Source organism: Xyrauchen texanus, chromosome 6 (genome assembly GCF_025860055.1).
Source record: "Xyrauchen texanus isolate HMW12.3.18 chromosome 6, RBS_HiC_50CHRs, whole genome shotgun sequence".
Lineage (NCBI taxonomy): Eukaryota > Metazoa > Chordata > Actinopteri > Cypriniformes > Catostomidae > Xyrauchen > Xyrauchen texanus.
The window spans coordinates 19,597,904-19,845,123 of record NC_068281.1 but is presented as its reverse complement, the minus strand read 5'-3'; the positions used below and the strand labels follow the sequence as shown (position 1 = coordinate 19,845,123).

The following is a 247,220-nucleotide window of genomic DNA, read 5'->3' as shown; positions in this document are numbered from 1 at the left end:
AAAATTGTGTTACAAATCAGCAACTTTATGCATAGCAGTTACGAAATCATGACATTAGTTTTGGAATATACAACGATCAGCCACAACATTAAAATCCCTAATATTGTGTAGGTCCCCCTCCTGCTGCCTAAACATCACAAACCACAAAACATACAGTCAGCAGTTCTGTGGACGGTGTTATGCCTTGATGAGAGAGGTCAACAGATCATGGCCAGACTGGTTCAAACCGGCAAAGTCAAAGGTATCAGATAACGGTTCTGGGCAATTGTGGTGAGAAGAATCTCAATGCAATACTGCGATGTAGGTTGGTGCTGTTTTGGTGGCACAAGGGGGACCTACACAATATTAGGCAGGTGGTTTTAATGTTGTACCAGATCATTGTATGAGCAATTAGCATCAGCAAGTTTTTATAAAACATTACCTTTAACAATTTATCTGAACAGAGTTCAGGTTTCTCAGATCTGTAAGAAATTGATGCAATAGATAGAACAAACTGCAAAAGACAAACCTCTGTTAAAGCTGAAAAAAAAAGGAATGCCACAAATAAACACTTTAATATCTCAATATTTCCAATACAACTTTAAACAATGAGAAAAAAAAAAAATAAAAAAAATCTACTTTTATATTTCAGCCATTGTCCTATAAACCTGAACAGTCACATGACAGGACAGTTCTAATAAACAAAATATGAAGTGCACAACCATGATTTTAATAGGATTTTTATTAATTTTTTTCCCAAAAGGAAAATCCAAATACTATAATGCATATTAACAAATAAAACACGACAATTGTCTCCAGTGGCAACCCCAGTAACGGACTCAAGTGTAAAAGGTGGCACTGAAACAAAGTGTTTTGGCTGCAGTCTAATCAGCAAGCATTTCCTGGAGCAATAATTGGGTCGACAGAGATGTTGCAATTTGTGTGTTATGGAGTCTCTACTAGCTATAGATCATGCGTCCGTTTGTCAATCTTAGATTTCAGATGTTCCTTGTAGGCCAGAATTTCCCAATTCCATTTTGTGATGGTCTGCTTTTCACAAACCCAGATCTCCTGAGAAACCTACAAGAAAAAAAAAAAAAAAAACCATTAAGCCATGATTTAACAAAGTCAACTGCATTAGTCTGACACTGATAGTTAAATAAGAATTCAGTGATCTTGTATTGGAAAAACATGCAAAATTTCCTTTAACTTAAGTAACTTTCAGAAAAAGAAAAACGAATAAAGTACTACGCATGGAAAAAAAATAAACAGCTTTACAATACCTGCTGAATAAGCCTGAAGTCGTGGCTGACCAGCATCATTCCACCCTCAAAGTCAATGATTGCCTCAGCCAGAGCTTCAATGGTTTCAATATCATGGTTATTGGTCGGATCATCAAGAGAGCATGTGAGGGTTCTGCCAGGCCAACCAGGCAAAACAGACACTTCTGTCCATCAGACAGATCCCTAATGGGGCTCACCTAGTTTAAGAGATCAAGTCGCCAACTTGACATGTAGGTTCATCTGTAGAGTAAATCACAGCAAGACATAAGACAATGCCACAAATAGAAAAATAAAATTTCTAACTCAGAGTACAACCCACCTGCTGTTTGCCTGCGAGCCCGTAGCGACCAATGATTTTCCTCATCTCCTCAATTTTGGGGTAACACTTCATGTACTCCAAATGGAGAAAGATCCAGCTCCAATTGCTCTGTTAGATGCTACAGATTTTTTTTTTTTTATAAATAACTTATTTGATCCATATCACAGATTAGATCACGTTATTGCATAATAATAAAATATAGATTTGTAATCAATATCATGAATTAGACTGTTCATACAAAGTATTGGTCTCTGCGGAACTGTAATAGGCATTTTTCAATCTATGGGCATTTTCAAACCAAGATGGGTGTTTTTTCAAATACACAATGAAAGTAGGGAAGACAATGTAGTAACCAGTGGGCATTTACAAACCAGAATGGGTATTTTTGAACCATCCAATGAATGTAGGGAAAATCATGTAAAGCGGTAGAAAATACCCAACCTTGTTTTTTTTTTTTAAAACGCCCATTTTGTTCTGCAGAGCAAAAGACTCGTTCATACTGCAATTTGTTTTTAAAATACAATCTTTAAGACTGGCTGTCCACATTGTCATATGCAGGGTCTATAAAAGGTTCTATAAATGTTTCAAAGCAAATTTGATTTTGAAAAAGTTATAGTTATATATATATATATATATATATATATATATAAAAAAAAAATATGTGTAGCTACTTTGGGAAAACGAAATGCCCAATATAAATGAATTTTGTAATCCAGCATTCCTGATGATATCTGCCAATCTTCACATGGGAGTGTTTTCTAATCATACCATCTGAGACACTTCCTGAGAGACTTTTTCGTTTATCGCTAACGAGTGGACCGTCTGCACCTCGTTTATTGACCTGGCGTGGTTTTGTGCACAGCCATTTATTTTTTCACAATTCGAAAGTCACGTGAACAAATGATACCGTTATAGCTGTTGCTAACTTTAAAACTAGCGGGTTGAAGTCACATGTCGGAAATCCAGTGACGCTGGATTCTCCCTGACCAATCAGTGATCTACAGGATTTTTACATCACATTTAGTATCAGGTACTATCCACAGTGGAAAACCCCCTAAAAGCGAGCAGGGTACATTTGTACCGCGCAGTGGAAAAGCCCCAATAGTAGAGAAGTATGGATATTCAGATGCAGTTTAAGTGATTTTTTTTTCAAATTGTCGATCCGCCACTGTGCTTAAATTGTTATTCTGATCAGTTCGAAAATGTATAGCAAAGAGTGTGCAACGTTTGATAGATGTAGCTTAAAAGCTGCAGGAGGAGTTTCGATAATTTAGGTCTTGGTATAGGGATTTTGGAAAAACTCTCGTGTGTAAAATAAAATATTATGGCATTGTCAAGACAACACAAGTCATTTGATGAACAGTTAGAGAAGAGGACATGTAGGTTGATTTCATCATGAGATGAGATTTAGAAAACGCTCACCTTCATATCTGGTCTTGTTCCCAGTTAAACCGTTTAATCCGATTTCTCTCTGGTCTTCACATCCTGGTCATAATTACCCTTTACAGGAAAAAAGGAGGAGCTAATGAATAAAGCAGCATAATTGCAATTATAGGGGAATAACTCAGTGATTTGAGGGTGAAATTATTGGTCCATTTACTGTGTAATATTTCAGCTTGCGCTGGTGCAGGTGAATAATGTTGGTACAAACGCCATTGAGGAAATCCTGTGAATGAGATATTAAAACCAAGATTCTTTTGAACCTGTGAAAGGAAAGAGAACCAAAATTTTAAATAAAAAAAAAAATATATTTTGTCAAGAATGACTTTAAAACGGAGTGCTTAGACATAGTCAAAACACAGCCGCATCTGGGTAGTGCCAAGGGATCAGCCAAACGCTTCGGTCTAGTTTTTGTCAAAGCTCTATCCGTACTGAGAACAAACTGCTTGAAGGAAGAGCTACAATTCGGCCTTTTGTTCACATCATGTCATCAGCAACAACCCACATTAAACAGCAATTTTCACATGTGCAATTGTGCACATGGCATACACAGTCTTATTTTTAAAAACAAAGCAGCTTACTGTCTGAGCTCTTCCTCCAGCAACACACATGCATCCAAGTCCAGGTGGTTTGTTGGCTCATCCAAAAGTAACATGAAAGGCTTGAGGAACAGTGCCCTAAATTAAAAGGAAATTCATGAGTGATTGATTCCATAAAAACCTCAGGCGATTGATTAAAGATATACAAATCCAGAAGGCATACATTGCCAAATAGCTTCAGGGATCAGACAAAATGCTTCTGACAGTTTTTGTCATTGCACAGTTACACCAAGGCAACTGTGCTATCATTCGGCCTTTTGTTACATCATCTCCCAACAGCTCTGAACTTTCAGGGTTGTAATCAAGAGTTTAAGGCCTACCGAGCAAGAGCAACACGCATCCTCCAGCCACCACTGAAGTCTTAGTTACTTCTGCTGCATAGCAGCAGTGAAGCCCAGACCGTGGAGGATCCGCGAGGCCCGCATCTCTGCTTCATCAGCGTCCAGCTCCTCCAAATGCTCATATAGCTCCATCAGCTTCTCACATTCAGCTGAAGAGGGAGAATAAACAAAAATGAACAAACAGAACAGTCCTGAAACCCTTTGCTAAACCCTGCCTTAAAAGTATTTCTGACCAATACTGTCTTAGCAACAGTTGCCCCACCACCATTACTCTGACAAGCGTTAGCCTTTTTACAATGAGACCCTACAGGAGTGAAGTGCGTTTCTTCAAAAAAATATTAAGGGCATGCTATGGATTCAAGTGTGTCATTATCATTCCCAAATATGAATAACATTAGCGAGGACACCTACATTTTCTCCAAGGTAAAATAAAGCTAACAACTTAACATTAATTTATGTATGGTTTCAGATCTTCGTAAAGGTGTAAGCCCATTTATTGGTCCAATGGCGGTCTCCAACAACACGGGCGAAGGTCTCTGCACATTACTGTCTTTCCTTTTACGCAACAAGATTAAATGAAATACATTTTCTCTTATGTATTACCTCGTTATTTCATCAGATATCATTAAAACCTTTTTCATTTATGGAGTCAGAGCATCATTAAAAGCGAGCTTATGTTTGATTATTCTTTTTAACTCTTTAATTATATTTTACCCATTCAGATAAGGAAACTATGTCATTTTGAGGTGTTTTTCTCTTTTATGCGGGTCTCACGATCACAAGCTCATCAGCTTTGGATCGTCAAACAGAGTTAATTGCTATATACCTAAGATCGGTCACATTCACGTTTACACAATCAAAGATACTTCAGTATAGCCCCCATGGACTTGCATACACTTTAATTTAACTTAAAGTTTTCTTCAGTAGAGGTCACGGCCACTATTACAGATGTAAGTTGACCAACATACCATCTCTTGTAATAGCTTTGGATTGGCCATGCGTGGTTTCCTGCATACACTTATCTGGAGAAACGTCAAATTAAAACAGAGGCAAGACACACTCGAATTTAGATTGGTCAAGCGGCATTCGCTGTTCTAAATGGAAATTCCCTTTTTGGCTTTGCAAACCAAGCACACTTGAATTGATGCCAAATATTAGTCACTAATCTGACGCAGACTTGCGGTAACATACGAATTGTTTAATCTGCTTTGGAAAACAATTTCAGAGTCAGTCAGAATAAAATCAAATGTTTACAATTTATTGACCAGGTAAATAGAACAATTCAAAATCCAATTCAGAGTGAAATCATCGATCAAATAGAACAACAACAAATTCATAAATTGAGGAATTTATAGAAATATTTACCTGATAATGAGAACTACACACAGCGATCATGTGGGAAGTCTACCTACAGACTCCTAACCTTTTGCCCATTTTCCTTATAAACCCAGATAATTCAATATGCTTACCAAATGGTGGTGTCTGTCATTAGAATTAGATTTTGGTCCCCTATTGAGGGGTTCACAACTGTGGGATCAGAATTTGTAATTGAATGGGTTCTTGATTCCTGTAGATTTGCATACAGGAGGTAGTTTGTATGGAGGATATGGGGGAGGGCACACCACATTTCTCATATTTTATAACTTTAGCTTTTCATTCACGTTTGGATGGGAGAATGAGACCAGTTTACCAGGCACACTGAGACACTTTAAATGATACCAAACATGTATATTTACTTTTTGTACACACTTAACATTGCATAGGTTTTTAGTGAGCTTTAAGTGAGGGGGAGATGAAACTGTAAAATTGAGGTGCGAGCTGCACTGTTTTCTGCGTCTCAGATGTTGCTGTTACATATGCAAGAGAGAGTTCAAATGTTAATTCTCGAGAGCCTTTTGTTTTCTCGAGGAGTAGCCCAGACTCGCTGGCACCCGCCTTACAAAGGTGATAGTAAATAAAGAGTGCGTTATAAGACGTTAAAGCAGATCTTTTCACTTACACTAATGCTGAGGTTTTTAATTGCTATCAAGTGACACTTTTCTCTTTTTAGGCGACTGTTATATCACAGTCTGCAAAGTTTTCAATCAAATTACGGTGTAACTTAGCAATTTCTTTTACAAAAAACATCAGATAAATATGCGTTACAATTTCACTCTTTATTGCAGCCCAAGAAATAGCATTACCCATTCCGTTTATGAGAATATTTTGCCAAAAACTTCTGCGTTGATGGCAATCTCCCATTCATTCCTATGGGGAGTTCTGCAGAGCTTGTTAGAGCAAGCAACGGTAACCAAGGGGGGCAGAGCTTAGCGAAGGGTCAATTGAGTATGTCATGGATATATAATTTGTATAGTTTTATTCACAAATGTTACATTACCAATAATTTTTTACTTGCATACACTCTCAAAGCACTTTATTTGTTACACCTGACCACCGTCTGGTCAGAAGCTTCAGTTGATGTTCACAAAAATATGATCTCGCTGATTTTGACCGTGGCATAATTGTTGGTGCAAGACCAAAACTGTACAGTTAAATACTGGATAAACATAGCCTAGTCTTCTGCCTTTGTAGCCCATTCACCTCAAGTTTCAACATGTTGTGCATTCGGAGATGCTATTCTGTAACCACTATTCTGTGAGTGACCTCACTCATCAACAAGGCATTTCTGTATCAGAACTGCCACTCACTGGATGGTTTTTGTTTTTGTCTCCATACGGAGACAACTTAAAAAAAAAAAAAAAAGTTGTGCATTAAAATCCCAGGAGATAAGCGGTTATAGAAATACTCAAATCAGCCCATCTGGCACCCACAATCATGCCACGGTCTTAGTCACCGAGATCAAATGTTGGTGCCAGACGGGCTGGTTTAAGTATTTATGTAACTGATGATCTCCTGGGATTTTCACACAACAGTCTTTAGTTTACTCAGAATGGTGGCAAAAACAAAAAAACATCCAGTGAGCGGCAGTTCTGCGGACAGAAATGCCTACTTGAGGTCAACAGAGAATGGCCAGAATGGTTCTCTCTGACAAAGTATACGGTAACTCAGATAGCCGCTCTGTACAATTGTGGTGAGAAGAATAGCATTTCAGCATGCTATTCTGAGATGCAGGTTGGCACTGTTTTGGAAGCATGAGGGAGACCTACACAATATTAGGCAGGTGGTTTTAATTTTGTGACCGATCAGTGCTGCGTAGTTAATATATATATATATATATATATATATATATATATATATAGCTTTAAAAGATAACTATTAATTGTACATCCCCACCTACTATACTGACATTAAAGCAGATTTGATATTTTATGGGATATTACCGGTTCAATTGAGCCCAATACGGCCATAGCGACGGCCAGAGTTGAGCTCCAAACTAGTGTCACAGAGTAGCTCCTGTCCATGAAAGGTGAGAGAGAGCTGCTGATGTGCACATCAGTGCTGTTGGGATGAGATGTGAGATGCCAACATGCCAGTTACTGTGATAAAACAACAAGAATTAAAAAAGTTTGACAGATTGAAAATCTATCGTTTCTTACCATTCAACTCAGCAGCTCCATAAAGCTGCTCCTCTGGGTTTTCACAATCACCATTTACTTCGTCTGGTTTCTTGGTGCATTGACGAGCTTTGGCTGCCTCCTTTTTCTTCGCCAAATCAGATGGCATTTTAACTGGATCACTGGAACAGAACAACCCCTGAAAATCTGATGGATATCGACAAAGTTGTTTATAAAAAAATAATAATTTGTTTTAAAAAAAAATAAATCTCCCAATTCATTTTTTTTAACACTAGTAAAAATGCTATCGTTCCAATTACCCAATAATTGTGTAGACTCAAAATGCATTGGCATCTGTACAGATAGAGATGGTACCAAAGGTCATCTTAGCACAAGAATATTCCTAGAAAACTTGATCTTCATTGTGTGCGTGTAACAAAGAATCATGGGTTGCAGAAACAAAACGCAGTACACGCAGCTCGATTCGATTAATCATTAAAGCGTTGGGCATGGGTGGTATTAAAATCCATTGAGCTGTAGGCAGTCGAAGCACCAGAGGACAGTGGATCGTATCACGTGGAGTAAAGTCGGGCAGTACTTTACCCTGAAGCCGAGTAACAGAACACCAATGGATGAAATGATACAGGTTTTGCATCGAATTGTGTTCCCCGTCGTAATCAGTCTCCCACTAGCCCTGATAGTGTATGTGGTTGTGTAGGTTATGCTTAGGGTAGGTAGGGTAAGGAAGGGTTAGACTTTGATTTGTGCATGGGGGAACGCATTCTGACAGCGGAGAATGTAACATACAGATCCCGACGGGGAAACGGAGTTCGACACAACACCGGAAAAGAAAACATCCCCCAGCATTTCAGCCAATGATATCGTGATCAGTTTGGAAAGCACATAAATTAATCCACGAAAAACATAGGAGTGTTATTTTCAAGCAAATAAAGCGGGTCGTTTTCTTCTAAAGGCCCGACCATTGATGCTAATTCTAGCAATCTAACACTAAATCATTCCACAACCCAAGCATATAGTGCCACCTAAAACAGAACAGCACCTAACATTATAATATGTGATAAGACAACTAATTTTGGTACATAAAGTGATACCAGCTGCCAAACGCGTGCGAGTTAGTTGTGTCCCCACGAGCTAGCTGACAAGCTAACAACCGCCGGCGCAACTAGCAGGTTAATCAAAAAAATGCCTCTAAACGACAGAACTGTGTGTATCATTTAATTGTGCATATTTTTGCAGACATTGATAAAAACTGAAATAATAAAAGTAAATTACCAAACGTGTGGGATTTGGCCGTTATTTTACCTAATTTCTCTTCCTGATTAGTGGTGGCGCGCTAGCACCAGAGAAACGGTCATGCCCGCGCTACAAGCGGTCCGTGGAGCATGCCACTAAAACCGGCTAACTAACCAATCAGATTTAGAAACGAACAGATCCTCCACCTACTTATCTGCATATTCAATGAAATACTCACTTCCGGAGTGTTTTGTTTCCCTGTTTAATCTCACCAATAAAATCTATCAACCTACAATTATTATGAATCACAGAAATAATGACGACACCGGAATGATATGTGAGCATGACATAGTTATAAGTAATTTTTTTCTTCTTAAGTAATATACCAATGGAAGCTTTATGTGAATAAATCAAAAGCAAAAGAGTAATCAAAAGGAGGACAGATAATAAAAAAAGATAATTAGTTTGCATTTGTATTATTTATTCATAATGCATGCTTGAATGTGTAGCAAAATCCTAAACACACTACAACATAATTTAAATAAAAATACATAAACACAACAAGAATGTCTTGTAAAAGAAAAAAAAGCTAGTTTCAATGTCTCTGAATATTAATGGTACACTTTGACTTTTCATAATAGATTTAGTTCTCCATGTACTGTATTATCTCTTTTGTACAGTTGTGCATCAAGCACACCTCAGGCCACGGTATGCAAATGCAGTCAACACTTGTGATTGAATATTTAATTAAATGAAGTAATTTATTGGCATTTCAAAAAAGAAAAATCATTTTACTCGTGCAACATGCTTGAAGAGAAAAAAAAATAAGCACACCAACCTTCCTGGTGTGTAAAGCTAGGTTTTTCTCTAAAAACATTTTACAATACACATCCATATTAATGCACTTCATATGTTTAGAAATCAGAATGTGTTATCATAGCCTGAATCATTAGTGTTAGTTTAACCAATTAAATAAATTCTAATTGGCAAACAGACATGTTTGTCTCTGTCTGTCGTAATGTTGCGATTTTGAGCTGGTCGTATCACCACATTTATATAGTGTATAAAATGATGACAAATGTCACCAGGGGCAGACTGTGAAGAGAAATTGCCCCGGGATTTTACATAGAAAGGGGGAAGGGCATTTCAGTTTATCGTGGCCCATTCGGCCCCGTTTTGCGGCCAGCCCTTCGGGAAAGTCCAGGTTCTCCTGATGACCAGTCCGCTCCTGGATGTTACTCTTATTGCAAATGAAGGTTTCCGTCTGACTTTAATCCAGTTCATTACTTTATAATCTCCTTTGCAGTGCAAGTTCACAGGCAGAAAAAAGACTGGAAAATTGCAAGCAGAACATGAAGAAATATCTATAAATGTAGAAAAATCAACATGTCACATGACTACAAATTAACTTTCAGCATATCCTTTTTGGTAAAATTTTTTTCACCCAAGCATCAAAAAGTTTAATTGATTTAACTGATTCTATTTTCACCTCTCCCAAAGCTGAATTCTATTATCAAGTGAGAAGACACACATGGTCAATATGACCATGATTTGCACTTCCTGTGTCTCCAAACATAGATAAGAATTGTGATTACAATAGCTGTTTATATATGTGTGCCCAGAGTACACTTTTTAATATAGCCCAAATATCCTTATATACTTATAATTTTTCACACCCAAGCCACATTGTTTTTCTTTTTTCTTTCTCCCCAATTTGGAATGCCCTATTCCCAATGTGCTCTAAATCCTCGTGGTGGCATAGTGACTCGCCTCAATCCGGGTGGCGGAGGACAAATCTCAGTAGCTTCTGTGTCTGAGACGTCAATCTGTGCATATTTTCACATGCCTTGTTGAGCATGTTACCGTGGAGACATAGCACTTGTGGAGGCTTCACGCTATTCTCCACGGTATCTACGCACAACTCACCAAGCGCCCCATCGAGAGCACCACATTATTGCAACCACGAGGAGGTTACCCCATGTGACTCAACCCTCTCTAGCAACCAGGCCAATTTGGTTGCTTAGGATACATGGCTGGAGTCCACACCTCAATATTGAAGTGGTCTAGTCAAATATTTTCAAGTCTATGTATAATTTCCCAGAGTGGAGGCCACTAAACCATAGTCAAGCCCCAAGATTACGATGTCTGTTGTCCACTCATACCTGAAATTGTGAATTGTTTTAGGTGGTTCGCATAGCCAAAGCTTGTTCAAGTTCTTGTCTTCGCTGTTGAATCTATATATAAAAAATATTAAAAAAATTTAATTGTAAATGAAAAGAGCCACTCAAATCTCACTTCTGATATTGACCTATCTAATAAAGATTCAAATTGATTCATTTTATGTCCCTCTCACCTTGCAATAGAAGTAGCGGCTGATGGCTTCCTGAGACCAGGGCTGGTTGTAAAACTCTACTCTCCTCTCTTCCTCTGGGTTCCCAACTGTATCTGTTATCAACTGCACCAAAAAAGAACAAGTTTAAAACCACAGAGAAGATTACAATTTCTGTTTGAAGGGCTCTATGAGTAGTTACTTCCTTTCAGCCACTAGGTATTCAAAATTGTATGCCCCTGAAATAACAATAATTGAATAAATAATAATGAAATTATTTTACTTTAAATATTTACTAATTATACATCTAAAATAATATACACAACGCATTAGATTATTGTGGCAGAGGAGATATGCATTGATTAGACAATACAAAAAGTGTCTTAAGAATCCAATGTATTGTTTGTTTGCATATTATTGAACATAAGCCAATCATTGGCATACAGTTCACAGCAATCAATTTTGCAAGAGAATTTGTGAATCAATCAGAAAAAATGTATTAGGGCTTGTCTAAGGACCCGTCAATGTACAACTGCGGCAGGAAGATTTCTTTTGGTGTGTCTCACTTTGTTTGTGTCGTGTCATAAACATAGAGTTTTTAGGTCACTGTGTCAAGTTAAACGTAGTTTAATACTTAGAAGAACAAGTCTTGTGATCCCTAAGTTTGGATTTACACTCCATCAAGCTGTGTTTTGAACGCAAGAACGTGTCCTCATATTGTGCTGTCTGCTGTAGGATTGGTTTGTTCTCTGTATAAGCTGTATATAACCTATACAGCTGAAGTTCTGCTTACTGACTCTTGGAGAAAACAGGTGGTACTTAAGCTTGAATTTCTCAGGAATCTTCTTTATACGGTCCGGGACATGATTATTTGCGTTCATTTTTTTAACGCGTTATTTTTTATAAAATTAATCGCACTGAATTAATGTGTTAAATCGACAGCTCTAATATATATATATATATATACATGGGAGAAGTATGTGTGTGTGTGTATATATATATATATACACACACACACAGTAGCTCACAAAACGGAGTACACCCCTCACATTTTTGTAAATATTTGATTATATTTTTTCATGTGACAACACTGAAGAAATGACACAATGTAAAGTAGTGAGTGTACAGCTTGTATAACAGTGTAAATTTGCTGTCCCCTCAAAATAACTCAACACACAGCCATTAATGTCTAACCGCTGGCAACAAAAGTGAGTACACCCCTAGTGAAAATGTCCAAATTGGGCCCAAAGTGTCAATATTTTGTGTGGCCACCTTTTTTTTTCAGCACTGCTTTAACCCTCTTGGGTATGGAGTTCACCAGAGCTTCACATGTTGCCACTGGAGTCCTCTTCCACTCCTCCATGACAACATCACGGAGCTGGTGGATGTTAAAGACCTTGTGTTCCTCCACCTTCCGTTTGAGGATGCCCCACAGATGCTCAATAGATGCCCACCACCACAGATGCCCACCACCACACTTGTCTTTGTACTCCTCACCTGGTTGCCGCCACACATGCTTGACACCATCTGAACCAAGTTTATCTTGGTCTCATCAGACCACAGGACATGGTTACAGTAATCCATGTCTTTAGTCTGCTTGTCTTCAGCAAACTGTTTGTGGGCTTTCTTGTGCATCATCTTTAGAAGAGGCTTCCTTCTGGGATGACAGCCATGCAGACCAATTTGATGCAGTGTGCGGTGTGTGGTCTGAGCACTGACAGGCTGACCCCCCCACCCCTTCAACCTCTGCAGCAATGCTGGCAGCACTCATACGTCTATTCCCAAAGACAACCTCTGGATATGACGCTGAGCACGTGCACTCAACTTCTTTGGTCGACCATGCCGAGGCCTGTTCTGAGTGGAACCTGTCCTGTTAAACAGCTGTATGGTCTTGGCCACCATGCTGCAGCTCAGTGTCAGGTTCATGGCAATCTTCTTATAGCCTAGGCCATCTTTATGTAGAGCAACAATTATTTTTGGGGCGGCTGTGGCTCAGTTGGTAGAGTGGGTCGGCCATAAATTGCAGGGTTGGTAGTTCGAAACCCGGCTTACACGACTCCACATGCCGAAATGTCCTTGGGCAAGACAGTGAACCCCAAGTTGCTCCTAGTGGCAGGCTAGCACCTTGCACGGGAGCTCTGCCACCATTAGTGTATGAATGTGTGTGAATGGGTGAATGAGTCACAGTGTAAAGCGCTTTGAATACCGTTAAGTTTAAAAAGCTGCAATATAAGTGCAGACCATTTACCATTTTTTTCAGATCCTCAGAGAATTCTTTGCCATGAAGTATGAGGGAGTGTGAGAGCGATGACACCTGCAATATAAGTGCAGACCATTTACCATTTTTTTCAGAACCTCAGAGAATTCTTTGCCATGAAGTATGAGGGAGTGTGAGAGCGATGACACCTGCAATATAAGTGCAGACCATTTACCATTTTTTTCAGATCCTCAGAGAATTCTTTGCCATGAAGTATGAGGGAGTGTGAGAGCGATGACAACTGCTCCCCATTCACACCTGAGACCTTGTAACACTAACGAGTCACATTACACCGGGGAGGGAAAATGGCTAATTGTGCCTAATTTGGACATTTTCACTTAGGGGTGTACTCACTTTTGATGCCAGTGGTTTAGACATTAATGGCTGTGTGTTGAGTTATTTTGAGGGGACAGCAAATTTACACTGTTATACAAGCTGTACACTCACTACTTTACATTGTAGCAAAGAGTCATTTCTTCAGTGTTGTCACATGAAAAGTTATAATCAAATATTTACAAAAATGTGAGGGGTGTACTCACTTTTGTGACATACGGTATATTGTGCAATATGACAATATAATATGATTTGAATAATTAAGGCTATTTCCAAATGTGATTACAATAAGTAAATGTTAAAGTATACTAATTAATAATGAGTTCACATAATTGCTATTTGGTCTTTAATTGTATTAAACTTTGTGGCTGTAAGCAGTACATATGGTTGAAAGCAGTCAAAATTCTCAAATGGTTTTGCTTCAGGACCCAGATTTTACATGGAACATAAAATGGTTAAAAAAATAGTTAAAAAAAAAATGTTTTTATCAAACATAAAATGTCTATTATAACTTTAATATTACAGATTTTGAGGATGAAGAAGAGTCATGCAACCTGTCCTTGTTGAAATCTGTGGAATTTGGCTTGCTTTCACCAAGTGACATATGAATATGTGTTACAATACCATAGAATTTGATTGGATGCACAGCCTTTGGCCTCACTAACAAAAGAGAAGCATTTCCTTAAAGTACTAACACTGCATGTGTTTGGGGTTAGTTGCTTGTTACATATTGAATTTAGCATTGTTTTGTGTAGGAGGCTTTCAGCCACCCTTTTTTTTTATGACAACCTCCAGTTGAGAACTACTAGTTTAAAGTCAAGTCACCTTAAGGTCCCAGTTCTGGGAGCAGATCCAGTCCTGAATGTAGCCCTTGGGGTCCCTGGAGAAGCTGAGCATGAAGTCTCTTTGGATCTTTAATTGGTTGATGGACTCAATAGTTTCATGGATCTAATAAATGGGATGTGAAGCTGTGATATTTTTAGAGCTCTTAGACAGCACAATCAGAACACAATATGCTGTGGAAAATCCTCCCATAATAGTTCATATGGATTTCAAGAAAACAAAAGCATTATCTGGACATTCTCAAAATCAAATGAGATACACACTAGAAGAAAGTCTTGATAAAAGCAGGACAACACACACAACCTTACAAAGATTTCCAGTTTCTGATCTGTCCAGTGTTCACTTTAAAGATGAAGCTCTTTCTCTAAGTATCTGACCTTGTTGTCCAGTGAGGCGATCTCTTGCTGATTGGCTGTGGACAGAAGGAATCCACTCATTTGACTCTTTAGAGGATCATCAACTTCAACATCAATGTCATAGCACGCTGTCTTCTTCAGGTCATTTGGATCCACACTGACAAATGAGAGAAATCTTTACCTTGTAAAGCAAAACGGGCCTCCAAGGTCCAATCATGTCACATGGTCTAAAGATTGTTACATGCTATTATAGAGTTCGACAAAATCGATAAATGGAAATACATCCTTATTTAAATGTATGACCTACCTGATAACATGACTGATCACAATAGGATCTGGTGGGAGAAGAAGGTTGGTTAATCGCTGGGGGATCTCACAGAATTTCAGACGAGGACCGTCAAAGATCTGGAATAAGAATTAATGAAAAAATAAAATAAAAAAAAGAATAATAATTACTATATATATATTAGCCATTAAGAAAGAGATCACTGGAAAATGTTTCAATGGAGAAAATCAGTTTCTCTGGATTTACTATTTATATTTACTATATGTGTTCAGTAAAATTAGCATTTTTGTTTTATTCTGTAAAGTACAGACAACATTTCCCAAATGTTCCATAATCCCAAATTCCAAATAAAAATATTTTCATTTAGAGCATTTATTTGCAGAAAATCACAACTGGTCAAAATAACAAAAAAGATGTAGAGTTTTCAGACCGAGGATGATGATCTGGAGGTGCTTCTGCAAAGCTGGAATTGGGCAGATTCGTCTTTGTGAAGGACGCATAAATCAAGGTTATTTGCAAGGTTATGCTGGAAGAAAACTTTCATCCTTCTGCTCTGAGAATGTTCCCCAACTCTGAGAATAGTTTTTTCCAGCAGGACAATGCTCCATGCCACACAGCCAGGTCAATAAAGGTGTGGATGGAGGACCAAAGGATCAAGACCCTGTTATGGCCAGCCCAATATTCAGACCTGAACACCATTAAAAACTTATGGAATGTGACCAAGAAGATGATAGATGGCCACAGTTTTGCCAGGAGTGACAATGTCACCCAACATCAATGTGAAAGACTGGCAGAGTATGCCAAGATGCATGAAAGGGTTATTCCTTTCCCTATACCCTATACCTATACTCTCCCTAAGTTAAAACATTAATATTGGTTTGTATAAAAATGTATATGATCTTGTTTTCTTTGCATTTTTCGAGGTCTGAAAACGACATATTTTTTGTTATTCTGACCAATTGTCATTTTCTTCAAATAAATGCTCTAAATGACAATATATTTATTTGAAATTTGGAGAAATGTAGTAAGCGCTTTATAGAATAAAGCAAAAATTTTAATTTTACTCAAACACATACCTATAAATAGTAAATCCAAAGAAACTGATAATTTTGCAGTAGTCTTAATATTTTCCAGAGCTATATGTTTGCTATCAGACCAAATGTTAATACAGTTTTCCACGAAAGATGGCAAAACAGTAGTACCTGCTGGAAATATTTATCACAGTTAATGTACTCCTTTTCATGAGAGTCCTGCAGCTTGTTCGTCTTGACGTACTGCCATAATGCCTGGACAATGCAAGAGCGTGTTTGGGTGTGGATGCCCAGGAGACGTGCAAGACGAGGGTCCAACTTAAACTGAGGTGGCTAAAATGGACAATTGATCAAATAGAAATTCACAAACATAACTGCACTGTTGCATTCAACCAATTTCCTACATCTAAAAAAATAGCTATATTTAGTGCCTTGTCCTTTTTCTAAATTGATCCTTCAAATGCCTGTAATTATTTAAACTACTATTTCCTTAGACTTTGTTAGACACTTAAACTAACGATTAAAAAAAACATTCTTTAATCTTTTTAACATAAAAAGATTCTTCCCATTAGGATGAAGTAAGTACATTTTGTTAAAAAAGTTGTATCGCAAAGTGAAAATTGCCATTATTATTAGAGAAATTCACTCACCTGCGATTGCAACTTTGGAGGGCAATCAAACCTTTCGGCACTAATGGCTCAACTACAGCTGTTAAGTACAGTACTTTACAAGATGGAAAAGACAAAAAAACTAAAGCAACCATTATGAAGATGATCTTCAAACATCTTTTCTAATTCTAATCTTGGGGCAACGTCTTAATCTTCCTATGCATATTTATTTGGAGATATTTAATTAAAAGAATAGTCATATGGTTTTAAGGGGATAAAGCCCCATCAGCATCTTAAGTGTCCATTTGCACAGTTTGCATTCTTGTGTCCATAAGAACATGTTTTTTCTCCCCAATTTGTATTGCCAAATTACCACTACTAGGTCCTTGTGGTGGCGCGGTTACTCACCTCAATCCTGGAGGACAAGTCTCAGTTGCCTCAATCCGCACATTTTATCACGTGGCTTGTTGTGCATGACACTGTGGAGACTCTGCATGTGGAGGCTCATGCTATTCTCTGTGATCCACACACAACTTACCACACGCCCCATTGTGAGCGAGAACCAGTAATCGTGACCATGAGGAGGTTACACCATGTGACTCTACCCTCCCTAGCAACCGTGTCAAGTTGGTTGCTTAGAAGACCAGATTGGAGTCACTCAGCACACCCTGGTGCAAACATGTCTTTTGAGTGTTGATACATTTTGCCACATTTTTTTTTAAATGGCATGTCAACTTAGAACAGGTTAAACTATAAAGGAATGTCTCAAGACACCTGCTTTTGTTCCACTTCGCTGTGCTGCGCCTTGTTGTTTTTAAATGCAAGTATGCATCCTGTGTATGGCCCCTAAAGGTAATCCAATACCAGTAATTTTATAATAATACATCATTCCTTCACACACCTGGTAATCCAGCATGAGCAGCAGGGTACAGCACACATTCACATCGCCAGGCCTTTTCACCTGGAAGCCATCTGTCTCTTGGGTTGTAGGTGTGCGGTGCCACTGTAAGGATAAAACATACAGTATACTATATCTGAAAAGAGGACTTTATAAAACCACTGTATGAAAGAGTCAAACTATCAAGCTGCACTCCGTAAACTATAAATTGAAGTGTAGGCTACTGCAATTTTATATGGGGAAAACGGAGGCTTGTGGTCTCATTTCTTACTCAAATTAATTATTATAAAATATTTCTCAAGGTAGGGTAGATACTGTAGGTCTTGGCTACTAAAAGTTTTGCTTACTTTTTCCGTCATTACCCAGGAAAAACTATAAAGTTAATTGAACATACATTGAACTTTTGTGACAACTTCCCCCGAAATCGGGGCATGTTGTCACAATGCATGGGGTAAACTGTCATAATGGAACCTACAGATAAACAGCCTTTATATGCCATTCAGAAAAATCAAAGCAACTAAGAAACACACTTTATGAAACAGCAAAAAATCAAACCACTGTTTAGTCTAACAAATGTTGCACTTTATTAATTGGTATACATTTATAAACATTAAAATACACGTCCCCCCAATAAAAATGTGAACTTATCAGACATTTTTGTCATTTGACTTTTGATTCAAAACCTTATAGTTACTGAAATATAGCCCTTGTGGCAACTTTACATGTACTTTAGCAACTGAGAGTGTGACAAACATTAAAACAATAAAAAAAATATGCATGAACTGTTCTGGACTGCTTATGTGCTGTTTATGCAAGACAAATGCATTCAAGTGGGAGACTGAATAAAATGATCATGCTCTTTGTGTTCTCGCTTCCATTTACCTGAAAACCACAGTATGTTTTGCCAGTCTTTGAAAGACACAGAATAATGGCAGTGACTCACAGCTCAACTCAATTAGCTTTGCCTGACATTGGAGATTTTTTTCAGTGCTGTATATCTCTGCAGGTAAATCATTCTTTTATCACACACCTTAATCTTGTGTGTGCCGCAATGCAAACCCATAGTCAAGGACAGTTTCAAGAGCTGCCGAATGAATAAACCCAAAAGGCTACGCACTTCTTCCACGGCAGGATGGAAAAGTACACCATTGGAATGGGTTGAAGACATGAAGGTCACTCCTTGTGAGCCGCAGACTCTATGAATCTTCCTCACAAAGTCCACAAGTCCGTGTGTGAGACAGCTGGGATGGTTCCCCTGTGTAATGTAAATAATGCCTGAGTCTGCCTGAATAGCACCTGGGCCCAATGGCTTCTCCTTTATATAGAGTAAAATGCACTCTCTGAAGACAAAGACTCTACAATTCTGTGCTCTGTAAGAGGTTTTAGAAATGTTTGTCATCACAAATGCATTTCTTTTCTCCTGTTAATGCAGCCCAAAGCGGTGTCATCGCTCCACAGTGTCTTGAGCATCTTCCTTATGTAACCCATTGCTATGGAGACTGTGAAGACATATATAACATGAAAAATGGTTAACTGAAATTTACGTAATGACATTGACTTTCTATTGCGTTCCACTCTGGTTCAATACCCAGTAGAGGCCAGATGTTTGTTGAAGCGTAAACAACAGTGACATCTTTTGGCCATCTGTTACTTTCCTCAACCTTTTTTGAAATGCAAAGAGGCCTCTAGAGAGTCTCACATTAATCGCTTTCAGCTTTTGTTAAGAGTGAATGAAAAAGATGGTTCAGCAAACTTTTTATTGCCGTTTCTCAATGTATGTTGAGTGAGTTTTTTCTCACCTCCACTAAGTGGTTGTCAGGGCCATACAGATCCTTGTCCAGCTCAATAACCAGGCTTTTAAAGAAAGACGAAAACTTCCTCTTTTGTTTTCCAGGCTAGAGTAGGAAGTAAAAGGCAAAACGTAAATTAAATTGCAAATGCAAAAATCCTAAACATACATCTACAATTCTGCTCAATAATTTACATTTCCCTTGTAGAATCTGCAAGAAAGAATTGTATTGAAATGCTAAACAATGCTTCTTACATATTCTGCAACAGGTATGTAAACTTATGAGCACAACTGTATACAGCAGAAATTATGTGTTGGGATATGCAGGATAGTAGACATTTGAAATAATAATAACAATGATCATGTCAAATGAACACAACCATGAATTATAGAACAGATTGTAAGATTATGAATGTAAATTTAGTGCTTACATCATCCAACAACTTGCCCTCTACACGCAGCTCCCAGGATGCAATGCTGCCCTCGGAGTCCTCTGCGTCAGGTTTAGCAGGATTGAATGTGTTTGAAATGTGCAGTCGAAGCTTTCGCTTTTGCTACAAGAGAGGACAATTTGAGTTGTATTCAAATTCTTCATATTCATAGTTGCTGTATGAATCATCACTAACTATGTATGTCTCACCAAAAATATCACCATTCAGCTTTTGCAAGTCATTCCTGTCTTGGAATGATAATGGACACATACCTTCATTGGTCTTTTGAGGGCTTCCTGGATATCCACCCTCTTTCTCATAATAGTTTGGTCCAGTTTGCATTCAAAAGCCAGGAGGTCCATGTAAGCCTGGGACTCTGGCACCAGTTCATGGATCTAATGAAAAGGCATTGTAATGTACACAAGTAACTCTGCAATCAGCTGTTGCCACAATTCAATAAATCAATTAATTGTAAGATGCTTTTCAAAGCAGTTAGATGAATTAATTACATGGTGTCCCAATAAATTAATCGTCATTAATCGTATATACAAATATTTGCTGAGAAAGCCCCTCATATAACAATAATTCAATATATAATTATGAAATAATTATAAATAGTTATCTTTAAATATAAATATATATATAAAATAAAAAAATATTCAGATAATTAAAATGCATTACATTCTTGTGGCAGAAGAGTTCATCATTGATAAGACAATACAAAAAGCGGCTTTAGAATACAATGTATTGTTTACTACCATATTATTGATCATAAGTCAATCACTGGCATACAGTTCACAGCAATCCATTTCACAAGTGAATTTGTCAATCAGTTGGAGATTTATTATGAGGGTTTGTTTAAGGACCCGTCAATGTACACCTGCGTCAGACTTTTTAGAAACAAGCCAGGGGTATACATAGTACACAATACTACAGATATATTTTACAATAATGCCAAGACATTATATTCATTACATAGTGAAATGGTTTTCAATGCTTTGGAGTTGTTGGAGGTACAAAGAGTATTTAAATAATATTTCAAGTCTTTACAAAAATGTGCATATAGGGGCTTTATAGACATAAATGTACACACTTATGTATAAAAATCAGAAAATATTAACTTAAGTTATTAAAACTGTGAAAACCAAATAAAACATCTATATGAAGCAAAGAAAAACTAGTTAAAATAGAGGTACGTACAAACAAACAAACTTTTCATCTACAGCATTACAGACGGAGAAAAGTGGATCTATTTCAGGGAGCATGTTTCTTAAATAAAGATTGACTGGGTAAAAACAGTGTAACAGTTTAAAAGACACCTCCTTAACCTTTTTGGTAATTCAATATTTGTGAGGTAAAGACCATACGACCTGCGTCAGACATGCTTGTGTCACGTCTCGGGTGTGTTGCGTCATAAAAGTAAAATGTTTAGGTCACTGTGTCAAGTTAAATATAGTTTAATACTCAATCTTTAAACACATTTTGAGATCCCTTAGTTCGCATTTGCGCTCCTTGAAGTGTTTTGAACGCAAGAACGTAACGCATGTTTGTGTTGTGTGTCCGCTGAAGGTTTGTTCATGTTTTGTTCTCTTTAATTAACTGTGTGTTGCTCACACAGCTGAAAGTTCACTTACTGCCCTCAGGAGTAAACAGGTGGTACTACAAGCTTGCATTTCTCAGGAATTTCTCAGGAAAGCATTGCGATTAATTGCGTAAATTTTTTTAACGTGTTATTTTTTGTCAAATTAATTGCATGTTATCAACACGTTAAATCGACAGCCCAAGTTTAAACATAATTTCCCCTAAACTGTCAAGTTAATCATTAATCTCAGTTTTGCACAGTTAACAGCTTACTTGATGCTTAAGCTGTGGTTACGAATTTAAGTCTAGATTAAAACTGAGTGGTGACTATGCTCAACAGTACACGATTTCAAATCAAATTGCCAATGCGCTCCCAAGTCCTCTTGATGGCATAGTGACTCGCCTCAATCCGGGTAGCGAAGGACGAATCTCAGTTGCCTCCACGTCTGAGACCATCAATCCACGCATCTTATCACTTTACTTGTTGAGCGTGTTACCACAGAGAGACGTAGGCCCACGCTATTCTCCGCAGCATTTACACACAACTCACCACGCGCCCCATTGAGAGCGAGAACCACTAATCACGAGCATGTGGAGGTTACCCCATGTGACCCTACCCTCCCTAGCAACCGGGCCAATTTGTTTGCTTAGGATACCTGCCTGGAGTCACTCATCACACCCTGGATTCCAACTTGCGACTCCAGTAGTGGTAGTCAGCATCAATACTCGCTGAGCTACCCAGGCCCCCCGAAACATTATTTTAATTGGCCAGTCAGGCACAATAATTGGCCGATGCTTATAAATCTCAAAATGGACAAATATTGGCCAATTAATCAACTTGTTTTATTGCAATTGCACCACTCAAAAATACAGGCTTTTTTATTTATCTTACCTAAATGAGCCTATATTTTTGTTGTGCAGTTATTCTCTCTTTTTTTAAATGTTTTCCATAACTTGCACCTCTGAATCTAAGGTGTGCATTTACTTTATTGTCACTTCAATTAATCAACTTGGCCAATTTTTTCATTGGTCCTATCTATATTCACCAATATTTCAGTCCCATATTACAACTGAACCAAAATAAGTTACTCTTTTAGTAAACCAAAATTCAGACCATTTTCAGACTGGAAAATGCAATTGCATCTCTCTAACAGCACTCAGTTAAGTCAACGACTGTTTGCCATTCTGATTCTCCATTGTTATTTGTTACTGAAAGCAATCATGTATGCCCATGCGTGATGCACAGAAAACTTGGAACTCTCTGAAGATTTCCACTGCGCTGCATCATTCTCTCTTCCCCAAGTGACCTCCAGCATTCACAAACCCCATCAAACTAAATTAAGCTCTTACAGTTTGCTTGTTGAAAAGGTTACAAAGACATTGAGAGGATACTGACCAAGTGTTGCACCCTTCACATCAATATACTCTAGAAACCACTATCAAAAACACACATTAAATCCTGCCTCCGATTCCTTTGTGGCGTATTACTATGAGTTACATCCCATTGGAGGCAATTCACCTAAATCAGTCTTGCAACCACACACCATGGCGATCCCTGGGAATTACGCCCTCTTACATCTGCAGAGAACACCAAAAACATAAGAGCAGTCTCTGGACCCCTCTTACCCACCCCTTTTACTTTCTCGCCCCCGAAAAAAAAAAGTAAGCAGCACAATTACCTGAACTATGTGATCACACTCTTAACTTGCCACAGAAAATCAATATATGAATAAACAAATGGAGATTCACAAATAAAAGCCATTGTGATGAAGCTCACCCTCTGAGGGAGAATCTTGTCTGCCATTTTTCTTTTCTTGGCACTATGGATGGGGGAAAACAGAGAAAACGAAAGAGAGAGGGAAAGAGAGAGAGAAAGTATGTTACTATGGTGACTGATAGCAGAGTCCACAGGCCATCTGCTGAATAACTGGGATCCATCCAGACATTTTTCCAGCTGTGTGTTTGTGAATGTATTTGTGTGTGATCAGGAGAGAGAGTAGGAGAAAAATATAACAGAAGTTGCAAAAAATACACATTTTGAAAGAATACTCATAGAATAGTGCACCAAAAATTAAATTTCTGTCATAATTTACTCACATTCACATCTCGAAAAGTGTATGAATGTCTTTATTCAGTGAAACACAAAAGGGGTTATTTATAGCTCAGTGTCCACGCTGCTCTTTTCCATTCATTGAAAGTGAATGGTGACCATAGCCATCAAGCAAGATTTTCAAGAAAAGATTTACAATGAATAACAACTTCAATTTTAGTCTTTTCCTTACACAAAGCTATGAACTACTGAATATGCCATTTAAATTTAGTGCACAAGTTGCATGATTATATTGTGCTATTGTTTATCATTTTTGAGTTTGACAGCCCCTGGTCACCATCCACTTTCATTGTATGGAAAATCGCAGCATGAACATTCTGCATAAATAACATCATCTTTTGTTATCTTGGCTGAGTAAATTATGATAACATTAAAATTTTTGGGGTGAACTATCCCTTTTAGCGTGTTTGTGAATACATAAATATCTATTTTCACCTTTCACATAAAATACAGTTATTGTATTAATGGAGCAGAAAAAAACAGTGGAGTAAAAATTTTATGTTAGGGGTAAAACTAACCTCCACCGAACCCAGGTCTCCCATGCTGCTGATGCAATGCACATGCCTCAAGGAAAGTTAAATACACTGGAGCCAATGCAAAAATGATAGATCACTCGTCAGCGAGTCGGCATAATGTGGCCAATCCTAGTGTACTGAAATTCTTGGAAACATCATGCCGACTTCCTGTGTGATCAATGATCGTGTTAAGCTATCATATCATATAGGACGAGAAGACTTGGAATATACAGTAGCACACAAGTTGCATCATAATGTTTGGGCCACTTTTGAGACACTTTATTGGTGCTTTTTTTTGTCATTTTGGAGCTTGACAGCAGAGCCCTCAATGATATTACTTCCATTAGGAAAAGATTGAGGTATTCTTCAAAAGTTCTCTTTAGTGTTCTACAGAGGAAAGAAAGTCATACAGGTTTGAAACTAAATAAAGGTGAGTAAAGAATGACACAGAATGTCCATTTATGTGAACTATTCCTTTAACATGAAAAGTATCATCAGAAAAGCCTGGAATAGATGGAAATCTGTTAAAATCTGACGCCCAGTCAAGAGACTCATGCAATCTAGCACACACAGCTAACAAACCGTAAATGCATGTTCTCTCTCACATGCACAGGAACAGAACACTCATTCTCAGGTCATGTTAACCATTGCGACCATTTTTGTGAATGCCATAAGGAAGCTAAATATTGGTTGTTACCATTAGTGAACACATGCATGGAGGAAATAGGGGGCCAGTGAGATTTGATACTTGAAAAAGGAACAATCCAATCAGGCAGGGGCATGTCCATCACAAACTATCAAACTAACATGCAGCAGAATAAAGGGCCTACTTGGATCCATTTGGAGGATCTGACTGGGCTTCTCTCATCTCCATCTGTCTTGCAGATATCTCTCTTGTTGCTGGAAATCCAAGTGGTTTCCTATAGGTTGATGGGATTTGGGTTATGTCTCATTAGTCTCTTAAACAGTGTTGCAAGTTGACAAAACTGTGGCCCAGAATGCATTAGATTAAAGGAATATTCTGGGTTCTTGAGGTAAATCTAGGGGGGCAATGGATTCCGAACATAATTTTATGCCGTTGAAGGCACTATGGGAAGGGAACGTTATTATCAATGAAAGTGAGCAATAGAATCCCTGCACGATGGTCCCTTCTACAAGGCTGTTAATTTTGAGGAATGAATCTTACTTGTTTGTATCACGTGATCCTGGGGGGCAATTTTTTTCCTCCCCTTTTCTCCCTAATTTGGAATGCCCAATTTTCAATGTGCAGGGTGAGCCGTGAAAGGCTCGGGAGACGGAGCCGTAGGAGGCCCGGGAGTTTCTGGGAGAAGAGCCGTAGAAGGCTCGGGGAGAAGAGCCGCAGGACGCTCCGGAGGCGGAGCCCCAGAAGGCTCTGGAGTCTCTGGGAGCAGAGCCGCAGGAGGCTCGGGAGGTGGAGCCGTAGGAGGCTCGGGGAGAAGGGCCGTAGGAGGCTCGAGAGGCTTGAGAGGCGGAGCCCTGGAAGGCCAGAGAGGCTTGAGAGGCGGAGCCCTGGAAGGCTGGAGAGGCTTGTGGGGCGGAGCCCTGGAAGGCTCGAGAGGCTCGAGAGGCGGAGCCCTAGAAGGCTCGAGTGACTTGAGGGGCGGAGCCCTGGGAGGCTCGAGAGGCTTGAGAGGCAGAGCCCTGGGAGGCTCGAGTGGCGGAGCCCTGGAAGGCTCGAGTGACTTGAGGGGCGGAGCCCTGGGTGGCCCGAGAGGCTTGAGAGGAGGAGCTCTGGAAAGCTCGAGAGGAGGAGCTCTGGAAGGCTCGAGAGGCGGAGCCCTGGAAGGCTCGAGAGGCGGAGCCCTGGAAGGCTCGGGAGGCGGAGCTCTGGAAAGCTCGGGAGGCGGAGCTCTGGAAAGCTCGGGAGGCGGGGCTCTGGAAAGCTCGGGAGGCGGGGCTCTGGAAAGCTCAGGAAGCTCGGAAGGCGGGGCTCTGGAAAGCCCGGAAGGCGGAGCTCTGGAAAGCTCGGAAGGCGGAGCTCTGGAAAGCTCGGTTAACTCGGAAGGCGGAGCTCTGGAAAGCTTGGGTAACTCGGAAGGCGGAGCTCTGGAAAGCTCGGGTAACTCGGAAGGCAGAGCTCTGGAAAGCTCGGGAGGAGGAGCCCTAGAAGACTCGAGAGACTTGAGAGACTTGGGAGGCGGAGCCCTGGAAGACTTGGGAGGAGGAGCCCTGGAAGGCTCAAGAGGCGCTGGCTCTTGGATGGTCACGGCCACTGGCGCTGGCTCAGGGACGGTCGAGGCTACTGGCGCTGGCTCAGGGACGGTCGAGGCTACAGGCGCTGGCTCAGGGACGGTCGAGGCTACAGGCGCTGGCTCAGGGACGGTCGAGGCTACAGGCGCTGGCTCAGGGACGGTCGAGGCTACAGGCGCTGGCTCAGGGACGATCGAGGCTACAGGCGCTGGCTCAAGGGCGGTCGAGGCTACAGGCGCTGGCTGGGTGACCGTGGCTGACGAGGACTCAGGCTCGCTCACGGTGATGTGCGAGGACTCAGGCTCGCTCACGGTGATATGCGTGGGCGCTGGCTCGCTCACCGTGGAAGGCGTGGGCACCGGCTCGCAGACCGGGGCAGGCGTGGGCTCAAGCTCGCAGACCGGGGCAGGCGTGGGCCGGGAGGCGGAAGCTCGTCTTCTCTTCCTCCTCCGGGCAGACGAAGTGGACCGTGCAGGCTCATGGGGACGACAGGCATGGGGGTTGGCTCGCTGGCAGGTGGGGCAGGCATGACGGGAGGCGCTACGGACGACTGGGGAGTCACCACAGTGGGTGGAGAGGTTGGGTCCTCCTCAGTCACACCCACAGTGAATGGCAAGCCACAGACCAGCAGGGTCTCCTCCACGAATTTCAGGAGTGTCCAACCGCGCGTCGCCGGTGGTAACCGCTCCTTAAGCTGCACCGGTCCAGATTACCCCTGAAGAAGGCCACAAGGGAGGATTCAGGGAAGTCCGCGACACTCGCCAGTTCCATGAAGTCGCGGACGTGGTCCTCTATAGGTCGGCCTTCTTGCCTCAGGCTGAGCAGCCGGTAGTTAGCCTGCTGGACCGCTGGATCCATTGGTGGGTCGGTCGTTCTGTTATGCTGGGTGTGGAAGCAGGACAGGACAGACAGAGGTGCGGATCCAAACACGGTATTTTATTAAGAATAAACAAACAAGAAACAAAAGGTAAACACAAAGAAAAGTCCACGAGGGGAAAACTGGAAACTGATACACAACGAGACAGAAATAAACACGATGAAACAAACTCAACAAACTCTGAACTCGGGTAGGGAACACGGACCAGGCTTGACGACATGCAAGACACGAAACATTACCAAACAACGACCGACAGAGAGTAAACAAAGAACCAAGGTTTAAATACACAGACAAAGTGGAGACTGAACGAGACACAGGTGAAAACAATGATGAGTGCAGGCAGTGGGGGAGGCCGGGAATTGTGGGAAATGTAGTTTAACACACGGACAGTGAGACTCAGGGCGGACAACAGGGAAAACGTGACATGGAGCGGGATCGGTGATGGGTGAAAAGGAAAACACGGAGCGGACAACAAGGAAACGTGAAATCAACGTGATAGTGAAACAGAGAACAGAGGGCAGACAACACAGGAACGTAACAATTTCTTAATATAAAATGTCTCATTTCTTATTTCTTTTCCTCACCATATTAAATATTATCCAGACTTTTTTGGTTTAGAACTGACCAGTGGCTGCATGATACGGAGGCACAATGCCATTTGCAATAAACTTGATTGATATTGTAGCAGCGAAATTCAATGCGACAAACATAAGATTAATGTTTAAAAATCAAGTTCTATTGTTTTCAACAGGATTTACAGAGTATTGAGAAAATTGTATCATGAAGTGACATTCTGTAAATTGTTATTCAGCATTAAACAAATGAAAATACAAACAAACGGTGGGCTAAAATAAAAAGTTCAATGCGCAAAGTGTCAAAGATAAAAAAATTTATGGGGAGAATGGAGCATTTGACTCTCTCACACATCAAGTAATTTTAATTTGTATAGTGCTTTTCACACCACACATAATTTCAAAGAAACTTTACAGAAAATAATGCATTATCAAAATTTTTTACTGTAATATCTATAAAGTCTTAAAATGATCATTGTGTAGTTTGACTAAATATGATTGTAAATTGTGTATAAAAATAAATACGTAAATAATAATTGTATTAATAACCCCAGTGAGCAAGCTGAAGGCGACTGTGGCAAGGAACACAAAACTCAATAAGATGTTGATTAATGGAGAAATATAACCTTGGAAGAAACCAGACTCACTGTGGGAGCCAGTTCCCCTCTGGCAAACATCATGATTACAATGCCAATATTACTTATGTATAATGCAAGTCATGGTTTAAAATTAGGAAACTAAGTAAGTGTTAAGGGTATAAACAAACATGCCAATATCATCACAGAAACGCACACATACCAGAAAAATCATACAATTTTCTGCTCCTTACATCTTTATAAAATGTAGTTAATCAAGTTCATCTGCGATATCCCCGCAGCACAACTAACTCGAACATTCTTAATTTGGGATGGCACTCATATCTTCATCCAGTTATACTTGCGTTTTAAATTCTGCAAACTTATTCCACTTCATTATCTAACAGTGAGTCACTCAAATTCAACTTCCTCAAGCTGGTATAAAAGCAGAATCCTCCTTTGGACCATATGCAAAACTCTTCTTTTATTCATTTTTTTTACTTAGACAGGAAACAAAACTTTGCTTGTTTAAATGTACTAATTTCAAGGATTGGACCTAAGATACAAAAATTAATTCTGTGTGATCGGCAGAGTTATATAAAAAAAAATCTTCATGCAGTAATCAATAACGACTATGATTGGTGCATCCTGATTTTCTGTACACCTATGCTTTAGGCCATCCCAGATGTGTATGACTTTCCTTCTTCAGCAGAAATCCAGTGAAGAGTTTTATAAGCAGATTTCAGCTCAGTTTGTCCATACAATACATGTAAATGGGTGGCATCAGGCTGCTGGCATATTAAGGCAGCATAAAAGTAAATCACATGACTCCAGTCGATCAGTTAATGTCTTCTGTAACAAATTGATAGGTTTGTGTAAAAAATAAATTGATAATTAAAACTTTATAAACTTAAAAAAAAAGCTTCCTGCCAGCATCGGTGAAGCGCTATGGCGCAATCACACGAGAAGTCAGAAGCGCATGCTTTGTATAAAACAGAGCTGAAATGAGCTGAAATCTGCTATTCAATTTAGCTGAAGAAGGAAAGTCATACACATCTGGGAAGGCTTAAAAGGTAAGTAAATCATTTTTGGGTGAACTAACCCTTTAAGGAAAAGTAACAGCGACTGCACTAGACAGACATAATATATTCCAGTCTCTAGATTCTGTTATATTCACCAGCTGTTGTTGGTAAATCATTGGAGAAGCAATGAGAAAACTATGAAACTTAAACACACCACAAATCGCTTGATAAGTGCAGTTTACTTTCTGGCTGTGGGAAAAAGGCACATTAGCTGATGTTCTTTGTTGGCCATTGTATGTCTGTTGTGTGCATTGATCTCAAGTCAACTGAAAAAAGTGAGAAGTCAAAGTTTAACTATTTGAGCAGATGCCAAATGCCACTCACTTTCTGGTACGGTATTGGATGGGGGAAGGTTGCACAGGCTGGGTCGGGACAGGCCGTTTTCTGTTAGGGTCTAGGGCTGGGTTGGACACCCCTGGCCGAATCAGTGGTGTTCCTCCATATGGAGGTCCAGGAGGCCCCATGGGAGCTCCTTGATGGGGCATCCGTGCCCCTGAGGTCATCCCTGGACGCTGTAGGGAAAAGAGACAAGCCAAAGTATGCTAAAGGGTCAGATACCAACATCACATATCTTTCTTGAACTCACTTGACATGTTTTAGGAAATATATTATAAAAATATCTCTAACACACAATACATCTGAAGATACAGACACATATTCATTCATGTGCTTGTTGCTTGTTCTTAGTTACTGCAGATTAAAATAACATGTAAACACTCTTTAGAGCTAAGGCACCAAAAGGGTATTATGGCAGGGCGGAGGGCGGGGCCGGGTCGTGATTCTACACACCCGATCCCTTATCAGGCTAATCAAGCCTCCGAGAGGATAAAGGCCGACTGCGGAGGGTTGTGCGGGAGAGAGAGATCGTTTACGGACATGTCCGTCATGTGTGTGTGTTTGTCTTTTCTTTAAGTTATCATTAAAATATTATTTACATTGTCAAGCCGGTTCTCGCCTCCTCCTTTCCATTGAACTGCTTTACAGTACTATAACAAGTCCCTTCTCTAGACACTGAACTAGGCCAGGGCCTCTTGCTCCTCGTCATTTCAGAACAGACAGCTGCTTGTCCTCTACCGAAACATAGAGGCACTGGACAAGACTAATACTAAAGGAAAAGGCAAAATGTGCACAAACAAGTGCATGTTATCATTAAAGCAAAAAGGAGACATAAGAAGTATTATTTTTAAATTCCACTCTTTTTGTATCAGTTTGTATCAGTGGTCTCAGCCTTTTGGACCCCACTGTAAATTTGAATTGAACTGAATTTCCTTTGCAAAGTGAGGCGACCTCTCCATACACTGACACTGAAAATCATCTTAACATATTTTTATTTGTCTTGTTATTATTTCTCAGTTCAGTATATGTGCTGCAGAGGAGATCTGATGTCTGCTGTTTATTACACATTATGACAGAAATCCACAAAGTCACTGTGACTCTCTGGATGTTCACCAAACTTGTGGAAACATCCAGAATGTGAGCCAAAGTCCCCAGCGTCAGTCCTCCCTATAGTGCGGGTACAGTACACCTCTGCCAGAGATGTTCCCAATGATTATAGAAAATGTCCTTTCCCAATGATTATTTGACAGACAGGCTCAGCATATTGGCACTTTCTAAAGCAATAGTTCACCAAAAAAGGAAAATTCTGTTTTCATTTACTCTCTCTCGTCATTTACTCGCCCTCATTTTCTTCCATAGAACACATTAGCTGATGTTACACAGCCTCTACTTACTAGCATCTCCTTGTGTGTTCATAAAAGAAAAAGTGTCTGAGAAAAAGTGTCCAAATCAATTTAGAGATACAAACATCTCTTTACACACTGTGATGTATCATGGCATTTGAACAGCTCTGACTCCAAGCTATAACATGTTTAAACACTCCTTCCAAATATATTTTCAAACATGACAAATCAGTGGCATAAGCAGAGAGAGATCTCTCATTTAGAAAAAATTTAAAAGTTTTTTTATTACCTGAAACTGCTTCCTAAAGACACACAAAAAAACAAAACAACTCTGGCTAAACTTGATTTAATCATGGGCAGTGGTTACAAATGTTGGAAATTAGTTTTCATTCATTTTTAAAGGAATGTTCCTGGTTCGGTACAAGTTAAGCTCCATTGTCAGCATTTATGGCATAAAAATGATTAACACAAAAATGTATTTTAACTCTTTCCTCTTCTTCAAAAAGAAAACAAATATTGGTTCCATCTGAGGCACTTACAGTGGAAGTAAATGGGAGTCTGTTTTTAACATTAAAATACTCACCATTTCAAAAGTATAGCCACAAGACAAAGGATATGCATGTAAACATTATTTTAGTGTGATAAAATCACTAACTAACCTTTCTTTGAATTTTATCCACCTTTTTCCTAAACGTGGAAGCGTTCCACGATTCGCTTGTGTTCAATTTCCCATCTCCAGTGTTTTCACTCGCATCAGCCTATATTTATAACGGATAATGTGAAGTTTAAAGTATTACATTGTAAAAATTGGCAAAAAAAAACAAAAAAAAACATGTGGCTGATACTTGAGATCTGAAGTTGAGATGACAGTTTTTTTTTTTTTTTTTACACTTAAGTGTGAAGATGTCATGAAGCGATGGTCCAGGGTTAGTTATGTTGATATCGTCAACTACTTTGAGTTGTTATGGTAGTCAACAACTGAACAAGTTGACACAAAAATTTATTTTTACTCAAAATAACACATAAAATGTTTGTAATCCTCCATCTGGATCACTCGTTTTGCTAGTTATTTCACTGCGTCTGGAGACAATTCAAATCGTCAAGGGACTGCCCAGTGGTTGCGCACGAAAATTGTGGATAGCCAATTTTACAACTTCGTTACATTATGTGTAATGTCAACAAACCCTAAAATGACTGTAAAAATGACATTTTAAACAACTTTACAGCTCAAATAATGTAAGTTTTACAGTAAACTTACAGTAAACAACTTGACGCATTCATGAAAAAAAAACAACAGATCCAAATTTTAAGGTGCGATGCTGCTCGCTCCTACAACACACCCTTCTCTGGCTGCACACATACCAAAAGAGCATCCTTCACCTCTCTTCCACCAAAATCTACTGCACACTCTTCTCTCATACTTCCACAGGGTGATGATCCAGCTCTGGCAGCACTCTTTCATTGCTTATCCTCCTTAGTACTATAAAAACAATGCCCTTTCACCACTTCTCCTACAATCCCTCTTCCTCCACTTCATTTTCTTTTAAAAATTCCCATTGAAATGAGCAAGAACATCCGCTGCATCCTAGATTTTCCATAAGCAAAGCCACACAGCACACACTGCAAGCTACTCCAGCAGAATCTTCAATGTCCATGTATAAAAAATAATATTTTTTAATTCCCAATCTCTCTTTTGTTTCCAATATTCCTGGATACCTCTGCCTCTATATTTGCTTCCCTCAATATTCAATTTCCCTCTCCTCCAAATTAGAGTGATCCCTCCCTCCTTCTCCTCACTCTGCTGTTCCTTTTCTTCACTCTCTCTCTCTCTCTCTTTAAGCGTGTCCATATGTGGCCAGAGTCCAGTCTCTCTCTCTCTCTCTCGCTCTGTTTATTGTAGTTTCCCTCACAGACTCTGGGCTGGGAATGGATGGGGGTCTGAGAAGGAGGCTCTCGCTGGACCACCAATGTGCTAGCTGGTGGAATTCAACTGAAAATAGTGAGAGTATAGGAACATAGCAGGCACAACTGCCTAAATACCGCCATGGTGCCAGTGGCTGGCAATGTTTCAATAAATTGCCCATGTGCTCTCACAGTTGGTTATTAAGTCTAAGAATTGTATCAGGGTGAAGTCTGAATGTCTAACCTTGCCTAGAGAAATAAATTGCAAGGGCATAGTGAAACTATGCAGACGTGTGTTTTTACTCACAGAGATTTAAATGGTTGAGTGAATTGCCATAATGACAGACTACACTGATCAGCCACAACATTAAAACCACCTGCCTAATAGTGTGTAGGTCTCCCTCGTGCCGCCAAAACAGCAGCAACCCGCATATCAGAATAGCATTCTGGGTTATCTGAGTTACTGTAGATTTTATCAATTTGAACCAGTCTGGCCATTATCTGTTGACCGCTCTCATCAATAAGGCATTTCCGTCCACAGAACTGCCACTCTCTGGATTATTTTTCATTTTTTTGGCACCACTGGGAGTAAATTCTAGAGACTGTTGTGTGTGAAATTCCCAGGAGCTCAGAGCAGTTACAGAAATACTCAAACCACTCCATCTGGCACCAACACTCATGCCACACTCCAAATCACTGAGATCACATTTTTCCCAATTCTGATGGTTGATGTGAGCATTAACTAAAGCTCCTAACACGTGTCTATGTGATTCTATGCACTGCTGCCACACGATTGGCTGATTAGATAATCACATGGATGATTGTTGGTGCCAGACAGGCAGGTTTAAGTATTTCTGTAACTGCTGATCTCCTGGGATTTTCACGCCCAGTCTCTAGAACTGACTCCAAATGGTGGCAAAAACAAAACAAATCCAGTGAGCGCAGTTCTGTGGATGGAACGCTTTGTCATTTTGAACAGTCTGGCCAATCTCTGTTGACCTCTGTCATCAACAAAGTCTATGGTAACTCAGATAACCGCTCTACAATTGTGGTGAGAATATCATATCAGAATGCTATTCTGAGACATGGGTTGGTGCTGTTTTGTCAGCACGAGGGGGACCTACAAAATATTAGGAAGGTGGTTTTAATGTTGTGGCTGATTTATGTGTGTGACGCTGAATGAGTCAATAAATAATTAAGCAATTAATGAAAGTACATCTCTGGGCATTCAGAAGATATTGGCTAGTTAAATTTCACAGACATTCCAAACATGAATAGAATGAGGTATTAGAAGCAAATAATGATGTGCAGCTACTGCAGGAAAAGCTTCTTACTACAAGAGGTGCACTCAGTATTTTTCCTGTCACCTAACGATGTAGATGCCGCATCATACAAGAGTAAATGTTTTCAATTTCTGATGTCACTATATTAGTGAGATTGTGTTAGTCAATAATATTCGGCTCGTGAATGTGCACCTAGAATAATATGTAGAATTATGCAGCATTTCTTTCTACATCAAATTGAAATGTTTTAAGCTTTATTAATGTAATTGCGTGACACAGTACACAATTCAATTTGATGAAATTTTGTTATGAAACTGAAATGTTTAAATCTTAAAGTATCTTAAAATAAAATCTAAAATATGGAATCTCATGTATACATCATTTTAACAGACTTTTCAAAAATGCTATTAATTTAATTCTGTTTATAAGTTTAGCAATTGGTAAGTCACAATCTGGGTAACTGAAAAATGTACTTTATTACCCTGATATTTAAAAAAAAAAAAACATGTATTGTACATATTGTTTATTACTCAAAGTGGTGCTGATGTTTCAGTGACTGACTTGATTTACTGTACATTTGACATTGCTATTTGATGAAGAAACAACATCAAAGTAAACTATAGCAAGTGCAACACATGAACAGTATGATATGACTATTGTCATTTGGGTGCACTATTGAAATTATGTACGTTGTGTATCTATTCAGACTCAATAAGTGCGTGAGTAAATACAAATATGTAATTAATTCTAACTTATGTGTAGCTCAATATGTTTTTGGCAGCCAGTTGTGTCTCATGAAATTTCAGTGTGAATGTCATGAAACCTGTTCTAGAATTGTGCTGATTTGTTGCGTTATCTCTTTGAATTATGAAAAATAAAACAACAATATTTTGACTTTTTACACTATATGGCATTTTGTAGATCCATTTTTGATAGACATAAGTGCCATTTTCGAAAGATATAAGAACATAAGAGTGTTTGGGAAACTTCCCATGCATTTAAGGGTTAAAATCCACCTAAACATGTAAATAATGTCATACATGACATTTCATGACAAGTCTGCTATTACTTTAGATATGGTTTAAAAAAAAAAAAAAAAAAAAAAAGGAACTTTCATTAATTTCTATTTATTTTAATATGTTTTTGAATCACTTTCCAGCAAAATGTGTATATCGCGATATGTATTGTTATCAACCAAAAATGTATAGATATACATTTTATATCCATTTTTGCTTATATCACTGACACCAAAAAATCAGTACGAAGAGAGAAAAACTTTTTTTTTTAATTGTTTAAGTAAAAATTAGTAGTGAGAGAAAGAAATATCTTGAGTTCAAATCTCTTCCCGTAGTAGAAGACCCCTTTAAGGACCCCCATAAAGACTCAGTGCCCCATTCAATCAGAGTAAAGCGGTGCTAGTGGGGGCAATCACAGATTTTTGCAAAAGAGCTCAGTTGTCCATGCGCACAAGCAGAACAGATCCACCAGTGCAGCAAAGCTCAATACTTCTACTATTAATACATATTTGCATTTAACTTTACATATTTGTATTATTTATTTCTAATTTCACAAACAATCTTGCTATCAGATGACATGATCTATGAGGAGAAAGGCACACTGAAATAGCCTAGTAGCTGCTTAAGAAATACTGCTTGATTGCCCAAGTCCAAGGATGTAATGAATCATGCACTCATTTCCTTGACAGGATTCAACAGCGCGCTCCTGTGGATAGGCCTCCACTGGAATAACACATTTAAGCATTCCAAACAATACTGCCTGTCTGTACATAGACACAATGCAGACCATATGTTGAAATAAACAAGAACGTTCATCAGCAGCTCCATATGTTACACATGGTAATAGGTCATTAAATTACAAGAACATCCACATCAAAGCAACAGTACATAATCAGAAGTATTGAGAGAGAGACTACTAGTTTGCAAACTTAATCATGAGATATATTAATTCTGTGCTATTCAAAACAGTGTAGTCAGATGGGTCACAATAGGGAGCTTTGAATAATATAAGACAAGCAAATGAATGACCGTGATAGTTCATTTGACAGGTGTCAGACAAGTACATTATTGTTTGTAATCTCATAAAACGGTCAACTTCATCATTACATGAAAATGGCAAAATTATAATTACATAACCCTTTAAATTGGACGCTCGTGCCAAGACTGTTTGCAACGTGCTATAATGTTTACACAGAAAACCTTTAAAACGCATTTGATTTAAGCTGAAATATAGGGAAGAGGGCAATGACGCTGTGACCGATGCAATGGCGTTGCACTCCTACCTTTCTGTCCATCGCTGCAAGTTTGATGCTGACAGTTCACTTGAAGAGGAAAAACACTGAATTACAAGCAGCCAATGTCCGGCTACTTCTACGTTCTTCCAGACAAATTGGGGGATACTGCCCCCCTCCCCTGGGAATCACTGCTCGATACTGGCGAGGAAGGCCCCTTGTCTGGGATTTCAGGCGGGCTTTGGCGGCGGTGAGTGCGGCAGACGAAGCGGCGCAGGCGCGGGGATCGTCCGACACAAGCGCTTCAATGAAGATTTTAAGGGACCGTCGTCAAACTACAGTTAATGGTGGAATGCCCCCACGGATGCAGCCTGTATAATTCCATAAGCAATTGATTTAACACTAGGGGAGCAGCACGCACGAATAGGCCTAGATGAAGAAAAAAAAAACACTGCAAAAAAGAGGTGGATGTTTTTCCATTTTAAAATGAAAGCGTTTTAGTGAGTCTCAAATATATAGACCTTATTCAGAGTAGAGACATATTTGCTGGAATGAAAATGAGACTGTGAGGGATAGACTGTCTCTTCAATGGCATGTAGCCTACTGTATAAAGCTGCATCAAGGTTCAAGATCACATCATTTTCACAACTCGTGCTTTCTTAAGTTTTAAGTCTTCTGAAAGCCATTTGTATCTTCAGCTGAATGATCAACAACACCACCACCAACAACAACAGTACAACCCATTGCTGAGACTGTAAAGCTCTGTACACACCACCAGCGACCCTGTACTGTGAAGTCACTGGTGTTCATACTGCGGTCACTAAAAAGTTATTGGTGGACTGCACAACTGTCCTTCGCTTTAGAAAATCTGATCACAGATGAAATGTTTCTGATACGATTTTCCACACATCATTATATTATATCCATACATGTGGTTAAAGACAAATGATACAGTGAAATCTCTTACCTGCTGTCAGCTCTAGTATGTTACAAAGAGACGGATGACCAGAGCTCCGCTGTCTTCACTCTCATTGGTAGTTGCTCCTGAATGTTGCTCATCATTTAAATAAAGTTAAACTTTTCTCAACTTTGTCTTGTCGCCGGAAGTCATACTGCTCTAAAATGAATAAAATCATCTTGCTTTTTTTGTAGGCGGTGTGAACGGGCTATCCCTCACTGCCTCGTTTTCATTCCTGTCAAAAATGTAATCTGACACTACTAAGGTCATATTGAAAGCTGAGAGTGAAATTATGCTTACTTCGTGAACAATTAAATTGTTTTATATTACACATATGTATCTGTGACAAGGAGTAGGTGGCTGGGCCGCGATGGTGCACGGCCAGCGCAGAAAGAGCTGATTAGCGGGAGAGCGAGATAAAGGGGATCCGGAGGCGCCAGTTCAAGAGAGACACACACCTGGCCATGCTGCATGTGTCCTTATGTTTTATGTTTTAAGTTAATTTTTATAATTAAAGTTTGTTTATTGTTCAGCTGGTTCCCACCGCCTCCTTTCCCACCTTTGAACTGTTAGTCTCCAAACACTAACTTCTGTATTATTTTCCACAAAAACATTTTCTTCAAGACTTCATAAACCTTTAATGTAAACATTAATATAGGCTATGTAGCAGTAAAGCACTGAAGAAATGACACCAGACACCATTAAATAAAAGAATGATTTAATAGATTATTTCTCCATTTCAAAAACCTTATAGTACACAAATTATTTTAATTTTCCCAACATCTAAGAGCAGTTCTGCCTGCTCTCCGTAAATACAGTTCAAGTCCGACAGACAGCCTGATGAGCCATCGCTTGAAACTTGGACAGTCGTAACACCATCATTTTTTATACCCTCTTACAAGCAAGCCCCAGTTTCACACTGGCAGCATGCACATAAAAAAATATGAAAGAGGACAGGCACAATAAGCATCTATTTAAAAAAAAAAATAATAATTAAAATCAAATATGTAGCATATCTGTGACCCAGCATAAACTTGGTGCAGATGGCAAAAGTGATGAAGAAAAAGACAAACTAAAACCACAATCAAAACAAGACCTCAGAGATGAGTGATTCTCTGAAATCATTGCCTTCAATCAAATTGAAAAGTTCATAAATCCCAGAAGACATTGCCACTGGCCCTGGTTAAGTGAGCAAGTGCAAAGTATGTGTATTCGTATGTGTGCAAACACGTAAATGCAGAATACGAGTGCACACAAATGGCCATCAACGTCGGTATACCCCAAATGCAACAAAACTAAAGAAGATGGTGATGCCCACGAGTGAGGCGGTGGCAGGTGCAGTGAAGAACTGGCGGTACTGGATCTGGAAGTACCAGAGCACAGAGAGCATTAGCACAAACAGAGGCACCATGAGGCTGCCCACGTTGAGTGCCACATGCACCTGATCTGCAGCCTGTGCCCCTGCAGGCATTGCCTGTGTGGCATGCTGTGAGATGTGGCAGTGCAAAACACTGTTGTTAGCCAGGTTGAGAGAGGCAAGCGTCTGGGTGTCATCCTGTAGGAGCTGACCCTGGTAAATCAGACGAACCTGATGTTCCTGTCCAGCAAAGTAAGTCCTGAAAATACAATCGAACACATACATATGTATAAACCTAATTTAATGACCTAAGACATGCAATTTAAATCTGTCATCCATGTTGCTTTGTTGATGCATTTTAAAGCATTATTACACTTCAAACATTGTTGAGAACAAATTTTGAAAAGCTTGAAATATTTCCCTTCCAATAGATGTTAAAGGGATGTTCACCCAAAAATTATAATTTTCTCATCATTTACTCACCCTCAACTCATATGACTTTCTTCTGTGGAACACAAAGTTATTTTAAGAATGCACGATTTGATTTTGTCCATACAATGTAAGTCAATTGGATCCAAAACTTCCAGGCTTAAAAAAGGAAATAAATGCAGCATAGAAGTAATCAATTGACGCAACTCAAATGGTTTAATCCATGTCTTCTGAAGCAATACAATTACTTTGGGTGAGACAAAAGTCCTTATTCACTATAAGGCCCAAAGCATACTTTGGTTTTGACACTTAGCGGCTGTGTACAGTCGAACACTCAGCCTTTCGAAGCATCCTTAATTTGACTGTGCACAAATAAAGAGGCAGTTGGTGCATCAACCAGCAACTTCATCATTTAAACTCACATCTGCATTTTGAAACTAACCCAACTGGCTGTGAAAACTGCTAACCTGGCAACATTGTGACTGGTTTGTGTACAGCACAGGACTTAAATTATGGTCTGTTATTCACCCAAAGTTATCGCATCACTTCAGGAGACATGCATTAAACCACGAGTCAATGGATTACTTTCATGCTGCCTTTATGTCCGTTTTGGACCCCATTGACTGTATGGAAAAAAACACCTCATGCATCCTTTAAAATATTTTTGTTTTCATACGAAGTCATACGAGTTTGAGACGGCATAAGGGTGAGTAAATGTTGAAATTAAAATGATCATGTTTGGATGAACTATCCTTTTGTGTTCATAGGGAAACATCAGAAGTATAGTTGAAGTCAGAAGTATACATACACCTTAGCCAAATACATTTAAACTAAGTTTTTCACAATTCCTGACATTTAATCATAGAAAACATTCCCTGTCTTAGGTCAGTATGGATCACTGCTTTATTTTAAGAATATGAAATGTCAGGGCCTGAGTAGCTCAGCGAGTATTGACGCCGACTACCACCCCTGGATTCGCGATATCTAATCCAGGGTGTGCTGAGTGACTCCAGCCAGGTCTCCTAAGCAACCAAGGGTAGAGTCACATGGGGTAATCTCCTCGTGATCGCGATTAGGGGTACTTTCAAGTGGTAAGTTGTGCGTGGATCACAGAGAGTAGCATGAGCCACCACATTCTGCGAGTCTCCGCGGTGTCATGCACAATGAGCGCAGATTGACTGTCTCAGAAGCGGAGGCAACCGAGACTTGTCCTCCGCCACCCGGATTGAGGAGAGTAACCGCACCACTACGCGAACCTAACAAGTAGTGGGAACTGGGCATTCCAAATCAGGAGAAAAGGGGATAATAAATAAATAAAAAAAAGAATGTGAAATGTCAGAATAATAGTAGAGAATTATTTATTTCAGCTTTTCTTTCTTTCATCACATTCCCAGTGTGTCAGACGTTTACATGCACTTTGTTAGTATTTGGTAGCATTGCCTTTAAATTGCTTAACTTGGGTTAAACATTTTTGATAGCCTTCCACAAGCTTCTCACAATAAGTTGCTGGAATTTTGGCCCATACCTCCAGACAGAACTGGTGTAACCGTGACACGTTTGTAGGCCTCCTTACTCGCACGTGCTTTTTCAGTTCTGCCCACAAATTTTCTATCAGATTGAGGTCAGGGCTTTGTGCTGGCCACTCAGATACCTTGACTTTGTTGTCCTTAAGCCATTTTGCCACAACTTTGGAAGTATGTTTGGGGTCATTGTTTTAACTTCCTGGCTGATGTCTTGAGATGTTGCTTTAATATATCCACAAAATTTTCCTTCCTCATGATGCCATCTATTTTGTGAAGAGCACAAGTCCTTCGTGGATCAAAGCACCCCCACAACATGATGCTGCCACCCCCATGCTTCACGGTTGGGATGGTGTTCTTCAGCTTGCAAGCCTCACCCTTTTTCCTCCAAACATAACAATGGTCATTATGGCCAATCAGTTTTTTCAAATTTGTGTTTCATCAGACCAGAGGACATTTCTCCAAAAAGAAAGATCTTTGTCCCATGTGCACTTGCAAACTGTAGTCTGGCTTTTTTTTATGGCAGTTTTGCAGCATTGGCTTCTTCCTTGCTGAGCAGCTTTTCAGGTTATGTTGACATAGGACTCGTTTTACTGTGGATATAGATACTTGTCTACCCGTTTCCTCCAGCATCTTCACAAGGTCCTTTGCACCAAACAACATACATCCCTAGGAGACGAAATGTGTCTCCTTCCCGAGCGGTATGATGGCTGCGTGTTCCCATGTTTTTTATACTGGTGTACTATTGTTTTTACAGATGAACATTTTACTTTCAGGCATTTGGAAATTGATCCCAATGATGAACCAGACTTGTGGAGGTCCACAATTTTCTTTGAGGTCTAGGCTGATTTCTTTTGATTTTCCCATGATGTCAAGCAAAGAGGCACTGAGATTGAAGTAGGCCTTAAAATACATCCATAGTTACACATCCAGTTGACGCCAAGTAGCCTATCAGAAGCTAATTGGCTAATTGCCTAAAGGCTTTACATAATTTTATGGAAATTTCCAAGCTGCTTTAAGGCACAGTTGAATTCTGACACACTGGAATTGTGATATAGTCAATTAAAAGTGAAACAATCTGCCTGTAAACAATTGTTGGAAAACCACTCATGTCGTGCTCAAAGTAGATGTCCTAAATGACTTGCCAAAACTATAGTTTGCTAATATTAAATCTGTGGAATGGTTAAAAAAATTAGTTTTAAATGACTTCAACCTAAGTGTATGTAAACGTCTGACTTCAACTGTATCTTAAAGATGAAATATGTAAAATGTTTAGTGTTAAAATAATTTACATTTTTTGTTTCTGTGGCACTATGTTTCGAGCAACCCGCCACAACGTTACTCAACCAATGCTGTGAGTTGGGGGACGGACTCTTTTTTTGACCAACAGCAGATGGTGTATAAAGAAAGCTGTTTTTAAAACAAGCTCTGCATCCCAATCCAGACCCTATCCAGCCTAAACAGCATCCAATATTAGAATTAGGGTGTCCCAAATCATAGTATGTGGAAATTAGTGTCCTAAAGTTGCCCAGACGGTAAACTTCTTCCAGTACATTTTCAAAGTGTGGATCTGTGAACTCTTTTTTTTTTTTTTTTTTTTGGCTAATATTACCGACAATCTCTTGCGAGACAGAAGAGGAGTTTGACCGTTCATTTCAGAACTACAATTGTCATACGTGAAAAACAACAAACATGGGGATCAGACCAATGGTGCATCATCACTTCATGTTTTTACAACTTAAAACAACTTTAAATATTACGTGAGTTTGGTTGAATGCTTGGAGAGAAACTTCTCTCTGTCGGACTATGACCATGATCAGCTCATTATATTACGAACGATCAAGCGGCTCCATTTACCCGCCAGGCCATTTGAGAAATAATTTGAAAAGCAAAAAATGGCCTTGATTCAATTAACCTGAAAAAGAATTCCTTTAAATTAATGTTTAAAAATAATTTGACATGATAACAACACAAAATATTTGTATGTTTTGTGTGTTTGGTGTGCGAGCACGTAACGGAATGCGTACATTAATTTCAACCCACAATCAGAAATTGCAAGCAATTGTATGGCCCGCGAATAATTTCGTAAATACTCAAATGGCCCTTAATGGAAAAAAGGTTCCCCACCCCTGCTTTAAGACATACTATAAGTAGGCAAATTGGGATGCAGCAAAAGTTTATTTTTGCAATTCCATTTGGAGCCGCTAGTGGCACAGAAATTACATTAAGTATTTTGAAAAAAGAATTTTTATTTGTTTAAGTTCCATTTTTATAAACAGAATAAAAGCCCATTACAAATCATAGAATCGTGTTGGACCAATGTTTTTATTATGCATCCACACAAGCTGTTTTACCAATGAATAACTTTCCATGACTGAAACTCTCCTATCAGACAGATATTAACATAAGTGTGCATTCATCCACTGCATACACCATGTAGACTCCCACACATTTTTCATATTTCCAGAAGATCAAGAACCCTTCTGTTATCATTCTGTCTAATTGTAATTTAACACAATGTTAAACACAATGTCTAAAAAATGGTCACTGCTTGCAAGGATGGCTAATTTTGTCTCACGAGGCTCATGAAGGTATTTTTTTCTCTGATTTTAGCATGATGCTACACAGTGCATAGGAAGGAAAAGTGAAGTCAGAACAAAAGCTCCCTGGCTGGTAACCATGTGTGGGCTGCTGTTGCAGACATTTTCTTGGCAGAAGCTTTCTTTAAGATTTCAAATAGACTGACATAAGAATGTACTGTATATGTTGCCTAGTGACAATTCAGCAGGTAGCCAAGACTACAATTTATTTGCTAAAAACAAATAAATACAAAACTCATGAATGGCCACTAGACAAATAAAATCAAATTTTGAGGGTGAAACCTGAACACTTCAAAGTACAGTATGTAATTTCTAGCATCAAAAGAATTTCAAAAATAATGACCGTTTATCAATCACTGCCTCTGTGATCAGCTGCCATTAATTGAGCCAAACACAAGTCTTGCCCAAACTCTTACAATTGGTTTGAACTAATAATGCTGTATCGGGCGGATTGGGTTGCTCAAAAAGAGCAATGTTTTGAAAGTGCCACAGGAAATTAACCTACGAATGGTTCACTTATAGTTGTCTCTCCATATTGGGCTGGAATAAGAAAATATTTCAAGATAAAAAATGACCACACAAAGACAAACAAACATAACATAATGCTTTGAGTGCCTTGCGTACCTTATCTTTAACACCTTTTTCAAAACTAACTTCACATTTTCAGCCACTTACCTTTTAAGATATCCAATTGTGTCTTGAGGATTCACTTGCGCTGACCTCTCTGTATCATTCAAGAACTTCAGCCTGAGCACCATGTTTCTTTGGGTGTCGTTTGGTGCATCTTCGGCCAAAGGCTGTGTGGCACTTGGGACACTGGCTGAAGGCTGAGACGAGGGACCTGCTGCATCTCGATGTCTCAACCCATCCCGCCCAATCCCTTCTTCCTCCAAGAGGCCTCCCTCAACTCCTTCAGTCCTACTACCATCTGGGGTCTGTCCCTCTGCTCCCGCTTCTGTTCCAGGCTCATTCTTGTCACTCTCACTGATGCCACCGGGCAATGAGTCTGTGTTACCCGGAGGGAGAGGCTCCTGACTGTCAGTCTCTGTAGAGGGGGCGGTCCCTGGGCTAGGTGAGATGAGGTGTTCAGGGGGTTCAACAGTGTGAGTGGAGACCCAGGCCAGAACCAGGACGAGCCCCAGGAAAACTACTCCAAAGAGCAGGGTGACCTCATCACCCACCCCCTCTATTAGAGTCATCCTGGTCTGCTGTGTCCTGGACTAAGGCAACTTCAGACTAGGCACCTACAGCACATGTTCACAATCACTAATTACACTCCTGGTGAGAAGATATATTCCTCTGTCAATTACAGGGTATGCATTATGTATCATTAAAGATGACATGACTTGAATGAAGAGATCCTAAAAGTATCGTTCACCCAAAAATGGTTATTCTCTCATCATTTACTCACCCTCATGGCATCCCAGAAGTGTATGACTTACTTTCTACTGCTGAACACAAACTAAACCCTGTTAGTCCATTCAGTGAAAGTGAATGGTTGCCAAAACTTTGAAGCTCCAAAAAGTACAAAGGCAGCATAAAGCATTCTGCTTGGACATTTATAGTAAAAAAAAGGGACTTAAATATTGATCTGTTTCACACCCACACCAATCGTATCCTCACCTTCGGAAGACATGGATTTAATCACTGGAGTCTGGATTACTTTTATGCTGCTTTATGTGCTTTTTGGAGCTTCAAATTTATTGTCACCAATAACTTGCCATTTATGGGCCAACAGAGCTGAGATATTGTTCTAAAAATCTTCGTTTGTGTTCTGCAGAAGATCCAAAGTCATCCACATCTGGGATGGTTTGAGGGTGAGTAAATGATGAAAGAATATTCATGTTTGGTCGAACTATCCCTTTAAAGGTGCACCAAGAAGATGTATAGTCATACAGAACATCAGACAGATAAGCAAGAAAAAGAAGGAGGGGGCTACTTAAAGTAGACTATTGCAAGTTTCTTTACATTTATTTATTTATTTAAAATTTAAAAACGTTTTGGCCTATTTGATCATTCCTTCAATGTAAGACTATGGGCTTTTTTATATATATATATACACATTTACTGATCGCCTGGTGTGGAAAATCCCATCTCAAATGTAGTTAGAAATTATAGAACAGACTGAGAGTGGATGTAGCTTGAAAGCTGTTGGACGAGTTGCATTTAATCATTTTGGTCTTTATGGATTTAAAAAAATAATAAGCCTTGACTGTAATCCCCAGACCACAACTGGGTAAGCATAAAGGGTTATGTAAACTGTTACACGCATAAACTGCAACCTTTGAACACAAAGTTACAGTGAAGTGGTCCTTCATTTCCCCTCTTTAAATGTGAACGTCAGCATGTTTCAGGCCGTATCTCAGACTGCATGATGACATGAACTTTCATTATGTATGCAGTCCACAGCATAGTATACTTCCAAAGAGCAAAGAGGTCAAAACAGGCTTACAACAGATATTTCGGTACAGCGCGCGCCAGATATAAAAGTAACGCAGATCATGAAAATACAAATATCTACATTTTCCAAATTCAGTGAATGTCGACAGGTGTAATCATATAAACGAAAAATTGAATTTACACGTCAAAACCTTAGAATTTACTGAAAATTTACTTAATTGAATAGGAAACGGAAAAACAGATGCAAACAGCCACGTAGCCGACACACATAGCACAACTTTTTATAAAGTAGTTTCCCATTAAAAATCTGACAAACCTAGAATTCTCTGAAACAACAAGTCTTTGGTCAAGAGCACCGGGTCTGTGAAATGTGAGACAGGAAAGCGCTCGCGCACAGCTCGACGCTACAGCCACGAAACAAGCTCGCGAGCAACCTACACGCGCTCAACGCAGATGGTTATTTAGTTACGTCTCAACTGGACGAGCCCCCAAGGTTAGTCGACGTATAACTGAACAAAACCTGTATGGGTTTCCGGAAAAATACTTACAGTTGACATATCACATCGTATGATGGTCCATGATTAGCACCGTTCATCGGCAGCGCTTCCTGATCACTTGCAGAACAGAGCAGCGCAAAAATGACAACTTCCGGTAAAAAAAAAAAAAAAAAAGATTATACGTCAAAATAAAGGTACACTGGCTTGACACTAATCTAACCATGAATTAACTGTTTATTTTTTGGAATCACCGATAAATTATACTTAAATTAAAAAATGGCAAATATAATTCTACAAGTAGCAAATATTTTAGACAAGGGGAAAACTTCAGTCAATTAAGTTGTGCCAAAATCTTTAGTTTTTATGGGGTTTATTTGCATCCAAAATTAATAGGCATATCTCTTTAGGGACTCAATGGTGTTTTCACACCTTTTTGCAACTAGAATAAGCTGAATAAATTGTCTTTAAAGCTAGTTCACCCAAAAATGAAAATTCTCTCATCATTTACTCACCATACTACCCCAGATGTGTATTACATTCTTCTGCAGAACACAAAGATTTTAGAATATCTCAGCTCTGTAGGTCCATACAAGGCAAGTCAAAAGGGCCCAGTCCTTTGAATCTCATAAAGCACATAAGTGCATTATAAAAGTAATTCATACAACTTCAGTGTAAATCCATATCTTAAAGGGTAACTAAACCCTAAACCAACTTCTGTAAGCATGGGGCTTTATTAGTACTGGTCATTGATTCAAGTAATTTTTTGACATTTGTGTATAAAGTGTTTTAATTCTACAATACATGGTGTAAAAACGTCTGAGTGCTGCCCTCTTCAGGTTGAACGGTGGCTACTGCAGTTGAATTTTCCTATTGGCTGTTGCGGTACTTCATGACGTAAGCGGTGACAGCTGACGTAAGCAGGTTCCAGCTCACCACGCCCTTGGTACGAGCTACCACGCCCATGGCAGTATAAAAACCATCTTGTTTCGTCAAAACCACTGTAGCGAGTCAGGAGTTGGAATTGTGAGTATTGAAAACGATCAGGATAGAGTATTTTAGCATCTATTTAGCATAGCATTTATATAGTTATTTAGATTATTTAGTGTAGTCTAGGTAGTTAATTAGCATATTTGTTAGTGTAGTATTGTTAGAAGCATAGTTAGTAGCATAGTATTAGGCCAGTTAGGATAGCTTCAAGTTAGCGTAGATTATCTGTATTTAGTACAGTGGTCAGGATGGTACGTAGGTGTAGTGTTGCTGGTTGCAACAGCACTGCTGGACTGTATAGCTTTCCAGCAGACTTGGAAATTAGGCCAGTGGTTGCATGTCCTTGGCCTGGAAGACCACGAGTTCCGCGCTAGAGCTGTAGGAGAGTGCAAACTGCATTTTACGTGGGATTGCTTCTCCAACGCAATGGAGGTGGAAATGGGCTTCTCCAAACAGCTCGCGCTGAAAAGCTGACGCAGTGCCAAACGCTGCTCCTCCTGCATGGACTCCACCACCGCAGCGGCGTCTTGAGGTGAGTGATCATATATATTTGAATCACAATTTATGGTTAGGCTAAAGTTAATCCTCTGGGGTAGACAAACGCACGGCGCATTTGCTGGATTTTTTCACATAGCGGCAAAATATGAATATGCCTACAGAGCGCACGCTATTGACATCAACTCGATAAAACTCATCAGATTCATGTACATGTCGTCTTGCGACCGTGTGAGGAATAATAATAACATAATAGTAATAGTAATACTCCTGGAGAAAATTACCACTCCAGTCACTCTCCATTTTAGAGTCTGACAGCAGCTGTCAATTAATCCGTCACTACGGGTCTCAGGTGCACGCCCCCCCGCTCAGCCCAGCCCTCGTTTCGTCCCCTCTATCCCCGCTGGTGTCTGCCCACTTTTCCAGCATTTTTCAAATATTGCTAGTGGGTGGAGTCAGACTCTGAGCAGGGGTTTAGTTACCCTTTAAGAAGCGATATTATAGGTATGGCTAAAAACACACATATATATTTTTTTACAATAAATGTTCACTTTCACACAGCCCTCCTAAGCGCTCTTCTTTCCAAAGAGTTGTTCATCTTTTGTCTATGCAATTCACAATCTTTGTGCATATCACCACCTACTGGGCAGGGTGCAGAATTTATAGTAAAATATCTAGTGAATATTGATCCGTTTCTCACCCAAACCTATCAATATAAATTCTGAAGACATAGATTTAACCAATGGATTACTTTTATGCGCCAATGGAGTTGTATGGATTACTTTTGTGCTGCCTTTAGGTGCTTTTGATCTTCAGAGATTTGGACCCTGGTGACTTGCATTGTATGGACCTACAGAGCTGATATATTCTTCTAAAATCTTTGTGTTCTGCAGAAGAATGTAATACACATCTGGGGTAATATTATGGTGAATAAATGATGAGAGAATTTTCATTTTTGGGTGAACTAGCTTTTTAGATAATGGCAAAATCCCCTTAAAAGTCATGGTTTGCCTTTTGATAAGTAGCCAGTTATATCAGAGATTTGCATATTCAACTTTTAATGACAACTTCAGAGGAAATTTTCAGGGCTAGCCTTGAGCAACCTTCAAATTCTCAAACCAGAAAAGACAAACAAGGTTTTCTGCTTTTTTCATTTTTAATAATCTTTTTTATATAGACATTTTACTATGTATATAAACAGACATTTTGATAAATTTTCCAACCCGCTACCTGACACACATTCACTCACACAGTCCACTTACATTCACTTTCCATAATAAATTATGTTTCCCTCTAAAGAAAGCCAATGCACACAGAGAAAGTGGTATATTGGTGACTCAACCATAAAATAAGTCTTCCATATAAATAAGATCTCTGATTTAAAGATATTTATCCTTTTCACATTCAGTACCTAAATTTTTGTGGATTTAAGCAAGGCCTTGAAATATTTAGCAAACCATAACTGCTTATTCAGTTGAAATTAACTATGCACAATTATTTTTGTAAACATTGACAACACATACATATCAGACTAGATTGTCGTCTTTCACAAAAATAAATGGTCAATGTTAGCCTATCCATATAAACCCAATTTCTATGTATTAATTTCTTTAGCATGATGGAAGAAAAAAAAAAATATATATATATTTTTTTTTTAAAATTGCAGCAACATTTTAACCTAAATACCTTTGTTAAACTCCTCTTTATAAATTATCTGAAGACAACAATGAGGGAAAATCTGTACGCTAAAGGCACAATCAAAAATTCAACATTCTCCACATGGGAGAGATAAACATTATTTAATAATTATCCTGCAGTTACATGGGTGCATTGCTTTCCCCTCACATGTCACCAAAGCTGACAATCATTTTGAGAAAATATGTAGATATAACCCTTTCCTGCATATACTAATCCCTGCACATTCCTTTTCAAACTGTAACTCCATACCATTCACATCCAATAGACTTTAATCAACAGCCTCACATATTTCTTAATACACGTCCATGCTTATCCTAAACCCTCAATTCTTTCAGATGTAGAATCAAAGAGCAGCAGTGGTCGTGGTGGCTGCATCTAAAATAACAATATACAAATAGTTGTCGCTCACCATCAGACCACTCCACACTAGTGTTTACACCAAGGTACCTCACATCCATAAAATATACTATAACCCATACTTGTCCCATAAGACATAGTTGGTGTCTTCTCCCGAGCTTGCACCTAACACACCAAAATAACAGTGAGGACAACAAAGGGATGTGGGAACACCATTAAAACAAAATTAAAATAGAAAATGCTGGAGCCCATTTAATAATAAACAACCTGCTCCTCTCACACCTATGACCAAATATACCAAAACCTTTCCAGAAGTACTTCTGAATTGTGATATTGTATTATTATCAATATTTCCATTACTTAAAGGCCCTTAATTGTTGGCTGGGGGTATTGTATGCTTTATGATGCGGTAAAATCAATCAGAAACCCAGGCACAGTTAAACTTACTACATACCATACACCAATTAAAAATTTGCATCTCTATAACCAAATAATTAAGATAACATCCACCCATATTTCTTGTGTTAACAGATGTGTTGTCCTAAAAACAAAGAGCTGTTCACATCCTGTGTGTACAAACACATTTAGAGACACTCACATACACACACAGACACATACGTACACAACAGTCTTTCTGAAAACAACAAAACCTCTTGAAATCGTGAAAGTTGCACATGCTCTCTGAAGCACACAAACAAACACTCTCTTCTTTTATGATGTCATAAAGGAACATCCAGGAGCTTTTTGTGCAGGTACTGTTTCACTTCCTCTATCCCATTCAGCTTCTCCAACTCCAGATAGGGCAACTGCAAGTGAAATGAGAAAAATATAAATTCTGCATTATTTCACTAACAAAACAGTGCCAAAAATGCCATGATACTGCAGCTTTTTAGACAATGGTATTTTAGTTTTTTAAATATCATGCATTACCATGGAATATATCAAACCACCATTTTATTACCATCTGATACAAATCAGTGTAACATAGTACAGAATTTTGTTTTTTGTTAGGGTTTTACTTAAATTCCCATTTTATATAAATATGACTGCAGATTCATTTTTTTATCTTAATCTTCAGTCTGAAAGAATAAAAATAACCAATTATTTTCCTTCAGAAATAATGAAGGATGTTAATGTGCATGCAATTTTTACCTGTAGTATAATGTATCCCAGCAACTGCAGGTGGCGGTCTCTCATTGCCCTGGATCCAACCAGCACATCAGAATTATGGCAATAATGCCATTTATCATTTACTGACATTATAACTCTGCATGTGTGAAAGGACAGATAGCTTGAGTTCAAGATGGTGAGCCAAACATTCAAGTCAAGAAAGCTTTCACCACTTTCATCCTGGATAAATGTTTAAGTCAAAAACATTTGCTGCAATTCTTTATTAAAGCACAACAGTGCACACCCACTTTTTCAGCCGTCTTTGTTCTGGAAGTATTTTTTCCCCATTCTTTCCGACAATAATTAATTCATAAAATCCTTCATAAATAATAATCTATGTCAACCAGCTCTAAAGTGAATCACGGATTACAGGCTTTGGAAATTATTGGAAAAGACAAGGGTGCAAGACTGTGTACTTAAGGTCTTTCCTGAAGGCATGATTATAAGTACAAAAATAATATATTTTAATTGTATTGCAAAATACAGTATTAAGTTACTTACAAATGTATATATAGTTTGAATGTGTATTATGTGCATAATTTATAGTAGCTTCAGTGCTTGCTAGATTAGTGGAGTGTTTCTTCTCAGGATCATGGGTAGTGTAGTTCTTCACCAGAAATTAAGCTATTAAACACGATGTGGAAAATTAAGTTGAAATAACACAGACTGATGGCTTCAACAGAAGCATATACCATTGATGAACAACCTCGGAGCTCAAGGTAGGTCTGTTTTAAAAGATTTAAAGGTTATCATAAAAAATGTATTCACCTATAGAATTTTTTCTTCCAGAACCCGACTGTTGCGCTCTATTAATTTTAATCAGTCTCTCTGTGTTAAAGGGGCCATGACATGAGAAAATAAAATTCTCCATGATCTTTTCAAATGTAAGAGTTCATTGTACTATCAAAATATACTGTAAGTTTCAGAACTCAAAACTTCCTCATTGCATAAAGAGCATTTGTTGAACAAAAGCTGCCAAAACAACTTGTTCTCTACTTCCTATACATTTTAATGTCACACTGTGGTAGACATTTGCATCTGACTGAATCCACAACAACACTGTCAATGCCTACTTCACCTTATAATCTCCGTAGCCCGCTCAGTAGAGGTGAGATGCAAGAAGAGAGCAGATCAGAACAGTGGCTGTTTACTGCCAAGTCTTAAAGAGGATGCAGCACCAAAATTAGAGCATTTCTTACAAAGGGTCAGAATGAAGGTGGAAAATAATTATGTTTTACTAATATATGACTCTAAAAAACCTAAACTGTACTAATATTATAAGTGAACCTCAAGGAAGGCATAAACATAATAAAAAAGGCATGTCATAACCCCTTTAAGGATTTAGGCCTGGCTAACCTGTACTGACCTTTTCACTTGCTCTCCTGTGGTCCGGTCAGCTTCTGGGTTTTCTGGGTTGAGAAGCTGCAGTGGAGAACTGGCCACTACATCACTTTCACTACCCTCTGGGTATGTCACACCTTCATAAAATGTAGTGATCTCACAGTCTGGCCCCGGGTTTGCTCCTTTTGAGATGACAGCACCCCCTTCATCCTCCAGAATTTTTCCAATTGAGAACTGGAAGAGGGAGTCTTGCGGCGCAACGGTCCCTGGAACAGAAGGCCCTGCATGGTTCAGGCAGTCTGAGGGGCTACTAAGGGTGGAGCTGTCCTGGCTCTCCAGAGAGTGCTCCTTGGCTAGAGTGGAGTAATAATCTGAAGTTGTGTAATATGGATTGTAGTCCAATTTTACCGTTCCATTAGGATCAACTCTCTGAGCTGTTGCTCCTGCTGTTTGGGGGCGCATGTGAGCTGAGAGGAAGGCAGACTCCTCTCCTGAGCATTTGTCACCCCCTTCATCCAGTGAAGGGGCAAAAGGAGAGAACTTCTGGAAGTCAGTAGTGAGAGCTGCGACAGAGCCAGAACCCCCGGGAGATTTGAGGTTGAGTACTACACATGGGGTTGAACCTGTGCCTAATGACACTGCTGGTGGCCCAGTCCTGATGGGGAGAACACGACCTGTGCTGTCGATCCACAGCAGGAAATCTGGCATAGGGGAAAACCATATGAGTTTCAAATAACTAAAGTTTCTAAAAAAACAATAATCTGAATGCATATGCAGTGGTAGAAATGGTTGCATCATAAAAAGGAAAGAACCTGTGCAATATCCTGGTGCTAGAACCTCATCCTGCTTGTAGCTGTGCTCGCCAACAAGCTGCCTGAGTGCCTCTGCAACCAGACCTTTGTAACTGAAATACAAACAATACACAATACACTCTGAACTCACTGTAGATGTCAGCAGGACATTTACTTGAAGTTTCAGTAACAAATAAAAGTGTGCAAACTTTGTGTCGGCACGTCCTGTTGTCCAAAACAAATACACTCAACAACTAAATTCCAGTACACTGTCTGCATACACTTAAACAAATATGAGGAACTTGGGTTGTTTTTGAAAACAATCTCAAAATGGATAAACAGATACATTTGGTTGTTAGATCAATCTTGAACTTACGCTTCTTATCCAAAGTGAAACCTTTTCGGTCTCCATTGGATTTTGAAAGAGTTATACACACCATTAATCACATCTCGGCTTGACTACTGTAACTCTTTATATTACGGAATAAACTCTTCTGCGCTAACACACTTACAAATTGTACAAAACGCAGCAGCCAGACACTTGAAGCGTGTCAGGAAACACGAATCAATAACACCTACACTTATCTCCCTACACTGGTTGCCTGTATGCTTTAGCCTCTACTGTATATCTCACCAACGTACTGACGCCATAAAATCCCCCTAGGCCCCTGAGGTCAGAAAAACAAAAACTGCTTATCAAACCGAAAACCAGACTCAAGCAAAAAGGTGGCCGGGTTTTTACGTTAGCCGGCCCCAAACTATGGACTGCAATGCCTCTACATATTAAGTCCGCCAAATCTCTTCCAACTTTCAAAGCCATGTTAAAAACACACAACTTCTCAAAGGCTTATAATCTCATCTGAATACTTTTTCTGCTTAAAACATATTCTTTTAACCCACGCTTAAACCCACTCAGATTTACACAGGTGTCTAAACTCTTTTCTTGTATAAAACATACGCTTTTAAATTCATGTTCAAAACCCACTATCTCTCTTCAGCCTTAAAATACTGTCTAAATCCTATTTTTGATAAAACATGTTATTTTTTTTAACTTTTTAATATTTTAATGTCTTTTCATTTTCATTTTTGCATTTGACTGTAAAGCACTTTGGTCGACAAATGTTGTTTAGTTAGTGCTATATAAATACAGTTGACACTGACAATATAGAATTTATCTTCAATCTTATTGACTCACCTGTATTTACGGTTCACCTCATCTGCAGTTAGTGCGTGATCAAACATGAGCACTTTATGGGAGTCCTGAAGGCGAGGTCCAGTATAATCCTTGTATTCCAACTCTACAGCTGCATCCAGTAGTGAAAGGTACCGCCGTACAATCAGGGCATATGGACTGTCTACATAAAATACAGAACAGGCTCAAATTGAATTGCAAATGGGGAAAAGAATCATTCATTCATCCACTCTTTCTACTGTATCTTTGTGTCCAGACAGGATTATTTATAATACTGTATTAAACTACAATGAGAATCAGCTTTTTTTATTTGGGTTAATGTGGCTTTCATAAATTTGTCATGAAAATAATTTTATAATGCAAAAAATCTGGATGGTCCCAAAATAGTCTCTTTTTTTCATCTTCTTCTTTTAATTTTGCAGTGACACATGACCCAGACATTTCAATAGGCTTAATTTTCTTTATGCAAAATATAATTTCTTATTTTTTTCTTTTGATTTTGTGGGGAAACATGACCCAGACACTTCTTTTTAAGATTTGCCTATAAAGATTCTTTACTGAATTTCGGCACAGGGTTATTGAGTTTCAGCAGTTATGTGGGGCTTTGTATTAAAGGAATGATTCACCAAAAAATTTTAATTCTCGTATTATTTACTCATTTTCGCTAATACCATCCAAGATGTTTATGACACAAAACAAGATTTTCAGAATGAATATCTCAGCTCTGTATGTCCATACAAATGCAAGTACATGGTGACCAAAACTTTGAAACTCCAAAAAGCACAAAGGCAGCATAAAAGTTATCCATACAGCTCCAGTGAGTTATGGTTGAAAAACAGACCAAATTATAACTCATTCACTATAAATCTTGATATCAGCCGTCTCCTTGCCGATCATGATTACAAGCTCGATTAAAGTGTAATCAAGCTTGAAATAATGATTGTGCCTAGATGTACAGTGCAAATGGAGTTACATTTAGTCTGTGCTCACCCAAAATCAATTGGATTGCTTCAGAAGACTAAAACACTAGAGTCTTATAGATTAATTTTATGTTTCCTTTATGTGCTTTTGGGAGCTTCAAATTTTTGGTCACCATTCACTTGCATAGTACTGACCTACAGAGCTGAGATTTTTTTTCTAAAAACAGAAAAAAGAAAGACAAACATATGAGATGGTACGTGGGTGAGGAAATGATAAGAGAATTTCAATTTTGTTAGAACAATCCTTCTAACAGCTATAGAAAATCTGCAAAATCAATGTTATTTATATACAATAATAAGAGACAAATAGCTGCAAAATATTGCAGCAAATATTTTAGCAGTAAAACAGCAAATATTGTAGCAGTCAATATTACATAAAGATAGCCAGCAGTGGTCCTGATTGATCAGAGGGTACCTATGATGAGTTTGCAAGAGAGTATACCAGTCCAAGGCAGTTTTGGTGTTTACTTTTGGGTGACCATGATATTATAAATTTAGCTAATCAAACATTGGAAAAAAAAACCTGAAGCCATGAAATATGAACCATCTGGAAACAAGATATTTTACAAGATATGTCTCTTCTATCTTTTAAAGAGACAAGCACTAATCTTATTAGCGCTCCGCAAACATGCGTTTAGAACAAGATTTCAGTAGTGATAAACTCACTGGTGACATTACTGATAAATGATGGAGAGAAGACACGGTGCAGGACAAGCCCTGGAAAATGGCCCAGCTGGAACAAGGACATGAGGATGTTAACGGTGGCCAGTGGAGAGCTCAGAGCCTTTAGTTCGAGCACCATCTCCAGCTTGGAGAAAAATTGAGCCTCGTTAGCCGGTCGATAACTCATTCGACTGAATGGGAACACAAGCTTCTGGATCACCTAGACAGAGCAATAGAGGATGAGCGGGATACATTTAAACATTTAATTGGCATACATTCCTCATTTGATTTAATCACCATTACATTAGACAGAAAAGAAAGTTAGCTAGATTATTTTACTGTGTGGCCATGTCAGAATACACAGTGTCCACATCTAACCTTGCTGTCCAAGAATTCACCCTTCTTGACCAAAAAGTCAGCAATTGTATCCAGCAGACGCGTTTCTCTGAGACGATGGCGAGCGATATACTTGGCGATGAGGGCCATGGTGTAAGGTGTGATGCTATCAACCTTTTTAGGCAACTCCTCTGAAAAAATAAAATAAAAAATAAAAATAAACAAATCTAGAATCAACACATGAGATTGAAGGTTGGCTTATAATCTCCAATTCCTTCCTGACAACACAAAATCTTTATAAAAACATGGCATCTAAAATGAGCTTTTTTTTATAAAATCTTACTGTCATTGCCAGGCTGACTTGACATAAAATACTGTCAAGAATGACTTCAAGTGCTTTATTGATGAATCAGGCATCTCTAGCTTTGATTCTAAACATTATTTCAGATTTTACATATAGTATGATTATTTTAATTTACGAATGTTTTATTGAATACTTATTATTAAAAGTGCTAAACAAATACATTGAATTCTTTTTTAAATTCACCTGCGAGGCTGCTCACAAACTTCTCCTGCCTGTTCTGGTAGAAGAGGTGAGTGCTAAAGATAAGCTCAAGGCTCTTGTTGCTGGCTTCCCTGGCACATGCTGAGAGCATCTCATCTAGCAAGGCCATCTCATGGTCCCTGATGCTGCTAACGCTGGCCAGCGTGTGCTTCACCAGCCGCAGGATCTTCCGGTTCACCACCAGCTGTTCAGGGGAGGATGCATCTGCCGCCCGCAGTGCTCTCCACTTAGTGCGGTAGTAAGAGAGCAGGAGGAACAGCGTCTGGGGGTGGCGCTCCCGCTCAATGTTCTTCTCCAGCCCAGCGAGACACGACTCAATCAAGGGATGCTGGCTGGATGGATGAAGCTTCATGCTGCTGCTGAAAACCATGGAGATGTCCTTTTGGTTAAATTGAGACAGGCGAGACTGGGACTCTTCTTCCAGCACCTGCACAATCTGAGAGTCACTGGGCAGCCCTGAAAAAGGCAAAGAATACATTAATTAAATGATATAAGATACAGTAGTATTTTAATAATAAATTGCCCCATGTCTAAAAACTACAGTTACTCGGTAGTTGACATGTCAAGCCAGTGTCCTGCACTGTAACATGCTATATTGTATCTAAAACTAGCCTTTTTGTTTATTCTTGTATAATTATTGTATATGCAATTTTTGTGTGTCCTCAAATTAATTGAGAGACTACATGGAATATCTGTACTTTCAAAAATTCATGTCATACTTCAAGGCTACTTAACTGTGAAATTGCAGAAAGTTTATAAAAAATTTTGAAAACATTAAAAGAAATGGTGGCCAGTTACACATCCCCACAAAGCCAAAACACAGTAACTATGACACCAGTGAAAGAAAACGGCATCAAAGATTTTTAATTCAGCTCAGTTGTCTCTACTAATGAGTTAAAGAATTGAATGAGTTTTGTTTGATTAGGGAGATGTAAAAATGTGCAGTGTTGGAGGGCCTCCAGGAACAGGGTTGGGAACCACTGGTCCAGCCAAATGTGGTTGTCACACCTCTGCATACTTCAAAGGACAGCTCAAAGTCTAAAACAGGGATTTTCAGGGCCTGGGTAGCTCAGCGAGTATTGATGCAGAACACCCCAGTTGCGGGTTCAAATCCAGGGTGTGTTGAGTGACTCCAGCCAGGTTGGCCCGGTTGCTAGGAAGGGTAGAGTCACATGGGGTAACCTCCTCGTGGTCACGATTTAGTGGTTCTCACTCTCAATGGGGCACGTGGTAAGTTGTGCGTGGAACGTGGAGTGTAGCATGAGCCTCCACATGCAGAGTCTCCCTGGTGTCATGCACGATGAACCACGTGATAAGATGCGTGGACTGATGGTCTCAGAAGCGGAGGCAACTGAGACTTGTCCTCCGCCACCCGGATTGAGGCGAGTAACCGCGCCACCACGAGGACCTACTAAGGAGTGGGAATTGGGCATGCCAAATTGGGATAAAATCAATTTCTTAATAAAAAATAAACAGGGGTTATCAAACTGTGATCCAGGGACCCCAAGTGGGCCCTTGCAAAAAAACAAAATTCACTGTCAACTTAATACAAGAGTAAAAATTTTAATTTCTAACTATTTCTTTTATCTTTAGTGCCTTAATGATATAAAAGCAATTTATATAAATAATTCAATTTTGCAAACCATGTTTGTATTTTTCTATAATATCCCACTTTACCGTTTTAGTCACACAGTATAAATGTGACTTCATATAATAAAATAAATAGCTTGGAATCCCCATAAGAGGATCATATTTGGGGCTCCTTGTCAAACTCAATTTTGACAAAATGCGTAATTACTGTGTTTTGACTTTGCAGGACAGTAAAACATCTAAATATACACTTTCCCTTAAAAATACTGCATTGTTTTCCCCTTAAAGGAATAATGCACCCAACATTTTTAATTCCCTCTTCATTTAATCCATCCTCATACCATCCCAGATGTGTATGACTTACTTTCTTCTGCTGAACAAAAAGATTTTAAGAAGAATATTTCAGCTCTGTTGCTCCTCACAATGCAAAAACAAAAAAACATTTTGAAGTGACAAAAGCACATAAAGGCAGCATTAAAGTAATCCATAAATAAGTGTGGTTGTGAAACAGATCAATATTAAAGTCATATTTTACTATCAATCTCCACATTCACTTTCACATTATTCTTCTTTTGCTTTTGGCAAATTGCATTCTTCATGCATATCGTCGCCTACTGGGCAGGGAGAAAAATGTGTAGTTAAAAGAAGTTCTTAAATGTTAATTTGTTTCTCACCCAAACCAATCATATCACTTCTGAATATATATATTTAACAACTATAGTTTCATGAATTACTACTTATGCTGCCTTTATGTGCATTTTGAAGCTTTAAAATTTTGGTACCCTTTCACTTGCATTGTGAGGACCTAGAGAGCTAAGATATTCTTCTAAAAATCTTTGTTTGTTTTCTGCAGTAGAAATTCATACACATCTGTGATGGTATTGGCGAAAATGAATAAATAATACGAAACTTAATTTTTGTACAAAGCCCCACATAACTGCTGAAACTCAATAACCCTATGCGGAAATTCAATAAAGGATCTTTATAGGTGAATCTTACAAAGAAGTGTCTGGGTCAAGTTTCCCCACAATGTTATTTGTCAACTACACTTAGCACGTTCACTTGCATACCAATACGATGATAACAATCGAAAATCAGTTTATTTAAAAAAAACTGCATTGAAATCATGATTTGAAATCATTGGGTTATTCTCTGCTTTTGACATAAAACATAAACAGGCATGCATACAACACTTCGCAAAATCAGGATAATGGGCCAAAATCTATTCGTGCAGATTTCAATAAAGTTGTCAGCTATTAAGCATAATCATAAGAACGTGCTCGGTCACTTTAGTCAATGATCCAAACTTGAAGGACTTACCAAGGGCAGTTACAGCATAAAGGCAGTTAACAATGCTGAAATTGTCGAACTTGGAGCAGTCATTGACAATGGCGTCACAGAGCGTCTGAAAATCCTGATTATCCAGAATCTGTCGTACGCTGTTCTCTACCGAGCTTCCACAAGCGGATGAAGGCAAAGCTCCTTCACCCGCTCCTCCACTTCCACCCGCCTGACCCCCAGCCTGCTGAAGCACCAGAAGCTGACCAATCTTCTGCAGAGCGATGGGGTAGTGATTGTGCGAGATCTTCCCTGGATTCTGGGTGACCCAGCGGAGAACTTCATCCACAGTGCGTGAGCGATCAATCAGCCGTTTCATGGTGAAAAAGGTGTCGTAGCTCATCTTCTCATGGATGAAGTTCCACGTCTTTTTCTTGCTGTGGTGAAAATGTGCATGCGGTTGATAGTGCGGAGGAGGGAGGTGAGTGACTTGCGGGTGTGTGTGGTAGTGCTGGTGGGTCTGAAAATGGGGCCGGTGGCCATCTAGACGTGCCTGATAAACGGGTGGGTAATTTTGATGCTGATGCACATGTGGATGATGTGGAGGAAGCTGGTGATGGTGGTTCTCCAGCATAGGCAGCCCTCCTCCCATCAGGCCGATGCGGCGACCTGGCTTGCCCCCACCACCACTGTACATGCGTGTGGTGTACATACTGGTGAGAGCACCTGGACTCAGTAGGCGTGACAGCTGGTGTGGCAAGGAGAATCTCCTGCAAGTTAAGAGGCTGTGGCGAACAAGCAGCCCCAGCATGGTATTTGGGGTGATCCAACAGTAAAGTTCAAGAGAACACTCCTACAAATAGAAACAGCATGCTTTATTAAGTAGTCTACACTTCAATTCACTTAATTTTTACATTAATTTGCTAACTGTAGTCAACCACATCCTTTAGTGAGAAACATAACTAGATACAACATAATTTTTTGCCACTAAAAAAACTAAACTCATCTCCACACTAATGAGGCAGGCAGAAGGTGGTCTGTCCATAAACACATGGTAAATTGAGACTCGTCAGACTGATGCCATTTCCATCGGAGCTGTGAGGAGGAGAAAAGTCTGAAAAAAGCTCCTCTAATATAAGTTAAAATGGTGTCTGAATCATCAAAAGCTTCTTTCACGATTAAAAATGCAATTAATGGTCCGGGTTCAAGACAAGTTAAGCTCAATCACAAGCGTTTGTAGTATAATGTTGATTACCACAAAAAAATCATTATACTTGTCAGTCATTTATTAAAAAAAGAAGCTGCAGTGGTAACTGTACTGCACTTACAATGGAAGTGAAAGGGGTCAGACCATAAACATTAAATACACACTGTTTAAAAAGTATAGCCACAAGATGTAAATATTAAATGTAAATGCTCTGGTAAACACCACAATGTCTGCAAATCGATTCCTGATCATATTAACACATATAATGTTTACATCAGTGTGTATTTTAATGCTTATGGATTATACCCATTAACTTCCATTGTAAGTGCCATATAGTGTTATATATAGATTATACACTCATTAATAATTAAAAAAATATAAAAAATAAGAATGCATAATAATTATTCTTTGTGGTAATCTACATATGCCACAAATGCTGTTGAGCTTAAATGGTATTGACCCTGGAACATTCCTTGAAGGGATAGTACAACCTAAAATATTTATTATCTCATCATTTACTCACCCTCATGCCATCCCAGATGTGTATGACTTTCTTATGCTGAACATAGATTAATATTTTTAGAAGAATATCTCAGCTCTGGTGGCCCATTCAATGCGAGTGAACTTTAAGGTCCAAAATGCACTTAAAGGCAGCATAAAAGTAATTATGAATTTGATCAATGTCTTCTGGAGCAATATGATAGGTTTAATCGGTAAGAAACTGATTAATATCTCCTTTTTTTACTATAAACCTTTACTTTCATTTTCACATTATTCTATTGTTTTTATTGATTCGCAATCTTGGTGCATATCACCACCTACAGGGAAACGAGAAGAATTTAAAGTAAAAAAGGACTTAAATATTGATCTGTTTCTCACCCACACCTGCCATATCTAGTAGTGGGTAAAAATATAGATTTTTCCCATGCATCGCAATTTTCATTTGAATTATCTCAATATCGATCTTTTACTATATGCACAACCCTCCACTACAATGAGAGGAAACCACTCACATTTTCAGCCAAATTTTGCACAATGTGACTAAAATGTATATATTTGGCAACTTGCTGGTAAATGTTCATATTTCACTCATCAGTAATTGTGTAGTATAGTGGTGGATTATTCAGTAGTGAGATCCATTCACTGCATGTTGAGAATAAAAGTTGTTCCGTGTAATGCATGTCCAAAAACGAGATCCACGTGACTCTCTTGTTATTGAATAATGTTCCTTTTAACACCCTTTCTGTTCTCTACAGTCAGTTGATCAAAAACAACTGATTTCGAAATCATTCTAAAAACATAAACATTTATTTCTAATCATGCATTGCATGGATGAGGTAAGACCATTAGAGTCCTCTCTTGTTAATATAATTTACAGATGCTCTTTACAGAAATGCTGCTTTTGTTAAAGAGACAGTACCAGTTTTAGCACGTGTTCAAAAAAATCTACGTAAATACTTGTAAATAGTACAAATTATGTAACATAAAACATGTAACAAAAAAGAATATATGAAATATAACATCTTATTTATTGATTGAATACATTGATTTGTCAATTTTTTAAAAGCCAAAATATGACCAAAATGACAAAAGAAACAACTAGAAATATAATATAAATATATGATATATTTAAAACGTAACTAGTAAAATGTATATTTTCATTATGTACCTAGTTAGAAGGTCCCCAGTATAATTAACAGCATTAGTTGGGAGTGAATTTCTTTCAAATTTAAGCAAAAGAGACATTATAAGGAATATAATTTCCTTATTCCCGGAATAAGGAAATCTGTACCATCAAAATCAAGCCCATATTGATTCTGAAGATTTAGATTTAACCACTGGAGTCAAATGGATAACTTTTAAGTTGACTTTATATGCTTTTTGGAGCTTCAAAGTTCTGGACACCATTACTTGCACTGTATGAACCTACAGAGCTGAAATATTCTAAAGAAAAAAATCCATGCAAGATTTAATGCAAGATGACATTTGGCCATTTAAAGACCAATCACAATTTCTAAGACACTGTATATGGTTCATGATTTTAACAGACTGTCTAAAATAACAAGCGTATCTATTGTCAATGCTTTTTAAGAGTGTAAAAAGTGGCAGAAGTACTTACAACATCCTCTTTGAAATGTGTGATAAATTCCACCGTACACAACACAAACATGATTTCATATTAACTGGCATAACCCTGTCATGCAATATAAACTAAAACATCAGAGATATGGTTGTTAAAGTAAAGCTTACATGTTTATCTCAGAGGATTGCGGTTGGATGGATGTGCAGTGTCAGAATTTCACCCGCAGGAGATGGTGTCAATGGCAAGATTATTGCACTCAACTCAAATCGATTCCTCAGCTCTACGGCTAGCTGTGCTAAAGATTGGTGTAGAATTAAAAATCCCTCTAAATAAAGGTTTTACGGGGCCTGACGAGCTTTCAAATGAGCATTAGGTGAGGCCCCGGAAGAGGACCAGAGCGCGAGCGGCTACACTGAAGATGTCACACTACCTGACTGTTGAAACTGGAGTAATGCTGTTCAAAGTCATGAAATGGTGAGTGGTTTAAAATATGGCTAATATAGTACGTGAATATGGTGCAATCCGTACTGACAGGAGCACTTGACTTGATCAACATGCAAGTCACAGTGATTAGCAGTGTATGTGAATCTAAAGCTGTCTGATTGAAACTACTTCACACTACGATCTCGATAGAGACGTATACAGAAAACTCATCGCTTGTCGCCGCGACTGACACGTCTGTCAGGTCTGTAACCTCGGTCTTCGCAGCCCTCCGCTACACTCCTCTTGCACTCCTCCAGTGGTCGTCAGACGCCCCGGTGTTCGCCATGTTCCCGGAAGTCAACAGAGACAGACGGGAAACACGTGTTTGTTTGGCGGTGAGTCTTTATTTATTTAATTTTATTGCGAATATATATATTTTTTATGATATGTTAATAAAGTTAAATGTGTACTTATAGTACAATTATTAGTACATCGTATACAAATAAAATATTGTTTCTGTAAGATTAAGTTTCTGAATAATCCTAAGTAATTTCTCTTTCATATATTTTTGGAATAGAAGATATTTACCAATAAAAACTTTTTTCAAAACTAAAAAATAAAGGTTTGTCTTCATAAATTTACATTTATTAATGAACAATTTACTAAAAACCACAATTACATACAAAAAAACACATTGCTCATCCAACATTTTATAAACAATATATGTATTATCTTGTTACAATGGCACCTGTCAAAGGGGTGGGATATATTAGGCAGCAATTAAACAGTCAGTTCTTGAATTTCATGTGTTGGAAGCAGGATTGGAGTGCGGTGAAGTTCGTTTTATATTTGACATTCGTTTGACATTTGCGACAATACCCATTAAAGTCACATATTCAAGCCAAACCAACTTGGAAATGCATGAATAGGTTTTCTTTGCCTAACACAAAGCTGAATTTTAAAAAAGAAGATTTTTTTTTTTATCATATAAATTCTGTTAGCCCTATAAGTCAATCAAACAATTTAACCATTTGATATTATGGCATCACAAATGTTGTTAAAACATCAATTTCGTGACAGAAGTTTCTGTTTGTGGAATTTACATTCTATATGCTTTTAAATAAATACAGATGTGTAAATATTTGTAATATTCTAATTCCATTAAACTCAATGACAGTTTGACCTAGAGACATAAAACCAACTGCAAAACACTCAAAAAGTATTCTTTATATAGCACAAGGCTTGTTTTTGGGAGTACACATTCAGTACTTTTTATACAGATATTTGTATCCATATAAATCTATTAAACTCAATGACCGTTTGACCTAGAGACATAAAACCAACTGCAAAACGCTCAATACTATTTATACAGATTCAATTATCCCTATTAGTCTATTAAACTCAATGACCAATTTGACATAGAGACCTAGAGATCAAGTCTTGTGTTTTCCAGTTAGTTTCATGTCTCTATGTCAAACGGTCATTGAGTTTAATGGGATTAGAATAATACAAACATTTACATTACTATATTTATTTGAAAATATAAATATTAATTATACTATATTATAAGGTTAAATAAAGATATAACAAAAATTATAGAAACAAACAACTAAATGTACATTTCTTTTTAGACATTTATTATCCTGCTGTGGGAGTCAATATATTTACTAAGCTTTTACTTACTTTTTATTTGTGATGAACACTTTTATTGATTCTTATATATATATATATATATATATATATATATATATATATATATATATATATATAATACAGAATAAACAAAATATATATAGAATACATTTTTAACCCTGTAATTTCCATTTCCCCCTCCCATACCCCAACCTCACCCTGACCCTCAACAAATATCCCTGTGGTCAAAGCCTGAGTTACACACATATACACAAACAAACAAACAAAAAAATGGAGAAAATACAAATAGAAAAAAAAATAAGAAGAGAAAAGAATTCCTTAAAGAATCCAATTTACAATTTCGACCATAATCATAATTACCAGAAACGTCAATTACTTCTCCCATTTCTGCCAAGCTGTTTATATGACATCGTTTCAAATGATGCCACCATGCCCAATTCAGTGAACCATTCTTGAAATGAGGGGGCACCTTTTGACTTCCATCCTCTAAGAATGATCTGGCTGCCAATCATTAAACTAGTTTGAACCCAGCTTTTTGTATATTTGTAACCTACTTTAATAACGGCCCCATCACCCAATATACACTCTCCTAAAGGATTATTAGGAACACCTGTTCAATTTCTCATTAATGCAATTATCTAATCAACCAGTCACATGGCAGTTGCTTCAATGCATTTAGGGGTGTGGTCCTGGTCAAGACAATCTCCTGAACTCCAAACTGAATGTCAGAATGGGAAAGAAAGGTGATTTAAGCAATTTTGAGCGTGGCATGGTTGTTGGTGCCAGACGGGCCGGTCTGAGTATTTCACAGTCTGCTCAGTTACTGGGATTTTCACGCACAACCATTTCTAGGGTTTACAAAGAATGGTGTGAAAAGGAAAAACATCCAGTATAAGGCAGTCCTGTGGGCTGAAAATGCCTTGTTGATGCTAGAGGTCAGAGGAGAATGGGCCGACTGATTCAAGCTGATAGAAGAGCAACTTTGCCTGAAATAACCATTCGTTACAACCGAGGTATGCAGCAAAGCATTTGTGAAGCCACAACACGCACAACCTTGAGGTGGATGGGCTACAACAGCAGAAGACCCCACCGGGTACCACTCATCTCCACTACAAATAGGAAAAAGAGGTTACAATTTGCAAGAGCTCACCAAAATTGGACAGTTGAAGACTGGAAAAATGTTGCCTGGTCTGATGAGTCTCGATTTCTGTTGAGACATTCAGATGGTAGAGTCAGAATTTGGCATAAACAGAATGAGAACATGGATCCATCATGCCTTGTTACCACTGTGCAGGCTGGTGGTGGTGGTGTAATGGTGTGGGGGATGTTTTCTTGGCACACTTTAGGCCCCTTAGTGCCAATTGGGCATCGTTTAAATGCCACGGCCTACCTGAGCATTGTTTCTGACCATGTCCATCCCTTTATGGCCACCATGTACCCATTCTCTGATGGCTACTTCCAGCAGGATAATGCACCATGTCACAAAGCTCAAATCATTTCAAATTGGTTTCTTGAACATGACAATGAGTTCACTGTACTAAAATGGCCCCCACAGTCACCAGATCTCAACCCAATAGAGCATCTTTGGGATGTGGTGGAATGGGAGCTTCGTGCCCTGGATGTGCATCCCACAAATCTCCATCAACTGCAAGATGCTATCCTATCAATATGGGCCAACATTTCTAAAGAAAGCTTTCAGCACCTTGTTGAATCAATGCCACGTAGAATTAAGGCAGTTCTGAAGGCGAAAGGGGGTCAAACACAGTATTAGTATGGTGTTCCTAATAATCCTTTAGGTGAGTGTACATAGTCTCAGACAGAATTAACTTTGAGTATCTAGAGTCTCACAGGTAAAATTCTGGACTCTTACCCAGAATTCATGAATCTTAGCACAGAACCACAGAGCATGGGCCATGTCTCCATCCTACAACTGACATCGCCAGCAGGTAGGTGTGTCTTTTAAACCAAGCCTAAACAATCTACATTGAGTCCAGTAGAAAATATGCATAATCTTAAACTGAATAAGGCATAACCTTGCATCCCTAGGCAGTTTACATTATTTTGTTTTTATTCTTTCCCACTACCATCCTCCAATACCAAATTCAAATCTCATTCCCATAACATCTTAAGAGCTGTTAAGGCTCCATCACACAGACTCTGAATCAACGAGGACAAAGTAAATGGCGCAGAAGAAAATACCTGAAGAAATCCTAAATAGCTGTTATTATTTCAATTATATTTTAACACCCCTCTCCACCCATTCTTTCCAGCAAACGGGGTACTTATTAATACAGAATTTGAGGTTGAGCCATATACTTAAGGAAACATCTCTCTCTCTGAGGGGTTCTCTCTGGTGGAAGGGACCAATGGGCCAGGTGTCCAAGATTAAAAGCATAGTAATAAAGCAACATTTTGGGGAGGCCTAAACCTCCTTTGCCTATTGGTCTATGTAACTTACTGAAATGCAACAACCATTCCAAATAATAGACTTAGATATTCTATCAAATTGTTTAAAATAAGAAAGAGGAAATTCTAGAGGGAGAGACTGCAGTTAATTGCTGCAGATAATTGAATTTGAGGATACAATTCATTTTTACAACATAGACTTTTCCAACCATAGACAAATATAGTGAAGCCCACCTGTCAACATTACATGAGAACCTACTCATTAATGGGTCAAAATTAACTCTAACTAAATCTCTTAAATTTGCTGGAAATAAAATGCCTATATACCAAATGCCTTGCTTGGGCCATTGAAAGGCAACAGGTTGGAAAGCTGTGGTAGGGCAATATTCTATCAGAGAAAGCGCTTCCGATTTGGAACAATTCACCCTGTATACTAAACATTTGTAGAAGGAATGATTAATTCTGTTGAGGGTAGGCATAGATCTTCTAGGATCGGAGACAAATAATATATAATCTGCGTAGAGCAGAAGTTTATGCACCACATCTCCTGCTACAATACCAGGTAAATCATCCTCTTTTCTTATTGTGGCAGCTAATTGTTCCAGGGTAAGGCAGAACAATAAAGAGGAGAGAGGAAATTGTTACTGGGTTCCCCTACCAAGAGAAAAAATCTGAAATTAATCCATTAGTTTGCACTGCCGCTAACGGTTGTTTATAAAGCAAGTTAATCTACCCAATAAAAGTGTTCCCAAACCCATTCATTTCTTACACATCTTAAAAAGATTGATCTATATGTATAAAAGATGTAATTACTATGTGTAATTGATTAGCCAGAATTTTAGACAATATTTTTATGTAACTGAATAAGCGAAATTGGAAGATACTGTTTACATTAATTTGGGTCTTCATCTTTATTAAGAATGAGACTGATTCTTGCACCATGGTTGGCATAGTTCACCTTTCACAGAACTGCCGCCCACTGGATGATTTTAGTTTTTGTCACCATTCTGAGTAAATTCTAGAGACCAGTGTGTGAAAATCCCAGGAGATCAGCAGTTACAGAAATACTCTAACCAGCCCATCTGGCAGAGAGAGTAATGAGAGAATTTAAATTTAGGGACTGCCTTAAGCGCCTCTCATGCAATGCCCACAGAGGACCAATTGATTACATCATAAACATTAACTTCTGTCTTTAAAATTTGTTGAAATTCTGGGTCTTGTAGAAGGGATGTATTAAAGTGCTATCAATATGATTTTCTTTTCCCTATATGAGGCAACATCTCTAAACACACCAAAGCATGATCTGAAACTAAAATGTTCCCAATTGAGCAATCAGTGGCAAGTGGAAAGAGTGACTTAGATATAAAAAAAAATATTCTAGAATAAATCTTATGAATTGATGAAAGAAGGTATAATCCCTCCCAGATGGATTCTGAAGTCTCCAAATGTCTGTAAGACCAAGTTTTTTTTTACACATCCTCTGAAGTGTTAATATTGCTTTAGAGTCTACACACTTTTGCATCAATATGATCAAGGACAGTTTCCATTAAGAGATTGAAGTCTCCACCCGAAACCAAATAATGGATGATCCCAGCTGCTTGTAACTTTCCCTCAAGCTCTATAAAAAAGTTCTGATCATCAGCATTGGATGCATAGATATTAGCCAATATAAGATTTTGCCCCTGTATTTCAGCCAAAACAATAATGACTCTTCCTAAATTATCTATAATCTGTTTGAGACATTTAAATTTTAAATGCTTACTTATCAATGTGATGACTCCCATGCTCTTACTTAAACCAGCACTGCAAACAACAATCACACCCACCCCTTGCCCTACAAAGTTTTCAGTGAAGAAAGGTGTGTTTCTTGAAGGAACACTATATCATATCAAAATCAGAATTCTGATATGATACAGTGTTCCTTCAAGAAACACGCCTGTCATTGCCTTTTTTTCCATATGTATTTACGCTTAAGAAAAGATACAACCTTCCCTTTTTATAGGGTAACCCAACCCATTAAAATTCCACATGGGGAGAAATATTTTACCTATATTAAAGTTTGACGTTTTGACATGCAAAGAAAAATTGCGTACCCAAGGCAAAATTTTAAAGACCACTTTCCAACACTGAAGTAGCCATAAAATCCTTTATCCCCCCAAAATGTTGAAGTCTATTCCCCCTATGTTTAGTGGCACTATAGGGAACACTAACCAGGGAAACCGACTTCGACACAACAGGGGCCGCCTCCAGAAACTCGACTCGTTTTTCAACATAATCTATTCTTATGGTCAAATTGGAAAGTTTTGCCTCCAAAAGTGTGGTCGTTTTACATATTTCTGTGAGGCTTTCCATTCTGGTTGAAGTGCTGCATAAATGTTCGCAATATCTTGACCTACTTCATGAGGCTCGCTGTCACTTTCAACCAGGCCCCTGCCATCTTGGTCTAGGCGTGTGCGAATGTAAATGCCTTTTAATGTCGCCACAGGCCGACAATTTCAAATGTTTATACATCCTATACTCCCAGCACAGTTTAGCAATCAGAGCTATTTCAGTAATATTAATTAAAAGGATAATTGAAACAAAGTGAAGCAGAGCTCACCATTAAGCAGCCTACACTCGCATGGCATCAGGACACAGCTATTGTCAGTGTAGACTTACAATTGGGTCTATTCATCACAAAAAGCTATCACTTCAGAAGATTTTGCATATAGCATGTGAGTGATAGGGACAACTTTAACTATGAGCTTTTCCTTATACTTCCATGGATGAAAAGAAAGTCATAGGGTTTTGGAATTATATGAGGGTGAGTAATCGAGGGCAGAATGAACAGAATGCTTTAATTTACATTGTTTTTAAAATGTTAAAAAGTATCATTAAATATTTACTATTTATATTTGTGACAAAACAATGACAGAACAATGTTTGGTATAGTGAAAAAAAAAAAATTCAATTAAGAGTAATTTTTATGAATTAACACAATGAACACATGCAATTTTTTCTAGTTTCAAAGGGGGGCGTGAGCGTGACCAAAAAAAAAGTTAGAGAAAGACCGCTGTGACAGACTGCCAGTTAATAAAGTAGATATACTTACTCAGCATATATGCAATGACAATCAAACTGTGAATAAATCAACCTTGACTGGTGGCTATTTATAGACAAAATCTAGCCAAACAGAGATCAGCAATTTATTAAAAGTTAATTTCAAATTAGATTTTTTTTTAAGCAACATCCAAATCGCTTCAAACTTAATGAGATGTATATTATTTTATATTATCATATAAATTACTAAATTACATACTTCAGAGTAAAAGTCAAGCACACAAATACACATGGTTGCGCTACATCATAATTTTAATATTTTTCCATCCTGTAGGCATATTTTTTTTATTTGAACAATTTTTGAACATTTACTACATTCTCTGTCTCGTTACAATACTTTTCCCTGTGCAAATCACCAAAGAAATCAATAGGCTATATCTTGTTAAAAACAAGCCTACCGCATGTTTCAGCTGATAAATATTTTTCACAGATCATTTATGACTTCTCAAATATTCAAGTCTCCAGTCGATTTTTTTTAAAAATATATATATATGATATCACACACACAACATATATTTAATCTCATATGCATCCAAGACATCCAGTCAGTTGCTCTGGGTCTCTTTCTGTGGTACCTTGTAGGAACAACGAATGCGTTCCCCCGGTAAGGACGGGGTTCCCTGCTTTCTGACTCGTACACTGTACCTGTAATGAGAACAGTTATAACCATTTCCTGCAGGAATACACTGAAAACAATTAGCATAGATAATGATGGAATCCTTAATGTTGGGTGCAATTGTCCCCATTTTTTAGATGTACCGGTTTTCGTTCTCGCAAACGTACACAGTCCATAGTATTTGAACATGCAACACAGGACATCCAAGGCTGCGAAACAGATGGGATAGTTTGTGAAATTGTCAGTAGAGGATTTTGTTGCTTTGTTTTTTGAAAGTGTATTCTTTTTTGGGAGATAATACTTACTTTGAGATCATTGGTTTTACATTCACGTCGATGGACATACTCTTTCTTGTCACACGAGGTGGGTTTTAATAACACATGGACCATGCCATTGTTATCCTGTCATACATGGAATGCTACTAGTAATGTTATTTTGCAAGGTATAAAGAGAAGTGTAACACAAGACCTGTCGAATTTTTTTTTTTTTTTTTTGAAAAAAGTAGCCTACTGATCACAATTTAACGGACATTGAAATGGTCAATTGACTATACTTCACATAAGCATGAAACATAACAAATACATTAAAATATATACATTAAAAAAAACTTACAGAGTTCAAGATAGAGTCAAAATCAATGTGTTTACGATGTCCAGAAACATTGTTGGCCAGTTCTATTGCCTTGTCAACGATTCCTTTCCTACTTGTATGTAGTTCATCATAGTTCTTATTTCCCTCTGTTGACCCCAGCAGTAATACAGCACCAAGCAGCACAAGTAAACCTTCCATCTTTCACAGTAACTGATCTGCAGCTGTTTGCTAGTTAATCTAACTCAGAACCAATTAATCATTAACTCCGTGGTCTCAAAAATATTAAAGGGATAGTTCACCCAAAAATAATTTACTCACTCTCATGCAATCCCAGATGTGTATGCCTTCTGAAGAACAAAGATTTTTAGAAGAATATCTCAGCTCTGTTGATCAGGAGCTAGTGAACAGCAATCAGACCTTTGCAGCTCCAAAAATCACAAAGGAAACACAAGACTCCAGTTGTTTAAATCCATATCAGAGCAATATAATAGGTGTGTGGAGAAACAAATCAAAATTTTTTTTTTTACTCTAAATCTCCACTTTCACATCTGAGACTGAGGAAAAAAAAGGACTAAAATATTCTCACCCACACCTGTTATATTGCTTCTGAAGAGTCATGATTTTTAGAGCTACAAAAGACCTACAGAGCTGAGATATTCTCCTAAAAATCATTTAAACAAAGTCATACATCTGGAATGGCAAGAGGGTGAGTAGATGAGATCATTTTCATGTTTTGGGTGCACTATGCCTTTAACATAAGAAATAAAAAAAATATCCTAATTTGGGCAGATATTCCAATTCTTCAATAATCCACCATTTACAGGGATCCCATTATTTTTGACCAATTAATTTCCATGACTTTTCAAATTACTTGAAAGCTAATTTCCATGCCCAAACCTTTAACCTTTCATTCTGAAAATGGTACCAAAACAAATCACAAATTTGCAAAACAAACCCACATTGTTTGATGAAAGTTGAACTGAAAACATTTAATTTTAAATTGAATCCAAACGAACATTACATGAATCCTAAAATGGTCTGAGATTAGTGGCATATCGTTGTCTCTTATTGGTCAGGTATTCTAAGTAACATGATCTATTTTAAACTCTTTACCATGTTTTTTTAATCCAGTGCAACGTATCACCCAGACAGAACATAATAAAAATGTATTCAAAAAATTATGATTTCTAATTATTTTACTGTGACTATGAAGATTGTTAATTTCCATGACTTTTCAAGGCCTTGAAATCACAATTTTAAATTTCCCTGATATTTACAGATTTTCTATGACCATGGGAACCCTGGATTTACAGAGTTGGATTTAAGGATAGCCACATTTCCTAACCTATTTGAAAAGTAAAAATCAGGCTAATTTGATGAATCATCTTGATGTTGATTTGACTCTAGGTTCACCATTTGTTTTTGCTTTTTTGCTGCTATCAAAGTACAAATGGAAAGTTTAAACAACCCCTGGTAAAACATTCAATGTTTGATTTAAACTCAGAAACATCAACATGTGCAATAGGTTAAACTTTTCTTCCTTCTAGGCTGCATTTATATCTTTCAAAGTTATTAAATCACATTGTTTTATAAAAACTAATCAATTGCAGTTCCAGTTAAAAGTCTAAGACACACCTCTAGACAATTTTATATATTATATATAAAAGGGTCTTAAAGAGAAAGGACTGCAAAAGACCCAAGCATCATACTTGAATTTATTTTTCTTGACATTTGAAACCATGAGCATTATAATAGGCAAATTAGAATATTTCAGGGATGTGGCAGGGTGTTAAACCAATTACCAAGAGGGGGCATCCAGTCATTTACATTAAGGAACAGCAACAACAATAATAAAAAAGAAAAATCCATGACTGTTTTCTTGCCTCTATCCCCAAAATGGGTCATTAATAATATTAATATCAACATTGCTAAAAAATAATTACAAGTCATAAAGAGACCTGCACCACAGGGAATAGTGTCAGGCAGCTGTGTCTGTGTAAGTGAGAGGAAAAATAGGGATAGAGAGTGGATTATAAAGATGTATTTTTGACAGTCTATGCAGAGAGGTCACTGTTGTCAAATCGATCTTGATCGTACACCTCCGCCACTACTTTTCGACCTCCAAACCAGCGGTTGTTAAGGGCCTGAATGGCCTTGTTCATTTCAAACACTGCTGAAAACTCTACAAAGATCTTCACAATGACTTCGGCATCCTCCTCCTCACCCTGCTTCTCCTGGTAAATAATCACTCTATTAACAGCTCCAAATTTCCCACATTCCTCTGTCACTTCTCCTTCAAGATCATCATCGATGTCCTCAGGACCAACCATATTCCTGAGCACCATAACTGTAGACTGTGGAAAGAACATACAGGAAAGTGCTTAAAATCACAATTGTCCACTACTGCGCAGCAAAAGCGACATCTGAGCACCGTCAAAAGACAAAAAAGAAAGTTGTCATTCTTTACTTACCCTAAAGTTGTTCCAAACCTGTTTGAGTTTCTTTCATGGAGCACAGAAGGTGATGTAGGAAAAAAGATGCAAAGCAAATGGTGACAGAATAAAACACTGCCTCATCTCTTTTTGCGTTCCACAGAAGAGCAAAGTCATACGGGTTGTAAAGAATGACAATTTTCCTTTTGAGATGAACTATCCCATTAATAGTTAATGACGAACCAACCTCTTGTTTCCTCATCAGTTTCTGCATGACCATATGCCTGGCACTGCTGCCCGAGATGCTCATGTGCTCCTGTTCACTGAGCATCTCCTGACCTGTGCCATCTTGAGCGGATTCCTCATCTTCCTTCTCCTTCTTGGCCTCTTGGGCTGCAGCCACAGCAGCTGAAAGTGACGGTGGAGAGGCCAACACTGGGTTCACAAGGCCCACCTGAGGCACAACAGGAAGTGTGGGACGGGCTGGCGTCACCCCTGCACAGAGACAGCATATTAACTGTGGTCTGAAAGAGATACCCCTGATAGACCCCAATAAAAGTCCTCTACGAGAATGAAACTGGCTTTTTTCTAGACTACAGGGACTTAACAGAATGGTTTAAATTTGCCATCATTGGGGCAGGTTTGCAAGCACGCTTTTACAGATTATGCTTAGTACGCAGACAACATGTATGGACATGTAAAATCATTTGACTGCATTCCTTTATTGGTATAAGCCATAAACAGCATAAGAATAAACCGACTGACACGGGTAGATCTTTGTCCATTATGCCGATTTCACTGTGCATGTAAACACCTTAACCGGCGTTCTTACCGGCTTATCCAATGCAAGCAGGTTTTAACGTCTAAAGCAGAGAATTTCCTTTCAAATGTCATAGAAATGCTGATTTCTGGGAGTAATCAGCATATTGGCATTCATGTAAACAGGCTCATTATTTTCCTTTAGAAGGATGAAGATATCTTTGCTATTTTGCATCTCATCTCCACTGATAATAGGACCAAAAACGGTTAACTCCTTTCCCTCTCATTTTTCGAGCAAAAATATTCCTAAAAAACAAATAAAAAAAGGAAAGTTTGATTTTGGCCTAAAGCCATGCTAAAACGTTTCAGAACAGTTTTAAATGCTTGAAGTTTCAAAAGTAATAATTTAAAGGTTGCACAGGCCTTACAGACTTCAACTGATTTTAATGGGATAAGGGTCTGTTTGGGGTAAACTATACATGTTTGATCAGTTAGGAATGCAAGCAAGAAAATCAAAACAGACTGAAAGTTTGTGCAGAAATTGACAGATGTAGTTTGAAAGCTTCAGGAGTTAGTTTGAAATTTTGGTTTATAACATGTTGGCTTTATCAAACCAAAATAAGCTGCTTATGTAGAAACTGGACAGATGGCGGCTTAAAGTTCAGGCACTGATATTACACATTTGTCCATTTGCAAATCGCAAAAAATAAATACAAAAATAAAATATATATTTTCAGGACAATTGCTTGTTACTTGCCTCTATGACCACGATATGTCAGCAAATTTGTAATTTATTGAAACTACATAGCAAACTACAAGTGTTAAAATGTGACGGACAGCAAGACTAGGTTCATTAATCATCTCCAGTTTGTAACAGCAGGTCATTCGCGTGTTTGGATGGTCACGCTGATGCATATTAAGATCAATTCCACATAAAACACAGGATCTGAGAGACTCACTGGCCAATAGGAATGAGAGATTTGTTTATGAGGGGAGGGGCTAGAAACAGTCCTCTTCAAACATGGTTGATCAGTGTGCAGCAAAGGGGAAGGGTTAAGAGGCCACGGTCAGGGCAAATGTGGAGAATAAAGACAGGGAGGGGAAGAAAGGAGAGAGAAAATGAGGAGAAAGAGAGAGAGAGAGAGTGAGAGAGAGAGAGAAAAGGAGAGAAGAGAAAATAAGAGAAATCTATTAGTGGAAAGGTCCCACGACTGGCCACGTTTAACTGTGTAGGAGACAACTGACACCTGAGGAAGATCAAAGGTTTACACATAAAATCTAACCCAAGACATTGGAAACAGAGATTATGGTGGGAGTTTAGAATGAGTATTGAATGTTTATAAGTATTAAAAAAAACTGGTCCGAGCACAAACACATACATTTAGTGATATAATTTATACTGTATTCCTAATTAATGCATGGAGAGTCATGCCTTTTTAATAAGATTATGAATATAAAAGGAAGGGCTGTCTGATACATGTGTTGGGAATTGTGTTTCAAACAGTCTGACTCCTGTAAATGTTCCAAACAGTCCTGTTTTTGAAAACAAAATTGAATTCATGCAATTTACAACCAACTTAAAAGGACACCACCCTTACTCACACCATGCAGAACAAAAATACTCAAGACATACAGGACACATAAAGACCTATTATGACCGAGATCAAATATTGGATGATAAAAATTGACTTTGAATAGGACTTTGACCTTTCATGCCAGGCAACATTGCCCTTTACTTGACTTGCATGCTTGCACAAAAATGCACAGATTTTTATTCCTCAAAATGCATTAATTCTAAAATGGTCAAACAGCACCACCTTTTGAACAAGGGTGATTTTGGTTTTCCTTTAGGTCACTGAATATTTGTATGGGTCTTGGTATAGACCATTTGCTGTCGATTGGTCACATTTTTGTTTTGCATTTGGTGTGAATCAGCCTTAAAGCACATAAGTGAAAACACAACCAGTGTTTTCACTTATGTGCTTTAAGGCTGATTCACAAGCAGAGGGCCAGTTTTAACACAAGATAAACAAAACTACTATAAACCCCTTTCGATTACGTGTGTGTGCTCACCTGTTATGACCCCTGGCGCCTGAGCTGCCATGACGGCCTGAGGGATCTGGGGCATATTCAGGCCCGTCCCCGCGGTCATCGCTCCCAGGATAGATGCTCCCGCTACTGCTTCCTGGAAGAACAGAGTGGGACATATAGGAACACCGCCTGGACAGCGCCCGTTAAAAGCACACACAACACCACCACCACAAGGGGACAAACACTAGACAGGACAGGATGCAAGACAAACAAACCTTTGCACACACAGACAGGTCTTGGGCCAATTGCATAAATATGGGCATTTGGACTATTGGCAAATGTTAATTTGGTCAGTAATATGAAAAAAGCAATAAAATATTGTTCTTTCTAAATGCACACAACTACTGCCTCCAAGAGTATTTAGATGTGTATTTGTGGTAATGTGTAAGAATTTTTATAATTCCAGCATAGAGGATAAATTCTACATTGTTTTTTGAATTTCCATAGAAGTTGTCGTGCAGGGTTGGAACATCAGCATGGTTAGTAAACGACAACTTTCACTGTGGATTAAACTCCCCATTAACCTTTCAAGGACTTAATGATCCTCCTGCTATGGATTTTATCAGCCAAATAGGTAACGGCTGAACAATGATCTTCACAAATTTCACTCTTTACAATACAATCAAACTTTCAAACACATTAAATGTAATAACTCATTAAATAACCATATAACTAGTACTGATCATTTTGTAACTAGACAATATTTGGAATATGTACATTTATTTGTAATGCAGAGAAGGATGGGCTACCCCAGATGAGTCTGGTTTCTACAAAGATCTTTCTCCCTCTTTTACAATAAATTCTTCTCCCTGCTGATTCAATCTTCACTTCAACTTTGTGTTTTTGGTGATTCATATTCTTCATGCATATCAGTCCCTAATGGGCAAGGAGAATTTATAGTAAAAATGGACTTAAACACGAATCTGTTTTCCACCCACACCTATCATATCACTTCTGAAAATATGGATTAAAACGCATGTCACATGGATTACTTTGATGTCTTTATCTGCTTTTTGGAGTGTCAAAATTGACACCCATTCACTTGCTTTGTATGGATTTACGGAGCTGAAATAGTGTTCTACAAAAAAAAAGTCATACACCTCTGGGACGGCACGAGGGTGAGTACATGATTAGAGAATTAAATTTTTTTGGTGAACGCTCTCTTTAAGGCACTATTTTCTTATATTGAAATTGAGGGTTGAAAGACATTCATATAAACAATGGTTTACAGTGGCCACTCTGATAAAGTGGGTGTTTACAGTAAAGCTGTGTTTTCATGCAACTAGGCCCAAGACCAGAAATAAAGGTCAAGAACATGTCCAATTTACAATAAAACAAATTTGGTAAATAATTTAACAAGTAAAATTATTTAGACACAGCAACATAACAGTTATAAAACCAACACATTTAACTGCTTGCACAGTATGTATTTTACGTTGTCTTTGAGTGTCAAGCATGAGACAACATAGGAAAATTACAACACTGAACACACAGTTAAGAACATAAGTGGTGCACCAATCAGGAAATTTGAGGCCGATGTCGATCAACGATATTTAGCCTGCCACACTTTTACAAGTTACATGTTACAGTTATGCGTTTATGCCCCACACTGCAAAATTACATTCAATTTACATTCATTGTGAAACGCTAACATTTATTTAAACAGAAAACAGTTATGATATATAGTTCTGTTGTCACTTTCAAAGAACACCACGACATATTTGCAACCAGTAAACACTATGGGCATCACACACACAGCAGACTCGTTCAAAAATACCATATCTACTACAAGACCCAAAAATGCTCTATTGAGAACACAAGTATATAATAAGTTTACAATCTTTGGCGTATTGTTGTAATGCAAATCACGAATTACTGAGCAACTGCGAGAAGCAGCTGTGCTGTTATTGAATGATAAACTGTTATTGCTATTATTAGTGATATTGCGACAAACATATCTGATTTAAATGGGGGTTCTCACTAGGGTTGCTCCGATACCAACATTTTGGTTCTGTATACCAGCCCTGGTACCTTGATATCAATACCAAATTGATACTAAAATCAACAAATAAAGTTATTTATTTAACATTTTTTTAAGTTATAATAAACAGTTAATTATTTGATTAAAAGAACTGCATTAAGAACTTAAAGATTTAATTACGCGTTTTCTATTTAAAATGTTCTGGATTCCATGTTAAATGTTTTAATTAAATGTTATGCTCAAATGGTGTTTAATCAAATTGATATAGTTTTAAATAATTTTCTTTTTACAAAAAAATTATGTTGGTAAAATAAAATGCTGCAAAACAGAGCTTCACATTATTAATTAAATTCTGATTAACTGTGGCACAAGGCTGCTTGCGTCTGTTACTATTACAATCAATTAATATTACATAATTGTTATAAGTATTAGATACTTTTTTAATATAAATTTTTTATACAGTAGTTATATTTTTCAGTCTTCAATTTCACGCATCCATTTGAATAAAAATGTCATGTTAGCGGGCCTTTTATTTTGAAAGACCTTTGAGTCCTTCCCGTTTTTACGGGTTAGTAATATCAAGCTTCCCATTATTGCTGGGATACTCCCGTTGCAACTCTTGAGCTGAAAGCTCCGAGCTGCACCCGAGGAGTTCATTTAAGTGATAAGTGCAGCCATTTATGCTCTAAACACAGTCCATGAAAGTTAAGCACCAGCAGTGTGTGTGGGGAATCACATGATAAAGCAGAGCGGCACCTCGTTCATTCTGTAGCATGCAGCACATGTGATATTTAAATAAATTACATCCTTCTGCCATTTAACGTTCACACTTGGCCATATCCAGTGTTTTTTTTTATCATCATCAAACTGTCATTGATTTCATAAAAAAAAAAAAATAATTAAAATTAAAATCACATCTCATAATTTTGCTTATGACAGCATACTGTAATATACAGTCGTGGCCAAAAGTATTGGCAGTGACATAAAATTGTGTTTTGCAAAGTTTGTCGTTAAAGTATTTGTAGATAATTTTTTCACGTTTCTATGGTATACTGGAAAACCATGATAAGCGTTTCGTAAGTTTTAAAGGCTTTTATTAGCAAAAACATTCAATATATGCAAAGAGTCAATATTTACAGTGTTGACCCTTGTTATTCATAACCTCTGCAATTCGCTCTGGCATGCTGGATATCAGCTTCTGGGCCAAATCCTGACTGATGGTGATCCATTCTTGCCTCATTAGTGCCCGGAGTTGATCACAATTTGTGGGCTTCTGCTTGTCCACTCGCCTTTTGAGGATTGACCACAGGTTTTCTATGGGATTAAGATCCGGGGAGTTGCCTGGCCACGGATGCAAAATTTCAATGTAATGGTCTCCGAGCCACAACATTATTAAGCTTGCCTTGTGACATGGTGCTCCATCATGCTGGAAAATGCACGGATCACCTAATTGCTCCTGGATTGTTGGGAGACGTTGCTCTTGCAGGACGTTTTGATACCATACTTTATTCATGGCAGTGTTTTTTAGCAGAATTGTGAGAGCGCCCACTCCCTTGGATGAAAAGCAACACCACACATTGATGGTCTCAGGATGCTTCACTGTTGGCCCAACACAGGACTCATGGTAGCGTTCACCTTTTCTTCTCCGGACTATCGATTTTCCGGATGCCCCAAACAGTCGGAAGGGGCTTCATCAGAGAAAATTACTTTGCACCAGTCTTCTGCTGTCCAATCCTTGTACTTCCTGCATAATTTCAGTCTGTTCTTGTTGTTTTCATGGAGAGAAGTGGCTTCTTTGCTGCCCTTCTTGACACCAGGCCATTGTCCAAAAGTCTTCGTCTCACTGTGTGTGCATATGCACTCACACCAACCTGCTGCCAATACTGAGCAAGCTCTGCACTGGTGGCGACACCATTCCGTAGCGGACTCCTCAGGAGGAGATGGTCCTGGTGTTTGCTGGACACTCTGGGATGTCCTGAAGCCTTCTTCATTGCAGTTGAACCTCTCTCCTTGACGTTTTTGATGATCTGGTAAATGGATCTTTCAGGTGCAATATTCTTTGCAGCAATTTCCTTGCATTGGCCATTTTGATGCAAAGCGATGATGGCTGCATGTATTTCTTTAGAGGTAACCATTGCTAACAAGCACACAATGATAGGAAGCAGTTCTTCCCTCCTTTTATAGCAATAGGTCTGCTATTACAATCCAATCAGATTGATAGTGATTTCACCTGACTAGTACTCGTTCACAGATCCCAGGGGGAGCTATATGATTAGTGAAATAATGTTAGCTGGTCATTTTGTGCCAGGGCCAAAAAACAGTGAGTTTGGGTTTTTGTGATAGTTAAATTGTATTGGCCAATTAAGCTTTTTGCAATTACTTAAAATGCATCTGATCACTCTTCACAATAATCTAGAAACAATGTGAATCAACACCACAACAACTGAAGCAGAAAACTTTGCGAAACACAAAATGTCACTGCCAATACCTTTGGCCACGGCTGTAGTACCGAAATTAGCAACAAAATTCGGTACTTCGTTAGTACCTGTAAACAGCACAACCCTAGTTCTCACAAAATATCACTAGGATGAGTAATTGGGAGCTTGTATGTTTGATTGACACAGAGGAAAAAAAAAAAAAGAAGCACATAATGGCACAAACTGTGTCTAACACAACTAACGTTAAAGTACACTCCGATATGTTTGCATGTGTTAAATTTGTTGTTAAATTTGCTTCACATCCGTTTGCAGCATCTGTCAAACCGTACAGCAAGTCAGAATGAAAATGGGCACCTTAATATCCATACACATAATTCATACACTTCATAAAAATAAAACAAAAGTCATATTCATACTGCATGTCTGAAAGTGTAAATTTAAGAATGCTTAGAATTGCCAATAAATTAACCCTCCATTGGCCACAATGTCATGCTTCAGTGCTGAGCAAGTGCTCATTCATTTAAGTAGTAGTGTGTGAGATGTCTAGCCATGATCGGCGATTGCTGACCACAGAATTAAGGTCATCAGCCGATCTAGAAGTGGCTGATTAATCGGTGCATCCCTAATTATAGGTTTATGGTAAAGCAACTTTGGTATTATATGGTGCATTCAGACCCCTTAATTTTTTTTTCACATTTTGTTATGATGCAGCCTTGTGAAGAAAAAAAATAATAAAGCAGTGCTTACCAAACTTTCAGTCAATCCCCCTTTTACCAATCAAAAACTTTCAGCATCTTTCATTGCAACAATTACAACTAATTTTACTTAATCATACAAAAAGCTATTTATTGTCTCCGTAAAAAGGATTCAAAAGATAAAACTAAAGTCGATGTCATTTTGTTCGAATGTAATTGTAAGTAATTACTAATAACTAATTTTGAAAATTAAAAATGAGCTGCCCTTTAAAAACGCTTCACCAACGTGACGGCATGCGAGGTTTGGACGTGTGAATGGCGAAATCTGCGCACTTTGCTAGCTTTAACACTATTAATGACATAAACTGGTCCATAACTGTTCTAGGAGGACAAAGTCAAAGAATTCCAATGACATTTGTGTGCGCAAGCTGACATCTCCGAGAATACCCAGAGCCAGGCAGTCAATTTGGTCTGAGAAATGAGGGAAATTCGACGAGAGATGTTGAACATGTTGGCAATGCTGATGAAGGCTGTTGCAGACTTTGAGGATCTTGCTGTAATACGTTGATCGATTACTGCCATGTAGACAAAATTCTCTGAGGTGGTTACAAGAGTGGGGGATGTCGAGAAACAAACAGATTATCTAGAGTCATCGGAGAGAGAATTATCTGCTAATCCACTAGCGACCAAGGTGGATTGAGCATGTCTGGGTGAAGTTGGAGGACATGGAGAACTGTAGCTGGCGGAATAAAGTCAGAATCGTCGAAAGAGGTCTAAAGAGGGTCAGGATATGGTGAAATTCCTGGATGGGCTCATTCCGAATCTGCTTGACAAACTGGAAATCGAGCTAGCTCACAGGGTTCCTGCTTGCCGATTCTAGCCAGATTTATGAGATCATCTGATAAAGATCTTGTGTTATGCGAGGAGTAAAGGGAGGCTTTTTTGGAAGAACCACAGCATTTTCTTGTTCCCAGATTTTGCGAATTGGACAAGAGAAACGCGATCAAGGAATTCAAAAAACTATAACATCAACGGAAGTTTACTTTTGCACTGATATTCCTGGCCAAATTGAGAATAGATGTTAAGGATGGGCGTAAAACGTTCACATGCCTACAACAAGAGATGTTCTTTATTAAGTCAATGGAGTAAGTTATTTTGTTGCACTCATGTAACAGCCGAGTGGGCCGGCTCACTGAACATTCATTTGACTGTTCGAGGAAACAGAGGCTTTTTCTTTTGTCCTGGTTCCACCTATTGGCTGGAGTTGATTTTATAGATTATCTTTTGTGTAATTCTCACTCACAAATTTTTTATAGAAAGACCAGACTTGAGCAATCCGATGGCAAAGTTGTCGCGGGGGCTCTCGTAGAAGTACATGGACTGTTAAGAGTTTAGAGGGATGGACACCAGTTGCCGCTGTCGTGTGTGGGGTTTATGCACATTTTTTTTTCTTTCTGTTTGCTAGTTCATCTTGAAGGGATAATGATATAATATCGGGAGTAGACTTTAATCTTTTCATGGACTCAGTCCTTGATCATAGTGAATTAAAAGTGTGCAAGCCCCCAAAGCAACATTGATGCTTCACAGGATGTGTAACATGAGGCATCAGTGTATTACTCCCAGCTAACATGCAGTCTGGGGGACAGAACTTTAACTTCTATCAAGAGAGAAAGATTTAAACTTTGTATTGGAGGAGGGAGTGTGGGCTAGGATACTAAAAAACCAAGTCTACATGTAGAGATGCAATGGTGCGCCATATGCAATTCAAGATTTTACATCAATTCTATTGGACCCCTCTATATTGTATACAGTACTATAGGAGTAAATTATGGGATAATTAAAAATTTTGGGTGAACCTTTAAGTTACCTTCTACCACACTATATTCTATCACGTTCATTACGATCACAAAATTCTGTCCCGTTAATATTTCTTGGAATACCAAAATCCACAAAGGAGTTAGATCCTTTTCATATTTGGCTCCTAAACTATGGAACAGTCTCCTTAACACTGTTCAAGATGCTGACACACTCCGTTTAAGTCTAGACTAAAGACTCATCTATTTAGCCAGGCATACATCTTATTGATCCTTCAACTCACAATTAGGCTGCTTTAGTTAGGTCTGCCAGAACCAGAAACAGTGATCATGATCTATAAATCTGTAATAAATTGAATGGCATCTATGCTAAAATTATTTTATTTGTTTCCCTGTCTCAACCTCAGGACTCCTATCCCGAGGTCACCAGAACCAGCTGGATCCATCCAGCTCCATTCCTGCTTCGTGTTGGACTCCACTGCTAACAGCAGCCGGTGCCAGCCAAACATCACTTCAATCAATTACGATGGACTTCAGAGGATGAACTGAAACCAACTGAGATACCTCATATGCCATTGCCTGAACCTTGGACTTAGGATAGACGCCACCAAACCTCACCAAAATAACCGGCCAGTTTGAACTGCGATGCACCTAACTGACCTTTGCCTTCATCAACTCTGTCTAATGATGGACTACATTCTTGGAATGGAATACATAGACCATCAATTAATTGCCAACAAAACCCTTCATCAGCCAACCAACAAGGATAATTGCATATATGTGAACTTCTGCAGTTAATCAAGGATGGACTTCAAATACATTAGACATTAATCTTAGTTCATAAAACAATTTGTTTTAAACACTGACCCTTTACACTTAGTTTAATCATTTTAAACCATAACTTGCACTATACATAAGTAATATTGGCATTATATTCATGATGTTAGACAGAGGGTAACTGGCCCCCACAGTGAGTCTGGTTTCTCCCAAGGTTATTTTTCTCCATTAACCAACATTTTATGGAGTTTTGTGTTCCTTGCCACAGTCGCCTTCGGCTTCTTCACTGGGGTTGTAAATAAAATTATTACTATTATTATTATTATTATATTACTTATTTTTAACAATTCACAATAGTCTTTTATCACACTCCGTTATATAGTTTAATCAAGGAGTTTAGACTGTAGAATCCTCCACGACCATGGAGAAATTAAACAAATCGGAAACTATGAGTTCATTTTTTTCATATAGCCAATAGTTAAACGCTACCACCTATATCGGTCGATGTCTAGTCTGAATACTTGTGAAAACGCGATTTCAGTTTTTATTTTTAATACATTTGCAAAGTTATCAAAAATCTGTTTTTTGCTTTGCCATTATAATATATTGTGTAGATTGATGTGAAAAATTATAATTTAAAGCATTTTAGCATAAGGCTGCATCATAACAAAATGTGAATAAAATGAAGGTGTCTGAATACTTCTTGAATGCACTTTACATGCTGTAGCATTGACAAAAGTTCACAAAATAAAAACTTATCCACAATATAAAATGTAAAAGTGTATCTTAGAATTAAAAAAAATCACACACATTTATAAAAGTAAATAAATAAAAATGACATGAATAACCTTAAAGACTATGTCATCCACAATGTCCACTTAATGTTCAATTAATTTCACTTAATTATTTGGGCTAGAACCCAGATTTTAGATAAAAGGCATCATTTAGCTCAAAAATATTTTAGGAGGTGCTAGTTAAAGTCACCTGGAGCAGCAATCAGCCTGTCTAATAAACATTCTCTACCAAGCACACTATTAAACATTGAGCACCACTTTTAATGGGAGGTCTTGAAGACAAGTCTCTCCACACACTCATATTCTACACAAAACAAAAAGGCACCAGCGTGCTTTGAACAGAATTTCCTGAAGGATTTACCAGACAGTTGAGGAAGTCTTCTGTACGATTCTCCGGCTGGGACAGATTCCATGCCATCTGTTTTTGGAGTTTACACGCTATGTTATCTTTCTGCATGTAAAAGCTCAGTCTCAAATAAGTAATACTGTATCATAACTGAGTCTTCATGCCAGTCAATTCCTAAGCTGAAATCTAGTCCTCACATACAGCACCAAGTGTCTGCTTTAGCCTTGCTCAGCGAAGTAAAAAAACGCTGCCTTACTTTAAAAAAAGATTTAAATGCCAAAGGAAGCAGCTGCTCACACACAAACTCCCTGACTAATAATAGATGAGACTTGGAAAAATGCTCACCTGGGCAGTTATTCTGGCTGTGGCGGCTGCTGCAGCTACGGCGGCGGCAGGGGGCAGGCCGCCCGGCGTTGCTGGTGTCAAAAGGGGCATGGGAGGCGTGACTGCTTTACCCACTCTCAGGTACTGGCCACCCAAGTCAAAGAGGTTCATGGAGGACACGGCATCTAGCGCAGACTGGGCCTTATCATATTCTACAGGGGAAACAAAAGGACTAAGACTCAACAGCCTCCAAGAAGACTCAGCATAAATCTACCAGAGCTCTGAGACAGTTACATTGTAATTACCAGCGGGTACTTATGGCACAAATGTCCGTAACAGAGCCTAAGAAAACAATGACAACAGAAACAAAAACTTACTATGAAAGCATGTGAGGAACCTGCCCCCACCCTTCTCTATCCCCTGGTGAGACATGTAGAGAACAGCATTCTTCCATGACTGACTGCTCTCAGTCAGATACATTTATATTCAACCGAATGGGTAAAGTTGCCACCAGCTCACCTATGAAGCCATAGCCTTTGTGTTTTCCCGTGGTGGGCTCTCGCGCCAGCATACAGGACTTGATTCTTCCGAAGGCCTCGAACACACTCTTAATGTCATCGTCTGACAAATCAGGATGCACAGATGCCACGTAAATTCGGTTGAAGGCGCGCGCTTCTTCGGCTAGCTGGTCTATGATTGGTTGAGCCTGCCCAATGTTGCTCGGTCGCCCCACCTATAAACAAGTGCAGTAACAAATCAGACATTTAATTTTTTATATATTGGAATGTGATTCACCAAGTTATCACAGGCCAACAGCCAATTTTTAAAAACATGCATATTTTAAAAATACTCACTTTAATATTTCTACCACCCAGCATGACAGAGTTCATCTGTTCTAAAGCCAGCTGTGCGGCTTCTGGTACTTCATACTCTACAAATGCAAAACCCTGAAGAAAAAGCAACTCATCAGTTAAGATGCAACAATCCAAACCTAAATTGTTAATTGACAAACAATTATGAATTAATTCTGACCTTGTGTTTCAATGTAACTGAGTCCCAGGACATGTCAATACTCTTTATGGGACCAAAGGGAGCAAAAGCCTGTCTGATGGTGTCCTCTCCTAACTCATAGTAGATGGACCCAACATAAACTCTGCACATTATGGCTAGTGCCCGCTGCCTCTGTGCTGCAACCTGTGACAGACAATTCAATTGATCAGATGGGGCCTATTCACTGACATTTTTCAGTACTGATTCTTGTAAATTATTGTAGACTTGTTCCAATGATTGAGGATAGAACCAGCAGACGATAAACATGCTGGCACCGAAGACATAGCACTGGCTTTCTTTACCTCCGTACATTACATACATGAGCACTGAAAAACTACATGTATGCCAAGAAGAGGAGGGGAACTCCCTTTTACAAATAGTTATTAACAAATGTTCTAGCAATGAAAGTAATTGACAACCTCTTCGACACAGCGTTGTACTTACAGACTGTAGTGGTGAGAGGGGATCTCCAAAGCCCATTGTTAATGAGGCCATCTGAAGGGAATTAGGGATCTGTCAGGAAAAACAAATCAACCTGGTTAGATTGTAATGTAGATGCTTTGTAGTGCTTTGCACTACTAGTTATTAAGTGTGAAACTTGACAGCGATTGTGATAGTCACATTACATCACATCTGCGTATCAATTTAGGGTAAGGATGAAAGTGCAATACTACATCAATTTCCCACCATCTTGAGCAGTTTTACCTGTAGGCTACTGAGCTGTTGCTGCTGATGAGCAAGGGTCTGCTTGACCAGAACACTCTTGATGCTTTGTTCCATGGCATATTTCTTTGCCTAGTACAAACCAGAGCAGATAACACATTTAAGCCCACTAAAGTTACATAACCATCTCACCAGGGGTAGGTAGAGAAATTATTAAAGCCCATGAATTGCTAGGGCCCTTCTAAAAAAACAAAATTCTTCAGTTAAGCCACCTAACATTCTCAACTCTTCGAAGACGTCATAATTTCACAAATATGATTATCTATAGACCTTTTATAAAAATGTCAGGGTTTTGTCCTTGCGAAAAAGGTCTATTAAACTGTGCAGACAGAAAATTAACAAAAGTACATATATAATCTTCAATGAGAATTACCTTTAACTTAACATATCAGTGTACCAGCAATAGAGAATAGTACTAGCAGACAGTCAAACACCACTAGTACCTAAGGCATAGCACTGGCTCTGCTCTTATAAAGCTGGAGGACACAAGAGAAAAACAAAGGAAATACCAAAGTGATAATTTTTTGGGATGTGTTTGTTTTAAATACAACATGCATACTTTTCTTTTTAGATTTATTTACACATGGTTTGATTTTTGACTGTTCTAATGCAAACGTCAACATCAGAGAAAAATTTACATAAAAACATGAAACAGCCACTAAAATATGTGCATGTAGCCTACTGTTTAAAAACCATTTAAATAAATACACTTAAGTGTGTATTGGTATTTTTCTCAATATGTTTTCAGTCCAGTGCATTTTTTTTTATCCCCTTTTCTCCCAATTTCAAATGCCCAATTCCCACTACTTAGTAAGTCCTCGTGGTGGCGCGTGTTACTCACCTCAATCCGGGTGGTGCTGGACAAATCTCAGTTGCCTCTGCTTCTGAGACCATCAATCTTGCATCTTATCACGTGGCTTGATGTGCATAACACCACGGAGACTCCACATGGAGGCTCATGCTACTCTCCACGATCCACGCATAACTTACCAGGCGCCCCATTGAGAACGAGAGCCACTAATCACGACCACGAGGAGGTTACCCTATGTGACTCCACCCTTCCTAGCAACCGGGCCAATTTGGTTGCTAAGGAGGCCTGGCTGGAGTCACTCAGCACACCCTGGATTTGAACATGCGACTCTAGGGGTGGTAGTCAATACTCACTGAGCTACCCAGGCCCCCAGTCCAGTGCATTTTTTTTAATACATTCAGGCCGTTTTAATTTATTTACATTAATTTACTGGTTACAGTTCTTCATACTCTGAATAGACAGTCTTTACTCTAACTGTTGATATGATTAGTAAATGCATTTCTGCTGAAATTGATCGATGAATCAAACTACTGATCAAATTATTAATGACTATTAATCAATAATTTATTATTTATTAACATCCCTAGATGGCTTCAAGTTAAATGTTGAGGTATAGAACATTAAACATCAAAGTTATGAGGAAAGTCTCACCTTCTGCAGTGCCTCCTGCTGTTCGGGGGTGAGGGGGGGCAGGCCGAGCTTCGAGGCCGTGCTCTGTCCATTCTCCATCATCAGAGCCTCGCCTCCCTGCACAAAGAAAAGGAATATGTCAGACTTTGTTTGTGAGCTGCAGTGAAACTGCAAATTTACTTTATACACATGATGGACAACTTCAAGATCCTCTCCTAGTTAAAGAGCAAACTCAAATTATATAAATGATAATACATCTAGATAATTCACTTATGGTGTATGATCTATGCATTGTTTAATGCAGGGGTTCTCAAACTTTATTACACCAAGGACCCCAAATAAGACAATCCCCTTGCGAGGAATCCCATTTAAGAAAAATAGTAAACAAGATATTTTAAAGACATGTTGTTTGCCAAATTAAATAATTGGCTTTTATATGTGCCATTGTGCTTAAGAAAAAAAATGGTTACGCATTACAATAAGGTTCCATTTGTTAACAACATTAAACCAACAATGAAAAATACTTAAGCATTTATTCAGCTTAATGTTACCTCCAACATATACTAATACAGTTTTAAAATGAAAAGTTGTATTAGTTAACATTAGTTAATGCACCATGAACAAACAATGAACAATTATATACATTTTATTAACAGGTATAATTAAATGTAATAAATATATTTTTCATTTGATAGTTCATCATACCTAAAGCTTTAATGTTACCCAAATGGAACCTTATTGTAAAGTGTTACTGAAAAAAATATTATTAATTTGATATTATAGGGAAAACATACTTTATGTACTTTTCTATTATAGTAATGTAAATATTTACAACAATTCAAACTTTTCACTTTTCATGATAATATTGTTTCAAAACAATATTGTTTATAAAGAAAATTGAAAATTAAATTTCTTACAAATAAGATGTTTCTCATAATACATGAAATTCTATGCAGGTTAATTTTTATTTCTTACCATTCAAAACTATGGCTGTCAACAGAATAAAATCCATATTAATCTAATTATTTCAAAATGAAACTAATGTCAAACAATGCTGTCATAACTTTAAGTCACTTTCTCTGAAATTTTCCACAGACCACAGTTTGAAAACCCCTGGTTTAATGTGCTATTTGATCTTTATAAATGCAGTAAACAAATATTAAGGTAAGTAATGCTAGGACAATTTTCATATTCACATTAGTGTATGTTGTGGCATTACAAAATTATTCTACATTATTTTGAGCTAGCTCTGGAATGGCTTTCAGCACATTTTCAACAACTTCAATCTAGCAAATGGCTTGTTTTCCAGAAATGTTAAACTGAACTAAAAGGTCATAATTCTGTGCAGTCAACAAATAATAGGGTTGCAGAGGTATACCGGTTTCACGGTATACCATGGTTTGAAAATTGACGGTTATCATACTATGTACATTTGCTTATCTACAGTATTGAGAAAAAAAATGCAACCGGACAGAGAATCTCACATGCACGTGCGCATCTCCTTTCTTTCTCGACTGTCTGTCAGACTCATCAACTTGCATCACACACACACAAACATGCAGAAGAGAAAATGTCAGAGAGAAGCAAGGCGAGGGGGTCTGATATGATTGTGTGTGCGCGCACGCGAGTAAAAGCAGTGATTCTCAACTGGTCTATTCGGACTGGGTCGCAGACAGCAAGGAAAGAACAATGCCATGGTTCTCCCATTGAAGATATTTTGGCGGACTGCCGAGGCAGATTTAACGATAATCTCGCAAACAGCTAAAGGCGTCCAATCTGCACTTTCGCGAGTGTAACGAGCTCGCTCTAATGATCTTCTCTTCTCTCTGGCGCGCGCGTTCAACAACTGAGCTTCCCTAGATATTGCAAAGTGCAGACATAAAAACTGATGTGACTAATTTTAATTCTAGTGAGACTTTACTAGTTTAAAGGGTTACAGAGATTGTCAATTCGAACCTCTCAGTAGTAGCAGTCCTGACATGCCAAACAGCACTGAGGAGGAAAAGAGCAACACTGTGCTATGAGCCAAAAAAAATTATTATATATATTACATACAATCACCTTTACAAATTTGTTTCAGGATTTTACATGAGTAAAAGTAACTGTTATATTTTGACAAAATGTTATAGTTTCTTATGAAATACTCTAAAGGTAGAATCTATTGTGGCAGCTGTAGTTAAAGTTTCAAGATGTGATTCAGCTAATATTTATTTTTCACAAATACTGTAATTTATTATAATATTACTATTATTTAAGACTAGCACACTTACCTAACCATGGTAAAGAGGAGCCTTTCCTTCTGTGTATAAATATTTAATATTAGGTAAAAAAACAGGATAATAATGGGCCCATATAAGTAAATATGCTCCTCTTTTTTTTAAAAGGGGGAGAGAAACAACCTGTACGTTTTGACATCAACAACAAAAATAATGTCACTTGCTGCATGTCCTTGTACTGGAAAACCATGAACAAAACTATGCAACATAAAAGGAAATAAAACCCAGGATACATTACATATAGGTTATGTTTGATCTATGGCAGGTCGACACTTGATGTCCAATGTAAAATCTGTCCTGAAGCAAACCCAGTTGAGAACCACTGAGTTAAAGGTACAGACAGGAGCGGTCTACAGTATAGATTAATTGTTAATAATCACAGGACATGAAAACATTTAAAAGCTCACACAGCTGATGTCATTTTTCATTTAGTAGTTCATTTAACATGTAAACTAACATGCTTTAGTTATATAACATGTTAGTTACATGGTAAATGGTCTGCACTTCTTTTTAAGCCATAACGGTATTCAAAGTGCTTTACACTGCGTCTCATTCACCCATTCACACACACATTCATACAACAATGGCGGCAGAGCTGCTATGTAAGGTGCTAGCCTGCCATTGGGAGCAACTTGGGGTTCAGTGTCTTGCCCAAGGAGTCGTGTGGGCCAACCCTGCGATTAGTGGCCGACCCGCTCTACCAACTGAGGCACAGCCTAATAAAATAAATTATACATACTTCAATAAAGTAAATGGCTTCAAATTTCAATTATAATAAAGAGTTTGCTCAAAAATAAACAACCCTTCTGTTTTCACTGATAATAGTAATTGTGTAACACCGTATACCGTGAAACCATGATATTTTCTGAGACGGTTATCATACCGTGAAAATCTCATACCGTTGCAACCCTAGTGCAATAATGAATCAAGCCTTCTGAATGCATTTCAATTATTAACATTTTTCTCACAAAATGGTAAGAACCATGCATTCATAGCGACCTCTCCCCTCAATGGAAACTAATGCTTGATATTGTCATTCACTGGGGGAACATGTATGTCCTTAGAGTGCATATTCTTATGTGAGCCTTTCTTATTCAATACTACACACAAGAGAAAACTTAAGTACCTTTGCTCAAATGAAATCCAGAGTGGTGCACTGCCCCTCCTTAAGGAGGTTTGAACCCAAAAAGTTCTGCCATTGGCTTTGGAAATATAGTACAGTCAAGAGATATGCTCTACAGCACAGACGACACATAGAGAGAAACGACAAAAAAGAAAAAGGAAAAGAAAAAACACAAGCCTACTTAGAACAAGAGAACTGGAAAGGGAGACAACAATTTTGAGATCACTGACATCCAAATCCAGGGAAAAAGAGTTTACACTAATGCTTGGGACATGAAACCCTGGGTGACATACCTAACGGTTTTACATTTTCTAGTCACGGTAAAGCCACAAGTCCTCATGTTCTTTAGCAATGATTCTTAACAGACAAACAAATAATTTTCTATGAAATGGACATTAGTGCAAAAACATGTACATAGTTTAAACTCATCACAAATATTAGAACATGTGCTACCAGGATGGCATGGATGATATGTAATGATCAACAAGAAATTAAAATGTATCGCTAAGAATGTATATGCAAATAAACATCATTACAAATCATATAGCTTCTAAAGTGCTGTTAAGTGTGTAGCTTTGATACTTTTTTTAAATCTTCTAGGTAGCTATTCTTTATTTCAGTTACTATTAGACAACTGTTCTTCCTCTCTTAAATAGGTTATATGCAATATACAAATAATTTAAAGGAAATGTGACAACTTTTGGAAGCTTTGCAAACCTTTTTCATAACAAATGGGGAAGTGTAGACTCTGGGTGAGCAGTGCAAAGGCCCTTACCTAGCGCCTGCTCTCTGTTGTGGTGTCTTGTGGTGTTACTCGTGAGATTAAATATGGGGGAGCTTTTACACTCAAAACACAGTCTACAAGGAGATAGAAAGGTTTCAGTAAACTAATTGAAACTGCGTCCATTCCCAAATTAACAGGATGAAGTTGCATCTTTTTATTATGAATATTTAGCCTAACTTTACATAGCAATGGCTTTGAGATGTCTGCAAAACATTGTGGTACCACCCACAAAACATAGGCTGGGCTGTAATTCACCCATTTAGTAAGCCTGCTTAGAATTTCTCCACATAATTCGTCTAATTACTTAAAGAAATTACAGTTTGTCTAGTAAATACATTATATGCCATCAAACACGCTGGCTATAGGGTTACAAAAAGCAGCATTCATTGAAGATGGGCCTTCCACAACTCTGTGTATCCCCTTTCCCATTCGTTCCAACAGACCATTACGCCTTATTGATCTACATCACATTAGATATGGGACGAAGATGCGTATCTGCAACAAACGTAATTTGCTTATTATCTTAAAACACACTTTACTGGAGCATTCAGTCTCTCTGCTGCCACGCAGCAGCGGTACAGTTGATTCATGAAGGACAATATGAACGGGTTAACATGTTAGCTCTCGTAACGAATACAAAACACGACTAAACGCAAGCGTTTAAGTTAGTGATATCATATCATAGCATACCTTTAAAACGACTGTTCGGATCAAATCCTAAATATTAGAAATTACGCGCGAGTTCGAATATCGTTATTAAATCACTGGGGTTTAAAAAAAAAAGAAAAGAAAAAAAGACACGCATCTGCAGCAGCAGGCCGTGAAGAAAATCCCGCTCACTGTGAGCTAGGCTAGTTAGCCAACCCCTGTTCTTAAACACTGCGCTGTTTTAAATTATATTTTTGTGCTAAATATAAATAAACACACCTGGAATATGTAAAGGGGTTTATAAATAAGAAGCATGTTAATAAAAAATCTCAAAAATAAATTACATTTACCGCCGAAACTGCCACCGCCATTGAGCACACCTTGCAGCACTGACGTCCACACGGCCACAGTGAGGAGGAAGACTATGAAATCTCGCGAGAATTGGCTTTTCAAACAGTGGGCGTTTTCAAACCATTGAGATTTCCTACTTTCAGTGGTTAGTTTAGAAATGCCCATCCTGGTTTGGAAAGGCCCACTGATCTCTACACTGAGATTCCCTACTTTCAGTGGTTAGTTTAGGAACGCCCATCCTGGTTTGGAAACGCCCACTGATTTCTACACTGCTTTACTTTCATTGGTTAGTTTAGAAAGGCCCATCCTGGTGTGGAAACACCCACTGATTTCTACACTGAGATTCCCTACTTTCATTGGCTAGTTTAGAAACGCCCATCCTGGTGTGGAAACACCCATTGATTTCTACACTGAGATTCCCTTCTTTTATTGGCTAGTTTAGAAACGCCCATCCTGGTGTGGAAATGCCCACTGATTTCTACACTGAGATTCCCTACTTTCAGTTGTTAGTTTAGAAACGTCCATCCTGGTTTGGAAACCGCCACTGATCTCTACACTGAGATTCCTACTTTCAGTGGTTAGTTTAGGAACGCCCATCCTGGTTTGGAAACGCCCACTGATCTCTATACTGAGATTCTTTACTTTCATTGGTTAGTTTAGAAACGCCCATCCTGGTGTGGAAACACCCACTGATTTCTACACTGAGATTCCCTACTTTCATTGGCTAGTTTAGAAACGCCCATCCTGGTGTGGAAATGCCCACTGATTTCTACACTGAGATTCCATACTTTCATTGGCTAGTTTAGAAACGCCCATCCTGGTGTGGAAATGCCCACTGATTTCAAAACTGAGATTCCCTACTTTCATTGGCTAGTTTAGAAATGCCCATCCTGGTGTGGAAAGGCCCACTGATTTCTACACTGAGATTCCATACTTTCAGTGGTTAGTTGAGAAACGCCCATCCTGGTGTGGAAACACCCACTGATTTCTACACTGAGATTCCCTACTTTCATTGGCTAGTTTAGAAATGCCCATCCTGTGTGGAAACGCCCACTGATTTCTACACTGAGATTCCCTACTTTCATTGGCTAGTTCAGAAAGGTCCATCCTTGTGTGGAAACACCCACTGATTTCTACACTGAGATTCCCTACTTTCATTGGCTAGTTTAGAATTATTATTATTTTTTTTAATCTAACCTTTATTTAACCAGGAAATAAAAACTCTTGAGATTTAAAATCTTTTTTGCAAGAGGGTCCTGGCCAAGACAGGCAGCACACTTACGTAGTTAAAACAAAAACATTTAAACATAAAACAAATATGTCAATTACATATACAAAATGTACACATATCACTTAAAACAATTACAATCAGGTAAATCCGAGAACAAATAATTTAAGATACCCTTAAATTAATTTAGAGAGAGACCAACTCTTTAAAACATAATTTATCTTGTAACTGGTTCCAATCCAATGGAGCAGCATAACTAAATGCCATTTTACCCATATTTCGGGATATTTAAAAGATAATAATCTTGTGAACGAAGACCATAATTCTTCACACCTTTTTGAAAGATGTACTGTAGATAAGAAGGAAGCAAATCCAAAATAGTTTTATATATAAATATGTACCAGTGCTTAAGTCTACGCCAGGGGTGCCCAATACGTCGATCGCGATCTACCGGTCGATCGCAATCTACCAGTCGATCGCAAAGGCAGTGTTGCCAACTATTTTCAATGGAAAGTAGCTAAAGCCTGCTCGAAAAGTAGCTAAATGTCGCCAGGTGACGTCATGCGTCATTAGCATATTAATGACGTCATCGCGTCCTATTTGCATTCTGCCTAATTTGTCGGTACTGTAGCCTACTTCAGTTTATAATAACGGTTATCTCCCCTAAACCGTGCTCATACTGTTTTTATATAAGTATATAGCCGAATGTCCAGTAAAACGGTTCTCAATTACATATTTTCTGTTAGACAACGGAACGGAACTTAGCTATCTTTACATGTTAACCAGCAGTTACTTCCACAGCACTGACAAATTTCCAGATTTGTAACCTCGACGTCGTTGGACAAAATCACTATACATGTAAGTTGAAGACAGCATATCTGCTGTGATATTATCAGTTATATTTACATGTACATTGATAACTCATAGAGACAATTAGATTCAACAGAATGTGAAGGCAGCTGATATGTGATCACTGATTGGTTCCTGCTAACACAGCGTGCACATGCGCAGCTCATTCATGTCTATGTCCGCTGGCGTGCAGTCAATGGAATGTGCTGCTCCTCTCAGCCGCTCACTGAACAGAGCAGACGCAGCGAGGAAGTAAGACCTCACGCTTGCAGTACTGGCGATATTTGGAATTTGGAAAGTTGCTAAGGTTTGTCCAAAAAGTCGCTAGATTTGTCGCTAGTCGCTTTTTTGAAAAAATGTCGCTAAAGGGGTCTGAAAAGTCGCTAAAAATAGCGACAAAGTCGCTAAGTTGGCAACAATGCGCAAAGGCAATGCTGGTAGATCGCACAAAATGTAACTTTCGTTAAATTTTTATAAAAATAAATATAATGTCTTTCCTTCTTATAGTTTCTGTCTGACTTGCACTTGATGAGTAAATATTGACCAGGCGAGGTTTTGTTTATTCAGTTGCCTGTCAGTTTTCAAAATTAAAAATTCAAAAACTGTCAGTTTTGCCTAATCCGGGCAGTAGCATGGCAATTTCACGCTCTGTTCTCAGAAGTCCTTGAAAGGCGCGTATGCGGAAACCTAGTTGTCATGGCAACTGAATAAACAAAACCTCCCCTGGTCAATATTTACTTGTCATCAGAATAAGGTAAATGCCCTGGCTATTGTAATCTATTGTGCTGTAGGTGTTTTGGGTTTAGTTTTAAAACTGAATGATATCAACACTGAACATTATTATATATTTTTTTATTAATTAGAAGATGAATTCCATGTAGGGATACATGCAGTAGTCCCAACAAGCATTTTCTTATTTTAAATGAAACTGTGTTTTTTTAGTTGGTAGATCTTATTGAGTTGGTCATTTAAAAAAAGTGTGGGCACCCCTGGTCTACGCGATGTCAACGCGGGCCATACAACCCAAGAGTACAGAAGAAATGCCCATCCAGGTTTGAAAATGCCCACAGTTTTGAAAACACCCATTAAATTTCTGCAGAGATCTACGCCCGTTTCACATATGATGCATATGCAGTGCGTATGCAGTACATATTTTTTTTCAGTGCCCATGTTAACAGGTTAGAACATTCAGACTGCATGCAGGTGCAGCACAGCAATGTGTTGCAGGAGTGGTGCAGAAGCAGCAGTGCAGCGACCCTTTCCACACCGAGTCTATTTTTGCTGTGCTGCACGCGCTGAATTAGGGTGGTTTTACATATAGTATTGTGGCAGCGGGAGCATGGTCAAGCGCCCGTCCAAGGGAGAAAGCGGTAAGGGCGCTTACACCTGAGCTAAATTATGTTTAACACCTGTCTCTAATTTCAGTGAGCATAGGGAGAGCGGCATAAAACGGGCACAGAACCTCCAGACGGGAGAGAGAACAACACGCCGATCTAGTGTTGGCAGAGACAAATCATAATACGAGATTTATGTTATGCAGTGAAGTTTTGTTTTGTTCTGTTCATGGAAACAAAGTTTGTAAGATATTGCTGTGGTTATTAAAAGAACCCTTACTTCTGAAGAGCTCTGCGTCTTCATTCCATCCTCCTTGTCAGACCTCTTCACACTGGTGCCAAAAGCCGGGGTTTAAACCAGCCGAAGTACGCCCCATGGAGCCCTCCCAGTTGGCCGAGATCCTCCAGTCCCTTGCCAGCTTGCATCAGATGCACCAGCAATCCCTGATGGAGCTGCGCCAAGACCAGGACCGGCGCTTCTTTGAAGTCCTGCGGGCGCAATCAGAGGACCGGCACGCGATCCGGAGCCTCCTTGCCCAGGAAAGAGCCCCGGCCGCGACCTCCGACACTTGCTCTCAGCTGCCCCCCCCATGCTTCTGAAAATGGGGGCGGAGGATGATGCAGAGGCCTTTATTGATCTCTTTGAGAGGACGGCAGAGATATGGGGCTGGCCGCGTGAGCAATGGGCGGCGAGGCTCCTTCCACTGCTGTCTGGCGAAGCACAACTTGCGGCCCAACAGTTGCCGGCGACGAATCTCTTATCCTATGCGGACCTGAAGAAAGCTATCCTGTAACGGGTGGGTCGCAGTCCGGAGCAGTATCGCCAGCTGTTCCGGTCTTTGGAACTGTGAAAAGACGATCGCCTTTTTGCTTTCTCACAGCGGCTCCGAGACGCGTGCCGGAAATTGCTGCTGGCAGGGAATCCAGACGTCGAGGGAGTGATCGACCAGGTGGTTCTGGAGCAGCTGATCCGTGCTCTACCAAAGGGGACAGCGGAATGGGTCCAGTGCCACCGCCCGTCGTCTCTAGAGGAAGCTGTCCAGCTCGCGGAGGACCACTTGGCGGCGTACCCGAGGGCGGAAGAGCCCCGTTCACTCTCTCTCTCTCTTCCCCCTCCCCCTGTGTGTTCCCCCTCTCCCCCTCACTCTGCTCTCTCCCCAGAGCCCGTTCCTGCCCTGCGGAGGCAAGGAGCTCCGCCAACGCGACCAGTTCCCCGCGCAAGGCAGTGGATGACCCCCGCCTCTGCAGCATCTCGCCGCCCTCCCCCTCAGGTGGAAGTGCCCGCCGACACAGGTGCGGGCGTGCCGTCTGGGCCGGCCTGTTGGGGCTGTTGGGACCCGGGGCACTCCCGGGAACATTGCCCTGTGATGGAGCTGGGGACGGTGGTCCGGATCCCCGATGCCCCGCAGGCTGTCCCCGATCGAGCCGGAGCGTACCGGATACCGGTAAGAATCAAGGGGGGTACTTACCAAGCATTGGTGGACACCGGTTGTAATCAAACCACTATCCACCAACGCTTGGTTCAACACTGGGCATCAGGTACACATAAATCGGTGAGAGTGAAGTGTGTGCATGCGTATATTCACAAATACCCTGTGGTGACCCTTGCAATTAAATTTCGCGGAACAAAGCATAGAGTGGAGACCGCGGTTAGCTCCCGCCTCACCCATCCGCTGATTTTGGGAACTACTTGGCCTGAATTTAAAAAGGTATTAAAGGGAATATGCGCGGATGGGTCCTGCATGAAAGCAAGGAGATGTGTTATGTGCGACTCTCTCGCGGGAGAGGCGGAGCCAGGGCCGTCTTCGTCAGCTCCACGTCGGGATGACGTGAGGGGGAGTGAGGCTGCAGGCCCTCCCATCCTCAGGGGGTTCCCCAAAGGGGATTTCCCTCTGGAGCAGTCGCGAGACGGAACCCTCAAGCACACCTTTGACCAAGTGAGAGTGATTGATGGTCAACAACTCCGCCCGGGGTTTGCACTTTCATATCCCTACTTTGCAATTATAAATTGTATAGAGTGACGCAGGACGCTCATACAAAAGAGGAAGCAACCCAGCTACCGCAGGTGGTGTGCGGCGTGGCGTGAATGTCAGCTGGTAAACCCACCGGCCACCCCAAAAGCGCCTTTGCGCCCCCTTCCATTGATCGAGGTCCCCTTCGAGAGGATTGGGATGGACCGCGTCGGGCCATTAGAACGGACTGCACACGGACATCGCTTTGTATTAGTTCTGGTGGATTATGCAACGCAATATCAGGAAGCAGTGCCTCTGAGCAACATCTCAGCACGTAGTGTTGCAGGAGCACGCTTCAAAATTATCTCCAGGGTGGGGATTCCGAAAGAAATCCTCACCGATCAGGGCATGACTTTTATGTCACGTACACTTCGCGAACTTTATGAACTGTTGGGCATTAAGTCGATTCGCACTAGCGTGTACCATCCGCATACAGATGGCCTAGTGGAACGAGATGGCCTACTCTCTCCCTCACGCTGCCACTAAGAATTGGCCTTTCCCTCTTTTTTAAATATTACTTTGGTTTTTAGGGGGTACTGCACTGTTACAGGGAGTACCCCCTGTGTTTTTAATTATTGTTGCTTCCCTTCCCCTGTCCCCCTGAGGGAGGAATATAGCCTACCTAATCAGGCTAATCAAGCATCCGAGAGGGATGAAGGCAGACTGGAGGCTGCAGTCCGAGAGAAAGAGAGAGATTTACAGGCAGCTGTCCAACACCTTTGAGTGTGTTTGTCTTTTTGTTTCAGTTCCTCATTAAAATATAATTTATATTTTTGTAAAGCAGTTCAATGGAAAGGAGGAGGCGAGAACCGGCTTGGCAATATAAACAATACAGATGAAACTCGAAAAATCTGAATATCGTGCAAAAGTTCATTAATTTCAGTAATTCAACTTTAAAGGTGAAACTCATATATTATATAGACTCATTACAAGCAAAGTAAGATATTTCAAGCCTTTATTTGATATAATTTTTATGATTATGGCTTACAGCTTATGAAAACCCCAAATTCAGAATCTCAGAAAATTAGAATATCACATGAAATCAATAAAATAAAAGGATTTTAAATACAGAAATGTCGGCCCTCTGAAAAGTATAATCATGCATATGTACTCAGTACTTGGTTTGGGCTCCTTTTGCATTAATTACTGCCTCAATGCGGCATGGCATGGATGCTATAAGCCTGTGGCACTGCTGAGGTGTTATGGAAGACCAAGAAGCTTCAATAGTGGCCTTCAGCTCTTCTGCATTGTTTGGTCTCATGTCTCTCATCTTTCTCTTGGCAATGCCCCATAGATTCTCTATGGGGTTCAGGTCAGGCGAGTTTGCTGGCCAATCAAGCACAGTAATACCATGGTCATTGAACCAGGTTTTGGTACTTTTGGCAGTGTGGGCAGGTGCCAAATCCTGCTGGAAAATGAAGTCAGCATCTCCATAAAGCTTGTCTGCTGAAGGAAGCATGAAGTGCTCTAAAATGTCCCGGTAGACGGCTGCGTTGACTCTGGACTTAATAAAGCACAGTGGACCAACACCAGCCGATGACATGGCTCCCCAAACCAACACAGACTGTGGAAACTTCACACTGGACTTCAAGCATCTTGGATTGTGTGCCTCTCCATTCTTCCTCCAGACTCTGGGACCTTGGTTTCCAAATGAGATGCAAAATTTGCTCTCATCAGAAAACAGACGTTGTTTGTTGTTCAGGAGCGGCTTGACAAGAGGAATACGACATTTGATGCCCATGTCCAGGACCCGTCTGTGTGTGGTGGCTCTTGATGCAGTAACTCCAGCCTCAGTCCACTCCTTGTGAAGCTCCCCCACACATTTGAATGGCCTTTTCCTGACAATCCTCTCCAGGATACGGTCATCCCTGCTGCTTGTGCACCTTTTTCTTCCACACTTTTCCCTTCCACTTAACTTTCTATTAATGTGCTTTGATACAGCACTTTGAGAACATCCAACTTCTTTTGCAATTACCTTTTGAGGCTTTCCCTCCTTGTGGAGGGTGTCAGTGATGGTTTTCTGCACAACTGTCAGGTCAGCAGTCTTCCCCATGATTGTGAATTCAACTGAACCAGACTGAGAGACCATTTAAAGGCTCAGGAACCCTTTGCAGCCGTTTTGGATTAATTAGCTGATTAGAGTGTGACACTTTGAGCCTACAATACTGAACCTTTTCACAATATTCTAATTTTCTGAGATTCTGAATTTGGGGTTTTCATAAGCTGTAAGCCATAATCATAAAAATTATATCAAATAAAGGCTTGAAATATGTTACTTTGCTTGTAATGAGTCTATATAATATATTAGTTTCACCTTTTAAGTTGAATTACTGAAATTAATGAACTTTTGCACGATATTCTAATTTTTCGAGTTTCACCTGTATTTTTATGATTAACTTAAACAAAAGACAAACACACACACATGATGGACATGTCCGTAAAGGATCTCTCTCTCGTCGCACCACCATCCGCAATCAGCCTTTATCCCTCTCGGGGATATCATACTCCAGGTTGCTCCAGGGGGATTATCCCTGTAATAAGGGCTCTGTAAGTCGCTTTGGATAAAAGCGTCTGCCAAATGCATAAATGTAAATGTATTAAGGCTTTAAAGAATCTTGATTTTTTTCATAAAAAATTATTGCACAGGGATAGAATTACATAAAAAGTAATATTTTATATGTTATATCATTTATGAAACCCAGAAAACACTGGCAATTATATTACATTAAGCAATAGTAATAATGTATACTGTATTACTGTGGTAAATTCTTCACTCTCTCACGTTATGTTAAGCCTCTCCGATAAAACCTACAAGCCCTTATTTTACATAAAGGAAAGCACCGTTCATTTTAGGTGCTCAAATAATACAACAAGAACGAAATATGAGACACAAAAACACTACATCGTAATCATGGCATATCTATATTCTCTTAAAATTCCCATATGTAGACAGTAAATTGTGACTGGAATATGAAGTATGTAATGCAGCAATGTATGGCAAGCCATGAGGTACTTATATCATAAAATGCAAAGCAGACTGGTACCTCTTTGCTTTCTCACCGGACAAATCAATGGAACTACAAACGGACCCACAAACGACCACCTTGTGGTCTGAGTATGGTTTGCTTTTGGGTCCTTTTAGGGGGGGTCTGAGACCACTTGTTCAAATATACACGTTATACTGCTCTGAGAGCCCTTGGAGTGCTCAAGCGAACTAGGTGTAAAAACGGCCTTAAAGTGATAGCGCATTGTTTGTGGTCAAAATGAACATGGATTGACACAAAAATGTAGCAATTTCACCATAAATGCATATAATTATTGTCTACTGTTTCACAGTCACCGTATGACATTCAGCATTGGGTAAAGCAAAAAAAAACAAAACACACTATTATCTGGAGTTGCAAAAATAACAAATGCGATCAGAAGTATATCTAAAGATTTTTTTTTCATGTATAATACACTACACAGCATTTTATATGGTGTGTGGAAAATTGGGACACTCACATCTCAGCAGAAAGTGGCAATCATGTGACAGGCTGGCGGTCGGAGAACTACATCTTACTTCACATTTGGAAAAACAAGGCGACATAATGGACGACACTCGTCTCATCGTGTAGGTGGAAAAACACAAGTTTTTTTTGACCCACTGGATTTCTTGTACAAAGATTTGAGTGCAAAAGAACAGGCATGGGAGGCAGTTTCCTCAGTTGTTGGTGTGGATGGTAAGATTTAATTTAAAATGTTTGTGATACTACCTTTTCACATAAGAAAAGTACCATGTTTAATTTATTGCCACTTGCTTGAGCAACTTAATATATAAATCTATATAGAAGTAATAATTAATGAAGTAAATTCCACTCCACCTACGCACCGCATCTGCACTGCTTACGCACTTCTACGCATCACGTGTAAAACAGGTGCTATACTTGGAGAGGCACGCAGCAGTGGTGTCACAGATTGGCCTCTGGATGGAGAGCAACTCTCATTGAAAAATAAAACTTGTAACGTGAAGCTGAACTCCACAGCACCATGACTGATATGTTTCTCTTCACCACATTTGGAGAAGATGAGAAAAGCATCAATATGGCAACAATTGATTTGAGGGCCAGTGGTAGCTCAGCGGTTAACGCTCTGGGTTACTGACCGAAAAGTTGGGGGTTCAAGCCCCAGCAGTGTCAAGATACCACTGTTGGGCCCTTGAGCAAGGCCCTTAACCCTATCTGCTCCAGGGGTGCTGTTTCATGGCTGACCCTGTGCTCTGACCCCAGCTTAGTTGGGATATATGAAAAACTGCATTTCATTGGCTCTGTACTCTGCACAATGACAATAAAGTTCAATCTTAATCAAATAAAAAACAGATTTGGAGACCACTCAAACACATTCCAACTTTTAAAAAGTACAAGTAACTGCTAAAATGCAAAAGAGCTGAACATATGACAACAAAGTTCAACAAGACTGAGGAAGCAGTTGATCACAATGTATTCTGGTAATTATGGAACAATTTAAATAAGTCCAAAAAAGAACAAATTCTCATCTGTGACCCAAACACCTAGCCAGAACAATTTGTATCAATTTATACACAAAGTGAACTAAACTCCACCCCAAACAAAAAATATGACCTCCCAACTACAGTACATCAACAAGAATACATAATAAAGGGTCAATTAAATCATTTGGACAACGCCACATCACTAAAGAAACTCAATGAAAAAAACATCTTGCAGTTCAGATGGAATTTGCAATGAGATGTTGAAACATGGCAGCCCAAACTGAATGAGGCCATTCTCACTGCTCTTAAAATCAGGACACTTTCCTGAGAATTGGAAAAAAAATCAAATCACCCAAATCATCAAACAAGGTGACAAATTTAACCCAAACATATACAGGGGCATTTCAGTGAGCAGCAAACTTGGCAAACTATTCTGCTGCATTACTAATGACAGATTAGTCCAATATCTCCAAGAACACAAGACTTTAAACAACAGTCAAATTGGATTCATGCCAAAACAGAGAACAGCTGATCATATCTACACACTTATACACAAACATGTCCACCAAACAATACAAGGGAAAATATTTTGGTTGCTTCGTTGATTTAAAAAAAAGCCTTCAGTTTGGCATAATGGTCTCTTTCTAAAACTGATTCAGAGTGGAAAAGGAGAAAAGGTTTCTGATTTAATAAAGGACATGTACAAAGACATCAAATGCTGCATTCAAATAAAAAACAGAAGAACTAAATATTTCAGCCAGAATAAGGGAGTTCGTCAAGGTTGCAGCCTAAGCCCAACTTTATTTAATATTTCTAGAAATAAATGGGCCACAATGCTTCAAAACTCTTCTATCCCCGGACTCAATCTAGAGGACAGAGAAATTAAATGTCTTCTATATGCAGATGACCTCCTGCTGCTCTCACCTACTGAAGAGGGATTACATAAAAGCCTCCCAATTCAAGAATATTAGTTGTAACTTGGCCTTACCAATAAACATAGACAAGTCTAAAGTCATTATTTTTCAAAAGATAAATCATCATAAAGACAAAAGGGAGGGCGAAAATCTTAGCCATGTTACCAGTTACAGTTATTTTGGTCTGACAATCTCGGCTTCTGGACACTTTGACATGGCTGTAAAGGACCTAACTGACAAGGCTCATAGGGCATTTTACAGTGTAAGAATATTTAACCCCCCCAATCAAACTGTGGCTGAATATATTTGAGTGGCAACAAACTCATCCTTCTGTATGGCAGTGAAATCTGGGGATCCAAATGTAAACTTAATTATGAATCCTGTGACAAATGTTTATAGTATTTATTGTTGTAAGCAATTAATATTAAAGAAAAGCAGCAGTAAAGACACTTCGGTGTGAACCCTGGCCCAAATTAATGAAAATAATCCAGAAAATAAAAAAAGAAGTAGGCCAACCTACCTATACTAACAAAAACAGGGACAAACAATATTCACACACACACACACACACACACACACACACACACACACACACACACACACACACACACACACACACACACACACAGGGAAAGAGAGAACAAGCAGTGCAAACCAGCGAAATGCAAAAAAAAAAATTGATTGTTTTATACAAATCTACAATGTATAAAATACATCTGATATAATTCTTAGTAATGTATTTTTGAAATTTAGGGTAAAATATATGATCAAATATTTTATATCATTGTTTATTTTCCAAATTTTTGAATAACTAAACAATGACAGGTAAATTAAATAACAGGATCTCAGTCAAAGCGATTAATCTGAAAGGTAAACCTTTCCTATGAATTATATACTGTAATATATACATACAAAGACACCCATATTTTCAATTGAAGGCATGTCATTATAGCAATACTATGTATGTGTATATATATATATATATATATACACACACACAGTGCCAGGTCTCTAAAGACTGTACAGTACAATGTTGACAAAGCATTCATTAACAATAAATAAAAAAATATTTTAATTTTTTATTTATTTCATACATAACAAAAGTCAAATAATAAGTTATTATGATTATTATTATTAATACAGGTATGTGCACAAAATTTGAAGAAAAGTAACTACAGAGAACAATGTGTAACAGCAAAACTTTAATTTATACTCTGTTGTTCTCTTGTGTTTGTTCTGGCGGTTATGCAGAAGTCGTTTACTTCACCTTGTTGCGTCCTACCCCTAGGTGATGTAAAATAAACTCAGCAAAAAAGAAACTTCCCTTTTTCAGGACACTGTATTTTAAAGCTAATTTTGTAAAAATAGAAATAACTTTACAGATCTTTATTGAAAAGGGTTTATACAATGTTTTTCTATGCTTGTTCAATGAACCATAAACAATTAATGAGCATGCACCTGTGGAACGGTCGTTAAGACATTAACAGCTTACAGATGGTCGGCAATTAAGTTATAAAGGACACTAAAGAGATCGTTCTACTGACTCTGAAAAACACCAAAAGAAAGATGCCCATGGTCCCTGCTCATCTGCGTGAACATGCCTTAGGCTTGCTGCATGGAGGCATGAGGACTGCAGATGTGGCCAGGGCAATAAATTGCAACGTCCGTACAGTGAGACACCAAAGACAGTGCTACAGGAAAACAGGAAGGACAACCGATCATCCTCGCAGTGGCAGACCACATGTAACAACACCTGCACAGGATCGGTATATCCTAAAATCACATCTGCGGTACAGTTACAAGATGGCAACAACAAATGCCCGAGTTACACCAGGAATGCACAATCTCTCCATCAGTGCTCAGACTGTCTGCAATAGGCTGAGAGAGTCTGGACTGAGGGCTTGTAGGCCTGTTGTAAGGCAGGTCCAGATACTGGCTGTTACTTTTGATTTGGACCCCACCCCCCTTTGTTCAGGGTCACATTATTCAATTTCTGTTAGTCACATGTCTGAGAAACTTTTTCAGTTTATGTCCTAGTTCTCTTTTTATGTTCATAGAAATATTTACACATGATAAGTTTGCTGAAAATAAAAGCAGTTGAAAGTGAGAGTATGTTCTTTTTTTGCTGAGTTTACATGCTGTAAAAATGTGATGACCCTGTGACAAGTTTACCCTTCTCGCCCCAGTAGTGGGGTAACATGGCCCCTTTCCCTAATTTTCTATTTTGTGCTATGACCGCAAAATTAGCAAATGTTTCTATTTATTTCCCTTGATAATATGTAGGATGATACATCATTATAATATACATGCTAAAGGTTTATCTGTTACAATTTAAAAGTAAATGAACAATGTTCTTAAGGGGGGCGTCTTACCCTAACTCTTTGTTCAATCGAGTAAAATAAAATTGTTTTGAATATAGAAAATTAAGCCTGTTTTTAGGGACTGTGAGATTATTTTTATTACAATTCCACAAATTTTACCCACCAATCCTCATTACCGCAATGCAAAAAATGCCTAGATGGTGTAAAAATACTTTCAAGACAATTAGAAAATAATAAAATAAATATTTTTTATGTTTTAATTTTCATAAATGAAAGAGATAATTCAACAAATCAAGAAAAATCTAGAACAGGATTCATTATTTTCACACTGAAATGTAATGAGATGTAACTGGCTGTCAAACACATTTTGAGCTACACATGACACAATCTACAAATAAGCTACACAGAAGTTACCCATGTGTATTTTCTCAGGCACTTATTGAGTCTAAATGTATGCACAACTTACATTATTTCAGTAGTATACCCAAATGACAGTAGTAATATCATACTGTTCATGTGTTGTGCTTGCTATAGTTTATTTTATGTTGTTTCTTCATCAAATAACCCCACTGTTGACAATTCATTGTTGCACAGAAAGTCAACTAGATATGGTATTTATTTGTATGAATATAATAATAATTTATCTTTTAATGAACAAAAAAAAAAATAGATATCCTGTGATAGTAAACTTAAATAGTTATGAAATAACAACAAATATATATATAATTTATGGAAGTGCAAAGAACAAAAAAACAAAGCAAAACAAACAAAACACTCTTACATACCTCAGGTCTCTAATGACCCTATACACTTCGGTACTTAAACCAATATAATTATATATATATTTTTTAATTTTGGCAATTTTTTGCATTACATTATAAGAGATAGATTGAGGAATACTAAAGAGGTGTGGGCACAACTCCAAAAAATTGATGAGGTACAGGGTGTGGAATTATGTCCCGGGTTTCTAAAGACCCGAGATATTCAATGAAAGGTTAATTATTTTTAAATTTTTTTTGCTGTAATGCACTGAAAGATTAGTTTTTTTTTTCTTCTCAATAATCATCACTTTACATCAAAGATATAAATAAAATATAATATAGATGTATGATTTCCTTTTAAAGCTTTAAAAACGTATAAATTACATAATAATATTGTTTTAAATATCAAAACATTTCTAAATACTTAAAATCTGTCTCTCTTTTTGGTCAACTTTAGTTTTGGTCAACTATGTTTACAGTGTTAAGAATCATCATTGAAAACAAGGGCAATAGTTAATAATTCGAATTGTGGGGTAAAACGTTGCTTAAATGTCATAAGTGTTATGAAAAAAATCATAATGGTCCTGAATGTACAGTTCATTTTCTTTATGCAAATTCAAAATATATTTTGTGTTGATCTTTGGCATTAAATTCTACCAGGGAATTTTCTTGAAATGTTTAATGAGAATCAACCATTCAATATTTGTCCATTGACAACTGGATAAGTAAAAGAAAATCAGTGGTCAAAAGGTGTGGGAATGGTTTGGCAGGCAATAAATCTACTCAAGTTCTTGTGTATATTTAAAAATGACATCATGCTGAAGAAACTTCTGAAATAAATTCAGTCATATTAAAGTATTAATTACGTATTTTAATGTTATAGTATTTCATGTCACAGTATACAATTAAAAAAAAAAAAAAATTCCCAAAGCATAAATCCAGTTAATGCTTGGATTTAGATGATAAAGGGCATCAGAAATTAGAAAGAGTAAATTTTAAGAGTTATTGACTGTACATTCATATCTCTATCATTACACTGCAAAGACATCTGTGTCTCTTAATAACACTGTGTGGATGGGGACTGTATTTTTCAATGACAATTGAAAGATTTCTGAGATTACAAAGGTGCAATACATCCACCACACAATCATGCCAATAAACAAAATGAACAAATTCTCTAAAGCATTCTTTTTCTGACATGCATGTATTTCTTTTAAAGAGATATTGTGAAGTCAAAGCCATTGGAAAGTACAGTACTTAAATGCATCCCTTAAATCGATATTATGAATACTGTTTCAAATATGCAAGTGTCAATCAAATACAGAATGTTGTAGCTGCAATTAAATACCCACTCTTCCTTAGAAAGCAAAATCGCTGTTGCCAGCATTGCAACCAGGACATCTTTAGCCTTGATATGGATCAGTTTTCACATAGAATATATATGCAGTGTGTAAATCATTTATATGTGACAAAATATACACGTACTGATAAAATGACAGAACAACAGCCCTTCAAAGATTACACCGGTTTTACTTCTAATTACTTCAAGGTCACTGGTCAGTTTACTCTAGAACTGTGTATTTGGTGTGCATAAATGGCATGAGGCTTACCACATCAAAAAGTATACTGAAACAATATCAAAGACTAAGGACAGATAAAAAGTAAACTGGGCCCATATATGTTAAACATCTCTGAGCAGTCCACTGATCGATTATCAGCACATATTCACATTAACGTAAAAGGCAAATGCCATATCAACACTGATAAACTCAGACGTTGGATGAATAGGCCCCCTGGGTGTGAGCTTCTTAAGATTAATTGCTTGTGCTTGTATTTTCCACATTTGTAGGTCACTTTGTTTAAAAATGTCTGCTAAATGAATAAATGCAATTGTTTTATTAAGTTTGGAGAGGCACTCATTGGTTCAACCTCATTCTTGGTGTAAAATATCTGGATGAAGTGCTCTTCTGATTTTTATTGCTTAAAACTGAGAAAACACCAGATACAAACTGCAGCTCACACTATTCTGGGATACCGTTATTGCCACCGTTTATTAATATTTGCAAAGTCAATCACCGTCTGCATGGAAAATGCATTTGGGATATTATATATGCAACAAAATCTAAGGAGCAATTCTAAACACATTCATTTCTCAATGAGACATTTTAGCCTTTGAAATAGCTAGTCCTGGTTAAAATAAAGAAATGAAGTTTAAGATCTGAAACGGAGAGTGTTGAAATAATACAAGAGTTGCCAAGAGCACTTTTGCCATAGTGCTGTACATTAATTTGCTCACTGTCAGCCCATAAAATGCATAGAATTACATAACATAGAAATTACACATCTTTTACAAATTTCCTTGCTTGGAGTTTTAAATGCATTTCTATACCAAAACCATGTATTCATAGTTTCATAAAATAATAAATAATATATATATGTCTGAAACACAAAGAACTGAAGACAAGACTCCAGTAGTGTTGACTGACAGGAATTATTGCTTGGACATTTAGCCTCCTCTCCGAGGTTCCCAAAGCCATCCTAAAATTGTTTCTGTGGGATTTTGCCCCTGCCAGATATCTTTTGGAGGATTATGTTATAGGCAGGATAAATGGGAAGGATGTATATATATATATTTATATATATATAAAAATCCATTAAACTCTGTTTTGGGGAAAAAATAATCCTAAAAGTCTGGCAAAAAAGGTGATTTCTTCGTCATTGTGAAATGACAGCAATTTGACCTTCCATTTCAACATTTTGAGCTCTTTGGAGTTTGTGCATGTACCATGTGGTTTGATGAGAGCTTTCTACCATTGCATTTTTGGTCTCATTCAGATTAATCAGTCTGGATTTCACGCTCTCTCTTTCTCTTTTTCTCTGGCCTTGGTCCAATCTGCATGCTCTGTTTGTGTATTATGGGATGGTTCAGACCAGCTGGGTTTAGTACATCACAGTCATGGCAGTAGGGGAGTTGGATGTCCCTGACCAGTGCATACATAATGCACCCTCAAGAAAACATGCCAACTTCTCACAGTCTTCCTGCATGACAGAAAAACAAGATAATCAGTCCTGTTGAGACATACAGCAAAACAAAAAAAGTCTATTCGATGGTAACTTTTCCTAGACAAAAAACATCAAACAACAATTAACCATTATGAAATCTGTTGGCTGTAAGATTCTGTAGTTACCTCACTAATGAAAGCATGGTGAACCAACTCACTAGCCAAATCTTTGGAACTGTCAGCTGAAAAAAATTAAATTGACTTTTTAGCTATTTACACACACGTATGTTCACTAAATGGTTTGCTGATGGCTTGAGCAAAGAAGTATTTGAAAATACTGTAAATGCAAAGGTACAAGACTTCAAATGCACTTAACGTCTTTTATGGAAGAATGAACTACATCCCATGAAGAGTTGCAAATTACAAAAGCAAACCAAAAATGTATATAAAAACTATTAAAGTATAGTTGATTCAAAATATAACCAATATATTTCAGGTTTACTGCTAAATATTCACACACACGCACACACACACGCGCACACACACGCGCCCACACACGCGCCCACACACACGCATAATAACAATTTAATTTTAATCTTTAGAACAGAATAAATGTGCCAAGAACACATTTGTGCATGTGGACATTTACTCACATGGTATAACATCACAGCTAAGTTGGCGATGAAGCCGGTCATCCATCTTTAAAAAAAGAGAGAGCTACAGAGAAAGAAAGGATAGATGATGGAAACATTTTACAGCTTTAAGGTGAAAACTACAAGCTACACAAGATAACACTCACATGACTTCTTGTGCCTTCTTCATTTGCTTCCAAATTACAGTGGATCTGGACAACCTATATGGAAACATTACAGGATTACAAAACCACAAACAAAAAAATTATAAATCGTTTTTGAAACATATATAACACATTCCTATGAGTGTATATATCTGGCTATATGGAATGTTTCCCCACAAACATTCAATATATATGTTGCAAATCAAACAAAAAAAGTTTATTTTTTTTGTGATTAACATTTTTTTATTGAGTCATATATTAAACAAATAATAGCAAAACATATACAAACAGAATCAATACTTGATCCCCTCTATTAACACCACCAGCAGTTTAACTGAGGGAATGGTAGAAAAAGACTCTCTCTGCTTTATAGCCAAAGGCATCCCTGCTTTGTCCCCAGACTCAAAGTATGACTGTCTTACCTGAATAGCCAAAACTCCACTTTCTGCGACAAAATAGTATTATATCTGTATTTCAATCGGGTCAATTCTCTGAGGCCATCAGATGACATTCGGCACTTCAGTTCTGTCTCTGTACTTTTAATATTCTCTTTCAACTCCACGAGTGCTCGTGCTTTGGATTTTTTGATGAAGAATGAGGCGTACTGTATGATCCGACCCCTAAGAACCGCTTTAAGTGCCTCCCAAGACATGCATCAGAGGATACTAAGGACCAGTTGGTCTCCATATAATTGATTTCAGACTTTATCATTTGTTGGAAATCAGTTTTTTGCAAAAAGGATACATTAAAGCGCCAACTATATGATTTCTTTTTCTCTGTATGTGGCAACACCTCTGAACTCACCAGGGTGTGATCTGAGACTAAGATTTTTCCAATTGAGCAATCAACAAAAGATTAAATGTGGGACTTATATATATATATCTATATAGATATATATATATATCTATTCTAGAATAAGTCTTATGGACTAATTAATAAAATGTATAGTCCCTACCAGATGGATTCAAAAGTCTCCAAATATCTGTAAGAACAAAATTTTACACATCCTGTGAAGTGTCAATGTTGCTCTAGGGGGCTTACACACTTTTGCTTGACTATGATCAATGACTGAGTCCATCAAAACATTCAAGTCTCCTCCCAATATTATATCATGAGGGGTGCCAGCAGCTTGCAACATCCCTTCAAGATCTATTAAAAAGCCCTGATCATCAGCATTAGGTGCGTAAATATTAGCCAAAATCAGTCTTTGCCCCTGAATTTCTGCTAAAACAATAATGACACTTCCTAATTTATCTTTAATCTTTTTGAGACATTTGAATTGTAGATGTTTACTTATCAATCTAATGAATCCCCTGCTCTTACTTGAGCCAGCACTAAAGAAAACATGTCCATCCCACATCTTCCCAAAATGTTCAGCTTCCTACGTTTCTTGAAGAAACACTATATCATATATCTTACGTATAAGAAAGGAAATAACCTTTCATCTTTTTATGGGGTGCCCCAACCCATTTACATTCCACATGGAGAGAGAGACAATCCACTCATATTAACATCTGACATTTTGACATATTAGAAAAAAATTGATTGTGTGTCAAAAATAAAATTAAGACCACATTCCAACATTAGTGCCACAGTCAGACCCCGAACTTCCCCCAGAACCAAATTAACAGAAAAAAGAAAAACGTGCTCATTAACCCCACGCACAACAGCGCCAACCACCGTCTATCCATCTAAACTCAAACAGTCCATGTACGCCTACGAGAGTCCCTGGGACAACTTTGCCATTGGATTGCTCAAGTCCAGTGTTTCTAAACAAATTTTCTGAGACAGAATTACATAACAGAAAATAATTTTTAAACACAAAGAATTTGTAGATTCACGTAGGTGTGATCCTCCACAAAATAAACTTCAGCCGCTAGCAGAACAGCACAAAAAAAAAAAAAAGTTCAGTTTCCTCGAACAAATTTTCTTTGAGTGTAACAGATGAGTGTAACAGATGCCCTAATCCAGAGTTTCACAACCTTTTTTCTGACACGGCACACTTTTTACGACTAAAATCTTCTACGGCACACCACTATCCCACATAGGCAAACCATCATCAATATTGAACTATAGAACTTGTCCATGTTTTCTGTCCGTCTTAGTAGCGTGTTTACTTGTAATGTTTGAAATTCGGCTATGCAAAAAAAATTAAAAAAAACAACAAGCCACATACAGTGCTTGCGTTAGACTTTCTCATCGTCCATCATTTTGACCGACAGGGTCGTAAAACCTACATCATATTCTATTACCCGTCATATTAATTTTCATATTTTAATGATATTAAGACATTTAATAGCTTTTATTTTCATTCACATTTTCATTTTTAATCATGAATTTACAGTATGAGCATAAATAGCAGATTATACATTATTTATGAAGAGAACAGATTCACCACACAAAGCAGATTAATGCCCCCCCCCCAGAGTAACAGCGGAGGCCACTAAAACAAGACATGTGAACAACACAATGTGTTTAAAATATGAACAGAACACGTAAAAAATTTACTGAACAGAACTCAATCGACAACTCAAATCTTCCGCCTGGTCTGCATCGACTTAAACTCGCCTGTGCGTAATTAAATGCCTCAAGGGACTGATGCTGAGGCAATTGTCATTAGATTTTCTGCCTTTGCCTCAGACAGACAACTTCTCGTGGCAGTTTTAATTTGATTCTGGAGGCTGAACCCAGCGTCAAGTGGCGCATTGCCCTCCACATGACAAGATTTGCAGAAAGCGTCACAGAGGGGCGATCTTATGAGTTTGCCACGTAAAAAAGCGGGAGGTGTGCACAATAAACATTGAAAACATGTTTTGGAAGAGAGAAAAAAGCTTGCAGTTGCTTTGATAGCAGAAAGTAATAAAAGGACTCGTTTATGTTTAGGTTTTCTTGGTGATTTTAAATTAGTTCAATAACTGGGGTCTCTGATATTTGTAAATGATAAGGTAACATATAATTAAAACAAATTATTTTGTGGAATTTTATAATCTTTTATGGCACACTAGTGTGCCGCAAGTGGTTGGGAAACACTGCCCTAATCCTTCCAATGTCCTGCAAAAAATCTCCACAAAAGAAACTCCAGTCATTAGGAGACATAAGCACAAAGAACGAGCAGATTCATCCACAACTGTCCCCAAGGTGAATTATTCAACAAAACAAACTCCAGCTGCTAGGCGGAACCAGCACAAAAAGAAAAAAAAATGCGCCCAGCTTCCTTGGATGGTCAAGTGTATGTTCAGCGAGACAGCTCACTTGGAGGCACGTGAGAAACACACCATGACTTCCATCAATTTAATTAAAGACATCACTTTTTGTGTGCATGTAGATATTTATTCATTCTTAAGAGCTATTCTCAGCTTGGCCAGGATCATCAGTGCAAAAGCGAACTTCTGTTGATGTAAGAGTTTCTTGAATTCCTCGAATCATCATGTTTCTCTCTTTTCGAATTAAGTACAAAAGCGACCCTCTGTTGATGTGAGAGTTTCTTGAATTCCTTGAATCGATCATGTTTCTCTCTTTTCGAATTAAGTACCATAGCGACCTTCTGTTAATGTAAGAGTTTCTTGAATTCCTTGGATCGGTCACATTTTCTTTCTTGTCGAAATCACAAAGTCTGGGAACAAGTAAATGTTGTGGTTCTTCCAAGAAAGCTTTCCTTTACTCCTCGCGCAACGAGATCTTAATCTCAGTAATTTGGCCAGAACCTCAGTGGATATGTGAGCGGGACTCTGTGAGCTTGCTCGATTTCCAGCTTATGGCCTGTTATGTCGCACAGACTGGGGAAGAGCTCGTCTAGGGATTTCACCATATCTGCCTTACTCATGCTCAGGAATTCCAACACACATTGTTTCTTCGGCTACGATTCTCAAGATCTTCAAATTTTTCCAAAACGCGATGCGAATCCCCCATGGTAGCTAGCAGATTAGCAGCTAATTCCCTCTCTGAAGACTCCAGATAATCGATCTCTTGACATCCCCTCAATGAATTTGTTTCCATCGCAGTAATCTTTCAACGTATTACATCAAGATCCTCTTAAGTCAGCTACAACTTTTGTCAGCATCACAGACATGTTGGACATGAGTCCCTGGTCTGCAGGCTTGTCAGAGACATGTGTGTCTTTTAATATCTCCAGAGCCAGAGGATTTTGAATTGTTTGCCATGTTGAAGAAAAGATATGTATCTGGGTCTATCGAATCTCACCGGTTTATGACATAAAAATAATTAAAAACTAGCAAAGTGCGCAGAGCTCACCGTTTACACGTCCGACTCTCGCATGGTGACCACAAAACCAAGTTTTTTGAGTACAGAGTCTTAAAAATACATTGTAACTGATGGAAGGTAGCTAAAAGACAGACATAGACAAGATATATTGATCAATTCTGGGAAATGTTTATATAGAAGTCAACTTTTTTATAATGACCCTTGCTCCATTATCAGATATGGGCCCAGTTCCCATTCGAACGGCAGCAAACATTTACCAATGGAGAACTCACAAATATCAAAGATGAAGGTGTTATTCTGCAGTTTCCAAATCAGACTACTGCTATTTCATTTAACATAAATCTTTCCCTACTCATCAGTTTCTTACCTTTCTGGTTTCAGTCTCCTGTGGTTCTGGGGTTGGGGTCTTAACAGTCTCCATCTGTTCTTGTGAAAAAGAGAGTGCGCGGGGGACAGGATGAGGTCGCTGGGAAGCAAAGTTCATAAGAGGGTATATGCCGTTCCTGGACAAGCAGAAGAACAAATGTTGTAGTATCATATATAAAGCATTTAAAAAAATTAAAACACAGATTTAACCTAATATCAGTTGTTCTTCTCCACTACTTACTTTACATCCTCAAGGAATTTGTCCAGCTCCAGGGGAGAAACGTGGGAATACCTTGAAAAAACGAAATGCGAAGGACTTAAGTGGAAAGTGGGGAAGAATCAAATAAAACAAACTCTGTTTTAGAAACGCACTTCAGATGAACTCCAGGTCGGTCTCGATGGTTGATCTGTGCCATGATGCCATTAGGATCATAAGATTTAGTCTTCTCTTCCACACAATTCTCAGGAAGGAGATCTTATGGGGGAAAAAGAAAACGTTTCTAAGACCTAAACCACACAGAAAGGGAAGTACAAAGGAACAACAATTTCCCTTTTTGCATGAATGGGTCATCCAGAATGTTTCGGTTACATCTGAGATCAAACTAAAGTATTATTACACTGAGAAGTATGGAAGGTGTCTTCCATGTCCCACTTACACTGATTATTGATAAAACAGTGCGCGGAAAGCAATTTTAAGGAGTGGACTTCGAATAATACTCTATGGAACAACAGGTCGTGAGCTGTGGGTCTCGTCTTAGCTTCTGTGAGCACACACGATTGGATAAATTCCTGTCGGTGTAGAAAGTAGAAAGCATTTGATTGAACCAAAAGAGTTCAACTGAGCAGTATTAGTTGTATAGTTATAATATGTGCACTTAAAGTATTTTACCCTCATGAGAGGGTCCTCAAGTGACTGTCCAGCATGATCTACGGCCTCTTTCGAAACTGCAGTGTCTCCATTGGCCTGGATTTCCAATACTGCCATCTAAAAGGTGAATGGGGAATAAAAAAATTTGAAGGTAAAAAAACAGAGGTCCTACTTCAATGGTGATCTGAGGGGAAATAATCTTGCTGGCTAGCTTTGTTTGTTAAAAGTAATTTTCTGACCTCCAAGGCACAGATCCCAAATGAAAATATATCAATGGCGTAGTCGTCTTCAGCAACTGAAAGGGGAAAAAAAAGACTCAAAGAAACATTTTACCAGATGTACACAGAACATCTAATGTAGCGGGACTATAAAGAGACAGACACAGAAGGTGTGGCGTCAGGCCTTAGAGAGGCCTTAGGAAAGCGCTAAAGGGGAACATTGTCCAAAATGAAGTGGATCTGCTGCCCTCGTGGTGATTCAGGACTTTGTGTAGGAAGGGGGAGAGAGGGGGATAGAGATTGCCTGAAGAGAGGCATGCTCTATGTTTTCATAGCAGGTGATGAGGCTCTATTCACATCAGGTGCACATCATCTGCTGCCCAAACAAGGCTTGTTAAATTTCACACCTCCTATCTCCTGCCCACTCCCGTTGCGAGCCTGGCTGAAAGACGGCCCTCAGGGGTGTGTCGTTCTGCCACACTAGTTATACCACAGTGAAAAGGTATAATGAATCATTAAGTGTCAAAACACTTGATCTTCTTGAATTTAGCTTTGCTACAAGTTAATTTAATACTGTTTTGTGTTTAACATAAAACACTATGGAGAATGCCATGCTGTCCAATACTGAAACTCTGAGACTGGCAAGAGCTCCATCCAAATTGTCTGTTCTCATTCTGCTGGATCTGTCTGCTGCATTTGACACTGTAAACCACCAGATTCTCCTATCAACCTTCATGGCAAAGGGCATCACATGAACTGTGCTCCGCTGGTTTGAGTCTTATCTCATAGGTAGGCCTTGGAGATGAGTGGTGTCTAAAGGCGGGTGCATACTGTATGATTTTGGCCACGATTCTCCTGTCTGAGACACATTTCGGGAATCCAAAAGGATTTCTCTCGTCACAGGGCAAAATCGGCAATCTTACAACATTCATTGTGACATGTTCACAGACGGCCAAATTAATAGCCTTTGCGATGATCTTCAGCCTCCGCCTTTATTTGGCCAGTGTCAGAAATTTTCATTATAGCCGTATAGTGTGACTGCATTACGACGGCCAGATGAGATATTCCGCTCCTCTCTCGCACCCTAATTCACTTGGAAAGAAACCTGCTCAGTGTTTGCACCATATCAACATTTGTGCCCAGTTTTTTCTTCTTTTCATTTTATATAAAATGTTTTAATAAACAAGCAGAAAATACTTGGCGAAAAGTGTAAAACGTCAGCAATATGAAAGCATTATTCTCTCAATTAAATAAATACAGCGCTTACAAAACGAAAATAAATAAATGATTGCGTTTACTCTTTTTTTTTTCTTTACATTTATCATGCATTTTCTTTACAACGTTATTTTAATTACTATATTACTTTTTAATATATTTACTTTAAACTTCTGTAAACTTCTTTAGTTGAGATTCCCACCACTCCAATTTTATTTATAAATAAATAAAATAGAAAGATTAAACAATTTATACTGATAAGTATTTGTGGGACATTTTAATCAAAATCAGCAAATAGAGTTGGATACAATTATAGAAATTATAGAATGTTTGTGCATTATCCATAGGGAATTTGCAAGCGTAATACATTATCAGCCTTTATGAATTTTCGAACCTTTGCGTGGCCGATAGGATACTAATCTAAAAGAGGAGAAAGATTAAGTACTATAACCTACTGTGGAGCGGAGGGGGGCGGGGCCGGGTCAGAATATCACGCGCCCGGTCCCCAATCGGCCTGATGAGGCGCGCAAGGGATAAAGGCGGCCGGTGACGATGGTTCGAGAGAGAGAGAATTACGGGCATGTCCGTCATGTGTGTGTTTATGTTTGTGTGTTTTTGTTTTGAGTTTAATTAAATATTATTTATATTGACAAGCCGGTTCTCGCCTCCTCCTTGCCCATCCTTTAACTGTGTTACACCTACCTTTTTTGTTTTCTCCAATGTGAATGGTGAAGTTTGTAATTTTTCAGGCCAGAAGTCTTTTCATTTCCACAATGAATATTTGCTTGTGGTAGCTAATTATTACTGTAGGCTTCCTCCCGCACTCACGTTCATTCTCAACATCTGTCATTTTCTGTATTTGTGATCAAGCTGTCTTATTTGACAAAATCCATCTTTCTTGTAAATGATAGCCTATGCTCGTGATGGAGTGGTATTGGAGGAATGGAAATGCTGATGTCCTGACTTTCAGAGAGAGAATAAAATGCTCCTCCGTGGTGGACAAATTGCGCCGTTTTGCTTCTATTCCGCAACACTCCCATAACGTGAGTCACGTTCACTTATCAGGACAATTGGGACAGTATGAATATCGTTCAGTCTGACATAGCGTCGCAAAGTGTGCCATGGCGATATCAATGCATTCATATCATACAGTCTGACAAGCAACAATCGTAAAGGACTATTATAAATCTTACGATGTGCACCCGCCTTAAGTCTCACCATCTAGCTACTGGGGTACCCCAGGGTTCAGTACTTGGGCCCCTTCACTTCTCCATATATATGTCATATCTGGGATCTGTCATTCATGCACATGGCTTTTCCTACCATTGCTACGCTGATGACAAACAGCTCTACCTCTCATTCCAGCGTGACAATCTTACGGTAGCTGCACGGATCTCAGCCTGCATCTTGCCTGCCTGGTAGACATCTCATGTTGGATGAAAGAACATTACCTGTCATTCAAGCAAGCCCAGCAGTTCAGTGTCCAACTAGATTTCACCATTCAACTAGACTCATCAACGATCACACCATCCAAGACAGCCAGAAATCTTGGTGTTGTGTTTGACAATCAGTTAAACTTCACAGATCACATCACAAGGGCTGCCCGATCGTGCAGATTTGCTCTGTACAACATCAGGAAAATCAGGCCCTTCCTATCTGAGCATGCCACACAACCCCTATTTTAACGCTTGTGCTATCCTGCCTGGACTACTGTAATGTCTTCTGGCAGACCTTCCTGCATATACAGTAAAATCTCTGCAATTGATCCAGAATGCAGCAGTGTGATTGGTCTTTAACAAGCCCAAAATGTGCACGTCACGTATCTCTTCATCAAACTGCACTGGCTGCCAATGGTTGCACGCATGCACGAGGCAGTGGTGGCTCAGTGGTTGAGGCTCAGGGTTACTGACCAGAAGGTCGGGGGTTCAAGCCCCAACACCACCAAGATGCCACTGTTGGGCCCTTGAGCAAGGCCCTTAACTCCAGGTTGCTCTGGGGGGGATTGTCCCTGTAATAAGTGCACTGTAAGTTGCTTTGGATAAAAGCGTCTGCCAAATGCATAAATGTAAATGTAAATGCATTAAGTTCAAGGCATTGATGCTTGCTTACAGAACAACCACTGGCTCTGCACCCCCTTATCTACACTCACTACTGTCCTCCAGAAGTTTGCGTTCTTTGGGTGAACAGTGCCTCGTAGTGCCATCTCAAAGAAGCAAAAAAATCACTTTCCAGGTCTTTCACTTCAACTGTTCCTCACTGGTGGAATGACCTGCCAAACTCTACCAGAGCAGCTGTTTCTCTAACATCCTTCAATAAGCATCTAAAGACACAGCTCTTCTGTGAGCACTTGACCCAATCCCTTTAGTGCACTGTCGTCTTATAACAATCAAAAAAACCCTCTCATCCTCCCTGCTGGGGTACTTCTCTAAACTATTTTGAAACTTTATTACAGTACTTGTGTTACTACTGTTCTCCTCATTTATAAGTCACATTGGATAAAAGCATCTGCTAAATTAATAAATGTAAAATGAAAACATTTATATTTAAAGATCAAACAATACCCCTTCAGTCCCAACACAGACCCCCTTGATAGAGATAAACATAAAAGATGGTATAGGTGTCCGATACTTACGGCCATACTCTGGAGCAAAAAAGTGCTGGTTTCGCATTTCATCTCTATGCTGGTGCACATTCCCATGAATAGCCTCAGCAAATACTAAGGGAATAAGATGGACAAATAAGATTATTAAATAAACTCTTTGTAAATGCAGAGATTTTGTAGATGGAAGAATTGCAGCCATTGAACATATTTCAAGAAGTTCTCGAGCACATGGTCTTTTTTATGTCCAAAAGAAATACTCTGAGGAGGCAAAGTCTTATTTTCTTTTTGATCTCTTTGATTGTCATAAGTAAAAAAAAAATTAAAAAATGCTAGGAATACATTACATAATTGTAAGGATTTTGGGCCAATATACACAAAGCACTGTTCAAGAGGAAGGAAAAGAAATAAATTACTTTTCAAATTGTTTTTTCTTTCTGATGAGATAAATCACTTTCATGTGCACATGGCATATATTAACTTACCATTTACAAACAGCCTGTGCCAGACTGCAAAAGAAAAGAGACAAAAGTATTGTTAAAACAGAAGTTAGAAATGATCAAGTGTCAAATCATTTTACAATCCCCATCAGGATTAAAAAGACTCTATCAAACCTGAGCCAATTTTTATGAGCCCATTGTGTTGGATAAAGATGGTGTCACAGGTCAGGTTACCATGGATAATGGGCAGATCATATGAATGTAGGTAACTAAAGATAGAAAGCATAAAACATGAGTACACACACATACAGTGGGTACGGAAAGTATTCAGACCCCCTTAAATTTTTCACTCTTTGTTATATTGCAGCCATTTGCTAAAATCATTTAAGTAAATTTTTTTTCCTCATTATTGTACACACAGCACCCCATATTGACAGAAAAACACAGAATTGTTGACATTTTTGCACATTTATTAAAAAAGAAAAACTGAAATATCACATGGTCCTAAGTATTCAGACCCTTTGCTGTGACACTCATATATTTAACTCAGGTGCTGTCCATTTCTTCTGATCATCCTTGAGATGGTTCTACACCTTCAATTGAGTCCAGCTGTGTTTGATTATACTGACTGGACTTGATTAGGAAAGCCACACACCTGTCTATATAAGACCTTACAGCTCACAGTGCATGTCAGAGCAAATGAGAATCATGAGGTCAAAGGAACTGCCTGAAGAGCTCAGAGACAGAATTGTGGCAAGGCACAGATCTGGCCAAGGTTACAAAAACATTTCTGCTGCCCTTAAGGTTCATAAGAGCACAGTGGCCTCCATAATCCTTAAATGGAAGACGTTTGGGATGACCAGAACCCTTCCTAGAGCTGGCCGTCCGGCCAAACTGAGCTATCAGGGGAGAAGAGCCTTGGTGAGAGAGGTAAAGAAGAACCCAAAGATCACTGTGGCTGAGCTCCAGAGATGCAGTCGGGAGATGGGAGAAAGTTGTAGTAAGTCAACCATCACTGCAGCCATCCACCAGTCGGGGCTTTATGGCAGAGTGGCCCGACGGAAGCCTCTCCTCAGTGCAAGACACATGAAAGCCCGAATGGAGTTTGCTAAAAAAACACCTGAAGGACTCCAAGATGGTGATAAATAAGATTCTCTGGTCTGATGAGACCAAGATAGAACTTTTTGGCCTTAATTCTAAGCGGCATGTGTGGAGAAAACCAGGCACTGCTCATCACCTGTCCAATACAGTCTCAACAGTGAAGCATGGTGGTGGCAGCATCATGCTGTGGGGGTGTTTTTCAGCTGCAGGGACAGGACGACTGGTTGCAATCGAGGGAAAGATGAATGCGGCCAAGTACAGGGATATCATGGACGAAAACTTTCTCCAGAGTGCTTTGGACCTCAGACTGGGCCAAAGGTTCACCTTCCAACAAGACAATGACTCTAAGCACACTGCTAAAATAACGAAGGAGTGGCTTCACAACAACTCCGTGACTGTTCTTGAATGGCCCAGCCAGAGCCCTGACTTAAACCCAATTGAGCATCTCTGGAGAGACCTGAAAATGGCTGTTCACCAACGTTTACCATCCAACCTGACAGAACTGGAGAGGATCTGCAAGGAGGAATGGCAGAGGATACCCAAATCTAGATGTGAAAAACTTGTTGCATCTTTCCCAAAAAGACTCATGGCTGTATTAGATCAAAAGGGTGCTTCTACTAAATACTGAACAAAGGGTCTGAATACTTTTTTAATAAATGTGCAAAAATGTCAACAATTCTGTGTTTTTCTGTCAATATGGGGTGCTGTGTGTACAATAATGAGGAAAAAAAATGAACTTAAATTATTTTAGCAAATGGATGCAATATAACAAAGAGTGAAAAATTTAAGGGGGTCTGAATACTTTCCGTACCCACTGTACATACATACATATATATACATACACACACACACAAACAGTGGATATAAAAGGTCTACACACCCCTGTTAAACCATCAAGTTTTTGTGTTGTAAAAAGTAAACGATAAATCATATCAGAATTTTTGCACCTTTAATGTAAAAATTACAACCTATGCAATGCCACTGAAAACCAAAGTGACCCATTTCAGAGAAAAAACTAAAACTTAGAATAACTTAACTGCATAAGTGTGCACATCCCTGAGCCAATACTTAGTTGAAGCACCTTTTGATTTTATTACAGCACACTTGGATAAGAGTCTATTAGCTTGCCACATCTTGACTTGGGAATATTTTTCCACTTTTCTTTGCAAAAAAATTCCAGATCTGTCAAATTGCTAGGGCATCTCCTGTGTATGGCCCTCTTTAGGTCCCCCCACAGATTTTCTATAGGATTCAGGTCTGGGCTCTTACTGGGCAATTCGAAAACATTAATATATTTGTGTAGACTTTTTATATCCACTGTGTGTGTGTGTATATATATATATATATATATATATATATAATAAATGTCTATTTTAAAGCTGAAGTGTATGAGTGTTTCAATGATAAAATACATTCTGATATCTGCAATCATTATTTTTGGAATTCCGTTTGGTGATGCTAATGGTTCAGAAAAAACACACTTCTAGCTTTTAACAGCAGATTAGTACAATCATTTTGGAGACAATATTGATTATTCAGTGTCATACCTGAGCGCAGACAGGATCTGTGTGCACCAACGCTTCCACGCCTGAGACACAGAAAGTACAAACAGAAAGTTTCTTAAGATAACATTATATTTCTGCCAGAAGGTGGTGTTGTCCTCCAGCTTTTCTGTGTGCTGGGAAATTTCATTTAATAATTGATGAAATGTCTAACCTTCACATTCATAGTTTTGTGGTTTTTCTTTGTCTTCTTCAAAAACTGCTTGAGGCTGCCAGATGACATATACTCTGTGATAAAAATCACCTGCATGACAGGAGACATGACTGAAAAATGAATGTCTGTATATGGGGTAAAGTTCACTGAGGTGTTTGTTTATATCAGGTGCATTTTGTTTCTCACCCTTGCTCTGCTCTCTCTCATATCCAACCAGTACTTGTGAAACTTCACAATGTTTGGATGTTCCACCTGCATCAGGTTCTCAAACATCTCCTTAATCCTGTCCTGCATAACATACAAAATAACGTGTGGCTTTCCATTTCAAGTGTTGTTTCTGTATTTTGTTACAATAGCACCATTTCACCATGATGACTGTCCAATATTGAAAAAAACAACAATTTACAGATGTTTGTGGTGTAGCAACATGTATGCTAATGTACAACAATACTGATGTTGTGAATTCTGCTGATTTAAAGGGTAACTAAACACCTGCTCAGAGTCTGACTCCACCCACTAGAAATATTTGAAAATGCTGGAAAAGTGGGCAGACCCTGGCGGGGATAGAGGGAACGAACCGAGTGCGGGGCTGAGCGGGGGGGCACCTGAGACTCGTAGTGACGGATTAATTGACAGCTGCTGTCAGACTCTATGTTATTATTATTCCTCACATGGTCGCAAGACGACATGTACATGAATCTGGCATGGTGAGCTGGAACCTGCTTACGTCAGCTGTCACCGCTTACGTCACGAAGTACCGCAACAGCCAATAGGAAAATTCAACTGCAGTAGCCAGCGTTCAACCTGAAGAGGGCAGCACTCAGACGTTTTTACACCATATATTGTAGAATTAAAACACTTTATACAAAAATGTCAAAAAAATTACTTCAATGACCAGTACTAATAAAGCCCCATTCTTACAGATCATTAACTAAAAAAAGTTGGTTTAGTTACCCTTTAAATTTGTTACCGAGGTCTAGCTAAGTGAACTTTATCTAGCTAAGCTTGCCAAATGTTGTCAAAATCATGAAATTGATATATATATATATCAATTTAGGTACACCTGTACATCTACTTATTCATGCAATTATCTAATCAGCCAATCGTGTGGCAGCAGTGTAATGTATAAAATCAAGCAGATATGGGTCAGGGGCTTCAGTTCATTTTCACATCAACCATCAGAATGGGAAAAAAATGTATCTCTGTGAATTCAACTGTGGCATGATTGTTGGTGCCAGATGGGCTGGTTTGAGTATTTCTGTAACTGCAACTCTCCTGGCATTTTCAGGCACAACAGTCTCTAAAGTGTAAAGAGAATGGTGTGAAAAACAAAAAACATCCAGTAAGCAGCAGTTCTGTGGGCGAAAATGGTTTGTTAATGACAGAGATCAGATGAGAATAGCCAGACTTTTATAAAGTAAATATATTCTGAATACAGGTGCTTGAAAACGTAACAGGGGCTGAATAGAGTTACAATTGTTTTATTCTAATTATTTAATGCAGTTACATGTATTTCGTTACAGCCCAACCATACCCAATAAATTGGCCAATGATATATAATAGTTTATTTATGTAAAACAACGTTAAATTACATTTTAAATATATTTTTCTGACACATACAAATACAATGCATAATTTTAAAATGTTGGCATGGCAAGTACAAATCTCAACTAAATCCAAAATAAATCTTGTTGCACTCTGTCCACCCAGGATATTTATACTTAAAATAAATAAATGTTGAAAAAAATGCGGTCATACCTCAAAGGACTTGAAAACCTTCTTGTCTGAAAACTGCACTTCATTCCACACCACCTCCACCCCCTCCTCAGTGTCCATAGCCAAGTACGCACTTTCAATGCCTGGGACGTTTCCCTGGCTGACCTAAACCAAATTTAAAAAAAAAGGAAACAAGAGAGAAAGAGGAAAGGGAGAAAATATTTTTTTTAGCTGAAAAACTCAGCACTCAAGAGTAGCAAATATAGCAAATGAGGCAATATTTACACTTTTTACAGTTTTTGGACATATAGTATTTTAGTATCAAGTTCTTGGTATTGCAAGTACAGGAAATTTGTATTTCTATGAAAAGGACACGCCCCCTTCTCCGCCCCCTGTTACACCACTCTCCCAGAGCGCACATTGTGAGTTGGCCTGAGTTTTTCTCTTTGTGATGCTGTAAATATAGCTCTTAATTCTGAACTGGGCTCACTGCTGTTCACTCCCAAAACACCAAGTTTCCACCTATTCTGGCCAGAAAAGTCCCTTTATTATCAAAAGTGACCAAAAGACAACCAACCGCCCAATGTTTTCTTATTTGGATTTCTCTATTTGTAGGCCAAATCTGCTCCCCTCCTGGTGATCGGACAGCTCAAGTTATGTGTTTTGGAGACAGACACAACATGATGTAATCTCGCTGAGACACAGCTGCAATCTAAAAGGACCTGGATAGATTTAACTGTGTCTCAAACTCACAAACATATGACTTCAAATTGATGAGCTTTTTCATTTGTCAGGATATTCATGTAAGAAAAAAAAAGCAAAAGTTGGACATGCTGCACATGCTTGTCACTGTAATATTATAGTAGACTGAATAGTCACCTACTAAATGTTTTAGTTTAGTACTTCTTTAACTACTTTAAAATAGACACATAAAAACAGTTTATTGTGCCATTTCAAGCATACTGACTGTCAGTCACCACTGAAGGAATTCCAAGCCTAGAGGTTTAACACTGACTATTAAAATTACTGACTGCTTATAAATCATCCTTAGGGCAACAGCAAAATGTTGAACAGGCTTTATCACACTTGAACATTCATTGATCCAAACACAGCAAAGGTGGGTTATTCAAAACCAAGGATACAAAAAAGCATGTCTAAATACTTTTGGAGTTAATTAATTCCCTAGATTACCCTAATTACGAGCCAACGTTGCAATTTTGTTTGTTTGTTTTGTCTACAATTCGTAATATGTTTTTCGTCTTGGATGTGGTCTGCCTTCATGTCTACGATAGACAAACATATTGGACATCGGTTCTTCAATAGCACACAGAAAACCGGACTTTAAATTGCTCAATGCCAACTGGCTGTTTTCAATCCCTTTGTCTGGGCTGCCCAGCCGCGGAAACTTAGCCGAAATAGGGGAAGGAGAGCCAGCGTTCTTGTCAGACTAAGATGTCGTGAAAATCGAGCCCCTCTACCCAGCATTCTTCTGGCACAAGTTTATTCTCTGATCAACAAGCTCTGCGAGCTGAAAGCGCAGATCTCTTTCCAGTGAGAGACGAGGGACAGCTGCATTATCTGCCTTACAGAAACGTGGATGTCAGTGGAGATTCCAGACAGCCATCGAACCCATGGGGTTCTCACTGCAATGAGCGTACAGAGTGAAAGACCTCTCAGGTAAAAGCAGAGGAGGTGGTGTATGTTTTATGATCAACAAATCCTTTTGTGTTCAGAGGAACGTATATTCTATCAATTCTGCTCTCCTGATCTGGAATTTCTCATGCTTCTGTGTTGACATTTCTGGCTACTGAGGGGATTAATTCTCACAGCTGTGAATACCCCCCACAAGCTGACACAGACCGGGCACTCAAGGAACTGTAAGTGAACAGGAAACGAGGCAGCGTTCATTGTGACCGGGGACTTTAACAAAGCCAACTTCAAGTCAATAGCACCAAAATACTTCCAACACATCAGATGCAACACCCGAGGGGACCAGGTTTTGGACCATTGCTACTCTCCCTTCCAGGATGGCTACAAATCCCTGCCCAGCCCACCATTTCCAAATCGGACCACTCTTCCATTCTTCTCTGCTTACAGGCAGAAAATGAAACAGGAAGCACCCGCCCTCAGAACGATCCAGTGCTGGTTGGACCAATCAGATTCTATGCTACAAGACTGTTTTGATCATGTGGACTGGCTCATGTGGCAGGGAATTTATATCATCACAGACTTCAAAAGGGAATAAATCTCTGCCGTGAACACAGCTGCCTCTCTCCCGGATTAGTTTAATAGTTTTTATGTTCGTTTCGAGGGAAATAACACAGCTCTTGTGGAGAGAGCTCTCGCGCCAAAGCTACAGAGGTTAGTTCACTCTCCGTCTCTGTAGCGGACGTAACCTGACCCTTACGACAGGTGAATATCCGAAAAGCCGTGGGCCCAGATGGCATTCCGGACCGCGTCATCAGAATGTGTGTGAACCAAATGGCTCAAGTCTCAAGTCTCAAGTCTCATTTATTTATATAGCCCCTTCAACTACAACGTAGACCAAAGGGCTGTACATCCAAAAACAAGAAAAAACATACATACAATATGCAATGACAAAGTCAAGAATTAAAACAAACAGAATACAAATACGTTTTCACACGAATTTTAAAAACATCAACTGACGGTGCAGTTCTAATATCAGGGGAAGAGCATTCCACAGTCTAGGGCCAGTGACTGAAAAAGCTCGATCTCCTTTAGTTTTAAGTCGAGTTCTTGGAACAAAGAGCAGTTCCAAGACCTTTGAGATCGACTAGAGTTCATTAGCACCAAATCCTTGATATATTCCGGGGCTAATACGTGAACAGCTTTATAAACATATAACAAAATCTTATACTGTATCCGATATTTCACAGGGAGCCAATGAAGCCTTTTCAAAACAGGAGTAATATGCTCCCTCTTCTTAATACCAGCAATCAGCCTCGCTGCAGCGTTTTGAACCAACTGCAATCTTGAGATAAGAGATTGACTAATTCCTACATATAAAGAATTGCAGTAGTCCAAACGTGTGGAGATAAATGCGTGAATCACTGTCTCCAAATCAGGAACAGACAAAAAAGATTTCATTTTAGCAATAGTCCTTAACTGATAAAAACAATTTTTTACCACATTTTTAACCTGATAGTCAAACATAAGAGCAGAGTCAAAAATTACACCTAGATTTCTTATTTTAGGCTGCACATATGTTTCCCATATACCTAAAAAATCGGTTAAACCGCTGTCAGCCTCCTTCGTCCCAAACACCATGACTTCAGACTTGCTGGCATTTAACTGTAAGCAGTTTTGCTGTAACCAATTAGTCACCTCCTGTAAACAAGCAATCAAGGATAAATTAGGGCTTGATCCTCCAGCTCCAATCGGTAAATAAATCTGAATATCATCGGCATATAGGTGATAAAATATACCATATTTCCTGAATATTTGACCTAGAGGCAGCAAAAACAGAGAAAAAAGAATAGGTCCCAAAATTGAACCTTGAGGTACTCCACAATCCAGAGAAACTGACCCGGAGGAAAAATCCCCAACCCTAACAGAAATTGAACGCCCCCTTAAATATGAGGAAAACCAATTTAAAACCGTCCATCTCAGCCCTACAACGTGTTCCAAACGATTAATAAGAATATCATGATCAATTAAATCAAAAGCTGCACTAAGATCCAACATGATTAGCGCCCCAGTATTGCCCGAATCTGCAATAAGTAATACATTAGAAACTCACAGTAAAGCTGATTCAGTACTGTGTCCTGCACAAAAACCAGACTGAAAGACATCTAACACCTCGTTTCTAGCCAAAAAAGAACTTAACTGAGATAAAACTACCTTTTCTAAAATTTTAGAAATACAAGGCAGCTTTGAAATGGGCCGATAATTATTAAAATCCAACGGGTCAATAGTATGCTTTTTAAGAAGGGGCTGAATAACCGCCTGCTTAAAACTTAACGGAAAAATGCCTGTGTAAAGACTGCAATTAACAATAGCAGTAATACAAGGCCCAGTATAATTGAATGTCTCAGCTAACAAATCAAAAGGCAAAACATCCCAACTAGGAGCTGGGCATTTCAACTTCCCAATAATAAGGCTAATATCCTTGATTGAGACCAAATCAAATTTATCAAACGTGCTAACATTTTTTAAAGTGTCTCCTGTCAAACCATTCCAGTCATGAAAACCAGATCTAATTGTGTTAATTTTATCTAAAAAAACATTTTAAAACTTCTCACAACACTCAGTAGATGATAGTATTGAGACAATATTTGAGTTAAAAAACCTATTAATAGATTGAAACACGATTTTAGGTGATTTTGAATGCTGTAATATAATTTTAGAAAAAAATGCTGATTTAGCGTCCTTTACAGCCTTCTGGTATCCCATACGTAAATCACGTAAAATCTGTTGCGAGATCATAAGTTTATCCTTTTTCCAAGCCCGTTCTGCTCGCCTACACTGCTGTCTAAGAGCCCGAGTTTGTTCATTTAACCACGGCTGATGATTAACCTTACTATGCTTGATCTTATATGGAGCAACAGAGTCTAAAACTCCAGAACACACAGAATTAAAAGCCCTAAGTAACTCATCTGGATCTGCCGTAATAACTACAGACTCAGACCATGATACATCAGAAAGAGTGATAAAAATATCACCAAACGCCTTAGGTGTAGACTGATCGATTGTACGAGAGGGCATATAAGAATGCTGATGCTCCACCTTCTCAATTTGCACATTTACGTTAAAAGTAACAGGCAAATGATCTGAAATACAGGCATCATTAACAACAACATCACAGATAGACAGCCCTAAAGAAAAAACAAGGTCCAAAGTATGTCCTTTTTCATGTGTGGGACCAAAAACATGTTGTATAAAATTGAATGAGTCCATCAAATCAGAAAAATCCTTCTCCAAAGGCTTCCCAGGGCAACAAATATGAATGTTAAAATCCCCAGCAAGTAAAATATGATCAGACAATAATAAAATAGTAGATAAGAACTCAGAAAATTCCTGAATAAAAACTTGGCTATACTTTGGAGGTCGATAAACAACTACTCCCAAAACAGACTTATAAAACTCAAGTTTTAATAACTGAACCTCAAAGCTCGAAGCTCGAATAACATGCAGTCGATAAACGGTGACATTTATACTGCTGCTTACAAACAGTAGCTAAACCCCCACCACGACCCATCAGTCTCGGGGTATTAATTAACATATAATCAGGTGGACAAATTTCCTCACAAGGACTACCCTCATCCCGATTTAGCCATGTCTCTGTAATAAATAGGAAGTCCAAGACATTCTGCAATATAAAATCATTTAAAATGAATGTCTTGTTTGAAATCGAGCGTGCATTTACAAGCGACATCTGTAAAGTCTGTACAACCATGGGGGCCGCTGTAGTAAGGCCCGACTTAACCGTCCTAAGATCAATCAAGTTGCTCAACTCTGCACCTCTGACATGTGATGAAAACTTTGCATCCTGATAAAACCACAGCGCTGACGAACCTCCATCCGGATACACTGGCAACAAATGCGAACATCGCCAACCCCGCAGATCCGCAGCACGATCCATGATGCCGTCAACTGTAGCAAACTGCACAACCGCACAAGACCTCCGCAAGAATATCTGCTTCACGTGAGCACCTGCACGTCTCCCTCGTCGTCGGCGCCGCTTTTTCCTGCAGCACGCACATCCTTCCGGAGAACGCTGTAAATACGATGGCAGCGAATGATAGAAAAAGGGACACTTGTTTGCACTGCTTATCGACAAGTCCACAACATGCGAACGAATCTGAAACAGGGTAGTATGGTCATAGACCCACAGAGACTGGCATGGACAAAATAAAACATTTAAAAAGACAAAAAAAAACAAACAAACTAAAAAGCATAGAGGAGCGACAGCAAGCCACAACACTGGTCGGCGCCATCTTTTTTTAGTCAGTGTATACATGGCTGGTGTTTTATGGACATTTTCAACCTTTCCCTCTTCTTGTCTGTGGTCCCCACATGCTTTAAAACGTCCACCATTGTGCCTGTACCAAAGCAACTCAAAATGGTAAATGGTCTGCACTTATATAGCGCCTTTTTAACCTTAACTGTATTCAAAGCACTTTACACTGTGACTCATTCACCCATTCACACACACATTCATACATTCATACACCTGCAAGGTGCTAGTCTGCCATTGGGATCAACTTGGGGTTCAGTGTCTTGCCAAAGGACACTTCAGCATGTGGAGTCATGTGGGCCAGGATTCGAACCACCAACCCTGCGATTAGTAGCCGACTCTACCAACTGAGCCACAGCCGCCCCTTGCTTAAATGATTGGCTTCCTGTTGTTCTGACCCCCATAATCAGCAAATGCTTTGAGAGGCTAATCAGAGATTACATCTGCTCTGTGCTGCCTGCCTCACTGGACTCAATGCAGTTTGCTTACCACAAAAAAACGCTCCACTGATGATGCCATTACATCTACACTACACACTGCTCTCTCCCACCTGGAAAAAAGGAACACATATGTGAGAATGCAGTTTGTAGACTACAGCTCAGCATTCAACAACATAGTGCCCTCCAATCATGATGTGAAACTCTGGGGTTAGACAGATCGCTGTGCAGCTGGATCCTGGACTTCCTGCCAAGCAGACGCCAGGTGGTTAGAATGGGGAGCAACATTTCCTCATCTCTGACCCTCAACACTGGAGTCCCGCAGGTCTGTGTTCTCAGCCAACACAGTCCCTGTACACACATGACTGTGTGGCAACACATAGCTCCAATGCCATTATTAAGTTCGCTGATGATAGGACAGTAGGTCTGATCACTGACAATGATGAAAGCCTACAGAGAGGAGGTTCACACTCTGACACGCTGGTGTCAGGAGCACAATCTCTCCCTCAATGTCAGTAAGACCAAGGAGCTTGTGGTGGCGTTCAGGAGAAAAGACAGAGAATACAGCCCCATCACCATCAAAGGAGTCAGCAGCTTCAAGTTTCTCTGTGTCCACATCACTGAGGAACTCATATTGGCCATCCACACGGAGGTTGTTGTGAAGAAGGCTCACCAGCGCCTCTTCTTCCAGAGACAGCTGAGGAAGTTTGCAATGAACCACCACATCCTCACACGGTTCTACACCAGCACTATAGAGAGCATCCTGACTGGCTGCATCACTGCTTGATACGGCAACAGCACCACCCTCAACCTCAAAGCCCTGCAAAGGGTGGTGTGAACTGCCAGACACATCATCGGAGGTGAGTTTCCCTCCTTCCAGGACATCTATACCAGGCAGTGTGTGAAAAAAGCTCAGAGGATCATCAGAGACTCCAGCCACCCGAGCCATGTGCTGCTCTCACTACCACGATCAGGCAGGCGGTATCGCCGCACCAGCCGACTTCATGACAGCTTCTTCCCCAAAGCAATCAGACTTTAGAACTCTTGATCACTCACGATACATGCATCAGCACTGCACTTTATTAGCTTCAGACTGTACTCACATTTTATACTTCTCTTAATAACACACTGGCAACTGACAATCAACCGACAGCTGAATGTCAACACAACACTTTATATTTATTTCCACTGATTACATTATTGTACACAATAAGACTGAATACAATCTTATTTTGCGTATACTGTATATTGTATATTATTAGGTGTATATTGTATATTGTGTTGTGTAACAAGATGTGTAAACTGCGTTATATGTAATCAGACGTTTATTGTAATTGTCACACTGCTATGTTGCTTGGAACTGCACCCAAGACTTTCACCCACTGTTGCACTTTTGTATATGGTTGAGTAACAATAACAACACAATGCACAGTCTATTTTTGATTGTAAAACTTGATCTTACACAAACAATTGTAGCTTGAAGTAACCTTTAAAATATGTGTATTGATTTGTAATCACTTATAACTGACAAATTGATGATTATAATCTTTAATCTTGTTTTATTCATGTCATTTTACTAAGAATGGTAACCATTCATGCTAAAGCACATTATGTTTACTACCGTTGAGATTCTTTCTGCATTTCAGAAATGTTTGTTAATTATTTTTTATATATATTCAGTTGTATCAGAGATATAAAAAATGTATGATTAAAACATGTACTTTTCAAGCAGGAAACTGGACAAAGGAACATTAATTCCCTTCAGAAAGAGGGACAGAAATGACCATATGACCTTGCAGAAGACATTTCTGATTGGCTCAGGACACCTTTGGGGTGCGGCCAGTCTTAACAGTACAAAAGCTGCCCGCCCCAGACAAACAGCTCTCTTCTTGCTGTCTTCAGCTCTCTTCATCCTCGGCGCTCTTGCCCTCGTGACTTGTAGCCTTCTCTGGTGCCCCTCAAGTTCCAATGCAGAGTACAGGAAAGCTTGGAACACAAAGTTCTGAGGAAGCCTTTCTCACTCTCTGCTCTATGACTCACACATTTGATGGGATTCGTGAGTCTACCTGGTGGAAAGCCTCGCTTCAAAGCCCGCCTCATCATTCCAGCAACAATTCGACATCCACGATCTTAACAGAGGCCCAAAACATCGACGGAATACCAGAACGTTTCTCCCCTTTTCTTCCCAATTTGGCATGCCCCATTCCCAATGCACTCTAGGTCCACGTGGTGATGTAGTGACCTCAATCAGGCTCAATCCACGGAGAGCTAGCGCATGTGGAGGCTTAATGCTATTCTCCGCGGCATCCACGCACAACTCACCATGCACCCCACCGAGAGTGAGAAACATATTATATCGATTACAAGGAGGTTAACCCAACGTGCCAATTGGTTGCTTAGGAAGCCTGACTGGAGTCACTCAGCACGCCCTGGATTCGAACTTGCGACTCCAGGTGTGATATTCAGCATCTTCACTTGCTGAGCTACCCAAAAGTATTACTCCAATAAGTTAATTAATTACAATATAATTCCCTTTTTAAAGATAATTCATTACAATATAAATTGTGAGCAGATACAACAATCTGTTGTATTACAATTTAAATGGTGGAGAATTTTATCCAGACAAATAATCTCATTATTTGTCATTTATCCTTCTTATAATGGTGGTTGAACACGGCTAATCCCATTATAAAATTCCTTACATATTATGGTGAAGGTACATGGACACTTTAATCCACATGTGTGCATTTCTACTACCAAAAATACTACACTGATTAATTGGTGCTGAAGGTTGCTTTTTGGAACTATCGGTTATCTGCAAAAATCTATGCAGATCATTTCTGATAGTTTTTTCATAATTTCAAAATAAGAGTCCCCGGTAAGTTTGGAGTTTTTTATTCTTAAAAAAAGTCCCACATTATGCACCAAATCTGAATTTCTTCTGATTATAATTGGGATTTTGGTTGAACAATAAACCACATCTGAGATTTCATTCATTTTGGACTCTTTTCTGTGACCACCATAATAAGGAATATTTTTGACGTTCTATGAATCTAATTCGAAATTGAAACTATCAGACAATTAATTGGTTATTATATTTTAAAAAACAGATGACAGAAAATCTGTCCATGCGCATATCTGATGTGCTGTTTGTTTGGAAGCGTGCAGTCTCGTGGAACACGTGTATGTAAAGGGTTCACACTTTTTCTTTGTTTCAGTCTTCTGAAATTTTTTGCAAGAATAGTATATTGTAGTCTATGAGAATGCTGCAAATTACCTCAGACCATCTCAGCTCAGGAGGTGCAGTTCAGTTCACTACTTCCACAGAGCAGTTCGTTGTAAGCATAACTCTGCAGGGTCACTTTATATATAGCCTTACATCTGTGATGAAATCATAAAATAATACAAAAACACGTTCACCTCGAACCATGATTTATATTTCAGTGATTATTATCATCATTAATATGTTTACATTTATAATTGTTTTTAGATCTTAATATTTATTTGTAATGTTCCACCTGTTGTCATAGACGGATACTTGCGTGACAGTTAATGGAAAGGTGGTTATATGTTTTTTTTAGGACCACTTTATTATTGTCTTTTCGTTTCGTTTGAAGTGCAATTTAATTTAGAAATGTCTTTGGTTTAAGTTATAAATTTTTTCTAAATTAATTACATATTTAATGCAAAATTACTAAAGCAAGAATATACACCAATCCCTCAGCCAGGGGGGTTGACGATGTAATTAGATATTTAAATTTTTTTTATTTTATAACGTGAACAAATTTCTTGCATATCGCCCAGCCCTAGGAGAGAACAAAATAAATGTATTCACATACATTTAAAGTCATTAAACTTCTGAAGCAGTTAAAATGTGTCCTGAGTAAACACCATCATTAAACTTGCAACAACCCACAATAAGTGATGTATCTGTACAGGCTAAACATCCTATTTGGGTATGAATACTGAGCCTCTCTCTATGGGGTGGCTACTTTAGTGATGGAGTAAGTTGACCCATTTCAATGTTGCAGATGCCACAGAGCCCTCGTTTCAACTGACATACAGGAGACACTTAGAGTATGTCAGTGCTCTAATTTAATGTTGGAACAAAATGGTTGTGTAACTGTGCTTAGCTGGACATCCAATTCCAGATGTGAAAACAAGCAGCCCTTGTTAGACAAAGTGCCAGTGTCACTCAAGGCCTCCAAAACAGCCTGAGGGCACCCCACTCAGTGGTCTGAGATAAACACAAAGACATGAAAGAGACCTAAGCACGCTGCTCTGTATAATTGAGGGAAAGCACACTAACAGAAGACGAGTTGACTAAAAAGAGTAGAAAATCACACCTTCACTGCCCAACTCTTTAAACAGGAAACAAGACACTTCAATGCACAGAAGTGTGAGACATTTGAGGCTATTTAAAGGCTGATGGAAAGCTTTAAAAATGCACTTATTTTTAAGAGACTTCTATAGACATTCCAGTGGCTAGGAGTTCATCACTAGAAGATCACTGGCCATTAGATAGCAAGTTATAGGTGGAAAAGCTATGCTATACAAAAGCAAAGGGATCAGATGGCCTTTATCAAAGAATGGATGATCAAATAATACACATTAAGACTTTTCACACTCATCTTAATCCTGAGTTAACATCATTTTTTTTAACCCAGGGTTAAGGCCATACTAAACCCTGTGTTATTTTTAAGGGGTGTTAAAATAGCTTTTAAACCTGGGTTATTAATTAACACTGCTATTCCAACCCCAGATTATGCTGCCAAAGTTATAGAGTGTGAAATGTGGTGCTAGAATGTTCTGGCGAAATGTTTCACAGCAGACAACCAATCAAAAAAGAAACTATGTCATAGGGGTGGCTTTTATTATACATTATGGTGCTTTTTTCTGTAATTTTTAAGTTTGACAGACCAAGTCTCTGATCACTTTCATTAAATATAAAAAGGCGGCCAGGATATTCCTAAAAAAATGTACCTTTATGTTCCACAGAAGAGAGAACATCATATGGATTTGGAACAGTGTCAGAAATTAACTTTTCCATTAAGGAGAAATATGAGTCCTGTATTAGATTTTTGGTGGTACATTGTACAATATTCACCTTATTTTGCAAAGCTGAATCAAGCAAGCCGCTGTGGTTCCACTGTCATTGACTGCAAAGTAAATAACTAGAAGCATACTGAGACCAGAATTTAGTGATATCGGCTAATAAACTATTATACAACCAAGCATTAAATTAAAATGACCAAAGAAAAAAAGTTATTTTTTAGACCTATGCCTTTTCTTTTCTCAAACTTAAATAGCCTTACCCTGTTCTGTAGATGAAAACATTACATTCTCAGAATGATCTGCACTTTTTTCAAGACTATAAACTATGAGAACTATTTGTCCAATTTGTTCACTTTCAGAAATCAAGATTTTGAACATTTTAAAACATTTAAATATTTTAAATCTAACCCTCTTTACCTTGGATCACATTTACTGCTTCTTCGGAAAATATAAATTTGCATTTTAAAGCTAAAATACATTTTACATTTACGCATTTGGCAGACGCTTTTATCCAAAGCGACTTACAGTGTACTTATCACAGGGACAATCCCCCCGAAGCAACCTGGAGTTAAATGTCTTGCTCAAGGACACAATGGTGGTGGCTGTGGGGATCGAACCAGTGACCTTCTACCCACTACACCACCACCACTTCTAGGTGGTCCATTTTAGATGATAATCAAGTTCAGTTGTTCGTTACAGTTGCTGGAGAAAAATGCGGGACATATTGCTGTAGTGATTGCGATGCTTTTGATTAGATGATTGTTCAAAATATTGAATATCAGGAATGTATCATATGTAAACCCTGATATAACACTGCATAATTTTTGTTCTTTAATAGCTGTGCACAGCATATACACATCGATTGATGGTCCTTATACTGAGACAGAAATTTTCCGGCACTACTTGGTGCAGGTTGCCTGCTTGAACAGGGCCATGACGATACGCTTTTGGGTCGGAACCGGTGCCAACCTGTGATATGCACAACATCAGGACCAATATTACAGTCCTATCAGAAGGGCAACTGTTCCATTTTGATTGCAATTCCTCCTCTTCTGATTAAAATTATAGTACACTGGCTATAAACTGTCTCAATACTCTCCCCATTTTACCAAAACTTTGGAGGAAAAAATTAGGGACATCTGGGAGGCGAATAAGCGATAAACACAAATTTTAGCTGTACTGTGTAACTTCTCCTGTGTTCACAAAAGAACGAGTGCTGACAGAGGTGTATTTTCAGCTCTTGTCTTGAGGGCATTTCTCTCCAAAGCGCCCAACGTTTTATCTTGCGTCTACATCTTAAATACGTTTATAATGAATAGCACTGCTTTTTGGTAAACTGGGTGAAATAGGTGTGTGTCTGTGGAAGTAGAAGGATGAAACATAAGCCAAGAATTCAGGGAGTCAACACTATTAAAAGGGAGGTCTATTGAAAATATCCACTCATTTGCTGTTTGACAGCTATGTGTGTGTACGAATAGAAGATGTGCCGAAAGCAGGTCCAGGGCATTAACCAGGGCTTGGGACCAAAATGCACTGAAAGTGACAAAATGCCCCAGATATTTAAAATGTGGGGACAAGTGTTCAACAATGCATTTTTCAGTTTTTTTGTTGTTATTTTTCAAAAAGTTGTATTCGTTATTCTTTTAGGCTCTAGTTAGTAATAGGTTTAGTGCCTCTGCAGAAACTGTATGATCTGCATTTGTCTGATATACTAATTGTTATCTATTCGGCAAGTGTTCTTGAACATGTATCAAACATGTGAGTAGTTTTTTTTTGATAAAACACCTAAAATAGCTCTAAAAACACTGAACATGAAGAAAACACTCAACAACTACTATTTGTAAAACAGTGACTGCATTTAAATATACAATAACAGTAGATAGCTATAGCATCTTCCATAGACAAGACCAGACAATTATTTAAAATGTGTTTTAGCAGATTTTTACAGCTACTTTTGTATTGATGGTTATATTCCTTTAATCAATTAACTGATTCAATCAAAGTATTTGAAATAAATTGACCACACTGTGTTTTTATATGGTAAAAACAAAGATATGTCCCTTTAAATGTAATAGATGCCCTTTAAACATCAATTCCAGGAGATGAATATTGCTGCTTAATAAAAGTTCATTTCTGACACAAGGCAGAAAGGTATTGTACTGTTTGTATAATCCAAGCAACAGAAGGAGATGGAATCAAGCCTACATTTAGTCCAGCTAATGCAGCTATAGACCTGAACGCTTCAAAGGGAACACCAGGACAATGTGCCGCTAGGTCGGAACATGACTGGCATTTTTAAGGTGAGGACCTGCCCCAACAGGCCTGTAGGATCAAACTCTGCATGAGTGGAACAATGCTGATATACACTTGGAAGGATCATAACCTCATGATGGTGCAATATGTAGTGGGCAACATCAGATGACATGGCAAAGAGAGAAGTAGTGAAGAACAATAAAGAAAAGAAAACAAAGAGCATTACGGAAGTGAATGATGTGATGTCCAACAGTGTTTATCACTGCACTCGCGATTCATGAATGCCCTGCATTGTGACAGTAAACATGTTGGAAGTCAAGGTATCAACTGACTGAAAGCTTTGTTTCAGGGCTTTTCCTCACTCTGTTGTCTTTCTCTGCCTGGGACTCTGAAGTTCTGAAACTTGTAGTTCTTCTGGGATTTTCCAACCATGTGCCAGGAAAGGAACAAACTTTAATCCTAGAAAGAAAACACATTATCTCTGTTTCTAAACTTAGTTAGCTGCCTACTTTATACATATTTAGCTGCCTTCTAAGGCAGCATCCTAGCTGTCATAGAACTCAGCTCACTAGATTTAGATAAAAGAGTAATTGTTCATACTAAACTATGGATTGGTTAAGGAACCAACAGTGGATTAAGGATGTTGTTTCTCACTTTATTCACATTGTGACAGGAGTCATGATGAGTTAAGGGAGAACAGAGAAAGATCAGAAGAGTGGGGGTCAAAAATAGCCATCTCATATATCATTCAAGGGACATGGGTAGCTAAATAAAGGAGTGTCACATCTTCTTGTGACATAAAAAAATATATAAAATATAATACTAAAAACCATTCCACCCCTTCAGGGAGACAAATCATCAAATACTCCCCCAACTATGTGTAGAATACACCAAGATTATGACATTAAAAGACTGGGATTTGTTAAAATTACAGAATGATAAAAGTGGACATTAGTATGTGAATGAGTATAAGTGATCTGTCTTGCACAAAAAAAAAATAAAAAAATAAAGTGTGCGCACATGCACACACACACACACACACTCACACACAGACACACAATGGAACAGTGTAATCCACAAATAAAATAAAAAAACAAATACACCATCTGCTCCATTCCTGGCCAGTTCTTTATAAACACTGAAAGTAAATAGTTTATATCTGAGGCAAGCAAACTTATAAAGAAGTACATTTATCAAGATACACACTGCATTAGAATTTCTGAGGACTGAGGTTAAGCTGTAAATCTATAAAAATGCTTATAGACATGTGTCACTTCCTCTTTATCTTCACCTGAAATGTTACCATGATGACACAGTGCGGCATCCATCTCCCCATTAGCTGTTCTACCGGAATCTTGTCACGAACGGCGGTGAAGGCGCCTCCTCAATCGGCCACCGGAGATCTGACTCACCCGAGTATTGACTTTAAGACTACATTGCCCATAAGCCTGCATACCTGGTCCGATCATTCCACAGCTGTTCCCTATCACCTCCACTCTATTGCACGTTTGTTCAATCATTGCGAAGTCTTGTTTGCCCACGGCTACATTTCTAAGCGTTTACCAATTCCTTGTCTTGATCACCTGTGTACTGACTCTGCCTTGAACTATCGTTTACATCTGATTGCTGCCTGCCTTTGTTGTGTTTTAGCCTGGATCTCTACTATTGCTGTTTGCTGCCTGCCCTGAACTTCTGCCTGTCTGACTACGATTCAGCTCTGTCTCTGATAACACTGTTTGCCTGATTATCGAAGTACGGCTGTCTGAAATTGAGATTGTCATTTAATAAAAACCGCACATGGATCCCACTCAACCTGAGTCTGCGCTACAAATCTCTTATTTATTGTTGCAAATAAATATACTTTTTTGTAATATTTTTTTCTTCAAAAAATTTACTTTTGTGTCTTATTTGAAATGACTAAATCTCTCCCCACGTCCTGTTTTTTTTTTTTTAATTTTTTTATCAAGGTCTGTTTACTAAAGCTTTTTATAGAATACATAATACAAAACACAAACAGTACACTATATCCAGTCTAATCCAAAATATACATCCAACCTGCCCACCTAACCACCACCCACCCACCCACCCACCAGACCTGCATCATTACATTCAATTCCTTTATATACTTGCCGAATAGGTAAAACACATTAACTAATAAAACAAATGTCAGAGAAACACACAGACAGACAGACAGACAAACAGCAACTGAACAAGTCAAATGTTTATATTATGGGGTTACATTTTCTGCTTCTCTTTTTCACAAATGTTAAGAAGGGTTTCCAAGTTGCATAGAATCTCAGGGCAGACCCCTTTCCACTTAAACAGTATGAGTTAAGTCACCTGGCCAACACATTGAACTTATGATTGCTCAGATGCATACTCTGTGGTGTAACACCAAATATAGCAATAAGAGGGGATGGAACCATTGGCTCCTTTAATATTTTAAAGCGAGTATTGAAAATTGATTACCAAAAATGATGTAGTCTTGGACAAGTCCAGAACATTTGTGATAAACTTGCAGGGGCTTGCTTACATTTGTCACATGTAGGGTCTAGGTCTGGTCTAACTCTAGAAAACCCATCCCTCGACCAGTGAAGTCGATGTACTATATTGAATTATACAACAGCATGATTAAGGGGTACCAGGATTGGCAATGTCACTCATCCAGTATACCAATGCCCTGATGTTGGCAGCCCAATAATAGAACAGAAAATTGGGGAGTAACATGCCACCCAAGAAACGAGGCCTCTGCAGTATGCATTTCCGTATACGTGTTTTTTTTTAAATATTATTTATAAGCTTGTCTATGGAGCAAATTAAGAAATTAGTCAGAAATCTAGGAAGATTTTTAAAGACATTTCACTCAGAGAAAGAGGCAGCATGTCCCAGCATTTAATGTCTCGTTTCAGACCAGCTATCAGGGGCAGGAAGCTAGATAAATGTTGGCTAAAATAACTGGGAATCCGTACAATCCATACTACAGATTACGTTTGCTGCCACCCTTGTCTTGGAGTTGAAATTGGAATGATATGCTTTGCTCTATCCATCCACCTCCCAATCTGGACTGGTCAGCGATACGGAGATGAGTCTCATGGAACTTATAAAGGAACTTAGGTAATACATTAATCTTTATGGCATTAATTCTTCCACTCAGAGAAAGAGGCAGCAAGTCCCAGCGTTTAACGTCTTGTTTCACACCAGCTATCAGGGGCAGGAAGCTAGCTTTGCAGAGGTCTATATAGTTATGTGTGATCTAGATATTTGATCTTTTTTGTGTTGACTTTAATAAGGGTTTAATTAAAGTAGATGTGCTTGGTAATTAGGTTAATATGCATTAACTCCCTTCTTTGTCGCATTTATATTGTAACAGGATATTTTGCCAAATTGGTTTAATATGTCTAATAGTCTAGGGAGGCTTGGCAGGGGGTCTGACAGGTACAACAGCAAGTCATCTGCATAAAGCGATACTTTACACTCTAGACCTCCTCGGCCAATTCCTTTAATATTAATATCCTGCCGTATAGCTAGTGTTAATGGTACAATTGCATTGGCAAACAGGAGCAGAGACATCGGACAACCTTGTCTAGTGCCTCTTTGCAGATTAATGTAAGCAGAGAGGTTATTGTTGGTACGCACCACAACCATTGGAGAGGAATAGATATGTAATATAGAACAGAGATTTTGATCCAGGATACAAATGTTGGGCCAAAGCCAAATGTTTCGAGTGTATATAAAAAAGGTAATCCCACTCCACCCGATCAAAGGCCTTCTCAGTGTCAAGTGATAGTATAATCTCTGGCATGTCGGATGGAGAGGGATTATACAGGATATTTAGAAGGTGCCTGATATTAAAGAATGAATACAGGTTCTTCATGAAGCCTGTTTGGCCTGCTGAAATGATTGAAGGGAGGGATACCTCAGCTTTGCAAGAAGCTTTACGTTTGTGTTCAGGAGAGAAATCGGACAGTATGAGCTACACTGAAGGGGATTCTTGTCTTTCTTTAAAATACATTAAAAGCCTTCTCCTTTTAATGGAAAGCAGAAGGCGAGAACCGGATTGACAATATTAATGATATTTTAATAAAGAACTTAAACCAAAAGACACAAACACACACATATGACGGACAGCTGCCTGTAAACTCTCTCACTCGCACCACCATCCGCAGTCAGCCTTTATCCCTCCCAGAGGCTTGATTTGCCTGATAAGGGGCCGGGTGTGTAGGCTCCGCCCTGTCACATACAGGAAATGGTCGCTTCGCACATAGTTGGGGGAGATAATTTGAGGAAAGTGATTCCTTAAAAATGTAGAGAAGAAGAGGGGCAAGTCTGACTGAGAATGTCTAAAAGAATTCAGATAGCCACCCGACCCTAGCTATTTGCTGCTTTGCATCCTCCTAGTCGCATCTGTGACCTCTTCGACGGAGATATCATCCTCTAGCTCGGCAGCCAGCTCCGGGTCTACTCTAGAGATGTCAAGATTGTGAAAAACCGTTTCTAAGGTGGATTCATCATCTGGTGGCTCTGAAGTGTAAAGGCAGGAATAGTAATGGTGGAACCAAGACTTTATTTTCAAGTGGTTGGTGTGCTTTAAACCTTGTTCATCACTAAATGTACTTATTGGTGGCCTTCTGATGCAATTGATGTGCTAGAATTTTCCCAGCCCTCTCCCCATGTTCATAGAAGCCAAGTCTATATTTTAAAATAAGATTTTCTGATTGGCACATCGAGAGGATATCAAACTCCATTTTACGTGTCAGACGTTGTTTAAGTATGTCATCAGAAGGTGAATGGCTGTACCTTATATCTTCTTTCACATTGCGCAATACGAAATAACCTGCCCCCCTCAAGTATGACTTCAGCGATTCCCATACCATTGAAGGCGACATTCCCAAATTCTGATTGTGGGTGAGAAAGAAATTAATTTCAGATTTAATTAAATTTACAAAAGCTTCTTCTGAGAGAAGCAAGGGGTTAAGTCTCCATGAGCAATGACTGGGGTCTGCACAGGGAAAACGTATCCTCATGCTCAAGGGGCCGTAGTCAGAGATGACTATTGACTGATATTCACAAGTGGCTACCATTGGGAGGAGTTTTTTGTCAATAAATAAATTATCTATCCGTGAGAACGTCTTGTGAAAAGAGTAAAAAAATGAAAAGCCCCTAGATGCAGGATTGCGGAAACGCCAAACATCAGTTACACCATATACCTGAAGAAAAAGTTGGATTACTTGTGCCGATATTGACTGATATATACATTCTAGATGAGCTAAGTTTGTATTTGGAATTTTTTAAATAACTGGGAATCTGTACAATCCTCCAATTACACTAACATAATGCCACATGACATCGGATTCTGTGCTAGACATCCCAAATGGTACAGTGGTAGTGGTACTTTCAGATTACATTTGCTGCCACCCTTGTCTTGGAGTTGAAATTGGAATGATATGCTTTGCCCTATCCATCCACCTCCCAATTTGGACTGGTCAGCGATACGGAGATGAGTCTCATGGAGAAATACAATATAAGCCTTGAGATGATCAAGGTGCGAGAGTACTATTCTGCGTTTCACAGGATGATTTAAAGACTTGATTTTCTAGCTTACAAAGTTAAATATGCACCCCACAGCCCCTCCTAAACTATTACTGTCAGCCATTAGAATCCTAAAGGTGGGTGCACTGTACGATTTTGTCCCCGATTCTGCCGTCTGAGACAAATTTCGGGAATCTTAAAGTATTTCTCTCATCGCAAGGAAAAATCTGCAATCTTACAACCTTCAGTGTGACATGTTCACAGATGGCCGATTAATAGCCTTTGCGATGATCTTCAGTTTCCAATGAAATTTTTGCAGTGTCTGAAATTTAGCATCCTTGCCGTATAGTGTGACAGCAATTACGTCAGGATATATTCCACTCCTCTCTTGCACCCTAATTCACTTGGAAAGAAAGAAGTGTTTGCACCACCATAGCAACATTTGTGCCCAGTTATCACTCTACTCAAGCTCTTTCAATGTTTTTTATTCTTTTCATTTTAAATAAAAAGTTTTAATAAATAAGCAAGCAGAAAATATTTCGAGAAAAGTGTAAAACATCAGCAACATGAAAGCATTATTCTCTGAAATTAAATAAATACAGAGCTTTCAAAACAAATATAATTGCATTTTCTCATTTTTTCTTTACATTTATCATGAATTTTAATTACTATTTCACTTTTAATAAATTTACTTTAAATGTTTGTAAACTTCTTTAGTTAAAGGGGTCATATAATGGTACATGCACTTTTTCAAGTTGATTGTACTGAAATGTGCATTGGCTGTGCCTGTACACAACCATCCTATTATGATAAAAATCCATCCATCCATCCATCCATCCATCCATCCATCTTCAACCGCTTATCCGAAGTCGGGTCGCGGGGGCAGCTGCTCCAGCAGGGGGCCCCAAACTTCCCTATCCCGAGCCACATTAACCAACTCTGACTGGGGGACCCCGAGGCGTTCCCAGGCCAGTGTGGAGATGTAATCTCTCCACCTAGTCCTGGGTCTTCCCTGAGGCCTCCTCCCAGCTGGACGTGCCTGAAACACCTCCCTAGGGAGTCGGCCAGGGGGCATCCTTACCAGATGCCCAAACCACCTCAACTGATGATAAAAATCCATCCAGTGTTATTGTTTTAATCTCCTTATATATTTTCCCCTGCCTCAAATCGAGCCGTTCGATTTGAGTTCAATGCATGCGGTCGGACGCCCCTCCCAGGATTGTTGATTGACAGCAGTGTTTCAACACAGACCCGCCCTCGCTCGAGAGCGAGCTGTCAATCATAGTCCGTCATCATTGTTGATACACTGGAGCAGAATGGCGCCTAAAGCGATTGTGGTGTTCTGTTCTTCGGTGTAATAACGAACACAGCAGTCATTTTGATGTTCCTAAATCTGAACCGCTGAAGACGCAGTGGCTGAGTTTTGTTTACGATGGGAATATTCCCCACGAGCAACGTCAATGCGTTCATGTTTGCGCGAATCATTTTTCACCAGACTGCTTTATAAACGAGGGTCAGTATAAAGCTGGTTTGAAGGGGCAGGGTGACCTAAGCTCATTATCATTTAAAGTCATATGCACTGAAACGGCGTGCTGAAAACAGAGCTGGTTTTGAGCAGGTAAAATTAGTGTTTTCTTAAAATACTAATGAGAATTTTTAATAAAAGTATATTACAAAGTTTTCATTTAGACCCTAAAGATTCATATTAACTTGTACAAAAATGGCATTATATGACCCCTTTAAGATTCACACCACTCCAATTTTATTTATAAATAAATAAAATAAAATAGAAAGATTGAACAATTTATACTGGTAAGTATTTATGGGACATTTTTATCCAAATCAGCAAATTGAGAGTTGGATACAATTATAGAAATCTACGTCATGTTTGTGCATCATCCATAGGGAATTTGCAAGCATAATACATTATCAGCCTTTATTAAGTTTTTAACTTTTGCGTGGCCGATAGGTTACTAATCTAAAAGAGGAGAATGATGTACTATAACCTACCTTTTTTGTTTTCTCCAAAACAAAATTAGTAAGTGTAGAGCTTGTATAACAGTGTAAATTTGCTTTCCCCTCAAAATAACTCAACACACAGCCATTAATGTCTAAACCTCTGGCAATAAAATTGAGTACACCCCTAAGTGAAAATGTCCAAATTGGGCCCAAAGTGTCAATATTTTGTGTGGCCACCATTATTTTCCAGCACTGCTTTAACCCTCTTGGGCATGGAGTTCACCAGAGCTTCACAGGTTGCCACTGGAGTCCTCTTCCACTCCTCCATGACGACATCACAGAGCTGGTTTATGTTAGAGACCTTGTGTTCCTCCACCTTCCATTTGAGGATGCCCCAAAGATGCTCGATAGGGTTTAGGTCTGGGAGACGTGCTTGGCCAGTCCATCACCTTCACCCTCAGCTTCTTTAGCAAGGCAGTGGTCGTCTTGGAGGTGTATTTGGGTTCGTTATCATGCTGGAATACTGCCCTGCGGCCCAGTCTCCGAAGGGAGGGGATCATGCTCTGCTTCAGTATGTCACAGTACATGTTGGCATTCATGGTTCCCTCAATGAACTGTAGCTCCCCATCGCCGGCAGCACTCATGCAGCCCCAGACCATGACACTCCCACCACCATGCTTGACTGTAGGCAAGACACACTTGTCTTTGTACTCCTCACCTGGTTTCCGCCCCACATGCTTGACACCATCTGAACCAAATAAGTTTATTTTGGTCTCATCAGACCACAGAGGATGGTTACAGTAATCCATGTCCTTAGTCTGCTTGTCTTCAGCAAACTGTTTGCGGGCTTTCTTGTGCATCATCTTTAGAAGAGGCTTCCTTCTGGGATGACAGCAATGCAGACCAATTTGATGCAGTGTGTGGTCTGAGCACTGACAGGCTGACCCCCCACCCCTTCAACCTCTGCAGCAATGCTGGCAGCACTCATACGTCTATTTCCCAAAGACAACCTCTGGATATGACGCTGAGCATGTGCACTCAACTTCTTTGGTCGACCATGCTGAGGCCTGTTCTGAGTGGAACCTGTCCTGTTAAACCGCTGTATGGTCTTGGCCACCATGCTGCAGCTCAGTGTCAGGGTCTTGGCAATCTTCTTATAGCCTAGGCCATCTTTATGTAGAGCAACAATAATTTTTTTCAGATCCTCAGAGAGTTCTTTGCCATGAGGTGCCATGTACCAGTATGACGGAGTGTGAGAGCGATGACACCAAATTTAACACACCTGCTACCATTCACACCTGAGACCTCGTAACACTAACAAGTCACATGACACCGGGAAGGAAAATGGCTAATTGGGCCCAATTTGGACATTTTCACTTAGGGGTGTACTCACTTGTGTTGCCAGAAGTTTAGACATTAATGGCTGTGTATTGAGTTATTTTGAGGGGACAGCAAATTTACACTGTTATACAAGCTGTACACTCTTTACTACTTTACATTGTAGCAAACTGTAATTTCTTCAGTTTTGTCACATGAAAAGAAATAATAAAATTTTTACAAAAATGTGAGGAGTGTACTCACTTTTGTGAGATACTGTGTATATATATATATATATACACAGTATATATATATATATATATATATATATATATATATATATATATGTGAAAAAAAAACACTGCACATCTAGGCACATCTCTACACATAAATTTAAATCAGGTGCGAGTGTCTTGACACATGGTGTATTGACTGAGAGGTCATCATGACAACTCAAGGTTCATAGCCTTCTGGTATTAACTAAATCCATATGTGCAGTTGAAGTCAGTTTACATACACCTTAGCCAAATACATTTAAACTCAGTTTTTTACAATTCCTCACATTTCATCTTAGAAAACATTCCCTGTCTTAGGTCAGTGAGTATCACTAGAATGTGAAATGTCAGAATAATAGTACAGAGAATTATTTCAGCTTTTATTTTTTTCATCAAATTCCCAGTGGGTCAGAAGTTTACATACACTTTGTTAATATTTGGTAGAATTGCCTTTAAATTGTTTAACTTGGGTCAAACATTTTGGGTAGCCTTGCACATTAAGTTCAGCACTTAAGTTGCTGGATTTTTGGCCCATTCCTCCAGACAGAACTGGTGTAACTGAGTCAGGTTTGTAGGCCTCCTTGCTCGCACATGCTTTTTCGGTTCTGCCCACAAATGTTCTATCGGATTGAAGTCAGTGCTTTGTGATGGCCAGTCCAATACCTTGACTTTGTTGTCCTTAAGCCATTTGGTATGCTTGGGGTCATTGTCCATTTGGAAGACTCATTTGTGACTGAGCTTTAACTTCTTGGCTGATGTCTTGAGATGTTGCTTCAACATATCCACATACATTTCCTACCTCATGATGCCATCTATTTTGGGAAGTGCATCAGTATCTCTTGCAGCAAATCACCCCCACAACATGATGCTGCCATCCCCCTGCTTCACAGTTGGGATGGTGTTCTTAAGCTTGCAAGCCTCACCCTTTTCCCTCAAACATAACAATGATTATTATGGCCAAACAGTTCTTTTTGTTTCATCAAACCAGAGGACATTTCTCCAAAAAGTAAGATCTTTGTCCCCATGTGCACTTGCAAACTGTAGTCTGGCTTTTTTATGGCAGTTTTGGAGCAGTGGCTTCCTTCCTTGATGAGCAGTCTATGAGGTTATGTCATTATAGGACTTGTTTTACTGTGGATATAGATACTTGTCCACTTGTTTCCTCCAGCATCTTCACAAGGTCCTTTGCTGTTGTTCTGGGATTGATTTGCACTTTTCGCACCAAACTACGTTCATCTCTAGGAGAATTTGTCTCCTTCCTGAGTAGTATCATGGCTGCATGGTCCCATGGTGTTGACACTTGCATACTATTGTTTGTAAAGATAAACTTGGTACCTTCAAGCATTTGGAAATTGCTCCCAAAGATGAACCAGACATGTGGAGGTCTTGGCTGATTTCCTTTGATTTCCCATGATGTCAAGCAAAGAGGCACTGCGTTTGAAGGTAGGCCTTAAAATACATCCACAGGTACACCTCCAATTGACTCCAATTAGCCTATCAGAAGCTAATTGCCTAAAGGCTTGACATCATTTTCACAATCCATGGTATCGGTTGCAAAGGGTTTTGAACATGTAATATGTTCTTACTGACAACCTTGATTCAAAACATATGGCAAGAACGCACCACTCAGGGTCATGTGATCATAAACGGTAAAATTATTTCCTTGAAGTAACCATTGCATGTGCCCTTCGCTAATGGCCTTGTGGAAGGGCCCTTCGTGGAGGGGTTTAGTTGCTCACTTTCATTTGGAAGGCCCCTTCGAGTGGCTTCACCTTCCCACAGGGCCTAACCAATCAAACACATCTGCCTGTAATTCTCAAATCCTGGAGACCTTGAATAGCTTGTTAAGGTGAGTTTGATTAGGGTTAGCGCTAAACTCTGCTAGACAGTGGTCACCAGGAGCATCAAAACAAATGGACATTGCAGTGCTGCACTAAATGTTTAAAGCAAATTGTGAATTTAATTATGCAAATGGTCAATTTTAATGTGAAGATAAATAATTCAGATAATTTGGGGGATGTAAAACAGCTAAAATCCATTATAAGCCATATGGGACCACAAGTAAATAACAGGCCTATAAGACTATATGGTGGAAAGAAGAAAATCCTCTTTTCAACAGTAATTCATGTAATAATATCAGTCCCCTGATTTACTATGGGAAAAAACTACTTAAAAGTGTTTTAAGTGCAAAGTAAAATTATATAGTGCTCCGTCAAGACTAGAACAATCCCTGAAGTAATCTAAATCCTCCCATACCATCTACTAATACTTTGGATGTCACAAGAAACCAACTCTGCAAGTCCTCATGGACTAAGAGATCTTTAAATGAAGCTGGCACAATCTACTAAAACCCAATGCCAAACGTAAATCTGAGTAGTTCTATAAAAGCCATCTTTATAATATAGAAAGATGAGCAGTGGTCAGAGTGAGAAATGCTGTGGACTCAATCTAACTGTTTTCCAAGAATCTGGCCAAATGAACATGCAACAAGAGAGAGAGAGAAATACCATATGGATGGCTTAATGCAGTGCGACAGATGGTGCTTGCTGGGTTTTCTTTACACTGGCCATTGGCCAAGGCATTCTCTCTCTCTCTCTCTCTCTCACACACACAGACCAATGAGTAGAGCCTGCTGATGATGGTGGTGATGGGGGGGAGGGGGGCTGTGATCCTCTCCTCTGGGTTATTAAGGCTAAATGCATTACCACCATCTTGTAATAGGTGAGAGTACATGTTACCTGGGAATGTCAGATAATGACACTATAAAGGAACAATGACTAGACAGTGCATGGGGAGAAATGCAAATAATATCAAATAATTATATGGATGATACGAATATCAGTAGTTCAAATCATATGTAAAAAAAAAAAGGTTTAGTTTAAAAGTTAACATTAAAGATAAGAAAGAAAAGTAGTCATTACCTAAGTATGCCTCACCTAGATCTTTCATTAGGGTGACCATACGTCCTCTTTTTCCCAGACAGGTCCTCTTTTTCAGACCTTAAAACGCATGCGCCGTTGTGTTCAGCATCAAACAGTTACTTCACAGTAGCAGCAAATGACAGCTGAGTGGAAACAATGCCCAAACGAAAGTGTAGATCACAATTTGTGAAGATTTTCACAAATAATCCCCATGCTTTCGTCCAGGTCGAGATCCGTGGGAACCAGAATGTATGACATGTAAAGCTGGCACTTATGTGTCAGTTGCTAATAAAGGTGCAAGTGATTTAGAAGCACACATTAGCTTTGTTAAGCATAAAGGGTCAGCAAAAGGTGAATCAGGTAAATTAACAGACTACTTTTTGCAACCAGGTAAAATTGTTATCACATTGCTTCCTTTTCCATGGCAATTCAAAATAATAATAATAATAGTAAATGGTACACTCATGGCATCAAATAATTTATTTTAGTAATATGGACATTCAAAAGAATGTTGGAATTTTTTATTTATTTATATATACACTCACCTAAAGGATTATTAGGAACACCTGTTCAATTTCTCATTAATGCAATTATCTAATCAACCAATCACATGGCAGTTGCTTCAATGCATTTAGGGGTGTGGTCCTGGTCATGACAATCTCCTGAACTCCAAACTGAATGTCAGAATGGGAAAAAAAGGCGATTTAAGCAATTTTGAGCGTGGCATGGTTGTTGGTGCCAAAGGGGCCGGTCTGAGTATTTCACAATCTGCTCAGTTACTGGGATTTTCACGCACAACCATTTCTAGGGTTTACAAATAATGGTGTGAAAAGGGAAAAACATCCAGTATAAGGCAGTCCTGTGGGCGAAAATGTCTTGTTGATACTAGAGGACAGAGGAGAATGGGCCGACTGATTCAAGCTGATAGAAGAGCAACTTTGCCTGAAATAACCACTCGTTACAACCGAGTAACAAAGCATTTGTGAAGCCACAACACGCACAACCTTGAGGCGGATGGGCTACAACAGCAGAAGACCCCACCGGGTACCACTCATCTCCACTACAAATAGGAAAAAGAGGCTACAATTTGCAAGAGCTCACCAAAATTGGACAGTTGAAGACTGGAAAAATGTTGCCTGGTCTGATGAGTCTCGATTTCTGTTGAGACATTCAGATGGTACAGTCAGAATTTGGCGTAAACAGAATGAGAACATGGATCCATCATGCCTTGTTACCACTGTGCAGGCTGGTGGTGGTGGTGTAATGGTGTGGGGGATGTTTTCTTGGCACACTTTAGGCCCCTTAGTGCCAATTGGGCATTGTTTAAATGCCACGGCCTACCTGAGCATTGTTTCTGACCATGTCCATCCCTTTATGGCCACCATGTACCCATCCTCTGATGGCTACTTCCAGCAGGATAATGCACCATGTCACAAAGCTCGAATCATTTCAAATTGGTTTCTTGAACATGACATTGAGTTCACTGTACTAAAATGGCCCCCAGAGTCACCTGATCTCAACCCAATAGAGCATCTTTGGGATGTGGTGGAATGGGAGCTTCGTGCCCTGGATGTGCATCCCACAAATCTCCATCAACTGCAAGATGCTATCCTATCAATATGGACCAACATTTCTAAAGAATGCTTTCAGCACCTTGTTGAATCAATGCCACATAGAATTAAGGCAGTTCTGAAGGCGAAAGGGGGTCAAACAAAGTATTAGTATGGTGTTCCTAATAATCCTTTAGGTGAGTGTATATTTATGTTATGTTAATAGAGACTTTTTCACTGTATTAAATTTTGCATTCATAGTAAAACTGTTTTGATCCCTATTATTGCACTAGGGTTGCAATGGTATGAGATTTTCATGGTATGATAACAGTCTCAGAAAATTTCACGGTTTCAAGGTATACGGTAGCATGTAACTACCATGTTATATAACTAAAGCATGTTAGTTTACTTGTTAGCATACCATGTTAAATTAACTACTAAATGAAAAATAACATCCGCTGTGTGAGCTTTTAAATAATTTCCTATGATTATTAATAATTAAAATATACTGTAGGTGTAATGAGGTGTGGAAATAGGAGAAGGTAGACGGGGGTGTGGATCCAAGTGCGGCTTTATTTGAGTTAACATAAAAGAAACAAACACAGGAACAAATCAAAATCCACGATGGGAAAAAAGGCAAACCAAATACTGAAGAATACGGAGGGGGTAACCTCGGACGGACAACAGGGTAACCACGAGCGGGTAGACAGACTGGCAGGGAACACGAACAGAGAGAGTCAGGATCAGACATACGCGGAGACATGTAACATCAACGATCGACAGGGGAAGGAGAAAAAAGTGGGGTTTAAATGGACAGACATGGTGATAACAAAATGACGAACAGGTGTGGACAATAAAGCTGTGACGGGACCGGAAACGTCGGGAAGAAGGGAAGTGTAGTTTTTCACAGAGACAGTGAAACACGGGCGGACAACAACGAAGACATGACAGGAAGCGTGAGCGGTGAGACAGAAAACACGGAGCAGACAAGGGAGCGTGACGTGGACGTGAATAGTGACGGGTGAAACAGAAAACACGGTACGGACGACACAGGATCATAACAGTAGGTGAGCAACAGTGAGGCCAGACTGCTCCTGTCTGTACCTTTAACTCATTTTCGTTGGAAATCAAGTGACGACCCACCATAGTAAAAACTTAACCTGTATTTAATGTATCCTGGGTTGCATTTCCTTTTATGTTGTATAGTTTTGTTCATGGTTTTCCAGTACAAGGACATGCATCAAGTGAAATTATTTTTGTTGTTGATGTCAACAACAAAATCTACAGTAAGTTTTCTCTACCCCCCTTTAAAAATTGAAGAGCATATTTACTTATATGTCCCCATTACTATCCCATTTGTTTCCTAATTTCAAACATCATTCAAACAGAACATACATATTACACAGAAGGAAAGGTTCCTCATTACCATGGTTAGGTCAGTGTAACTAGTCTTACATAATAGTAATAATAATACAAAATTATAGTATTTATGAAAAATAAATACTAGCTGAAACACATCTTGAATCTTTAATGACAACTACCACTGTTGATATAAAATGAGGTCTAAAAAAATTCTACCTTTAGATTATTTCATATGAAACTATAACATTTTGTCAAAATAACAGTTACTTTTACTCATGTAAAATTGTGAAACAATATTGTAAAGGTGAAGTAGATTAATTTTTTGGCGCATAGCAGTGTGTTGCTAGTGCTGTTTGGCATGTCAGGGCTGCTACTGATTGAGAGTTTTGACTTGACAATCTCAGGATAATGCTTTAAACTAGAAAAGCCTCACTAGAATTGAAATTGGTCACATCAGTTTTGATGTCTGCACTCCGCAATATCGAGGGAAGCTCAGTTGTTGCACATGTGCACCAGAGAGCAGAGCAGATCATGATCGCAATATTGTTATACTCATGTGAAAGTACAGATGAGAAGCCTTTAGCTGTTTGCGAGATTATCATTAAATCTGCCTTGGCAGTCCTAAATGGTCTATCACTTGGGCGGCCGCTGAAATATCTTCAATGGGAGAACCATGGCATTGTTCTTTCCCTGCTGTCTGCGACCCAATCCGAATAGACCTGTTGAGAAACTCTGCTTTATCTCACACAAACACTCACTTATATCAGACCCCCTCGCCTCGATTCTCTCTGACATTTTCTCTGCTGCGTGTGTGCGTGAGACGCAAACTGACGATGAAAGGAGATGCACACGCGCATGTGAGATTCTCCGTCCGATTGCATTTTTTTCTCAATACCATCCATCCATCCATCCAGCTTCAACCGCTTATCCGAAGTCGGGTCGCGGGGGCAGCTGCTCCAGCAGGGGGCCCCAAACTTCCCTATCCCGAGCCACATTAACCAACTCTGACTTGGGGACCCCGAGGCATTCCCAGGCCAGTGTGGAGATGTAATCTCTCCACCTAGTCCTGGGTCTTCCCCGAGGCCTCCTCCCAGCTGGACGTGCCTGAAACACCTCCCTAGGGAGGCGGCCAGGGGGCATCATTACCAGATGCCCAAACCACCTCAACTGACTCCTTTCAACGCAAAGGAGCAGCGGCTCTACTCCGAGCTCCTCACGGATGACTGAGCTCCTCACCCTATCTCTAAGGGAGAAGCCCGCCACCCTTCTGAGGAAGCCCATTTCGGCCGATTGTACTCGCGACCTAGTTCTTTCGGTCATGACCCAACCTTCATGACCATAGGTGAGGGTAGGAACAAAAATTGACCGGTAGATCGAGAGCTTTGCCTTTCGGCTCAGCTCTCTTTTCGTGACAACGGTGCGATAGAGCGAGTGCAATACCGCCCCCGCTGCCCCGATTCTCCGGCCAACCTCCCGCTCCATTGTCCCCTCACTCGTGAGCAAGACCCCGAGGTACTTGAACTCCCTCACTTGGGGCAAAACCTCATTCCCTACCTGGAGTACGCACTCCATCGGTTTCCTGAGAACCATGGCCTATTTCTCAATACCGTAGCAAGGAAATACAGCAAATGTACATGGTACGATAACCGTCAATTTTCATACCATGGTATACGTGAAACCGGTATACAGCTGCAACCCTATATTCCACCCCACCCAATCACCCCGGCGAAAAAAAGGGGTGTCCTCTTTTTGGAAAACAAGAATATGGTCACCCTACTTTCACACATCTGTAATCTTGGCAGTTATAAGCACAGTGAGAATTCTGTCTGCTTGCCTGAAACATTCAGGATGGATCTCTGAAAGAGAGTGTGAGTGTGTGACCTACTGAGCCATTAAGACAATTCTTTTACTTTTGCCTCACTTTGAGACTCTGAAGTAGAAAGGAGAGAACATTCTTTTCTGAGGAACGACAAAAGACTCCGCAAAACAAATTGTGAAAAATGCAAACTACCCACTTAAAGGCTTTTTTTTCCACATTTAGGACCTCAAGCATGTAGTTTGCATTTTTCACAACTGGTTGTGGAATCTTTACTCGTTGTGCAGATTGAATTGAAAAAACAAGCTGAATACAAAACTAACTTTAATAAAGTTTTGTTCTTTAAACCGCCTGCCACTAAATTATAATTTCCACCAACTATTACATCCAACAAACCCTAGATTTTTCCATTAGCTAAGATTTCACCAAAGACCACTGTGGACACCGATTATCTGACTATGTTCCTAGATTGCAGTGTATTATGAGAGACTGATGAAACTTTTAAATGCCTCTTGTTTATTCAGGGCTCCAGACTAAAAAAATTACTTAGGAGCCAAACTGAAACAATTCTGAAAAGTTTCTAGTCACCAAATCACAGAGTTTCTTGATTAAGATTGCTCTACAGAAACAAGAGAAAGCCAAAGGAAATCAGCTAATAATAACCCATTACCCTGAGGTTTTAAATACAGTAGGTATAGTTGAGAAGATATGTTTGGATTTCCCATTTGTCTCATACATGTTCACACACCTTTCATAATTTATACAAATATATATTATTTATATTATTTAGTAATGCCCTTCAGACTCTTCATTACAGATATTTACATAAAGTATTTTAAGCATATAGTAGTGTGTTGCCTTCTTGAGCATCAATGAATATTTGAGCCTTGTGTAACAGTTATGCACAAGTCCCTCAGTTGTCCTAAGTGTCAAAAGCTGGATCTCATATATATAATTTAATTATAATTTAAATTGTTTTAAAATATTGCGTCCTTTACAGGTGGACCAGACACAGAGACTGCAAGAGTGTAAATTGAATTAAATCCCAGATGCAATATATTGTGCTACTCCAATCCCAATCAATACTTACCAGAAGAAGAATTTTTTTTTTTTTTTAATGCACTTTAATTTCATGCAGTAACATATTGGCATAGTGATTGATGTACTTACTGTATGTTGTCATGAAACAGAGACCCTCCCCTTGAAATCTGATCAGAAGTGGTCACAGGAGTCAGTTATTCTTATATATATATTTATTAGGGCTGTCAATCGATTACATTTTTTAATCAAATTAATTACATGGTGTCCCGATTAATTAATCGTGATTAATCGCATATACAAATATTTGCTGAGAAAGCCCCTTATATAACAATAATTCAATATATAATGATGAAATAATTATACATAGTTATCTTTAATAAGATTAGAGGTCGAGCGAATTTTTTGCATTTTTTACAATATCCAAGTATATCAAGCCGATTATTAGGCAGGCACATCTGTGGGCAGCCTAGTGTTGTTTGGGAACACGTGTTGGACGCATTTGTATAACTTCTTTATATTAAATAAAAACTTTTGATATGTTACTGCCAACTTTGAGAAAAAACGCGACATGACGTTCGGCTACTTTGGATATTGATAGCGTAGTTGAAGTTGCATTATCACAGCAGAAGGGTTGCTATCATGTCACAATAAGTAAGCAAGAATTTTGCAATTACAGACAGTGAATCTGAGTGTCACGATTCCCTTGTTGTCTGCCCCGTGTTTCTCTTGTCTTTGTCTAAAAACTACACTTCCCACAATTCCCGGATCTCATCACTGCCATCATTGTGTCATTGTTCACACCTGTTTGTCGTTTGTGATCCTCCTGTGTCTGTGTATATAAACCCTGTTTGTTCTCCACTCCTTGTCGTTTGTTCAATATTGATGTTCTGACTGTTTTGATGTTTCCCTGTCCTGATGTTCGCTCTGCTGCCCGTCTTGTCATATTTATCCTGCCATGTTTATCCGTTCCATGTTCCTTTGATGTCTCCCTGTTTTAGTTTCAGTTTCCCCTCGTGGATTGTTTCATTTGTTCCAGTTTTGTCTTATTTTCACTTTTGTTCAATACACCGCGTTTAGATCCCACTTCTTGTCTGCCCTCGTCTGCATTCCTAACACTGAGACTTGTATTTGTTCTGTTTGTGTGTCTTATATTTGAGAGGGTTGTCACTCAATGCAGAGAAATAAGTAATAAAAAAAGATACCAACGCACTATAGGCTATTGAAGGACTGGCTTTGGTAAGCTCGGACGTTATCGGTTCTGCTATCGGTACTGGAGAAATTAAGAAAATAGATTTATTATTGCTATAAAGAGAAAGTTATTTTATCTCGCCAGCCATTTCTATGTTTAATAATATGAAACCATTTGTCTGTGATGCAATTTAGCTATTCGCAGTCAGAGAGACGAGAGAGAGAGATCTCGCGCACAGCGAGCACAACACAAGCCCTGCTTAATGAGTGACAGAACTAAACATTCAAACGTAGCCTGGTTTAGATCTGTGATATTAGTCTGATTTTATTTTAGATTTCGCCTTCCAAAGATTATAAAAAGAATATTTATACATAAGCCGCATTCTGTCTAGCACAACTTCCTTCCCTTCACAGCGGTGCACTGACATTTCTCCCTAAAACTCAAACTTAACGTCAGAATCAGCACGATCGGTGATTGTTGTAAAATGCAGTCTAGCTACTGTTGCTAAATTGTGGGATGCGTTTAATAATAAAAAGAGCGCAAGACATACCGTTCCCAAGGCGGCGCGCGCTCCGATACAGACTGCAACGAGACAAGCTCGTATAGGCTACTTTGGGTTTCATGTGCGCGTCAAATATACACAAAAATATGTCAAAACGACCGACTTGGAGATTCACTTCAACATAGTTTATGTCTTAAATGGACGTAGTTATGGAAATAGTTGGGAGAAAATATGGTGCATCAGGAGCCTATTAGACTCGGTCTTAAAGGGGAAGCAGTCTAATAAACATGCTGACGATTGAGCCATTACTACGAATCAAACAACAAAAGGCAAAGAGAAAATCGCTTCCAGCTCTTGAATGAATAACTTCTGCATTAATAAGCATTAATATATCTATGATAAACTATGCAGTGTTATTTTACAATTGATTACTTTATTAGATTTCTTTTTAGACCACACCTGAACAGTAATGTTAGTAGACCTTCCTGAAATTAAATCACTGTGCCTATATAACGTTTATCTTTGTTTAATATATATATATATATATATATAAAAAACAAAAAGAACCATTAAGAATACCGTTAAAGTACCGGATCGATAAACAGTATCGGTAAGATAGTAATACCATTAAAACCTTAACGATACCCATCCCTAGTTATTCCTGTGCTTCTCTTGGATGCTCTGAATATTGGATTACGTGTCTGGATTGCCCCTTAATTAAAGCTGCATTTGGATCTCAACCTTCGTGTCTCGGAGCAGTTCGTAACACCTGCTTTGTTTATTTAATATATTTGTTATACATTATTTATACAATATGTTTTTACATTATACATTTTTAATTTAAGTGTACAAGTGCAGATTGGTCAAGTGTTCAATAAATGTATTTGTTGAAAGATTTTGTCTATCTTAAGTAATTATTTGTGTTACATTTTATCTTTCAAATAAAAGGTTCAAATAAGAGGTTACAAACAAGCACATATCGGCCAAAATAAATCGGCAGCATTAATCGGCCATCGGCCGACCCAGATTTCAAAAGATCGGCATCGGCATGGAAAAACCAATATCGGTCGACCTCTACTTTAAATATTAAAATGTTATATATAAAATAAACAAATATTCAGATAATTAAAATGCATTACATTCTTGTGGCAGAAGAGTTCATCATTGATAAGACAATATAAAAGCAGCTTTAGAATACAATGTATTGTTTACTACCATATTATTGATCATAAGTCAATCATTGACATACAGTTCACAGCAATCCATTTCACAAGTGAATTTGTCAATCAGTTGGAGATTTATTATGAGGGTTTGTTTAAGGACCGTCAATGTACACCTGCGTCAGACTTTTTTTTTTAAACAAGCCAGGGGTATACATAGTACACAATACTACAGATATATTTTACAATAATGCCAAGACATTATATTCATTACATAGTGAAATGGTTTTCAATGCTTTGGAGTTGTTGGAGGTACAAAGAGTATTTAAATAATATTTCAAGTCTTTACAAAAATGTGCAAATAGGGGCTTTATAGACATAAATTTACACTTATGTATAAAAAACTTGGCAAGAAAAATAAACATATTAATCAGAAAATATTAACTTAAGTTATCAAAACTGTGAAAACCAAATAAAACATCTTTATGAAGAAAAGTAAAACTAGTTAAAATAGAGGTACGTACGTACAAACAAACTTTTCATCTACAGCATTACAGACGGAGAAAAGTGGATCTATTTCAGGGAGCATGTTTCTTAAATAAAGATTGACTGGGTAAAAAAGTTGTAACAGTTTAAAGGACACCTCCTTAACCTTGTTGGTAATTCAATATTTGTGAGGTAAAGACCATACGACCTGCGTCAGACATGCTTGTGTCACGTCTCGGGTGTGTTGCGTCATAAAAGTAAAATGTTTAGGTCACTGTGTCCAGTTAAATATAGTTTAATACTCAATCTTTAAACACATCTTGAGATCCCTTAAAGATCGCATTTGAGCTCCATCAAGTGTTTTGAACATAAGAAATTGTTTTCTTCACTGTATAAACTGTGTGTTGCTCACACAGCTGAAATTCCAATTACTGCCCTCTGGAGTAAACAGGTGGCACTACAAGCTTGAATTTCTCAGTTAATGTAATGACGAGTCAGGCTGGTTAGGATCCATATGCGGTTTATTCAACAGAGGCAACTCAGGTCGTACAGGCAGGGTCAAGAACGGGCAAACAGAGAGTTGAAGATAGAGAGGAACGTAAACAAGGACGGGCAATAGGTCAGGGCAGGCAGCATACAAACGTGGTAAGTAACAGGCACGGAGTCAACAAGGCTGGCGGCAGAGCTATCGTAGTCAAGGAATCAGGCTAGGTTGATACACAGGAAATCAAGGAGTAAACAGAGTAAATACGCTTGGTGATGTCGCTGGGGCAAACAAGACTTCGCAATGGAGAAATACACAGGCATGTTTAAATAGACAGAGACAACGAGGGACAGCTGCGGAACAATCAGACCTAGGCATGTGGGTTATGGGAAATGTAGTCTGAGCAGTCAATACTCGGGCGAGTGCGATCTCCGAAGGCCGGGGGAGAAGGCGCCCTCACCGGTGTTCGTGACAGTTAAGCATTGCGATTAAAATGCGTTAATTTTTGTCAAATTAATCGCACGTTATTAACGTGTTAAATCGACAGCCCTAATTTATATATATATATATATATATATATATATATATATAGGTACTATATATATATATATATATATATATATATACATACACACACTCACCTAAAGGATTATTAGGAACACCATACTAATACTGTGTTTGACCCCCTTTCGCCTTCAGAACTGCCTTAATTCTACGTGGCATTGATTCAACAAGGTGCTGAAAGCATTCTTTAGAAATGTTGGCCCATATTGATAGGATAGCATCTTGCAGTTGATGGAGATTTGTGGGATGCACATCCAGGGCACGAAGCTCCCGTTCCACCACATCCCAAAGATGCTCTTTTGGGTTGAGATCTGGTGACTGTGGGGGCCATTTTAGTACAGTGAACTCACTGTCATGTTCAAGAAACCAATTTGAAATGATTCGGGCTTTGTGACATGGTGCATTATCCTGCTGGAAGTAGCCATCAGAGGATGGGTACATGGTGGACATAAAGGGACGGACATGGTCAGAAACAACGCTCAGGTAGGCCGTGGCATTTAAACAATACCCAATTGGCACTAAGGGGCCTAAAGTGTGCCAAGAAAACATCCCCCACACCATTACACCACCACCACCAGCCTGCACAGTGGTAACAAGGCATGATGGATCCATGTTCTCATTCTGTTTACGCCAAATTCTGACTCTACCATCTGAATGTCTCAACAGAAATCGAGACTCATCAGACCAGGCAACATTATTCCAGTCTTCAACTGTCCAATTTTGGTGAGCTCCTGCAAATTGTAGCCTCTTTTTCCTATTTGTAGTGGAGATGAGTGGTACCCGGTGGGGTCTTCTGCTGTTGTAGCCCATCCGCCTCAAGGTTGTGCGTGTTGTGGCTTCACAAATGCTTTGCTGCATACCTCGGTTGTAACGAGTTTTTATTTCAGGCAAAGTTGCTCTTCTATCAGCTTGAATCAGTCGGCCCATTATCCTCTGACATCAACAATGCATTTTCGCCCACAGGACTGCCGCATACTGGATGTTTTTCCCTTTTCACACCATTCTTTGTAAACCCTAGAAATGGTTGTGCATGAAAATCCCAGTAACTGAGCAGATTGTGAAATACTCAGACCGGCCCGTCTACCACCAACAACCATGCCACGCTCAAAATTGCTTAAATCACCTTTCTTTCCCATTCTGGCATTCAGTTTGGAGTTCAGGAGATTGTCTTGACCAGGACCACACCCCTAAATGCATTGAAGCAACTGCCATGTGATTGGTTGATTAGATAATTGCATTAATGAGAAATTGAACAGGTGTTCCTAATAATCCTTTGGTGAGTGTATATTATTTTTTTATTTACTTTTTTTTTTTTTATGGAATTTGTGAAAAAGTCCACATAAAGATCATGTCCACATAAGATCATGAAAATGTTTTTTTTAAATAAAAGACATTTGTTGTATACTTACAATATGGGCGTTGAGTGATGTAGATTTTCTATGGCAAACCAATACTAGGATTAATCAACGGGCAGAAAACAGACAAAAGTATAATAATTAGAATCACATCAATAAGCCACAGGTGTGAATGGCTTACAGACTGCTAAACTGTCCAAAAATGAACATTTCTAGAGTTCACCATAACACCTTTCTGTTGTTGTTGCTATAATTCTTCTCTGCTTTAATACACTTCGCTAGACACCTCTGTTTTTGAGCATGAGCTTAACTCATGCTCCAAAAGCCAATTATGTTTCGATTAACGCATACAGCTGCTGGACAAAACCAATCTGCAATCACAGTATCTATGCCTTTAGTTCGATTTTGCAAATACCATACCTGTATTATTTCAGTTGGAATAGAGCATTTACATGACATTTTAAAAAGACTAATTATTGCTTAGTTCGACTGAAAAACGTTTTAAGTGCATGTTAGCACACTCAATGGTTGTTGGCTTTAAGGGTCAGAGGGAAAAATATATAAAGAGAAAGTGTGAGAGAGTGATGGAGAGCGAGACAGAGAGATGTTCTTCCTGCTGAACAGAAAGACTAAGTGTATGCAGACTTGTCTATAAGGATGCCTGAATCTTTAAGCAAGTTGTAAATTAAGGCACAGTAGTTCAGACAGCCATGAAAGGCAGTTGCCTCTGGGAATATTTAACAGTCACAGATCTAACTGTTAGAACATTTAAATAGCATCGCTCATTAGAGACTTGGTGAACTTTAGTCCCACTATGCTGCTTCTATAGGCTAATTATTATCTTACTATTACTGGTGGTGTCCTTAGGAAAGTGATTATAATTGGGATTTTAATCACTGGGATATAACTCATTTAATTCAGTCAAGAAACCTGCTCTCTGCTGAGATTACACAAAGCACTGATGCTCCAGAGGGGTTAATGGTGCAGATCTGCCCAGATGGAGAAAACAAGATTCATGTGCACACTTTTCTCAAATCCCCTTCTCTGTCTTTCGACCAATTTACAGTTAATGTAACATGTAATACAACAAAGTGACTTACTTGGAATGGATGTAATTATTATAGGGTTTAAACTTTAGGGAAAACAGTTGAAAAGAGAGCATCAAATCTCACATCTCATTTGTAAGATGTGACTGTGACAGATTCAATTTGTTAGGTTTAGCAAGTCTATCAGTGACTACAATGGCAAACAGTTCTTCATAGAAATGGCAAAACAGTGGAAAACAGTTGCATAACAGAAGTGTTTATGAGCTATGCCAAACTGGCTACGATCACAGAAATTTCTCCAATAATGGCTCTATTCTACTCCTTCAATTACAGCAGAACACAAAATGAGCTAATTCATAGCTGTCACAATGGAATACATGTAAACGAAGTAAGAATAAAAGCTTATTTAAACCAAACCCACAAGCTATCCCAGATGTAAACAGTGTTTGGACTTGCTTTATCTTATGAAGTGTCATAGCCATGTGAAAATTAACACATCACCACCAGAAAACATCATCGTTCTATCATCTCATCTGCTGAGTCATTTTCACCCTAGGCTTCTCATTAACACACATGTGTTTGGTGTTAAAGGAATAGTTCACCCAAAAATGAAAATTTGGAACTTCATTTTTATCATAATTTACTCTAATATCATTGACTTTCTTTTTTCTGCAGTTCACAACTAATGTGTAGGTCAACAGATCAATACAATGTAAGCGAATGTTTGCCAGAAATTGGAAGCTACAAGAGCACATAAAGGGAGCATAAAAGTAATCCATACGACTCCAGTGGTTAAATCAATGTCTTCAAAGGTGGTATGACAGCTCCACAGCTGAGAAACAGGTCAATATTTAAGTCATTTTTTACTATAAATTAGGGGTGCACCGATACCACTTTTTTTCTCTGATATATTTACCTCACTGTGTAGAACTGATTGGGGTACTCTCTTATATGAAAAGAAACATAAACATCTAACTACACAATATTTCAATATAAATGTATAGCCTATTAAGAAAACATAATTGTTAACTAGTCTACTGGATAATGCAGCAGCAAAATTAACACTAATTTATGTGAAAGACTTCAGTAGAAAAAAGTCAGTTTTCTTTGTAATTTTCTTTTCAATTTGTATCTTCTGATCTCTTTTTTTCGTTCACTTAAATCCACTTTTCATTCACAGAATTTTTTTTTTTTTAAAACCCAGTCAACTTAAGTATTGTTGTAATTTGTAAACAAATAATAATAAAAAATAAAAATATTACAATTAAATAACTTTTAGAAATGTATTATTAAAAAGTAATATACAGTATTCGGTCATGCTTTTTTAACTTTAAAACACTTTGGTTTTATTTTGACAGTCAGAACACTCCAGGAAGTCCTTTAAGTGTGTGTAGCCTAGCTCACAGTGTTTTAATTTGATTATTCAAATTCTGGTTGAAGGCTCCTTCAGTGCCGTTCTTGATGGATGTTACAGGTGAACCAATCTCTGAAAACAGAGCACTATGCATTCACTGAAATGCACAAGGTGACTATATATATTTATTTTTCAAAGTCAGCAATTCACAAAGCTATCGTTTGTATTCAGGAGAATTTAAATTAAATGCACGAGTCAATTATACTTTTTTTTTAAAAAAATGTTTATCATTTTTGGAGCTTTACAGTAACGACTATTACTAACACACAGTATCGGATTTGGATCGTCTCGTCGGCCAAAGCTTCAAATTTTTGGCAACCACTCACTTGCATGTTATGGACCTACAGAAATGAGATATTCTTCTATAAATCTTTTTTAGTGTTCTGCAGAAGAAAGAAATCCATACACATCTTTTTTATGCAATCTAAAGCCACTTTAGGTTTGGCTGGCAATCCTGATGTCACAAGGCCATTGTTGAAACAGGTAATGTTGATGCCAGAATTTTGCAACCACCTATAAAACTCCCAGCATTACAGCTCTTTACGAGTAAAATGAACAATCTGCAAACAGATGCTGTGATGCATGACCCACGCCTTACTTTGTAAATCTTTGAGTCATTCATTGAGAAAAGAAAACAATTAATGCAAACAAAACTCATAGTGCTTACACTTCCAGGCTATTCACAAGGAGAGAATAATTGCACAGTGTGCTTCAGCCAATTTGTCCCATTGCATTTATCCAATTTTGGATCCTTATTGCTTCTCATAGTCAAGTGTTGAGGAAAAAGAACATTCAACTTCAACCTTACACATTGACTCTCACATAATATTGAGAGTCGGTGTATTGGCAATGTCCTCTTGAGTAGGAGAAGTGGAGTTGTTTTAAGCTTGTACTTCAGCATTAATTAGTATACAAATAAGAGTTCTACTAATAACACATGGTTAAAAGAGAAATTTAGAATGCACCACTGTCCTGTAAGATAAGCTGAAGGTGTGCCAGGGAGTGATACGTTTTGTATACAGTCACTGTGACTAATCTCAAAGAAAAGCCTAGCTCTTTTCACTGACTGACACATCTACACCCATACTATCTTAAAAACAAAAAAGAGCAAATAAATGTAAACACAAATGAGTATTAATAATGCTCAGTAAGAACTAATTGATATGCATGGATGCAAACTCATGAGAGGTGAAAAACATGAGAAATTCATAGCAGATTTTCTTGATATATAATTTTAGTTTGTTTGTTTGTTGTGTTTAAGGTTTTTTAAAGTGTTTAAGCTTGAACTAACCCTTTCAAGTGATTTTAATAAGGAAAATGACCAAACAATTGGGCAACTTAGCTTTTAAAAAAAGGTGAGCTAAAAGGTGAATATATAAAGTACTGCGCGCGTCTGCAGAGGGGGAGGGGCCGAGCGTGCGCTCGAACGTTTACATCAAATGCCTTACAGAAAACTTCGTGTAACACTTCTAAAATGTTCTTCAATATCCTTTTAGAAGATGTGTTTTTAAATGCATTGGGTTGGATCCGTTATACATATGTTTCTTTTCTTCACAAGTTATTCTGCAGTGTGATACAGGCATTTCATATCTGTAAATCACTGTAAACTGTTACCATGTGGAGAAGAAGCCAACTGTGATTATCGCGAAGATACCAAAGGCTAATCGTATTCTTATGTTGGCTACATATCGTGTTATTCCCAGTTTCTTTTAAATACTTATCACACTTTCTGCATGATCAAACAAGAAACTACGGCGGCGATGTTGCATGTGGATCCTTGGAGAGCGTGCTGTAGTAAACGTACCTGCTCCCGTCTCTTCTGCCAGCGGCCGCATGGGCTTTCCTCCAGGATTTCACTCTCATCCTCACTCTCCTCCTCTTTACCCCCGGACCCCGATATCCTCTCTGGGACGGACATCGTCATCTTACCCTTGCGTGCTCCTGTAACAGTTCCTTTAAGACCACACTTCGAGCACGCAGCAGGACCTTCGAATGTTTGCAGCGATGTTGAAGCTGCAAAGGTGTATCAATGATGAATATAAATCAGTGCCAATCACTGTTGCAAGTTTTATTGTCGAATCGTCCACCACATAAAATACTGCAACGGACACCTACATTCCACGATTCGTGAGCGTTTTAAAGCAAGGTAAAATAAATAAATAAATAATCATGGTTATGTTGAATTTAACCCCATCCTCATTGATGATTGGAAACAAGAAAAGGCTCCCGTTTGCAGACAGTCTCGTAGGCCTACGTGAGAGACGTGTATGTCTGGACCGTTTAATCGCAGATGCTATTTACATATTCAGTGCTCGAGGAGCCCTACCAACAGTCATCACTTCATCTCCGTCCAGCTTCACCGACTACTTGAGCTTTCTGAATTTCCTTGTTTTAATATGCTACCGTAAAGCTTAGACAAAATGCACAGTCATAACCTAGAGCTTACGTGTGCAAATACATCCAGTTTCATAAGTGTAGGCTATAAACATGTCTGTTATATCTATCTATCTATCTATCTATCTATCTATCTATCTATCTATCTATCTATCTATCTATCTATCTATCTATCTATCTATCTATCTATCTATCTATCTATCTATCTATCTATCTATCTATCTATCTCTCTCTCTCTCTCTCTGTCTGTCTGTCTGTCTGTCTGTCTGTCTATCTATCTATCTATCTATCTCTCTATCTATCTACACTGGTGGCCAAAAGTTTGGAATAATGTACAGATTTTGCTCTTATGGAAAGAAATCGGTACTTTTATTCACCAAAGTGGTATTCAACTGATCACAATGTATAGTCAGGACATTAATAACATGAAAAATTACTATTACAATTTTGTTCTGAAATCTTTTTTTTTTTTTGGTAATTTCAAGCATTGCATAGCCTTCATTCCTCAAAACAATTATTGACTGGCAAGTTTCTTGAGAAAGCGGTTTCTTCTTTGCCATTTTTTAACTAATATTGACCTTAAGGCATGCCAGTCTATACTGTGGCAACTCAAAAACAAACACAAAGACAATGCTAAGCTTAATTTAATGAACCAAATAGCTTTCAACTGTGTTTGATATAATGGCAAGTGATTTTCTAGAACCAAATGAGCAATTTAGCATGATTACTCAAGGATAATGTGTTGAGTGATGGCTGCTGGAAATGGCGCCTGTCTAGATTTGATCAAATATGACTTTTTTAAATAGTGATGGTGCTGTTTTTGAACATACATACATTAACCAAAGCTCATGACCTGTATCTGCATGATTTTATGTTCTGCACTACTTCCAAATGATTGGCTGATTAGATAATCGCATGGATGATTGTTGGTGCATGTGCTGGTATGAGTTTTTCTGTAAATATTGATATCCTGGGATTTTCACACCCAGTCTCTAGAATTTACTCAGATTGGTGCCAAAAACATAAAACATCCAGTGTGAGCAGCAGTTCTGCAGATGGAAATGCCTTGTTGATGAGAGAGTTCAACACAGGATTGCCAGACTGTTTGAACTGACAAAGTCTACGGTAACTCAGATAACTGCTTTGTAAAATTGTGGTGAGAACAGCATCTCAAAATATGGGTTGGTGCTGTTATGGCAGCACGAGGGGGACCTACACAATATTAGGCAGGTAGTTTTAATGTTGTTGCTGATTGGTGTGTATATATACACACACACACTGTATAATGCAGTAAATAAATAATATACATTTTACATATGTAAATAAAATGTCACAGAAGATAATTACATTTGTGGGATATTTGAACCTGTTTCAAAACACTTCATTCAATTGGTATACACTTATGCAATTTAACTGTACAGGAATTACAGTAAATGACAAACATGAGCACTGTAAGCAGTGACTGGGTGTAAAAAAAAAAGTTAAGATATGTGTATGTAATTTAGGGTTCCTCCAATCAAGGCTTGCAGAGTCAAGAGTTATAGTAATCTGTGGGAGTTGTAACTGGTATTTAAATGGAGCAGTGGTACAGCAGAGGTACTATCTACTCAATTTAAATACCAGTTACAACTCCAACAGATTACTATAACTCTTGACTCTGCAAGCCTTGATTGGAGGAACCCTAAATTACATACACATATCTTAACTTTTTTTTTACACCCAGTCACTGCTTAGAATGCTCATGTTTGCAAACCTTCTAAAGCCTCTTTTAGTATCCATATGTGCAGATCCTCCTCCCTCTCCTCACACTGACTACCTTTCTCTCTCTTTCTTACAAAGTCCTTTGAGAAGTTGTATAAGATATATGTTTGAATACACCAATCACAATTAGCTGTTAAAGTAGACCTAAATACAGTATATTAACTTTTCACTCTTTACTATATTTCCTCATATGATGCTAATCACGTAAAACACTACATTTCCTGGAAACACATCTCAAAAGCAACATCTGCTCCATGACCTGTTTTTATCTATTTATTGATTTAGCTTACAACAGGTAGACCTAATGAATTCTAGTAAATTCCCCCTGAGGCAACAGCTCTTCTACCTGAACAACTTATTTCCTGCCAGAATTTCTGTTCTTCGTTTGTTTCTGTAAATAGGAATCACGGGAACTGCCAGTAATTTGTCAATGGCAATGTTGTGCCCTCTGCCGGTAGATATGTGTAGTTACATAGGAATGTGCATTGGGCGTCTCACTATGTACACATGCTTATTGATCATGAATGGGTGAGCAGGCTATGATTACAATAAAAGCTATAGCTCTTGTCACTTGAACAGGCAGAAGCCAATAAAGACACAAATAATGGCATGTGCATATAGTATATTCTATTTGAAAGTTCAATAATTATATTTAAATCCTCATCTTTAAACATTTCTAGCTGGTCTACCTTTCTTTCTATTCAAATTTAAAAGTTAAAGTTTAACTATGAATAGGGTGAATTATGAATATAAAACAAAAATACATACAAAACACATATAGACAAATAATCTTTCAAAGGGTTCTGTCTGAACTACTTTGTTATTCTTTGTGGTGGGACCACAGGGTGTCTCCCTGCTCTTGTTGTGTCCTGTGCATGACAAGCATGTTATCAATAATTTTCTCCCAAAAAAAATTATCTTTGTCGGTATGTGCAACTTTAACAGTAATTGATCAAGGGTTTAGGAATTCATTGAGAATTTTATGAAAACAAACAAAATATATATATATTTTTTAACAAACCTTTGCTTATTTAGCTGTAATAAGTGTGACTTAGATCTTTAATGACTATGCAGTATTGCACTGTTCTCTTGTAGTTTGTGATGATATAACAGTTATGATATTAATTGTAACATTTAATTTAAGGCTACTTCTATCCACATTGGAAACAGTTTAGATTAGAATGACCAAAAGTATTAAAAAAATACTTATTAGGAAGGAGTATAATGCTTAGTTAAAGGCATTGGGTGCAATTAATTACCAAGTAATTAATTACAGTAATTAAATTACACTCATTAAAAAAGTAAAGTAAGGGATTACTCTTTTTTCAGTAATTTAAATTCAGTTACTTCTGATGTAATTGCGTTAAATACTGTATAGACCAATTCTATATAAAACTATTTATAAGAGACTAATATAAATAATATACATTTCTATAATATATAAGAGAAATGTAACTTCTAACGTTAAAATATATGTTTTCTAATTTAATGCTGTCCCCTTAAATTCTTTGCCTAGTTCATGAATAATTTATTCGATTTTATATGATTTATTTGAAAGAATTAAAAGAACAGTTTCATGTATATCCTTGTATTTTTATCTGGTTGAAGTTGACAAGGGTTTTAGAAAGTAATTAGTAATAAGTAATGCAATTACTTTTCAGACAGAGTAAATAGTAATTTAAATACACTGTAGAATATGTAATTAGTAGCAATTCATTACTTTTTTAGAGTAACTTATCCATCACTGATTAAAGCTGCACTCAGTATTGTTTCCTCATTAGAATTTTTTACTCCTAAATAAATAATTTGCAATAAGAAATATATGTATAAAGTCATGATCACTCACATTACATGAAGACTCCAGTATATCAGAAACCTTATAAATGCTGTTTTATTCAACATGCGGGTCCCCTCATGGAGGCTGCCATGTTAGGATCACATGCCCAGCCAAATACTTCTTGCTTTATTTCAGTAACCACCTTGTTTTTGGACACATTCACTCATGGATTAAATTAATCATGGCTGACTGTGAATAGTGAATTTCTACAATGGCATCTAAAACTGAAATCTAGTGATTTTGAATATTGCTGCATCCATGCCTCTAGTTGTCAATGTAATTCCAAAGCAACGCACATAAAAGTACTGAGTTCACATGTAATATAAACAGGAGATATTTCAGTACTTATAACTACAGAGTTTACCATGCAGTTTCACAATCAGCTTTCTGTACCACAAACCTCTGTTAAGGACACTCAGCCACACTGTGACACACACACACACACACACACACACACGTTGTGTTTCCATGTTTTATGGGGACTTTCCATAGACATAATGGTTTTTATACTGTACAAACTTTATATTCTATCCCCTAAACCTAACCCTACCCCTAAACCTAACCCTCACAGAAAACTTTCTGCATTTTTACATTTTCAAAAAACATAATTTAGTATGATTTATAAGCTGTTTTCCTCATGGGGACCGACAAAATGTCCCCACAAGGTCAAACATTTTGGGTTTTACTATCCTTATGGGGACATTTGGTCCCCACAAAGTGATAAATACACGCTCACACACACACAAAATGAGGGTAGGCTACAAGGCAGAATGACTTAATCCTGGAGTCTAACAAAGCTTACAGAAGATTTTCCTGGGGGTGTTTTTTTAATGGCAAAAGGATGGTCCAGTGGAAAGATCTGCTCTGACTTTTGCATTTTCCAAAATATGAGGTAGCTCTGCGTCACACTGTGCCTTCATAGTCTTATTATGCCCTTATTTATACACACATTCAGTCTAGTCTAGTAAGCATTAAGTCTTTTTTAATTATATTTTTGGTCAGCACAAATGAGTGAACATTTTACCCTATATTTCCTTCCTGACTATGACACAGAGCAGTTATTGCAAAAGGTCTCTAAGTTCTAGTCACATCATAAATGACACTAGCCCACAAATCTGTAAAATTGGCTAAAACTTTACAAAGAAAATGTTAGTAAGCTATTTACACTAAAATCATGTTAATATTATTAATGTCTTGTGGCTATATTTTTGAAACAGCGAGTATGTAAACGTTTATGGATTGGCCCCATTCACTTCCATTGCAAGTGCCTCAATATAGCCTAACCCAGTTGTTGTTGTTGTTTTTTTTAAAGGTGAAACAAGACTAAATTAATTAATTAATAATCATATTTTTTTGTGGTAATCAACATAATGCAACAAATGCTGTTGATTGAGCTTAACTTGTATTTAACCCAGAAAATACTTTATGACAATTCTAAATCAAACCCAACCTCGTTTTCATCAATTGGCAAGACAAAACGTTAGACCTATAATTTAAAACAGATAATAGGCTAGGCAGCAGAGATAGCCAGATACAGCAGGCCTACACAGTAGCAAACCTAAGTGAATTGCAGATTTCATTGAATAAATATTGCAAACATTTTGGATGTTAAATGGGTTCATGCAAAACGCAAGAGGCCTACTGTATGTGTAATTGATGAAATAATTAATCCTAAAGACCATAACGCTGTCCTTTGCGTTATATCAGTAATACATGTTTATACAATATCTGTGTCAAACTGTTCAACCCCATAAGAGATAGTTCTAACGTAATTTCTTTAAGACACACTCAAACTAAGCCATGATGTATGTGAGTCACACGATTAACACTAGTACATCCATATAAATCTGATTTAAACAGTATTTGACCGCTGCATGGTCAGGATCTGATACCGCCCGGAGGATTTCACTCAATGTAACAAGTACGGCATCTACGTTTGGACAAAAAGTATCGTTAACAGTCCCTCAATGACTATGGGTGACACGATTTTTGAAGAATTAGAAGATTTGATGCATTTTTCAGTCGCCGATTTACCCGTTCATGGATATGCAGTAATGGAGGAGATTCGGCGACAAGGGAAACTCTGCGATGTTACCCTAAAAGTACGGCTGTTTCCTTTGATAGTGTGAATTGTCTAGTGAAATGCTAACCCAGTAGCAATGGGCTGTCAGCATGGGAGATGCTAGTGAAGTACAGACACTGTTAGCAGAAGCTGTTAAATGTTGTCAGTCGTGCACTTCGATGTTTCCATTGTATCTTATTGCAGACAGCTCATGAAATTGTTAATTGTACTTTTTGCTTGAGGTTTGAAGGCGCATTGTTTGTTAGCCATGTAGAGCTAACATCACAGAGAAGGACGTATAGTGCTGTAGTTTAAACTACTAAAGCACTGAAGAGGATAACGACATCTGTTGTTATTGTTACTATTTACATTTACCTATATATATAATATATATACTGGTAACAACAAAGATTTGGCCGTGAACCTTTCTAATGCTTGATGTGTGTTAACTACGTTGCTAAGATGAGTTGTTGAATAGAAACATTTGTATGATCAGTCATTCTTGAGCTGAGCTGGTTCCCTTCCTTCTTTCTAGGTCTGGTACTGTATTGCTTTTGATTGACTGACTTAGTACAAAGTTGGTTTTATCCTTACATCATGTTTATTTGGACATGTGCAATGGTACATGGTATTCAAGTACTTTTGTGTAGCATATCAAAGTACCATGACATTCCCATCGTATACCATAACTGTACCATAGGACCACCAGTACTTTCTTTTTCTTGGCAAGGGTAGAATTAAAGGGATAGTTCACCCAAAAAATAAAATTATCTCATCATTTACTTGCCCTAATGCCATCCCAGATGTTTATGGCTTTCATTCATCTACAGAACACAAACCAAGAATTTTAGAACATCTCAGCTCTGAAGGTTCATACAATGCAAGTGAATGGTGACAATAACTTTGAATCTCCACATAAAGGCAGCATAAAATGAATCTACAAGACTCCAGTGGTTTAATTCATGTCATCTGAAGTGATTCAATTGGTATTGGGTAAGAAACACCAAAGCGTAACTCCTTTTTCAATGTACATCTTGACAGCAGTGACCTTGGCGATCATGATTTCAAGCTTGATTACACGCACCATCTAGCGCTCTGCATATGCAACAAGCAATAGGAAGTGTAATTGAGCTTGAAAAAATGACTGGGCCTAGAGACTGCTAAAGCAAGATGTACTGTGAAAAGTTTTTACGTTGAAAAATGAGTTGCATTTTGGTCTGTTCTCACCCCAAACACAACTGGATCGCTTCAGAACATGGGTTAAACCACTGGAGTCTAATGGATTACTTTTATGCTGCCTTTATCTACTTTTTGGAGCGTCAAAGTTTTGGATACCATTCACTTGCATTGTAGGAGCAGATATATTTTTCTAAAAATCTTCGTTTGTGTTCAGAAGAAGAAAGTCATACAAATCTGGGATGGCATAAGGGTGTGTAAATGATGAGAGAATTCTCATTTTTGGGTGAACTATCCCTTTAATATTAGCTAATTAAGGGAGTTCATCTTGCTGTTTTCTTAGTAGATCATTAACATGTTTATACATTCAGATACAGACACTACACTTCGTGCTCTCAGTAGTGTCTGTCTGTACACTAAGGGGATCAAAACCCCTTTAGATTAAAACTAATACCAGAACTTGTAGCATTGTGTTAAAATGACTCCACTTCATTCCACTGCAGCTTCAAACTTCACGTTCTGATTTGTTGTATATTTTATTTTATTTGATGATGACGACTCACTCCTTGTCTTTATGTCTTATCTGAACTTGTGTTCACGCTCTCCTCTGCTGCTGTGCTTGTACTTTTGCATCATCAGCCCTTTATGTGGGTCACAGAGAACAATAATCCTCTTTATCTCTTTTACCTGACCTGAGTGTAACTTGTCTGTGCTGAATGACAGCTGGCTTGTGCCACAGATACTACTGATTATTTGTATTGCTGAGGATTAGGGAATACTTATTAGTATCTTATATATCAGGTTTTCCTGATGGCTCGCTCACTGTTGCAGTTTTGTCCTTTTGCATGAATTATATGATTCTGTGCTACTTTCCCCCTTCAGAATGGTGATACACAATGTCCATTTGGGCAGAGGGATAATATGATTTGGCACTCAAAAAAGTATCTAGGTAGTTACTCCAACTTTATGACTGAATGTCAGATGAAACATTTTAAGGACTTGATCCAAGGTATTTTTATATATGGTGTTAATAAGATGATCTGATTGTGTATCTGTCTGTGTATATGCAGGTAGGAGAGCATAAATTCAGTGCGCATAGGATAGTTCTCGCTGCTTCAATCCCATATTTCCATGCAATGTTCACTAATGACATGGTTGAATGCAAACAGGATGAGATCATCATGCAGGGCATGGACCCCAGGTAAATGTCCAAAACACAGAGGGACACTTTATTTCAAGATGTGGCTTTTTGTGTTGTTTGTAAAATATAAATATCCTGTGTAAGATATAAATATTTTGATGACCAGTATGACCTATTTTGCCTTTGTTCACAGTGCACTTGAAGCACTAATAAATTTTGCTTACAATGGACATTTAGCCATAGACCAACAGACTGTCCAGGCTCTCCTGATAGGGGCCAGTTTCCTGCAGCTTCAAAATGTCAAAGATGCCTGCTGCTCCTTTCTACAACAAAGGTACAGATTCTTAATCCATTCTCAATTCTCAATTCAGTTTTATTAAAGGGATAGTTCACACAAAAATGAAAATTCTTGCATCATTTACTCACCCTCATGCCATCCCAGATGTTTGTGGCTTACTTTCTTCTGCAGAACACTAATTATGATTTTTAGAAGAATATCTCAGCTCTGTAGGTCCATACAATGCAAGTGAATGGTGACCAGGCTGTTGAAGCTCTTAAAAGGAGATTAAGTAAGCATGAAGTTAATCCGTAAGACTCCAGTTGTTTAATCAATGTCTTCTTAAGTGATCCAGTTCATTTTGGGTGAGAACAGACCAAAAATATCAGTATCTAAGCACTATCATGATTTCAAGCTTGATTTCACGTTTGATTTCACTACCTAGTGCTTGACGCATCACGCATGTGAGTAGCGCTAGATGGCACTATAGGAAGAGTAATTGAAATCAAGAGCACCAAGGAGACTGCTGTTAAGATGTACAGTGAAAATGGATTACAATTTTGGTCTGTTTTTACTCAAAACCAACTGGATCACTTCAGAAGACATTGATTTAACCACTAAAGTTAGATGGATTATGATTATGCTGACTTAATCTGCTTTTTGGAGCTTCAAAGGCCTGGCCACCATTCACTTGCATTGCATTGATATTCTTCTAAATATCTTTATTTGTGTTTTGCATAAGAAAGAATGTCATAACACACCTGGGTTGGCATGAGGGTGAGTAAATGATGAGAGAATTATAATTTTTGGGTGAACTATCCCTTTAAAATTAGACTGCTCTTCTTGGTCTGGCCTAGTCTGCAACTGTATTATAAATTAATAAATCAAACTTTTTGGATGTCCAGTGTACTTGTGCCTATGTCCATTTGATTACTAAACCTTGCCCCATAGGCCAAGGAGAACATGCTGTTTAGTCAACCTTCAGCTGCATTCACATCAGTTTCCATCCTGATTGCAAATTTAATTTCTGCAAACATACATAATATCGCAAAAACTATGCAAATAAAGCCACATTTCCATCCCATATATTCAAAAGAACAAAATTGTCACTTCCGGATAAATTGTAGCCACTTAAGAAGAAGAAGCCTTTATTTTGTCACACATTTTACATTTTTGCATGTATACAGTGAAATTCATATTTTTTTTTTCTTCCTGAATATCCCAACTAAGCTGGGGTCAGCGTGCAGGGTCAGCCATGATACGACGTCCCTGGAGCAGATAGGGTCAGATAGCAAACAAATACTTTTTTTATGCACATTTTGAAAATTGTATTCACATCTTGGTGTTTCCATCCAGCAATTGTTATTTAATATACTAAAATGTGCATAAAAATAAGTGGATGGAAACCCAGATATTGTCTAACATCATTTTTGACACTATGGATTTGCTATAGCATATTGTTCAAGCAAACTCCTTGATTCATCACTTCAGTCATTATATGCAGTGAACTTTGATACATAATATGTATGCTTTCCTTTTGCAATAAGCTTTACAAACAAATATTGCCCAGGTCTGAACATAACAATCAGAATCTAACAAAACTGGTCCAATTTTTTTGCAGCATTTCTTTAATTGCTGGATTTTAACTGTATTGACAGGGTGTATTTTTTTGGCTCTGTATTACATTGTGCTATTCTGTCACATTTATATTTAGACATGCTGTTGACAGGAAGAAGCTGTGGTTGTCCATTTCAGCACGTTTAGCAAACTCAGTGGGGTGATGGGTGCCTAGATTGTTGTTTTTCTATTACTTGGCTTGGATTTACCTGCAAAATAATTGTGGTTAGGAATAACTGTGCCAAGCCAAAGTTGAGCCACCACTGTGACTCTCTTAAGTTATGGCACACCAGTGGTGTGCTGGAGTGATACACAATTGATTAACACACATTGAAGGTTCATTGTCTTGGACATACTCTGTATTTACAGGTTGCATCCAAAGAATTGCCTTGGTGTACGACAGTTTGCAGAGACTATGATGTGCACCACTCTTTATGATGCAGCCAACAGCTTTGTTCACCAACACTTTGTGGAGGTATCTGTGTCAGATGAGTTCCTGACACTTCGGCTGGAAGAGGTGCTTGAGCTTGTGGGCTGCGATGAGCTCAACGTCCAAGCAGAGGAGCAGGTCAGATATGTCATGCATACACAGTAATACACATGAGGTGGTTTCTACATGTTTAAGGAAAATCTCAATAGAAGTAGGCATTTACATTTTGTAGTTGATTAAGACATTTGACTATTTTCCTTTATGGAGCAGCATAATACCATTGCACCATGACACTAGACAAGGAAAACATGATATTGTTCTTGTTTGTTGGTTGTAGGTGTTTGAGGCTGTGCTTGCTTGGGTGAGACATTCACGTGAAGATCGAGAGCCACGGTTACCGGAGTTGCTGTCAAAAACACGGTTGCCTCTGTGTCGACCTCAGTTCCTGTCTGATTGCGTTCAACAGGATGAACTTGTGCGCTGCTGCCACAAATGCAGGCCAGTTTATTTCATATAACATATGCCCCATAAATAGATTCCCTCAAACCTTTTCAACATAATATTAATTCATAACTTTAATATTGATTAATGCATCTCGAGACACCTGCGTTCTGTTTCACCATTTGCTGCACTGCATCAGTGCTGGTGTCACAAATTGACATTCTGATGAATTACAGATTGCAAAGAGGACTTAATGTGACCTTTAGACCTGATTCCTGATTGTTTTTCACCTGGCAAAGTTTCAGCACTTGATAAATGATGAGCCAACAATTTTTCCACCTCTTGCTCTGGTGAGCAGACAATAATTTAATGTTAAATGCTAAATCATTAAAAAAGCATCCCAAAGAAGTCCTATAAAACTGTAACTTTTGCTGCCTCGTTGAAAGTGAACGAAATTTCCATTGATTTAAGAATAGGCCTACTACGTTGTAGGCTGTGACAGAGGTTATTTTTGTTAGACTTTAATGTGATGTAACAGACAGGTCTCTTGAGGCTCAGGGAATGTGGAAGCGGGAGACGTGATTCCAACACAGGAATGTCTTTTTATTAAACTCAAAAACTCATTCGCTTCAGAGCGCAACGGTTCAGCTTCATACGCACACAGACTTAAGGTGCTTCAGTAGAAAAGAACAATGGCAGGGGCTAACACATGCAGCTTCTCAGCTGGGCTCTCTCTCCCCTCTCTGGCATTTGGCTCGCTCTTAAATCCGTCTCCAACTCTCAATACAATGACACACAGCAGCTAGAGACAATCCTAGCCAGGTGATGATCGTTGCTGTTCTCATCTACCAATCTCACTCCCAATTCACAAGCTGGCACTCAACCATGCCCCACCACCACATGTGATTTTATAATTTGAAGATCTATGTATTGTGCAATTTAGGCTCATAGCTCACTGTGCACTTTATTCGCTGCTAATCTGAGATTTGTGTTTGACGCACCCAAGGCAATAAACTTTCTTTTTCCCAATTCCTGACTCCCGACAAATAACAGAAACCATTTTTGAACTCTCTGGGTTAACCAAATATTACAAAAGGTTACCATGCACATATTTAGGGAATTAAGGTATCTTTCGCTTTATCATTAAACATTAAATGCATGCAGGATTAAACATTTTTAAAGTCCATTACATGAAAGTACATTACATTTTAAAGTCCATTACATGAATTCTGTCACTTGAATATGAATTTAAACCATCAGCTTTGTACATAGCCAGGGTGAACTGCACCTTATCTTTGTGTTTAGAGCTTTGTAAATCAGACGCTGTTCTTTAGTCCTTAAAATGAACTGGCTCCACCTGTGTGACGCAGATTCCTTGAGTGCGCACTCGAGTGACTGTGCTCGCGTTGCTGTAGTCCTGCATGCATTCAGCCGATCAAATGGCATTTCACATAATGCTGACATTTACGTGGATTTATAATTGATATCTTAAAATAAATAAATAATTGATTTAGAGCTAGGGGCCCCCTGGGTTTAGAGGCTCCTGGACAATGGCCCAATCGGCCTGCTGGTTAATCTGTCCCTGAACAGTTTTATGAAAAACCTGCAAACATCAGGGAATTTTTTTTTTCCAGGATTGGAGAAGTCATTAAAATGTAATACAAATCTAAAACTCATGAATGACATTTTTGTTTATTTTATTATTTTGAATATTTTTGATTTTAGTAGCTGTGCTGAGATCTTAAGTATTTCATCAGCTAGATTGCTCCTATGTCAAGTAAAATTGTATTGATGAGCCAGATTGGTCTGAATTAATTATTAGCGAATCGATCAGAATCAAAGTGATTTCTAAAAATCTTAATCACAAAAAGTATAATAGACAGACAGACAGACAGACACCATCTATGTAGATGGACAACAAGGTAACAGAATTTAAATATCTTGGATTCTATGTCACAGTTGATGGTGACACAATACGAGATACACAAATGCGAGCGGATGCAGCATGGGTAAAATGGCGCCAAACTACTGGAATCCTCTGTGACCACAAGATCCCAACACATCTGAAATCCAAGAGCTATAGAACTGTCATCAGACCAGTGGCATTATATGGAGTGGGGTGTTGACCAATAATCAAGAAACATGAACAAGTCTTGAGCGCCATGGAAATGCAGATGCTTAGGTTGTCAATTGGGGTGACAAAGCTTGGTCGAGTTACAAACATCCACATACGGAAGACCCTTGGTGTTGTCCCAATTTGAGAAAAGATGCAGGAAGCACACATGAGGTGGTGCGGACATGTGCTACGAAGTAGTGAAGACTCAGTAGCCAAAATAACACTAGCACTCAGCCCAGAAGGCTAGAGGCAGTGTGGAAGACCCAAGAAACAATGGCTGGATCAGATAAAGGAAGACAAGCATGCAGCCAATTTCACCAAAGAGGATGCAGCAGACTGTGCAAAATGGAGGCAACAATATAGAAAAGCTGACCCTGCGACCAAGTTGGACAACACCTAGGCTGGACACAGAAGAGACAGATAGATAGATGGATAGAATTTAAAGTGAGCAAGGGATTTATGGATGTATAGATGGGTGGATAGATGGATAGTAGACAGATTTGAACATTCCGTCAATGCTTTTGGATTTTGGGGATATTTTATTGCAAAAAACATTATTCCGAGCAGTAAGAAAAGCCTTAGCAACCTGAGTAAGAACAGTCTGAAGGTATGTGCCAAGTTTGGTGGATGTAGCTTGAAATTTTGTACTCTAGGAAATTTTGATCTTGGTTTAGGGATTTTGAAAAAGTCTGTAGAATAACAGTATGTTGGCTTTGTCAAGAATCAAGATACATGATAGTTTGAAAGACGTTAATTCTAGAGATGTCTTTTAATTGAAATGTGAACTTGCATTTGACTTTCACTCCCAACAGGGACCTTGTCGATGAGGCGAAAGATTACCATCTCATGCCGGAGCGACGACCCCACCTCCCAGCCTACAAAACCCGACAGAGATGTTGCACTTCTATTGCAGGCCTAATCTATGCTGTTGGGGGCCTCAACAGTGCTGGTGACTTCTTCCTCATTATTTCCTTTGAGAACTTGTGATATTATTGTGAAGTGAGGAATGTTGCAGTGAATGGTTAAGTCAATGTTTTATTCACAGGTGACTCATTAAATGTTGTGGAGGTATATGATCCCATTGGAAACTGTTGGGAGCGATGCCAAAGTATGAGCACTACCCGAAGTCGAGTGGGTGTTGCTGTTGTGAATGGACTGCTTTATGCTATTGGTGGTTACGATGGTCAGTCACGGCTTAGAACTGTAGAAGTTTACAACCCAGAAACTGACACGTGGACCAAAGTTTCTAGCATGAACACTCAACGCAGGTGAGAAATTGTCATATTAAACGCATTATGTCCTAGTAGACCTGAGGGAAATGTATGTAACCTATACAGCCGCATTCAAAAGTATTGGCAGTGACACAAATTTTGTGATCCGCAAATTTTTCTGCTTCAGTTGTTGTGGTGTTTATTCACATTGCTTCTAGATTATTGTGCAGCGTGATCAGATGCATTTGAAATAATTGCAAAAAGCTTCATTGGCCAAATAATTTTACCAGAAAATCAACCAAAAAATTGGCCACAAAAATCTAAATTTCACAGTTTGACAAGCCAACATCGTTTCACTAATTATATCAGCAGCACCTGGGAAAGTGTGAACGAGTACTAGTCAGGTGAAATCACTGTATCATTATGATTGGTCTATAAGAGCAGACTGTTTGCTATAAAAGGAGGGAAGAAATGCTTCCAATAATTGTGTTCTTGTTAGCAATGGTTACCTCTAAAGAAAGACGTGGTGCCATAATCGCTTTGCATCAAAATGGCCTCCATGCAAGGTAATTGCTGCAAGGAATATTGCACCTGAAAGAACCATTTACCGGATCATCAAGAACTTAAAGGAGAGAGGTTCAACTGCAGTGAAGAAGGCCAGGCAACTCCCCGAATCTTAATCCCATAGAGATACTGTGGTCAATCCTCAAAAGGCGAGTGGACAAAACAGAAGCCCACAAATTGTGATAAAATCCGAGCACTAATAAGTCAAGAATGGATCGCCATCAGTCAGGATTTGGCCCAGAAGCTGATATCCAGCATGCCAGAGTGAATTGCAGACTGTAAAGGTATTCAGTGGAAAGGAGGAGGCGAGAACCGGCTTGACGATATAAATAATAGTTTTAATGATAAATTTAAAAGACAACATAAACACACACATGACAGTGTGTATGATCACGACCCGGCCCCGCCCTCCGCCCTGCCACATTCCTCCCTCGTTCTCTCAGGCTGGGGAGCCCCCGGCCTGACGTACACCCCCCCTTTCCCTGGGGGAGGGCGCGCCTTCTGCACTGTCTGCCGGCAGGTCATCCCCATCTACCTGGATGAGGAAGGGGACAAGGGGAGGGAAACAAAAATAATTATAATGGGGGGTACTTCCTGTAACAGTGTAGTACCCCCCCAAAAAACTGTAAAATTTAAAAGAGGGAAAAGGACAACGCAGAGAGACAGTCAGTGAGAGAGAGCGAGGAGAGAGAGATGAAAAAAAAAAAACTCTTACTCACTAGTTCTCTGATACGCCGCAGCTTGTTCCTCGGCCACTCCTCCACCCTCTATCGTACGACAGCCGCGCCTCTCCGGGCGGATCAGAGGCAGTCCGGACAGAACGCCCCGCTGCATTCTCGGGGAACAGAAGGGGTCTCCCTCGCCCCTGGCAGCAGTTCTCTCGCTCCAGGCAGTCGCCAGTGAGCCCCTCCCCGCTCTTGGTCGGCGGTCTTAAACCTAGCCTCGTTTCAGCGGCCGGTAGGTGACTCCTGTGCCCCTGGCAGCGGCCCTGACCATTCCAGGCGGTCGGTTAGGAGCCCCTTCTCCCCTTGCGGTCGGCGGCCATCGTCCCCTTTCAGGCGGCTGGGCTCTTCGTCCCCCAGCAGATGGCCGCGGCTGCTCCATTGGGGTGGACGGTAGTGGCGAGAACTCTACTACGGCGTATGCCGCCTCCTTCCCGGGCTTCGGCACCAGTGTGAAGGTATTCAATGGAAAGGAGGCGAGAACCAGCTTGACGATATATAATAGTTTTAATGATAAACTTAAAAGACAACATAAACACACACATGACGGACATGTCCGCTAACGATCTCTCTCTCCCACACGATCCTCCGCAATCGACCTTTAAACCTCAGAGGCTTGATTAGCCTAATACGGGACCGGGTGTGTATGATCACGACCCGGCCCCGCCCTCCGCCCTGCCACACAGAGGTTATGAATAACAAGGGTCAACACTGTAAATATTGACTCTTTGCATAAATTGAGTGTTTTTGACAATAAAAGCCTTTAAAACTTACGAAATGCTTATTATTGTTTTCCAGTATACCATAGAAACATGTGAAAAAATTATCTACAAATACTGAAGCAGCAATCTTCGCAAAACACAGAATTTATGTCAGGGCTGTATATTTCTTTTGTTGATCATAAAATGACTTGACCTTCGAGGGTATGCATAAAGTTTTAGTTAAACGTGATATACTGCACACATACTGTAGTATACCTGATGTGTCAATTGCTTTTGGTCTTTCTCTCCCTCTCTTCTATCTGCATTAGTGCAATGGGAACAGTTGTGGTTGATGGACATATATATGTTTGTGGCGGATATGATGGGAAATCTTCTCTAAATTCTGTTGAGTGCTATTCCCCTGAGACTGACAGGTAAGTCAGAAATTCTTTAGATCAGGAACTTGTTAGCGTCAATGTAATATGCCCAGTTTGCTAGAACAAAGTGTCTTGCTGACAATTAAACTATGCTTTTAGGTTTCTGTTAATATTTTGTTTATACCAGGGGCATAGCAATTATAACACAGGATTGATAATCATTAGCACTAACAATCATTGTAATAGTTTTAGTGCTGGTGATTTTCATTTCAGTGACTCAAATCTTATGATTCCATTCACCAAAAAGATTCGCTCAGATTCGTTCATTGACTATTTCTTAAACTTTGTGTTTGCAGATGGTGGCACATTTTTTTTCTACACAATTTGGAATGCCCAATACCCAATGCACTCTAAGTCCTCATGGTGGCATAGTGACTCAATCCGCGTGGCGGAGGATGAATCACAGTTGCCTCCGTGTCTGAGACCATCAACCCATGCATCTTATCACTCGCTGAGCGCATTACCACAGAGACATAGCGCGTCTGGAGGCTTCACGCTATTCTCTGCGGCATCCACGCACAACTTAACACCCACCCCACCAATAGCGAACCACATTATAGCGACCATGAGGAGGTTACCCCAGGAGACCTGGCTGGAGTCACTAAGCACACCCTGGATTCGAACTCGTGACTCCAGGGGTGGTAGTCAGCATCTTTACTCGCTGAGCTACCCAGGCCCCCTCAAATGGTCATCTTTTAAGTAATTGTGTGACTTTGAAAATGTGCAAGACTTCAGCACTGCAGTATTTAAGCATCATAATTGTTTCCCCAAAAGTGACAATAAATCATATTCTGAACTACTTTGTGTACTTGGTATTTACCAGTACCTTCATATAGCAAAAAGAGAATAAAAAAAAAAAATAAAATTATTATGAAAATCAACCCCTGGGACATGAAAGTGCCTAAAGTTAAAGAAACACCCACTCAACAAGCTACGTTATAAGATGCATGTATTGACTGTCTCAGACGCGGAAGCAACTGAGATTCTTCTTCTGCCATCCGTATTGAGGCAGGTCACTACGCCACCATGAGTACCTAGAGCGCATTGGGAATTGGGCATTCCAAAATTGGGGAGAAAAAGGAAGAAAAAAAGTTCATAACCACTTCATTAAAGTTGTAGTGACTTGGCTCATCTAAATATTGCTGCATATGTGCATCTCTTTGTTGTCAGATGGACGATAGTTACAGAAATGAGCGCAAGCCGCAGTGCTGCCGGTGTTACTGTATTTGAAGGCAGAATATTTGTATCCGGTGGTCATGATGGTCTACAGATCTTCAACACAGTTAGTATGCATCATTCATCTCAGACTACATTTTTATAAGTGTCTATTATTTTGGAATGTATTATTTTGTATTCATTTAGTTGAATACTTTTTAGTTTTGGATGCCAATGAATACTTTGAAATTTGTTGAATGTTTCTGCCACTAGATGGAGTACTACAACCAGCATACAGCCTTGTGGCACCCTGTTGCTCCCATGATGAACAAACGATGTAGGCATGGTGCTGCAGCCTTGGGCAGCAATCTCTATGTGGCAGGCGGTTATGATGGCTCTGCGTTTCTCAGTGGGGCAGAGGTGTACAGCTCAGTAGCTGATCAGTGGAGCCACCTAGTGGCCATGAACACTCGGCGCAGCCGTGTTTCTCTGGTGGCAAACTGTGGTCGACTCTATGCAGTGGGAGGTTATGACGGACAGTCCAATCTCAGCTCTTTGGAGATGTACGACCCAGAAACCAACCGCTGGAGGTTTATGGCACCAATGGTGTGCCATGAAGGTGGGGTAGGGGTTGGCTGTATACCCCTGCAACCTGCTTAATGCCACAGTCTCCCTCAGCCCAAAAGACATTTTTGCTTATTAAAAAAAACAAGGTTTTTTACTGGGTGATCTAACAAGATGCATTAATAATCATGATGTCATGTCCTTCATATGATTGCAGCAAAGGTACTATAATTCAGGCAAAAATCCTAGTGCAGATATGCTAGTACAACTTTGATGGTGAAATAATAAAATCCTGTAAAATCTTTTGACAACCAAATGTTAAATTTATACACATGAGATCATGCTAGTACTTTCACAAGCATCATGAAGGTACAAGCTCCCATATTTGGGCTGCACTTCTGCTAAACAACTAAGAACATTTGGAAGAAATGGAATATAATAGGAAACAAACAGAAATGTGCTAACTGGAGAAAGAAAGACATTTTCTTGTCTGACATATCTCGCTCTGTAGTAGTGTGACTGTAAACAGGTGACTTTGGCAGCCTGTAATCATGGACCCATTAAAGGGATAGTTAATGCAGAAATTTAAATTCTGTCATCACTTAAGCACCGTGGTCACTTTTCACTTTCACTGCATCTTTTTTTCACCGTACAATGAAAGTAAATGCTGACGCATTCTGTCATTCTGCCTAACATATCCCTTTCTTATGGGAAAAAGAAAGCGATGTAACTTCTGAACAACATGGGTGTTAGTAAATGACAGAAGTTTTATTTTTGGGTAAACTATTAAGTTAAAGCATCAGTTCATGAGTAATAGTTGTGTATATAGATTGCCTTGTTATTCCTTAACTGGAAGCTATTTTAGAATAATAGAGAGTTGAAAGTTAACCACTGCCATAATTGGGAGAGTGTGATCAAGTAGATGGTTAAAAAGGATAATTATTACAAAGTCATTTTTGTTGTACCAAACTAAACATTTGATTTGGGATATTGCTCATAATGTTTTGCAGAAAATTATGGAAATCTATTGTGAGCAACTGTCCTGTGCAGAACATCCAGATGTGCCATAAACCATTTCCACTTTACATGGAATCACATTTTGAACCATTTTGAACACTTGGTTAATTTGAATTCTCACTTTAAAAAAAAAAGTATATTTTGATCAGGTTCACTTTGCAACTTGGTCTTATTGGTTTTGGGAGAGCAGATCACCAGCTCAATATTCTTTCCTTGTAGATTTTGACTGATTATGAAATGGATGGGTGGATCTAATTCTGTCTTTTGTTTTCTTTTAATTTTTTTCTTTGTTTCTTTAAAAAAAAAAATGTGTTATTGAATTTGTGAGAATCAGCACACATACCGAAAGAGGGAGAGTGAACTTGATATGAGTTTAAGAGGACCCTTGTCAGATATGTGCTTTCAGGACTTCACTATAGTGGCATCATGTCCTCTTGATAGTATGAGTGCAGATAGGAGATTTAAATGGAACATTCCCTTGTGTTTTGTGCAACAAAAAAAGGAAGAATTTATTGACTAAGGGATTGACTGTATGGAGCAGTATGTTTTCAAATATTTTTCTTGATTATTCTCAGACATTACTTGCTTTTAATTTCAAATAACACATCTGAATTTGGGATTACTGACTGTGAATTTAATGTGGTATATATTTTCTTTGTCTTTTTACCATTACTGAATATCTCTGATGATTTAATTTCATGATTTATTTTATATTAACTTCCAATTGTGGTGCAGTATTTCTACTTTTAATATTTGTTTGTCTCTAATTTATTAATAGCTGTAATATTTTCTCTTTTTTATAGAATTGCACATAGTTTATCTGTCACAGAAATGAGAATCAAGTTTACATTTTATGGAAATTAAAATATATATATATATATATATGAGTGTGTTTGTGTATATATGGATCGATAAATCTTGTCTTTAAAATATTGGTCAGCTACCTCCGATTGACATGGGGAGCATAATGGGGACAAATATCGAGTCAGTTGCCCTGTTACCTTTAAAAACATTTCCATTTAACCTGAAAGAATTTTTCCGGAATTCACTGAAATCTCTGGTGTGGGACTAAAATATTCTTTTTCACCTGATTCTTAAATGTCTTTAATAAACATACATTTTATGAATGCAGTGCTGCCTGGTGTTGTAATTTTTCCTATGACGCAAAACAACTTTTTGTCACACCCATTGTTTGGGTGGTATTTTAATTCAGTATACCTTTGCCTGCTGTCAGTGTGTGAGTGCAGGATGACTGGGAACATGAAAAGAGTGCTAGTGGTCTTTCTGCTCACCTCTGTGATAAACTACTCTGTAGCTCTACCCATGGAGACACTTCAAAAGGTAAAAATAACAGCTTTATATATTAACACAGATACTCCGGATACATAGGCCTACTAGTAGGAATGCATTGCAGAAACTTCTTTATGAATTGTAATTTATTAGTTATAACCCCTCATCCTGCTATGTTTTTGTGATGGTAATGGTATTTAATAATGGTACTGCAATGCTTAACGATCCACTTGTAGTAATGCATTTTCACTCAGTGTATACTTTAGTATCTTGAGCCATATTACAGGAACATCCTTACTCTAGAAAATCTTTTTTTACATACTAACTTGAACTTATCTCAAACATGTTACCCAAAAATTCTGTCATCATTAACTCACCCTCATATTGTTTAAATCCCTATAACAATAAATATATGTGTTTCTGTAATACAGTACCCTACGTTTGGATGTTACCAATAACGCAAGCATTTGGTAAAAGGAATAACATTGTGATAACAGAGACATTTTTGTTTATCTTATAGACACTTCAACTGATCCAGCGTTCAGATCCACCTTTAGATCCACTCCCTTTAGCCAGTGTGACACCAGGAAACCTGGAGGTGAGAAGCATGTTTGTGTTGAGACACTGAGACCCATTTACTCATATTTTGAAAATTACAGCTGTGCTGATTTTCCATAGCATGTGGGGGTCAGCAGCCTGGTGTCCCGTCTGAAAAGAGGCAGTGCAGCTAATACAAAGAAACCTGCCCCCTACTGTGCTGGATGCTTCTCTGTCATTGGGGACCCAACAAAATCATAGCAATGACTGCAGTGAAATCTCCTGTCTGCAAATCCAAAGATATATCTGTTTATGCTTATGTTGCCTAACCCTAAATTAGATAACTTGTATATCAAATACAGTATATACATGTATATAGAAGAAATATGCTTTTAAAATCTGTTTATACAACTCCATTATTGTGTTCTGTGTTAGAATGCCAATTCTTAACGTTTTGCAAGACTAACTTTTTTTATTTTTTTTTTTTAAACTTTATTCTATATTCTAGTTGTCTGCTGAACATATTTGTTTGCTCTAGATTAGAATATGTCACCTTTTCACTGTTATTGGCATTTGATAGCTTTGCTCATTTTTTTGCTATCCATGCAGTAAAGTTACTATTTGTGGATTTCCTGAACAAAGACATGATAGTTCAGAATAATTACATGGATTTTGAAGTAATGTCTTAGTGGCGGTTTCACAGAGGTGTCATTATAACCACAAGGTGTCATTATCGTGTTCAGGATTTTTGAGCAATTATTGGTATACCCCAAACTGTAATTTATGGCTTTTGTACCTGTGTGAGCTTAAAAGCAGGATATATAGGCATACATAATAGAGGCTTGTTTAGAAATGTCACATATCTTTGTATATAAACTATTTAGCTAACTACTCAATGAAAAACAATGGAGGCAAATATATATAAGAATACATTCATTATTCAAATTATGCCATAAGAATATTTTTTCTTTATTTATTAACTTTTATGTAGTCTAAGTGAAGAGAAACAAATAAAAGTAAAGCTTTTTTCAAAATGCTTTAGAATATAATTGATTCCCTCTAACTTTCTTCTGGAGCGCCAGGGGCATTAGAACCTGATAGAAAACATGAGAATAAACATATATTTTATTACTCACAGCAATGGAAGACAATAGGATCTAATATTCACACAGATGTCTCATTTGACAACTCAATCCTATAATTCAAGAGTATATTCTCTGGATACAATACTCAATGGAAAATGTACCTTCAGTCTGTAGTCCAGAGGTGGAAGGCTGAGTCTGTCCCTCAGGCACTGAAAAAACATCTGGGAACCTACAGGACAGCACAACATTGTGGTTATATCCACTATATCCACAGAAGTCTGTCCCTGAGTTCACAGAAACTGAAACTGTAGATGGTTTCTAGTAATTAAAACCTCTGAAGAATGAGGAAGAGCATCCAGTGAGTGAATTTACAGCAATTTGAGGTTGTTTCTTTATGTTCTTCTCTCATATGTAGCCTAAATTTAAAGGTGTACTCAGTAGTTTTTTCCTGATCAAAAACTATAACCCCTAAAGGAATGAGTAGTAATTTTGAAAAATATATTTAAAAGCATGTGGTCACATCAGTGGCCTAACAAAAACTGTTATATTTTGCATGAAGCTAGGCTACTTCTTGGGGTCACATGGGGAATACAATTTATTTTATTTTGGTAACCATGCAATTCTGATACTTTGGCATGGAATAAATGTTTCATGGCTGACTGAGAATAGCACATTTGTACAATGGCATTGACAACCAAAAATGAATACTTTTGCATGTTGCGGCATCTATGCCACTACGTGTCAATATAAATCCAAGATGACTGCCAAATCGGCCAGCTCAGCATAAACAAAAATGTATAGTTCACCTTTAATATGAGACTCACGCTGAGGAGTAGAATCTACTCTCTTCTCCATCCAGGATTCCGTGATATGTTCCAATTTCCACCTCCAGCTTCATCTTGTTATTGAGCAGAGTTTCATAGTCACGACGTTGCTGCTCAATGTCCCCACGGACATCAGCGAGCTCTGCTTCCAGCGTCCTAATAACAGAGCCCAGATTTTGCAGCTCAATGCCATGCCAGTGTTTGGCATCATTGAGGGCATTCTCCAGGCCTCGTTTCTGCAAGGAACATAGAGTCACGAGAGTGTTTCTACATCAACAGTGAATGTTTTATAGCTTAATGTCAGCTGATGCCTTTAAGCACTGTAGCGAATTGAAAATTGTTGTGCTTTACTGTTTTTCCATCACACTTTGAGGAATGACCATGTGTTTCACCAGGAGAAAACGTTATGTTTTCCTACCAGAGCTCTAATAGACTCAGTCTCAGCCTGTAGACTCTGAATCTTGCACCCGGCATCATTGCAGTCCGTCTTCAGGTGCTCAAATTCTTCTTCCTCACGACTGAGCTTACTGTTCACACTGTCAGCCTGACACACACACACACACACACACACACACACACACACACACACACACACACACACACACATGTTTGTGTTTCCATGTTTTATGGGGACTTTCCATAGACATAATGGTTTTTATACTGTACAAACTTTATATTCTATCCCCTAAACCTAACCCTACCCCTAAACCTAAACCTCACAGAAAACCTTCTGCATTTTTACATTTTCAAAAAACATAATTTAGTATGATTTATAAGCTGTTTTCCTCATGGGGACCGACAAAATGTCCCCACAAGGTCAAACATTTCGGGTTTTACTATCCTTATGGGGACATTTGGTCCCCACAAAGTGATAAATACACGCTCACACACACACACACACACACACACACACACACGTAATAGCATTTGCATAATCATTGATGAGCATGATTTGTAGATTGCATTATTCCCCTCTAACATACATTTTTTACTCCACTTTTACGCCCAAACACACTTACCATTTTTACCACTGGGGGCAATGTTTCACATTTTGGCAAGCGCTCACCGATTTTAGCTAAAGTCATCCTTCTGTTTCCAATTTCACTCTGAGATCAGTCTCAACATGGTGTATTCGGAAAGCTGTTTATTTTTGCAATTCCATTCAGAGATGCTAGTGTCACAGATATTACACATACACTTCAGCTTTAAAATTCAACAAATAAATAAATAAAATCTTTCATCATTTACTCAATGTCATTCATTCATTCAAGCATGCAACACAAAAAAAGTGCAATTTTTTTTTTCTTACTCTTATGTATTTTGTCTTGTTTTCCAGTTAACATATCTAAACATCCTTCAAACAAGCAAACATTACTTTAGAAGCAAAAAGACATATGAAGTCTTTTTTTAAAGAGAAATATAATCATTTAGTAAGGGTTATTCCCACAATTTTTTTATAATTTGTATTTATTTATCTGAAAACATAACTTAATATCTATATTTTGCATTTCTCTTGTTTTAAGTATTTTTAGATATTTTTACTTGAAAACTTTAGAAAAATACAAGGTTTTTACTTAGCAGAATTACATAGCAGAATGTCCCAGCTGCTCTTTCCATACAATCAAAGTGAATGTTGACCATGTGTGTATCCCCATTCACTTTTATTGTTGGGAAAAGAGTGTCAGTTTGACATTTGTTGACCAAATAATGGAAATTTGAATTTTTTGGGTGAACAATCTCTTTAATATTTGTAATTTTTAGTAAACGTTCAATCAAATAATTATAAATGTCATAAACATAAAAAAGAATTAAAAGTTTTATGTATCTTCCCAATAGGGCAGCACCCCTCCCCCATTCATGGACCCCTGGTTGAGTATTTCATGGCCTTTATTAATCAGTGGGCATTGATCCTTCTGAGAGATACCTATTCTCATACTATGGTTTACCTTGCACTCAAGATAAGCATCAGTCTCAGCACGGTTCTTCTCAACAACCCTTTCCCAGTGAGAGCGAATGAAAGCTAGAATCTGGTCCAGACTGGTCTCCATGGGAGCACCAGGTTCGTCAACCTCATGCCCAGCCATCTGCTTATAAATCACTTTAACATCCTGATCAAAAGCAAAATAACATAATTTTACACTCTCTATAAAGATAGTTCTATTGTTGAGCTGTTGTCAATATACTGTACAAAATACGTAATATATGGTGCTCTAGAATACTACTGATTGTTAAAAATTCTGCTGTCATATATTTCTGTATAATAACATCTAATCTATACACTCCAAGGTCTTTTTTTCACATATTAAAGTAATGTATACTCAAATCAATGTCCATTTATTTATTTGGTAAGATTGATACCATTTATTTAGCAAGAATGACTGGCTGACTGCACAATATCCCTTTACAAATCTCACCTCTATGTGACTTTGCTCCACATCCATCAGTTCATTCTTCATGCTTTCAATCTGGTTCTCTAGGTCCATCCTGGTCAGGTTTGCATCATCAATGACCTTGTAGAGTGAGTTAATCTCTTTCTCCACTGCCTTACGGAATGGCTGTTCACTCTCATACCTACACAAGCATGCACAGAAAGATACTCTGTCAAGCATTTACAGGGAATCCTTTCAGCGTGACAAAAACTAGATAGGATAGATAGAATCTTCTCTGTTTTGTCTCTCTGCTTGAAAAACACTCTTGTAACACCTGTCTTTGTAGTCCTCTGAATGGGCTTGAACATTTTCAGACTGGAGCATAAGTTGAGCGTTGTCCAGGATTGCCTCACTCACCTGACAGATGACAGGAATAGGTTAGCCTGCACACCAATGTATAAACAAACTTTAATAACATTTTACAATAAGGTTCCATTAGTTAAAATTAGCTAACAACATTAGTTAACACAAACTAACAATGAAAAATACTTTTACAGCATTTATTAATCTTAGTATATGTTAATTAAAACATATACTAATACATTTTTTAACTAACATTAACTAAGATTAATAAATGCTGTAAAAAATATATATTGTTAATAGTTTGGTCATGATACCTAATGCATTAACTAATGTTAACAAATGGAACCTTATTGTAAAGTGCTACCCAAAATTTTTACTTTCTTGGAAATGGGAGAAAGGGTTTGTCCTATATATAGAGCTCTTCAGGTTGTCCTCCAAAAACCCAGAAGAAAATTTGCTGGCACACCCGGTGAAGGAATCAGCAGACCCCACTAGAGGGCCTCCTTGCTCTCTCATCTCTAAGACTCTTCACTACTACTGTAATTAGTGAAACGCTCACCTGCAACCTATTACAGTTGATCTGCTGGGCCTATTTATTCAGCATTCTGCGGCCTGGCTTTTGTGCTCAGTCAAGAGAGTTCTCACATTGATCTTGTGCACAAACTGAATATTTCCTTGAACTCTGTTTTTCTTTTTGAAAAGACTGATAGTTCCCTCTTTGATAAAGTGACCAGATTTCTGAAATGGAAAAACGGGGACATTTTCTATTTCAGTGGCCAATATGTCACAGAAATTTAACTTGTACTTTTCTAACCTTGTAGGCTTACCCTTCAGATTGGCTCTGGCAAAACCTGCCGATCAGTCTTACCACTGATCACACAATTCAATTTACTGTGTAACACAATTATTGTTCCTGGATAGTAAGTGTTATTTCCTAATTGCTTATGCCTCAAAAGTATAGAAAATTACTATTATTCCCCACAAACTTTGCTTTGGTGACCAGGACAGTGATATTTTGAAATGTACCTATGTCCAATGAGAAAAAGGGTGAATTTGTGTCTTTTCGTTCACATAATGTCAGACAAAAACAACATACGAAAACAAATACGTATTTATACAAAAATTACTACAAAAGATTTAGGAGTAGTTATTTATACTGCAAATCACTTTCACGAATCAGGCCCCAAATGTAGTCTCCCATCAGGTTCTCGTTATACTGTCCTTGGTAGTGGTGTTCAAAGTCCAGTATATACTGACGGCAGCGCTCGCCTTGCTCCTCCAAGTACGCTCCCATGTTCTCCTTGAATTTATCAAGATGAACATCAAAATATGGACTTTGAGGGACATCCTACAGCCCATTGTGCTGTAGTTCTTCACCAGAGTCTCAACCAGCTCCACATAGGTTTCGGCCTTGTGATTTGCCCAGGAACCACTGAACCACTGCGACAAATCTGTTGCAAGCCACTTTCTCCTTACTAGTGAGCTTCTTGGGGAATTCAGTCCACTCCAGGATCTTTATCTGTGGTCTGAAAAAGACACTGGCTTTGGCCTTTGCCTCACAGCTTAAGGAAGTAGTCTTGAAGGTACTTGAAGGCTGCCGACTCTTTATCTAGAGCTCTGAAAAATTTGTTTCATAAGGCCCAATTTGATGTGCAGTGGTGGCATCAGCACCTTCCAGGGTTTCACCAGTGGCTCCCACTTGACGTTGTTCCTCCCCAAAGAGAACTCTGTCCGGTGTGGCCAGCCCCACCTGTGGTAGTGCGCCTTTGTGTCCCAAAGGCAAAGATAGCAGAGAAACTTGGTAAAACTGCCTTTGAGACCCATTAGGAATGCCAGCATTTTGAAGTCTCACATGACCTCCCAGCTGTGCTCGTCATACTTCCAAGGCGTCCAGCAATGTCTTGATGCTGTTGTAATCCTCTTTGAGGTGCACCGAGTGAGCCAGGGGAAGAGACTGTACTTGATACCATTATGGAGCAGCATGGCTTTGAGACTCCTGGATGAGCTGTCAGTGAGGAGGTACCACTCATTCTGGTTACAGGTGATTGTCCGATTGCCTCGAAAAGACTGGTCACTTTGTGGCAGAAGCAGAGCCCATACTGACAGCTAAAGAAGTTGGAAAAAGGTTGGTGATGCTTCCCCTGAACTGCGACTTGCACACTTTCATCCAACAAGTTCCACTTCTTGAGCCTAGATGTCAAAAGCTTGTCGTTGAACTTGGTGAGACCAAGATCTCTAATCAAGTCATTGAGATCTTTTTGGTTGGGGTAGTATGGGTTTCTCTCCTCAGCTCCACCTCTGAAATCCCTCAAAGTCCATATCCTTGATGCTAATCTTGATAAATTCAAGGAGAACATGGGAGCGTAATCGGAGGAGCAAGGTGAGCGCTTCAATCAGGATATACTGTACTTTGAATGCTGCTACCAAGGACAGTATAATCAGAACCTGATGGGAGACTACATTTGGGGGCTGATTCGTGAAAGTGATTTAAAGTATAAACGTATATCTCAAAAAACTACTCCCTTTTAAATCTTTTGTAGGCATTTTTGTATTACTTTAGTATAAATCCATGTTATTTGGATTTGTATTTGTATTTTTTTTTTTCTGCCTTCATGTGAATGAAAAGAGACATTCACCCGTTATCTCATTGGAAATGGGTATATTTCAAAATATAATTGTCCTGGTCACAAAAGCAAGGTTTGTGGGGAATAATAGCCATTTTCTGTACTTTTGAGGCATATCAATTAGGAATTAACACCACCTAACCAGGAACAAAAAAAAATATATATTTTTTTTTTGTGGGCTGTTTTGAATGCGCAGTCAAAAACGGGACCTGAGCAAACGGGGGTGTCTGGTCACCCTTTGAAGCACTCCTGGATGTAGTCCTTTGTCTATGCATTGCTTTGCTGTCTCTGGAACTCTGATCAATAAATTAGATTAGCATTTGTGCTCTTTTTCATCTCGTATCATTAGTATTTTCGAGCCATGGGTTCTTATGATGGCATTTTTGGATTTGAGTATAATAAGGTCAGTGGAAAAAGTACTTGAAGATACTTAGACGTTTTGTTCTACAACACAAATTACAAACAGTCATACCCCAAACAGGACTTTTGAAGGCTTTTGTGTTGCTAGATAAGAACTACTATGATTTTCCATTTCGTCAGGCATGTTGACTCACACTATTGGGGTATTTGTAGTCCTTATCTAGCACTAACCTGTTAGCAGTGTACGTTATGGATAAAGTACAGTCAGCCAGTTGTTATCGCAAATTAAGGAGGTGGTCTTGTATCACCCTGAATAGGTTTAATTTGCGATAACCATCTAACTGTTTATTATCATTATTACCCTGCTACTAAGAAAATAAATATATAAATTGACATTAAATATTGATTTGTATTGAAATGATGTAAGAGTAATTAAATCACTTAACGGCTAATATACATCTCCGAGTTCTGTTGCAGTTTATTTTGGGAAAAAATACCATCTGACAGCTCATTATCCAGCCTATTACAGGGCCACTTGACAAACAAATAAATGAATGGACATGAAGCATAGATTTGAGTTTAAATTATTTTATTAGCTTACTTGTTGAGATGGCACTGTAATCGGAGAAGCAGGAAAGATGACTCTGTTATACCAGGATGACGGGTCTAATGCGTCATAATCCCTGGATGTGCAGTTGTTTGTCAGAGATATCAGACTGCTAGATGGTGCCATTGAACAGTTAGAATCAAGTTTTCCAGGGAGCCATGTAATAAATTTCTTTTTTAAAAGGAGGGTTCAAATTGACATTTGAGGTATGTATCTCAAGTGTAATTTAAATTGTAGAACAAAACATCTTCAAGTAATGTTTACCATAGACTTTATTTTACTCATAAATTAAAAAAACCCATTAGAAAAAAACCCATAGGAAAATCCAGAGGGAACCCCTGGCAAAATAGCCTTCTGAGTTTCTTGAACAACTCTACTGTTGACTTGTTCTATACTCTATTGTTGAGAAAATTCTACACATCCTTTGTACAAGATAAAATCACACGAGAAGCAAAATTGAACAAAAAAAGACAATGTGACTTTCAATGCGACACTTTAAGAGTTGACGTTCTTTTTAACCTGAAGTCTAAAAATGCAGCGCTCATGTGCAAGACGTTGAAAATAAAACTAGATGCGGAGCAACGGTCAAAGATGTCCATCTTGTGAAAGTTTACATGGAAAAAGAATGCAGTTGGAAATGCAATGCATTTTTTAAGTTGACGTTTTTTTTAACCTGACGTGCAGTCTAAAAAATTTGGTGCTCCTGCATGAGATGCCATAAAAAGCTGGACATGGCGCAAATGTCAAAGACTTCCACCTTGTGCATGTTTACATACTTGTAGAAAAACAATGGAAAGGGAGTGCTGATGGACACAAAAAGCATTCGGTATGGCCCTTCAGTATCTTCTATATTGGGCTAAATATAAGCTTATATATTTTTAAGAGATCCCATCCTTGTCTAATATCCTCTCCCACCTGTATATAGACATCCTCCCAATCTTGCTTCAGGCCACTCCATGTTCCAGCACTAGCAGCTTTACGATCAAGACAATGTCTGATCCGATCCTCCAGCTGTTGGTTAAGTTGCTCCAGAGCATGAACTTTGTCACGGTACTCCAGCAGGCATGTGTTGAGGCTATCAAAACCAAATGGGAGGCCACGGTCTCCATGCTGGGTCACCACAGGGACACTGGTGCTCCTAAGTCCCTGCATGAACACGCTGCTGATGCCTAGAGCTCTCCGGGAAATGCGTGCACCCAGGCTGCTGGTTCCTCCAGTGGGAGCCATGCCTACAAACACTCCACGAGGTGCGCCGGTCCCTGCTGCACTCACACGGCCAACACAGCCTGGCCACTCAGTAGCCACCTGGCCCAGGATTGAGGATCGGCGTCGTGGCAGAGGCATTTCTGTTCCAGTGCTTTTTTAAGTGCCACTAATTGCCCATAGACATTTCTGCAATGCAAGTGCAAATATCCTTTGACCAGCCCTCAGCTAAATGGCAACAGCTACTGGTGCATGCCTCTTTATGGAAGCACGGCCTTCTGGAAAGCAGAGTCTTTGTCCCGGGTCTGTTGTTTCCATACCATTGTGACAGAGGCTGGGTGATTCTGGTTACTACCCTTTGTTTTTCATTGCTAGTTCGTTTTTGGCTGCCTCAGCAAAGTGGGCTTCTCAGGAAAGGTCTATAGATTAACTGACCAATCTAGTGTGTCCCCTCTCAGTATATATGACCATGGTATGATATTGGCTTTGACAATGACACTGAGGGAACTGAACTATGTTATAAGCACAATGCCCCAAGAGAACAGCACAACTGTGTTTCTGAGAAATGTGTCGAATGTTATGTCACCTCTCATCATGTACAACTGACACATCTCGTAAAGATAGATTATGTGGCTTACAACATAATTTTATTTTTTGCTAAAGAATGTTTTACCAAGCCACTTCTTCCTGTTTGCAGTCAAACATAGTCAACTGCCATCAAAACAAGGAAATAAAATATTACTTTCCCTTGAGAAAGTGATGAGGTGTTCTGTGGCTGTATCTTTTATCACATGACACTCAGACATCATCAGTTGATGTCTGAGTATCATGAAAAGAAAACATAGATTGATATGGTTATTAAGTCTATGAATAAGCATGCTGTAGACTAATAATAGCCTCCCAGCAAATTCCACATGCTATTTCCTGAATCACAAGATTATTATAAAAAATGTTTTAAGTTTCATCAATTTGTGCTTATGGCACAATATATACTGTATATATGCCTTATATGTAAAGCCAATTCAATAAATACATTTTTTAAATTAATAAACTATCTAAAAACAAAACAGAAACTAAACTAGTCTTTGAAAGAAGAAACATTAATGAGATCTATTGGACATCTCATTTGTTTCTTCTAGACAGCAATGATATTAAATGGAGATCAAATGGAGGCCTTTACTGCAGTCTCCTGCTTCTGAAGTCCTCCCAGTACATCCTGGACAGTAGAGCACATGACTGTTATAGCTTATATTCTTATTGTATATCAATAAATGTCTCACAGAATTTTAGTAGGCTGTTGATACTTACATACAGTTAGAACCCCATTATATTTTATTAGCCATGAAAGAGACCCTTTTCTCTCCAAATGTCTTAATAGTTATAAAACTGTTGTTAGATTCCATTATCCATCATCTCCTGTATATATTTAAAATATTAAACAGGGACAGTGCAAGGCAAAAAAAGACACTTTCCAGTTACTGTAACTGCACATTACTAGTTAGTTCTACACAATGTAATTTGTGTGTGTGTGTGTGTGTGTCATATTATTAAGTTGTGATCTGGATGAGGGTTTACTCCTCATATCTGTTCTTTATTCCCACTTGAAAAGATTTCCAGAAACTGGTGCTGTAGGGCACAGTGAGAAACTAATTTACACATAACAGGCTGTCACTGATCACTGGAAAGACTCAATGGCGAGTTAAAACCTACAGTTGCAGAATTGTATAAGATTTTATGTTTCATAATTTGCTAAATAGTTTTTTTAAAGTTAGCAATCCATCCATCTGTCTGTCTGTCTGTCTGTCTGTCTGTCTGTCTGTCTGTCTGTCTATCTATCTGTCTATCTATCTATCTATCTATCTATCTATCTATCTATCTATCTATCTATCTATCTATCTATCTATCTATCTATCCGTCCATTTTGTCAACTTGTATACGTAGTAGAAATTTCAACAAAACGTTTCTTCACTGACAGTATAGCACATTTATGTAAATCTAGGGGCTTTCAGGATCTACTGTATGAAAATGAAACTGGCACAAATGCATACAAAAACAAAACACCACCATTTTTGTACGTAACCCAGAAGCAACACAGAGTTCTTAGAATAGCTTGCTTAAAGGGGCCTTTTGAACTGTTACCATATATCACATGAATCTTCATGTACTTTTTGTCTTCAAGCTTGTTTCTCTCCCTAGTTCTGCTACTTATTTCTGTATTGTTAATAAAAGTACTATTATAGATCTAAAACAATACTGATTAAATTTACTCATTAGATTATGTCTCTCGATGTACATTCCAAGTACCATAATAATAAGTAGGATAAACAACCAAGGGAGAAGTGCAATGTGCACGTATACTAGACTTTCCTGACCTTCAGAGCAACTAGAAAAGAGTCTCATTATTTTCCATGGAATCAGAGGCAATTCCTCTTTTGACGTCAGAACAACAGGGTGATTTTCCCTTTTCCCTTCCTTCCCCCATCTATTTTTTAAGGGGATTTTCATGAATGTTATTGAAAATGTCTTTGATATTGTTGTGAGTTCTTACATCCAGAGATTATATGGTAACAATTTACAATAAGGTTCCATTTGTTAACATTAGTAATATACATTAGGTATCATGAACAAAAATTATATTACATAATTTAATAATATTTGTTAGGTAATATAAATACAAGTGTTCATTGTGAACCTTTGATTTTAAATATGTATTAGTATATGTTGAAAGTAACATTAACTAAGATTAATAAATGTTCCGGGAATGTTCCAGGCTCAATTCAAGTTAAGCTCAATCAACAGCATTTGTGGCATAATGTTGATTACCACAAAACTTAATTTTGACTAGTTCCTCCTTTTCTTTAAAAAAGCAAAAATCTGGGTTACAGTGAGGCACTTACAATGGAAGTAAATGGGGACAATGAAAGAGAATGTGGCCAATTTTTGGAATGTTTAAACAAAAATTAAAAGCTTTTGATTTTATAAATGCAATTTCATTAATTATTCTGTTAAAACTTGTGCATTATTTGAGCTGTATAGTTGTTTAAATCACAATGTTTACAGTCGTTTTAGGGTTTGTTGACAATACATCATCATGGTAACAAAGTTGTAAAATCGGCTATAACTTTACACAGAAAAGGTTTTTGGCAATACTTTTGAAAAAGTGTGTATTTTAACATTCAGAAATTGACCCCCATTCACTTCCATTGATAGTACCTCACTTTCACCACTATTTTTGCTTTTTTCAAAGAAAAGAAGGAACGAGTCAAAATTTGTTATTGTGGTAATCCAAATCCACATTATGCCACAAATGCTGTGTATTGAGTTTAACTTGTATTGAGTGCAAAACATTCTTTTAATAAGTACTGTTCATTGTTAGTTCATGTTAACTAATGTTAACAAATGGAACCTTATTGTAAAGTGTTACTGAAAATATTATGGTATTGAATGATTTTATGTTTTGCAGTAAATTATACTATTCAAGGTTTCATGTGGATTCAATTTGAATGTCAATCACAGATGTTGCAACTGCTGAGGATAAGTACTGTATGTCATGGGCATGCCATGAGTTTGCAAAAAGAGGTATGCTTCACCTGCCATAAGAACAGGCACAAACCTATCAGCTGAGTCTGCCCTTGAGACTTTCAAGTCCAAGCAGATGTCTGTCAGATTCCACCTTGCATTAGCCTCAATGGCACCATCACTGACCTTACATAATAGGATAATATTAGGATTGCATAATAGGAGAACACTCCCATTGTTGAATCCCTTATAACTGGACACTAAATACATGAATCTGGAGAAGACACTTGGTGTTGGATAATACAACCACAATGTACAGTAGATTTATCACAATTCTCTTTGCAGCTGGACATCATTTAAAGGAACAGTTTACCCAAAATAAACCCTCATGTTGTCCTAAACCTTTCTTCCATGGGACAATAAATAAGATGGTAGGCAAAATGTTAGCCTCAGACACCATTCACTTTCATTGTATGGAACAAAACATGGAATGAAAGTGAATGGTGACTGAGGCTGACATTCCACCTACCATCTCCTTGTGTTCCACAGAAAGTCATACAATTTGGAACAACATGAGTGCACATCAATGATTACAGAATTTATATTTTTGGGTCAGCGATCCCTTTTAAGGTTTTTGATCTTTCCAAGATTCAAATGTTAGTAAAGTAAATATCCATGACATACATCGGAAACTAAATTGGGGTGCAATTAATCATGCAGCTGTCAGTGCAAAAGCAGCATTTGGATTGGAAATTGCCCGTCCTCCTGAAAACTATGCCTTCAGGTTAGAATATTTTAAGATTTAACAGACAACCAATGCCAAATCTTTCCACTGAAACAAGCTAGTACTCATTTCTCCAAAGAGTGTGCCTTTTGCCCTACCTCCTCTAAGCGCACCCTATTTAAACAGAGAGCCTTAAACTCTCCCTCCTGCCAGTACTCTTTGGTCTGTTCAGACTGTGATTATTCAGCATTCATAGCTGTTCACCATGTCTATGTCTTTGTCTTTATCTTCTTCCATGCTCTCTGGGGGATTTGGAGGTCTTGGCCTGGCTCGGGCTGGTGCAGGTGGTGGGGCTAGACTGGGTCTGGGGCTAGGAGGTGGTGCTGGCTTAGGTGCAGGGCTTGGTCTGGGAGGAGGAATGGGCTTTGGTGGAGGTCTCGGCTTTGGCATTGGTGGAGCACTGGTTGCCAGTCCTGCATTTGCTATGGGTCGTGCCATTGCTGCAGGAGGGCTCAGTACAAGCTCTGCGCTTGCTGCTGGCTCTGCATCAGGTGTGGCTGTGGCCCCGATACTTTCCAGAGAGGCTGAGAAGCACACACTTTCTGGGCTCAATGATCGCTTCTCTGGGTACATGGCCAAAGTACGGGTGCTACAACAGGAGAATGCAGCTCTGGAGGCCAAGCTTTACCAGCTGACTGGTGGGACAGACGTGTACCAAGAATCATCCGGGGCTACTATAGTGGAGTATGAGGCCCAGCTCAGCGAATATCGCAGCACACTGGAAACTCTCACCATTGACACTGTCAAGTTGGAGATTGAACTGGACAATGTTCGTGGCACCACCCATGAACTGAAGGCTAAGTGAGTGTTTCCTGTTTTATGACATTGGAAGGTTTTTTTAGGGCATGAATGGATATAAAGACATTCAATCTCATGACAATATATCACAAGATTAAATGCATTTGGCAGATGCTTTTATCCAAAGCAACTGAAGGTGTATGCAACATATTTATCAATATGTGTGTTGCCTGGGAATCTAACTCATGATCTTGGCCTGTTGAACTACAGGAACTCACATGACTTGTCCTGCTTTGTTGAATCTATCCATCTAGGAACTGTCTGCTTTGCGATCTAAACTTTATGAAATAAGAACATTTATTAAATTGCTGTTTAATAACAATGACAATTCTTCCAATATATAATATGAGGTCAGTAAATAATACATTGTTTTCTGGATTTTCAAAAAGGCTTGACTTTGAACAGGGAGTGAAGTTTCAAATTGAGTCTGACATTGCTGCCATGAAAAAGGCAAGAAGCACAGCATTCTGTCACATGATGTATTCTATACCGAAACAATTTACTATTGTCTTAAAATGTACTGTAAATAAAACAACACTTGTATCCTTCTTTAGGACATAGAAATGGCCTCTGACCTAAGAATCAATTTGGATGCCAAATATTCTAGCCTGAAATATGAGCAGGACTTTGTCACCAAAACACAGTATGAGGTCAAATTTATTCTTAAATCTAAAATGTAAATCTCTATACTTTAAAGTTGAAATCAAGATTTTACAAAAGTTTTCATTGTATACATTTGTTCCACTTTGTTATGTATATTAATGTAGGAACTCTCTTCTTTGCAATCCAAACTGGGCACAACAACAATGGACACTTCAGTCTCAATGATCGAATTAGACACTGGCAAGTCATTTGACATCTCTACAGCTCTCAAAATGATGCGAATGAAATATGAGAAATCTGTTCAGCAACACAGTGAGGAGGCTGAGGCATACTACAAACTCAAGGTCAGCACATAAGAAGTGATCACATTTTCTGAAAATGTAGATTATTCTGCAATCAGTGGGATTCCAGGTAATAGATCTTGTTCTATCTGTTTTTCACTTAAGATGGACGAGATGCAGAAAACCAATGCCAAAAACACAGAGGCTGTGTCATCTTTCAAAGCTGATTTCACAGCAGCCAGGAAAGAGGAGCAGACACTGAATTTAGAGCTGCAGGGGCTTGTTGCTACAGTAAGTTTTAGACCTATTACATGAAGCACATTTCGATACATACTGTACACGCATATATATATATATATATATACACATACACTCACCTAAAGGATTATTAGGAACACCATACTAATACTGTGTTTGACCCCCTTTCGCCTTCAGAACTGCCTTAATTCTAAGGTGCTGAAAGCATTCTTTAGAAATGTTGGCCCATATTGATAGGATAGCATCTTGCAGTTGATGGAGATTTGTGGGATGCACATCCAGGGCATGAAGCTCCCGTTCCACCACATCCCAAAGATGCTCTATTGGGTTGAGATCTGGTGACTGTAGGGGCCATTTTAGTACAGTGAACTCATTGTCATGTTCAAGAAACCAATTTGAAATTATTCGAGCTTTGTGACATGGAGCATTATCCTGCTGGAAGTAGCCATCAGAGGATGGGTACATGGTGGCCATAAAGGGATGGACATGGTTAGAAACAATGCTCAGGTAGGCCGTGGCATTTAAACGATGCCCAATTGGCACTAAGGGGCCTAAAGTATGCCAAGAAAACATCCCCCACACCATTACACCACCACCACCAGCATGCACAGTGGTAACAAGGCATGATGGATCCATGTTCTCATTCTGTTTACGCCAAATTCTGACTCTACCATCTGAATGTCTCAACAGAAATCGAGACTCATCAGACCAGGCAACACTTTTCCAGTCTTCAACTGTCCAATTTTGGTGAGCTCTTGCAAATTGTAGCCTCTTTTTCCTATTTGTAGTGGAGATGAGTGGTACCCGGTGGGGTCTTCTGCTGTTGTAGCCCATCCGCCTCAAGGTTGTGCGTGTTGTGGCTTCATAAATGCTTTGCTGCATACCTCGGTTGTAGCGAGTGGTTATTTCAGGCAAAGTTGCTCTTCTATCAGCTTGAATCAGTCGACCCATTCTCCTCTGACCTCTAGCATCAACAAGGCATTTTCAGCCCACAGGACTGCCGCATACTGGATGTTTTTCCTTTTCACACCATTCTTTGTAAACCCTAGAAATGGTTGTGCGTGAAAATCCCAGTAACTGAGCAGATTGTGAAATACTCAGACCGGCCCATCTGGCACCAACAACCATGCCACGCTCAAAATTGCTTAAATCACCTTTCTTTCCCATTCTGACATTCAGTTTGGAGTTCAGGAGATTGTCTTGACCAGGACCACACCCCTAAATGCATTGAAGCAACTGCCATGTGATTGGTTGATTAAATAATTGCATTAATGAGAAATTGAACAGGTGTTCCTAATAATCCTTTAGGTGAGTGTATATATATATATATATATATATATATATATATATATATATATATATATATATATATATATATATTTATATTAACAAAGGATGAGTGATGTTTGCCAAACCAAGACACTTTTGCCTATGCAAATAGTGCACTTTACGTAAATTAGCTGTTGAGGATGAGGAAGGGATTATTTTTAGGTGTTTTTGAGCACAACGGAAGTAGTTCTCATGAAAAACAATTAAAGATGTCATCAGTGTGAAACATTTCCATGCAGGTTCTCTGTGCAGGGATGTAGCTAGTGGGGTGAAAGTTGGTAACGATTCTATTTGCCCAAAGGTCCAGGTGGGCCCACAACAAATTCAAAACTGCATTTTTTAAATAGGTAAGGGGCCCAGAGCAATATACAGTCAGGGGGCCACGAATTTCTTGCTACGGCACTGTCTCTGCATACAATAAACATATCATGAATAAATCACAGCTGTCTGAGACAGGAAACAGATGACATAGGAAGTGGTTTACTGATCTCAGTCATTTCATATTTGTAGCAAAAGCCCCAATGCCACAAGTGAAGTTTAGCTGCTGCAAAAGGTCCAATTTCCCAAACAACTTACACATTTTAGATTAACAGTTTTTTTTTTCTAACCCTAATCATTTACAAGAACTTCTGTGACTGAGAACATGAGATATTATATTAGTGCTGAAGATTTAGGGGATTTTTTTTGTACTCTGTAAACTTTAAAATGCTTTTTATGAAGCTGTGCTGTACATTCATCCAAATATTTTATGAAAATACAGGTACTGTTTGATAAAAAGATTGGAACCCAAAATGAAAAAAAAAAAATTCTGTCATCTTTGAGTCATCTTCATGTCGTTCAAAACCCGAATGATCAAAAGGAGATGTTAGGCAGAATGTTAGCCTCAGTCACTATTCACTATATATTTTTTCCCCATACAATGTAACTGAATTGTGACTGAGATTAATGCTGCATATCATCATCAGAATGGAAAAAATAAAATCATATAGTTTTGGAACAACATGAGGGTGAGTAGGTGTCAACCAAGGGAATCGAGATAAATAAATGTCAGGCTGCAAATGTTTTCTTCCATTATAGAATATGACTCTAGAGCAGAACTTAGCAGCAGTCCAAGCTCAGTCCAGTGTGGGTGTTGCTGAGTACCAGGCACAGATTGCTAGCCTGACATCAGCCATAGAGTTGGCTAAAGCAGACCTCCACAAACAGATCCTGGCCTACCAAGAGCTGCTGGACATCAAACTCGCCCTAGATGTCGAGATCTCCACCTACAGAAAGCTGCTGGAAGGAGATGACTTCAGGTAAATATATCCTAAGCATTTTAAAGAAGTAACAGTTTTATTAAGAAGCCTTTATTTTGGTCACTTACATAATTTTGCATATATACAGTGAAATGTATTTGTTTTCACACATCCCAGCTAAGCTGGGGTCAGAGTGCTGGTTCAGCCATGATACGGCATACCTAGAGCAGATAGGGTCAAGAGCCTTGCTCATGTGGCATCTTGGCGGTGCTGGGGCCTGAACCCCCCGACCTTCTGGTCAGTAACTCAGAACCTCAACCGCTGAGCCACCACTGCCCCTTACAGTCCTGTAACATGGTCACCATTTGCACACAAATGTTTTTGCTGCCACTCAATTAATATGAGCTCATAGAAGATGAATTGATAAAAATTTAAAAATAGATTTAGATTAATTATAGCAAGCCACAATAAAACTTGTCAACCATGTCAACTACCCATATACAGTAAGGAGCAATTTTTTTTTTAGGAGAGATCACTCATGTTAAGGGATTGGCTTTGAATTTGTATTGCTTGCAGCATTCATTCTGTTTTAAAATTTTTACTTTATGACTTTCAGAATGCCAGAGTTCACAGAGACATCCTACACTTTTTCAGGTGAGAACATTCTTTGTAAGTTTTAATGTCTTTGATTAATCAAGAAGCTGACATCACATACAAATAACAAGGAACCAAATTAATGCTGGTATTACAAGCATCAGGGCCAGTCATTAGGGAGTTTCTCCAGTACCTTCCGTGGTCAGACAGTTATTGCTTAATCAGGGTTTACTTAGAAACGGTTTATTATATCATAATACTGAGCATGTCATGATGGTTTAAACCAACATACTGTATTTGTTACATTACTGATATGAATTTGAGGACTGTGACGCAGATGACAGAAAGACCTCTATGGCATCTGACATATTTAACACACCCTACGAATTAAACTTGTTTAACCTTAAAGGGATAGTTCACCCAAAAATAAACTTTCTGTCATAATTTACTCACCCTTATGTCATTCTAAACTCACATGACTTTTCTCTTCTCTGAACACAAATGGAGATGCAATATGAGCCTCAGTCACCATTCACTTTCACTGTATGGAACAGAAGAAAGGAAGTCATGCATGTTTACATCAACATGAGTGAGAGTGAATTTAACTGCTGAACAGCCAGAGACAATGACTTGCCTTTCCAGGCAGTATTGAAATTTGTTTTTGGCTTGCTGAACTTCATAAGTTTACCTGAAGCTTATCATTGGCTCAACAAATGGATAAGATCACAATTCCTTTATTTCATGCCATGCACATGATCTGCAGCATATTCAGTGGAACAGCTGCTGACATCTGCCTTTTGCTAGTACAGCAAAAGTGGAGATTTGTGGTTTAATATAGAACACAATATGTATACATCCACAACATATTATGTCAAGACATTGAAATAGCAGCAATGCATGTACTCAAAAGAAGCTTTTGTACACAATCACATCAAAGTCCTGGGTCTCATCTACGCTTTTCCATCCTGTAGGGAGGGCTTTGCCCCACACCAGCACACCCCAGGACTCCCCCCTTAACTCTGCCCTAAAGGACATACATAATAGATACATCCTGACAGGCAAGTTTCACTCAAACATGCAAGGGCAGCGTAGGACAGAAAACCTTACAGGTTATTAAATGTTGACAAATAGGGTAAATTATGCTAATACGGGACATATTGCAGTTATGCATTTGGCCTATGCTTTCATTCAAAGCAACTTACAACCCATTCAAGGTATACTTTATATTAGTATATGCGTGTTACCTTGTATTTAAACCCATGACCTTAGTGCTGCTATTGCCACGCTCAAGATTGAGGAATTAAAAATAAATAAATAAAGGAATGAATACAATTTTGCACTTTGAGTGTCACCCTGACACTTTAGATCAACAATTTAGACTTTATCACATGACAGCCCAGCTAGAATATGATAATGTTATCATAAACGTGCAAGTAAAAAAGCAAGAAATATACACTACAGAGCTTAGGTGTTATATTACTCATGACCCATATTACCCTAATTCACCCTACGTCAACCATATTCATACACTGACATTTTTTTTTAACTTACAAGTATGCTTCATGTTGTATTATCTAAATAAACAGGTTTTATTCAAGTCAAAGCATATTATTTAACATCACTTAATCAACCTGAATATATTAGGTGAAACCAACAAAACAAATGTTATGGGTTATATCAGGTAAAAATTGCTTCTTGCAGTAACAATAGCTTGTTACCACATTTTACAGAGTATGGACTATTAATGTTCCAATAAAATGTTAATAATAATTTCTATCCTCAACTCTTTCTTTCTCTTTTTCTCTCTCTTTGTAACTGTATGTTCCCTTTTGTCTACTGACAACCGGTCAAATACAAAAACAGGTATGTGAGCAATCATTTTCCACCATTTGTTTTGAAGTGAACTGTGTGCTCCATGAGCTGCCCCAACAAAAAGTGTTGTGTAGACACTGAATGATGACTTTGCTGTATTTATTGGTCATGAACCAGCATGTGACTGTTTGCGTAAACTCACTCATCTTTCCTACAGAGACATCAGTCATTTCTGACGCTGACGATACCGAATCCTCTTGAATGCTGGGAGGTGTCCAGGCAATACAGGCTTGATGAAAGCAGACCCCCACATGACCTCCAGCCCAAAAATATGGAGTTCCATCACCTGTTCCTCCTATAAAGCTGCATTTTTGATGTAACTTATTATCTATTTGTTTGTAATTTTTCTCAATAATGTAATCAGGCAAATGCATTCAATCATTGTTATACTGCTTAGTATACAGTTCTGAAAAAATAATAATAATAATAATAAATAAATAAATAAATATATATATATATATTTGAACCCTTCTGCTGTGTTAAAAACAAATACCACTGTGATGTTTGGGTCAAAAATTCCCTTTATAAAGTACAATAGATTTTCAATAGATTTACAGCACACAAATCTATTAATTATGAACATGAAAACTGGCATAGGTTTGCCTACATGTTTTCCTATGTCATTGAACAAAGGCTTCCATAGCATTTTAACTGGAAAGAGCACCGCTTTACTGTAAACTGGATTTACATTACTTAAAATAAGTCAATACTTAAGATTAATTTAAAATGTTATTTGTTTGAAAGAAAAAAAGAATCATGGTTTATAATCTGCAACATACTGTATACAACCATAGGAATATTGCAAAAAAAGAGCAAAATACATTGAAAGCATTGTCAAATCAACATTGTGCAGTTGAACAAATAAGGAATAACTAATGACATTTAATTATTGAAAAATAATGCAGACCAAGGGGTGGTAATGCAGCCACAATGCGCAGCCTTGCACAACATTTCTGTATTATTTATCAGTAATTTAGTAGAGCAGATCATTTGTTCCACATGGTTCCAAACCTTATGACATCATTCAGGGTTTTATCCCAAGACATTTTCTGGTTTTCATCCCTAAAACGGTGTTGTGATTGGAACTACTTTCTTCCACCACGGATTCACAGCCTTGCTCTGATACAGCCAAGCCATCGCTTAAGCACTTATTGGAGCAACAACATATTGTGTGTGTGTGTGTGTGTGTGTGTGCGTGTGCGTGTGCGTGTGCGTGCGTGTGCATGTGTGAGCGGGTGGATCGGAGTTTGGTCTACCCCCAGTGGAGATAGTGGATACTAACCTTGCTGAACAGCAGTGAACAGCAGGATGACAAGATATCTTCGCCTCTTTCATGGCATCACAGCACTGGGATTATTCTACGGCACGTGGGTTTCAATTGAAAGTGTCCTTTGGATCATTAATTTACAGGATTGTATTGGATACATTTCTGTAAGTGTGTAACAAACATTACAGCCTGATTGTGTTTGTGTGTATCTGTATACTGTACACAGTCTAAAAGAGCCATTTACTTGACGCATCTTTAAAGATGGTGTTTTGTAAATGTTTTCCACCACGTGAAATGTATATCTCCTTTTCTGAAGGGATGAGCGGGCATGAGCGCTGTCCTCTGCCTGGGTCAGGCTCATGCAGAGACAGTGCTCGGTGGGTCAGATAGCCCTCGCTGCAAGTGAATGAGACTCAAAACGCTGTGCTCTCAGCTCTCCCTCTTTCTGAGGGATAAGTCCGGTCCCTTCCCCTCCCATCATGCTCCTTCTGTGACTCCAGAGGAACAACACGAGGGAGACGTTCAAGGGTGGGATGAGCTGGATGAATTTGAGGAAGATATTTCACCGGCACTAGACTTGCATGTCTCCTCTCTTCATCCGCAAGTGTTTTCGCCTGTGGAGTATGCCCGCGAGTGCTAAACGTAATGGAGTCCTGCACCCCAATAACGGGACACAGGGCTCCAATTCCACCACGTCGTCCGAGGATATGGACGACGTGGTGTCGGAAGGTAAACCCTGGACACAGTTGTTGGATGAGCTTGCTGGGACTTCTCTCTGAGGAGAGGAAGACCACGCTAGAGTTTCTGAAACAGAACTATTTCATGTGCTCGCTCGGGCAGTGGAGAACCTCTAACTGGATTGGTCCCCTCCTAGTGTGCCTGAGTGTTCTTGGTTAGATAATCAGTTCTATCAGAGCTGGAGAGACTCTGTGTGTAGTTGCCCATTGTCATTCTTCCTTGGGCTGCATAAAGTGCTCACGAAGATGTGGCGTACGCCATACGCGGCACAAACGCTCGTTTCGGGAGCCAAAGTCTTCACAACAGCTGAACCGCATTGAGGAAGGTGGATATATGTTGATTCCCTTGGTTGAAGAGAAGGTAGCGGCCCTCCTGTGCCACTACTCAAACCCGGCATGGAAATCAAAGCCTGCTCACCCGTCCAGGCACTGTAGGACGACATCCACTCTACTGGAAAAGGCCTACAGGTCGGCGGGTCGGCACAGCGTTCCTAACATCACTGGTATTAAAAAGGGACCAGAGCCCACGGAAGTGTTCGTTCTGGCTGCCAAGAGGACCCAGATCATCCAGCCGAGCTTCAGTCGTTCTTCTGGATGGATCCCGGGACCGACAAGAAAATTGTGTTTATGTTTTCAGTGTTGTTGAAGAATGTGTCGTGAACCAATAAAGAATGCAAGCCCTGATGCAACTGCTCGGGGCGCAAACATATTCACAATAAAGAGCTCTTTTTCAATTCATGCATCAGCACAATACACACATCGCGACCGCTCCCCAAGGGTGAGTGGTGCACAGCCAGACAAAGAGAGGCTCCCGTGCCATGTGGCCGATTACGCGGAAATTCGCATTATGAATTACCTCGAAAACTGATTGCTCTAAGCACAGTCTTAAGAAAAAGCTTGCAAACACATACCTGTTACTTGCACATTTGGAGCATTTTTGACTGCAAGTCAACTGGTTGAAGAGCATGTTAACGCACAGCTGACAGATTTAATTTAAATCTCAACTCAGCATCTATGATGGCATGCCTATCTGAAGAAGGTATTCATTCCATTCACCAATGTTTTAATATTTTTCAAGCTGGGAAAAACGTTTCCATTGAAAAATTTTCAACGATCCCTGGGCCTATTGGCCTCTACAACAACAGTCACCCCGCAGGGACTACTGCGGATAAGACCACTTCAGTGCTGGCTCAGATTGAAGGTACACCTCATTCATAGCAACATGTCTGCTTGCGTCTTTTGGTGACACACAGCTGTCTAGCCACGTTAACCATTTGGAAAATGCCCACATTCTATAAAATGGGCATGGCACAGGTCACGACAGATGAATCGAACATGGGCTGGGGAACCCTGCTCGACGAACACCCAGCCTTTGACATCTGGACAGGTGCTCAAGCTACCTGGCACATAAATTGTCTGGAACTACTTGCTGTTTTTCTAGCATTAATGACTTTCCGACCAGCCATCCAGGGGTTTCTTGTTCTGATCAGAACCGTCAACACAGCGGTCGTAGCTTACATAAATTGCCAAGGGGAAGTTTGATCATGACCATTGATGAACCTGACACTCCAGCTGCTCCTCTGGGCCAAGAAACATCTTCTATCAAAACGTGTGACATATGTTCCAGGTCACCTGAACCACGGCTCAGATTTGCTTTCATGGCAGGGTATTATAAAAAGAAGAATGGAGATTTTGTCCTCAGACAGTTCTGATGATATGGGATTGATTCGGGGAAGATGAAAAAAATCTATTTGTATCACCGGAGACAACACAATGTCGCCTGTGATAAGCCCTGACTCATGCCCTGCTGGGCCTGGACACTCTAGCTCACAAATGGCCAGCAGGATGCAAGTAGGCATTCTGTCTTGTCCACTTCAAGTATTGTGCAAAATCTGGGAGGACGTGGAAGCGGTACTGTTGGTTGCTCCAGAATGGCCCAACCACAGCAACCAGACATATCCCACTGGGCTGTCAATCAATAGGCAGACACCCTTTGATTGTGAAATTCTTCAGTGGCACAAGGCAGTTTAGACCGTGCTGGTTTGGGACCTGCCGCTTGTGTTAAATGCACTCATGGGCCCGCCATTTGAGCCATTGGATTCAGTGAGTTTGTGTGTACTCTCATTAAAGACTGCATTGCGTCTCACTTTGGCTTCAGTAAAACATGTCAGGGACCTTGAAGTCAACGACTCCTGCTTAGAATTTGGACCAGGCTTATCAAAATCCGTTCTTAAACCCAGGAAAGACTAGGTTCCGAAAATTTTGACCATTACCTTTCAGGCTTTTTAAAAAAAATACAATCGAACCCCAAGTACATTTACACAAACTTAAGAAAACCAAAAAGTGTTTGTTTGTGCCCCGCTCTCCCCTACTACCAGCTTATTTATATGTTGTCATCCCATAACCCGCAGCTAACAGTCACTTTATACAAGTGTGGTGGGCACAGGGGCAGGATTGAAGTGAGGGAGAGAAGGGAGAGAAGGGAGGCTGCTAACACAAGAGACACTAATTACTTTAATAAACAAATCACAGGGCTCAGGGTTACCAGAAACAGGGCGATCTAGTGCAAGACTTGGATGATACCAAGATGTCAATGAAGCACCCACATGTCTCACACATGCACTTCAATCAGGGGCCAATCACTAAAGGTTGCACAACACACTCTGTGCATCAAAGGACCCATCACCATATGGAGCAGCTAGCCATCCTACTCTGGACCCATGCTACCTGGTAACACAGGAAACACAAATTACCAAAACAAAATAATAGTAAAAAAATCCAAAATAATTCTCAGATAGGGGTCACAACTTTAAGAGAAAAGAAGAAACATTTAAAGAACACCAATAATTAAAATCAAAACATATACAAATGAAAATAACAAAACCACTCAAACATGAGAGGGTCACTGGCTTCAGTAATAGTTGATGGCACAGTGCCACAAACCTGCCCAGGCTACACAGCCAGGGAATAACTCATGGGTGCACGATTGCCTGTGTCCTGAATTAGCACGCATGTTTACAGTGGTAAAAAAGACAATAACCATAACAGAAAAATCTCACTATGACCATAAAACTGTCAAATGAAATTTGAAACAAAACCCACAACTAAAACAAAACCCAACAAGAACAACCAGGAACAAAACAGCAGCGGTGGGAGTTCAAAACACACAGCACTGGAAAAGAACGCACTTGGACAGGCTGATTAGCTCACCTGCAATATCAACAAATACAAGCTAAATTATACATACCAATCCAGTTGTCATTATTGTACAAACAGATTTCACCAAACATGCGGAGACCATGCCATTCATCTGGCAGCCAGCAGTTATGATTCACAAACACAACAGACTGGAACACAAAGATCCTGTAACTGCACAAACTAATATAACAAAAAACAACCGGCCACAAGAGCTAAAAAGAAACCTAACTGAGAGCAAAGCAGCAATCCACCAACAATGCTCACTGTAATATGTGCGAAACATACCATTGTAAAGCAGTTCAATGGAAAGGAGGAGGCGAGAACCGGCTTGTCAATATAAATAATAGTTTTAATGATAAACTTAAAAAAAAAAAAAAAACACAAACATGATGGACATATCCGTAAACTATTTCTCTCTCCCCCACAATCCTCGGCAGTCAGCCTTTATCCCTCTCGGAGGCTTGATTAGCCTGATAAGGGACCGGGTGTGTATAATCACGACCCAGCCCCGCCCTCCGCCCTGCCACATTCGTCCCTTGTTCTCTCAGGCAGGGGTTAATTCAATTGTTCTAAACTATTTTCTATGTTGTTGTTTTTATTTTATTTAATGCTTTGGCAATACAAAATGTAATTTTGTCATACCAATAAAGCAACTTGAATTGAATTAAATGGAATTGATAGCGCTATCCACCACTTTTTTATACGCCCACTAAGCGTGCTATGGAGGCGGAGCACAAAGCGCTAGTGTGTGAGTGTGTGAGTTTGCGTGCGTACGTTGCAAGCATATATGTTTGTGTGTGAGAGCAGCGCGAGGTTGCTTTTCACAGATATTAAAAGTTATTTCGCAGAACATAGAAAATGTTTTATTGATAAGTCGAGGGGGTGCATTGACATAAGGTTCTGTGTGTTGGTCACGACTTATGTCTTAGCGTGTGTGTTTGTGTATGTGTGTGACGAGCGAAAGTTGAAATACACGTTGGATATTATAGACATTGTTTGTCATTCTTATCCGATTTACTTAAGCATTGTCTTTGTTATTTAGCTGGTTATTGGTTATTTAGCTCTGGTAGCCTGTACTGCTCTTTGAAATGAGTGTAACAATTTGGTGAAGTGATATGGAATTGTAAGGCAGATCAAGACCTGGAAATTCTTGCAGGTTGTACACATTAGAATATCTGTCAACCAATCAGAATCAAGCATTCAACAATTCCGTGGTATGACTATAAACAACTAATTGTGTGTGTGTGTGTGTGTGTGTGTGTGTTTGCTTGCTTGCACTTCTGTTTTGGCAGTATGTGTAAGTGTGTGTACATTATTGGCAAATGTTAACCCTATAAAGAGTTGTGTTTCATATTCGATACATTATTTTCTAAAGCCTTTTTATCATCAACATGATATATACTTTGATGAAAAACCCTGTTGTATGCAATGCATTTTATGTCTGCTGCTTCCAGGTGAAAAGTTCTGTTCTTCTGGAAGTAGAAGACCTTGTAATATAATTTCTAAAATGGCCACCATTATGTATTTTTGCTGTGAAATCTTTACTGATTTGATAAAGTAAAATAATACTAACATGTTTTATCTCTTAAAGATAGAAATAGATAGATACATAGATAGAGAGAGAGATATTGTGACACTCTTCACTCAAGAGTAGCTTCACCGCTGCATTGAAAACCAGCATTATTGTAACTATTTGTGTGAAGTCAGGAGAAGGCAGACGGGTGATGCGGATCCAAATGCGGTCTTTTATTGAAAAAAACATCAACTAATAAACAAAACACAGGAACAAATGAAAAGTCCACGATGGGAATAAACTCAAACACAAAATAACACACAGTAGGTGGGGCAAACAGCGAACATCCACGAAGGGCTGGGGAATCCATGAATGAACTAGGGGAACAGAGAGAACAGCAAGAGGTCATAGGAATAAATGTGAACTGTGAAGACGAACAAGAAACGTCAACGATCGACAGGGGAAGGAGAAAACAGCGGGGTTTAAATGGACAGACACGGTGATAACAAAATGACGAATAGGTGCGGACAATAAGCTGTGATAGCGCCGGGAAATACGGGAAGTGAAGTTTACACACGGACAGTGAGACTCAGGGTGGACAACAGGGAAAACGTGACATGGAACGGGATCAGTGCTGGGTGAAACAGAAAACACGGTGCGGACGACACGAAACACGGTGCGGATGACACGAGACCGTGACATAATCGTGATTAGTGAAACAGAGAACACAGGGCAGACAACACGAGAACGTAACATAATCCCCCCTCAAAAGGACCGGATTCCAGACGGTCTTAAGAGAAAAAAAAGAAACAATAAAAAAGGAATGAAGAACCCAGTAGAGAGGGGGTAGACTGGGGGGGGAAACAGACAGACCAGGGGGAGAACAAGGGGCACAAAAGACAGTTCACGGGGGTGCAAGGGGTGCCGAGACAGGTCAAGGGGGCAATTAGGCAGTCCACGGGAGGCAGGCAGACCAGGGAGGCCGAGAGGGTAGACAGGCAGACCAGGGAGGCCGAGAGGGCAGGCAAGCAGTCTATGGGGGTGTGTGAAGGGGACCGGGTCCGGTGGCCTGGGGGGCGTCAACCGGGCAGGGGCAGGTTCAGGAGGCCTGGAAGGCGGCCACAATATGGGGATAGGCCTGGGGGGGCTCGGGAGCTGGCCACAAGGCGAGCACCAGATTAGGAGGTCTGGGAGCGGGCCATGGGGCAGGAGCTGGTTTGGGTGGCCTGAGAGCTGACCTCTGGGCAGGGGCCGGTACAGGAGACCTGTGAGCTGGCCTCTGGGAAGAGGCCGGTACAGGAGACCTGGGAGGCGAGGCTGAGGGAGGCTCCGGAGGCGGAACCGAAGGTGGCGAGGGCGAAGGAGGCTCTGAAGATGGAGCCGATGGAGGCTTCGGAGGCGGAGCCGGGAGAGGCTCGGGAGACTCCGGAGGCGGAGCCGTAGGAGGCTCGGGAGTCTCTGGGAGAAGAGCCGTACGAGGCTCGGGAGGCGGAGCCGTGCAAGGCTCTGGAGGCGGGGCCGGGGAAGGCTCTAGAGGCGGGGCCGGGGAAGGTGGTGCCGTAGGAGGTTTCAGAGGCGGAGACCCGGAAGGCTTTGAAGGCAGAGCCGAGGGAGGGGGCGCCGTAGAATGCTCTAGAGGCAAAGCCCTAGAAGGCTCTGGAGTCTCTGGGAACAGGAGGCTCGGGAGGCGGAGCCGTAGGAGGCTCGGGGGGCGGAGCCCTGGGTGGCTCGGGGGCGGAGCCCTGGGTGGCTCGAGGGGCGCTGGCTCTTGGACGGTCATGGCTACTGGCGCTGGCTCTTGGACGGTCGAGGCTACTGGCGCTGGCTCAGGGACGGTCGAGGCTACAGGCGCTGGCTCAGGGACGGTCGAGGCTACAGGTGCTGGCTCAGGGACGGTCGAGGCTACAGGCGCTGCTCAGGGACGGTCGAGGCTACAGGCTCTGGCTCAGGGACATCGGGGGCTAATGGCTCAGGCTCGTTGACCATGGCTGACGAGGGCTCAGGCTCGTTGACCGTGGCTGACGAGGGCTCAGGCTCACTGACCGGGGCAGGCATGGGCTCAGGCTCGCTGACCGGGGCAGGCGTGGGCTCCGGATGACACAAGACCGTGACATAATCGTGATTAGTGAAACAGAGAACACAGGGCAGACAACATGAGAACGTAACATAATCCCCCCTCAAAAGGACCGGATTCCAGATGGTCTTAAGAGAAAAAAAAGAAACAATAAAAAAGGAATGAAGAACCCAGTAGAGAGGGGGTAGACTGGGGGGGAAAACAGACAGACCAGGGGGAGAACAAGGGGCACAAAAGACATTTCACGGGGGTGCAAGGGGTGCCGAGACAGGTCAAGGGGGCAATTAGGCAGTCCATGGGAGGCAGGCAGGCTCATAGGAAACAACAGGCATGGGGTAGGCTCGCTGGCAGGTGGATCAGGCATGACAGGAGGCGCCACGGATGACTGGGGAGTCAGAAAAAAAAGAAACAATAAAAAAGGAATGAAGAACCCAGTAGAGAGGGGGTAGACTGGGGGGGAAAACAGACAGACCAGGGGGAGAACAAGGGGCACAAAAGACAGTTCACGGGGGTGCAAGGGGTGCCGAGACAGGTCAAGGGGGCAATTAGGCAGTCCACGGGAGGCAGGCAGACCAGGGAGGCCGAGAGGGTAGACAGGCAGACCAGGGAGGCCGAGAGGGCAGGCAAGCAGTCTATGGGGGTGTGCGAAGGGGACCCGGTCCGGTGGCCTGGGGGGCGTTAACCGGGCAGGGGCAGGTTCAGGAGGCCTGGAAGGCGGCCACAATGTGGGGATAGGCCTAGGGGGCTCGGGAGCTGGCCACAAGGCGAGCACCAGATTAGGAGGTCTGGGAGCGGGCCATGGGGCAGGAGCTGGTTTGGGTGGCCTGAGAGCTGACCTCTGGGCAGGGGCCGGTACAGGAGACCTGTGAGCTGGCCTCTGGGAAGAGGCCGGTACAGGAGACCTGGGAGGCGAGGCTGAGGGAGGCTCCGGAGGCGGAACTGAAGGTGGCGAGGGCGAAGGAGGCTCTGAAGACGGAGCCGATGGAGGCTTCAGAGGCGGAGCCGGGAGAGGCTCGGTAGTCTCTGGGAGAAGAGCCGTAGGAGGCTCGGGAGGCGGAGCCATGCAAGGCTCTGGAGGCGGGGCCGGGGAAGGCTCTGGAGGCGGGGCCGGGGAAGGTGGTGCCGTAGGAGGTTTCAGAGGCGGAGACCCGGAAGGCTTTGAAGGCAGAGCCGAGGGAGGGGGCGCCGTAGGATGCTCTAGAGGCAAAGCCCTAGAAGGCTCTGGAGTCTCTGGGAACAGGAGGCTCGGGAGGCGGAGCCGTAGGAGGCTCGGGGGCGGAGCCCTGGGTGGCTCGGGGGGCGGAGCCCTGGGTGGCTCGAGAGGCAGAGCCCTGGGTGGCTCGAGAGGCAGAGCCCTGGAAGGCTCGAGAGGCGGAGCCCTGGAAGGCTCGAGAGACTGGAGAGGCGGAGCCCTGGGAGGCTCGGGGGAAGGAGCCCTGGAAGGCTCGAGGGGCGCTGGCTCTTGGACGGTCATGGCTACTGGCGCTGGCTCTTGGACGGTCGAGGCTACTGACGCTGGCTCAGGGATGGTCGAGGCTACAGTTGCTGGCTCAGGGACGGTCGAGGCTACAGGCGCTGGCTCAGGGACGGTCGAGGCTACAGGCGCTGCTCAGGGACGGTCGAGGCTACAGGCTCTGGCTCAGGGACATCGGGGGCTAATGGCTCAGGCTCGTTGACCATGGCTGACGAGGGCTCAGGCTCGTTGACCGTGGCTGACGAGGGCTCAGGCTCGCTGACCGGGGTAGGCGTGGGCTCAGGCTCGCTGACCGGGGCAGGCGTGGGCTCAGGCTTGCTGACCGGGGCAGGCGTGGGCCGGGAGGCGGAAGCCCGTCTTCTCTTCCTCCTCCGGGCAGACGAAGTGGACCGTGCAGGCTCATAGGGAACAACAGGCATGGGGTAGGCTCGCTGGCAGGTGGATCAGGCATGACAGGAGGCGCCACGGATGACTGGGGAGTCACCACAGTGGGAGGAGAGGTTGGGTCCTCCTCAGTCACACCCACAGTGAATGGCGAGCCGCAGACCAGCAAGGTCTCCTCCACGAATTCCTGGAGAGTCCAACCGCGCATCGCCGGTGGTAACCGCTCCTTAAGCGAACCAGATTACCCCTGAAGAAGGCCACAAGGGAGGATTCAGGGAAGTCCGCGACACTCGCCAGTTCAATGAAGTCGCGGACGTGGTCCTCTATAGGTCGGCCTTCTTGCCTCAGGCTGAGCAGCCGGTAGTTAGCCTACTGGACTGCTGGATCCATTGGTGTTCGATCGTTCTGTAACGATTTGTGTGAAGTCAGGAGAAGGCAGACGGGTGATGCGGATCCAAATGCGGTCTTTTATTGAAAAAAACATCAACTAATAAACAAAACACAGGAACAAATGAAAAGTCCACGATGGGAATAAACTCAAACACAAAATAACACACAGTAGGTGGGACAAACAGCAAACAGCGAACATCCACGAAGGGCTGGGGAATCCTTGAATGAACTAGGGGAACAGAGAGAACAGCAAGAGGTCATAGGAGTAAACGTGAACCGTGAAGACGAACAAGAAACGTCAACGATCGACAGGGGAAGGAGAAAACAGCGGGGTTTAAATGGACAGACACGGTGATAACAAAATGACGAACAGGTAAGCTGTGACAGCGCCGGGAAAGACGGGAAGGGAAGTTTACACACGGACAGTGAGACTCAAGGCGGACAACAGGGAAAACGTGACATGGAGCGGGATCAGTGCTGGGTGAAACAGAAAACACGGTGCGGACGACACGAAACACGGTGCGGACGACACAAGACCGTGACATAATCGTGATTAGTGAAACAGAGAACAAAGGGCAGACAACACGAGAACGTAACAATTATTTACCCCCGATCAGATTTGTCCCAAACTAGGCTACTTACTTTAAATTACTTCAAAGAGTTCTCATAAAATAAAAAAAAAATCCTCTGCAGCAATGACAGCTTTGCTTTGAATTAAACTTTGAATTAAAGTAGGCCTACCAATTTCCATCCGAAACAGCAAAATCTGTACATTATTCAATTATACGTCATTATTGTATTATAAAAACCTAAAAACATGTATTTTCTTTAATGAATGAAAACTGGATCACAAAAAAAAAATATTCAAGAATAATACAAATTAGTTTGTAATTTTCATGTGTTTGAAAATTACAAACACACATGCAGGGCCTCTGAAACTGAAACAATAGCCCCTGCTTCAGATCACATCCATTTTCTAATCTCTTAAATCAGTTAACTCTGTCCTCTCCATATGTCTGTATAAAACAGACAAAAAAAAAAAAAAAAAAAACTATTGTCTCTCTTAGATGATTGTTTTTAGGAGATTTGACAGAGCTGTCAAGGGTCAGCTGAGGAAGAAAATTGAGGAAGTCACTCTTTGTGCAATCACACTTCCATCATTTGTTTTTCTCACTTTTTTTTTTTTACATTCTAATTTTTTTACTTTTCCACAGTGACACCACAGGGCTCATGACACTGTTAAAAACATCATGTGACTTAGAAGGGTTTCATGCCAGAGTCTGCACTCAAACAAATAAACAAACAAACCCAAACTGATTAACTGGTACATTAAACCTAACCTATGAATAGTGAAAAACTAAATTAGAGTAAATCTTAAACAAATTGAGTGCCAGCCAGAATATGCCCCTAAATACTGGGTTTACAGCTCATAATATTTCTTGAGTCACAGTAGCCTATAGTATGTCTGTCAAGTAAAAAATATAAAAATTAATGTTTTGCTTTACAAAATATCTTCTCACATGTAGGTGTGAGTTAATAAACATGCCATATACAGAGTGACAGTTATGAGGGTGTACATATGAGAGGTGTCATTATCTGCTTTGTTCCTCTATATGGCCTTGTGGTCTAAGCATGTCGTGCAAATGTTCACCGCAGGATGTTCTCAGTCGTACAAGGTACAAAATGACAAATGTTTTTGCTCCTCTCAAGGCCTTATAACCGTTGCTAAGTGATACAGGTTTGTCACGCCAACTGACTTAGTAAGAGGGACACAACCTAAATCAAGCAGTTTCATTTCAGTCTGCACTGATTTTAAAGTAAGCCTGCATTGCATCTGCTGTTTTGTATTTACAAAGATACAACACTTAAAAAATCCTTAATTTATCATTAGTGATTATTTATGAACTGCAATTAGCTGCAGCTTATAAAAATGGAGGCTCTTTGGCACTTGTCCTCATCAAGTAGTGACTGTGTTTTGAAACGTGTTCACCCGTGACGATTCTTCAGGTTGTACCCAATCAGGACTCAAACCACAATTTGGGGAAGGCCTAAATCCCATACTAAAGGGAGGGTGTACTGTGTGCATGCATGTGTAAAAATTTTTTATTTGCTTGTGTAAAAGGCAACTATAAAGGTTACTGAATTTAATTATAGAGATGGTTGAAAGTGAGAACGCCCACCACGCATGACAGACACCTAACTTCCGTTTTTACAACTGTTCTACCTATAGGGCAGTTGTAAACCAAACAGATGATAGACAGAACAACTTTTCAGTCTTGTTCATGCAAGCCATGCCTGGAAACAAGATCAGTTTGTGAATTGTGTAATCAGTGTTGCAATCAGCAATGCAGGTGACAGACCCAAGATTACCCAAACTACATGCCTTGTGTCTGTTGTCTGCAACACTGTCCAACAGTACTGCCTAAAAGCTACCATGTATATCTTAAGCTAAGCAACACAGTTGTTTATTATTTCTTGCATTTATTTAAATTATTGAATGTGGGAAGGTGCTGTGTCTTGATAAGGTTGCGACAGCTAAGAAAAATGTGCAAATTATGCAAATGATGAAATTAAATACATATGACTATAAAATAAAAATAATACACTGAGTTAAAAAAGTCCCTTTGATTTTCACATGCTAAGATGTCAGTCAAAATTGTTACTTCAGTCTATATCATGTTAAAAAAAAAGTTTGCCTTTGCAGTTCTTAGTAACATTAATATAATACAAATATTTCAGTGTTTAATTTTAAGGGCATTTTGTTTCACCTTTCGTACAACATAAAGTACCGTAGCACAATTTTAGAAATGTGCCCTAAAATAAATTAATAATTAAAAATAAATAAAATACAATTAATTTAGGTATTCTAAATCTTCCCTTGTTCATACTACTCAAACATGTATGTAACCAAGTGAACTTAAATTAACTGAGTTGTTTCTGTGAAAAATGTGTACTTCTTGTGTTGGGTCAACATGAACATTATTGGATTGGTTTACTGAAACTGGGCAGGAGATTTCTAATTCCCAGCATGCTTTGCATGGAAATCAGTAGGGAGAATATATATTAAAATCAAGTGTTTTTATTTTATTTATTTATTTTGTTCAAGATGAATATATAGACGGTACTTGTTAGTGATTAATGTTTTATGTTGAGATTTAGAAGAGTTTCTGGAACATGTAGTGCATGATGTTTATTACTCTCTTTATTGAGCAATTTCTGTTCCAATCATAGCTTTTACCAAGATGCACTCTGTGGAGCTTCACACAGCATGTACAATTTAAGTCAGAAGTTTACATACAGGTTGAAGTCATTCAAACTTATGTTTTTAACCACTCCAAAGATTTAATTTGAGCAAACTATAGTTTTGGAAAGTCTTTTAGGACATACACTTTATGCATGAGACAAGTAATTGTTCCAACAATTGATTACAGACAGATTGTTTTACTTTTATTGACTGTGTCACAATTCCAGTGGGTCAGAAGTTTACATTCACTAAGTTAACTGTGCCATTAAATAGCTTGGAAAATTACAGAAAATAATGTCAAGCCTTTAGACAATTAGACAATTAGCTTCTGATTTGAGGTGTACTGAATTGGAGGTGTACCTGTGGATGTATTTTAAGGCCTACCTTCAAAGTCAGTACCTCTTTACTTGACATCATAGGAAAATCAAAATTAATCAGCTAAGACCTCAGAAAACAAATTGTGGACCACCACAAGTCTGGTTCATCCTTGGGAGCAATTTCCAAATGCCTGAAGGTACCACGTTCACCTGTACAAACAATAGTACACAAGTATAAACACCATAGGACCACGCAGCCATCATACAGATCAGGAAGGAGATACATTGTGTCTCCAGATGATCTTAGTTTGGTGTAAATGTACAAATACTGTAAATCCCAGAACAACAGCAAAGGACATTGTGAAGATGTCGGAGGAAACAGGTAGACAAGGATCTATATCCACAGTAAAACGAGTCCTATATCTACATAACCTGAAAGGCTGCTCAGCAAGGAAGAAGCCACTGTTCCAAAACTACCATAAAAAGCCAGACTACAGTTTTCAAGTGCACATGGGCACAAATATCTTACTTTTTGTAGAAATGTCCTCTGGTCTGATTAAACAAAATTTGAACTGTTTGGCCATAATGACCATCGTTATGTTTGGAGGAAAAAAGGTGGGCTTGCAAGCCGAAGAACACCATTCCAACCGTGAAGCATGTGGGACATACTGAAGCAACATCTCAAGTTTGATCGCAAATGGGTCTTCCAAATGGAAAATGACCCCAAGCATACCTCCAAAGTTGTGGCAAAATGGCTTAAGGACAACAAATTCAAGGTATTGGAGAGGCCATCAAAAAGCCCTGACCTCAATTCAATAGAAAATTTGAGGGCAGAACTGAAAACATGTGTGCGAGCAAGGAGGCCTACAAATCTGACTCAGCTACACCAATTCTGTCTGGAGGAATTGGAAAAAATACCAGCAATTTATTGTGAGAAGGCTTCCCAAACCGTCTGACCCAAGTTAAACAATTTAAAGGCAATGCTACCAAATACTAACAAAGTTTATGTAAACTTCTTACCCTTTGGAAATGTGATGAAAGATGTAAAAGCTCAAATAAATAATTCTCTACTATTATTCTGATGTTTTACATTCTTAAAAAAAGTAGTGATCCCAACTGACCTAAGACCTTTCTACGATTGTCAAAAACCGACTTTAAATGTATTTGGCTAAGGTGTATGTACACTTCTGACTTCAACTGTATCTAACATGCTAACATTCACTGCCACTAGCTAGTATATAAAGAAATAAAAGTTTAATTTGAGTAACTTTGACATGTCTGATTTTGTTGGGTTTACTGGAGGCTTGGCAGTTCAGTTAGGTAGAGTACATCCTAAGCCCAAGGTGCAGGCAGTGGACAATGAAGTCTTACTGTTAGTGTTGGTAGCAGTTATAACAGGCTGTTAAAGGGGACATTTCAACACAGGATAAGGTGTAATAGTGCTTGTAAAAATAAGAGGAAAAAAATGGTCTGGTGAGACAATATTAAAGATAAACCGGATGTCTGGGGCACGGAGATTCACACATGATAATAAACCATATAAGCAATGCTGATGTGTAGACAACTTTTATCTAAGATATAATTTATTTAAGTGTTGTTTTTGTTGAAACATAAATTAAAGCCAATGGTGCATAAAGTGATTTATTTCCTCATTTAAAAAATGACCCTAAAATAAATAATATAGTACTTTTGAAAAAAAAAAATGCCTATGATTAAAATCATGTACACTTATATGAGATGTAGACTCCAGTCATATCAGTAAGTACCTAATAGAAAATACCTAAAAAAGGCTGATTTATTTTAAATGGAGCAGGTTACCTCATGGGGCTATGTTGAGATCACATGACAAGCCAAATGCTACTCACTTTATCTTGGATAACCCCCCTATTACGCTGCATTCCAGACAAATCAGAACTCTGAATTTTCCCTCCTTCTACTTAGAAAATAATGTCTGGAAAACCACTCAGAGTCAGACATCAGACTTGTGAAGTCTGGGTAGATCGACTGTGACCACAGCAAGAAGCATCATTTGAAGTCATTTCCAAGACGGTGGTGACCAACAAGCATACCACAGCTGGGTTTTGTGAAAATGTTAACCATTTTAACTGTACGAAATGTATGAATTTGCAATATAAAATGAATACCCTTTCCAAAAATCTTCCTCATTTCCTCTCTCCTCCATCCTCGAGCCTGTGACTCAAAAGTCCGCCATTATGAAGGATGTATCAATTCTGTAAATACACCGTGAGGGGGCAAGGATCGAGGATGGAGGAAGCTTCCAGAGGAAGCCATGGAGCATCCAATGCGGAAGATTTTTTGGTCGAAGTACCTGAAGCACACAAAAATTCTCCTACCCCTTCACATCTGACACAACAGTTTTAATTAGTGTTTCACCTTTGCGTTTTCAAGGGGCCATAATTGTCACATACTTCAACAGCAATTCTTGAATTATTACATTTTATTATGAAAATATCAGTTAATCAGAATCAGCTTTATTGCCATGTATGCTTACACATACAAGGAATTTTTCTTGGTGACAGGAGGTTCCAGTGGACAACAATACAAAAAACAATGCAAAAACAGCAGCAAGACATAGATAATAAAAAATATATATATTATACATATACGTACATACACACAGACACACACCTTCATACATACAAACAATCACATATGTAGTGCAAATCTAATAAAAAATGCAATATATAAAGTACAAAAATACAGTATGTTATGTACAGTGCAAAACGTTTTTTACCTTTTTGTATGTAATGGCAGAAGAGGATATGTTGGATAATATAAATAGTCTAAACAGTGTATTGCACATAATTATTGCTCAATGGGGCAGCCTTAACTGTTTATGAGACGGATAGCCTGAGGGAAAAATCTGTTCCTCTGCCTGACTGTTCTGGTGCTCAGAGCTCTGAAGCATCGGCCAGAAGGGTGAGTGGGATCCAGAGTGATTTTTACAGCCTTTTTCCTCACTCTGAAAGTGTATAGTTCATGAAGGGGGGCAGGGGGTAACCAATAATCCTCTCAGCAGACCGAACTGTCCTCTGTAGTCTTCTGATGTCTGATTTTGTAGCTGCACCAAACCAGACAATTATTGAAGTGCAGAGGACAGACTCAAATACTGCTGATTAGAACTTTATCAACAACACCTGTGGCAGGTTGAACTTCCTCAGCTGGCAAAGGAAGTACAACCTCTGCTGGGCCTTTTTCACAATGGAGTCGATGTTTGTCTTCCACTTCAGGTCCTGTGAGATGGTAGTGCCCAGGAACATGAATGACTCCACTGCTGCCACAGTGCTGTTTAGAATGGTGAGAGGGTCAGTGTTGGGATGTTCCTCCTAAAGTCCACAATCATCTCCACCGCTTTGAGCTTGATCAGCTCCAGGTTGTTATGATTGCACCAGTGAGCCAGACGTTCAACCTCCTTTTGTATGCAGACTCATCATCATCTCAGATGAGGCCAGTGACAGTGACAGTGGAGACTGGGCCTTTTGAATCTGCTGTAGAACACATTCAGGTCGTCAGCCAGTCATTAGTCCACCACAGGGTTGGGGGTAGGAGTCCTGTAATTAGTAAGTTGTTTTAGGCCACTCCACACTTATGCAGGGTCGTTAGCTGAAAACTTGTTTTAACTTCTTCAAAAGAAGTTGTAACTTCTTTTAGCCACTCTGATTTCCTTATTCAGTTTGTTCCTGGTCTGATTGTACAATACTTTATCCCCACCCCTGTAAGCATCCTCTTTGGCATGACAAAGCTGTCTGAGTTTTCCTGTGAACCATGGTTTATCATTGTTGATTTATAGAAATGTCCTAGTAGGGATGCACATGTCCTCACAGAAACTGATGTATGATGTAACAGTATCTGTGAGCTTGTCCAGGTCTGTAGCTGCAGCTTCAAAACACTCCAATCAGTGCAATCGAAGCAGGCTTGTAGTTCCTGCTATGCTTCATTGGTCCATTGGTTCACAGTCCTTACTACTGGCTTTATTGATTTTAATTTCTGCCTGTAGGTCAGAAGAAGTTGAACCAGACAGTGATCAGAGAGTCCCAAAGTTGCAAGTGGGACAGAGCGATATGCATGCTTTATTGTTGTGTAGCAGTGATCCAGTATATTCCTGTTTCATGTGATGTGCTGTTTGTATTTGGGCTGTTCACGTGTGAGATTTGATTTGTTAAAATCCCCAAGAATATTAATAACTGAGTCCGGGTATTGTTGTGCTGTGTCAGTGATTTGATCATCCAGCTGTTGTAGCGCTATGTTCCCACACGTGTTTGGAGCGATGTAAACACGTACCAGAATAAACGAAGAAAACTCCTGCAGCGAGTAGAAAGGCTTACAGTTAATAAAGAGTGCCAAATTTGGACAGCACATCCTCTTTAACATTGTTACATCTGTACATCAACTTTCCAAGCTCATTTTCCCCATTAACTCCGCGATGCGATCCGCTCTGATCAGCTGAAAGCCCGGCAGATATAACGCGCTGACCGGAATGGCTTCACTCAGCCAGGTTTCTGTGAAGCACATTGCAGCAGAGATTGAAATGTCCTTATTTATACGTGTGAGGAGATGTAGTTCATTCGTTTTGTTAGGAAGAGAGCTGAGATTCTCACGGAGAATAAAGTTTGTACATAACGGCGAGCACTCTAATGTAATGCATTTGCACAGAGACGGCGCTTTGAAGTGGTGTGTGAGTGAGCAGGACATCTCATTTTAGAAATTTTACAAACATGTCTTTCTTGGACGGAGTTAGGAAGCAAGGAAAGGAATTGAAGATGCACAATATCAGAAATTAGAAGCACCCATTGACTGGAACACATTGAGGTCGGAAGATGTACATTTTAACTAATAATTATCGGTAACCAAAGCTTTTGCATGATACTGCATCCATGCCGCAAGTTGGCAGCCATATTAGCCTGAATCAGAAGTTATTATGCATTTATTTTTATTGTGGTACACAAAATTGTTTCCCAGAAGTTGCTTTGTAAGCCATTGCCCGAAATCCTCGGGTCAACATATGATCTGTGTTTTTCTTATGCTGATAGGATTATGAATCCTGTCATGTCACTTACAATGTGACTGGCCACAGTGACAAACAAACCTTAGAAAACAGTGAAAAGGGAAGATAATGACACATATACAGATGCTTCCTTGTTTTTTCCCGCTGTATTTTATCATGGCAATACCTTACATCATTAAGTTGAAAACAAGAGTTCAATATGGGCAAATTAGGAAATTAAAGAATCTGCAAGAACTACTGTATAATAGTGTCCTTCAAGCTAAAATATGCTAGGCATACACAGAGCCTCCTAACCTGTCAAAACCTGGTACACAATTATATTATGGGAATATGAGCCACACAAATGTTTAAGTTTTGAAACATTGTATGTGACAGTAAGTTAGCATTTTCTCTCTGTGACTCCGTGACACATGATCTTCTTGAATTTCGGTTTGACAGACTGCTATGATGAAATTATATGATGAATCTAGACATTGCCGCTGAAATGGCGAGCTAATTCTCTCCTTTTGCTGACAGTAACTGTTGGTGATAACAGAAAAAGGTGATCAGAGGTGAGAAAACAAGGACTGCTAATTCACAATAGAATCGATTTAAAGACAGAGAAATATAGTATACCAAAATATAAGGGGAAAAGATAGCATGTAGCATTTACTCTGCATACACAATACAGAATCTCACATGAGACATGATGGTGAAGGTGCCGTTGTTGAAGGTGCCTCATGAGTAACACAGAAGGAAATGTTTTAAAGAATACGTTGTGTGTTCATGAATGGAATCTTTTTCTCAGCGCTAAAAACGCGTACATTTCTTGTGTGAACATGCAAGCTACTGTGAACTAGCATCTCTAATAGCACTTAAGAGTGTACAACGGAAGTCAATATTAAAAATAAATAAATAAATAATTTAATTTCTGGTTGTTTCTTACTATAACCTGTTGTATGCCTTCAGAGAGTCGATGAACTACTTTAATGAAACTTTTTGGTCCTTTTTTATGCTTTAAATTGAGTTACTCTCAATTGACTAAATTTTATTAAAAGAAAGAGTCATACAGGTTTGAGGGTGAGTAAATTCTGGGAGAATTTATATTTTTGGGACTTTTGTTGAGTAGAGCAACAAATAAAGCTGCATAATAGATTGGGTGAAACTGGAGACAACTTACACTAAATCATAAAAACTGAACAAAGTGCACTGTGCTGCTAAACTAAAACTACACTACTGTCAAAAGTCTTAGGCACATAAGATGTTTTGCAAAAATATTTGTCTTAAGATGGTTATTTATATCTACAGCTTTAATGTGTCAATAGGGAATATCAATTTTAGACTTCCAAACATTACTTTTGCAAATAGAATAGAATATAAGAGTCCTACAACAGATGGTATGGCCCCACAGAGCCCCCACAGATTTAGTCTGGGATTACATGAAGAGACAGCCTAAATATCAAATCAAATCAAGTCCCTTTATTGTCACTCATATACACAAGTGCAACTGTGGGTGAAAGTCTTGGGTGCAGTTCCAAGCAACATAGCAGTGTGACAATTACAATAAACATCTGATTTACACATAACACAGTTTACACAACACAATATACACCTTATAATATACAATATACAGTGTTCACAAAATAAGAAGACTATACAAAAACATTATATACAATATACAGTATACACAAAATAATACGACTGTATACAATAAAAATACACTGTACCCCCACCCAATACTTAACTGAAGTATAGAATGGGAGTCCAGTCTGAGGCTAATAAAGTGCTGATATATGTATCATGACAGAAGAAATTTGGAATGTTCTACAAGAAGCTTGGAACATCCTATCTGCCGACAACCAAAAAAGAAAATGGCCAGATGTACCTATGATAATTGGTGCTGATTTGAAGGTGGAGGTTGTCACACCAAACATTGATTTAGCTTTTTATGTTTACTGGACTTTTTATGACATTAATTGATAAATGAAATCTATTTATGGTATTATTTCTAAAGACATCCTCACTATGAAAAATGTTTCACAAGTGCCAAAAACTTTCGCACAGTACTGTATACTTTTGTCAAATATATTTCAATTCAAATACAGTGTTCAATTATTTCTTCTATGGTATTAAAACAAAAAATTGACACATTGATAAATATTTCTGATCTGGCTGTTGTGTTTGGAGGTGTCACTACTATGAAGGGCGGGAAAAAAGTGCAGAAGAGTTCAAGAGTTACTGCTTGTGCGTCACTGTGGTTAAACCTCAGACCTTAAAAGCTTCTGCAAAACAGACGTTTTCCAGACAGAACCAAACACAGCGTGAAAGTGATCTAAGTAGTTGGGAAGATAGCAGACAGCAGCTCATCTCTAATAGTATTACCTGTTTGTCTCCCAGATAGTGAAGTAAGTAGGCTACTGGCTTAACAGAAAATATTACAAAATATTTAGGAACAGGTTTCTAATTGCTTAACTTCAGACATATAGAGCAGATTTAAAAGTGCTTATGATTTTTTAATGATATGCACAATACTTTTTTGTGGATATCTCTAACTGTCAACATAATAATAGTTTGTGTATTTCAATGTGATAGACCTGACTCATTGTTGATGTGTATTTATTTTGCTGATTTCAGAACAAAGGTCAATGATGAATATAACCGAACTGGCAATCGCATTCACTAGGCCAACTCCAGAATTTGTGGCCACATTCACTTCGCCAACTCCAGAATGGGTAAGTAATATTCAAATATTTGTATGAAGCACTGCAAACTATATACAAGTGTCAAAAAACACAATAAGACTCTTTTGAACAGAACACCTAAGTCAAACTTGTAAATGTCATTGCATTAGACACAAAATATCAAACCAAGTGGCATCTGCAAGCAAATGACACTAGACCATTTCTCAAAACTAACTTTACTTTTCTTAGCAATTTTCTGACTTACAACTTAAACTTAAGTGTTTATCTAGTATCATTTGCAATCTAACAAACAATCTAAAAACATTGCTTGACAAGAGTATGTGCTATCGTCATGTCATATAAAACCACTGGTTTGACATTTTGTTCTATAATGCAAAGACATGGCTACATTTTTAATTATGCTTAAGTGTCCAAATACTTTTTAGAGCAACTGTTGGTAATCAGTGTTTGCATCTTTGAAACAAAATGTCCAATTAAATAAAATGTAGTTTAAATGCATGGGAGTTCATAGGCATAGAGCTTAACAAGACATGCTTTGCTTTATTTCACAGGATTATGACAATGAATCTTCTACACCTACGGGTGACTATGAAGATGATGCAACATTGTGTGACAAGGCAGCAGTTAGACAGTTCCGAATGTTCTATGTGCCTACTTTCTATTGGATCATTGTGATTCTGGGAGCCATTGGCAACTCATTGGTGGTCTGGATATACACACAATTTCCGAACCGTCTGAAGGCTATGACGGATGTGTATCTTCTGAACCTGGCTCTGGCAGACCTGTTCTTCCTGTGCACTCTGCCCTTCTGGGCTGCTGACTCCATCTACGGCTGGACCTTTGGCTCGACCCTCTGCAAAATCGTTTCTGCCATATACAAGACCAACTTTTTCAGCAGCATGTTTCTGCTTACCTGCATCAGCGTTGACCGCTACATAGTAATCGTCAAGACTACCAAGGCACAGAACTCCAAAACGGTTCGTCTTTTGTACAGCAAACTCATATGTGTTTTGGTCTGGCTCCTGGCTATTTTGCTGGCAATCCCAGAGTTTATCTTTGCCCGCTCCAAAGAGAACATAGAGGGCAATAATTTTTGCACCATGGTCTACTGGAACAATGAAAACAATCGTACCAAAATCCTGGTCCTGTCTCTTCAAATCTGCATGGGCTTTTGCATTCCTCTCATCGTGATGATCTTCTGCTACACAATCATCATCCGCACCTTGCTCAGGACCAAAAACTTTCAGAAGCACAAGGCCCTGCGTGTCATTCTGGTTGTTGTGGCGGTGTTTGTCCTCTCTCAGCTCCCATACAACAGCATGTTAGTCTTTGAAGCCACTCAGGCAGCCAATACAACCATCACAGACTGTGCAGAGGTCCAGCGCTTTGATATTGTCAACCAAGTCATGAAGAGTCTCGCCTACATGCACAGCTGCCTAAACCCGTTCCTCTATGCATTTGTTGGGGTACGTTTCCGAAAGGACATGCTTCGTATTTTCAATCACTATAGCTGTCTTCCTTCCCTCAAGAAGTCCAAGCTGCAGGGAAGCCTGCACCGCACCTCTGTGTTGTCAGACACAGAGACCACCAATGCTCTCTCATTGTGAACAGTCTCAGAACACTGTCAGTGAGGCTGGCTTAGCATATGCTCCAGTTTCGCTGCTGGTGCTTGGCATCTGAATTTCAAAACTGAAGTTTGAGATTGGCCATTGTTCCACAAGAGCACTTAACATGCTCGGAAACATTGTCTGGTAGATAGTGAAATAACCTGTTCACCACAATGTGATGGCTGCAACCTTGAATATAGAATGACAGAGTTCTCTTTGTTTGACTGGGCTGTTAATATGAATGTTGATACCAGATCAAGTAATTGTGTGGTGTGTGAATAAATTAACACTGTTTCCCCAGGGAGTGCGTGGTTACTGATTTGCTCACTTAACTGTAACAGTAGTTTCCATCTCTTGTTCAGCATTAATTTGAGATAAACCATTTTCCAGTTTATCTACATGTTGTAAAACAATATAATACGTCAGGTATGAGCACTGAATTTCTCAATATATATGTTTTTCTACTAAACAATGTTGGAATGTTTATGAAAGCTATTATTCAATATGTTTTTGTGTTGTTTTCCATTGCTACACAATTCTAACTGTGAATTTTGTATTTTTTGAGTCATGACTTGAGCCAGTTTTGTACATCCATGGTTTTCTTTGTGTCTGTACTTTTTGGTGTGATGTGAAAACAAAGCAGTGTGAACAAGTATTTGCTGCTCATTTTGTAAAACTTCAAACAAAATATTAAATTCATAACCTGATGAACAGCCTGCATTTTTTTGTGACTATTTTTATTTTTGCATATAACATGCCCTCAGTATATTTTTCTAATTAAAAACGTTTTACTACCAAATTCATTAATAGTCATTTTGAAACTATTCATTATATTAATACAATCATGATGACTTACATGAGATGAAGACTCTAGTCATATAAGTGATTTTATAAAAGCTGTTTTATTCTACATGGATATGGTCTCCTCATGTTGGCAGCCATGGTGGGATCATATGACCAGCTAAATACTACTCACCTAATCACAGTAACCACCCTATTAATGGCCACATTAACTCATGGATTAAATTAATCACGCCTAACTGTGAATGCTGAATTTCTACAATGGCATTTCATGCAATGGCAAAATATTCAAAGAGTTAGTATACCTTTAAGCAATAATGTACAAGAGGCTATATTGTGAATATAATCATGGCTGAAGGGCATTGTAAGAAATGACGCAAAGAGGAGTGACTATATTTACATTATGGCACAGCTCCAGGTGCAGTATTACATATATTTCTAAAAATATTATATAATGATAATTAATAATTTTACCTTATAATAAAACTATTAAGTACACAAATAGACACACAGAATGCTACCATACAACAAAAATAACAATCAGCTATGGGTGTTGTGCAGTTACAAATAATAGCTTGGTGAAGAGGTCATATAGTTGAGCTTTATTGTGAATCTTAATCAGCCTCCAGGACTCTAACTACTGTATTCGATATATAATGATTTTTAATGTAGTCTCTTTCCCTTTCTCTCACAAATGCATGCTGTATGCACAAACACACACTAAAAAGACAGAGCTGACATACAGTAATCATATTTTCTCAATCATTCACTGTGATATTACTTAGATGATAGGTATCCAAGGATTGTGTCTGTTAATATGGGGGGTTACTAAGAGATTGTTTACATCCAAAACAAATTTGCCAGACTGCCCAGATTAAAATACGCATATTGTGGCAAGAACCTTTGTGAAAATGGCATGCACTGTCTGTCTGGTTTACTCACTGTGGGTCTTGTGGAGAGACACAGCTACACTCAGTACAAAACAGACACAAACACACACCAATCACGTGCATTTCACAAATCAACACTTGAAACACTGAAAAGGTATTTTGAATTCTATCGACCTAGATAACTGAGCATGTGACCAAAGAAAATTCCATACATTTCCACATAACCTGTTTATTAATATTAACTGTTTCACTTTGATGCAAAATGTGTTCTTCTTATCTTTCAAGGTGGACATAAATTCTAATGGTGTTGTAAATATTGTAAAATGTTTGATAAAATATGTTTGCATCAGGTGTGGATTTTTATTTTTTTTTTCTTCATTAAAAATGTAAAATGCCTTGCATGATGAAGATCATCAAACATTCAGTTTCTCATGTTGTTATACATGAGAAAATTGTTTTTGTTTTAAGGTACAGATAGGGTCAAATAACCACAAAGCTCAAGCACCCCCTAAATCTGGCTGCCAGCTCTCACGACAGGAAGTGGCAGACAAACCAATGTATGTTCTTTCCAATGTGGGCATGATGCAGTTACATGTGATGAGTTTTAAACAGAGGTTAAACTGATACTAATATATTTTTGGAATAAGTATGCCAAACTTAAAATGTCTTTAGAGTTTTTTAGTCAATTTAAAGGACTGCCTTTGGTTGTGAGAGCAGTTTGGAAATTAAAATTCTCTCATCATTTACTCACCCTCATGTCATCCAAGATATGTACACATATTAAGATTTTTATATCTCAGCTCTGTAGGTTCATACAATTCAAGAAAATGATGACCAGAAGTCTGCACATAAAGGCAGCATAAAAGTAAACCATTAGACTTAAGTTGTTAAATCCATGTTTTCCAAAATTATATGATAGGTGTGGGTGAGAAACAGATAAATATTTAAGTCCTTTTTTACTATAAATATGCACCTTTGTCCAACCCCGTCCAGTAGGTGGCGATGTGCATGAAAAATGCGAATTCCCCCAACTCACACACACACAAAAAAAAGAGAGAAAAAGAAGAAAAATATGGAAGTGAAGATTTACAGCAAAAATTTACTTAAATATTGATCTGTTTTTCAAACACACCTTTCATATTGCTTCAGAATATATGGATTTAACCACTGGAATCTTATGAATGACTTTTATGCTGTCTTGGCTTTTTGGAGATTCAAAACTTTGGCCACCATTCACTTGCATTGTGTGGACCTATAGAGACGAGATATTCTTAAAAAAATCAGCCATTGTGTTCAGCAGAACAAAATGTCATACACATCTGGGATGGCATGAGGGTGATTAGATAATGAGATAATTTTCATTTTTGGGTGAACTATCCCTTTAAATATTACATATTTTATGAAGTGTGTAAAAACTAAATATTGTCTCTCTGGCTCCTCCTAGTGATGAAACAAAATGTTCCTAACTTGATGTTAAAGTTAAGAAAATGTTTTGTTTCAAAGCAACCAAACACCAATGCCTGTTGTCCAAAGGCTTAGCTCCATCAGGAATGAATAGGGGTGATATCCAAACAGAAGTGAGCATCCCTATGCCCTACTCCCTCTGAAGGACTGAGCCCTTGAAGTGGGAACTCTGGGGGGGAGCAGGGTACTCACGTCTCATGCATGGCAATTTGGAACACCCTTGATGAAGGGAGTACTGAAAGTCATATGTCACATCCACTTTATCCTTGCATATACGGTAAAATGTACTTCCTCGAAGTGACCATCGCATGTACCCTTCGCTAACGGGCGTGTGGAAGGGCCCTTCGTGAAGGGCTTGAGTTGCTCACTTTCATTTTGAACACCCCTTCATGTGTTGTCCCCTTCCTGCAGTGCCTTTCAAGGGCACAAAAACGCACAATTGGAATTGGCCCTAGATATGACTGTTGGGCTATTATGACAAGTCATTTTTATTTGTATAGTGGTTTTCACAACAGACATCATTTCAAAGCAGCTTTACAGAAAATCATGCATTAACAGAAATTGAAACTGTAATATCTATAAAGTCTTAAGGGGGTCACACACCGGACGCATCTGGCAGACGATCTAAAATTCAAAACAATAGCCTTGGGAGAAACCAGGCTCACTGTGTGGGCCAGTTCCTCACTGGCTAACAGCATGAATATAATGCCAATAGTACTTATTTATGTACAGTGCAAGTCATGGTTTAACATTTTTAAACTAAGTAAGTGTTAAGGGGTGTTTAAACAAAGATTTTGGATGAACTGTAAGATTAATGACTAACGTCTTTGAAGTTCAGCCTAGGTTAACTACAGAAGTTCACATTGATGCATTGTCCTTTGTTAGTTGACTGATGAAGGCTTTTGATGGCAATTAATTGGTAGTCTATGTATTCCATTTTAGGAGTGTAGGCCATCATTAGACCAAAGTGATGCAGGCAGAGATGAGTGAGGTGCATCGGAGTTCAAACGGCCAGTCATTTCGGTGAGGCTAAAGCACATAACTGTTAATCAGAAGGACACTGGTTCGATCCCCACGGCCACCACCATTGTGTCCTTGAGCGAGGCACTTAACTCAAGGTTGCTCGGGGGGATTGTCCCTGTAATAAATGCACTGTAAGTCGCTTTGGATAAAAGTGCCTGCCAAATGCATAAATGTAAATGTAAATGCAGAGAGGAAGTCAACTAAACAATTTGTTTTCTTCGACTTGTTGGAAACATAAAATGAAGTTGGTCCATCAAACTTTAGCTACCGTTTTTTAACTTTAGTCTCATGTCTTGTGTCGAATTAAACATCGGACAAGACCGCCATCTAAGCAAGAAGCCATTTGTTATCACTAGCGTAGATGTAAGAATATGATTAGCTGGTAGTCAAATACATTTCTTTTAAATTTCAAGTAAAATCTTGAACATTAGTGACAAGACCAATTCATTTTCTATAGTTTTATTCTTTATGTATGAATATTCAATGGAGAACTCGAGAAATGAAAACAGCTGGATGGCTCAGTGTCTCCACCATCTACCAGAGCATGGCGTCTGCTGAAATATACTTTTGTTGTGTTGTGCACCCTTGAGTCAATGTTTATATGCACAATAGATAGGTAAATAAATATTTGAAAGAAAACATATCAATCGAGAATGCACGTGACGCCATGCAAGAAGCAGACGTATGAGAGTTAGCTCTGCGCATCTTGCTAATTTTGTATTATTTTCATGCCATAATCTGGTGAAATTCGAAACACCTAGTGATACATTTGCTCTTTGAGCTAAACATGGCCAAGAAGTCAAAATCCTCGGGCTCTGGAGACAATAAAAGACACTTACGTGTTCAAGAAGATAGCTCTGAAGGGCCTGTGGGGACTCGAATTGGATGGCGTGGCCGGAGAAATCCAGCGTCAATTGTCCAACGTGTTTTTGATGCTGATGAAGGTTGTTGTTGACTTGGAGGATCTCGCTGTAATACATTGATCGATTATGGCCATGGAAACAAAATTCTCTGGGTTAGTTTCAAGAGTGGCAGATGTTGAAAAAATAATCGATTATCTGGAGTCATCGGAGAAGGAATTGTCTGCTAATCCGCTCGCAACCAAAGTTGAATTGGAAAATATTCTTGAAAAGCTTTAAGCTTTTGAGAATCGGAGAATAACGTCAGAATTGTTGGAATTCCTGAGCATGACTGAGCATGACAGACGAGCTCTTCCCGAGTCTGCTTGGCATAACAAGTCCCAAGCTAGAAATCGAGCAAGCTCACAGAGTCCTGTCTCAGAGATCTGCTGAGGGAAACAGGCCTCGATCAATTCTGGCCAAATTTCTGAGTTCATCCGATAAAGATCTTGTGTTGCGAAGGAAATCTTTCTTGGAAGAATCACAATATCTTGTTCCCAGACTTTGTGAATTCAACAAGAGATAAATGCAATTGGTTCAAGGAATGTAAACTCTTACATCAACGGAAGATTGCTTTTTTACTGAAGTTTTTGGCTAGATTGAGAATGGACACTATGGATGAATGCAAAATTTCTACATGCCTACACAAAGGCTGTCTTTTATAAAGTTGACAGACTGAGTAAGTCATGGTGTATTTTTTTCATGCAGCCTCCGAGTGAACTTGACTCACTCAATCCGCTCTTGACCATCCAAGGAACCAGGATGCCTGTTTAGTTTCTTATTGTGCGGGTTCTGCTTGGTGGCTGGAGCTTGTTTTGTTGAATAACACTACTTCGGGATGGTTCTTGATTGATCTGTTCGTTCCTTATGCTTATGTGTCTTGTTGGCTGGAGTTTGATTTGTGAATGATAATGTAATGTGCAACATTCATGGACAGCCAGCTCACTGAATATTCGTTTGACTGTCCGAGGACACTGAACGGCTTTATATCGGCTAGAATTTGTTTTGTGGAGGAACACACTTTCAAGTGAATGAATCTACACATTTTTGCATTTACTTTGCCTATTGGCTGGGTTTGTTTTACAAAGTATTTTCTGTCATGTAATTTTGCCTTACACATTTGTGAGGCAAAATTGAGGAATCCGATGGCAAATTTGTCGCGGGGACTCTCATAGGTGTACATGAACCTTTTGATAGCTGGCGCTCTCTGTTTGTTTTGTTAGGGGGGATGCTCGGGGTTTGATTATTGCACTAATGCTGAAATGCAGACTTTATAATTTGGTTTTTGACACACAATTTATTTTTTCTATTACATCAAAATGTAAAATGTTAATATGAATAGGTTATCTCTCTCCATGTGGAATGTAAATGGGTTGAGGCACCCCATAAAAACAAGGAAGGGTATTTCCTTTCTTAAATGTAAAAAATATTCAAATAAATCATCTTTCCCTGCAGGAAGCTGGAAAATAAATAGATATATAAAGCAGAGAGAGTATTTTCTATCATTCTCTGAGTGAAATCTGCTGGTGGTAAAATTTTAACCTCGGCCATTGATATTAATAATGCCTTTAAAGAGTTCTATCTTGATCTTTATAGTTCCACATCTTCATCTACTGATGAAGATATTAGAACATTTGTGGAACCATTAGAACTCCATAAATTGACAGCTGAGCAAAATAATTCTCTTGATTATGAGATAACATTGGAGGAGCTTGATTAGATAATTAAGGCCCTGCCTACAGGCAAGACTCCGGGGCCTGACGGCTTTGCCGCTGAGTTTTTCAAATCTTATGCTAAAGAACTGGCTCCAATTTTTTTATAAGTTTATACGGAATCATTAAAGATTGGAAAGCTTCCGCCAACAATGACGCAAGCCTGGATCAGTCCGGACAATGACAAAGATCCAAGCGAGTGTAAAAGCTATCATCCAATTTCCCTGATCCAGTTAGATGTAAAAATGTTGTCAAAAATTCTAAAGGTATGACATCTCTTATAGATCAGGTGGGGTTTATTCAAGGTCTTAACACTTCTGATAACATTAGGCGTCTCATCAATATCATGTGGTCAGTAGCGAATGATCAATCTCCAGTCGCTGCCATCTCACTTGACGCCGAAAAGGCATTTGATATGGTAGAATGGGATTATCTTTTTAAGCTTTTCCAGTGGCCCAAATAGGGCATTAAGTATTTGGGAATTTTATTCCCAGCAAACTTGACTGATTTAGAGTTCATTTTGACCAATTAAAAGGTTTGTGAATGATGTGGACAGGTGGGAAGGTTAATGTTATTAAAATTAATTGTATTCCAAATTTCAACTACCTGTTACATTCTCTCCATGTAAATGTCCCCCTCTCTTATTTTAAGCAATTTGATAGCATAGCGAAGTTCTTCATTTGGAACGGTAAACAACCAGGTTAAATTTCAATAAGTTACATAAACCGATTGACAAAGGTGGTTAGGCCAACCCAAGATTTAGTTTTATTATTATGCATTCAGTCTCAGACATTTGGCTCATTGGTCACTTCCACCTGAGAGAGACCCTCCCTGGTTTTGTATTGAAATGGAAGTTCTTGCCCCTATCTCGCCACTGCAAAGCCTTTCAGTAAAACTAACAAGAGAGGTTAAGTTACACCCCGTTATTTCACATTTGCACTCAGTATGGACAAAGGTGTCCACAGTGTTTAATTCAGATATTTATCTAAATGTTGCCTCAAGCTTATGGCTAAACCCCATACTATGCATTAATAAGTCCCCTTTATGTTGGTTAGAGTGGATTGGGAGAGGGGTTAATACACTTGGTGACCTATATGAGAGTGGTGTTCTTAGATCCTTTGAAAATTTGCTTCAATATTTTGGACAACAAAAATTTAAAAACATCGCAGACGGACGCAAAAACACGTCGGTGTGAACGGCCCCTTATTGTACGTCGCGTGAATTTAGCTGATGTGTCAGTGTTTGCGCCTCCAGAGCAGGAGAGCTACGATAGATCTCACACCACTACCTGAAGGTGAGTGCACGTCTGCACAAGACTATTGATGGTTTTCTATCTGAATTGTAGGGATGATTTTTATCTTGATGGCTTGTTTGAACAGAGGTGTCTCTTCGTTCGCATTGAGTATTGACAAGGTAAGGGGATTTATTATTTTTTGCCATTATAGGTCTAGACTACTTGGTCTACTTGAAGTAGACTAGACAGAATGTCTGCATAGGAAACTTTGATATTACATAACCATTGTCAGTGGATACACTTGTGTTAATATTTTGTGCTCACAGGACATCTATAGTACATCGACTGAAAAGTCTGCACATGTCTACGGTAGTGAACAAAACCGGTGTCATTATACTCTAAATACTAGTCTATTGGAGTATCATATAATTAGTCTAATTATTATAATATACAAATTATATACTGTAATATCTGTAGATAATGCTTGTACAGTGGCCCTAAAACTTATTCGGACATTTTTTTTGTACACTTATATGACAGCTCTCTGTTTGTCATTGCATAACATAACAAAATTGTAACATACCAAAATTGTTGTATGCAAACCATGTTGCATACATTTCAAGGCAAATAACACAAGCATGCTATTTAAGCAAAACATTTCAGTCTCAGTTCAGTTCATGTTTGTTAGTTTTTTAATTATAAAATATACTGTACTGTTCAAAGGATCACTAGCTTAATACATGCTCTAAAATGATCTAAATGTAATCTAAAAACAAAACTTTACTACCTTGGTTAAAATGACAAAAATGGCTAGGAAAATTCAAATAAGTTCTGAGAAAAGATCAATCATGATTTGTATGCCACATGTTCTAAGTGTCAAAATATTTAAAAGGACAGTTTACCCTCATGCCATCCCAGATGAGTTTGATGTTCTCTCTTATTTAGAACACAAACAAGGATTTTTTTAAGTATATTTCAGCTCTGTTGGTCATTTCAATGCAAGTGAAGTGTGGCCTGACTTTTGAAGCTTCAAAAAGCAGATAAAAGGCAACATTAAAGTAATCAATTCGACTCCAGTATTTTAATCAATGTCTTCTGAAGCGAACCAGTTGGTTTTGGATGAGAACAGATCAAACTGAAACTCCTTTTTCACAGTATATCTTCTAATTGCAATCTGTTGGCACAATCATGATTTCAAGCTCGATTACACTTCCTACGGTTTGACGCATTTGCAGAGCACTAGAAGGCGCTTGGAAGGGCAATAAAGCTTGAAATCATGATCGCCAAGTAGACTGCTGATGTCAAGATTTATAGTGAAAAAGGAGTTACACTTTCATCTGTTTTCACCCAAAAACCAATTGGATCACTTCAGATGACATTGATTAACTGCACTTGAGCCCTTCAAATTACTTTAATCTGTTTTTTGGAGATTCAGAGTTCTGGCCACTATTGACTTGCAATCAGTTGACCTACAGAGCTGAGATATTCTTCTAAAAATAAAAATCCTAGTTTCTGTTTTACAAAAGAAAGTCATACACATCTTAGATGGCATGAGGGTGAGTTAAATGATGAGAGAATAAAAACATTTGGGTGAACTAACCCTTTAAGCCATTGTATATTTCAGTGAGAAGCACGAAGATTACATTACATTTTATTTTGCAGGTATCTTAAGTATCCAGAATGTCTTGTGCCCATTTGGCACAGGAACCAACCACCTGCAGCCAAACAAAATCATCCAAATTGTAAGTAGAAACTGACTTTTTATTAGACCCATCACGCATTGCCAGCTATCACCATGATGGTTCGTCCAACTCTAGCACATCTTATTTGTCCTATTTACTTTGGCTGTGGCAATGTTATAGGTGTCAAGTGATATTACCTATCGGTTTTAGGTGCATGTTAAACAGAACATGGCATGTTAATGTGAATAGGTTATCTCTCTCCATGTGGAATGTAAATGGGTTGAGGCACCCCATAAATACAAGGAAGGGTATTTCCTTTCTTAAATGTAAAAAATATTCAAATAAATCATCTTTCCCTGCAGGAAGCTGGAAAATAAATAGATATATAAAGCAGAGAGAGTATTTTCTATCATTGTGAAGTGAAGAATCATTGTGATGATTCTATCATCATGAGTGAAATCTGCTGGTGGTAAAATTTTAACCTCGGCCATTGATATTAATAATGCCTTTAAAGAGTTCTATCTTGATCTTTATAGTTCCACATCTTCATCTACTGATGAAGATATTAGAACATTTGTGGAACCATTAGAACTCCATAAATTGACAACTGAGCAAAATAATTCTCTTGATTATGAGATAACATTGGAGGAGCTTGATTAGATAATTAAGGCTCTGCCTACAGGCAAGACTCCGGGGCCTGACGGCTTTGCCGCTGAGTTTTTCAAATCTTATGCTAAAGAACTGGCTCCAAGTTTATACGGAATCATTAAAGATTGGAAAGCTTCCGCTTTCCAATCTACCTATTGGTTTTAGGTGCATGTTAAACAGAACATGGCACTGGGGCTTGCTGTGTTTGCCAGAAATCTTAACCTTTTGTTGAACTGAATGTACTGTAGCTTTGTATACTGTAGTCCTGCAACACAAGACTTCTCACACTTTGCTAACCTGGAACTGATACTCTATGCCACAATACTTTGATACTGATTCAAGAGGTTATATGGCATCTAGAGAAAGATATATCTTATCAATGCTTTTTTTAAACTAGGGTAATTCTTTTCTTTAGCTTGATGCTACATCATAAAACCCAGTTAAGAATGCTGTCACACAGACGGCAGAGGCTTTGACTTCAACCTCTAATTCCCTGGGGCTTGGAAGAGCACATATCTGACCATTATAAACCTGTGGTTGAAATGACACCAGAACTGGAAATCAGCCCCAAACAGGCCAGTCGCATTGCATCTCCAAGGGACAGAAGTCCAGATGAGATGAAGATAATCAGATACTCAGATTGTAGAAGTTCAGACACCCATGACAAAGGACCTCTTGATGTACCTGAACAATGCAGCAAAGTGTCAGTTCAGTCGGATGACAGTGACCTCTCTGACCAAGAGAAAGACTTTTCTATCTCAAAGTGGGCAACTCCTGTAGATTTGGACCTGAGGCCAGACTCATTCGAGAGAGATCTGGATTTTTCAGAGAACATTGAAGCAGAGCAAATTTACCCTGAGGTTTTCCCAGTTCCCCTGAAAGATCTGGACTTAAGGCAGTCCCTGTCCCCAAAAGCAGAGTTGGAGAGTCAGGAAAACATGTATTTAAGTGACCCTTGTGTCGCAGCTATGGTGGTACGCGTGCTAGAGCTGGAGAAACTTCAGACTGTAACTATACAGAAAGAGCAAGGAAAAGCAGTTCGATCTCGTCCAGCAACTGCATTGGTACGAAGTGCCAATCGTCTGAGACCGGTGGGAAGCCCTTGCTCTAGTACAGAACATTCAAGGGCTTGTGACAATAATTCAATTTTAGCTGATTTATCCAAACCTACCCATTCTTTAAACTCTCAGTCACGATCTAGGCATCATACTCACCCCTTATCAAATGTGATGAGAGTTCAGCAACCACCCACTTTACACAAGAAAGTCCAGTCAACTGCTATCAAATTAAAGGAGACTAAAGCCCTTGCTCAGGATTTTGAAGTACCATTGAGTGTTTCAATGAACAACAATCTAAATATTTCCAAGAAACACAAACCTACAAAGAAAGCTATGCCAAAGTCACAAAAGACCTCCTCTAATAAGACTACTATTACTAAAGTTAAATGTATGAAAACGTCATGTAATTACATTGGATGCACCTTAAAGGAATAGTTCACCCAAAAATGAAAATTACATATACTCACTCTCATGCCATCCCAGATGTGTATGACTTTTTCCAACTGCTGAACACAAATGAATATTTTTGGAAGAATTTCTCAGCTCTGTACATGCATGCAGTGCAAGTGAATGGGTGCCAAAATTTTGAAGCTCCAAAATCCAAATAAGAGCAACATTAAAGGTCTCCAGATGACCCCAGTGGTTAAATCAATATCTCAAATATCTGAAGTGATAGGATAAGTGTGGTTGAGATACAGATCAATATTTAAGTCTTTTCTTTTTACTATACATTCTGCTCACTGCTCAGTCAATCTCTACTTCTGTTTCACTTTCCAATTCTTCTTCTGTTTTTGGTGATTCAGTCTTAATGGATATCATCCCCTACTGGGCAGAGGAGAATTTATGATAAAAATCTGTTTCTCACCCACACCTATCATATTGTGTTCAGAATGTCATTCTACCATACTACTTCTGACATACACATATGGCAACAGTAGTACAAGTAGTATGCCATTCAAGTATGCTCAGAAATGGATTTAACCACTGGAGTCATATGGATTACTTTTATGCTCCCTTTATATGGATTTTGTAGCTTAAAAATGTTGGCACCTCTTCACTTCCATTGTGAGGACTTACAGAGCTGAGATATTCTTCTAAAAATCTTAATTTGTGTTCTGCAGAAGAAAGTCATACACATCTGGGACACCAGGAGGATGAGGAAATCATGGGAGAATTTTCTTTTTTTAAGCTTTAAAAAAAGGTGTCATTGACATTGGTTTTTGTGTTCTGTGTCATACAGTATT

At 39.0% G+C, this 247,220-nt stretch overlaps 10 protein-coding genes, 1 non-coding gene and 1 pseudogene across 23 annotated transcripts; 3 read left to right on the top strand and 9 right to left on the bottom strand.

Moving 5' to 3' along the window:
• Window positions 1–687: 687 nt before the first annotated feature.
• Window positions 688–8,832, bottom strand: LOC127645171 (ATP-binding cassette sub-family F member 2-like; annotated as a pseudogene).
• A 456-nt stretch (window positions 8,833–9,288) lies between these two features.
• On the bottom strand, window positions 9,289–36,760 carry LOC127645320 (SWI/SNF-related matrix-associated actin-dependent regulator of chromatin subfamily D member 3-like). 2 transcript variants are annotated; one of them, XM_052128898.1, is made up of 15 exons: window positions 36,557–36,760; window positions 29,718–29,905; window positions 24,907–24,996; window positions 23,229–23,271; window positions 20,143–20,265; window positions 19,871–19,993; window positions 19,450–19,545; window positions 17,654–17,755; window positions 16,316–16,477; window positions 15,135–15,232; window positions 14,849–14,984; window positions 14,454–14,576; window positions 11,063–11,164; window positions 10,872–10,943; window positions 9,289–10,073 (listed from the first exon to the last, which is right to left on the bottom strand). In XM_052128898.1, exons 1-14 carry the CDS (start codon window positions 36,566–36,568, stop codon window positions 10,890–10,892), a joined length of 1,452 nt encoding a protein of 483 aa, XP_051984858.1. In that variant the 5' UTR covers window positions 36,569–36,760; the 3' UTR covers window positions 9,289–10,073; window positions 10,872–10,889. The 2 variants fall into 2 exon arrangements, with proteins under 2 accessions (XP_051984858.1, XP_051984859.1); XM_052128899.1 differs by lacking the exon at window positions 24,907–24,996.
• A 1,437-nt stretch (window positions 36,761–38,197) lies between these two features.
• LOC127645262 (transmembrane and ubiquitin-like domain-containing protein 1) lies at window positions 38,198–46,410 on the bottom strand. Of its 2 annotated transcripts, XM_052128824.1 has the most exons (4): window positions 46,318–46,410; window positions 44,045–44,613; window positions 38,905–39,079; window positions 38,198–38,826 (listed from the first exon to the last, which is right to left on the bottom strand). In XM_052128824.1, the coding sequence occupies exons 2-4, from the start codon at window positions 44,566–44,568 to the stop codon at window positions 38,728–38,730; spliced, it is 798 nt and encodes a 265-aa protein (XP_051984784.1). In that variant the 5' UTR covers window positions 44,569–44,613; window positions 46,318–46,410; the 3' UTR covers window positions 38,198–38,727. The 2 variants fall into 2 exon arrangements, with proteins under 2 accessions (XP_051984784.1, XP_051984783.1); XM_052128823.1 differs by having other exon boundaries at window positions 38,198–39,079.
• Window positions 46,411–48,895: 2,485 nt separating this feature from the next.
• On the bottom strand, window positions 48,896–63,765 carry LOC127645049 (uncharacterized). Of its 2 annotated transcripts, none has more exons than XM_052128566.1 (10): window positions 63,167–63,765; window positions 59,752–60,562; window positions 56,824–57,297; window positions 56,319–56,467; window positions 55,944–56,160; window positions 54,301–54,460; window positions 53,127–53,218; window positions 52,340–53,015; window positions 50,956–51,070; window positions 48,896–50,609 (listed from the first exon to the last, which is right to left on the bottom strand). In XM_052128566.1, exons 2-10 carry the CDS (start codon window positions 60,518–60,520, stop codon window positions 50,523–50,525), a joined length of 2,739 nt encoding a protein of 912 aa, XP_051984526.1. In that variant the 5' UTR covers window positions 60,521–60,562; window positions 63,167–63,765; the 3' UTR covers window positions 48,896–50,522. The 2 variants fall into 2 exon arrangements, with proteins under 2 accessions (XP_051984526.1, XP_051984527.1); XM_052128567.1 differs by having other exon boundaries at window positions 55,956–56,160.
• Window positions 63,766–70,703: 6,938 nt separating this feature from the next.
• Window positions 70,704–72,010, bottom strand: si:dkeyp-73d8.6 (uncharacterized protein LOC100170809 homolog). Its single transcript, XM_052129101.1, has 4 exons — window positions 71,809–72,010; window positions 71,502–71,597; window positions 71,340–71,405; window positions 70,704–71,225 (listed from the first exon to the last, which is right to left on the bottom strand). The coding sequence occupies exons 1-4, from the start codon at window positions 71,983–71,985 to the stop codon at window positions 71,103–71,105; spliced, it is 462 nt and encodes a 153-aa protein (XP_051985061.1). The 5' UTR covers window positions 71,986–72,010; the 3' UTR covers window positions 70,704–71,102.
• An 834-nt stretch (window positions 72,011–72,844) lies between these two features.
• On the bottom strand, window positions 72,845–94,703 carry LOC127645397 (poly(U)-binding-splicing factor PUF60-like). Of its 7 annotated transcripts, XM_052128999.1 has the most exons (14): window positions 94,628–94,662; window positions 93,627–93,709; window positions 92,855–92,963; window positions 89,474–89,569; window positions 87,994–88,083; window positions 87,733–87,801; window positions 87,271–87,432; window positions 87,093–87,185; window positions 86,758–86,971; window positions 86,260–86,450; window positions 85,930–85,986; window positions 77,052–77,163; window positions 74,467–74,714; window positions 72,845–74,141 (listed from the first exon to the last, which is right to left on the bottom strand). In XM_052128999.1, the coding sequence occupies exons 4-14, from the start codon at window positions 89,552–89,554 to the stop codon at window positions 73,842–73,844; spliced, it is 1,617 nt and encodes a 538-aa protein (XP_051984959.1). In that variant the 5' UTR covers window positions 89,555–89,569; window positions 92,855–92,963; window positions 93,627–93,709; window positions 94,628–94,662; the 3' UTR covers window positions 72,845–73,841. The 7 variants fall into 7 exon arrangements, with proteins under 7 accessions (XP_051984959.1, XP_051984960.1, XP_051984958.1 ...); XM_052129000.1 differs by lacking the exon at window positions 93,627–93,709 and having other exon boundaries at window positions 94,634–94,662; XM_052128998.1 differs by lacking the exons at window positions 92,855–92,963; window positions 93,627–93,709 and having other exon boundaries at window positions 94,634–94,703.
• Window positions 87,512–87,647, bottom strand: LOC127645879 (small nucleolar RNA SNORA57). Its single transcript, XR_007970846.1, has one exon. It is a non-coding gene; the product is annotated as a small nucleolar RNA SNORA57 (small nucleolar RNA).
• A 14,725-nt stretch (window positions 94,704–109,428) lies between the features above and the next one.
• Window positions 109,429–168,845, bottom strand: LOC127645405 (nuclear receptor-binding protein 2-like). Of its 3 annotated transcripts, XM_052129014.1 has the most exons (18): window positions 168,297–168,845; window positions 126,843–126,965; window positions 125,271–125,372; window positions 125,085–125,174; window positions 124,916–124,956; window positions 122,442–122,536; window positions 122,313–122,336; window positions 121,861–121,944; window positions 118,035–118,090; window positions 117,817–117,912; window positions 117,584–117,716; window positions 117,300–117,402; window positions 117,169–117,219; window positions 116,929–117,064; window positions 112,344–112,397; window positions 112,198–112,261; window positions 111,731–111,786; window positions 109,429–111,581 (listed from the first exon to the last, which is right to left on the bottom strand). In XM_052129014.1, exons 1-18 carry the CDS (start codon window positions 168,414–168,416, stop codon window positions 111,483–111,485), a joined length of 1,527 nt encoding a protein of 508 aa, XP_051984974.1. In that variant the 5' UTR covers window positions 168,417–168,845; the 3' UTR covers window positions 109,429–111,482. The 3 variants fall into 3 exon arrangements, with proteins under 3 accessions (XP_051984974.1, XP_051984975.1, XP_051984976.1); XM_052129015.1 differs by lacking the exon at window positions 168,297–168,845 and having other exon boundaries at window positions 125,271–126,384; window positions 126,843–126,964; XM_052129016.1 differs by lacking the exon at window positions 168,297–168,845 and having other exon boundaries at window positions 125,271–126,439; window positions 126,843–126,961.
• Window positions 168,846–174,388: 5,543 nt separating this feature from the next.
• Window positions 174,389–189,240, top strand: LOC127645254 (kelch-like protein 18). The gene is made up of 10 exons (XM_052128810.1): window positions 174,389–174,586; window positions 176,793–176,923; window positions 177,057–177,197; window positions 179,127–179,325; window positions 179,525–179,685; window positions 182,557–182,693; window positions 182,790–183,012; window positions 185,272–185,376; window positions 186,550–186,661; window positions 186,808–189,240. Exons 1-10 carry the CDS (start codon window positions 174,452–174,454, stop codon window positions 187,192–187,194), a joined length of 1,731 nt encoding a protein of 576 aa, XP_051984770.1. The 5' UTR covers window positions 174,389–174,451; the 3' UTR covers window positions 187,195–189,240.
• A 1,653-nt stretch (window positions 189,241–190,893) lies between these two features.
• Window positions 190,894–199,623, bottom strand: LOC127645453 (phakinin-like). Its single transcript, XM_052129074.1, has 8 exons — window positions 199,090–199,623; window positions 194,555–194,637; window positions 194,266–194,422; window positions 193,798–193,959; window positions 192,270–192,395; window positions 191,852–192,087; window positions 191,189–191,256; window positions 190,894–191,036 (listed from the first exon to the last, which is right to left on the bottom strand). The coding sequence occupies exons 1-8, from the start codon at window positions 199,516–199,518 to the stop codon at window positions 191,002–191,004; spliced, it is 1,296 nt and encodes a 431-aa protein (XP_051985034.1). The 5' UTR covers window positions 199,519–199,623; the 3' UTR covers window positions 190,894–191,001.
• Window positions 199,624–203,844: 4,221 nt separating this feature from the next.
• LOC127645136 (thread biopolymer filament subunit gamma-like) lies at window positions 203,845–211,052 on the top strand. Of its 2 annotated transcripts, XM_052128661.1 has the most exons (9): window positions 203,845–204,481; window positions 204,868–204,928; window positions 205,033–205,128; window positions 205,246–205,425; window positions 205,528–205,653; window positions 208,027–208,247; window positions 208,804–208,841; window positions 209,753–209,839; window positions 210,811–211,052. In XM_052128661.1, exons 1-9 carry the CDS (start codon window positions 203,886–203,888, stop codon window positions 210,852–210,854), a joined length of 1,449 nt encoding a protein of 482 aa, XP_051984621.1. In that variant the 5' UTR covers window positions 203,845–203,885; the 3' UTR covers window positions 210,855–211,052. The 2 variants fall into 2 exon arrangements, with proteins under 2 accessions (XP_051984621.1, XP_051984622.1); XM_052128662.1 differs by lacking the exon at window positions 209,753–209,839.
• Window positions 211,053–232,561: 21,509 nt separating this feature from the next.
• LOC127645140 (C-C chemokine receptor type 9-like) lies at window positions 232,562–235,337 on the top strand. The gene is made up of 3 exons (XM_052128667.1): window positions 232,562–232,661; window positions 232,891–232,988; window positions 233,510–235,337. The coding sequence occupies exons 2-3, from the start codon at window positions 232,902–232,904 to the stop codon at window positions 234,563–234,565; spliced, it is 1,143 nt and encodes a 380-aa protein (XP_051984627.1). The 5' UTR covers window positions 232,562–232,661; window positions 232,891–232,901; the 3' UTR covers window positions 234,566–235,337.
• Window positions 235,338–247,220: the final 11,883 nt, after the last annotated feature.

What these genes read in the sequence shown, in the direction of transcription:
- LOC127645320 (XM_052128898.1), bottom strand. An exon ending in AGGGCAAGTTGTTGGATGAT is followed by an intron (nt 19,546 to 19,870) that starts GTAAGCACTAAA and finishes TTCCTACTCTAG; the next exon opens with CCTGGAAAACAAAAGAGGAA. An exon ending in TCGCCTCACTGGACAACAAG is followed by an intron (nt 14,577 to 14,848) that starts GTCAGATACTTA and finishes CCCATTTATTAG; the next exon opens with ATCCATGAAACTATTGAGTC.
- LOC127645262 (XM_052128823.1), bottom strand. Translation starts at nt 44,568, where the DNA reads ATGACTCTAATAGAGGGGGTGGGTGATGAGGTCACCCTGCTCTTTGGA. An exon ending in ACAATTGGATATCTTAAAAG is followed by an intron (nt 39,080 to 44,044) that starts GTAAGTGGCTGA and finishes TTGTATTTTCAG; the next exon opens with GACTTACTTTGCTGGACAGG.
- LOC127645049 (XM_052128566.1), bottom strand. Translation starts at nt 60,520, where the DNA reads ATGCTGGGGCTGCTTGTTCGCCACAGCCTCTTAACTTGCAGGAGATTC. An exon ending in TTATGCTGTAACTGCCCTTG is followed by an intron (nt 57,298 to 59,751) that starts GTAAGTCCTTCA and finishes TGCCTTTTTCAG; the next exon opens with GGCTGCCCAGTGACTCTCAG. An exon ending in TGGGATACATTATACTACAG is followed by an intron (nt 50,610 to 50,955) that starts GTAAAAATTGCA and finishes TTTCACTTGCAG; the next exon opens with TTGCCCTATCTGGAGTTGGA.
- si:dkeyp-73d8.6 (XM_052129101.1), bottom strand. Translation starts at nt 71,985, where the DNA reads ATGGAAGGTTTACTTGTGCTGCTTGGTGCTGTATTACTGCTGGGGTCA. An exon ending in TTGACTCTATCTTGAACTCT is followed by an intron (nt 71,598 to 71,808) that starts GTAAGTTTTTTT and finishes CATGTATGACAG; the next exon opens with GATAACAATGGCATGGTCCA. An exon ending in GTAAAACCAATGATCTCAAA is followed by an intron (nt 71,406 to 71,501) that starts GTAAGTATTATC and finishes TCTGTTTCGCAG; the next exon opens with CCTTGGATGTCCTGTGTTGC.
- LOC127645397 (XM_052128997.1), bottom strand. Translation starts at nt 94,654, where the DNA reads ATGGCGGTGGCAGTTTCGGCGGTAAAT. An exon ending in CAAAGGCTATGGCTTCATAG is followed by an intron (nt 86,451 to 86,757) that starts GTGAGCTGGTGG and finishes TTTCCCCTGTAG; the next exon opens with AATATGATAAGGCCCAGTCT. An exon ending in AACTGATGAGGAAACAAGAG is followed by an intron (nt 74,142 to 74,466) that starts GTTGGTTCGTCA and finishes TTCTTTCCACAG; the next exon opens with TCTACAGTTATGGTGCTCAG.
- LOC127645405 (XM_052129014.1), bottom strand. Translation starts at nt 168,416, where the DNA reads ATGACGATGTCCGTCCCAGAGAGGATATCGGGGTCCGGGGGTAAAGAG. An exon ending in GGCAGAAGAGACGGGAGCAG is followed by an intron (nt 126,966 to 168,296) that starts GTACGTTTACTA and finishes AATTTGGTTTAG; the next exon opens with GTCAGCCAGGGAAACGTCCC. An exon ending in TTTTGCTCCAGAGTATGGCC is followed by an intron (nt 118,091 to 121,860) that starts GTAAGTATCGGA and finishes TTCCCCTTTCAG; the next exon opens with TTGCTGAAGACGACTACGCC.
- LOC127645254 (XM_052128810.1), top strand. Translation starts at nt 174,452, where the DNA reads ATGACTATGGGTGACACGATTTTTGAAGAATTAGAAGATTTGATGCAT. An exon ending in TCTGCGATGTTACCCTAAAA is followed by an intron (nt 174,587 to 176,792) that starts GTACGGCTGTTT and finishes GTGTATATGCAG; the next exon opens with GTAGGAGAGCATAAATTCAG. An exon ending in ACGTCCAAGCAGAGGAGCAG is followed by an intron (nt 179,326 to 179,524) that starts GTCAGATATGTC and finishes TGTTGGTTGTAG; the next exon opens with GTGTTTGAGGCTGTGCTTGC.
- LOC127645453 (XM_052129074.1), bottom strand. Translation starts at nt 199,518, where the DNA reads ATGCCTCTGCCACGACGCCGATCCTCAATCCTGGGCCAGGTGGCTACT. An exon ending in ATGCTTATCTTGAGTGCAAG is followed by an intron (nt 192,396 to 193,797) that starts GTAAACCATAGT and finishes TGTGTGTGTCAG; the next exon opens with GCTGACAGTGTGAACAGTAA. An exon ending in AGTAGATTCTACTCCTCAGC is followed by an intron (nt 191,257 to 191,851) that starts GTGAGTCTCATA and finishes GCTGTCCTGTAG; the next exon opens with GTTCCCAGATGTTTTTTCAG.
- LOC127645136 (XM_052128661.1), top strand. Translation starts at nt 203,886, where the DNA reads ATGTCTATGTCTTTGTCTTTATCTTCTTCCATGCTCTCTGGGGGATTT. An exon ending in TGCAGGGGCTTGTTGCTACA is followed by an intron (nt 205,654 to 208,026) that starts GTAAGTTTTAGA and finishes CTTCCATTATAG; the next exon opens with AATATGACTCTAGAGCAGAA. An exon ending in CTGGAAGGAGATGACTTCAG is followed by an intron (nt 208,248 to 208,803) that starts GTAAATATATCC and finishes TATGACTTTCAG; the next exon opens with AATGCCAGAGTTCACAGAGA.
- LOC127645140 (XM_052128667.1), top strand. Translation starts at nt 232,902, where the DNA reads ATGATGAATATAACCGAACTGGCAATCGCATTCACTAGGCCAACTCCA. An exon ending in CTTCGCCAACTCCAGAATGG is followed by an intron (nt 232,989 to 233,509) that starts GTAAGTAATATT and finishes TTTATTTCACAG; the next exon opens with GATTATGACAATGAATCTTC.